This window comes from Sus scrofa, chromosome 3 (assembly GCF_000003025.6).
Source record: "Sus scrofa isolate TJ Tabasco breed Duroc chromosome 3, Sscrofa11.1, whole genome shotgun sequence".
Lineage (NCBI taxonomy): Eukaryota > Metazoa > Chordata > Mammalia > Artiodactyla > Suidae > Sus > Sus scrofa.
In genome coordinates, this window is record NC_010445.4 from 56232865 (window position 1) to 56470521 (window position 237657).

Consider the following 237657-nt stretch of genomic DNA (forward strand, 5'->3'; position numbering starts at 1 on the left):
TGGTGTGGATGTTCCACAGTTGGTTTCACAGTCCCTGGGTGGACATTTGGGTTGATTCTAGTTTGGGACTATTTTAGAATAAAACTGCTATGCACAAGTTTTTGTGTAAACATCAGTTTTTATTTCTCTAGAATAAATGTCCAAGAGTATAATCGCTGGGTGTAGGGTAGTGGCTTGTTTAGTTTTCTGAGTAACTGCCACACTGGTTCCCACAGGGGTGTACCATTCTTCCCTCCCACCAGCAATGCCTGAGTACTTCAGGTTCTGTGAGTCCCTGGAGCTGCCAATAGTTTTCATTTTAGCCATTCTGATAGGTAAGTGGTGGTGTCTCGTTGTGCTTTAATCTCCATTTCCCTAGTGGCTAATGATATTGAACACATTTTCTTATGATTAGTTGCCATTTGTAGGTCCTCTCTGGGGAAATGTCTCTTTGTGTCTCTCCTCTAGATTCTGATTGGATTGTTGAACCTTTTTACTGGTGAGTTGTGAGAGTTCTTTATTTTATTTTATTTTTATTTTTTGTAAGATTTTTATTTTTTCTATTATAGTTGATTTATAATATTCTATCAGATTCTGCTGTACAGCAAAGTGACCCAGTCATATATACACACATGCATTATCCTCCATCATGTTCCATCACAAGTGACTAGATATAATTGCCTGTGCTATACAGCAGGACCTCATTGCATATTCACTCCAGATGCAACAGTTTGCATCTACTAACCCCAAACTCCCAGTCCATCCCACTCTGTCCCCCTCCCCCTTGGCAATCAAAGTCTGTTCTCCAAGTCCATGAGTTTGTTTCTTTATTGTATATAGTTTCATTTATGCCATTTATTAGATTCCAGATATAAATAATACATATGGTATTTGTCTTTCTCTTTCTGACTTAGTATGAGAGCCTCTAGTTCCATCCATGTTGCTGCAAATGACATTTTTTGTTCTTTTTTATAGCTGAGTAGTACTCCATTGTGTACATATACCACATCTTCTTAACTCATTCATTTGTCAATGGACATTTAGGTTATTTCCATGTCTTGGCTATTGTGAATAGTGCTGCAGTGAACATAGGGGTGCATGTATATTTTTCAATGAAAGTTTTGTCTGGATATATGGAGTGGGATTGCTGGGTCATATGGTAGTTCTATATTTAGTTTTCTGAGGTACCTCCATATTATTTTCCATAGAGGTTGTACCAATTTACATTCCCACCACCAGTGAAGGAGGGTCCTCTTTTCTCCACATCCTCTCCAGAATTTTTTATTTGTTGACTTGTTAATGATAGCCATTCTATTGGTGTGAGGTAGTACCTCACTGTAGTTTTGATTTGCATTTCTCTAATAACTAGTGATGTTGAGCATTATTGACCTGTTGGCCATCTGTATATCTTCTTTGAAGAAATATCTATTCAGGTTTTCTGCCCCATTTTGGGGGTTTTTTGTTGTTGTTGTTGTTGTTGAGATGTATAAGTTGTTTGTATATTTTAGAGATTAAGCCCTTGTCAGTTGCAAAGTTCTTTATAAACTTTAGATGCAAAGTCTTTGTCAAATACATGTTTGCAAATATTATTCTCCCATTTTTTTATCCTTTTATCTTTTTAAAAATGTTTTTAATTTTTAGGAGGCCAGTTGTATCCATTTTTCCTTTTATAAATTAAGCTTTTAGTGCCAAGCCTAAAAACTCTTTACTGAGCTCAAGGACATTAGGATTTTTCTCTTGTCTTTTACTCTATAAATTTTATGGCTTTAAGTCTGTGATTCATTTTGAGTTAATTTTTGTATAAGTTATAAAGTTTACATCAAGGTTTATTTTTTGGCCTCTTACATCCAGTTGCTCTGGTACCATCTATAGAAAAGCCTGTTCTACCTCCACTGAATTTCTTTTGCACGTCTGTCAAAAATCAATCCAGTATATTTGTATGGGTTTGTTTCTGGGTTTCCTATTTTATTCTATTGATCTATTCGTTTAGCCCGCCATCAATACTACACAGCTTTGACTAGTATAGCTTTATAGTAAGCCTTAATATTAGAGAGAGTGATTTCTCCCTCATTACTTTTTTTTTTTCAAAATTGGCTTATGTCTTCTAGTTCCTTGGCCTTTTCATGTAAATTTTAGAATCAGTTTGTCTATGTCCAGAAAAAACCTTGCTGTGATTTTTATAGGAATTATATCAAATCATTTCAGGGAGAATTGACATTTTTGACTAGGTTGAAGATAATAATCTGTGAATAAGCTTTATCCCTCCATTTATTTCTATTTTTATTTCTTTGATCAGAATTTTATAATTTTCAGCATACAGATCCTGTACATGATTTTTTACATATATGTTTTTCCAGATTCTTTTCCATCGTAGGTTATTACAAGACGCTGAGTATAGTTCCCTGTGCTATACAGTAGATCCTTGTTGTTTAACTATTTTATATTTAATCTCAAACTCCTAATTTATCTCTCTCCTCTCACCCCACACCCTGCTAGCCCTTGTGGGGATCATAAGTTTGTTGTCTATGTCTGTGAGTCTATTTCTATTTTGTAAATAAGCTCATTTGTTTCATTGGTTTAGATTCCACATATAAGTGATGTCATATGGTATTTGTCTAACTTGTGTCACTTAATGTGATAATCTCTAAATCCAACTGGCTTCACTTAATGTGATAATGTCTAAATCCATCCATGTTACTATAAATGGCATTATTTCATTCTTTTTTATGGCTAAGTAGTATGCCATCGTGTATATATACATATACACACATTTTTATCATTCATCTGTGTCTTAACTATTGCAAATAGTCTGCTATGAGCATTGGGGTGCAGGTATCTTTTTGAATTAGAATTTTCTCTGGATATAATCCCAGGGGTGGGATTGCAGTATGATATGGTAACTCTATTTTTAGTTTTTTAAGGACCGTCCATACTGTTGTCTGTAGTGGCTGCAACCAATTTATATTCCCACAACAATGGAGGAGAGTTACTTTTTCTCCACCAGTATTTATTATTTATAGACTTTTTAATGATGGCCATTCTGACTGGTGTGAGGTGATAACATCATTGTAGTTTTGATTTACATTTCTCTAATAATTAGTGATATTGAGCATTTTTCATGTGACTGTTGGCCATCTATATGTCTTCTTTAGAGAAATGTCTATTTAGGTCTTCTGCCCATCTTTTGACTGGGTTGTTTTTTGTTGTTGTTCTTGTTGTTATTACTGTTGCTAAGTTGTATGAGCTGTTTGTATATTTTGGAAATATCCCTTGTCAGTTAGCATTGTTTGCAAATATTTTCTCTCAATCTGTAAGTTGTCTTTTCATTCTGTTTATAGCTTCCTTTGCTGAGCAAAAGCTTTTAAGTTTAATTAGGTCCCATTTGTTTATTTTTGTTTTTATTTCCATTACTCTAGGAGATGAATCAAAAAAAATCACTGTGATTTATGTCAGAGTGTTCTGCCTATGTTTTCCTCTATCCTGTACATGTTTCTTAGATTTATACATGTTTATTAGTTTTTAACTTTCTTTGGAATGATTATAAATGGCAACTTTAAAAAAATTTTGGATTCCATCTGTTGTTAGTATACAGGAATGTAACTAAGTTTATGTGTTGGCGTTCCATCCTCTGATCTCACTGAACTCATTTATTAGTTCCAGGAATTATTTTTATGGATCCCTTGGGATTTTCTAAATAGCTCATTTCACCTGCAAATAGGGCAATTTCATTTCCTCTTTCCCAATCCATATATCTTTTAATTCTTTTTCTTAATTTATTGCACCTGCTAGCAATTTCAAACAAGAAGTTAAATAAGATTGGTCACAACAGGAGTTCCCGTCGTGGAGCAGCGGAAACTAATCCGACTAGGAACCATGAGGTTGCAGGTTTGATGTCTGGCCTCACTCAGTGAGTTAAGGATCCAGCATTGCCCTGAACTGTGGTGTAGGTCAAAGATGTGGCTCAGATCTGGTGTTGCTGTGGCTCTTGCATAGGCCGGCAGCAACAGCTCTGATTAGACCCCTAGCCAGGGAACCTTCATATGCCACAGGTGCGGCCCTAAAAAAGAGACAAAAGACAAAAAAAAAAAAAAAAAAAAAAAAAAAGATTGGTGAGAACAAACATCTTTGGCTCTTTCCCGGTTGAAAAAAATACTTTGTCTTTCGTCATTAAGCATGCTAGTTGTAGATTTCTTGTAGATATTCCTAATCAAGTTTAGTAATTCCCCTTTTCTTCTCACTTTGATGAGCATTTTTAGCAAGAATAGGTATTGGATTTTATTAAATGCTTTTTCTCCATCAGGTGATATGATCACAGGATTTTTGTGTTTGAGCCTGCTATATAGCATATTTCCTTTATTGACTTTTGGACTCCAAATGACATATACCTAGAATAAATCCCATTTGGTTGTGTTGTGTAATTTTTCTTATGCATTACTGGATTTGATTTGCTAATATTTTATGAAAACTTTTTTGACTAAGTTTAAGAGAGCTAATCATCTATAGTTTTCTTTTTTGGTACTATCTTTGTCTGGTTTTGATATTATGGTAATACTGATTCTATAAAATAAGTTGGAAATGTCCCTTCTTTTCTTTCTTTGTGAGCTTTTTTTTTTATTATTAAATGAAAGATTCTTTAAATTCTTTTTTTTCTTTAAATTCTTTTTTTTTTTTTTTTTTTCTTTTTTACGGCCACTCCCGTGACTTATAGAAGTTCCTGGGTTAGGGGTCAAATCAGAGCTACAGCTTCCAGGCTATGCTGCAGCGTGCAGCAACATCGGGTCCTTAACATACTGAGCGAGGCCTTATGGGCACTGTTTCGGATTCTTAATCCACTGAGACAAAATGGGAACTCCTCCCTCCTTTTCTATTTTCCGAAAGACAGTGTGTAAAATTTGTGCTAATTTTTCTTTAAATGTTTCATAGAATTCTCCAGTGAAACCACCTGGGCCAGGAGATTACTTGGAGTACGTTTTTAAATGATAAAATCAATGTCTTTAATAGGTCACAGTTATGAGACTAGGTAAGTTATCTAATTGCATCTTGACTGAGTTTTAGAAGTTCATGGTTTTCAAGGAAATAGTCCATTTTTGTTGATGTCAGATTTATGAAGATAGAGTTTTTATATTTCCTTATGTTTTTATGACTTAGAATCTGTATTGATACCCCTGTGTTATTCCTGATCACCATGATTTAATATTCTTTTTTTTATCTTTGGCAATCTTGCTAGAGAACTATGTTACGATTTTTTTTTGAAAACGAGTTTTCTGATTCATTGATTTTTCTCTACTGTTTTCTTCTTTCCATTTTCATTTATTCCTTTTTTATTGAGGTATAATTTATATATCATAAAATTCACTCTTGTAACATGTATAATTCAGTGTAATTCTTCACTATATTTACAAAGAAACACACATAGCCACTATCTAATTCCAGAACATTTTCATCACCTAAAAAAGAAACACCCTGCACATTAGCAGTCCCTGTCCTTTCACTCCTCCCCCAGTCCTTGGCAACCACCCATCTACTTTTTTTTCCTATGGATTTACCTATCCTGGACACTTAATGTAAACAGAATTATACAGTGTGTGGCCATTCTGTCTTGTTTATTTCACTCAGTACAGTGTTTTCAAGGTTTCCAGACTGCAGCATAAAACAGTGCTTCGTTCACTTTTACAGTGGAATAATCTTCCATTGGATGAATATGTCACATTTTATTTATCCATTGGTTGGTTCATGGAAATTTGGATTATTCCCATTTACTGGTTATTATGAGTAATGTGGCTATGGACATTCATGGACATATATTTGTGTGGACATATGAAATTATTTGTTTTCAATTCTCTTGGGTATATAGAATTGAGATTACTAGGTTATACAGTAACTCTACGTTTAATTTTTTTAAGACTGCTGAATTGTTTTCGAAAGCAACTACCTCGTTTTATGTTCCCAGCAGCAATATGTGAGAGTTCCAATATCTCTACATCCTCTCCAATATTTATTATTGTATTATCATTATTGCCATTCCAGTGGGTATGAAACTAGTATTTCATCATGGCTTTGATTTTCATTTCCCCAGTGACAATGATGTTGAGCATCCTTTCATGTGCTTCTTGGCCATTTGTGCATCTTCTTTGGGGAAATGTCTCCTGAAATAATTTGCATGTTTTTAAATTGAATTATTTGTATTTTATTGTTGAATTGTAATAGTTCTTTATATCTTTTGGATACTAGACCCTTATCAGATACAACATTTGCAAATATTTTCTCTCATTCTGTAGGTTGTCTTTTCACTTTCTTGATCGTGTCCTTTGAAGCACAGAAGTTTTTAAATTTAAGTTGAATGTATTAGTTTTTTTTTTTTGTCTTTTCTAGGGCCGCACCCATGGCTAGGGGTCCAATCGGAGCTGTAGCCGCTGGCCTACACCAGAGTCACAGCAACCCAGGATCCGAGCTGCATCTGCGACCTACACCACAGCTCATGGCAACACCGGATCCTCAACCCACTGAGCAAGGCCAGGGATCAAACTCACAACCTCGTGGTTCCTAGTCAGATTCACTAACCACTGAGCCACGATGGGAACTCCTATTTATTCTTTTGTTGTTGTTGGTTTTGGCTGTGCCTGAGGGATGTGGAAGTTCCTGGGCCAGGGACTGAACCCTCACCAGAGTAGCAACCTGAGCCCCTGCAGCAACAACACTGTGTCCTCAACCTACTGTGCTACAGGGAGCTCGTATTTGTTTATTCATTGGTTGCTTGTGCTTTCAGTGTCATAGCTAAGAAACATTGTGTAATCCAAGGTCACAAAAATATGCTATGTTTTATTCCAAGAGTTTTAGCTCTTAGATTTGGGTCTTTAACCATTTTGAAATTAATTTTTCTATGAAGTGTTAAGTAGGAGTCCAGTTTCATTCTTTTGGGGTCTGGTTATCCAGTTGTCCCAGCACCATTTGTTGAAAAGACTCTTCTTTTCCCTTTTGAATTGCCCTCATCAAAAATCAGTTGACCATAGATGTCTGCCTGGGTTTATTTCTGGAATCTCAGTTCTATTTCTTTGATCTGTAGTTTTATCCTCATGCCAATACCATACTCTCTTGATTATTGTAGATTTGTAGTGATTTTGAAAAAGGGAAATGTGAGTCTTCCAACTTTGTTCTTCATTTTCAAGATTTATTTTGGCTATTCTAGGTCTCTTACAATTTTTTATTTATTTTATTTCAGCCTCCCTAGAGCATATGGAGTTCCAGGGCCAGGGATCAGATCTGAGCCACAGTTGCAACCTATGCTGCAGCTGCAGCAACACCAGATCCTCAACCTGCTGTGATGGACTGGAGATTGAAATTGTGACCCAGAGCTCCAGAGATGCCACCAATCCCCCTGTATTAATTTTAGAATCAGCTTGACAGTTTGTATTTGTGTTTTTAAATTTAATGGTTATCTTGTAGACAGTATAGAGTTGGACCACTTTGCAAATCTCTGGCTTGGATTGAATGTATAAACCATTTACATTTAATGTAATTACTGATATGATAGGATTTGTATACCATGTCTGATGTCTTTTTCATCCCGCATTTCTCCTTTACTGCCTTATTTTGTGTTAAATAGATTTTTTTCTAGTGTACCATTTCAATCCACTTAGTGTTTCTTTAAATTTTTTTGGAGTCCTTTTCTTAGTGGCTGCTGCCCTTGGTTACAATTACCCTCTAACTTACAACAATCAGTTGATGGATTGATACCAACCTCACTGCAATAATACTCAAAAACTGCTCGCATGTAGTTCTGTTCCATCCCTCTCTCCTTTTTTCTGAATCATGTGAATTACAGCTTTATACACTGTGTACCTATAAACACAAGTTTGCAAGTATTGCTTTATGCAGTTGTCTTTTAATTGCATAGAAGAAAAAAGATATATATAAATATATATTTGTTGTGTAGTAAACCTTACTGGAACTCTTTATTTCTTCATGTGGATCCAAGTTACTGTTTAGTGCCCTTTTATTTCTGCCTGAAGGACTTTTACCATTTCCTGTAGGCAGGTTTGCTAATGATGAATTTTCTCAGTTTTTGCTTATCTAGATATGTCAATTTCACCTTCTTTTTCTTTTCTTTTTTTCTTTTCAGGGCCGCACCCACAGCATATAGAAGTTTCCAGGCTAGGGGTCGAATCAGAGCTACAGCTGCCAGCCTACACCACAGCTACAGCAATGAGGGACCTGAGCTGTGTGCATCCTATACCACAGCTCACGGCAATGCCGGATTTTTAACCCACTGGGCAAGGCCAGGGATCAAACCCACATCCTCATGGATACTAGTCAGATTCAGTTCCACTGTGCCACAAAAGAAACTTCAACCTTCTTTTTTTCAAAACTATCTTTAAAAAGCAGTTTGCTGGATATAGAATCCCTAGTCAACAGTCTTTTTCTTTGAGGACTTTTGAATATTTCATCCTACTGCCTTCTGGATCCATGGCTTCCAATGAGAAATCAATTGATCTTACTAAGGATTTCATGTTTATAATAAATTGCTTCTTTCTTGCTGATTTCGAGATTCACTTTTTGTCTTTAGCTCTCAAGAGTCTGTGATATTTCTAGATGTGGCTCTTTTAAAGTTTATCCTACTTGAGGTAATTGTTTCCTGGATGTGTAGATTAATGTTTTTCATCAAATTTATAAAGTATTGAGCCATGAATTCTTAATATATTACTTCTGCTCCTTTCTCTTTCTCCTCTTCTGGGACTCCAGAAGACTCTGGGAGTCTCTGTTCATTTTTCTTTATTCTCTTTTCTTTCTACTCTTTGGTATAGATAATTTCATTTGGCCTATTTTTGAGTTTGCTGATCCTTTCTTCTGCTGCTCAAATCTGTCGAGCCCTCCTAAAGAATTTTTGTTTCAATTTTCACACTTTTCTATTTTTTTAGTAATTTCTATCTCTTTATTAATATTCTTTGGTGAGACATCATTGTCATACTTTCCTTTAGTTCTTTAACATGATTTCCTTTAGTTCTTTGAACATACATAAAATAGCTAATTTAAAACTATTACCACCATGATTCTGGGCACTTGGTTTTCAAGCCTGCCACAGAGCTGGGGGTGGGGAATGGAAATAGAGCAAGTTAAAATATCAGAAAAATCCGTGTTCTAACTTCAATTCAGCCTCTTAAAAACAAAAGAAAACAGGGAGTTCCCTGGTAGGTTAGTGGTTAAGACTCAATGCTTTCACTTCTGGGGCCTGGGTTCAATCCCTGGTCTGAGAACTGACATCCCACATCAAGCTACTACATGATGCAGCCCCCCCCCCTCAGAAAAAGTAAAAAATAAACTAAAAACTACCTCTGGATTGCTAAAAGCCTTTGGTTAATTTCCAAAGTTCTGAAAAACATTGATTCTGAAAAGTTTGCCATTTTTCTTTTTGCTTTCATGGAATTTTGCCTATCTTTACTCTGTCCTTTTTGCTGACATTACTTAATTCATTGATTACTGTCTTACTATTTTTTTCTCAGCACCGTTTTAGATGCATCCTGCAAATATTGATATGTTGTATTTTGTTTTCCTTCAGTTACATGGACTTTTTTTTTCCTTTGAGACTTTCTCTTTAACCCATGGATAATTCAGAATTCCATTGTTTTACATCTAACGTTTAGAAATTTTCTTATGGACTCTTTGTTATTGATCCCTATCTTGATTCCTTTATCTTCAAATAACTTACTTTGTATAATTTGGAGTCTTTTAAGTGTGTTGAGTTTTGTTTGATGGCCCAGGAAATATATGGCGGTTCCCAGGCTAAGGGTCCAATCAGAGCTGTAGCTGGTGGGCTACACTACAGCCACAGCAACACAGGATCCAGGTCGCATCTACGACGTACACCACAGCTCACGGCCAGTTGGGTTGGTTAACCGCTGAGACACGACGGGACCTCCCTTTTTTTTTTTTTTTTTTTTTTTTTTTAATAACAGCCATGCCAACAGGTGTGAGGGGACGTCTCAGTATGGTTTTTGCTTGTTGATCTTTTTTTTTTTTTTTTTTTTTTTTGGCCACAGCATGAGGAAGTTCCCCAGCCAGGAATTGAAGGATGCCACAGCGGTGACAACATGGGAACTTTAACTCATTGTGCCGCCAGGGAATTCCTCGTTCTGGTTTCGCTTTCCACTTCCCTAATGATTAGTGATATTGGTCATCTTTTCATATACCTGTGGGCCATTTGTCTGTCTTTGTTTTTCTACCTTAAGTGAAACAGAGAAAACTTTCTTCTATCCACTTTTAAAATACGATTTTTTTCTTTGATATTTCCTCTACCTACATGGAGGACTGCAGCAGATAGTGTTATGATTTTTGCTTCAACCATTAAATATTTTTAAAACGCATGAGAATAATATTTATATTATTATATTTGTTTAATAAATAAATAATAGTTATATATAAATGTACATATTATAAATAAATAATATTATTATTATTTATTTATTTAATATTTATCTCCCCCTTTTTGGTTTTTTTTTAAGCCTATTTTGTCATTATTCTTTCCTTTACCTGTAGTTCCAAACCTTCTTCTGTTCCCTTTCCGCGAAAAACTTCCTTTGACATTTCTTTAAGGCTAGATCTGCTAACAAAAGTTCTCTTAGTTTCTGTTTGTCTGAGAATGTATTTCCCTTTCATTCTTGAAGGATAGGTGTGTCAGATGTGGAATTCATAATAAACAGTCCCTTTTCCTAGCCCCTTAAATATACTGTGCCACTTTCTTCTGCCTCTGGGACCCTTATTAGAAATCCTCTGTCATTCAAATTGTTTTTCTCATATAGGTAAAGTGTCATTTCTTTCATTTCTTTCTGGATGCTTCAAGATTTTTTATTTGTTCTTAGGTTTGACTAATGTGTGTTGGTGTGAATTTTGGGTGGCTTATCCTGCTTGGGGTTCACTTAGATTTTTGAATGTGTTATTTTATGCTCTTAGCCTATATTGGGAACTTTTTTAATTTTAAATTTTTTATTACTCAATGAATTTTATTATACTTATGTTGTACAACAATCATCACAATATTGGGAACTTTTCAGTCTCGATGCCAAGAGCTGTGGTGTAGGTCGCAGACGTGGCTAGGATCCCAAGTTGCTGTGACTCTGGCGTAGTCTTTATTGCTTCGAATATTTTTTTCATCTCCACTTTCTTTCTCTTCTCTCCTAGGACTCCAGTGATATGAATATTAGATTTTTTCATTATAATCTCACAGGTTCCTGAGATTAGGTTCTTTTTCCTTTCAATACTATTCAGATTAAGTAACTTCTATTGTTCTATCATCAGTCTCATTGATACATTCTCTGTTTATTTCTTTTCCGGCATTGAGTCCAATCGGTGAGGGTTTTTTTTTTAATTGGTTATTGTATTTTTAGTTCTATAATTAAATTTCTCTTCGGTTCTTTTCAAAAATAACTTCTTCTATGAGAATTTCTATTTTTTTCCTGTGTTTCAAACATGTTTGTAATTGCCTGTGAGGCATTTTTTAAATGATGGCTGCTTTAAATTCCTTGTCAGACAATTCCAAAATCTGAGTCATCTCAGTGTTGGCGTCTGTTGATTGTCTCTTTCACTCAAATAGTGATTTTCTTGGTGGTTGGTATGATGAGGGATTTTCAGTTGTATTCTAGGCATTTTGATATTATATTGTGAGACACTGAATCCTACTGAATCTTTTTTTAACAGACAGTCACCCATTTTAGCATATGGGGGTAGCATGCAGGTCAGGGGTTGGTGGGTTTTCAGCTCCTCGCTGGACCCTGCTGACAGCATTCTGACAAAGGTTGAGCAGTGACTCCTAGTGCCTGTGAGTGCAGAGGAGTGAGGTGAAAGTTCAGTAACCCTGTCAGCACTGACTCAATGCTACCTCATTGTCTCCCAGTGGGGTACAACCTCAGCTCCCTGTTAGGCTGGCTGGCACAGGGCAGGGGGTAGGAAAGGCCATCTAGCCCCACCACAAACTGTCTCCTTCAGTTTCATGGATGCCAAATGAAGTAGATGCTCAACTACCCACATTTCCAAAGCAGGAAAATCAGAGCACTGGGTGCAGATAGAAGATTAGCTCCCTGTCTGGCCCTGCCAATACCACCAAGCAGATAAATAAGAACTTTACAGAGTTCCCGTCATGGCTCAGTGGTTAACGAAGCCAACTAGCAACCATGAGGATGCAGATCCCTGGCCTCGCTCAGTGGGTTAAGGATCCAACGTTGCTGTGAGCTGTGGTATAGGTCTTGGATCTGGTGTTGCCAGGGTTGTGGTATAGGCTGGCAGCTATAGCTCTGATTGGACCCCTAGCCTGGGAACCTCCATATGCCATGGATGTGGCCCTAAAAAGACAAAAGACAAAAAAAAAGAATAAGAAGAAGAACTTTACTCCTCTTTTCTTGAAGCTGTTAGAGGAAATGGAAAACTAGCCCTCCATAGGGCCTGGCAGAAACCTTAGGTGGGAATATTTGTCCATTGATGTTTGGCAGGAGTACAGAGGATATCAGCAAACAGGGTTTCTATTCTCATATGCACCTCTTTTCTTGGTCCTTTGTTCAGGAAAAATAGGCTTTTCTTAGAGCTTTTTTTTTTTAATTTTTTTAAATTATTCACTGTGAGCGGCCCAAAGAAATAGCAGAAAATAAATAAATAAATAAATAAATAAATAAATAATTCACTGTGCTTGTTGATGGTTTCATCATCCAGGCGTCTTCAATGCTCTATTCAGAACATATGGGAGGCAGAAAGAAAACCTGGGCTACTCACCACCATAGGGTTCCTCAAGTCCTGCTGTCCTTAGGAAACTGGTCTTATTTCCACTTTTCAGAGTCTTTCCATGCCTATTTGTTGTGTTATATGCAGAGATTTTTTTAGTTGTAAAAGGGAAATTCTGGGAGGAAATGCAACTATTCCATCTTGGCTGGCACCAGAACTCTGGAATTACTTTTTGTGAAAATCTGGAATGCTGTAGGAAATCCTTACTTACGTTAAGTGAAAAATAAAGATATAATTTATACCTATTACATAATCTTGACCATGAAATGCATCTCAAAACTGGATGGAGGAGTTCCCGTTGTGGCTCAGTGGTTAACGAATCCAACTAGGAACCATGAGGTTGTGGGTTCAATCCCTAGGCTTGCTCAGTTGGCGATGCCGAGAGCTGTGGTGTAGGTTGCAGACGTGGCTAGGATCCCGAGTTGCTGTGACTCTGGCGTAGGCCAGTGGCTACAGCTCTGATTAGACCCCTAGCCTGGGAACCTTCATATGCCACAGGAACAGTCCTAGAAAAGGCAAAAAGACCAAAAAAAAAAAAAAAAAAAAAAAAAACAACTGGATGGAAATATACCATGCTATCAACAATGCTTGTGACTAAATCGTCAGATTAGGTATAATTTTAGTTACCTTTATGTTAATACTTTACTGATGTATTCCAGTTTTTTTTATAGGGTATATACATAACTTTGACAATACAAATGTGTTTTGACTTTCAGGACCATATATATACTGAAGTGCAGGCTTCCTTCCTCTTCTGTTTTTCCCTTGGTCCTAGTTTTGCTCCCTGGAAATAGAATAAATGCAACCTCATTCCCCCCTGAGACTCCATAGAACTTTCAAATAAATCTAAATTTGTTTAGAGTAGGTCAACATGAGCCTCTTACTCATTCCTTCTCAAATCTTGGCCTGCAGTTTCTTCTTAACCAATAATCTGTTATTTATAGCTCCAAGAGCATTCTTCTTGAAAGGCAAAAATGGAAGCAAATTAGGAATTGGGTTATGGCTCTTGTTCATTCCCCAGACTAAGTTGGTTGGCTGCCCTCTGTGCACCAGAGCAACCTGCTCATAACTGTTAGGACCTTCACAGCCTGTGCTGCCATGGTAGGTTCTGTTTCTACTCTTAACCAGAGTAAGTTCCTTGAGCTCCTGGCTCATTCTTCTCTGGATTCTCAACCCTTAGCATAAGGCCTTGAGGAGACTAGGCACTCTGTAAATATTGAAATGCATGGGTGAGGGGGGTGAGTGGAATTAGCATTTGTTGGACAGATGGATGAATTGACATCCTCCATCAATGCTGCACCCCCTGATCCCCTCAACTTGATCACTCTCTCACTCCAAGCCTTAACATTTTCCACAAGTCTCTGTGCACACACAGCTATGGTCTCACTGAGGTTTATCTTATAAATCCTGAACACCCTTGAAAATGTCATTTTTTTGAGTCCTGCTTTTAATCTTTTGTCTACGTTTATAATACATAGAGTAGGCAGAAAGATTTTGGGGATGGATTTTTTTAAATAAATTGGTTGGTCCTTTTCTTCAGACTGACTAATTTGGTCAAATAATTTATTTTTCTGGGATAGGAAAAAAGGCAATCCTCCTTACATTGAGGCATTTATTTATCCATCAAGTGGCTATGAAGTGAATGAGAATGAAAGAGATAGATTTTAATGTTCAGAACCATTGGCTAACCAGTGAAAGACCTGAGCAACATGGTAGTCAGAATCCATCACAGGAATGTTAGAATGGACTTACCTTCAAGCTCAGACCTTTGGTGTTATCTTCAAATAAGGTTCTCTCTGCCATCACAGAGATACCGCAAGTGGCATTAATTAACCATGTTGTATGTTCTAGTTTTGTTTTTTGGGGTTTGTTTTGTCTTTTAGGGCTGCACCCTCAGCATACAGAGATTCCCACGCTAGGGGTCCAATCAGAGCAACAGCTGCCAGCCTATGCCACAGCCACAGCAATGACAGATCCAAGCCATGTCTTCAAACTACCACAGCTCACGGCAACGCCAGCTCCTTAACCCACCGCACAAGGCCAGGGATTGAACCTGCATCTTCATGGATCCTAGTCAGATCCATTTCCGTTGAGCCATGATGGGAACTCCTATTCTAGTTTTAAAAGCATTAATTTATTAAATGGAAGCATTTAAAATATATCAATTTTTGTGACCCTGTTTTGGAGCTCTGTCCTTTGTTAATATCTCAAGAACCTCAATAAATGGAAGTCTCTGAGGGCCTTTCCTGATCTCTAAGAAGCTGTGGGAATTGATTTTCTTTCATGGAGTTGGAGAATAGACTTGTGGTTTCCAAGGGGGAAGGGGAGGGAGTGGGATGGATTGGGAGCTTGAGGTTAATGGATACAGACTATTGCCTTTGGAATGGATTAGCAATGAGATCCTGCTGTGTAGCCCTGGGAACTATGTCTTTTTACTTATGATGGAGCATGATAATATGAGAAAAAAGAATGTATACATATATGTGTAAATGGGTCATCATGCTGTACAGTAGAAAAAAAATAATGTATTGGGGAAATAAAAAGATTAAATTAAATTTTTAAAAGAAGCTATGGGAATTGGAACTAATATTCCTGGAGTTACTGATCACAATGACTTGGAATAATATATCCACCACTATCACAACACGTCCTCCTGGAATAGCGAGCCAATGGAAGAGTCCTGGGTGAGAATTCATAGCAAAGAAGGCATAATTAAATTGCATTTGCTTCTTTGGCCCCATCTTTGCTTCAAGAGTTGCCCCTTGGCTTTAAAAGAGCTCCATTATCTGGGGGCAGTGAAGTACCTTGGTGAGCTTCCATCAGATCATCTCTTCCTGGGAGGGTCTATAGTGTCAGCTCATTCTATGTGGATACAAACACAAGCAGCTTTCCTCTCCAGACATATCTTTTCATATTCCAGAGCAAACCTATGCACAACAAATCTTTCCTAGAATGGAGGCTACTTTTGGCTCTGCATGCCATTGTATCTGTTTGAGAAGAAAGTAGGAGTTCCCGTTGTGCCTCAGTAGTTAACGAACCTGACTAGTAACCATGAGGACACAGGTTTGATCCCTGGCCTCACTCAGTGGGTTAAGGATCCAGCATTGCTATGAGCTGTGGTGTAGGTCTCAGACTCAGCTTGGATCCTGCATTTTTGTGGCTGTGGTGTAGGCTGGTGGCTACAGCTCTGATTCAACCCCTAGCCTGGGAACCTCCTTGTGCCACAGGTGTGGCCCTAAAAAGACAAAAGAATAGTAATAAAATAAAATAAAACTCTAAAAAAAGTAATCAAGAAAAATAGTTTCATCTGGAAGACACAGATGGGTATTAGCATTGTCCCAGGGTGCTGCATTTTTTCTGATTTTATGTTTTCCTGTTTGGATTTTTATTGAAATTGACCTGTTGGGAGAAGATGATTGAGCCCAGGAAAGTTCACCTAAACAGAATAATTTCCCCACAGTGATGTACAAGAGCCTACAAGTACTTTTGCATTGATGACCTTTGTTCATAAAAATCAATAAAATAGTCAGGTTTTTCCAATATATTTGCAGTTTGGGATGCCTTTTTTCAGTCTTTCCTTACCACTCTGAACTGCCTCACAGAATTCAACTTAAATACATTTACTGTAATTCTTTTTTTATTTTATTTATTTATTTTTTTATTTTTATTTTTTAGGACTGCACCTGAGGCATACAGAGGGTCCCAGGCTAGGGGTTGAATCAGAGCTGTAGCTGCTGGCCTACATCACAGCCACAGCAACGCAGGATCTGAGCCGCATCTTCGACCTACACCACAGCTCACGGCAACGCCAGATCCTTGACCCACTGAGTGAGGCCAGGGATGGAACCCGCATCCTCATGGATACCAGTCGGATTCATTTCTGCTGTGCCCCAACAGGAACTCCCTCATGTTATTTATTAGACTTCATTTATTAAGAGCTTGCTAAGTGCTAGGTGCTGTTCTAGGTGCCTGGGATACAGCAGTGAACAAAACAAAGTTCTCTCTTCTCATGGAGCTTACTTTTTGTGGGAAAAATAAATCAGTGCAGAGCTAGATGTTAGGCAGTGAGAAATACGAGGAAGAAAATGAAGCAGTATGGGGCCATGGAGAGTGACGAGGGGTAGGATCAGGGAAGACTTCTCTGAGGATGTAACATGAGGAGTAAGAGAGTGAGACAGGTGGTTGTCAGGAGGAAGAGGAGCCAGTGGATACAAAGGCCTTTTGATGGGAGCCTGCCTGGCATCTTCGATAGACATCCTCGAGAAGGTGAGTATGGCTGAAGGACCATGCTATAGGGAGAGATAGAAAGAGGGGAGGAAGCCAAGATGTCCCAGAGCGTAAAACCCTTAAAGCGTTGAAGGCCATGGAAAGGACTTTGAGTTGTTTTCTTTTTTTCTTTATTTTATTTGTGTACACATTTTATTTATTTATTTATTATATAATGATTTTTTTGCATTATTGCTCGTTTATAGCGTTCTGTCAATTTTCTACTGTACAGCATAGTGACCCAGTTACACATGCATGTATACATTCTTTTCTAAATGTGATGAGAAGCCAGGAGAGGGATTTGAGCAAGGGCATGACATGAATGACCTTTTATGAGGGTCGCTTTGGTTGCTGCATGAAAAATGGACTGAAGAGGCCAAGCAAGGAGAGACCATTTGGCGAGCTCTTGCCATTGTTCAGGTGAGGATGAGGGTCACTGGATCTAAGTGGTAAGAAGCGGTCAGGGTCTACATGCACTTTGAAGACAGAGCAACAGGGTTTGCAAACATACTGCACATGGAGCTTGAGAGGAAGGAAGTAGTCAAGGATAACACCAGGATAAGACCAAGGATTTTGGTCTGGGGAATTAAATGAGTGAAGCTGCCACTGGCTAAGATGCGGGGAATACTAGGGCAAGAGCAGGTTTGGAAAAAAGTCTTAGCAATGAAGACTTGTTTCAGACATATTAAGTTTAAAGACATATTAAGACATATTAAGACATATAAAGACATATTAAGTTTAAAGACACCAAATGGAGGGATAAAGCAAGCTTCTGGACTATAAGAGTTTTATTATCAAAAATGGGGCTAAAATTCAACATAAACTTAGTATTTCTCAAAGTATATTTTCTGTGTTACTAGTTTCATGTGCTCTTTAATGTTACATTGCATTTTCATTTCTTACCATGATTGGGTAAATGGTACCACAATAACCCTCCCTCCATAAACAACTCTAAAACTGAACAAAATCCAAAGGTGACTGTTTTTTAGGCCGTAGACAACAGATAGTACAAGACTGTAATCCCTGAAAGAAAGCAAACTTATAAAGTGAGGCTTTTTTTTTTTTTTTTTTTTTTTTCTTTTTTGACCACCCACATGGCCTATGGAAGTTCCCAGGCCAGGGATCAAATCTAAGCCAGAGCTGTGACCTATGCCACAGCTGCAGCAATGCTGGGTCCTTAACCCACTGTGCCACAGCAAGAACTCCCAAACCGAGCTTTTTGATTGCCCAAATCTCTGCCTTGAGAAAGTTTGCCAACTGACAGCAGGGAGCTGGAGTCCAAGCAGAACCCTGTGGTCAGTCTGAGCTGAGGAGGTAGAAATAACAGTCTGGGGCAGCTAAAGCGGGTTGGATCTGTGGGGTAAGATATAGCCAAGGAGGAACCTAGGAAAAGAGGGGACCCTAGAAGTCCCTATGGGGAGTCCTCAGGAATCCATTGATGATGGGTGGGCTGTCTGTGTGCAGAGAAAGACCAGACAGGAACTGCTAAGATTTTGAGTGGAGCAGAGAGAGCAGAGACAAACAGGGCTTGAGGACATTGGAGCCCAGGCCTGCCAGAGTGAAGAGTTCTTGTTTACACCTCATTAGCATCCTTGGCATCCAGCTAAGACACTGGAAAGCCTGCCCCTTAGGAGTAAGGACCAAGCCCTAGAGGAGCATCTGCTCTCAAGTCACTGTAACAAAGTCTAAAGCCAAGTCCCAACAAAGTTCACATGGTACAAAGAGAGTTGGGAGGCTGAGTCCTGCCAAGTTCGAATGGCTTGGGAAACATCTTGAACTTTCCATGTATCAGCACTAAACAAATATAAAACTAAGCCTGTGTGAGCTTGCAGTGACTGTTCATTAATGAAGCCTGCTAAAACAAGAATCAACACTCTTCAGAGAAAGACAGCAAAAGCTAATAGGATCTATCACAATGACTGAGAATCGAAAGATGTTAGACATGAAAACAAACAGGATAATATGATTATAATATGATAGTAATTTTTTTTTAGGAAGGCGGTTAATTTAACCACCTCTAAGATGGGTCAGATTTTAGAATTAGCAAAAAATTTTAAATTTAGAATTTAGCAAAAAAAAAGTCTAAAGTAGCTGTTAAACTTCTGTTCAAAGGATAAGAGGAAATATAATTTTGGTGAGTGAACAACAGATAGGGAATCTCAACAGAAAAATGAAAGCTAGGAAAAACAGAAATTCTTAAAGTGAAAAGTTAAAATGTTATTTTGAACTTAAAAAAAAGGGATTCTGGGAGTTTCTGTTGTGGCTCAGCGGTTTAAGAACCCAACTAGCATCCATGAGAATGCGGGTTTGATCCCTGGCCTCACTCAGTGGGTTAAGGATCTGGCGTTGCCGTGAGCTGTGGTGTAGGTCTCAGACGTGGCTCAGATCTGGTATTGCTGTGGCTGTGGCGTAGGCCGGCAGCTACAGTTCTGATTCACCACTTAGACTGGGAAGCTTCTTGTGCCGCGGGTGCGGCCCTAAAAAGAAAAAGAAAAGGGATTCTGTGCACAATTAAAACGGGAAACTTGTTTTAAAAGAGTTCAGTAAGGGAGTTCCCGTCATGGCTCAGGCGTTAACGAATCTGACTGGGAACCATGAGATTTCGGGTTTGATCCCTGGCCTTGCTCAGTGGGTTAAGGATCCAGTATTGCTGTGAGCTGTGGTATAGGTCCCACATGTGGCTCAGGTCTGGCATTGCTGTGGCTGTGGTGTAGGCCAGCGGCTACAACTCCGATTAGACCCCTACTCCATATGCCTTGGGAGTGGCGCTAGAAAAGGTAAAAAGACAATAAATAAATAAATAAATAAATAAATAAATAAATAAAAGAGTTCAATAGGTTGGCTTACTGCAGTACTTCTTAAAGCCTTTTGTGTGCTCACATGCATTGTATATGTACAAAAGAGATTATGAGGCCCAACGGTTTCCACATACACTTGACTACTCAGCTCCCTTCACCCTGCCACAGTGGTCAGGAGAACATATTTGAAGTTTGCCATTGAATTCATGCTCTTATCTCTTCTACCTGTGCCATCCCTATTCTGCCATGCACTCTCTTACCTTCGTGCCCTTGAAACACTATTTCCTCCACTTTGAAACTTTTGGCACATACTGATTAACTATTCAGCCCTTAAAATTTATTTTAAATATCCCCTTCTTTCTGAAGGCTTCCCAAACTCCCTCTCAAGAATCAGCCCCTCCATCGTCTAAGATTCCCTAGCACTCTGTAAAAGCATCTGCTGAATCATCGATTGCCATATTGCTTGCTTGCTTGCTTTATTTTGGTTTTTAGGGCCGCACTTGTGGCATATGGAAGTTCCCAGGCTAAAGGTCAAATGGGAACTGTGGCTGCTGGCCTACACCACAGCCACAGCAGTGCAGGATCCAAGCTGCATCTGTGGCCTACACCCCAGCTCACAGCAACACCGGATCCTTAACCCACTGAGCAAGGCCAGGGATCGAACCCGCATCCTCATGGATCCTGGCCGGGTTTGTTAACCGCTGAGCCATGAAGGGAACTCCCCAGATTTCATTCTAACTATGTGTTTGTATGACTCTCCTTCTTGTGATCTCCTTATAAAGGGGATCTGTCACCTCCTTGAGGTCAGTGATGAATCTGACTCATCTTGATGTCTTTAGCATACAATAGGAGGCTAGGGTTGTCAGCATCAGAAGTGTCTGTTGAGTGAGCAATGTCTTAGTTCAGCAGATGACAACCAATGGAAAACAATGACCAAGATGCTATATGCTCCAGTTTTTAGTAGCATTCAGGCAAGTCACTATAATCCTCTGAGACATAGTATTTCCTGGCGAATAGGACTACAAACTCTGGGGCCAGACTGCCAGGGTTTAAATCTATATTTCATCACTTGCTACTTGTGTAACCTAGGGCAACTTAATTATGTTCCTTTAGCCTGAGATTCTTCATCTGGAAAATGGGAATACTAGCATACTCTACATCACAAGACATGTAGGAGCAAATGAGATGGTCATGTAACATAGCTAGCACAGGGCCCTACACATAGAAAGGATTCGGTGAGCTGTGGCTATTTATATTATTGCCTTTTCCTGTTTGTCACCTGCCTGCCACTCCCCTCGCCTCAGTCGATGATCAGTATTCTCCCCTACAGCTCCTTTACCCACCCAACCCCTCGCCTATTATGACCAACTCTTACCAAAGCCTATCTGCCCACTCATACTAAAAGGGCTGTATGTGGATAACCAATGAGGTCCTGCTGTAGAGCACAGGGGACTATATCTAGTCATTTGTGATAGAACATGGTAGAAGATAATAAGAGAAAAAGAAAGTACACATATGTATAATTAGGTTACTTTGCTATACCGCGGAAATTGGCAGAACATTGTAAATCACCTATAATTAAAAAAAATTTTTTTAATAAAGGGCTGCATGAACTGTCACCATGTTCCAGCAGGCATTTATCCCTGCATACACCTAGATGCTTTATGCATGGGCCCAAATCATCCCCTAAAGCCAGATTTTATGTATATGTATATATATTATTTTGGCTGTTCCCATGGCCTGTGGAGGTTCCCATGCCAGGGATCAAATCTGAGCCACTACAGTGGCAATACTGGATCCTTAACCTGCTAGGCTACTATGAAACACCTCAGCTGGATTAGATTGAAGTCTTCCCATAAAGCTTTACAAACTTTAATTTTTTCCTTCCCTTCTGCGGTGTTTGGTCCATGTGTTTTTGACATTTGACCATGTACTACCATTGTTTCATATATGCAAGTGTTCTTTCCTCAAGAAAGAGTATGGTCCTTCTGGAAAGGGACCTAAGCTCCATCTATTTCCTTCTGGAATGGCCTCCTAGACTTAAGACCCAGGAAAGGGCCATGGCAGGCTATTTGGAGTGTAGTAGGGCATCAGTAGATGCCTTTGAGGCCACAGTGATTGTACAGCGGAGGTTACACACAGTCAGCTGCCTACAAAGTCCAGTAGCAAGTTTGTGGGTGAGATGAGGTTTTTAGATGACTAATCATTACAAGTCAGTGATCTAAAAATGTAACATCTGAAAGGTTTGATGTTCTTAGGCTACATGAACAGAAAATAAGTTTGAGAACAAGGGCAAGAATTCTGCGACCTCTCAGCTGGTGTGTTCTTTCCTTGCACACTTGGTGGATTGCAGGGACATTCCCAAGACATTCAAAGGAGGGAAACAAGGATGCTTTGTAGGGTAGAAATGGCATCAGAGGATGGACAGCTGGTAGAGGTGAAGCTATTCCATTGGGAAGACACAACTGCTTAATGTGATGTCCTTTGATAAAGATTGTAGAGTTTTTTCCCAGCTCTTAAAATCTACACTTGATAGTGTCATAGCTGTTAACAACTGAGCAAGAGGCTCTTTGTCAAATCACAGTTAACAAAGCGATTTGTTGAGAAGGGTTCCTTTGCCTCCTTTTCCCCATTCCAACCTTAATTATAAAAGAAAACAGCCCCCAAATCAGAGCTTTAAAACAATATGAACTAGGAAATGCCTGCTGTGGCTCAGTGGTGAATGAACCCGACGAGGATCCAAGAAGACGCAGGTTTGATCCCTGGCCTCGCACAGTGGGTTAAGGATCTGTCGTTGCCATGAGCTGTGACGTAGGTTGCAGACATGGATCCTGCATTGCTGTGGCCATGGTGTAGGCCAGCAGCTGTAGCTCTGATTCGACCCCTAGCCTGGGAGCTTCCATATGCCGCAGGTGCGGCCCTAAAAAGACAAAACAAAAAACAAAAAATATGAGCTATATCATATAAAGTAGAGGCCTAGGAGTTCCCTGGTAGCTTAATAGTTGAGGAGCTGGCATTGTCACTGCTGTGGCACAGGTTTGATCCCTGACCTGGGAACTTCCTCATGCCACAGGGGTGGCCAAGAGAAAAACAGAAGTCTAGACATCAGTGGGAACAATACTCTCAACTGAGTGGAGGAAGTATAGTGAATGTTTAAGGGTAGGAAGACAGTGAATATTATCCCACAATACTGGGAATTCATTACTGCAGGCGCATTAGGTTACCACACGCGTCTACATGAGCTTATACGGAAGAGCTAATAATAAAACAGTCTGAGTGATTTTAAATGTTCAAAAGGAATGGATAGAACCCACAAGGCAGAAAGAGAACACTGAGAAAATAAAGAAGCAATCGAAATTTTGGAAATGGAATATATAGTCACAAAATTTAAAAACTCAATAGACAAGTTAACCAGTATAGATGAGAAAAAAATTAGCATTTTCTTTCTTTCTTTCCTTCCTTCCTTCCTTCCTTCCTCCCTCTCTCTCTCTTTCTTTCTTTCTTTTTTTTTTTTTTTTTGTCTTTTTGGGGCTGCACCCTCGGCATTTGGAGGTTCCCAGACTAGGGGTCCAATCACAGCCACAGCTGCCGGCCTATGCCACAGCCACAGCAACGCCAGGTCTGAGCCATGTCTGTGACCTACACCACATCTCATGGCAATGCCGGATCCTTAACCCACTGTTCAAGGCCAGGGATCGAACCTGAGTCTTCATGGATCCTTGTCGGGTTCCTTAACCACTGAGCCATGACGGATACTCCAGACTTAGCATTTTTGAAGATGGGTCTGAGAAAATCATACCAAAGGACAGAGAGAGAAGAACAAAAATGGTAAAAGTGAGATCGATGTAATAGGAAAAAGAGAATGATGAAACCCCATGTGAGTCCAACTGGAGTCCCAGAAAAGAAAAGAGAGAAAATGAGGGAGAGACAACATATTGAAGAGACAGTGGCAGAGAATTTACCAGAACTGGGGAGGATGAATGCTCAGAGTGGCAAAACACCCTGGATTATAAGCAGGGTAAGTAAAAATAAATCCATCTATAGTCACATCATAGCGAAACTGAGGAGCATCAAACAGAGACAAAACACCAAGATTTTCTTAAGAAAGGGAACTAAAGTAGGTTACTGAGAAGCCACATCCTGTCTTGTCTGGTGGTCTGGTGGTCCTTCTCTAGCTTCAAGCCAGAGAAAGGAGCAAGAACCGAGAAGTAACCGTTGTTCTCCAAGTGAAGGGCAGGAGATTTCAGAAATTCCTTGGATACAAAAGAAGGAGTTTGTTTAATTAAAACCATTTTGCAAGGCCTCTTTGTTGAGATTTGGTGATAAGATGGGCTTGGGGTTTCGAGATGGGGTGGGCGGGAGATGTCAGTAATCTTAAAGCATCTGCAATCCGTTTCATCCTTTTTAGTACATGTGCTTCAACCCCAGGGCAGAGGTTGGGTCCCAGGCTGCACTTGGTAATCACCTGGGGAGAATATGAAATAGACTAATCCCCAGACAGGCCCAACATGTGCATCCTTGAAAAGCTTCCAGGTGATTCTCACGTGAAGCTGTAGTTGAAATCTGTGATCTTGGAACAAGGTTTCTCAGCTTCAGCACTATGGACATTTTGGACCAGATAATTCTTTGTTGTGGGGGCCATCCTAGGTATTGCAGGATATTTAGCAGTATCTGTGGCCTCAACCCAGTAGATGTCAGTGGGAACCCCACTCAAAGTTGTGACAATGAAAAGTTTCTCAAATCAATCTCCCATTTTTTCTCAGGTTCTTTTGACTATGATCCATAGCTGGAAATGCTCACATGCCTGGAATTAAAGTTTCAGGAAACATTTCTTATGTTTAATTGAAGTGATGTACTCTGATTTCCTGGTCTTTTCCATCCTTCTCTGTTTCCTTGCTTTCTTTTGTGTTCATTGTCATTAACTAGTCACTTCAGTCTGACTTCTGCCTCATAATCATCAAAACTGTCCTTGGTGAAGACAACTAGTGACCTCCTCGTCCATAGACCCTTTGCCGTCCTCAGCTTACCTGAGCCCTCAGTGGCACTACATACAGTCGACCACATCCTCCTTCTGAAATCATCTGTTTCCTTAGCTACTATGACATCTCACCCCTTCATTTTCCTCTGCTTCCTCTGGTCTATTTGTCTTCATTTCTGAATCTTCCTTCTTTGATCTCTATCTGTGAAGTTTCTTAGAGGTCTTCTCTAAGAATGTCACATCATTCTCTCTTGCTCTAGATGATCTTCCATATTCTATGACCTTCAATACCAACCATATGCCAAAGACCACCAAATTTACGGTCAGCCCAGACCTCCCTTCTGAGTTTTCCACCCACAGGTCCCACTGCCATCTTAACAACTGCATCTAAAACAAAAAACTCTTGTCCTTTCTCCAAACTTTTACCCTTCCAACTTTTTAAACCTTAGGAAATGGCATCACCAATCACGCAATCACACAAGTCAGAAACCTGGAGGTCATAGCTGACACCTCCCAGGCATCCAATGGACCAGGGTCTGTCAACCCACAAAATATATCCTGAGTCTTTCTACTTGACTCCGTTCCCAAGGCCACCATCCTACTCCACGGTGCTGTTATCTTTCACCTTGAGCACTCGAGTGGGCTTCTAATGGGCTTGTTTCATTCTAATCCAGTCTCCAGCCAACAGACAACAATATTCTTGAAATATAGTTTTGATCATATCTCTTCCCTACCTAAACCCCTTCCATGACTTCCCTTTGCATTTGGAATCAAGGTCAAAGATCTCAGCCTGACCTATGAATGTCTCCATGACCCTACCCCTCCCTGTCTCCCTAGACCTGCTTACCCATTTGCTTATCAGCTTGAGCCACACTGACCCCCTCTTCTTTTGGTTCTATGAATTGCCTGCCCATCTTCTTTCCTGCCTTAGGTCCTTGACTCTTGCTCCTTTGCCTTGAATGCCCTTTCCTCATTTTCTGCAAGCCAATTCCTACTACTCCTTGAGGTGTCAGTTAACTTCCACTTGTTTAAAGAGGACTTCCTGGCTCACCACCTCCCACCCCAATCTAAATTAGGCTCCCATTATACTCTCTCCTGATGCTCCCTACTTTTCCTTGATTGCATCAGCAGAGCAAGTAGCTGTGATTATCTGTAGCTCCCCACCAGAAAGTAAGATAAAGACTGTCTTTTATATTCACCTTGAGCCAAGGTCAGTGCCAAGCACAAATGCAGCACTCTGTAAGTATTAATAAGATGAATGAATGAACAGTGTTATTTTGCAGAGATAGAGGGATGAGGCCCAATGGGATGCTTCATAGGTGTTGAGGAGGTTAAGATGGCAAGTTAGAGTTGGCTATTCTTTTGAGAAAATTAATGGTGAAGGGGATATGAGAAGGTAACTTCTTGGAAAGGGGCAGCAGGGTCAAAGGAGGTTTCTTGTTTTAAACCATCTGGAGGGTAACATCAATGATGTAGATGGGTCTGGTATTGGCAGACTCCTCTATCCACATCCTGAAGGAGCTCATCCAGCGCTCCATCAGGGTCTGACAGTACCTCTCTGAGTCAGGTCCTTTTAGGTACAACTGTCTATGACAGAGGTGCTGGTTCTCTACTCTCAACCCTCTTCTAACTATGTTTGTGTCCACTGCTCATTCCTCAACCTGGTTACAAACTCAGCACCACCTAGGGCAGGACTGGAAGTCATTTTCTTTCTTTTTTTTTTTTTATTTTTATTTAAACAAATTTTTTGGCGTTCCCGTCGTGGCTCAGCCATTAACGAATCTGACTAGCATCCATGAGGACACAGGTTCGATCCCTGGCCTTGCTCAGGGGTTAAGGATCCGGCATTGCTGTGAGCTGTGGTGTAGGTCCCAGATGTGGCTCAGCTCCTGTGTTGCTGTGGCTGTGGCAAGGCCAGGAGCTACAGCTCCGATTCGACCCCTAGCCAGGGAACCTCCATATGCTGTGGGTGCGGCCCTGAAAAAAAGAAAGCAAAGTAAATACATAAAAATTTAAAAAAATTTTTTTGTGTGTGTGGAAGTTCCCGGGCCAGAGATCAAACCTGCATCACAGAAGCAACCGGAGCCACAGAAATAACACCAGCAGATCCTTAAGCTGCTAAACCACCAGGGAACTCCCATCATTTTTTCTTTTTAGACATTGCACTCTGGCAAAATGTACGTATGACCTTCGGGAACCACTAACCTAAATATGTGGGGGTTGGTTCCACTAGGAACTAAGAGTTTCTTCATTTTTACTTCTGAATTAGAAGGTAATGACGAAAGTTGAGTTTTGCAATGAATTTTAAATATCATCACCTAGAAATCCTTTACCACTGGCCATAGAGTCATAGCCTATTGGAATATGCTTGATGTAACTGCTTCTTTCACACATGTGAGTTTGGACAAATTACTTCCTTTTTCTGAACTTCAGTTTCTTCATCAGTAAAATAAATGAGGGGGCTGGGTTAGACTCTTAGCTTGCAGTCAAGGAACACATGTTCAGATCACTTGACTGACCTGGTTGTTTGAGGGTAGAACCCAGGCCTATGTATTTTAGGAAGGCTCTACAATAATTCTGATATATGATGCTAGTTGCTGGCTCAGATTCTTTTAATACCTAACATTTTATATTAATAGTCTCAGTTTTCTTAAAGTAAAACCTGTCTAATAATAGTGCTAAAATTTCCCTCATGAAATGTTGGCTATGATTGCATTTAAATTGGGATCCTTTATTTTTCCCTCAAGAGATATTTTATTCACATGAATAATCCATTTATAGTAAAAGAAACCCAAGTACTCATGCCTTATTAATCTATATGGCTTGAATATATTCCCATCTTTTAAATGAAACTAAGTACTTGATTTAGGAAGAAGGCTACTGGAATGAACATCTTAATTAGGAAATGTTCTCTAACATTCATGATGAAGAAGGGCAGTGTAAGAGTCTCCAAGCAAAACTACCTCATTTTCCTACCAAACCTTTAGGCCTGAGAATCACAGGAAAGGTTTTATGTGGGGGATGAGAATAAAGAACTGAAACTTACCATGGAATTGAGAACAGAAATCACAGGCATGGTTAAGAAGCAGAACATAGCTGTAGGGAAATCACCTTCTTTTAACAGAACCCAGAGGGTGGGGCAGAAAGAGCTGATCACTATTCGCAATAGCCAAGACATGGGAACAAGCTAAATGTCCATCAACAGAGAAATGGATTAATAAGATGTGGTACATATACACGATGGAATACTACTCAGCCATAAAAAAGAATAAAATAATGCATTTGCAGCAACATGGAGGCAACTAGAGTTTCTCATAGTAAGTGCAGTAAGTCAGAAAGAGAATGATGAATACCATATGATATCACTTACATGTGGAATTTAAAATATGGCAAAATGAGGGAGTTCCCGTCATGGCTCAGTGGTTAACGAATCCGACTAGGAACCATGAGGTTGTGGGTTCGATCCCTGGCCTTGCTCCGTGGGTTAAGGATCTGGCATTGCCGTGACCTGTGGTGTAGGTCACAGACGTGGCTCAGATCCCGCATTGCTGTGGCTCTGGCGTAGGCCAGCGGCTACAGCTCCGATTCGACCCCTAGCCTGGGAACCTCCATATGCCGCGGAAGTGGCCCAAGAAATGGCAAAAAAGACAAAAATAAATAAATAAATAATTGATTAATTATTTAAAATATGGCAAGATGAGACTACTTCAACAGGAACAGACTCACAGATGTGGCGAACAGACTTGTGGTTGCCAAAGGGGAGGGGGAGGGAGTGGGATGGACTGGGAGTTTGGGGTTAGTAGATGCAAACTATCACATTTAGAATGGGTAAGCAATGAGGTCCTGCTGTACAGCACAAGGAACTATATCCAATCACTTTGACAGAACATGATAGAAGATAATATGAGAAAACGAATGTATGTATATGCACAACTGGTTCACTTTGCTGTACAGCAGAAACTGATAAAACATTATAAATCAACTGTGATTTAAAAATTGAAAGAGTGGATGAATGAGAAATCCTAGTGGGACAGGCTCCCAACACTGATGGGCCCCTGTCTCTTCAGTCTCGGCCTTCAGGCAGGAGCACTGTCTCAACCGTTGCTAGCTGAAGTCAACCCTCCACCCCAGCAGAGGGAATATACACAGAACCTCCACCCCACCCTTGGGCAAAGGTGGGGCACGACGGTAGCTCTATGGTGGCTTAGTACCTCCATCATGCCAACACCAAGCCTCAAAATAGGAACTGGGCTGAGTTATAGAAAGTAAAGCTGTTTTTCTCCCACACCCAGATTTGCAGACTGCAGTCCATCCATCACTGCCACAAAGTTGCTATTGTCACTACCTTTGTTACTATTAACCCTGCCTTCATGGTGGGAGCCATCTCGCCTCTGCTCTGTGGCTCCAGTGGAGGGGACAAATATACCCTGAGTCCTTCTGGCCAAACTTACCATCCCTCCTTCCATTTCTTCAGGAATAAATTGCTCCCCACCCCCTTCCTCCATTAACAGCGGGAGAATTCATTCATATTCTCCTTCATTTCATTCATTCATTCTAAAAACACCATGTGCCCCAGACCACTTTAGGTAACAGACACATAACAGTGACTAGACAGGCTCCTTCTCAACCAAACACTGCATTCTGAAGGTGAGGGGCAGACAGTAAACAAATAAATATATAAGGCGTCAGGTGGTGACAAGTGCTCTGAAGATAAATATAGCAGGGTAAAGGAAGGAAGACAGGAGACAGATGCTATTTTAGAGGTGGTCAGGGAGGCCTCTCTGTTGAGCTGACATTTGAGCAGAGAGCTCTGTGAACTTATAAAAATGCTTTATACACATGATAACCAAGATAATCAGCCAATTGGCACAGTAGGGGACTGTTCCCTTGGCAGTATACCCAGAGCCCTATCAACAACCTAAGATTAAATCAAATGACTTCTAAAAGCCAGGTAAACGCCACCTGAAGGCATATCTTCACTGATAAATTGACTAAAAATAAAAACAGTAACAGCAGCAGAATTGAGCTTCTATTCAAATCGCTGTTCCTTAAAAACATGTATAAAATTACTCAGCAAAAGAGTACGATTATGACAAAATAGAAATACCTAACACTATCCAATTGGCATTTCCAAAGAGTGTTTTCCCTTACAATTGTTGGTTTGGAACCACTTTCCAAGTTTCCACAGGGAAATGGACAGCACAGCCTTTCAATTGCGGATGAAGGAGGTGACTGAGCTATAAAAGAGTAACAGCAGAGAGCTTTGTAATGATGGAACAGCTCTGAGTCTTTGTTGTGATGGTGGTTATGTCAGTCTATATGGGATGAAGCCGAATGGAACTAAACACATACACATATACACGATGAATGCATTACTACTGGTGAAATCTGAAAAGGCTCTACAGACTTTTCCAATGTTAGTTTCCTACTTTTGACTGTACATATTTCTGCAAGATGTTACCTTTGGAAAGGGTATACAGGATTTCCTCTGGTTTTATATCTTGCAACCACAGGTGAGTACATCTATACTTTAAAAAAAAAAAAAAAAAGCTTGATTACAAACAAACTACAGCCTTCTGAGCCCTGAGCTTTACCCATGATGTAGGACAAGTGGTTGCAAGAGTTTTATGTGTCAAAGGATTCTTTCATTAAACAGTATAATCTTTTGGAACTTCTGTTATCCTGAGATGTTCTGTTTACCTCCTTAATGGACAAAGAGAAGAAATCTAATTTAAAATAGTTTTATGGTACATTTATTATTTTAACTAAGCCCTTACTTTCTCATGCCATTCTCCACATAAAACACCCCATATTCAAAATATTGAATAATGGAGTTCCTGTCATGGTGCAGAGGAAACGAATCCAACTAGGAATTATGAGATTGTGGGTTCGAGCTCTGACCTCGCTCAGTGGGCTAAGGATCCCGCATTGCTGTGGCTGTGGTGTAGGCCGGCAGCTGTAGCTCCAATTTGACCCCTAGCCTGGAAACCTCCATATGCTGCAAGTGTGGCCCTGAAAAGCAAAAAAAAAAAAAAAAAAAAAAAACAACCAAAAAAACTTCTGGGGGAAAAAAAATTCTAAAATATTGTATTCCTTCCACAATTTCCCATTAAAATACAAACTTCTATAGATAGAAAAGTAATCCAGGGGCCAAAAAAGAAAACTTTGACATTATTCTCACGTTCCAGAAACATAGCTTACACTACCTGCATGCTGCCTGCCAGAGTTCTGGTGGAGAACTTTGGGAGGAAAGCAATACCTTTGCTCTGCATCCTAAGAGGTTTGCTCCTTAGGAAAAATTCCCTTTTGTTTGCCTTCGCTGTTTTGATTTATCTGAAATTTACAAAATACTGCATTGCATTTTTTTCACTTTTATTTGTTTTTAATAATCTACACAAAATGTTATGCTTAATTGTGGGAAAAATGGCTTTTTGAAAACTTGCATTTGAGAAGCAGATTTGGTTGCACCCATTGAGGGTCTGCTTGCTGTCTGGGTAGCCATGGGCCGGCTCTGCAGGGACCAGGGGCCGGGGGCGGGGCAGGGGGGAGGGGGGCTGCAAGACTATCTGGAAACCGCAAATCAGGGCCTGAGAAGCGGGAGAGGAAATTCCCCGGGGACACATCAGAGCCAGGGAGGGGGGCACCCCGGGGCAGGAAAAGGGCGAGCCTGACCTCAGAAGTTGGGGGAGGAGCTGAGTTGGGGTGAGAACCTCTCTCAGCCACCAAGGGTGTGGCCCAGTGACCATCACACTGTGTAAGACCCTAGCCCAGCTGCTCTGGAAAACCTGTTTCTACTTCACTTACTCTGCCTGACCTTTCCCTCTTTCTATGGTAGGAATGGGCTAGTTGAAAACAAGATATAAAGGGTATTTTAATTGTAACTTTAAAAAAATTATGGATTCCTGAGCCCAAGCTACATCATTAATATCATATTTTAAATCAACAAGGAACATTTTCCTTGAGCATTGTTTCATGCTTTTGGCCTCTTGGCAACTTCGTGACCCACGTCCTAGTAGTCAGGTGCCAGGTGACCATGACAATAGCTTTGACCAGTATGATGGTGTCTCAAAACGCAGGGAAGGACAACTTGAGCAAAGACCTGGGGTGCAGCTAAATTAACGTTGCTGCTTTTTAGCATTCAAATCCGATTCTAGATTTTTCTGTTGTTACACAGAACCCAAATCAGGGTGAATGTCACTTATTTTATAGCCTCCAGCAATAACTCCAAACACTATCAGATTTCTACTTGGGCAACTTAGGCAACTAGTATAAGATTTAAGGTATCAGTTCGCTCACGGTGGTTCTCTTACTGCCCTTCTTATCAGGAGCAGAAGAGCCCCAGGAGCCTTAAGTATCCTGAAATACTCCCCCCAACACAGCCCCCTTCCCACAGCACTTCCGCACCCCACCTCCAAAGATATCTGATGGGCCTTTTGCTTTTTCTTCCTTATAATTGAGAGTCTGGAATTCTAGTTCTCTCTACTCTGTGTTTTCAACAGACACCACAGCCTAACATGTTTTATGTCGGAGGATGAAAGAATAGAGAACATGTATCTTCAGGGATAGGGATGAAGCAGATCAAAAATGTCCCTTGAGATATTTCTCTTCCAACTCCTGTCCCTTTCTAAAACCCAGCCATAGCCTCATCCTCGGGGGTCTATGAGACAGACACTCCTTTTTTCTTGTAATAAGATCTACCTTCCTGGCTAATCTAGCCTGAGTCCGTTTATTTTACCTTCAATGGAAGTGTCCTGACCCTGGCTGAGGCTGCAAGGTCACAGGCTGTGCTGGTTTGCTGTCACAGAGGCTGACAACTAATATATATTTCATGAAGGCATGAATAATCCCCCAGGCAAGGATGCTATATGTGGGTGGAAATGGCAAGAAAGTAGCCTGCCGGGAGAGAGATTTCCCGGCTTGGTGGGAGTGACAGGCCAATGGTGGAGCTAGTAATACAAGAGAACATGCCCGGAGGGAAGCCTAATGTGGTGGCAATCAGGTGTCTATCCAAAATCCTATAAACACCCTCTCCATACTGTGAGCTTCCCTTCAACTGCAGAAGCCAGATCCTAATTTTCCCAGCCTGCCTTTCTGCTGGGGCACAAATATTTGACTTGGGTTTCACCATCAGATCAAATCAGTGAGACATGGTTTTGAAGCCACCTCCAAGAGGGGCGGGACTTAGGGCCCCCACGCTGCCTGTGTGCTGGAGGCAGAGGCAGTGTGGTTCTGTGGCAGAGCTTCCTGACCAGGTTGGTTCTATGAACAGGTTGTGGATAGTGGCCCTGAAAGCTCAGCCCATTATGTCCTTTTGGCTTTTCTAAGGACAATGTGATCTTTTGAATACCTCTTAATAAACTAGCTAGAGCAAATACACGTTATAGATGCTGAAGTCTTAGTCACGCAGAGCTGAGCGTCATGTCTAATAGTCAAGACGAAATCCAAAAGGAAGGTGAGGAAAGCAGGAAACCAGGAGAATGATCTTTTCAAACAACCAATTTTGAGACTAATTTTCTCTATTGTTTGCCTGTTTTCTTTCTATTTCATTAATTTTCATCCCTATCTTTATTATTTCCTTCTTTCTGTTTTTTATGAGCTTAATTTTCTGTTTTTATAGCTTCTTAAGGCAGAAGCTTACATCATTGATTCAAGACTTTTCTTCTTTTCTAGTGTAAGCATTTAAAGTTAGCCCTTTTCCCTGAAACGATGCTTAAACTTCATGCCACAGATTTTGATATGTCAGGATTTCATCATCCTTCAGTCAGAAATGTATCCTAATTTCTCTTGTGATTTCTTCTTTTATACATGCTTTAATTAAAGTGTTTCATTTCCAAACATGTTGGGGGATTTCATTTTCTTGATGGCATTCTATTATTTATTTTTATTTTAATTCTGCTGTGGTCAAATAATATACTTTGTGTAATTTCAGTCCTGATAAACTTATCGAGGAATTTTATAACAGATGGCGTATTTTTGTTTTTGCTTTTTAGGGCCATACCTGAGGCATATGAAGATTCCCAGGCTAGGGGTCCAATTGGAGCTACAGCTACCGGCCTATGCCACAGCCACACAGAATACACCACAGCTCATGGCAACGCCAGATCCTTAACCCACTAAGCAGGGCCAGGGATCGAACCCACAACCTCACGGTTCCTGGTCGGATTTGTTTCTGCTGTACCACATGAGAATTCCTTATATGGTACATCTTGATGAACTTGAAAAGACTGTGTGTTCTGCTCTTCTTAGGTGGATTATTCCAGAAACACTGATTAGGTCAAGTTGGTGGAAAGTGTCCTGTGAATCGTCTGTGTTCTTATGATTTCTGTCTACTATTTCTATTAAATACCAGCAAAGGAGGATGAAAATAAGCCAGATAACTGGATTAGCCTACTTCTCTTTTCCTTTGCATCAGGTTTTAAGATTTTCTTTTTGACTTTGAATATTCACACTGCCTTGTATTAGGTACCTGTTGCTGTGTAACAAATCAACCCCAAACTTAGCAACACAAAACAACACGCATTCATTATCAGGAATCTGGGTATGGCTCAGCTGGGTGCTTCTGGCTCAGGTTTCTCACAGTTTGTCATTGAAATGTTGGCCAGGCCTATAGTCACAGTCATCCCAAGGTTCCCAATTAGCAGCCAAGCTCATGCATGTGGCTATCGGTAGCCTCAGGTTTTTGCTGGCTGTGGGCTACAGCCTTGACTACGGGGCCTATCCATAGCGGCACTTATAGTGTGTCATTCTTCTCCCGAGGGGACAGAGAGAGATTTTCGTAATCTAATCTTTAAGTAAATTCATACCACTTTGACCACATTCTAAGAATGAATAATTAGACATGTTATTAGAGTCAGCCCATATTCAAGGTGGGGAGGGGGTTAGAGAAACGTGTGAATAACAGATTGTGGAGCTAATTGGAGGTTATCTTTTTTTTGTTTTGTTTTGTTTTTGTTTTTGTTTTTGTCTTTTTAGGGCTGCACCTATGGCATATGGAGGTTCCCAGGCTAGGAGTTGAATTGGAGCTGTAGCTGCTGGCCTATACCACAGCCACAGCAACACAGGATCCAAGCCAAGTCTGTGACCCACACTACAGATCACGGCAACGCCAGATCCTTAACCCACTGAGTGAGGCCAGGGATCGAACATGTGTCCTCATGGATACTGGATTTTGCTAAGCCATGAGGGGAACTCCAATTGGAGGTCATCTTAAAGGCATCCTACACACCCTTCAAGGAACTCAAAACAGAAAGAAATCTCACTACATATATATATATGCATATTGAAATATATATAAATATTCATAGATACATATGTAAAAATATACATATTTGGTGTAAATATATACATATTTGGTGACACAAAATTGTCTCTTGGCATCTGGAAATGCGGAGTAACCAGTTCTCAGGAGAGTGGGGCTCAAGGGAGCTGGGGGGCACTGCCGCAGGAGTTTGTAGATGGTTATGTGTAAGCTCTGCCACTTACATAACTCAGAATTCAACCTCAGTGTCCATAGTTCTTAGTAAAAAAATTCAAGAGAATCTGATGGGACCAGCCCAGGATAGGAGTTCATAGCTAATCAACAATGGCAGGGAAAATAAGATCATGGAGGATAAACTCATGACCAGAGGCCCACCTGTGGGCCAGGGAGCAGTGCTCACAGAGGGAAGATGGTTTTATGCCAGGTGTCACCCTGGTGATGCTCCTAACCACCACTTCCGTCAGAATAGGTTGGCAGTGAGGAGTTCCCATTGTGGCTCAGCGGTAATGCACCTGACTAGTATCCATGAGGACTTGGGTTCAATCCCTGGCCTAGCCAGTGGGTTAAGTATCTGGCATTGCCATGAGCTGTGGTATAGGTCGCAGATGTGGCTTGGATCTGGATTGCTGTGGCTGTGGGGTAGGCCGGCAGCTGTAGCTCTGATTCAACCCCTAGCCTGGGAACCTCCATATGCCACACCTGCAGCCCTAAAAAGTGGAAAAAAAAAAAACAAAAACAAAAAAACCCACAAAAAAACACACCAAAACCCAATAGGTTGGCAGTGGCAGAAGCCGAGAGTGGACTGGCTTAGGGGAGCAAATATGGACTGAGGAGCTGGGGCCTTGAAAGCCCAGAGGAGCCTTCAGTGTAGCCCTTGTGTCATACCCCAGGGCTGTTCATGTCCCCCGACATTTCTGTACACTTCAAAGAGATCAAAAGTCTCTGTGCACCATGTTCATGACCAAAGGGACTTTAGGGTTCTGCCAGGTCATAGAGTAACCCGAGGAGAGAAGCTTAGCTCAGAGTTGGACCCTTACGTGTTGGACTCTACCAGCAACCTTGGCTTTGGGCTCTGAACAAAGCCTCCTCAGGGGACAAGAGCAGGTGGTTTTAAGGTCCTACCAGATATTGCAGGGCATGGGCATCACCTGCTGCCACCCTTGGCTGAGTAGTTGTTTCAAATGTTTGGCAAGTGCAAAAAGTCTTCTGATGAAGTATGTCCCAGGCCTTGACGACTTCATCTCTCTGGCTGGGCCCCACTAGCAGCAGTGACAGTCTAGGACCCCTTTTTAGCTGTATGTAGAGAAGCTAGATCTGGAGCTAAAAAAGCTAAAAGGCTGTTATTGCCTTTTTTTTTTTTAATGGAAAATTCCAAGCAGAGAGTAGAGAGATTGGCAGAATGCACACTGCACCAGTCCTCCAGCTGCAACTGATCAATTCATGCCTAATTTTCTTTCCGCTATAACCCTATCCACTGCCCCCATTTACCCTGTAGATTCTTTTGAAGCAAAAGTCCATCATATAATTTCATTCATAAATATTTCAGGATTATTTCTAAAAGATAAAAAGTCTCATTGTGAAAAATCAATAACCATTATCACAGCTAAGATAATGAAAAATTCCTCATCAGAAATCCAACCACTGTTCAAAGAGTCCCTGTTATTGCCTTTAAAAAAATTTTTTTTTAATTTTATGGCTGCCATACATATGAATCCGAGCCCCAGCTGTGACCTACACCACAGCTGCAGCAACACGGTATCCTTTAACCCACTGGGCTGGGCTGGGGATTGAATCCTCACCTCCTTAGAGACATAAGCTGCTACAGTCAGATTCTTAACCCACTATGCCTGGGTGGGAACCCCTGTTTATTGCCTTTTTAATGTACAAACTCTAAAAACTAAAATTTAAATTCCCCCAACAGCTTTTCAAAGCATTCATGCTTCAAGCACTCACAATAAGAATATATCAAACTACCAAACAAAAAAAGCATAAGAACAACAACTTAAAGTTGTTCTTTACAATGTGAGAATTCATGAGAAACAGAAATCAGTTTCCCTCACCTTTTCTCAGGCTGCTGCTTATTTTCCAAGAAGAAAAGAAAAAAATGTCAAAGCCTGAAGTAGTCATTAGGGCTATTTTTTAAAAAATTGTATTAAAATTTAGTTGATTTACAAAGTTCTGTCACTTTTCTGCTGTACAGCAAAGTGATTCAGTCATACAAATACATACATTCTTTTTTTTTTTTTTTTTTTTTTTTTTTTTTTTTTTTTTTTTAGGGCTGCACTTGCGGACTATGGAAGTTCCCAGGCTAGGGGAGCATCAGCAGAGCTGCATCAGCTGGCCTACCACACAGCCACAGATCCAAGCTGCATCTGTGACCTACACTGCAGCTTAGGGCAATGCTGGATCCTTAACCCACTGAACCAGGGATCAAACCCGCATCCTCATGGGTACTAGTTGAGTTTGTTACTGCTGAGCCACAACGGGAACTCCCTACATTCTTTTTCTTATATTATTTTCCATCATGTTCTATCACAAAAGATTGGATATAATTCCCTGGGCTATACAGCAAGACCTCATTGCTTATCCATTCGAAACGTAATAGTCTGTACCTACTAAAATCTGAACTCCCATTCCATCCCCCCCCTCCTTGGCAACCACAAATCTGTTCTCCATGTCTGAATCTGTTTCTGTTATCCTTAGGGCTATTAAATTGTTCTGCCCACTCTCCTTCCAGCCACAGGAGAGATTACACTTCCTCAGTCCCTCCAAGAGAGGTGTGGCCACATGGCTTTTTCTTACCAATGAGTTATGAGTGGAAGTGATGCAATGTCAGTTCTCATCGGATGATTTATTGCCTCTAAGAGTTCCTCTGAGCACTTCTTTCACTTTGCTATAGTGGGTGACAGGTGACTCCATCAACTTGGGTCTTGGATGAACAGGTAGTGGAAGAGAGAAACATATCTGTTGTTTGAAGTCACTGAGGTTTTGAGGTTGTATGTCATCATACAAGCTTGACCCACATAAAGTGCTTAGGCTTGAGCAGATGATTTCAGGGAAGGTCAGGCTATGGTTCATAATCATTTAGTGAGAGCCCTTTTGGAGAATCATTGGATTCACCTCTTACAATTTGACCAGATTGATCTGTGCTGTTGTTTAGGTAAAGCAGTGGAATTTTAGTTCTTCAAGTGCTGTCATTATTTTAAGATGAATACGATAATTAAAAGAGCACTCTGCCAAATAAAGCACTGCAGACAGATAAAATATTAAATGGACCTAAAGATGAAACAAAAAAATGAAACCTTGGTCTGGAGGGAGAGTCATGTGTCTGCCCAACCAATACCTTGGACAGCTCCCTGCATTTCTGGGCCTCAGTTTCCAATTCTGTAACGATAATCATTATTGTAACAGTGACACAGTCGGGCATCTTTCATATGCTAGATAGCTCCTGGGAACTTAGTTTATTCAATCCTTATGACTAAGCTTTCTGGAGTTATTTTTTTAACTTTTTTTTTTTTTTAATGTGAAACCGGAGTTCGCATTGTGGTTCAGTGGTTAATTAACCCCATTAGTATCCACAAGGACAGGTGGTGTTTGATCCCTGGCCTCACTCAGTGGGTTAAGGATCTGGTGTTGCCGTGAGCTGTGCTGTAGGTCGAAGACGTAGCTTGGATCCTGAGTTGCTATAGCTGTGGTGTAGGCCGGCAGCTGTAGCTCCGATTTGACCCCTGGCCTGGGAACCTCCATCTGCCACTTGTATGGCCCTAAAAAGACAAAGACAAAAAAAGACTCCCCAAACCCCCAAAAAACATGAAGCCAGAAACACTTGTAGAGAGGCTGCATAATTGCCAAACAATAGCTATAAGTGGAGGGGATAGTTCCAAAGCCAGTCTCAACTAAACGGTGCATTTCTTATTCTAAAATCCTGTGGATTTTTTGGTGTGAGGCTATTCACAACAAGTAAGACCACATTGTCAGAAAGAAAACATTTTCTCCAACAAAAAGAATCATTCTTTGACTTGCAATCCTATTTTACATTGTGTGACAGAACACATATTTTATGAAGATCAAGGACTCTGCTATTAATATTCCCCGGCCTGTGTGCTATCAAAGGATTCAAAGCATGAAACCTTTAGGATCGAGCACAGATGCTAACCGTAATGTGGATGACCTCTGAAACGCAGACATGCCCCCTGAGAACTTGCAACGACTACTCCTTGATGACATTTTTCTTTTAAGAATAATTCAAAGACTTGTTAATTCATGGTCCTAGAGACATTTGGCTGGCCATGTTGCATGGCTTTAAAATACCAGAATTAAAACTATGAAATTTAACTCGTGGTTAAAATATTGGAAAAAAATATTGGAAATTCAAGAGATGATCTTTAGAGAAGGTAGGATTCACTTTATGGAAAACACTGCTTAGGCATGTGTGTGTGTTTGTGGTATTTGTGTGTGTGGTGTTTGTGTGTTTGCGTGTGTGTGTGTGTTTGTGTGTATGTGTGTGTGTCACAGCTGTGATACTTACTCTTGAGCACAGTTACTGTCTCCACATATAACAGTCAATTCTTGACTCCTCATTTAGGGAACTCATGCTAGACCTGGCAGAGATAATATTCATCTTTTATGTTAACATTTTCATTTTGTTTTTCAACATTTCTGGTTTCCATACGAGCATTTTAAATATACTGGCCCTCACCCTTACTAAATATTCCTGAACTTTTTACAGTTACAGTTACAGAAGAGGGAGAGGCAGGAACACCAAAGTCTGTGAAGATTTTATTCAGTCTCATCCCCCCACCACAGCTGAGTGGCTTTCCAAGGCTGCTAATTCACATCTGACCGTGACATCTTAAGTACAGATCAGTGATGGCTGAAGTAGGTTTCTTTAATAATGATGGTGTCTAGGAAAGTGCAGAAATTCGAGGTGGCCTAAAACTCCCCATCAAAGATCTTAGTGAGTGTGGGAGAGGCTAATGGGAGAGGAGGTGGAAGAGCAGGGAAAAGTCTGGAGGGATCCTCTGTCCTCAAGAATATTATTTCCCTCCTTTTAATAGAAAGACCACTAAACCACATGAAGTATCTCAAAAAGTCACACAATTATTAATAATTATTCCAGGAGAGAAAGAGTTAGGCACGTACTGGAATCAGTTGAGACTCTGAAGCAGCAGGCTGAAATTTTGGTTCATTTCAGCCTAGGGTGTTTGGCATGGAAATATTTCTTGAGGATGCTAGAAAGATTAATATAGGCTTGTAAAATGTGTCAGTCAGCTTGGAAGGAAAATATTGAACAAAATCATAGTTACTTTCAGCATCTAAATGCAATATGCTTTATTAGTAGAAGTGTAAACATGGTAGCAGTATGGCCATCAGTAAGACCTTAGTTCCAGTGAATTTGGAAACTGCAAAGGCATCCAGTTTTCTTGGAATATCTGAGTAAGGAGCTACAAATAGGATGAAATCCATAGAAGTAGTGGGCTGAGCCTACCACCTTCCAAGCTACTATACTCATCCTGCATCGTGAACCTGAGGTTTTTTGGTCCTTCTCGAGGCTACAGCAATTTACCTAGTAATTGAACAGACTATGGCCTCATGAGTTAATTTTTTTTTGTCTTTTTAAGGATAACACCAAGAAAAAGAAAAAACACAACACCAAGGTGGAGTTCCCTGGTGGCTCTGTGGGTTAAGGATCTGGTGTTGTCAATACTGTGGCTTGGTTGCTGCTGTGGCATGGGTTCAGTCCCTGGCCTGGGAACTTCTGCATGCTATGGGAAACCTACCAAGATATAAGGCACACAGCAGACAAAATAAGTAGATTACCCTGTATATCAAAGACAGTTGTCAATATGCTACATTTCTTCTGACTCACTTACTGCTGTGGGCTTTATCCATGCCCTGAACTAGATGAAAGAGAACTAAAAACAAAGAAAAATTAGTTGAAGAAATTGAAAAGGCTGGATAAATAAAGGTAATAAAGAATTGCCTGTATTTAATATTCTTCCTCTTCTCTCCTTTAGTTCACTCGTTCCAATTACATTTTGTATATGTCTATCTTATCCACTATACTTTAAGTTCCCCTGAGGGAAAGGACTGTGTCTTACTTCTCTTTGTATTTTGGTATCATCCATCCATCCATCCATCCATCCACTCTATAAGTGTTACTGACAGCCTACTATATTCTAGAAGCTTGGGATATATAAATCAACAAAACAGATGGGGCTGAAAAACAGATAAAAACTAATACATAGTGAATAAATGAATTATACAGTATTATAAAAAATGATGCATTTTATGGATAAAGGGGGAAAAATGAGCACAAGGTAGCAGGACTGGGACTTGGGGGTGGGAGGATTGGGACAATGGTGGTCAGCGTATGCTTCATGGAGAACATGATAACTGAGCCAAGACTGGAAGATGGTGAGACGTGAGCCAAGCAGGAAACTGGGGGAAGAGATCGCACAGGGAAGATACAGGGAAGAACTGAGGCACAGGCCCTGGAGCAGAAGCATCCCACGTGGGTCTGAGGAACAAAATGTAGCGAGTTCAGCTGAAGTAAACTGAGCCCAGAGGAGTACAGTCCAAATGGAAGTCAAAGATCATGAGGAGCCAGGTGGCATAGAGCCATGTGGGCCAGAAAAAGAGCTTTGGCTTCTACCCTGAGATGGGAGCCCTTGTAGGAGGGCCATTCGATCGATGGCTTATGTTTTATTTATTTGTTTATTTTTGTCTTTTTAGGGCTGCACCCGAGGTATATGGAGGTTCCCTGGCTAGGGGTCCAATTGGAGCTACAGCTGCTGGCCTACACCACAGCCACAGCAATGCCAGACCTGAGCCACATCTGCAACTTACATCACAGCTCACGGCAACGCCGGATCCTTAACCCACTGAGTAAGGCCAGGGATTGAACCCACATCCTCATAGATACTAGTCAGATTCGTTTTCACTGCACCACAATGAGAACTCCCTAGTTGAATAATTTGCCTAGCATCAGACAGCTATTAAGGGCAGGGCTGGGGTTTAAGTTCAAATTCATCTGTGTCCGTTTTAACTCTGCTTTCCAGAGTAGTTTACTAACCTGGGTAGAGAACAGAGTGAGTAGAAGGGAAGAGCCCTGATAATTTGTAGTTCCCCCCACGTATCAATTTAGTGCAACAGTCTCAAACTTGAGCGTGGAGCAGAATCACCCAGTGGTTTGTTAAAACACAAAGTGCAGGACATCAACCCAGAGTTTCTGATTCCTCCTGTCTGGGTGAGAGTCAGCCAATTCTCATGCCTGACACGTTCCCAGGTGATGCTGATGCTGCTGGTCTGGGGATGATACTTTGAGAACCACTGGTTTAGCTGGTTTTCCCTGATTCTGCCAGCTCAATAGCCTGCCTCCACCTGCCAAATGCCCAGGGCTCTCTAATTCCTAAAAGGAGTTTAGAGAGGTCTATCGCTAATCAGAGCTTTCAGAGGGTCCTTGGTGATAGTCCTTTCAGTTTTAACCCCTAGTTCTCTCCATCCCAAGGTACTTGGCTGTCGGGAAGAGAGGATGATGTGGCAGGGGGATCGGGGCGGGGTGGGGGTGGGGGTTCAACTCCAGCTGCTCTCCAACACAGCTGTACCAACCTGGTCAGTAAATTCTTCTTTTATTATTATTGTCCCAGAAGTTTCATTGTCCTTTCCTGGGAACAAACTTCCATTATCACCCCTCCTGCTCCCAATGGAGGTTCAGGGGAGGTTCAGGTATGGTGGGCTCTAATTACGACACAGCTATTGGGGGTGGGAGGCTTGAAGAACAAGAATACAAATGCTTACAAATACACAATTAGATGCAAGGCCTTGGAAGAAACTTGTGCCAGAGAGGGGCCTTAAAGTAAGCTTCATTAGCTTCATGGGAAATCTGCCTTCCATCAAACATGTCTGTATATGTCTAAGCTCCAATTATAGATATAAACTCAGTTCTCATGGGGCTCTAGAGCCTCAGGCTAATCAAAGGACATGGTTAATTCCTGTGTAAGAGAACCTGAGCATTTCATGGTTGGAGAGGTTTGTCTGCCCTGAACCTGGCAATGGGGGAAGGACTGCTGACTCCCAGTGCTGCACACTGGAGGTAAGCTTGGACCCAGCTAAGGCATTCAGTGACTTATTCTTGGGCTTGATTTCTTCAGTGAGTTAAAAAGCTTTCCAGAAATCTCTTGCCTTAGGCCTACAAACATGGAAAACCGAACTTAGATATATTAATTATCCCTATTTAATTACCTCAAGAACAGCATTTGATTATTCAATTTTGACACTAATCATCAGAAAAATATAATGGCTTTTCAAAATCAGGGTAAGGCTATTAAAATATACAAATTTATTAAGTAAAATAAAGTGCTCCTGACAAAGAAGACTACTGCATAGGATAGTACTTTGGGTTTAAGTCTTCCTGAAATTTTATTTTCCCACGTAGCTTGGTCCGAGACTTATTAGGGGTGGACTTGGCCTTAAAAATACAACGATTCACTCAACAAATTCTGCGAAGTGTTTAAGGAGGTGGCTCAGGAGTTAGGGGAAGTTACTAAAATAGTTACTAAGTTAGGAGTTAGGGGAAGTTACTGATTAAAGAGGGACCACGTAGAGAATAGCCACGCCCACCAAGAACCTCGACCTAAAATGGAAAGGGCATCTAGGAGGCATGAGGTGACTTCCTGAAGGAGACTAAAAGAGGTGGCCTTTGAGTTGGGCTTTTTATGTTAATAAAATGTCTTAAGAATACTTCCAAGCCGGAGAAAGCCAGCATAGCCACTAGACGTATTTCTTAAGTACAATCTGCCTTCCACGGTCACTGCTGCACCCCCATCACACACAAAGCAAAGAGTTTTTCCCGTATCAAAGTTGGCACAATCCAAGGTAAGGAGGATTACATTAAGCGTTCCTCGGTGCTGTGTCTATAAGGAAACAAAGACGAATAGAGCAGGTCCCTGTCCCCAAGACAGCACCATCAGGCACTGAATCAGGCCTGGGGTATTCTCGAAGCGACTGGGAGGCGGAGGTGCGGCCAGGAGTAGTCACTGGATAGGATTTTCCGCGCTGGACCACGAGGTCCGGATGCGCACTCATTCCCCTGGAAGGCTCTCGCACTGCAGTACCGGAGATGCAGGGGTTTGTTCCGACCTCGGAGCAGCTGCCCAACCTCCCCAAGCGCCCCGCAGCCCCGCCCCCGCGCCAGGGCGGCTGCGCGGCCAGGCCTCCCCGTCCCCACGTGATCTTCGTCACTGGCACTGCGAAGCATGAGCCGCCATCACAAGTCCTGGCGGCTGGGCCCTGGCCTGCCTCGCTCATTCTCCTCCTCCTCGGCGGGGTAGCGGTGACGGGTTGGGGTTGTGCTTCCAGTGTCCCGTCTGGCCGCTGAAGCCGCGGGCCTCCAAGAGCGCGAAGGGGAGGTCGGACCCGCGGACTCCCGAGCGGATAGACCTGCTTGCTGTCCAGGTGACGGCACGGCGGGGGCGGTGCCCGGGGCCGCGCCCCGCCCCTCGCAGGCCAGCGCCCAGAGCCCGCGGCCCTTGCCCGTTTCCAGTATGGCCGCCCGCCGCGCTTGACCCGCGGCCTCTCCGCTTCGACTCTTCGTAGGCGATGCCGAGGCCGAGGCCGTGACTGACACTCTCGCTCGCACGCACGCACGGACCAGACCCACGCCCGGAGCCCGAGCCCTGGGCCCGGAACTGCTCTCGCTCCCGGCTCCACGGCCAGAACCCGGACCACGGCTCCCGCGCCGCCGCCTCGCCGAGAAGGACCGCGCCGCACCTCGAGCGCGGCGGCCCCCGGCCGGCAGGGATGGGGAAGCGGGCGGGAGGAGGAGCAGCAGGAGCCGCCGCCGTCTCCACGTCTGCCGGGGCTGGTCTGGAGCCCGCGGCCGGCCGCGGCGGGGGCCCCCGGAGTGCGGCCGCTGGCCTCCTGGGAGCACTACACCTGGTGATGACTCTCGTCGTGGCCGCGGCGCGGGCCGAGAAGGAAGGTGGGTGTCAGCCGGCCGGCATCTCCTAGTCCCGGCCCCGCGGCTGTCACCGCGCCCTCGCGGAGGCCGCTGCCGGGCTGCGACCGGGGAGGAAGGGCCGCGGCTCCGGTCTGCGTCCGGCGCGAAGTTGCTCGGTCGAGTCCTGTCCCGAGCCGGGAACTTGGAGTTCGGGTGCCAACTCGCGGCGTTGGCCGCACAGAGTTGCTCTCATTCTCCGTGATTCCTTCCCCTTGTCTTTCCTTTGGTCTCCTGTCACTGCCATTTCAAAACTTCCCCGGTTCTCGTTATTCTTGCCTCTTGGTCCACTATGTAGGAGGGGCGTATTTTTAGACTTGATTGCTGTTAATAGGAGAATTTTAGGACTTTTTTTTTCTTTTCTTTTTTTGGTTGCAGCTTTAATAACGGCGTGGGAAGAGAGCTCACTTTAAAATGCAGTAAAAAATAGCGAGACTAGTGGAGAGACTTAAAACAGCTTACCAAATTTTACTTTGGAATTGTTAAAACAATTCTTGGGGAGGAATCCTGTTCTTTAGCTTCCCCGTCCAGTATCGCTTTGCAGTGTTGATTGTTTAGCGAATTCTCCCTTTCTCAGATATATTTCTTCTTAGCCCTCTATTAAGCTGTTGAAGCTATGCCTATACTTTTTTACATATTTTAAGATACATAATTGTTTGTCGTTGTCTTTAATGTGAAAGACTTTAAAAACAAATGGCAAGTTTCAAGTTGGCAAACGTTTTTCTATAATTTACAGTTAAAAGGGCTGACCCTTAATTTTAAAACTCTCGTTAGTATTGGATGACTGTAAAACCGATACTTTGTCAGGATTAAAAATTATTTTGTAACCTAGAAGACCAGATCTGTAATTTGGTTGGCACTACCTGTGTTTGAGCCTAGGGAAATGAGGTGGCCATAAAGCCTTCCTAAAGAAATCACTAAAAGTGAATGGTTTTTAAAAAGCTAAGCAAAACTTGTTAGCTTAGCTTCCGTTTACACTAAGCTGCTACTGCAAAGAAAATAATTACTTGCCACAGTAACTTTAAGGTTGATGTTCTACTTTACAACTGAAGTCACTTGCTTTTTTATTGTTAAATGAAGCCAACAGCAAAGCAAGCCAAATTAATGTTAAAGTGCAAATGTGTTTCAGCTTACTGTTTTGTTTTTTTCGTTGTAATTGTTGAGAAGTTATTTAAAGAATTATGAATCAGAAAGGATTAATAGAAGCAATATTATTTCCTGAAGAAAATATTACCACTTTAGGATTGGGGTTGGGGTTGTCATAGTTCATCATTCATTACAGATCTGCGGTTAGTTGATCTTAATGTATGTCGGTGGTGCCCAGCACAGCCTGGCATATAGTTGGTGTCCAGTAAACCTGAAATAGTACAATGAATTAATGTCTCTTTGGGGTTAATGACATCCTTGGCAGGTATTGGGTCCTTGTTTTTCTCTTCCTTTGTTTACTTTTCACAGTGCCAGGCATTTAACATTTAAGTGAGTGATTATCTTCAGGGGCCATTAGCAAGGGGAAATAAAATGATTGAGTCTAGTAGGACATTAAGTTTGTATTGTCAAGTCCCTCATTTGAGAAATAGCAGCCTAGGTTATATTTGCTATTTGTATAGTTTCTAAGTTTTAGTACATCTCTCTAATACTCATAATGTGAGGGTTGGGGAGGAGGATACCTGCCAGGGTGTACAAGGATGAAAAGATGGGGTCGAATCAGCCCGTGGTTGTGGCAGAATCAGACATCTTTTGTGGCCCATGTTATGTCCGTATGAACACTTTGAATGGAGAAATTAGCAATTAAAAATATTGATGGTAATTATGCTAGTATGGAACAAAGAACTCTACCCATTGTAAGTGGATCTGGTTCTAATCAAATATTCCGTAAAGGTAGTGCCAAAAATGGCCAGTGCTTTCAGTCTCCTTGCTGATCAAATTCTAGTAGTTTTTGTTTGAGTAAGTAGGAGAAATTGATTTTTTACGTGAATGTGATATCACCAGCTTGGCACCATTTGCCCCAAAGGGGTGCGGTTGAGTAGTCCGCCCCCTCCCCCCAAGCAAATCTAGGCAGATTTCTGAAGGTAGCCGAGTTCATTTTGTCCATTTATCTCCTGAGGATTTTTGGTGCTTATTTTTGTAGTATAAACTAGCTGACTTGTTCAAAGTTAAGACTTAACCTGCAATTTTAATGATAGTTCTCTGGGTATTTTGTATATTTCTATTGCAGCAGAGTTTCACTAGAAAATCTACAAACAAAATAAAACTCATTGTCTTCTGAAGAAAAGCAGCAGAAATAGCTGAGTACCTAAGGCAGTTTTAATGTTTGAACTAGATGTTAATTTTCTTAAGTTAGAAGTTGAGCCACTTTTGGTCTTAACATCCTAAGGAATGCCTTTACATTCCTGTATCTTAACATTTATTTTCATGATCTGTTGGAAGTTTCACTAGACCAGAGAAAAGGGACCTTTGAGGATGTTTTGACTATGTTCTACATTTAGAAGGACTTTGAAAGAGCTGTCATAGGTAGAAGTTACTGTAATTACTACAAATAACTTGCTTATTCTGGACTGGTGTCAAGATTTTTCTTGAAGCTAAGCTCTACATATTGAGAAGAGTGAAAATAGGTGTGTGTGTGTGTAGTGAAAATATATTAAAAATGTATTGGTGGGAATTCCCTCTTGGCACAGTGGCTAAGAATCTAACTGCAGCTCAGGTATCTGTAGAGGCGTGGGTTCGATCCCCGACCAGGTGCAGTGGGTTAAAGGATCCAGTATTGCCACAGATGGGGTATAAGTTGCAGCTGCGGCTTGGATTCAGTCCTTAACTTGAACTTCATATGCCGCGGGTGTGGCCGTTAAAAAAAAAAATGTGTGTGTATATATATATATATATATATATATATATATAGTGAAAATATGCGTATATATGGTGAAAGTATTTGTGTATATATTAAATGTATAACTTATTAGTAGCATTTTTAATTTATAAATAAGCATATTATTACCAGCAAATAAGAGCTTTTTAAAAGCATTGTATGTCATGTATGTGTATAATATGGTTTCATTGCAAAATGTGTTTTTGGAGAGCATGATTGTCTTTTAGTATAAATAAAAAGCTACGTTTTATGTATTTAGTAAATATAAACTTGGATAAATTTTCAGGAATGTGATTGTTTTAGTCTGACAATTTATATTTTAATGTTATCACTAATTGGCCATTTATGGCAGGGCAAAATTTGACTGTCTTTTGTAGGACTTTTAAATTGGTTCACCAGATACTTTGGTTTCATGCACAAATTTTTTTTTTTTAAGCCCTATTTGTGACATAAGTGCAGAAGGAGGGTAAAACAGAAGTGTTTAGGAGTAAAGTTCAGAAGAAAAGATAGAAACCGCTAATTTGATAGGATGGTAGAATTGATCAGGAGTGGTATTTACTTTTTTTGTAATCAAATTATTACTTTAGAATATAAAAATGTTTCTTAAAGTGATTTCCTTATTAAGAGTCAAATGTTTTAATCCTTTGCAAAGGGGGTACGTGACTTCTTGATTTAGGGCCTAGTACGTAGAATACTACTTCCCTCATATTGCCTCACTGATGAACTTTTGTTGGTTGCTTTTCCTGAAAGCCATTTGCTGCTGTTGGGAGCTTCTGAATCCTGCAGCTGGAAGAAGTGTGTCCTCTCTTTCTCTTGCTAATGCCTATTTTCTCTTCTTTAAAATCTTTGCAGCCATCCTCCTCAATACCTGCCCCTAAAATCAGCTTTGGGGAGTAGACGTAAAATTATCTAATGGGTTATCATCCAGAGTAATAATAAGCCAGACTCCTCTTGAGGAAAATGAGATCATTGCTGGGTATTGAATATTTTAGAAACGCTCCTTATAATCTGCATGTGGCTTGAGTTGTCTGACGGGCCTTGTCTGACTGAGAGAGGCCCCTTTTCTCTGGAGACTTCTCTATTTGTTCTAAGCATCACCAGGCACTGTTGATAGCTGCTTCTTGGAACTTTCTTCCTTCATTTCTGTGACTTTGTACTTCTTAGTTATCATCCTGCCTTGTCGTGGGTCACTGTTCTCCAGCTGCCCATTGGACAGCCCTGTGCCTGTCTGGCACGTGGTGCCCAAGTCCAGAGCAGAATTGTCTTGTGCCACCTCCAGTTTCCCAGTTTTTGTTAACACCATGACTATTCTCTCTGCCACCTTGGCCTCGTTTTTTTGACCCTTTACCAAGTGGCGCCAGTGTCCATCGACTTTGTGGGCAGCTCTCCTGTGGCCTCCAGCCACTGCTTGGAGCAGTGTGGTGAGCTCTCCACTTGGGTTCTGTCCTGCAGTCCCCTCTCTGAATGTGCATTGTCCTTGTTGGCTGTCATTCATTCTGATGCTTAATCATGTACTGCCTCTGTTAGCTACTTAAATTCTTTTATGGCTGTCATTCTTCACCCGGACTGGGACTTCTGTGGGGCAGAACCTCTGTCCACAGCTGCAGTGTATATATAGCAGGCATTCTGTTTTAAATGGAGGTTTGCCCAGAATGAGCTTATCCTCCCCTTCTCATATCCGGGACCTGGCTTGCATCCAGAGTACAGGTACAACTCTGAACTTGGATACAAGTATCATTAGCAGTTCTATTATTGTAGGACATGGGGTGACACCAAAATGTGTTCCCTACATGTTACTTTCCCTTGTGACTAAAATAAGTAACGTATATTTATCTGAACCATCCCTTTTGTGACTTTTGGATTTTAAGATTTCAAATCCCCCTAAAACCCCAATTTATAGGTCATGAAACAGGTACAAAGTAACATTCTCAAGGTGACAGAGCTGATAGGTAGTTGAGCCAGGATTCCCTTGCAAGCTTTCTGTCCATAGAGCCAAGCTATTTAATCCTGAATGATAACTAGATTTTGTTGTATACCAACTGTGTGAAGAACAGATCCGCCCCTTCGTGCAAAATGAGTGTGTTGAGTATTCAAGTGAGGTGTACTTTCAAAAAAAAAAAAAGGCAGCCTAAACATCTATATCACTCTCTATCAGCTTCTTAACCATTAGAATGATCCTGGTGCCTTCTTAAAAGGAAACAAGAAAATTTATGAGTGGATAATCCATGGACCAGGTGTTTGATGTTGGAAGCCGCTGATTCAACTCTTTGCTCTTGATGATTTAAGTACCTGGTATATTGCTTAGGTTAAATTAAGCTATATTGCATTCTGTGAATACTCCTTAGTTTTAGATTGGTGTGATAAGCTAGTCTAGACATGTGGTTTTAGTCTTACAAACTGGCCCTGTTCAAAGGACATAGAGGTAATCCAAAGGCTTGTAGTGACATCTGCTTTTTTTTTTTTTCTTCTTTCCTCTTTTCTGGCCATGCCCATGGCATATAGAAGTTCCTAGGCCAGGGATTGAAACTGAGCCACAGCAGTGACCTCAGCCCCTGCAGTGACAATGCGAGATCCTCAACCCACTGTGTATCACAAGGGAACTCCCAGCATCCTCTTTTGATGGTGGTGAAATCTCTTTCAGACTTTGATTAGAAGTCCAGGAACTCCAGAAGAAGTTCATTTCTGGTACCTTGTTCATTCTTACAAAGGCGTTTTTGGATTAGGTGGTCATTAGTTTCATCTGTAGTAGATCCGTTTTCCTTTATTCTTGTGTTGCTTTAGAAAGATTTTTAGAAAACCATAGCAGTTTGTTTAATTCACTTGTTGAATATAGAACTTAGAGCAAAGGTCCGAAAAATGCCTTAGGTCTAAGAAGATCTTTGACATGGTCTGTTACGATAGAGCATCAGATCCACTCTAATTGTTTATTTATTTATTTATATATAATTATGGTTTAAAAGACACAAAAAGCTTACCATCTTAACCATTTTAATGCAGTTCAGTATTAAGTATATTCACATAGTTGGGCGGTGGGTCTCCAGAACTTTTTTCATCTTGCAAAACTGAAACTGTACCTTTTAAACAGCAGCTCCCTGTTTCTCTTTTCCCTCCAGTCCCTGGCAGCCACTAAGCTACTTTCTGTTTTTTCTGTTTTTTATGAATTTGACTACTTTAGATACCTCACATAAGTGGAATTATGTAGGATTTGTCTTTTCATAGGAATTATGAAGGATTTGACTGGCTTAGTTCACTTAGTGTAATGTCCTCAAGGTTCGTTGTGTTGTAGCAGGTGACAAGATTTCTTCCCTTTTTAAGGGAGAATAATCTATTGTACATATATATCATTTTCCCATTTTGTTAGTCTCTTCATCCATCAATGGACATTTGGTTTGCTTCCACATCTTGACTCTTGTGAATAATACTGCTCTGAACATGGGTGGGAAAATGTCTCTTTGAAATCTTCTAATTCTTTTGGGTATATACCCAGAAGTAGGATTGCTGGATCATATGGTAGTTGTATTTTTAGTTTTTCAAGCACCTGCCATGCTGTTTTCCACGGCATCTACACCATTTTAAGTTCCACCAATAGTGCACAAAGATTAGTTTCTTTCCATCCTCACCAACACTTGTTATTTATTTCTTTCCTTTTTTTTTTCTTTTTTTTAAATAGGGGCCAGTCTAATGTCTATGAAGGTGATACCTTGTTTGGTTTTGACTTGAATTTCTGTAATAATTAATGATATCGAGCATCTTTTCATATGCTTGTTGGCCATTTGTATGTCTTCTTGTTTTGAGAAATATTTATTCAAGTGCTTTGTCCATTTTTAAATTGGGTTATTTTCGTTGTTGAGTTATAGGAGTTCTTTATATAGTCTGGATATTAATTTTTTTTTTTTTTTTTTTTTTGCTTTTTAGAGCTGCACCTGAGGCATGTTGAGGTTCCCATGCTAGGGGTGGAGTCGGAGCTAACAGCTGCCTGCCACAGCCACAGCCACAGCCACAGCAACGCAGGATCTGAGCCGTGTCTGTGACCTACACTACAGTTCATGGCAACGCCGGATCCTTGACCAAGGCCAGTGATCAAACCCAAAACCTCACCGTTTCCACTGCACCATGATGGGAACTCCGATATTAACCTTTGACAGATGATTTGCAAATATTTTCTCCCATTTTGTAAGTTCTCTTTTTAGGATTGTTCCTTTGATACACAGAAGTTTTTAAGTCTGATGTAGTCACATTTATCTATTCTTGCTTTTATTTTATTTTTTGCTTTTTAGGGCCATACCCGCTGCATATGGAAGTTCCCAGGCTAGGGGTCTCATTGGAGCTACAGCTGCCGGCCTACACCACAGCCACAGCAGCGTGGGACCTGAGCCATGTCTGTGACCTACAGCACAGCTCACGGCAGTGCTGGATCCTTAACCCACTGAGGAAGGCCAGGGATCAAACCTGCAACCTCATGGTTCCTAGTCGGATTCATTTCTGCTGCGCCACGACGGGAACTCCTGTTGCCTTGCTTTTAAGGTCATATCCAAGAAAACATTGCCAAATCCAATATCATGAAGGCTTTTCCTGTAGTATTTTCTAGGAGTTTTACAGTTTGGGGTTTTACATTTGTTCTTTTACTCATTATGGTTAATTTCTGCATACTATGTAAGATAAGGGTCCAGATTCTTTCTTTTGCATGTAGATATCCAGTTTATGTTGAAGAGACTGTCTTTTCCCCCATTTAGTAGTCCCGGAACCCTTGTATGAAGATCTTGTGACCAAATACACATGAGAGTTTATTTCTGGGCTTTACACTCTATTGCATTGGTTTGTTTGTCTCTCTTTATGCTAGTACCATACTATTTTGATTACTGTACTTTGTTATATCTTTTGAAATCAGGTAGTGTGAGACCTCAACCCTTGTTCTTCCCTTTCAAGATCGGTTGGCTCTTTGGGGCCCCTTGAAATTCCATATGGATTTTAGGATGGATTTTTCTATTATGCAAAAAATACTTTTTTTTTTTTTTCCGGTCTTTTTTAGGGCTGCACCTGCAGCATAAGGAGGTTCCCAGACTAGAGGTCCATTCAGATCTGTGGCTGCTGGCCTACACCACAGCCACAGCAACACAGGATCTGAGCCGAGTCTGTGACCTGCACCACAGCTCACAGCAACGCCAGATCCTTAACCCACTGAGTGAGGCCAGGGATCAAACCCTTGTCCTCATGGATGCTAGTTGGTTCGTTAACCACTGAGCCACAACGGGAACTCCACTACTGTGGTTTTGATAGGGATTCCATTGAACCTGTAAATTGCTTTGGGTAATACTGACATCTTAACAGTATTTCATCTTCCAATCCATGAACACAGGATAGCTTTCCACTTATTTGTGTCCTATTCAGTTTCTTTCAGCAGCATTTCGTAGTTTTCAGTGTACAAGTTGTTTGCCCTCTTGGTTATTAGATTTATTCCAAGGTGTTTTATTCTTTTTAATGCTGTTGTAAATCAAACCTGCATTTTTAAACAAATGATTTCCATCATTGTATGACTGAGTTGCGAACACGTAGTTTTTGATAAAAGAAACATACACTGTTTTTGAAACAAAAAATTCTACATGCTTAAAGTATTTTCTTAGGTTTCTTGTCTAATAAAATGAAATATACTTTAAGCCCTCTTAAATTCTAACAGTTTGTGACTATTTGCTGTATCAGTTATGATTATAAAATGATATGACAGTCTAACTTTGGTACTTAAGGACTAAATTTTTCCTGTATAGTTATAGTATACATATGAATGAAAGAATGCACTAATAAAAAACCATCTCAGCAGTAAATTTGAGAAATAGCCTAAGCCAGCTCTACAGATACAAATTAATTAGCAGTTTGCATTCATGTTATGGCAAAGGCCTAACTTAGATTTTCTTTTGGGGAATGATTAATTGGAAGCAGAAGATTTTCTAGGGACTTGTTTCTGGTACAAAGATGCTTTCTGAAACTTAGCTGTATTTATAAAGAAATGTGTTTGAAGTGTGGTTCAAGTTCATCATTCTAAAGTTTTACTAAGAATGTCTAAGCAGTGTCTCAGGGCAGTGTAGTTTTCTAACTGGATCACTTTAAAAAAATGCTTCTCTGATTTGGTGACATTGGCTCATGTGAGGTACTGCTTCTTGATTTGCAAATGGAGAATGAAATAGGTTGGCACTATCAAGAGGTAATGTCTCTTTTCAGAGATAGTGCAGTAGTAGTTATTATGTTTCACAGGTTATTTCATAGTCAGGAGTTTATTTCACTGTACTGGGGGCTTCTCTTGGGTGATGGCTGGACTAGAAAAGAGCTTACTGAGAATAGCATTGACAAGACAATCAGTAAGAAGGGAGCAGGCTGGCAATTAGATCTAAATTTATTGGAATCCTAGAGATTCTTGTGAATAGAATATAATTTCTGAATACTGGAATATTGTCAGTTCCCCATTTAAAAAGCAGATATTGCCAAATTGCCTTTGAAGAAAACTCTCAGCATCTCACCAGTACTGTGTGAGGGTATCTGCTTTCCCACATTGGCTGTTACCCTTCTCACCTGGCAAGAAAAGGTATTGCACTCTTTAATTGATTTTTTTAAATTGCTAGTGTTTCTTGACCATGGTTTCATACTTGATGAGTGACGCAGTTAGGTGTAAGATGTATCTCAGTTCAGAGAGAGAAGAATGATAGAGTTACAACTGGTATACTAAGAATGCATTATAACCTGGAGAAATTCTAGGTGACCCTAGGCAGTATTCTACTTATGGACCTAACTCAAAGTGTGTGTCACTGAGGAAAGAATTCTGGGAACCACCATTCTGCTGTGCGTGGCAAGGAGATGGCGTAAGAACATACCAGGCTCACTGTGTGAGTTACCTAAGTTAATGAGAGAGAAGTCTGCTAGAGTTAGGGAGTTAAGATGTGCATGTAGTGGTTCAGAGTGCAACTCTGGGCTCCAGCATCTGCTTTCTGGCTGTGTGACTGTAGGTAAGTAGCATTAACCACTGTCTGCCTCAGGTTCATGATCTGTGAAGTAGGGGTAGTAATAGCACCTCTCAAGGAGTTATTGCAGGGTTTGCCAAGGTAGTGGGTGTCAAGCCCTTAGCACAGTGCCCGGCACATTTGAAAAAAATGCTGGTAAGATTGAACACTTAGACACATTTGCTGGCCATTTGTATTTCTTTTGTATTTTTTGATCATGACTTTGTCAGTGCCTCCATTGGTGTTTGAATTTTTCTTTTTAAAGTAAATGAACACTTAGTTAAGGATTTCATATTTTTCTAAGTTTCCATTTGCATTTGAATTTTTAATTTTCTATTTATTTTTATCTAAAAACTTATTAGCCAAATCTGTCATTCTTTTCCTTTATGGTTTCTGCTTTTGTTGTTAGGCTTAAGAAGCCCTGTGCATAAAGTTTATATATATTCACCAGTATTTTTTTTTTTTTTTTGTCTTTTTGCCTTTTCTAGGGCCGCTTCCCTTGGCATATGGAGGTTCCCAGGCTAGGGGTCTAATCCGAGCTGTAGCCGCTGGCCTATGCCACAGCAAAGTGGGATCCAAGCCGCGTCTGCAACCTACACCACAGCTCACGGCAACACCAGATCGTTAACCCACTGAGCAAGGGCAGGGACCGAACCCGCAACCTCATGGTTCCTAGTTGGATTCGTTAACCACTGCGCCACGACGGGAACTCCGGCAACGCCAGATTCTTAACCCACTGAGCAAGGCCAGGGATCAAACCCGCAACCTCATGGTTCCTAGTCGGATTTGTTAACCACTGCGCCACGACAAGAACACCATATTCACAAGTATTTTAAATTCATACTTCTACTTTTAAATGCAAATCTCTAATTCTTCAGAATCTATTGGTGTCAGGTAGAGAATCTTTTTCTCAGGTGGTTAGTTACCTTAATACCACTTACTGAATTATATATAGTATTTCCTTTTCATGCAAATTCTGTTACATACTTGTATTTGTTTCTTGATTTTTCTGTGTTTTTTGTTTTTTTTTCCCCCTTTTGCAGCTGCACTTGTGGCATAGGGAGGTTCTTTGGCCATGGCATGCATCTGAGCCACAGCTGTGTCCTACACCACAGCTGTGGCAATGCTGGATCTTTAACCGACTGTGCTGGGCCAGGGATAGAACCTGAGCTACTGCAGAGACAATGCTGGATCCTTAATCCATGTACCACAGGGGAAACTCCTGTTTCGTTTTGTTTTTTTCTTCTTCACAGATATATTTGTATATTTTTTGATTTGTTTAAGTACTACATTTTCATTTGTCCATTTTATTAGCTGGCTTGGCAGGTCATCCCCTTCCCTTAAATTATTATTCTTCCCAAAACATTTTCTTGTCTATCTTGTTTTTTATTTGCTTTTTTGATTAGAATTGCATCAAAATGTTAGACAAATTTGAAACTCGTTGACATCTTTATAATGTTTTCTATTTATTTTTCTTTCATGTATGTGTGTATACATATATATATGCACACATACACTCAAATACACACTATTACAGAACATGAAATGGCCATTTTGTAGATCCAATAACAACTACCGTAGATTAAATAACAACTTAATCCAATAGTAAATATGTATGTATATGTATAATTGCGTTGGTTGGAGCTTTAGAACAGTGCTAAATAAGAGTAGTGAAAAAGTAGGCATCCTTATCTTTTTTCACTGTGAAGTATGATTGGGGTAGTTGGTTGAAATTAGATGTTCTTGATAATAATTAAGAAATTTCCTGTATTTTTAAGAATTTAAGTTTTATAAGTTATTAGGAATAGATATTAGGCTTTATCAGATGAAATTATCTCATGCTTTTTGGCTCTAAGCTATGGCTTTTTGGCTGATTGAATCACAGCAGCACTAAACATTCTTGTTGAATTGACCCATATCTCTACTCCCCCTAGAAAATCTGTCCAGTGATGCCCACTGAACTTGGGCTGCTAGCACCTAACAGGCTGTTCTCTCATACTTACATTTACTCCCTCTAGTTGTGTGTATTTCTGTATATTGTGCCTGAGGTGTTTTTTTGTTTTTGTTTTTGTTTTGGTCTTTTTAGGGCCGCACCCATGGCATATGGAGGTTCCCAGGCTAGGGGTCCAATCAGAGCTGTAGCTGCTGGCCTACATCAGAGCCACAGCAATGTGGGATCTGGGCCACATCTGTGACCTACACCATAGCTCATGGCAACGCCGGATCCCTAACCCACTGAGCAAGGCCAGGGATTGAACCCGCGTCCTCATGGATGCTAGTCAGGTTCATTAACTGCTGAGCCACAATGGGAACTCTGTGCCTGAGGTTTTTTATTCTTTTTTTTAAAACTGAAACTCTAAGGTTTTTTTTTTTTTTTTTGAAATATTTCATCCATTGCAAAAAGCTATCAATAATAATAGCAACAACAATAAAATAGTTTTAAGAATAAACAGGAAATGTGATGCAGCATCTGAGGAAAACTTTAGAACATTCTTGAAGGCAAAAAAAAAGTAGATTTCAATAGTAGAAAGGCATTCCTTGTACTTGGGTAGGAGGATTCAACATCTAAAAACTTCAGGTCTCCCTAAGTTAACATTAATTTTACACAAATGCAATTTAAAAATACCAACAAAACTTTTTATAGAGCAGCAAAAGTTGATATTAAAGTTAACAAACATGTAGGAGTGCTGGAGAAATGCTGGAAAAGAAAAGTTATGAGGTGTTACTAGCACAAGCAGTTATTGAAACATACTCTTAAGCCATTATATAATTGGAAGAAGCAGGGTATTGGTATGGAGACACCTAAGTGGAATAGAATAGAAATTCCATAAGTAGACCTGAGGGCATGTGGTTTATGCTTAAGACCTGCTTTCCTTCTGAGTCTGGAATGTACTAGGCAAAGGGTACCTATGTGACTAGCCCCCAGTTAAAACTTTGGACCTTATATTAGTTTCCCATTGATGCTCTCGCAAATTACCACAGCATTAGTAGCTTAAAACAGCGCACATTTATTCTCTTATGGTTCTGAAGAGTGGAATTCTAAAATCAAGGTGTTGGCAGGTCTTTGTTGGCTTCAGGGAGAATCTCTTCCTCGCCTTCGTGGCCTCCTGCATTCCCTGGCTCATAGCTTCTTCCTCACATTACTCCACCGTCTTGCTTGATCACCACTTCTTTCTTTCATTGTCACCTTGCCTTCTGCCCCTCTGTTCTTCTGCCTCTGTCTTATATAAAGACCATTGTTTTGCATTGGACCTATCTAGAGAGTCTAGAATCTCGACTCTCTAGATACTTAAACCTCATCTCAGAGTACTTAATTTAATCACATATCCAAAATCCTTTTGGCCATTTAAAGTAGCATTCACAGATTACAGGAATTGGGATGTGGGCATCTTAGGGAGCCATTATTGAGCCTACCAGAGATGTTTGGTCTGTGTTGAACTTTTCTGGTAGATAAGACACCAAAATACACACAACAAAAGAAAAAATAGATAAATTAGACATCATCAAAATGAAAAAGTTTTGTGTTAAGGAACCTCATTTCATTATCATCTGGTGAATCTTACACCATTTCTATTTCAGATATAGGCTGTGAACCAGTGCTGGTCCCCAAACTGATTATGACTGGTCCATAGCAAGAGAAGTTAAGAAATTGAGAGTAGAGTCTTAGATATTCATATATAAAACTAGTGATAGTTTTATGTCTAATGAATAAATATTAAAATAAGAGTAAAGGAATTCCCACTTTGGCATAGTGGGTTAAGAATCTACTGCAGCAGCTCCAGTCACTGCGGAGGCATAGGTTTGACCCCCAGCATGGTTCATTGGGTTAAAGGGTCTAGCATTGCTGCAGCTGCAGTGTAGGTTGCAGCTGTAACTCAGATTCAGTCCCTGGCTGAGGAACTTCCATGTGCCACGGGTGTGGCCATAAAAGTGAAATAAGTAAAAAAATTTGTGCTTCAAAGGACAATGTAAAAAATGTGAAAAGACAGCCTACAGAATTGGAGAATTTTTTTGCAGATCGTATATCTGGTAAGGGTCATGTGTCTAGAATATATAAAGAACTCAATATAAAAAGACAATCCAGTAGAAAAAATGGACAAGAGATCTAAATAGGCATTTCTCCAGAGATACACAACAAGGATATAAAAGATACTCAGTGTCATTAACCATCAGAGGGACACATATCAGACCCAAAATGTGGTGCCACTTTTACATCCACTGGTGTGGTTGTAATAAAAAAAGATGTAGTAAGTGTGGGTGAGGATGTGGAGAAATTGAAATGTCATGCGTTGCTACTGGGAATATAAGATGGTGCAACTGCTTTGCAGAAAATCTGGCACTGCACCAAGATACTAAATATAAAGTTACTGTATGATCCAGCAATTCTACTGGATTGAATACCCAAAAGAAATGAAAACATGTATGTACACAAAAACTTGTGTACAGAAAAGTTCGTAGACGTATCTTTCATAATAGTCAGAAAATGGAAGCAACTAAAATGTCCCATCAGTTGATGAATGGATGTGTAAAATGGAATATTATTCAGCCAAAAAAGGGAGCAGAGTACTGATGCATATGCTGCAGACAGATGAACCTGGAAAACATTGTGCTGTGTGAACAAAGCCAATCACAAAAGGCCATGTTTGACCACAAAAACGTTTAAATTTCCTTTCCTTTCCTTTTCTTTTTTTTCTTTTCAGACATGCTGCAGGCCAGGCATCAAACTTGCGCCAAAGCAGCGACCTAAGCCACTGTAGACAGTGCCAGATCCTTAGTGCCTCAAGAGAACTTAAACCACAAAAAGCATTTCAATGAAATGTCCAGAATAGACAAATCCAAAGAGACAAAATAGATTAGTGATTACCTAGGGTTGGAGGAGGAAGGAATGGGGAGTGACTGCTAATGGATATGGTATTTCTTTTGGGGGTATTGAAAATGGCCTGGAATCAGCTAGTGGTGATGGTTGCACAACTCTGTGAATATACTAGAAACTGTGCATTGAATATTTTAAATGGGAAATTGTATGGCATATGATTTTGTATCTCAGTACAACTATTATATATATAAATAGCTGTATTGAGATATAAATCTCTCTCTCTCTCTCTCTCTATATATATATATATATATATATTCTTTTTTTTTTTTTTTTGGCCACACCCACGGCATGTACAAGTTCCTGGGCTAGGGACCCAAGCCTCAGCAGTGACAATGAAGGGTCCTTAACCTGGTGAACCACAGAGGAATTCCAGTAAAGCTGTATTTTTAGTTTATTTAAAACTGGAAAAATACACTTTTTGTCTAAGAAACAGCTGAGACACCGTTTCTCAATTATCTGATTGGCAAAAGTTTAAAAGCTTGCTAACGTCTCTGGTGAGGCTGTGGGAAAGCATGCATTCTCGCACCTTGCTGGTGGGAATGCAAAAATGGTAACAATCTTTAATGGAAAGAAATTTGGCATGGTTTCTGACAACTATGTACGTGTTTGTAATTTCTTTTTTTTTTTTTTTTCTTTTTTTCGTGTTTGTAATTTCGACCTCACAATCCCATTCCTAGGAATTGACCCTCAAGGTACTCTTCTGACATACAAATACACATGAACAAGGTTATTCTTAGCATGATTGTTTGTAATAGAAAAATACTGGAAATTGCCTAAATGCCCATATATAGTTGAATAATTATATCCACATAATGGATTATTATTATACACTTGCAAAAAAAAAAAAAAAAAAGAATGAGGGAGAGCTCTAGAATCTGATATTGAGCCATTACATTAATACAATGCAAAATGAAAGCAGCCAGGTACAAGAGACAGGGAGCGAAGCGAATGTGTGTGGTATAAGTGTGTAACATGCTGTCTTAACGGATTTTTTTTTTCTTTTTACTAGAGCTGTATAATTCTTTGAATTTTAATACATGTATATATTTTGTAACCAGCACCACCACACTCAGGACAGAGAATAGTTCGTTACACCCCCATCCATGTTGTAACTCCCAGCAACCATGATAGTTTTCTTTTTCTTTTTTTTTTTCTTTTTTTGAAAATATCATATAAATGAAATCATATAGTTTTTTTTTTGTTTGTTTTATTTATTTATTTTTTTTGTCTTTTTGCCATTTCTTGGGCCGCTCCCACGGCATATGGAGGTTCCCAGGCTAGGGGTCGAATCAAAGCTGCAGCTGCTGGCCTACACCAGAGCCACAGCAACGCGGGATCTGAGCCGCGTCTGAGACCTACACCGCAGCTCATGGCCACGCCAGGTCCTTAACCCACTGAGCAAGGCCAGGGATTGAACCCGCAACCTCATGGCTCCTAGTCGGATTCGTTAACCACTGAGCCATGACGGGAACTCCGAAATCATATAGTTTTGAAAGTATATAATTTTGAAACCAGATTTTTACTCAGTGCTTTTGATTCATCAGACTTCTTGCGTGAGGCAATAGCTTATTCCTCATAATTGTTGAGTAGTATTCCAGTGTATGAATGTACCAGATTTGTTTATCATTCATATGTTGATGAAAATGTGGGCTGTTTCCAGTTTTTGGCCATTACAAATAAAGCTGTGTATATTCATGTATGTCTTTGTATGCATATGTTTTTCATTTTGGTTAAATACCTGGGAGTGGAATGTTTGCATCATATGGTAGGTCTGTGTTTAACTTAAATAGCTAATCTGTCTTCCAGAATGGTTGTACCATTTTATATCTCCACCAGCAGTGTATGAGAGTTCCATTCCCTCCCATTGTCTGTCCACACTTTGGTATGGTCAGCCTTTTAAATTTTAGCAATTTTAACAAGTATACAGTAGAGCATGTAATTTTAATTCGTATTTCCCCAGTGAATAGTGATGGTGAGCATCTTTTCATGTGTTTACTTGCCATGCAAATATCTCCTTTGGTGAAAAGGCTTTCAAATTTTTTGCCCAAGCTTTATTGCATTATTTATTTTCTTACTGAGATTTGAAAGTCCCTTATATATTGTAGCTGGAAGACCTTTGCAGATAATATACTTGCAAAAATTTTCTCCAGGTCCTGTATTTTCATTCTCTTAACAATGTGTTTTGAAGAACAGAAGTTTTTGAGTAAGTCCAGCTTATCAGGTTGTTCTTTTATAGCTCATGTTTTTGGTGTTTTATCTATATCTTTGCCTAACTAAAAGTATCAAAGGTTTTCTTGTAGACAGTCTCTTCAGCAAGTGGTATTTGGAAAACTGGACAGCTGCATGTAAATCATTAAAGTTAGAACACACCCTCACACTACCACAAAAATAAACTCAAAATGGCTTAAAGACTTAAATATAAGACATGATACCATACAACTCCTAGAAGAGTACATAGACAAAATATTCTCTGATATAAATTATACCAGTGTTTTCTTAGGTCAGTCTCCCCAGGTGAAAGAAATAAAAGCAAAAATAAACAAATGGGACCTAATCAAACTTGTAAACTTTTGCATAGCAAAAGAAACCTTCAGCAGAATGAAAAGACAACCTACCGACCAGGAGAAAATATTTACAAAGTTGTAACCATCAAGGCTTAATACCCCAAATATACAAACAGCTCATACAGTTCAATAACAGCAACAAAAAACAACCCAATCAAAAAATGGGCAGAAGACCTAAATAGACATTTCTCCAAAAAAGACGAACACATGGCAATTGGGCACATGAAAAGATGCTCAACATCTCTAATTAGAGAAATGCAAATCAAAACTACAGTGAGGCACCACCTCACATGGGTCAAAATGGCCATCATTAAAAAGTCTACAGATAACAAATGCTGGAGAGGGTGTGGAGAAAAGGGAACCCTCTTACCTGTTGGTGGGAATGTAAATTGGTGCAGCCAGTTTTCCCGCTGCATTGTCATTGTACTTGTTGAAAAATCACTTGCCTGTATGTGTGGGCTTATATCTAGTGTCTCCTGTCCCATTAATTTGTCTTTCTGGATGCCATTACCTCACTGTTTTGACTATATAGTTTTATAATAATCACTGAAAGTGTTAATCCTCCAACTTGGTACTTTTTCAGAGTTGTTTTGCCTCTTCTAGGTCTTTCCCATTCCATTATGAATTTTAGAGTCAGATTATCCATTTCTTCAACATAGACTGCTGGGATATTGTGTTAAATATTTGGGAAAATTGGGAGAGAATTGACATCTCAGTATTTAGTTTTCTGAACACGAGATATTTTCTCCATTTTTTTTTCTTTTTTTTTTAAGGTCTTAAGTTCTCAAGTTCTCTTAGCAATATGCCATAGTTTTTAGTGGAAGAGTCTTATATTTATTTTGTCAGATTTATCTCCAAGCATTTCGTATTTTTCATACCATTCTACATGATATTTTTTGGAAAATTTCTGGTTGTTCATTGCTAGCATATAGAAATTGGTTTTCATATATTGATCATGTACTCTCTAATCTTCCTAAACTGACTCATTAGATTTTCTGTAGATTCCATTGTACTCTCCTCATTGATGATTATGTCTGCAAATAAAGACAGTTTTACTTCCTCCTTTCCAATCTGGTGACTTTTTATCTTTCTTGCCTGATTGTACTTGCTAGAACCTCCCTACAGTATCTAATAGAAGCAGTAGAAGTGACCTCTCATTTGATGAAGGTTTTTAATAGGAATAGATATTGAATTTATCAGGTGCCTTTTATGTGGCTATAGAGATTTTTTTTTTTTTTAGGTTAATATGGCAAATCTCTAATCCTGAGTTTCTTTCTAGACCATGTTGTATGTTATCCTTGTATTACTGGATGTTTTTGGCTAAAATTTCGTTTAGAATTTTTATGTCTGTAGTCATGAGCGATAATATTCTGTTTTTTTGTAATGTCTTTGCTTTTGGTATTAGGGTAATACTGGCCTTGTTGAAATAGCTGAGAGGTGTTTTCTCGTATTTAATTTTTTGAACAAGTCAGCATGAAATTGGTATTATTTCCCCCATAATATGTGGTTACTGAAGAATTATCATTGAAACCATCTGGGCCTGGAATTTCTTTTGGATTTTTGGGTTTTTTTATTAGTATAATCTCACTTTTTAAGATATAGGGCCATTTGATCATCTTTTTCTGAGTGAGCTTTGGTATTTAAAATCTTTCAAAGAATTTGACCATTTCATTTAAGTCATCAGATTTACTGAAAGAGTTGTACATGTGTTCTCCTATTTTTCTTGAATATTTGTAGAGGTGACACCTCCCTCATTCCTGACATTTATTTATTGTTATTTTTTCCTTTTTAGGGCCACACCTGAAGCATATGGAAACTCCCCTGCCAGGGATCCATTTGGAGCTGCAGCTTCTGGCCTACACCACAGCCACAGCAACATCAGATCCAAGCTGCATCTGTGACCTACAGTGCAGCTCAAGCAACACCGGATCCTTAACCCACTGAATGAGGCCAGGGATCAAACATGAGGAGTTCCTGTCTTGGCACAGCAGAAATGAATCTGACTAGGAACCATGAGGTTGTGGTTCAATCCCTGGTCTTGCTCAGTGGTTAAGGATCCAGTGTTGCTGTGAGCTGTGGTGTAGGTTGCAGACACGGCTCAGATCTGGTGTTGCTGTGGGTGCCGCCCTAAAAAGACAAAAGACAAAGAAAACAAAACAAATAAAAAACATGAATTTTCACGGACACTATGTCTGGTTTTTAACCTGCTGAGCCACAGTGGAAACTCCCCTGATATTTATAACTGTGTCTTTTCTAACTCTTCTGGATCTCTCTGGCCAAAGGTTTATCAATTTAATATTCTTCAAAACAGCTTTCAGGTTTTTTTCCCTTCCTGTTACTCTCTATTCCTACTAAGATTTTTATTGAGTCCTTTCTTCTGCTTATTTCATTTTCTATTTTTTTAAGGTGGAAACCGAGGTCTCTGATTTTGAGGCCTTTGGGGATTTACCAGGGATCTTTTTGTTATTGAATCATAAGAATACATTGTTAGGATTTTTGCTTTAACTTTCAATGATTTTTTAAAAAGATTTCCAAGAGATTGATGTATATATGTGTGTGTGCATATATATGCATTTATTTACTTATAAACATTTAGTTTTTGTGATTACCATATAGTTACCATTCCTAGTGATTTTCATTCCTTTGTAAATTTCCATTTGATATCATTTTCTTCTACTTGAAAAATTTCCTAACGTTTCTTGTGATGTCTATCTGCCAATAATGATTTCCTTCATCTTTTATATGTCTGAAAATGTCCTTATTTTGTTTGTTTCAGAAGATGTTTTTGCTATGTATAGAAGTATAGGTTGACATGTTTATTTCTTTTAGTACTTTAGAGTTATCTTTGCTTTCTCCTCCCTTTCATTTCCCATGACAAATTTGATTTCATCTTTATCTATGTTTCTCTGTATGTAATAGATCTCTTTTCTTTTGATGACGTTCAAATTTCCTTTTTGTCGCTTGTTTTGAATAGTTTGATGTCTCTTGGTATAGTTTTTTTTTTTCATGTTTCCTGTTGAATTTCTTGATCTTTGGATTTATAGTTTTCATTAAGATTGGAAAGTTTTTGGTTATTATTTCTTTGAGTATTTTTCCTGTCTTTCTCTCCTCAAACCCAATTTGGGGCTCCAAGTATTCATGCATTAGGCAGCTTGAAGTTATTCCCACAATCACTGTACTTTCATTGTACTACTTAGGATTTGCCTTTTTTTTTGGTTCTGTTTCACTTTGAATAGGTTCTGTTGCTGTGCCTTCAAGTTCCTCAGTCTTTTCTTTTGCCATGTCTAATCTGCCATTAATCCCATCCAGTGTATTTTTTCATCTCATACATTGCAGTTTTCATCTCTACAAGTATGATTTCAGTCTTTTTTATATCTTTCATTTCTCTACTTAACTTTCTGGACATATGGAACACATAATTTTTTTTTTTTTTTGTCATCTTGTCAGCTGCTTCTAACATCTGTGCCAGTTTTAGATTGGTTTCAATTGATTATTCTTTTAGTGGTTCATGTTTTCCTACCCCTTTGTGTGCTTGGTAATCTTTAATTGGATGTCAGACATTTCAAACTTACTTTTACTGTTTTTTTGTATACCTACTCTCAAGCTTTGTTCTCATATGCAGTTAATTGGAAACAATTTGATCTTTTTTGGGTCTGGCCTTTAAGATTTGTTAGGTGGGTTAGGACCAGCACTCAGTCTCAGACTAGTTATTTTCTGCAGCTGAGGCAAGACCTTCCTGAGCACTCTAACCAAAATCCCATAATGTATGGGTTTTCCAGTTTGACTAGGGTGAACAGACATTGTAACTGGCTGTGTGTAAATGCCTAGCACTGCTCCCTCTAATCCTTCTGGAGAGTTCTTTCCCATCTCAGGTGTTGATCAGTACTTTGCTGAGTACTTGAAGGAAGACCTTTTGTAATTCTCCAGAGTTCTCTGTGTGGCTCTCTCCTTTCTGTTATTTTGCCCTGTGAACTCTCACGGTCTTGTTTTCCTTGGACTCTCAGCTCTGTCTCATCAACTCAGAGAGTCCACCAGGCCAGCCCTATCACAGCTTCCCCTCCCCGTGGCCTAGTAGCTCTTTCAAGGTGGTAAGCTGGGACAGTCGTAGGTCTCGCCTTGTTTGGTTTCCCATCTCTTGGAGCTTTTGTTCTTTTTGACTGATAGATAGGGTCTGAAAACTATCATATCATGTATTTTGTCTTAGTGTTTGGTTGTTTCAAGTGGGAGGGTATGGTCCCTATTATTCCTTCATGCCCAGAAGTCCAGACATCTCTGTCAGTTATTATTAACCAGAGTAGTCAACATTTTTTTAGGCGTTATCCCCAAACCTCTTTTGGTAATTCATGTCAAATCAGGTGGTGTGTTAGTTTCCTATTGCTGCTGTAAGAAATAATCACAGCTTAAAAGGACACTAATTAATTATCATGCAGTTTTGGAGCTCAGAAGTCTGAAATGGATCCCACAGGCTAAAATCAGGGTATTGGTAGGGCTCTGTCCTTTCTGGGGGTCCAAGGGGAGGAACTGTTAGCTTGACTTTTCAAGCTTCTTGAAGCCAACCCATGCCTTCTTAGACTGCTACCTCTCTGGTATTCCCTTTTCTGCTCCTTCTTACACTTTTAACAATATTGAGCCCACCCAGATAATCCAGAATAACCTTATTATCTTAAAAGTGAGCCGATTACAATTCCATCTGCAGCCTTAATTCCCTTTTGCTTTGTGACCTAACATATTCCCAGGTTCCTGATATTAGGATGTGGACATCTTGGGGATAGGGGAATAGTATCCTGCCTGCCACAGATACCTGGCTTTCTGCATCCTTCTATGCTTTGGATGTTTTTCTTTTTCTTTCTTTCTCTCTCTCTTTTTTTTTTTCCTTGAAGGAAAATGGGGAGTTCCCTGGTGGTCTGGTAGTTAGAATATGGCTCCTTCACTGCTGCAGGCTGAGTTTAATCCTTGGTCTGGGAACCAAGATCCCCAATCAGGCTGCTGCAGGCCATAACCTAAAAAATTAAAAATTTTAAAAAAATGAAGAAAAATGATCTACTAAGCATTTCTTAATCTACACATGTTAAAAAGTATTACTAGGAACAATAAAACTATATAATCCTACACTTTTCAAAATGTGTTGTACATAGCTTGTCCATCATACATAATTTTTAGAGGTAGTTTAATTTTGGATACAATTCATATATTAATTTTTATGGGTTACTTCTCATGTGAATTGAGAACTTTTTCAGCTCATTGTATCTGGCAGAAACTTCTCAAGTTTGTGAAGTTAATTTATTGCCACAAATGTAATTTTAGGCAGGTGTCAATCTAACCTTATATTTCAATATTTTTTTCCTCTTAAAATCATAGCATCTCTGTCCACCCCCACACCCCCCAAGCATAACGCTTATCACAGTTAACTTTTTGTGTTGTTGCTTTTTATCACACAGAGCAGCCTCAATGGGCTAAACATCTCTTCTTCCACCTGGCTGGGTTCTGCCTGGAGTCTGGTGCCTGATAAATAGACAAGGCGAAGGCTTTGCAGACAGATGACTTGTCTTCACACATTAGTTTGTCATTTACTACTAGCTGTTTGTATCCTTGGGACAAATTATTTAATTTTGAACTTTTCTAAGCTGTAAAATTGGCACATACATGCTTAATAGAGTTGTTGGCACTTTACAGAGGTATCCTACTTTAAATTTTTTTCTTTTTATTTTCTAGGTGATTTTCTTTAAGTTATTTTCATCTTCCTACCCCTTTCATAAGGGCAAGAAACTGTGCCTGAGAGCTTTTGTCTCTTGGGTCAGCTCTTAATTCTCCCATGCTCCTTACTAGCAGTTCCTTGGGGACAAGGGGAGACCAAGGACATACCCAGAGAAGTAGATGTTTCTTTAAGGTATATTATATTTTTTTGCTTTTTTTTTTTTTCCTTTTTATGGCTGTACCTGCAGTGTTTGGAGGTTCCCAGGCTAGGGGTCAAATCATAGCTGCAGCTGCTGGCCTATACCACAGCCACAGCAACGCCAGATCTGAGCCAAATATGCAGCCTGCACCACAACTTGTGGCACCTCTGGATACTTAACCCCCTGAGTGAGGCCAGAGATTGAACCTGCATCCTCATGGATATCAGTCAGGTCTTAACCTGCTGAGCCACAATAGGAACTCCATATTGTGTTTTATTTTAATGATGTATGCAAATTTTGCATTCCATTCCATGGTGAATACAGTTTTTCTCATGTGAATATCCCTGGAAGGTGTTTTTGTGTTTCCTACTAGGTTCATGGTTGCACACTCCTGGAAGCATTTCCTTACTGGCTACAGCAGCGCTATTAAAGAGGCTCTGTCAGCCAGGAGAAAGGAATGGCATGTTGCCAGCGTCTTGGTTTGCAGAAGTAGACTCACCTGCACCCTCCCAGCTTCCAGCTCAGTTCAACACTGGATAAGTTGTGAAAGGTGCTGAGTGAAGGAGAAGTGGACAATTCTGTATCACTTTTGCTAACACAGGGTAGCCCAGTGTTGTTCGACAGACGCCCTGAAAGTGAAGGCATGTGGGCGCCACCGGCTCCTTGTGGGAGAAAGTGTTTAGCTTTCAGTTCCTGTAGATTCTTACTACATCAGTTTCTTTTTTTTCCTTTTTTAAAAATTTTCTAACAAGTTGTATACAGTGACATATAGATAATTTGCATGACACGAGTATGTAGAATGTTTCTGAATTACTGCAGAACAAGTGCTCCAAGACCCTGGAATATCTGTGCAGAAAGATATATTCAATAATATCAGAGGAGGCCTAAGAGATTCTGAAAAGGAAATGTTCTCCAAAATGTAAGAGGCACTTAGGTGCCTGCAGACAGGGTTTGGGGAAGAAAAAAGTAACAGGCTAGCAGAAGGATGTCTGTGAAAGGAGCTGGGTGGTAGCAAAGAGCTACACCAGCTGAGCTTGGGCTGGGGCCTGGGAGAAACTGGTGATAAAGCAACAATTGTCCGACCACCCTCCCCCACCCCCCCCCCAGGGGGCTTGGTCTTAAGATGGACAGAACGATTTCTCTTCAGAGCCGTTGTACAATTGAGAATAAAAGTCTCACGCACGCTCAGGGGTTATAACACATCAACACATTACAGTCTGTTAATTCACCTCTCAGTTAATTTACCAACAGAAATGTTGTCGATTTCTATTTGTTCTGGTGGGAAGGCTGTGCCTTAGAAATTGTCTTGGGTGGTAGTTGGGGAAGGGGTGCCCTGATAATGGCAGCTAGGGAGCTCGCTCTGTCATCTCTGTCTTCACCACACAGAGATGAGCGCAAACTGTTGGAGTCACTCTTGCCACGTGCGAACGTCCCCCCAAGCACACGGCAACACTGCTGGCAGCCTTTCTGATTTGTGTTCTGGGCCGAACACCTCCCTTCTGGGCTGGAACTTCCTCAGAGGCCTGGCTACAGGGAGATAGCAGCGCCCACCTTATCTGCCTTGTGCATGTGCGGAGCACGTGCTCAGTCCATCTTGACTCAGTTGGAAATTGAATTCCCCCACTGACAGGCAGGTTCAAGACCATCTCTAGGTTTAACTCAGCACTTCATGTTGATTTCTTAAAATGTTAGTACTTAAAACATTAAAGATTGATTTAAAAAAAAAAAAAAAAACACGGCCCTTACCTGGTAGTCAGATCTCAGTTCTTATCTGGTCACCAGACCAGGCTGAACACTGGCAAATTAATTCATTAATTTTTATTCAGGGGATTCACGTCCCAGGCTGGGTCTAGGAAGATAACGACGCAGCTCTGGCCCTGCAAGAGCCTCTGGTGCAGTGGGGTGAGCAGGCCCGCAGACAGGCGCTTGTTTCACAAGCCACAAGTACTTGCCAGCCTAGGCCAGCTGCTTTGGGCAGGGCTCTCCGAGTGTGCTGGGTGAGGAGGGGGGACAGGTGACCTTGGCTGGGAACCCTGAGAAAAGACGTCACTGTGGTCCAGTTTGCATGTCTCCTACCAGGACCATTTCTTCCTTTATAAGCAAAATGTTGGGCTTGGAATAAAGTTTTTGGGGTCCATAAGTAAATGCATTTTGAACTGACCTTGGTCAGAAATAAGTAACACATTTTTTGGGGTCCATAAGTAAATGCATTTTGAACTGACCTTGGTCAGAAATAAGTAACACTGTAGCTTTGTTACCATGTATTTCAAAGAAGCAGTTTTAGATTTCTTTTTCCTTTTCCCTTCCTCCAACTTAAAAAAGAAAAATCCAAAAAATGCTGTAAGACACCCCAACAGGCTGCTTCATGTGGGAAGCATCATAGTTTGATGAAAAGAAAAGCACTGAGACTCTAGTACGTACATGCCCTAGGACCTTGGGCAGATCACTCACCTGGTCTCCTCTTTGATTAAATGGGAATAAAAGCACTTTATGGGGCAGTGGAGGGGTTTCAGCTTTAGGGTTGAGGCTGCTTAATAAATCTCTCTACCATCACCTTCACTCCTCCAGTACCAGCCCTCTTGAAAACCTCCCCATTGTAAGCTTTGGATTAGCGAGCGTACAATTTTTAATTATAGCTAATCCATATTTCCGTGTGATCTTTATACTTTGGTTTTTCATTCCCATTTCCTTTCTGCCAGTTGTCCTGTACCCAGGAAACGTAAATAAGTGGAAACCCTCTCAAGCCTCCCATTCTGCAGTCTCACCGTGATTCCATTTACACCCTGCCCTGCTTTCAGTTAGACCTCCCATGCTCCACAAGACTCATCTCACACGACTCATCTTGTATGCAGCCAGCCTCTACTGAGCACACTGTGGGCCCGGAGAGTGTGACCCTGAGTAAGACACAGTCATTTGCTTCTAAGAAATCCTTGTTAGAGAGAGAGGCATAGACAAATAATTCGAGTGTGGGGTGAAAGATGTGTGTCAAGGTTGTGTGTGCCACAGGAGGGACTTAAATTGCCTGTATAAATTGGCCTGTGTTGTTCAGCTTATGCAGTGGGAGACTAACTAGGTCTGATTGAACGGTAACCCAGGTTCACAGTGCGTCAGAACACGGCTCCATAGGTCCGCTCAGCTCATCCCTGCTACCTCTCTGACACGTGTGCACCTGTCTTCTTGTTTCAAGTGGTGGACAGGTGTGGCTGGATTCAAACCTGTGAACACTCCCAGAAAAAGTCTGGTCGATGCAAGCTCCCAGCTTCCTGATAAGTGATCAGTCTCGTCATCTTGTGAGAGGAGCCTGGCTGCCTACCCAGGGTAGAGACTAGACACACATCTGGTTTGGGGATACTGCCTGGACTGTGACCTTGGGAGGGTCTCTAGCCCTCGGTCCTCAGCTTCCTGACATGCTTTAATGGGGTGGTAGGAGTACCTCCCTTTAGGACCACTGGTTCATCTGTAGGGCTCGGCGTGCAGCAAGTGCTGGTGAGGCTGGCTCTTGTTGAGGTTGCATGTTTGTGTTAGGGATTCATCTGGATGACCTGTGTAACCCCAGGACAGCCAGCTTGCAGGTGTTTTCAGGGGGTCGGACTGACTCATTGGTCTGAAGGAATTCCACGTATTCAGCTCAGCAAACCTTTACTGAGGGCCAAGGAGTGTGTCGGACACTGGCTTGGTCACTGAGGCCTCTGAGATGCCCAAGAGGGGATTCCTGCCCTCGGGTTGTTGACACTTTTCTTTTGTAGGGTGCCCTTTTCTCTGCTCAAGTACTTCTAGGATTAGGACACTCAAAGAATTAGACTTGAAAAGTAGATGAAATAAAATTAAGAAAATGTTCTCTCTCTTAAAGTAAAATATTAGATAGTTTAAGTAAAATTGTCCCTTCCAGATCTTATTAACCACCCCAGAGAGACTTCCTGTGAGCTGGATGCCAGGCACTGTGCACGTAGCTGCTGATTAATGTTGAATTGATGTTACATTGAGCAGAGAAGAAGTTAGCTTCCTCTGCTGTTTGCATGTTCAGTATATGCATTCTGTGACTCTGGTAATCAGGCAGTTTGATGTATTAGTATCTGTGATGGAGTTTTCTTTTATGACCAGAGAAGAGAAATAGATCCCTGTCAGCTTAATGATTTTAAAAATTGGACAATCTTGCTTGTAAAGTTTATCTTTTGTTTATAATTTTACTTTGGAGTTATTTTTTCTTTAGGTTCTGCTCACTGTTTACAGAATTATTCTCACATTGTTCTTTCTCAGCCCATTTAGATTTTTAGATCTAGTTGAAAGAGCCATGCCAGGAAACTTAAACGCCATTCATTTCTCCCTTTATATGAATTTCAGAGTCATATTTAGATCATTTCTCCATAGGGAGACTAAAGAGCGGTAGAAGCTAGCGTTTAGAAGTAGCCAGTTTACAATCTAGATTCATTGGAGAATTTCTTCAGATTTCCAGAAGCAGTAGTTTTCATTACACTAGGGAATTTTTAAACCCTCTGTGCTGTTTGTGAAATCAGGTGAGTTGGTGCCTTGTCACACCATCCAGATTCATTCTTCCTGGTTTTCATTAGGTGCTTAGCTGTGTGCCCCTAGAGATGGCCCTGAGAGTAGGTGCTTAGAAAGTGGTGGCTATTAGATGCCACTTCCTCTACCCAGCAGTGCCTGTTTAAACAGGAAATGTAAACACCTATTTTATAGATGAGGAAACTGGAGTTTAAAGACTGTGAGTCAGTGTTTTCATAAACTTTCCTGATAGTAGCTATTAGGATACATTGAATTTTATCACTTGATAACGTTTCCCTGTTTTCGAGATTAATGTCGTCCCAGGATTTGTTGTCTTATTTCTCAAATAAGAATAGCCCATGCCTGTTGCCTAGCTCAGTGCTCAGTATGTGCAGGGCAGTTGGTACATGTTGTTAGACGTTTTATTCTAGTTATTTTTATTTTGCGTTATTTTTCTGTCTGGAAGCGAAGGTGTTTAAGCATAAGGAAAAACAATCTGATTGCAAAAGATTTGATTTAGACAAGGACAGTATTTCTTCAGTATGTATTTAACAAGTTCCAGTCTTAGTTACAAGTGATTTTTGCTTTCCTCAGCACCATTGATTTGACTATTTTAAGGAAATGATGGAAAATACTGACTTCTTCCTTAGCTGTACTTCCCTGTGATTTATGTGCAGTGGGATGGAATATATTCAAAGGGGAGGTATGTCACTCACATACTGATTTCAGCAATAGGAAGTGACAGGAGCAAGATTGTAAGGAAAGAGAGGTCAAAGATCAGCCTTTAAAAACAAAAAACAAAAAAACACCAAAACGGTATAAAAACAGAATGCAGTAACAATTCTCTCAGCTCCCTGAATTTAACAGCAGTATTTTTGAACTTGTTTGAGAATGGTGGTCTCCTTTATTTTCTTCTGTCTGGGGACATAGGCGTTCTGGTTGAGAAAGAGGAGACCTTTGACTGCAGCTGTAGGAGACCATGGGTGTATAGGGAGTGCTTTCATCCCATTGGCAGAACGGTCAGGAATGGGAGCACCTGGTTTGGCAGCTTTCTTGGAGTAGGTTGAAGTGTTGTAGAAGATTACTCTCCCTATGGCCTATGGGTCAGAAAACTGGACTGTGGAAAAGTATTTATATTTGAAAAGACAACTAAGCATTCTTCCAAATATTAATTCCGTATCCAAATATTTTGAACTTGTAGTAGTGATTTACCACAGCATATTTGCATAGAAGAATAACTTTAATACATAATACAGTACAGATATCTAGTTTTCAAAGTGGAAATCATATTGTTACAGCAGTCTTAAAACTTTTTAAAGCTGGCTACTTCCTGGGACCTTAAAAAAAAAGCCATGGAGAAGTAGCACAACTTCTTTTTTCTCCCTTTAACACAGATTAAGAAAAGACAGAAACTAGGTCAAGCTGTTTGCCCTCGGGGTAGCCAGTAGTAGTAGGTACCTAAAACAGCCCTGTAAGGTGGGTGAGCTTTATTGAATTTATGCCAGCTTCCCTTCTTTATGTTTTAACCAGCTGTTTTGAAGTATAATTTGCATAAATAAAGTTCACCAGTTTTAAGTGTACACTTTGATTTGTTTCACAAACATACAAAGTTTTGAAAAACACACGGTCATAATATAGGACATTTTCACAATCTCAAAAAAGTTCCCTTGTGCCTCTTTGCAGTCAGTTGCCTGTTATGCTGGCTCCAGCCAACCACTCATCTGCTTTCTATCACTATAGTTTGCCTTTTCTAGAATTTAAAACAAGCAGTGTTTCGTGCTTGACTTGTTTCACTTTGCATAACGCTTTTGAGATGCATTCTGTTGCATCTATAGCGGTTTGTTTCTGTTTATTGCTGAGTAGTGATCTATTACATGGATATTCTACAGTTATCCACCTGTTGGGCATTTCAAGTTTTGGTTTGTTATTAAAGCTTTTGTGAACATTCAAGTAAAAGTCTTTTTTATGAACAAATATTTTCACTTCTTGTAAGTAAATGCCTAGGAATGGGAATTGATGTGAGTATGGTAAGGTAATGTTTACCTTTATAAGAATGTGAGAGTTCCAGTTGTTCTTGCTCTGCTTCCTTGCCTACTTGGTGTCAGCAGTCATTTAAGGGGATGTGGGGGTATTTCATTCTTGTTTTAATTTTCTTTTGCCTGGTGGCTAATGACACAGAGCATCGTTTCATGTGGTCCTAGGCTATTTATATATCTCCTTTAGTAATATTTCTAGTCAGATCTTTTGCTTAATTTTTATTGTTGTATAAGTTCTTCAATAATTGGCATGTGGTTCTTTTATAAGAAATATAAATATTTATATATTTTCTCCCAAGTGTTTGGTTTGACTTTTTTTTTTTTTTTTTTTTGTCTTTTTGTCTTTGTCTCTGTAGGGCCGCACCTGCGGCATATGGAGGTTCCCAGGCTAGGAGTCAATCGGACCTGTAGTTGCTGGCCTACACCACAGCCACAGCAGAAATGGGTTCCAAGCCGTGTCTGTGACCTACACCACAGCTCACGGCAAAGCCGGATCCTTAACCCACTGAGCGAGGTCAGGGATTCAACCCACATTCTCACGGATGCTAGTCGGGTTCGCTAACCACTGAGCCACGACAGGAACTCCCTGCCTTTTCATTTTTCAGCAGTGTTTTTTGAGAGCAAGTATTGTATGAAAATTTTAATCAAGTCTAATTTTTTGGCTTTTTATCATTCTCTAATTTTTGTGTCATGTAGGATTTTTTTTCCCATCACAGAGTTACAGATATTTACTCCTATATCTTTCTCTGGAATGTTATTATACTTTTAGCTGTTTTGAGTATGTAATCTATTCTGAGCTAGTTTTTGTGTATGGTGGTAGGAGTAAGTATTCCTTACTTTCATGTGAATATTCAGCTGTTACAGAACAATTTTTGAATAGACCTCCTTTCTCCCATCAAATTACTCTGCATCTTTATTGAAAATCAGCCATATATATGTATGTGTATTTTGGGGTTCTCAATTCTGTTCTGTTGATTAACGTATCATATCGTTAATACCACACTTTTTTTTTCTTCTTAATTTTTTTGGGGTATAGTTGACTTACAATGATGTATTAATTTCAGGTATACAGCAAAGTAAGTCAGTTAAACATACACATATCCATTCTTTTTTTTCTCATATAGGTTATTATAGACTGAGTAGTTTTCCAGCACCACACTGTCTTGATTGCTGCAGCTTTTTAGTGAGTCTGTACAGGAGGGCAGTGTAAGTTCTCCAACTTTGTTCTTTTTGAAAAGGTAGCGGTTTTAGTTTATTTGCATTTTCATATAAATTTCAAATTTCAGACTTATGGTATTAGTTTCCTAAAAAGGAAAAAAAGACCTCTGGGATTTTGAATCTTTGAATGTATAGATCAGTTTGGACAGAACTGACATCATAGTGTTGAGTCTTAAGAATCTGAACATGACACATCTCTCTTTAATTGCTCTAAGTGGTGTTTTGTAGTTTTCAGTATACGAGTATTGCACATATTTTGTTGAATTTATTCCTTTTTTATGTTTTTGAATGCTATTATAAATGGAATTGTAGTTTTATTTCATTTTTCAGTTGTTCACTGCTAGTATATAGAAATGTAATTGATTTTTGGATGTAGACTCCCTTACTTAATTTCCTTACTGGTCTAATAACGCATTTAGGAGGTTAGCTTCATTAGGATTTTCTACATGTGTGATTGTGTCTGTGAGTAAGAAGAGTCTTCCACTTTTCCAGTCTGTGTGCCTTTTGCGTCTTTTTCTTGCCTCAGTGTTGCAGTGTTGTCTACTGAGATTACCAGAACAATGCTGGAAAAAAGTGGCATAGATGCACATCCTTGCCGTGTTCTCAATTTTAGGGGGAAAACATTCTTTCACCACTAAGTGTGACATTAGTTGCACATTTTTCATAGACACTCATAATCAGATTGAGGAAGTTCCTTTCTATTTTTAGTTCACTCATAATTTTCATCACAAATTGGTGAACTTTGTCAAATGCTTTTTCCTTATCTGTTGAGGTAGTTAATATAGTTTTTCCTTTTCTTTCTTTTTTTCTTAGTATATTGGTACAGTAATATTTTCTTTAAAAAATATTAAACCAGCTTTGTATTCTTGGTATTAACCTCATTTGGTCATTATATGATACTCATTTTTTATATATTGCTTGACTCAATTTAGTAAAAACATTGTTAGGGAATATTAGCTTTAGTTTTCTTAAAACATTTTTTAAATCTGTTTTTGGTGCCAGCATAATGTTGGCCTCACAGAATTAATTGGGAGGTATTTTTCTCCTGTAATGTTGAAATATTTGTATAGAATCTTCTTTTAAGCTGTTTCAGGGAAAATTCAGGGCTCAGACAGGAAAACTACAGAGTGATCCTGTGCGACACTGGGACATTTTACTGTGACAGAGAGTAAAGAAGTACTCAGGGACTGATGGGGACACGTCAGAAGGACACAAGAGCTGGCTTGAACGGACTCTAATTGGCCAGATTTGGAACATTTTGAGCATCAAAAAAGAATAGTAGCAGTAATCAATTATACTGGGAGGAAAAAAATCCATGAATCCATAGTGATATTCAGAAATGAAAAGGGAATTGAAAATGGCTATTACCGGGAAATGCCATGTAATAATAAATGTACAGGGAATGGCTGGATTAGGATATCATCATTTGACAGCCACTGGTATAATAATTGATTCAGGCAAGAATCATTACTGGACGCTAAAACCATTGGTGAAGGGTTGTTGAGTAGCTGCTCACTACCTTGGTGTTCTCCCCATGGATTACTTATTAATTACCATGGGAGAAAGACATCTTTATGATGGAAATGTCTGGTGGATTCTGCTTAACCAAGTGATCCAATTTAGCATCACCAGTAATGTTAGACAAACTGACTTATCTGCCCGATGATGGGACATATATACAATGCCATCTGTGTATTGTTCATATGTTTTATATGGATCTAACTAAGAGAAAACAGTAAAGCAAATCAAGGTTGTGGGACATTCCATAAAACACTAGGTCTTTGTTCTTCAGAAATATGTCATGGAAGACAAAAAAAAGTTTGAGGAGGCAGTTCTAATTTAAAAGTGACTAAAGAAACATTACAGCCAGTTGTAATGCTTGGTCCTTGATTGGATTCTGGACTGAAACAAAAAGACACTTTTGTGTGGACAATTGAGGGAATGTAAATACAGACTACATATTTTTTTAATATTATCATATCAGTATGACTACTTGTGAGTGATAATAGTACTATGATTACATTGAAGAATGTCCTTATTCTCAGAGGATAAATGCTGAAGTATTTACTGGGAAATGTGGTACTTATAACCTCCCTTTATTTAAATGGTTTGAGAGGGGGAAAAAGTGATTATTACAGAGCTAGAAGGAGGGAGAGAAATATGATAAAACGTTATTCTTTTAATTTTACTGCACACGTTTTCTGCAGTGAAAGTTGCATTTTCCTGTTTGAGAATCCAAGCCTTAGCCTTTGCCATGTGCCTAGAGCTGTAGGTTCTGCAGGCTTGCCTCCCTGCCACCGCCCCGCCCCAGATTCAGGTGACCCTGGGTCCTAGCTTTTTGAGGACAGACCCTCCAGCATCACCTCCTCCTGTTAACCTCTCCCTTCTCTGAACCTCCCATTATGTCTCTACGTGTTTCCTCAGTCTCTAGAAAGAGCATATCCAAGGGAAACCCTTTCCTTCTTCTCTTAACCCTCAGGGGCAGCCACTTTGTGGCCTGGCTTTTACTCTGCCCCTGAGAAACCTGTCTCAAGACTTAGCAGTGGCTTCCAATTGGTCACATCTGGTGGCTCATTTAAAAGTCTACCTCCTCCTTCCTCCAGGCTCTCTATGTGCCAGCTTTTGACACTGCTGAACCCTTCTCTCTTGGAGCTTCCGTGGGCCACACTCTGCTTTTCTGTTCCTCTTTCTGACACCTCTTCTGTCAGTAGTGCCTCTGCTGCCTGAGGGTGGTCTGCCCTGTATTCAACTGTAGACTTAAGCTCTCTACCGTTTCTTCCTTGGTGACATTTTACTTTTTTTTTGCTTTTTAGGGCCGCACCCGTGGCATAAGGAGGTTCCCAGGCTAGGGGTCTAATCGGAGCTATGGCTGCTGGCCTATGCCACAGCCCCAGCAACGCAGGATCTGAGCTACATCTGCAACCTACATCACAGCTCACGGCAACACTGGATCCTTAACCCAGTGAGTGAGGCCAGGGATCAAACCCGCAGCCTCATGGCTCCTAGTCGAATTCATTTCCACTGCGCCACAACGGGAACTCCGTGTTTTACATCCTATACCTTCACTTTTCATCTCTGGTTGTGGCCTCTTTCCCCACGTTCAAATATTTGGACTGATCGCAATAGCATTTTCACTTGCATATTCCAGTTATCTCAAGTCCTTTATGTCTCAAGTTGAACCAAGCCTTTTTCTTTCTTCATACTCCCTCAAAACTGGTCATTACCTGGCTTTGGTTGAACAGACATCTCAATCACCACCCTCCAAAGCTTCTGTGTACTGCTCTAAAGTGCGAAATCCCAGGCCAAATCCCAGAGAATATGATTGTTTGGAAGTAGGCCCAGAATCTCCATTTTACTGAGTATTGAGGTGATTTGATGGAGATCCAAGGATGCCATTTTGAGAACTGCTGTTAGTTGTTGTGCTCGTTCACCAGCGGATTCCTTTCCCTTCAAGAAGCCAGTCTTATTGAGAGACCCTCACCCCCAAACCAAGTATGGAAGATTGTTGAGAGGCAGCCTGGGCTTGAACTTGGCAGAGAGCAAGACCTGAGCTTTCATCTTGACCCTGCCATTTACCTGTTATATGACCTTAGGCTAGAAGAATGGGGGAATAAGACATAACTTGTAGGGCTTCATGTGGGGTGTGGCTCAGCATCCTTCCCTTTTCAGTCTCTTCTCTGATTCCTCCCAGTGCTCCCTAAATTCCAGACCTATGGAAATGATTGTTATTTTCAAAAGGTACCATGATTTCTTTTTCTTTTTTTTTTTTTTTTTTTGCCTTTTTGCTAGGGCCGCTCCCATGGCACATGGAGGTTCCCAGACTAGGGGTCCAATTGGAGCTGTAGCCGCCAGCCTACACCAGAGCCACAGCAACGTGGGATCCAAGCCACATCTGTGGCCTACACCACAGCTCACGACAACACCAGATCCTTAACCCTCTGAGCAAGGGCAGGGATCGAACCTGCAACCTCATGGTTCCTAGTCGGGTTCGTTAACCACTGGGCAACGACGGGAACTGCAAAGGTACCATAATTTCTTCTTCCTCTTGTGCCTTTGCCCTGGGATGCTCCCTGGTAGGAAGGCCTTACCTTAACCTCCTTGTTCACCTGTCTGACTCACACTTGTCCTTCATGTTTTACCACCACCTGGAGACATCTGCAAATCCTCATGGCTGAATTTGGTGCTCCCAATTCTTGGTTTACCCCTCTTAGTCTGTGAGCCTTGAGGTCAGGCAATGTCTAGCCCTACCCAGCATAGTAGTTTCCTATGAAAAGTTTTCTTTCTTTCTTTCTTTTTTTTTTTTTAATAAATTGCCAGGGTGCCTACTGTGGCTTAAGCTAATTGTACTTTGCGAGCCCAATTTTGAAATGTTCTTCCTCAATTATTTGTCAACATATTCCGCAGCCAAACCAACGGGCAGGAAACTTTCCACCGCATTTTCAAAACAGGAAATGTATGTCCTTTTGGAATAGAAGTATAGCAACTTCAACACATTCCCCCGCCACCCCCATTTGAAGAGTTAACTGGTTTCTTTTTTTTAAGTCTGTACTTAGCTCACGCCATAATGAGATCACAAAGGAACCTGGCCCCTGCCTGCTATTAAAGGCTCATAGTGAATAAGATTATTGACCCATATGTTTATAAAAGTCATGGTTAATAGTAAAAAAAAAAAAAAAACTAGTAGTTCACGTCATGGCTCAGCGGAAATGAATCCGACTAGGAACCATGAGGTTGCGGGTCTCATCCCTGGCCTCACTCAGTGGGTTAAGGATCCGGCATTGCCGTGAGCTGTGTTGTAGGTCACAGATGCAGCTCGGATCCCATGTGGCTGTGGCGTAGGCCAGCAGCTATAGCTCCAATTAGACCCCTAGCCTGGGAACTTCCAAATGCCGCAGGTGCGGCCCTAAAAAGACAAAAGACAAAAAAAAAGTCTAGTTCACATGACTGACTGAAGAAAGAGAAATATTCTTTAACTCTTCACTTCTAATTATGATTCTTAATTTGACATTATTTATCTGTTTTTCACCCCAATTCTATACCCAAGAAAATTTTCCAAATTTTAATTTTTTGAACCACTTACGGAGTAGGCCTTAACTGTTACTTCTAAGAGTTCCTTGAAAGAAACTTGCAGTTTTAAATTGGTTGATCAAGGTATAGGAGATCTGTAACACATGAGTTAAAAGGAAGAATGGCATTTAAAAAGTGTTGTCTTGTATAATCAACAAATTATCTAATGGGACAGTGTACCTGTTTTCACATTTCTACTTAGCACAAGCAGGAATAAAGCAGTTCTGAGATACTAAGATGTTTGGCATATTTTTTTGCTAATGGGTGTCCAGTTGCTCCTTGTTAAAGGCTCTCCTTCTTCCATGAATTGCTTTCTGCACTTTGGTCAGTATCAACTGGGCTTATTTGTGTAGGTCTCTTTCTGGGTTCTGTCCCTTTGATCTGTCTGTATGTATCCCTCTACCAGTACCACATTGCTTTGAGGGTTCTAGCGATGTAAAAGCCTTAGGGTTGGGTAGAGGAATTTCTTCCACTTTGTTCTTATTTCTCAAGATTCTTCTATTTTAGGGAGTGTGCTTTTTATATAAATTTTAGAATAACCTTGCGTATGTCTATAAAAATACCTTGCTGATCTCAGGAATTGCATTGAATCTGTGTTTTAATTTGGGGAGAATTGACATTTTTAGTATGTTGTGTACTCTAATGCATGAATACTGTATATATTCATTTTTCTAAAATTAGCATTTTATTATTTTTAATATAAAGATCCTATACATATTTTGAGTGTATACCTATGTATTGTATTCTATTGGGTTGGCTGTAAATGGTGTTTTGTTTTAAATTTTAGTTTCCCCATGACCATTGTTGGTATGTAGAAGTGGTTTTTTTAATTGTTTGCTTGGGGTGGGGGTTGAGGGGGGGTCCAGTAACATTTTATTTATGAAAACAGGCAGTCAGAGCTTGTATTATAGATAAAGATAACCCTTAAAATGAATAAGTTGATCTGAGGGAAATTAATCTGAATTCCAAAATAAAATTCAACACATTTTAAAGGAAGGCAATGATATTCAGACATTCCACAGTGTAATAGTCACAATGTTCAATCAATAGGAAAAAAAAAATCCTCAAAAAAGGAGTTCCTCTTGTGGTGCAGCAGAAACAAATCCAAAAAGTATCCATGAGGATGCGGGTTTGATCCTGGCCTTGCTCAGTGGGTTGGGGATCTGGTGTTGCTGCGACTGTGGTGTAGGCTGGTGGCTGGAGTTCTGATTCAACCCCTAGCCTGGGAACTTCCTTATGCCTCAGGTACAGCCCTAAAAAAAGCAAAAGAAAAAAATCCTCAAATAGTTATAGCATTAATAAAGATTTCAATAGAGCTATTATAAATTCAAGTATTTAAAGGTAAATATAAACATAGAGGGGAGTTCCCGTCGTGGCTTAGCAGTAACAAACTTGACTAGGATCCTTGAGGACTCACGTTCGATCCCTGGCCTCACTCAGTGGGCTAAGGATCTGGCATTGCCGTGAGCTGTGATGAAGGTCGCAGATGAGGCCTGCATCTGAGCTGTGATGTAGGTTGCAGATGAGACTTGGATCTGATGTGGCTGTGGCTGGCAGCTGTAGCTCCGATTTTAACCCCTAGCCTGGGAACTTCCATATGCGGCAGGTGTGGCCCTAAAGAGACAAAAAGCAAAAACAAACAAACAAACATTGAGGGAGAAATAGAAGATATAAAACAAAGGAACATTTTAAAGCTGAAAGCACAATCTTTGAATGAAAATTGATGGGTTAAATAACAGGTGAGATACTGAGAAAAAAAAAGAACAGTGTATGTAAGGACATAACAATAAAACCATGAATATAGAAGCAAAGAGAGTAAAAGAGAGGGGAACTCTGAATTTTGGATCTCTGTTGGACAATGTTACATGGTCTTACATATGTAAAAAATGGAATCCTACAAAAAAGGAAAGGTGATTAGACTACGAAGAAATACTTCTAAAATTATGGTCAGAATATTTACTAATTTGATGAAAACTGTAAATCCTCAGATTAAAGAATCTCAATGACCCTAAGCAAGATAAACACAAGGAAGATTGCACCCAAACAAATCATACTGAAATTGGTGAACACAAAATATAATAAATAGAAATCTTAAAAGAAGTCAAAGAAAATACATTTTATTTAAGCCAAAGAAAAGAAATATCACTCACTTCTCATCAAAACCAGTGCAAACTAGAAAATAATGGAATGAATTTCTGAAGTTCTGGGGGAAAGCATGTTATAACCCTGAGTTCTGTGTTCAGTAAAAATATCCTTCAAAAATTAAGATGAAATTAAAGACATTTTCATATTAACTAAAGCTCAATTTGTGAATAGACAGTTTGTGCACAACTAATGTCATCAGATGTTTTTTGGGCTGAAAGGAAACAAACCCAAATAAAAACAAAAATGCAAGAAATAAAAACAACAGGTTTGTGGGTAAAAATAAGTGAATATTATATGAAATTAATGATAATAATGTAGATTTAAAACATTTGAATAGTTAAAAGGAATTGCCAAAATTATGCTCATGGTGGCACAGGAGTAAATGGAGTTAGGTGTCCCTAACTTTGAGTATTATTGAGAAAGTGGTATATATAATAATGTGTACTAGACTGTAGTAAGTAAAGGATGGATGTTCTATAAGATAGTCACTAAAAGAATAGTAAAAATAGTGTATTGACTTAACTAAGATACTCACAGGGAAAAAAATGAATCAACCCCCCACCCTAACACCATGAATAAAAAGCAATTCCAGATAGTTCATCTTTTTAAATGTTAAAAGTAATAAGCAAAGATTTTTAGATGAAAACACAGGAAACTGTCTTCATAACTTTGGAGTAAGCAAAGATTTTGCATGCAGGACATAAAACAAGCTCTTCATAAGAGAATGATGTAAAAAGCTGTACTATACCAAAAAACACAGGCCCAGTACATTATATTCAATACTACAGTAACCTTGATCAAAACTAGCAAGTTTAGCTCAAGAGGACAATTATAGTCCAATCTTAGTCAACAGTGAGAATGCAAAATATTAACATAATATCAAACCAGGTCCAGCAATTTATTTTTAAAATGTACACATATTAGAGTTAATTTATATCAAAAGGGCAAGATTAATTCAGTATTAAAATACATGTTAATATAAATTACCACATTAACAATTTAGGAAAAAACTGCCCTCTCAGTAGATGCAAAAAAATGAAACAAACATCTAGACAAAATTCAACATCCATCCATGATTTAAAAGGTAAACCAGAAATAGCTCGAGAGAACTTTGCCCAGTTAAAGGACTTTGTCAAAATCTTTGCAATATACTTGATGGTAAGATATTTAAAAGCATTTTCCTTAAAGTGAAAATAATAAGGATATTTGCTTTAAGTGAATGATCTGCCCAATGCAGCAAAAGAAGTGAGAGTAATAGCTATTGGGAAAATTAAAAGTCATTATTCAATAGACTATAAGCTGTCTCCAGAAAAGACCTAAGTAATGCAAATTATCATTAATTAGTTTAACAGGATTACTACAAAGTTCAATTTCACTTTTATGAGGAAATGTTACTTTTTAATGGCAGAATTCACCTCAGCAAATTAGATTAAAAACTGGTACTTAAATCTAGGGAAAAAATGTACAGTGCCTTTGGTAGAATCAAATGATGCCAATTAATTAAAAAAGTCAATTTATGATGTAAATTAATTTAAAAAGTCAATTATAACAGTTTTTGCCAGAAATTTACAAGGGAGTTCTTTTTTTTGTCTTTTTGCTATTTCTTGGGCCACTCCCAAGGCATATGGAGGTTACCAGGCTAGGGATCCAATCGGAGCTGTAGCCACCGGCCTACGCCAGAGCCACAGCAACTCAAGATCCGAGCCGCGTCTGCAACCTACCACAGCTCACGGCAACCCACTTAGCAAGGACAGGGACCAAACCCGCAACCTCATGGTTCCTAGTCGGATTTGTTAACCACTGCGCCACGACGGGAACTCCTGGGGAGTTCTAAATTATATATGGGCATATTAAAGATGAACAGTCAAAGAATTTGGGGGCGAGGAAGAAGGAGGAACAGTGGGGAATAGATACCAAGATCTATTTTAAAGTAGCATAATTAAGGCGTGTACTGTGCATGCAGGGATAGAAACGGACCAATGGAATAGAATAGAGATTTCAGAAACAGACATGCACACATGAAAAGTGCTGCAGACGAAAGTGGCATTGCAGGCTGTGGGAAAGGCAAGGCTCTCAGTCCCTGGACCAGGATGACTGGTAATCAGTGCGGAAAAAATGGAACTCAGTTCAAAGCATACAGGAAAATTAATTTTACAAAGATTAAGTAGTCAGATGTAAAAGGTTAAATTTTATTAATTTTGTAAACATAGAGAACATACAGTTAAAAGAATAATAGGATTGGTCTACACTAAACTTAAGCATTTCTCTTCGTGAAGAAAACAAAAGAATGAAAACAGCCATAAGCCGAGAGAAAATATCTGCAGTAGACAAAGGTAACTTCAGTTCATCAAAAGGCCAAAAGTAAATAACATATGGACAAAAGATTTATGAAAAGGCATTTTTACAGAAAAGAAAGATGTACAGCCAATAAACGTGATATTATTTCCAGATTTCTTTGTAATTAGAAAAATTCACAATAAAAACTTAAAGGTGTATTACTGGTATCCTCCAAATTAAGAAACGTTATTTAAATTTAATATTAAAATTTGTGATTTCTTTTCTCATTCCAAATAAATGCCACTTCTATTCGTACTTTGGGGCATAAAGTCCCTAAATTGTAAAAACTTCAGATTTACAAAACCCACATCCGTTTCATACCCTTGGTGTATTCCCAAGAGAAACTCATGCATATGCAGAATAAAAGACATGTATGAGAATGATGTAGCAGTTCTGTATGTAAGAGCGTATTCTCAAAAACAGTATTTATATCTAAGGACAGAAGAATGGGTAAAAACAATATATTTATACAGTTGAAAATTGTGTTACAATGAATAAGCTTCAACTGCATGGATAAATCTTAAAACATACCCTTAAGAAAGTGAGTTGGAGAATTAAATATTAAAGCATGATGCTATTTATAAAATTTCAGTAAATAGTCATAGGGTGTGTGTGTATGTGTATACTATATATGTATATATATTATAGCATATTATATATTATATGTATATAATATACCTGCATATGTATATAATATATAATAATATATCTATATATGTGTACATATATATAGTAAAACTATAAAGAGTAGTAGGGAAATGGTGAATACAAATACGGGATAGCAGTTACCTTAGTTGGCACAGGTAGGAAGGAGTGTCATGAGGGGGAGAGCAAATGGGTAATGGCAGAAGAAAGTTTAATACTTAATTTCTGAAACAGGATAGTGGGTATACTGGTGGCTTTATTAGTAATCTCTAAACCATTCAAATTGTGTCATAATGAAAATTTATAAGAGTTCTAAAGCCTACAGCTAAAACTCAGTAAGCTCATTAAGGGGAGTGGCTGGCAAAATAGTCCTGTTCTGGTTTCATGCATTTGCCTTGGTGATGATGAGTCAGTTATATTATTAAATGTTATTTAAGGTATTCTTAACATAAATCTTTCAAGTTAATTTCTGGAGCCCACTAGAGTAAGAGTGGATTGGAGTCCTTGAATAGTTACAGTTATATTAAATATGTCTTAAATGTCTGTTAAGGTTGTCAAGTTTGGGGGGAGTTGAGGTGTAAAAAGTGAAGGAGTGTGATGGATAAGTTACTTAAATTTCTTTGTCCCAGTTTTCTCAAAAATATTTGTTATTTGTGTCCCATTGACTTCCTGATAGACAAATTTGTTCCTCCATCCTTGCCTAAGATAGAAAACTTAAAGGACACCTAAGGGCAGCCATGTCCCAGGAGATGTCATTATCATTGTGTCCACAACAAGCTGCAACAGCCTGGAGTGGAAGCATGCTCACAGACCAAGGGGCCAATCACTCAGGCACCCGTCACCTCTGACAAGTCTTGAATATCCAAAAGGGAAGCATGCCCGGACCCATGAGAGACCTTTTATGTTCGGGCTAGGGGTAGAGAACTTGCTACCTGTCCTTCTCATCTTTCCTTTTAGTTCAGTATCTAATAAATGAACTTCTTTCCTTCAAGAGCCTCCCAATTTCTGATGCTTAACTTACTATTATGTGAATTAGGGACATTTGGACCAAGATGTGTATACATTTTTTAAATTATTTTTAATAGTTTTTTCTCCAATACAATTTTTCTGCTGTACAGCATGGTGACCCAGTTACCCATACATGTACACATTCTATTTTTGCATATTATCATGCTCCATCATAAGTGACTAGACTAGACATAGTTCCCAGTGCTACACAGCTGGATCTCATTGCTAATCCATTCCAAAGGCAATAGTTTGCATCTATTAACAACAAGCTCCGCCCCCCCAGCAACCACAAGTCTATTCTGCAAGTCCATGATTTTCTTTTCTGTGGAAAGGTTAATTTGTGCCTTATATTAGATTCCAGATATAAGTGATATCATATGGTGTTGGTCTTTCTCTTTCTGACTTACTTCACTCAGTATGAGAGTCTCTAGTTCCATCCATGTTGCTGCAAATGGCATTATTTTGTTCTTTTTGTGGCTGAGTAGTATTCCATTGTGTATATATACATCTTCCTATACATTTTTGAAGCGAACCCATAAAATCCATTCTACAGAATGACTTCCAGGAGTGTCATAGAATGAATCAGACCTATATGTGTCTTTCCTGCTCTCTCTCAGAACATTAAGGACCATTCCAGGATCAGAATTTGAGGTAGGGAGTTCCCGTTGTGGCTCAGTGGGTTATGAACCTAATTAGTATCCATGAGGATGTGAGTTTGAACCCTGGCTCTGCTTAGTGGGTTAAGGATCCGGTGTTGCCATGAACTGTGATGTAGGTCACAGATGAGGTTCAGATCCAGTGTGGCTGTGGCTGTGGCTGTGGCTATGGCTATGATGTAGGCCAGCAGTTGAGGCACTGATCGGACCCCTAGCCTGAGAACTTCCATATGCCACAGGTGTGACCCTAAAAAGGAAAAAGAAAAAAAATTGAAGTAGAGGCCTTGAATGCCTGCCATCCTTCTCTCCCATACAGTATTAGTGAAACATTTTAACTTGTTGAAAAAACAGAATATTTCCCCTCCTTGCCTCACCCTACTTTAACTAATCTCTGTGGCTTTTGGTGAATGAATTGATGTCTCTGGACACTTTTTTTTTCCACATAAATTGAATTAAGCCATTAGATTATGATTATACATTCAGTTAAATAGAAATCTTCCCTCTGATTTTAAAGGGGATTAATATAAAATTTAATGTTGCTCTTGCTTTTTTAGCAAACTTGTTTTTACCACACTGTATTCCTTGTGTGACAGAGTATTTGAAAAAATATATCATTTGTTTTCTAAGCCCTTTGTTTAACATCGGCTCAAACTACTTTTTATTTTGCCTTTGAGGTAGAATCGCCTAAGTAATATTTTCCTTGCTAACCTCAACAGCCTGACATAGTACTATTTTGTGAGCCAATGTCTTCCTTTTCATTCCCAGTATTTTCTTAGCCATAAGTTTAAGGAAAGGCTTTTGTAAAGCTACATTGAATACTGCTAGCTCTTTATTTTCTTCTCTTTGGAAATGGAAAGTATTCTAGTTAAATTATGGGATCTTAGTCTTCGCCCCAGAGACTTGACTCCATCTGTACTCATTTTCTTTTTTCTTTCTCACAACTCTAGGTTCTGTTTAACATTGTGCGTGTCCAGTTTAAAAATCTATGCAGTTCATTTCCCTTTATCTGTTATTGAAACATAGAGCCTTGATATTTTTTTCCTAACCAGGTGGGCTGATAAAATCATCAGCAGGACTGCCAGGCCAAGTGATCTTGAGAGAAAGAAGTGGAAGGAAAACCAAAATGCATGGCTCCACTGTCTTTGAAACAAGTGAATGGCTCTACTTACTTGCTAGAAACCAAAACATCAGTGAGCATCAGTTTTTTTAGCACTAGAAATAGATTTTTCTTAATTTTAAAGAGTAATATAAACTAAATTTTAATGAGAAAACAATACTTAGATACACTTTCTCTAGAAATAAAATTATTCTATCAAGATATTCACATTACATTCTTAAGGCCAGCACGTGCAGGATAAATGACTATTGGCATATTAAACAGGTTCTCATAATATGGATTAACTCTTCTAAATTCAGTACTCATAGGTAAAGAGTGTACACCTCGCTCTTGGCTTAAATGGCTTAGGTGATGGGAAGAGGTCCAGTCTCATAGCAATCTAAAAATAATAATAATAATAGCAGTAGCAGCAGCAATGATAATGATAAAATAATAGTAAAGATAATATAATTCTTCCTGGGAGTTCCCGTCGTGGCACAGTGGTTAACGAATCCGACTAGGAGCCATGAGGTTGCGGGTTCGATCCCTGGCCTTGCTCAGTGGGTTAAGGATCCAGTGTTGCTGTGAGCTGTGGTATAGGTCACAGATGTGGGTCGGATCCCGTGTTGTTGTGGCTCTGGCGTAGGCCGGTGGCTGTAGCTCCGATTAGACCCCTAGCCTGAGAACCTCCATATGCCCCAGGAGCAGCCCTAGAAAATGCAAAAAGACAAAAAGACCAAAAAAAAAAAAAAATTCTTGCTGTGTTCTTGAAACTAGCACTTTGTGTACACTGCTTAACTTAATCCTTACAAATAACCTAAGGATATGTGCTGTGTTCTTATGTACATGTTATGTATGGAAAAACTAAGGCTTGTGCTTTTTTTTGTTTTTTAGGGCCACACCTATGGCTTATGGAAGTTCCCAGGCTAGGGATCGAATTGGAGCTGCACCTGTTGGTCTGTGCCACAGCCACAGCAACTTGGTTATTTTTTCATTTTTTCATAACTCTGGGTAATGATACTTAAGAGTAGATTTTTACCAGAACAGTGCAATTGTTGAAAGTATAAAGTTTAATGATAAATGAGAATCTTGATTAAATGAAACTCTTGAGTTCCATTGATCAACTAGGATCAACTTTCTACCAACCTGGAGAATTTTGCTGGTGTCTCTTTCGTGAATTCTTTCTGTAGTCTACAGAAAACCTTGGCTAAGTTTGAACTTAATAATTTTCTGGTTTCTAACTAATTCCCACTTGTTGTAAGACACACTTTTCTCCTTAGTGCCACAATCCAATTTGTTTCTATTCTGATCCTGTAACCTAAAAGTGATGGCAAAAAGAACATTAAAGTAGTAAATAGATGAATCCATTGAAAAAAGAATAGAGGAAATAATGACATGAGATCTCAGAGTAAAAATGCGAAGAAAAATTTAAAAAGTGTTTTTTTTTTTTTAAAGCAAAGAATGAGGAAGTAAAACATTAAACAAAATAGGTAAAGTCAGTTCTGAAAATAGCAAAGATTCTAGATTAAAAAGTACCTGAGAAATGGGATAGAGAGAGAGAAAGGCAATTGACCTTTCTTTGCATGGAGATGAGTCTGCTCTACTGGTCAAAGAGATCACATACACTGTCTGCAACAGAAGGATATGATTATGTCAACCCAGGAGGATCAGGCAAAGGTCTTCAGCCTATTCCCAGAGTTTGGGGAGAACATAAGAACAAGAGAGAGACTAAAGATCTTAGTCTGGCAAAAACTAGAGTATATCCACATCTGGTATGAAGGTAGAGTCGTAATATTCATGAATAGAAGTGCTGTTTAATCTGAAGTTAATCACAACGTACATGTAATGTTAACCACAATCTCCCTCAGGGAACTTATAGGATACAAACATCTAACATCATATTGTCTAAGACTCTGACCACAGAGAGAGTGATTGCTGGATAGGATGAGAGGTAAACAGAAAGAGAAATTGGCTAGTGTATTGATAGGATCAGAGTCTGCAACAGAGATAGCTAATCTGGATTCCTCTTGTACTTATTAATTTCTTCTAATATAAGTTTACTTGTTTCTGCATGCAGCTATTGGGCGCAGCTGGTAAAAACATGCCCGTCATGGCACAGTGGTTAACGAATCCGACTAGGAACCATGAGGTTGCGGGTTCGATCCCTGCCCTTACTCAGTGGGTTAAGGATCCGGCGTTGCCATGAGCTGTGGTGTAGGTTGCAGACGCAGCTCGGACCCCGAGTTGCTGTGGCTCTGGCGTAGGCCGGTGGCTACAGCTCCGATTTGACCCCTAGCCTGGGAACCTTCATATGCCGCGGGAGCGGCCCAAGAAATAGTAAAAAGACAAAAATAAATAAATAAATAAATCACTGGAATCTAGAGAGTATGCTGGGAGTAATTTTGGAGTAAAGATCTATTAGGCGGATGTCATAATAATTCTCTCATACAGCTGTATTTTTTGAAAGGTAATCGATTCTTCCTCTTTTTTTCCTTTCCTACTCTTTCATTTTTTCTTCCTCATCAAAGACTTAAAATTGCTTTTAAATTAACATGTATTATTATTTCCCTTCTCCAACTATGAAACCATTCTAAAAGTAAGGTTTGAGGACTATTTTAGAAAATAGAAGGTATATATTTACACAAAGTTACAATTTTGGAGCATACAGAAGTATTTGTCATTAAAAGGACTAGTTTATATGAAGGTTCTCACTTTCCCCCCCCTCCTACAGTAAAGAGTAATCTTAAACGTTACATAAATAGGAGAGATTTAATTAAAACTTGAAGAAATGTGTTACTGTTAATGGAATTCTTGCTACAGTTACCTTTGCGAACCAATGTTAATGAAACTCCAGTTCAGAGTGATTCGGTTTGGGGAATTGACATAACTATTCATTTTCTTACCTGAGATGCCACGATAATCTTAGTAAAATAAAGAGCCCAATTAGGAGAGCTCTCATTTGTAGGTATTCATTAAGTTTATTCAGACTGCTAGGATTTTTAATTTCAGAGGCCATTAAATAAAGTCAGTGAGTGAGAAAGGGAACTGTTTTTTTGCATTTTTAAAGCCTTAAAGCTTTATTTTTAAATTTTTTTCCATTCTTTTTTTTTATCACATCTGTAATTGTATAATGATCATCACAATCCACTTTCACAGGATTTCCATCCCACAACCCAAGCACATCCCCCCATCCCCCAAACTGTCTCCTTTGGAGACCATAAGTTTTTCAATGTCTGTGAGTCAGCATCTGTTCTGCCAAGAAGTTCAGTCTGTCCTTTTTTCAGATTCCACATGGCAGTGAAAGCATTTGATGTTGGTGTCTCATGCTTCACTTAGCATGATAATTTCTAGGCCCATCCATGTTGCTAAAAATGCTGGTATTTCGTTCCTTTTAATGGCTGAGTAATATTCCATTGTGTAATATGTACCACCTCTTCTTGATCCACTCCTCTGTCAATGGACATTTAGGTTGTTTCCATGTCTTGACTATTGAAAATAGTGCTGCAATGAACATCAGAGTATAGGTGTCTTTGTGAGTCATGGTTTTCTCTGGATAGATGCCCAGGAGTGGGGATTGCTGGATCAAGTGGTAGTTCTATGTTTAGTTTTCTGAGGAATCTCCATCCTGTTTTCCACAGTGGTTGCACCAATGTACAGTCCCACCAACAGTGTACTAGGGTTTCTTTTTCTCCACGCCCTCTTGAGCACTTATGTTTGTAGACTTTTGGATGATGGCCATTCTAGCTGGTGTAAGGTGGTACCTCATAGTGGTTTTGATTTGCATTTCTCTAATAATGAGTGATGTTGAACATCTTTTCATGTTTTTTTTTGTTTTTTTTTTGTTTGTTTGTTTTTGGTCATCTGTATTTCTTCTTTGGAGAATTGTGTATTTAGATCTTCTGCCCATTTTTTGATGGTGTTGTTTGTTTCTTTGGTATGGAGCTGCAGAAGGTGTTTATAAATTTTGGAGATGAATCCCTTGTCAGTCAATTCATTTGCAAAGACTTTCTCCCATTCTGTGGGTTGTCTTTTTGTTTTGTTTAGGGTTTCCTTTGCTGTGCAGAAACTTAAGTTTGATTAAGTCCCATTTGTTTATTTTTGTTTTTACTTCATTACTCTCAGAGGTGGATCTGAGAAGATGTTGCTGTCATTATGTCAGAGTGTTTGGCCTATGGTTTTCTCTAATAAGAGTTTTATAATATCTGGTCTTATATCTAGGTCTTTAATCCATTTGGAGTTGATTTTTGTGTATGGTGTTAGGGAGTGTTCTAATTTCATTCTTGTTCATGTGGCTGTCCAGTTTTCCCAGCACCACTTATTGAACAAGCTGTTCTTTCTCCATTGTATATCCTTTCCTCCTTTGTCATAGATTAGTTGGCTGTAGGTGTGTGGGTTTAATTCTGGGTTTTCTATCCTGTTCCACTGATTTATATTTCTGTCCTTGTGACAGTACCATACTATTTTGATGATTGTTGCTTTGTGGTATAGTCTGAAGCCAGAGAGCCTGATTCTTCCAGCTCCATTTTTCTTTTTCAGGATGTCTTTGACTATTCTGGGTCTTTTGTGCTTCCAAACAAACTTCAAAATATTTTGTTGTAGTTATGTGAAAAATGTCCGTGGTAGTTTGATAGGAATTGCATTGAATCTATAGATTACCTTGGGTAGTGTGGTCATTTTGATAATATTAACTCTCCCAATCCAAGAACATGGTATGTCTTTCCATCTATTTGTGTCCTCTTTGATTTCTTTCATCAGTGTCTTATAGTTTTCAGAGTACAGGTCTTTTGTTTCTTTAGGTAGGTTTATTCCTAGGTATTTTATTCTTTTGGTTGTGATGGTAAATAGGATTGCTTCCCTAATTTCTCTTTCTGATCTTTCATTGTTAGTATATAGAAATGCAGTCAATTTCTGTGTATTAATTTTGTATCCTGTGACTTTGCCAAATTCATGGATGAGCTCTAACAGTTTTCTGGTAGAGTCTTTAGGATTCTCTAGGTATAGTATCATGTCATCTGCAAATACGGATAGTTTTACTTCTTCCTTTCCAATTTGGATTCCTTTTATCTCTTTTACTTCTCTGATTGCTGTGGCTAGGACTTCCAAAACGATGTTGAAGAGTAGTGGCGAGAGTGGACATTCTTGTCTTGTTCCTGATCTCAGCGGGAATTCTTTCAGCTTTTCACCATTGAGAATGGTGTTTGATGTGGGTTTGTCATATGTGGCCTTTATTATGTTGAGGTAGGTTCCCTCTATGCCCTTTCTGAAGGGATTTTTCAGAAATGGGTGTTGGATTTTGTCAAAGGCTTTTTCTGCATCTGTTGAGAGGATCATGTGGTTTTTATTCTTCAGTTGGTTAATATGGTATATCACACATTGTTTTTTGGATGTTGAAGAACCCTTGCATCCCTGGGATAAATCCCACTTGATCATGATGTACAATCCTTTTAATGTACTGTTGGATGCAGTTTGCTAGTATTTTGTTGAGGATTTTTGCATTGCTGTTCATCAGTGAAATTGGCCTGTAGTTTTCTTTTTTTGTGGTATCTTTGTCTGGTTTTGGTATCAGGGTGATGGTGGCCTCATAGAATGAGTTTGGGAGTATCCCTTCCTCTGCAATTTTTTGAGATAGTTTCAGAAGGAGAAGTGTTAGCTCTTCTCTAAATGTTTGATAGATTTCGCCTGTGAAGCCATCTTGTCCTGGACTTTTATTTATTGGAAGTTTTTAAATCACAGTTTCAATTTCAGTACTTGTGACTGGTCGAGTCACCTTTTCTATTTCATCTTCGTTTAGTCTTGGAAGATTGTACTTTTCTAAGAATTTGTCCATTTCTTCTAGGTTTTCCATTTTATTTACGTATAGCTGCATATAGTAGTCTCTTATGATTCTTTGTATTTCTGTGATGTCCATTGTTTACTTCTCCTTTTTCATTTCTATTTTTTTTTGAGTCCTCTCTCTTTTTTTTCTTGATAAGTCTGGCTAAGGGTTTATCAATTTTGTTGATCTTTTCAAAGAACCAGCTTTTCATTTCATAGATCTTTTCTATGGGTTTCTTTGTTTCTATTTCATTGATTTCTGCTCTGATCTTTATGATTTCCTTCCTTCTACTAAACTTTAGGTCTTGTCTGTTCTGCTCTCTCTAGCTGCTTTCGATGTAAAGTTAGCTTGTTGAGTTGAGCTTTTTCTTGTTTCCTGAGGTGAGCTTGTATTGCTATAAACTTTCCTCTTAGAACAGCTTTTGCTGCATCCCATAAGTTTTGGAGTGTCCTATCTTTGTTGTCATTTGCTTGTAGGTATTTTTAAATTTCCTCTTTGATTTCTTCAGTGATCCATTGGTTGTTTAGTAGCATGTTGTTTAGTCTCCACGTATTTGTGTTTTTTTACATCTTTTTTCTTGTTGATTTCCAGTCATATAGTGTTGTGGTTGGAAAAGATGCTTAATAAGATTTCAGTTTTCTTAAAGTTACCGAGGTTGGATTTGTAGCCCAGGATGTGATCAATCTTAGAGAATATTCCATGTGCACTTAAGAAGAATGTGTATTCTGTTGCTTTTGGATGGACTCTCCTAAAGTCCATCTGGTCTAATGCTTCATTCAGGGCCTGTGTTTCCTTACCGATTTTCTGTCTGGATGATCTGTCATTGCTTTAAGTGGGGTGTTAGAGTCCCCTACTATTATGACGTTAGCAGTTGCATTATATATTGTGGTGAACCTATGTTGGGTGTGTAGATATTTAAAGTTGTTATATCTTCCTCTTGGATTGATCCTTTGATCATTAGGTAGTGACATTCCTTGTCCCTTAAAATATTCTTCATTTTAAAGTCTATTTTGTCTGATATGAGTATTGCTACTCCAGCTTTCTTTTGATTCTCCTTTGCATGGAATATTTTCTTCCATCCTCTCACTTTCAATTTGTATGTGTCCCTAGAATTGAAGTGGGTCTCTTGAAGACAGCATATTATGGATCTTGTTTTTGTATCCATTCAGCCAGTCTGTGTCTTTTGGTTGGGGCATTTAGTCCATTAACATTTAAGGTAATTATTGATATGTATGTTCTTATTGACATTTTATTAATTGCTTTGGATTTTTGTTGTTGTTGTTGCTCTTTTTTCTTCCCTTCTTCCCTTGTTCTCTCCTCTTCTAGTTTGATAATATCTTTAGTGTTGTATTTGAGGTGATTTTTCTTATTTGTGTATCAATTGTGGATTTTTGGTTTGCAGTTATTCTGAAGTTTTGATCTAAGAGTCTATATGTATATGAGGTTGTTTTAAGTTGTTGGTCTCTTAATTGCAAGTGCATCTCCAGTGTCCTGCATTTGTACGCTCCTTTTCTCACGATTTCTGATTTGGGTGGCATAATTGTGTGTGGATGATTTCGTGTCTTTACTGTGTATATACCTTTACTGGTGAGCCTTGTCATTTGTGGTATTTCTGTTTCTGGTTGTGGCCTTTTCTACCTAGAGAAGTTCCTTTAGTATTTGTTTTAAAGGTGGTGTAGTGTTGCTGAATTCTCTTAGCTTTTGCTTATCTGTGGAGCTTTTGATTTCTCCTTCAAATCTGAATGAGAGCCTTGCTGGGTGAAGTAATCTTGGTTGGAGGTTTTTTCCTTTCATCATGTTAAGTGTATCATGCCACTCCCTTCTGGCTTGCAGAGTTTCTGCTGAAAAATCCGTTGATAACCTTATCGGGATTCCCTTGTATGTTATTTGTTTCTTTTCCCTAGCTGCCTTCAATATTTTCTCTTTGTCTTTAAGTTTGGTCAGTTTGATTAATATGTGTCTCAGGGTGTTCCTCCTTGGGGTTATTTTATATGGTACTCATTGTGCTTCCTGGATTTGAGTGAGTGGTTCCTTTCCCATGCTAGGGAAGTTTTTGGCTATTATCTCTTGGAATATTTTTTCTGTCTCCTTCTCTATCTCTTCTCTTTCTGGCACCCCTATAATACAGATGTTGGTGCGTTTGATGTTGTCCCATAGTTCTCTGAGACTCTCTTCATTTGTTTTCAATTTTTTTCTCTTTTTCACATCTGTAATTTCCACTAGTCTGTCCTCCACCTTGCTTATTTGTTCTTCTGCCTCCTGTATTCTGCTGTTAGCTGCTTCTAGTGAGTTTTTAATTTCAGTTATTGTATTTTGCATCTCTTCTTGTTTAAGTTTTATATCTTGTATCTCTTTGGTCAGTGTTTCCTGTAAGTTATCCATGTTTGCCTCCAGTTTATTTCCAATGTCTTGCATCATCTTCAGCATCAACAGTCTGAAGTCTTTTTCCTGGAGGCTGAGAATCTCCTGATCACTTAGCTGATTTTCTAGGGTTTTTTCTTTCTCTCTCATCTGAATTAGAGTTCTCCGTCTTTCCATTTTTATAGGTTTTTGGTTTGGTGACCTTTTTACAGATGGTAGAGTTGTAGCCTCTGTTACTTCTGGTGTCTGCCACCCTTGTGGCTGAAGTTGGTACAGGGCTTGCTGTAGGCTTCCTGATGGGAGGTACTGATGCCTGCCCACTGGTAGGTGGAGCTGATTCCTGTCCCTCTGGTGGGTAGGGCTTTGTCTCTGGATGGGATTAGAGGTGGGGCTGTTTGCCTGGGGGGGGGGGGGTCTTTAGGCAGCCTGTTTACTGAGGGGTGTGGCTGTGATCCCACCTGGATTGTTGTTTGCACTGGGGCTTCTCAGTGCTGATGGGTGGTGCCAGATTTTCCCAAAATGGCCACCTCCAGAGAAAGGCCGGCTGCTGAATATTCCTGAGAGCTTTGCTTCCAATGTCCTTCCCTCACAACAAGCCACATTCACCCCTGTTTTCCCAGGAGGTCCTCCAAGAATTGCAGTCAGGTTTGACCCAGATTCCTATGGAGACTGCTTTGCCCTGGGACCCAGTGCACATGAAAGTCTGTGTGCACCTTTTAAGAATGGGGTCTCCGTTCCCCCCAGTCCTGTGGAGCTCCTGCTCACAAGCCCCACTGGCCTTCAATGCCAGATTATCCAGGGGCTCTTTCTCCCAGTGCCAGATCCCCACACGTTGCGGTATGATGTGCGGCTCAGAACTTTCACTCCTGTAGGTGAGTCTCTGTGAACCAGTTAGTTTCCAGTCTGTGGGCTTCCCACCCAGGAGGTATGGGGTTGCTTATATCACGTAATCACTCTCCTTCCTCTTGATGTTGTGTCCTCTTTGTCTTCTGGGGTAGGATATCTTTGTGAAGGTTTCCGGTCCATTTGTTTGAAGATTCCTCAGCATGTGGTTGTAAATTTTGTTGTTTTTAGGAGAGAACTTGAGCTCCAGTCCTTCTAGTCTTCCACTTTAATCCCCACCAGTCTCTCATATACATTTTAGAATCATCTTGCAGATTCCTACCAAAAAAGCCTGCCGAGATTTTGATTAGAATTGCATTGAAGGAGTTTCTGCTGTGGCGTAGTGGGTTAAGAATCTGACTGCAGCTACTTGTGCTGCTGCTGAAGCTTGGGTTTGATCCCCAGCCAGGCACAGTGGGTTACAGGATCCAGTGTTTCAGCAGCAGCTGTGGTGTAGGTCTCAATTGCAGTTCATATTCAGTCCCTGGCCTAGGAATTTCCATGTGTCAGGGGTGAGGTCATTAAAAAAAAAATTTCATTGAATGTCTAGATCAATTTGGGGAGAGTTGGTCTTTTAACAATATTGAATTTATTTTCTTTTTCAATCTGTATGCTTTTACTTCTTTTTTTTACATTTTTACTTTTAATGTTTTATTGAAGAATAGTGTTGTGATAATTTCTGCTGTACAACAAGGTGATTCAATTAGTCATGTACACATATCCATTCTTTATGATGTTGAATAGCAGTGGTGAGAGGGAATATCCTTCCTTTGTTCTGATCTTAGAGGAAAGGTATTTTTGTCCTTCACCATTTAGTATAATAAGCTATGTCTTTTCTAAATGACTTTTATGAGTTTAAGGAAGTTCCTTTTCTTTGCCAAGAGCTTTTTATCATGGAAGGATGATGAATTTTGTCAAATGGTTTCCCTGCATCTTTTGAGATTTTTTTTTTTTTTAATATTCGGTGGGGTTATTGATTTTATTTTTTTAGTTCTATGGGTCGGATTACTTTTTTTTTTTTTTTAAGAATGTTAAAGCAATATTGCATTCCTTGGATAAACCCTACATGGCGATGATGTATTTATCCTTTTTATATATTAATGGATTATATTAGCTGAAATTTTACTGAGAATTTTTGCATCCACAATAATGAAGGATGTTGATCCATAATTTTTCTTTTCTTTTAATGTCGTTGTTTTTGGTATCACAGTAATGATGGCTTCATACAGTGAGTTGGGAAGTTTTTCCTTTTCTGTATTCTGAGTTTATAATGAATTGGTATATTTTCTTCTTTAAATATTTAGGACAATTACTCAGTGTGTCTGGATGGGCCTAGAGTTTTCTTTGTGAGATTTTTAACTACAAAATAACTTCTTTAATATACATACGGCTAGTCAAGTTAACTTTTTTTAAAAAAACTGATCATTTTGAGTCTTTGAAGGAATTTATCCATATAATCTGAATTGTTGACTATACTGACAGAATTTTTAATGATACTACCTTACTAGCTTTATGTCTGTAGAAAGTGTAGTCATGTGCCCATTCTCTCATTTCTTATGTTTCTTTTCTTTTCTTTTTTTTTTTTTTTTTTTTTTTTTTCTCTTTTTAGGGCCATACCCTTGGCATATGGAGTTTCCCAGGCTAGGAGCTGCAACTGCTGGCCTACCCACAGCTGTAGCAGCATCAGATCCCAGCCATACCTGTGACCTACACCACAGCTCATGGCAACGCCAGACCCTTAACCCACTGAGTGAGGCCAGGGGTTGAACCTGCGTCCTTATGGATGCTAGTCAGATTCGTTTCCACTGAGGCATGACAGAAATTCCATTTCTACGTTTCTAATATGTGAGTTTTCTTTGCTGACAAGTTTGGCTAGAGGTTTATCAATTTTATACATCTTCTCAAACAAAAAGCTTTTGATTTCTTTGTTTTTTCTCTATTTTCTATTTTGTTGATTTCCATTTCTTTCTTCCTTTTTTTTTTTTTTGTCTTTTCTAGGGCCGCACCCGCACATATGGAGGTTCCCAGGCCAGGGGTCTAATCAGAGCTGTAGCTGCCAGCCTATGCCACAGCCGTAGCAACACCAGATCCTACCCGAGTCTGTGACCTACACCACAGCTCACGGCAATGCCAGATCCTTAACCCACTGAGCAAGGCCAGGGATCGAACCCACAACTTCATGGTTACTAGTCAGAATTGTTAACCACTGTGCCAGGACGAGAACTCCCTGATTTACATTTATTTTAGGCTTAATTTGCTATAAATTTTCAATATCTTATATTGGTTTCTTTGGGCATGTGGGATAAGAACTATATTAATAAGATATGTCTGTACAGCAGAAATTGACAACATCATAAATCAACTATACTTCAATAAATAATTAAAAATAAAAATTACTCATTAAAATTATTAAGAAATAAGATATGGATGATTCCTTCCTTTAAAATACAGTGTTATGGGAGTTCTCCTATGGCACAGCAGGTTAAGGATCCAGCATTGTCACTGCAGTGGCTCCAGTCACTTCTGTGACATGGGTTTGATCCCTAGTCAGAGAACTTTGCATCCCACCAGCGTGGCCAAAAAAAAATGATGTTATGTATTGTATTCATATATACAACATAGATATTACATATATACACCATACATTTCGTAATAAATGATTGCATAGTGGATGTACAATATAAAATCCTTGCACAATAGTTGAGTTGGCATATAATTTTAACTGACAGTTTTAAGATGGCTATAATACCCGTGTAGTCATAGATGCTTTAGCAGCTTATTATTTTTGTCACAGTTAATCTGTGGCAGCACTTGGGCTACCGAACACCTCTACGATCAGTATTTCCCACTTGATATAAGTAAGTAAGGAGAGATTTGCTAGCCCAGTATGTGGTTTTGTTGTTGTTGTTGTTGTTGTTGTTTTGAGTATGTTTAAACATTCACATTTTTATAAATCTTGTATAAATGACTTTTTTCTAAACTTTTTATTTGCAATATTTTCAAACTTTCAGGAAATTTATAAGAATCAAAATAGAGTAAAAAACTCATACACCTTCACCCAGATTCACCTGTTGTTGACAGTTTGCTGCATTTGCTTTATCATTTGCTATGTATTCCCCCTGTGTCCCCAACCCAACATGTACACACTAAAAAATGAATTTCAATACATGGAAGAACTATTAAGCTTGAAGCTCTTCAGGAGTAGAGTTCACATTTTGTCCCATAGCTCCACACTATTTAAAATGCCATTCAGACAGCCTTTTAAGAAAACATTTAGGGAATAGAACACAAAACCATGTGCTATCTTTTTGAATTTTAAAATAATGAAGAATAATTTCCTATATCATAAATTCACCTTTTTAAAGTATACAGTTGAGTGGGGTTTTTTTTTTTTTTTTTTTTTTTTTTTGGTATATTCAAATTTGTTCAACTGTCACTCCGGTCTTATTTTAAAATATTTTCACCACCCCCAAAAGAAACCTCATACACATTAGAGTCACACCCCATTTCCTCCCTGCCCCTAGCAAACTGTTATTTAATCTACTTTTATTTCTGTGGATTTTCCTATTCTGCATATTTCATGTAAATAGGACCATAAATAAAATGTGGTCTTTTGTATCTGGCTTAGTTCATGTAGTATTATCTTTTCGGGTTTATCCATGTTGTAGCATGTATCAGGAATTCATTCTTTTTCGGTGGCTGAGAAATATTTTATTGTATGGATTCACCACATTTTGTTTACCATTCATTAGTCAGGGACGCTTAGGTTGTTTCTACTTTTTGGCTCTTATGAATAATGATGCTGTGAACATTTGTGTGTAAGTTTTTGTATGCACATTTCAGTTCCTCATTTACATATATGAGTGGAATTGCTGTGTCTTTGGTAACTCTGTGTTTACATCTTTGAATAACTTCCACACTGTTTTCCAAAGTGACTATTCCATGTTTTACTCCCACAAGCAACTGACTGGCTTTCCAATTTCTTCATATCCTTACCAATACTTACTATTGTTTTGTTTGTTTGTTTTTTAGGGCTGCACCATGACATATGGAGGTTCCCAGGCTAGGGATCGAATCAGAGCTATAGCCGCTGGCCAACGCTACAGCCACAGCAATACCAGATCAGTGCTGTGTCTGCGACCTACACCACAGTGCATGGCAGTACTAGATCCTTAACCCATTGAGCAAGGCCAGGGATCGAACCTGTGTCCTCATGGATGCTAGTCAGATTTGTTTCTGCTGAGCCACAATGGGAATGCCTTGTCTGTCTTTTTGATTATTGCCATCCTAATATGAGTGGAGTGGTATCTTGTTTTGGTTCTGAGTTATATTTCCCTGAGAACTGATTTTGAGCACCTTTTTTATTGCTATTTATATGTCTTTTAGAGAAATGTTTGTTCAAATCCCTTGTCATTTTTTTTTTAAATTGGGGTATTTGTCTTTGCAAGTCATACATATTTTCCATACATAACCCTTCCCAGATAAATCAGTTGTAAAAATCTTCTATTCTCTGGGTAATCTCTTCCTTCCTCCCTCCCTCCCTTTCTTCCTCTTTCTCTCTCTCTTTCCTTCTCTTCCTACCTCCCACTCTCCCATAGCATGTGAAAATTGCCAGGCAGGGATCGAACCCATGCCACAGCAGTGACCCAAGCCAGAGCAGTGACCCTCTGGATCTTTAACCCACTACACCACCAAGGAACTCCTTCTTTTTACTCTCCGCCCCCCCTCCCCCATTTTCTTTATAGAACCCTTTGAAGCATAGGGATCTTAATTCTCATAAAGTCCAATTTATGTATTTTTCTTTCATTGCTTAGCTCTCCTAGCTTAGAAATATTGCCTCATCCAAGGTTATGAAGATTTATCTCTGTTACCTAGGAAGGTTTTAAAGTTTTAGTTCTTACACCAAGGTCTTTGCTCCATTTTGAGTTAATATTTACATACAGTGAGAGGTAGGGTCCAGCTTCATTGCTATGCATGCAGATACCCAGTTGTCTCAACACTACTTGTTGAACAAGCTATCTTTTCTTCCTTTGAATTGTCTCAGTACTCTTGCCATAAATGAATTGATCATTAATGTGAGGGTTTTGGATTCTCAATTCTCTTCTATTGATCTATGTATTTGTTTCTGTTTTTAGTACCACATTGTCATTATAGAGTAGCTTTGTAGTAAGTTTTCAAATCAGGAAATGTGAGTCCTCCACTATGTCCTTAGTCAAAATTGTTTTGGCTGTTATGGGTTTCTCACATTTTCTTAAGAATTTTAAGATCAATTTGTCAATTTGGAAAAAAGCGAGGTAGGATTTTGATAAGGATTGCATTGACTCTAAGATCTATTGGGGAGTATCTTCATGGGTAGAAGGGACCGTGCAAACCTAGCCCAGAATGTTCAAAAATACTTGTTACCAAGTCTTTTGTTGAAGTAAAATCCGGAGCAAGTGTAACTATAAGAGAGAGATTAGTATCATTAACAGTTATTAATTCTGAAATAATAATGTGATCATCATCTTAACCAATACTGCTTTTTTTCCCTTTTCCATACTTTGTGGTAGTTAACAAGCAAACCAGAAACTATTTATTTACCAGTTGTGATAAGAGTTCAAGTAGGGCATGTGATAGAGGGAACGGGGAGGTGCTTGGAGTAGTCGCTGGGGGCCCCTGAGCGTAGTGCTAAGGCTGAGACTTGAAGAAGGAGATACCAACTGTGACAAGAGTGTCCCAGGCAAGGTGGCTGTTTGACACAGAAGTTGAGGTCCTTTTAAGTCTTGCCTGTGTGCCCTGGTGTACACACACACACACACACACACACACACGTATACACGGACACACACCCCAAATGACATATATTTCTGTGCATTATTTACAGCATTCATTATTTTCATGGATTATTGTAAAAGATGTATGAAAACAACATTTTATCGGGTTATCGCTTGCAGTATTCTGAAAAAAAAGATTCTACCTAAAAGAAAAAAGGGGAAAAAAAAAAAAACCCTGAACAAACCCTAATTATAATAAAGAAAGATTTGCCTTTCAAGTGAAGGTGTTTTTATCTTATGAATGTCATTCTCTACTAAATGAAATAGGGAAGTAAACTCAATTTCTGATCTTCTGTTTTGAAAGTAAATGGTTAAGTAACTGACACACTGAGATTTTTTTACATTGAAAATAAATGTTTTTGTTACTCTCAGATATCGTGATGTGGGTGAATATGAGGAGCTCAAAGTAGATCTTACAGAGCCCAGCTTCACAAAATGCCAATAGAATCATAAATGCCAGAAATAAAATCCCTTGTGTTTGTATATCCTCCTTTCCTTCCTTGTTATTGGAAATATTTTAAAAATTAGGCTGCTTGGAGGCACTCTTGGTCATGAGCATTAGTATCACTTGACTTTGAAAATAAATAGTGTTGGGTTTAGAAGCATAGGTTCTGGGATGCTGTTGCTAAAATTTATGGCTCCTCTCTAGCCACTTTCTTTCTGAGTGACCTCGAGCCTAACCCCTGTGCCTGCTTATCTTCAAATGGAATCCGTGACGTCCATGTCATAGATTGGTTTGAAGTATAATAACATCATGGTCGGTAATTATTAGATGTTACTCTTATTTCTGTTATATCTGGTTGCTGCTTTAACTGGGGAGCGTTGGGACAGATCTGGATTACTTCAGTGTATAAAATTAGGGACAAAAATTCTCCAGAGATAAAGTAGCTGTCGGTTATGGTTTCAAATCTAGAGATGTGGGAATTGACTTGGTTTGGTTACTTTTTTTGTAATTTATAGCTTAATGAAGTGATTAAGTGGTGATTGACATGTTGTCAGTTCTGTTTTTCTAGGTGTATGATTTGAAGCTATTATGATTGATCATTTAAAGCAAAATACACTAATTTGTTTGATGCCAGAGTTAAATCATATTCATTTCTACATCTTTGAAGGATGTGTAACACAATATTTTCTTTTTAGAACTTTATAAAATAACTCCTGCTCTTAATTTTTTTCAACTAAGGTAACTCATGTTTTTTAAAAAATCTCCTAGCTAAAGATACAATATACCACCAAATTGTGCTACTGCTTTTTTTTTCTTTAGTTATCTTTAAAGATCTGATCCAGCGTGATGATAGGAATTTATGTGTTGATCATTATATCCTAATTCTAATAGCAGCCACCATAATAGTATATTTGTATTACTTTTCTGTTTTTTCCGCTAACTAGATAGAAGGCTTCTAATGGGGAACTAGACTAGTTGTCTGTTGCTTCGTATCTGGCTGTTAAGTTAATTCTTGTTAGTTCATCTGTAGCAAATCTATATTCAACAGGAGTATGACAAAAAGGTTTTCTGGGAGTTCCCGTCGTGGTTCAGTGGTTAACAAACCCGACTAGGAACCATGAGGTTGTGGGTTTGATCCCTGGCCTTGCTCAGTGGGTTAAGGATCTGGCGTTGCCGTGAGTTGTGGTGTAGGTTGCAGATGCGACTCGGATCCCGGTGTTGCTATGGCTCTGGCGTAGGCCGGTGGCTACAGCTCTGATTTGACCCCTAGCCTGGGAACCTCCATATGCCACGGGAGCATCCCAAGAAATGGCAAAAAGACCAAAAAAAAGGTTTTCTGGATCATCTAAAATTTCACTTTATGTTAAAAGGTCTCCACCTTTTAGGAGGAAGGGATGAGATTTTTTTCTGGGTCATCCAAAATTTCACTCTATGTCTAGAGGTGAGGGGAGGGAAGAGAAGTAGGATGAGTGAGTTGAATGGAGCCTTTTCCATTCATATTCCTATTTTTCTGAATGTTTTATCACTTTATTTGGAGATATTTTTGTGCACTCCACAGGTGCTCTCTGTCAGTAATTCCATTAGCTCGGATCTCACTTTTGAAATTGAGCTGCAAGCTAGAACTGGAGTTAACCAGAAAGAATTCATTCATATCAGTGAGGGTGAATTCTTGTATTTGTACCTGAGCAGAAAGGTGGGATTTTATTCACACCATCACTACTATTGAATGTTCTCCGTATACTAGCAACTGGTGGGGAATGAGCAGGGCAGAGCAAGTTGGCACTGTGGTTAAAGGGCAATACCCGACACAGAGGACAGGGATTCCCCCAAATAAAATTAGGATGCGATTGCTAGAAAAAGGGGAAATTGATACTCAGCAAGCAAGAAAGACACCATCCAAGTAGGTGAAGGATCCAGTTAGCTCACATCTTCTTTGCTGGTGACTTTCAGATTTGGTCACACTAGAAAAGCCAGGCACATGGGGTTAGATAGTAGGCTTCTTCCATGAATAGCCAAAGACCCAACAAAGAGGAGTCAATGACTGTCATATTAAGCCAAATGAAATGCCGTTATTTCATGGTTTAAAAAAAAAAAACAAAAACACAAGCTTTTTATTTTAGAACAGTTTCAGCTTTATATTAAAATCCCAGATATAGTACAGAGTTCCCATATACCCTTCCTTAGTTTGCCCTGTTATTAACATGGTACTTTTTTTTTTTTTTACAATTAATGAACCAGTATTAGCACATTATTATTATTATTATTATTATTATTATTATTATTATTTGTCTTTTTGCCATTTCTTGGGCCGCTTCTGCAGCATATGGAGGTTCCCAGGCTAGGGGTGGAATCAGAGCTATAACCGCCAGCATACAGCAGAGCCACAGCAACACAGGATCCAAGCCATGTCTGCAACCTACACCACAGCTCATGGCAACGCCGGATCCTTAACCCACTGAGCAAGGCCAGGGATCGAACCCGCAACCCCATGGTTCTTAGTCGGATTCGTTAACCATAGCCGCGACGGGAACTCCAGCACATCATTATTAACTAAAGTTTGTATTTTATTCAGATTTCCCTAGTTTGCACCTAATTTCCTTTTTCTTTTTGAGGATCTCATCTAAGATACCACATTATATTTAGTAGTCATGTCTCCTTAGGCTTCTCTGGTCTGTGACAGTTTCTGAGACTTTTCTTGTTTTCAATAACCCTGACAGTTTTTAGAAGTATATTGGTCAGGTATTTTGTACGATGTCCCTCAGCTAGGACTTGTCTGGTGGTGTTCTCATGATGAGACTGGCTTATGTGATTTGGGGAGGAAACCACAGAGATAAAGTGCCATTTTTGTTGTGGCATATCACAGGTACTATCAATGTGACTCTTCACTGTGGATGCTGACCTTGATCAACAAGTGACTGAGGTAACATTTGTCTGGTTTCTGCGTTGTGAAGTTATTCTCTCTCTCTCTTTTTTTTTTTTTTTTTTTTTGTCTTTTCCATACTGTTTTCTTTAGAAGGTAGTCCCTATGAGCATCCCATGCTTAAAGAGTGGGGAGTTATGCTCCACTTCTAAATAGAAGAGTTTATACGTAAATTATTAGAATTCTTTTGCCTGAAAGTTTTGTCTCTTCTCCCCCACTGTTTATTTATTCATTCATTTATTTATACCAGTGTGAACTCATAGATATTTACTTTACACTTTGCGTTTTAATTCCGTACTGCATGACGTATAATTGCTCATGTTGTTCTAGCTTTGGTCATTTGGGAACTCTTTATGTTAATAACTTTTACATCTCTTTGACATATTCCCATCAATGTAGGTTTTTATGTTTTTTGGTTGGTTGGTTGATTAGTTGGATTTAGAACTTTCTTCTTTCTGGCACCATAAGTTGCTTCTGTTTCCTCTCATATATTTTCTGCCCCAGTCCTAGATTCAGCCATTTCTCCGAGAAGCCCCAGTTCAGTTCCTTTTATGGGAGAATGGTAAAAGAACATAAGATCTAGGTCCTTTTTGCTACTGGGTTATAATTGCTTTTAGCCCCTCTTAACGGGCAGGGCAAGAAAATATATGAGTTGTACGAACCTGTGTGTATACATATCCATAAATATTTCTATATGTAACTGTCTATCTGTATTAAGCTCAACATGAGTTTGTACTGTTGTTGCCAACTCTAACCCATACCTCATGAACCATTCTAGCCTCGTTCCCCTTGCTTTTGTGTAAACTCCTCTTCCAACAGTGAGAAATCTGACTCTCGTCACCCACCATCTATATATTTAATTGTTCAATACCAGTATATACATATAGCATCCCTGGGATGGTTAACCCAACCTCTGTTGGAAATAACTTTATTGGCTAGAGTATAGTGCTTATTATATACAGTTTCTTTTGCCTTAATTCTTAGAGATTCCACTCATTTCCAAATCACTTAGGTTAGCACCTTTTTCCACCCCACCTAGCCTTCAGTGATGTGGTTTCATAGCTTTGTAATATAGATAAATTGTCACATTCTGTAGTCTGCTCTGGGATGTCTGTTCTCCTAAATGATTTTTTTTTAATTTGCATACAGTAGGTTCACTCTTTGAGCTGTAAAGTTCTGTTTTGACAAATGCAGTGTCAATTTGCATCTACCATCACAGTATCACACAAAAGAGTTTCACCACTTTGGAAAATTTCCTGTGCTTTACTTATTTCACCCTTCCTTTCTCTCTCCAAACCCCTAGCAACGGATCTTTATACCATCTCTGCCTTTTCCAGAATGCACTATACTTGAAATCATAGGGCTCGTAGCCCTTTCTTTTACTCTTTATCACCAAGATATAGTCCATTGTGTCAATAATCTACATTTGTCTCTTTTATTCACTTACTGAAGGATATCTTTTATCCAGTTTTTGGTGATTATGAAAAAAGCTGCTGTAAGTTATTGCTTGTAGATTTTTGTGTGGACATAAGTTTTCAAATCACTTGAGTAAATACTTAGGAGCACAGTTGCTGAACTGTATGGGAAAAGTACATTAGCTTTTTAAATATCTTGTCTTTTGCATTGTATTGGTTTTCTTGAAACAGAATAATCTCCTTTTGCCATTTTCCTTGCCCCTCTCTCCCAGCAAATCAGTTTCTACCATTGATCCCAGGTCCTGTCATCACTATAGAAGAGCAAATGATACACAACTTTACCTTATCATTTGGGGGGAAAATAAAATCCTCTAGTGATCTTTCCTCTGTGCTTTTGATATTTTCAGTTAATCTATGTGGAAATAATCAGCTGCATCTAATGAATTTTAGTATTTTGTGCTTTCTGGCAGTGTGGCAGGAATAAATATCTTGCAAGTGGCTTACATAGCCTTTAGGTTGTTAAAACTTTTTTAATTGGGTTGTATTGTTTTAGTTTCAGGCACTTCATAGTTGCTAAGATCCCAAAGTATTAGTCATATTTTTCTCTTTAACCATCACCATCAAGCAGTATATTTTAAAAATACAAAATTGTGGTAATTAAACTAAAAGTTTTTCATTAAGTGGAATTTACTTTCCTGTTAAGTAATAATATATTTTGTTTCCTTTGCAGCATTTATTCAGTCGGAGAGCATAATAGAAGTACTACGTTTTGATGATGGAGGGCTTCTACAGGTAATTTTATCTTAAGTTTGAAGAGTTATCTCACTGTTAAGCCTTAAATAACATCTGATTATCATTTTTCTTTTAAAGTGTAACTGGTTTATATGAAACATTTTATGAGCTTTATATGCAGATAGGTCAGGAAAGTCATTGGTAAAATCAAACCTCCTTAGCTTTATGAATTATCTTTTAAATTAAATATTGCTGGGGAAATGTTGGCAGCTGGGTGGGGAGGGTCAGATCAGGAGCTTCCGAGTCAGTGGTAAGCTCTGTAGTACACAGCCAGTGAGTGGAGCCTGAATTTGGTAGTTGGACCTCAAAATACTTATTGGAAGAAGATGTCCCAAGAGGGTTTAAGTTCTTTAGATTTACATCTATGTTATCTTTCCACTTGCCATCCTAAACCATGGGTTTAAATACATTGTACATAAAAGTAGAAAGTGTAATCTGATAAAAATCCTCTCCTTCTTTTCAGACTAGCTTAGATACCACCATGAAGCCTGTTTTAAGTCTTCCCAGCTAAAAATCAGTTCTAGAATTTCAGAACTAAGACAGTAAAAGCCATCATTAACCAACCCTGATTTCAGTGGCTGATTTTCTCCTTTCTTTCAAGCTTTTATCATAGTCTATGCTTGTCTTAATAGTACTTACCACCTTTGTAATAATATCATGTGTTTTCAGGTACCGTGTTACTTGGTAGCAGGACTGGTATTTTTTAATTCATTTTATATTTAAGGGGAACCAAAGTTTAGATTAAGAAAGTTGCCCAAGGAGTTCCTGTTGTGGCTTAGTGGGTTAAGAACCTGACATAGTGTCCATGAGGATGCTGGTTTAATCCCTGGCCCCACTCAGTGGGTTAAGGATCTGGTGTTGCCGCAAGCTGCAGTGTAGGTCTCAGATACAGCTTTGATCTAGTGTGGCTGTGGCATAAGCCGGCAGCTGCAGCTCCAGTTCAGCCCCTGGCCTGAAAACTTAAATATACCACAACTATGGCCGTAAAAAAAAAAAAAAAAAAAAAAAAAGAAGTTGCCCAAGATCCCATGACTTTACAGTATGGGACTGGTATTAGAATTCTGGTCTTCTCACTTTGGCTGACATTGTTAATCTGTTGCATAGTGCTGCCTATGATATATTTGTTCACTTATTTATCACTAAATACATAACTTAAATAGTTCTGAAGAAATATTTCCTGTAGTTTATAATAAAGGCAGGAAAATAAAAATTAAAGTTAGATCAAGGCAATAGAGAAATAATTCTGCTGGGGACCTAGAATAAGATTTCTATTTGTGTTTTAACATAAATTTAGATTTCAGACACTAAGCCAAACAAAGCAAGCAAGGAAAAAAAAAAAAAAAGATGGATTGTAAGGTTCTTTTTCTCTGACAATGAAGCAAATAAATGTTTTGGGTGACAACTTTTTCCCTGCTTCTAAATTTTTAAATAAACTTATTATTCTACTTTTATGTAAGAGGTGTTGAGAAACACAGCAGGCAGTAGCTTTGTGGTGCTTGTAGAAAGTCTTTGTATGGCTTTTTATATTTTAATAAAACCTGAAGATACATTATGATCTCTAGTTTTGTAAAGTCACCTTGCTGAAAAATGATCATAGTCTTTTTTTTTTTTCTAGTTCCTTAATCTTTTGCAAGGTGAAAACTTGGAGAACTCATAGAAATGACTGTTGTAAATACCTCACTTTTGGTGATTTGCAGGATCTGGAGAGCAACTCAGGACTGAATTTCTGGAAAATTCTCCAAGTGTAGTTATTCTTTACTGATTTTTGTCCTTTAGGAACTAGGCGTCTAGGTTGCAAGTTGATAATCCGTTTTGCAAATTCTAAAGCTTTATAGGTGTTTCTGCTGACAATTTGTATCTAAAAGAAATTGGGTGTGGGAGAGCTTGTCAACTGGATGTCATTTGCTCATAGTCTTTGGGTCTGCTGAAATGCTTGGGCAAAAGCTTGGTTGAGACCTCAAGAGTTCTATAGCAAAAGCCATTTTAGACTGGAATATTATGGGCAGGCAGTTCCAGTGGGTTACCTCAGCCACAGTGAAATGTCACTAAAACTCTAGAATGCCTAATGTTGAGGTGGCTTATGTATCTTAAAGTAACAGAACGTAAGACTCCTTTGAATAAAAATTTATAAAAGTCAATCATTTTAATGTGCAGGATGTTTTCTTCTAGGAAGAATGATTTTGATTTTGATATAATATTCTTTCTGGTAATAATTTGCCAATAAGTTCAGCTATTTCTTAAACAACTCCCAGTTTCTTACAATGTGATTAGAACAGAACCATGTACATGTAGCATTTCTGTAGAGTGTATATTAGGTTTCTTCAAATTAAATTAAAGCTAAAGCAAGGAGAGAATCAAAGAAACAGCCTTATTTTGCATTATTTAAAATTAGAATTTTGACTGAGTACATTCCTTCCCAGATCTTGGACTTTATGTTACATTCATGTGGCTTGGGTCATACTAGTTTTTTTGAGTCTTAAACATAATTGACGACAAGTCAGTAAAAATTGTCAAAACTCGTAAAAATATTTGTTCTAAAGTTTGGATTTGCTTTCCTTGTTTTCTTAAAGATAAGCAAAATGCGGATCATAGAAGTTAAATAATTTGCTCAGTATTCAGTGATTAGAGCAAGAATCCAGCATCCAGCAAGTCCTCAGCTTCCTAGTTCCAGAGCCCTTTCTAGAGTGTGATACATATGCAGTTCTTTGCCCTGCTTTCTGCGTGTTACCACAATAATGTTATCATAGGACTAGAAATTGTAGCAGTCATCTTAGCCCATGGTTTCTGTAGTTGGTTATTTGGCCATTGTCATTCCTGCTTGGCAAGGCTACTAAGATTTGGTATATAGAAGGTAGGAAGTTCTTAAGATGAGCAGATTTTGAGGATTCTGCCTCAGGATATTGCTGAGAGCCCCAATTGACACATAAGATGAAGGATCTCTGTTAAGGAAGGGATGTGGAAAAACTGTAACCAACAACATACTTAACAGTGAAATGCCGAAAGTTTTATCTCTGAGATGAAGAATAGGTCAAAGATGCCCCCTAAATATCGCTTATATTCAACATCATGCTAATTTTGGCCAATAAAGTAAAGCAAAAAAAAAAAAAAAAAGAATTAAAAACCAAAAGGATCGTAGTTCCTATTTGGCTCAGTGGGTTAAGGACCTGACATTGTCTCTCTGAGGATGTGGGTTCAATCCCTGGCCTCGCTCATTGGGTTAATAAGGATGCATTGTTGACTCAGGCTGCAGCGTAGATACAGTGTGTTGCCATGACTGTGGCTTAGACCATAGCTGCAGCTCTCATTTGACACTTAGCTGGGAACTTTCGTATGCTACAAGTGCTAAGGGGGTGGCAGTGGTGGGGGGAGGGTGGACAACAATTGGAACGGAAGAAATAAAATGTTACTCACCTCACATTACGATAGTTTGTGTAGATCATCCAAAGCATTTAGAGGCAAGTTATTAGATTCAATAAGCAATTTAGCAAGTTTGCAGGGTAACAGTCAACACATAAAAAACAACTGCATTTTCTACATTCTGTGTTGAGCCATACGAATTATATGAATTATACCACTTTTCTAGACCAGAAAGGTCAACAGAGGCTAAACAAACTCACACGTACATGGATACTTGCTTTATGAATAAAATATATTTGAAGAATATGAGAAGAGAAAATATTGGGGAACAGTTAGTAGAGGGTGATGGGACAAGTGAATGTCTATATGAGAGAAATAGAAAACCTTGACCGCACAGCAGTAACACAAATAGTATAACTGTTTTGGAACTCTGAAGTCTTTTGAAGGCTTTTAGCTTCAAGAGAAAGGTTTGAAAGTAAATTGAAGTAAAATATGGACCATTTCAGCTCTTAGCACAGAATCAGTACCTACCCTCATCCTAGCCCTGTGGCATGCAGCTGTGCATGTATTCATTGAATAGCTTGCACACAGCTCACAGGAACCTGGGTGAGCAAAAAAGGATTCTGTCTTTTGAATATTGGGGATTCATGCCCTGATAACTGCTTTTGATCTCAGAGATTTAGACAAAGAGATTTAGGTAGCCACTGTTGTTGCAACCCTCCCATTGTTGAAAGTACCTCACCCTGAAGTAACCCAGGAGATTTAAGGGGCTGACAACCTTCAAAAGGCATTGCATATATGACGGAAATTAGAAAATTAGAAAAATACTTTGAACGTTCAGGGAAAAGCCCAGATTCATGAAAGATCTGAGAATACCTTAAGTTTATACTCAAGTTTATCTTTGGCACAGAGACAGCCAACAACAGTCATAAATCCAAAAACAATAAACAAAACCAATCAAATAGCAAACTCTGGAAAAGAAGGAGAATCTGATATTAAACAGCTCATGGCAATGCTGGATCCCCAACCCACTGAGCAAGGCCAGGGATCGAACCCACATCCTCAAGGATATTAGTTGGATTCATTTCCACTGCCCCACAACGGGAATTTCTAAACCAAATCTTTAAAAGACAAAATCTTTTTTTTTTTTTTTTTTTGTCTTTTTTGCCATTTCTTGGGCCGCTCCCGCGGCATATGGAGATTCCCAGGCTAGGGGTCTAATCCAAGCTGTAGCTGCTGGCCTACGCTAGAGCCACAGCAACGCGGGATCCGAGCTGTGTCTGCAACCTACACCACAGCTCACGGCAACGCCGGATCCTTAACCCACTGAGCAAGGGCAGGGATCGAACCCCCAACTTCATGGTTCCTAGTCAGATTTGTTAACCACTGCGCCACGACGGGAACTCCCTAAAAGACAAAATCTTGAAAGCAACAAAAGCTAAGCAGCTTGTCAAAGGATCCTCAATAAGTGATTAACAGATTTCTCATCACAGACTTTGGAGGCCAGAGGGCAGTGGGTTCTTAGATGCAAAATGCTAGAAGGAGAAAACTATCTACTAGAATCCTATGTCTGGCAAAAGTGTTCTTCAAAAGTGAGGGAGGAATTAAGACATTCCCAGATAAACAAATCCAAGGAAGCTCATTACCATTAGACCTGCCTTGCAGGAAATGCTGAAGGACATCCTGCAGATTAATATGAAAGAACACTAGATGACAATGTGAAGCCACATGAAGAAATACAGATCCCAGTAAGAGGAAATACATGGGCAGTTACATTAGCTGGTATTATCGTAACAATAGTTCGAAGCTCCACTTTTTGTTTTCTACATGACTTAAGAAACTAATACATTAAAAAAGACTACTAGTCTAAAAGCAAACATTATTGTCACTTTGGTTTGTAACTTTATATTTTGTTTTCCACATAATTTAAAAACAAATGTACTTAAAAGAATTGTTAATTCGTTTTGAATACACAGTGTATAAGGAAGAAATACATGTCAACAACCAAAAGAAGTAGGGATGGAGCCATGAAGAAGTACACATTGAGTGTGATTGAAGTTAAATCTGATATAAATTCAAATTAGTGTGCTATAACTTTAGGGTGTTAGATTAATCCCCATGATCACCACAGAGAAAATAATATAGAAACTACATAAAAGGAATGTAAACATTTCACCACCAAAAAAATCAGCTAAACCAATAGATGACAGGACTACAGGAAATGGACAAACAGTATAAGGCATATAGAAAACAAATAGCAAAATGGCAGAAGTAAGTATATTGTTGAAGTCAGGCTGGTATTAATTCAAACAAGTTTGTTGTAAATTTAAGATACAAATTATAATCTCCAGGATAACCATTAAGAAAACTTAAAATGTACGTAAAAGGAAATCAGTGGCCAGCTTCAGTTTGTGTAAGCTAAGAGAAGTCAGTTTTAGGCTTATACAGTCTTATCAAGGATATGTCATAATAAGTGTGTAACATTAGATAAGATCACAGGATTTGAATTGACACATACTCTTTGATCCTGAACCATCAAATATAACCCTGTATTTGGGTGTCTCCAGTCTGTTAAGAACTGCAAGCACCACTAGAGATAGAGACACAGTTGTGGCAGTGATACACTTTGAATTATAATGCAAAGAGATGTTATTACAAATGAAAATTAAATTATTGCTATGTCTTTATAAAACTGAGGTTACATTAGGGTTTTCAGTCTTGGCAGTATTTACATTTTGGACCAGATAATTTCTTGCTGGGAGATGGGGAGAGAAGACTTGTGTGTGTTTCAGGGTGTTGAGCAGCATCCCTGGCCTCTGCCCTCTAGATGCCAGTGGCCCCCTCAGTTTTGACCATCCAAAATACCTCTAGACATTGCTAGATAAATGCCCCTGGAGGACGTAATTGCCTAGTGGAGAGCCTCTAGGTTATGAGGTAAACTTACCATATATACTATTTTTGTAATAAGAGAATTTATGTGAGAACATACTATGCATACATTTTTGCAGAGTCTTTTCCACTTGGAGCAATAGTTCATTTTCCTCCTATATATACTTGTAGGGTCCACTCTCTGAGAGAGACTATGCTCAGACTGGTCTGGAATGTGGAGCCTTGCAATGAATAGGCTGAGGCTGGAACCCTTAAATACAGCAGAACAGAGTCTGCATTATGAGTGGGAAGGAGTCTGTTTTTATCTTTGTAGATAGACCCAGTGAAAAGATCATTTGCAATATGTCAAGTGTTACCAACTTTAAGTGCCTGAGATTTGGTGGAGTTTACTTTGAAATATTGTAGGTATGTCCTATATTTGATAGAAGATCCAAAAATACATGTGGACATTTTCTAGGGCCCTGAGTACTCCTGGCAGACCCTTATCTCTGAGCATGAAGTTCAAAGGTTTCCACTAATCAGTTGGTGAAATAGGGATCGCTTCACTACTTTGTGAGCTGACCACCTTTTTCATATGATTATTGGCCATTTATTTTTGTTTAAGTGAATTGCCTCTCGATCTTTGCATATATTTCAGTCACAGTATTCTTTCTCCCATTTTCTTTATTTTTCTTTCTTTTTGCTGTTCAGTTATAAAAATATTTAAGAATATCAAATCTTTTCATTGTTATTAATGTAGCCATAATTTGCTTGATTTTTCTCTTCTTTCTTCATCTTCCTCTTCTTCTTTTTTTTGGCATTTACCCTGTTTATTTTTGCACATTCTTTGTCTTTCAGTATTTTTGTGTGATTTTGTATTAGGTATTCACAGTTTATAGTTGGGCTTTGCGTTTTTGACATGATCCTTTTGTCATTTTTACTAGACAGGTTGTCTGAATCATACTATATATGTGTTTAATCTATTCCATCTAATTTTTATGCTTTCCTTTTTGTTTTCTTTTGATTTAGGGGCCTTATTTTTAGATACGCATTTAAGATATATTTAAACGTTTATTTCTCAAATCACTTCAGAAAAAAAGTGTCTACCACAATCTTTCCCTTTCCTTTCCTTCAATACTTAGGGTGTATTGTTGGCACATACTGAGATTTTTACTCTTGTTTATTATAGTTAACTGAGTTTTATTTTGTGGCTTTTACTTTAGAAACAGCATTTACTTTCTTTTTTCTAACCCTATTTCCACAGTTCCTTTACTGTATTTGCTTCTCTTTCACAAGACAACTTCCTCATTGACAGCTCTAGTGAGTAATCATCTTAACCAGATGGTCCTCATGAAGATATTTTTTTCCCTCTAGAAAATATACATGGGTGATACACTTCCTGGGACTCCTTTCTGGCACTCCAAATGGGACCACGGTTTCCCAAGTTCTAGAATTTTTAGGTTTTACTTTTTTTTTTTTTAGGGCTGCAGCTGCAGCACCTGGAAGTTCCCAGGCTAGGTGTTGTATCGGAGCTGTAGCTGCCAGCCTACACCACAGCCACATCAATGCAGGATCTGAGCTGCGTCTGCCACCTACTCCACAGCTCAGAGCAAGGCCAGGGATCAAACCCGTGTCCTTACGGTTATTAGTCGGGTTTGTTACCGCTGAGCCACAACAGAATCTCCCAGGTTTTACTCTTTATCAAAGTAGAAGTGACATACAATAAACTGTATGTGTTTAAAGTGTACAATTTGAAAATTTTGACATATTACACACCCTTGAAATCATCACTGTAATCAAGATAATGAACATTTATATCCACGGCCCCCAAAGTTGACTTTTGACCCTTGATAATCCCTCCTCCCTCACTGTCCATCTCCGGTAGCCACTGAGTTGTTTTCTGATGCTGTCATTAAGTTTATGTTTTAAATCATTTTATATAAATGTAAACATATAGAATGTACTTTTTGGGGATTTGACTCAGCATAATTATTTTAAGAGTCATCAGTATAGTTGCATGTATCAGTAGTTTATTTTGTTTTTCCCCAATCACATGTTATTTTCTATTCTTTCTAAAATAATAAAGAAATATTTAGTGGGGAAAAAAAGAAAGTTTCCCAGTCTTTGAGTTTACTCTTTTTTATTGCCGAGTAGTGTTTCCATTGTTTTATTCCATACCATAATTCTTGTCAGTTCATCTGCTGATAGAAATTTCATTTGTTCCAAAACCTATTACAAATAAGCTGCTATAAACATTCATGTGCAAGACTTTGTAGGGATCTGTGCTTTCGGGATCTTATGTTTCTCTTGGGCCAGTATCTAGGAGTAGGGTGGCTAGGTCATATATATGACATATGACTGCTATATGACATATGACACCTAGGTTAGAGGTGTCAGTTTAACTGGTAAAATTGCCAAACTTCTTCCAAAATGGTGGTTCTGTTTACATTACCACCAGCAGTATATGAAAGTTCCAGTTGCTCCATATCCTTGCCAACCCTTGGACAATTATAACAGGTTGTGGTATATCATTGTAGTGTTAATTTTCTTTTCTTTGATATCTGGTGCTGAGCATCTTCTCATGTGCTTAACTGACATTTGTAAAATTGCCCATTTTTTTAAATTGGGAGGTTTTCTTCTCATTCAAATTCCTAAGTTCTTTATATGTTCGGGATATAAATCCTTCATCATATAGGTGATTTGCAAGTATTTTCACTCAGTATGGTTTGCTTTTGATTTTCATAACAATGTCTTCTGGTGAGCATGTTTTTAAAAAATTGGTGATGTCCAATTTATTTAGTTTTTTCTTCTATGACTAATTTTTTTTGTGTGTTTTCTTTTTTTGTCTTTTCTAGGGCTGCACCCAAGGCATATGGAGGTTCCCAGGCTAGGGGTCTAATCAGAGCTATAGCCGCTGGCCTACACCAGAGAAATGCAGGATCCCAGCCATGTCTGCGACCTGCACCACAGTTCACAGCAACGCTGGATCCCCAACCCACTGAGCAAGGCCAGGGATCAAACCTGCAACCTCATGGTTCCTAGTCAGATTCATTAACCACTGAGCCATGACGGGAACTCCTAATGGTTTTTTTTGTTTGTTCTTTGTTTTTTGGGTTTTTTTAATCTTGCTTATGAAATCTTTGTCTCTTTCCAGGTTGCAAAGATACGGTTCTATTTATTTTCGTTGGAGCTTTATAATTTTGGTGTTTATGCTTAGAACTATGCTTTATCTCAAATAAATTTGAGTGCATGGTGTGATATAAGGGTAAAGACTCATTTTCCCCCACATAGCTTTGTCCAGTTCTTGAACCATTTGTTGAAAATACTTACGTTTCTTTGTTGAAGCACTTTGCTGAAAACCAAGTTGACTCTGAATGTGTCAGTTCGCTTCTGAACTTTCTCTAGTTCCACTGACCTCTTTGTTTGCCTTTATGCCAGTGCCACACTATCTTGATTACTATAGCTTTTTGTGTATGTGTGGTTAAAATATACAGAACATAAATTTCAGTTTTAACCATTTTGAGTGTACATTTCAGTATCATTAAGTACATTCACATTTGTTTCTGTATCACCACCAACAAGCTCCAGAACTTTTTTTTCATCCCAAACTGAAACTCTGTACCCTTTAAACAGCAGTTCCCCATTCCCCCTACTGCAGCCCCTGGCAACCAGACTTCTACTCTCTGTCTCTGTGAACTTGACGACTCTAAGTACCGCATGTAAGTGGAATCATACAGTATTTGTCCTTCTGTGACTGGCTTATTTCATTTAGCCTAAGTATAGACTTAGTCTTCGAGGTTGATCCATGTTGTAGCATGTCTCTTTCCATCCTTTTTAAGGCTGAATAACATTCTTTTGTATGTATAAACCACATTTTGTTTGTTCATTTATCCTTCGGTAGACACTTGTGTAGCTTCCATGCTTTGGCGGTTGTGAATAATGCTGCTGTGAATATGGATGTCCAAATAACTGTTGAGTCTCTGCTTTCTGCTTTCAGTTCTTGTGGATATATACCTAGATGTGTGATTGCTGGATTTTCTAATCCATACCCTGTGCTATAGCCAGAACGGTGTCTTTCAACTTAGATCAGACCATGCTGTCTGTTTCTCTCCTACAACTGCAGACACCTTGTATTGCATTTAGAGTACAACACAATCCGGACTTCTTGCCTCGTCCTCCAACCTCATTTCTGCTTCTTTCCCCTGTCTCTGAGCGCTGGCCAAAAAGACCTGCTCTCTGTGTCTTGAGCATCCAGGCTCTTGGCATATGCTGTTTTTGCACTGCCATACAGCCCCCATTCCAAAGACAGCTTTTTTTTGTATATGTACTTTATGTTTCCTTATAAATGTCACCTTTGCAGACAGGCTTCCCTGTTTAAGCATGTCACCTATTCTCTTTCACAGCATCTTTCCAAATAATTTCAAAGTCGTTCATTCAGTGTATAAACACACATTTATTTTGTTTTAAAATGGCTATCCCCTCTGCCTCACACTACTTGCTGGCAGGAACCACAGTGCACCAGCACCTGCGCACAGATGGTGGCAGTGAACAGCGAGAGACACCTGCAACCTCCCAGAGCAGCTGGAAAGAGGACTCTTAGAAGATGTATTGGCTTGGCAAACTCTTAAAAGTGAATTATATTACTTTGTATTATTTCCATGTGTGTTTAAAATTTAATCCAAATTAATCTCTCTTTTGAATTACATGGTGTGACAAATCATTTCATATGATTTAGAGATCAGGTTTAACCTGAAGGTGCGTATAAGATCAAAGTTGAAACTGTAATAAAATTGTTGTATTATAAAGCTTTGGTTTCCATGTTTTAACCATTGTTTTCTTCCTTCACAGACTGAGACAACACTTGGACTCAGTTCATATCAACAGAAAAGGTAAGGAAGTTCTCTCTCTCTCTCTCTCTCTCTAGCATTTTATATATTTAGTAAGATACTGGCATACTTATCATTCTTTCTGGGGAATTCTTGCTCTCCTTCTTTTCCCTCCTCCTTTTTTGGTAAAGAGGGAAAATCAAATTATAAATCACATTATATCATGTATTTCAGGTATTATGGGTGGAAAACCAGGCTTAAATCTGAATGTGCGTGCCATGCATTATGTAGCACTTTTCTTGATTAGCCTAAGTAAAGGCTTGTCAATTTTTATCTTTTCAAATACCAGCTCTTAGTTTTGTTCATCTTTTCTATTGTTTTCTTGTCCTCTATTTAATTTATTTCTGTTCTAGTCTTTATTCTTTCCTTTCTTCTCATAACCTGGGGCTTAGTTTGTTCCTTTTCTAGTTCCTTGGGGTATAACGTTACTTTGTTATCTTTTTTTTTTGCTTGATATATGCATTTATGTCTATAAGCTTCCCTCTTAGAAGCTTCACGTGCATCCCATAAGTTTTGGTGTGTAGTGTTTTCATTTTTGTTTGTCTCAATATACTTTTTATTTTCCCTTTTGATTTCTTCTTTGATCCATTGGTTGTTCAGGAGTGTATTTTTAATTTCCATATATTTGTAAATTTTTCAGTTTCTTCCTCTTACTGTTCTCTAATCTTATACTGTGGTGATCAGAAAAGATACTTGATATGAGTATAGTCTTCTGAAAATGGCATATTTTTAACTTTCTATTTTAAACTAACAATTTAACTTTGGTGGCATACATACATGAGCTTTATACTTTCACTTCTTCTTCCCCTCACATTTTAATTTATTGGTCTTAAAATTTACATATATCTTCTATTGTCCATTCAATAGTAAATTATTGTAATTTAGTTATTTTTAGTATGTTTGTTTTTTAGCTTTTAAACTAGAGTTGCAAGTGAATTTTATACCATCATCACAGCATTAAGGAATCTGACTATATATTTACAGTTATCAGTGAGTTTTACAGTACTTTTTTTTTTTTTTTTTTGGATGTTGATTAGCTTCTTTTTATTTCTGCTTGAGGAACACCCTTTAGTATTTCTTGTAAGTTAGAAGTGACTGTGATGAACTCCCTCAACTTTTATTGGTTCAGTGAAGTCTTTATCTCTCCTTCATTTCTGAATGACAGCTTTGCTGAGTATAGTGTTATTCTCTTTCAATATTTTGAAAATGCTATCGCCACTCTCTCTTTTCCTATAAAATTCCTTTTGAGACATCTACCTATGCAGTAGCTCCTTAACTGTGGGGCATATATTCCAAACACTATACTGTTACTTCATATACTATAAGCACTGCATATGCTATGTTTTCTCCTGTTCTAACAGTGGGTTGCATATATAGCATGGACCCTATGGACAGAGGGATGATTCATGTTTCAGACGGGGCAGAGCAGGATGGCATGAGATTTCATCATGCTACTCAGAGGGCATGAAGTTTAAAATTTCTGAGTTTTTTATTTCTGGAATTTTTCATTTAATATTTTCAGACCACAGTTGACCACAAATAACTGAAACTGCAGAAAATGAAACCACAGATAAGGAGGAACTACTGTGGTCTTGTAGGGTACAGGTGTGTTCCTTGTGTGTGACTTTTCTCTTGCTGCTTTCAGAATTCTCTGTCTTTAAAAAAAGACCGAAGAAAAGGAGTTCCCATCATGGTTCAGTGGTTAACGAATCCGACTTAGGAACCGTGAGATTTCAGGTTCAATCCCTGGCCTCACTCAGGGAGTTAAGGATCCGGTGTTGCCGTGAGCTGTGGTGTAGGTCACAGACACGGCTCAGATCCTGTGTTGCTGTGGCTGTGGGGTAGGCTGACAGCTTCAGCTCCAGTTAGACCCTTAGTCTGGGAACTTCCACGTGACATGGGTGCAGCCCTAAAAAGACAAAGAAAAAAAATTTTTGACAATTTAATTATAACGTGTCTCCTTATAGGCCTTCTCAGCTTCAGCCTACGTGGGGTTCACAGGGCCTCATAATTCTGGATGTCCGCTTACTTCCCCACAACACTAGGGGAGCTAGACGCCGCCCACCGTGGGCTCTGTCTTGCCTACTAGAGAAACTGTAGGCTTGGGGAGCCTCTCAGTGCAACACTGTACCAGCCTGGTAGAGAGGGGACATGTAACCATTTTCCTTACCTTCTTACTACAGTTCTTTTCAGTCTCTGTGGTCCAGGGATGTTCTTGAGTCTCATCCCTGTGTTCTGGGATTTTCACAGTGGTGTCTTACCTATGGATAATTGCTGGTTGGTCATCTCATGAGGGGAACTAAAGTTGGGAATAAACTGTGTCACCATCTTGATGCTGTCACTCCTCAAAAGACCTCAGTGATAATAGGGAAAGGAGGGACAGAGAGAAAAAAAAAAATCACAATACATGTATTTAACAAAAGACACATCTAGAATATACAAAGAACTCTTACAACTCGAAATTAAGACTGAAATCCCAGTTAAAATACTTTGAATGTTTTGCGAAAGAAGATATCTAAGTGGACAATAAACAGAAGAAAAAAGTGTTCAACATCATTAGTCCTTAGGGAAATGAAAATTTGAGCTAAAATGTATTTATAGGAAAATATTTATGTAGGAGTAGTCAATGTCTTTTCTCTTGGGTCACTGTTTACTTAGCTGTCTCTAATAATTATACTTGGCACTATTTTAAACTGCTGGTGACTTAAAGTTTTGCTTGTTAAAGTACTTTTATTCCCCTCTTATTTCTGCTTACAGCGCTTATCGTGGATCAAGCTGGAAAACAGTAGTTCTCAAATGTGAGAGTGTACATAAAAACGTCAGTTTCTGGGCTCCATACTAGATGTAAGGAGTCAGAGTCAAGAGGTGGGGCTCTGAAACCTGCATTTCTACAAGCATCCTAGATAGTTAATATATAGGTACCACAAATCATTCATTAAGAAATACTGAGCCTGGAAAAGAAAATCATGGACTTGGAGAAGAGACTTGTGGCTGCCTGATGGGAGGGGGAGGGGGAGGGAGTGGGAGGGATCGGGAGCTTGGGCTTATCAGACACAACTTAGAATAGATTTACAAGGAGATCCTGCTGAATAGCATTGAGAACTTTGTCTAGATACTCATGTTGCAACAGAAGAAAGGGTGGGGGAAAAATGTAATTGTAATGTATACATGTAAGGATAACCTGACCCCCTTGCTGTACAGTGGGAAAATAAAAAAAATTATAAAAAAAAAAAAGAAAAAAGAAATACTGAGCCTGGAATTAGCATCCTGGTGCAGCAGAAACAAATCTGACTGGGAACTATGAGGTTGTGGGTTTGATCCCTGGCCTCGCTCAGTGGGTTAAGGATCCAGCCTTGCTGTGTGAGCTGTGGTGTAGATCGCAGATGCGGCTCGGCTCCCATGGTACTGTAGCTGTGGTGTAGGCCAGGGCTACAGCTCCGATTGGACCCCTAGCCTGGGAACCTCCATATGCTGCGGGTGCAGCCCTAAAAAGCAAAAAAAAAAGCCACAGAGTACCTTTTGTTTAGATAGTAATTGCCCCTAAGAGAACATTTAAAAGTTCATGGTTTAATCAAATTCTCAAAGCTCCAAGAAGGCTTTGTATGCTTCACTTTGACCTGACAGTTCACCAGATGGCAGAGATTTCCCCTGTCTATCCAATTGTTCCCCAGTTTGAAGTCAGAAAATCAGCTTTATTCATCTCCTTATCTCCAAATAAACATGTAATATTTTAGTGAAAAATATTGTATTGAGACTTTCTTTTTCCTTTTTTAAGGGCTGTACCCTAGGCATATGGAGGTTCCCGGGCTAGGGGTCCAATCGGAGCTGTAGCTCTGGCCTATACCACAGCTATAGTAACATGGGATCCAAGATGCGTCTCCAACCTACACCACAGCTCACGGCAATGCCGGATCCTTAACCCCCTGAGCGAGGCCAGGGATAAACCAGCAATCTCATAGTTGCTAGTCAGATTTGTTTCTGTTGCACCATGACGGGATCTCCAGGTATTGAGACTGTCAAAATAAATACAGTCACTGCAAAAAGCATAAAATCGTGTATTATTACTTTTATAATGTCTCAAATTCTGTTTCTTTGAAATTGACAAAGGGTGCCATTTTTCTTACTGCTTCCCCCGCAGTTTATTTTCAGCATTATGGATATATGGACATTTGCTTTCTGTTAATAAAGCACTAAACGGTATCATGGCCTTTCTAAATAAACAGTAGCAACCACTTCAGGCAACTGTGGATACGCAATAGCTATGTTATTGAATTTTTGGTTTTTGTGAAAATAAGATTATACCTGTGACAATTTGTGTTGTACCTGTTCCAATAGTAACCTGTTTCTTAGATATAAATCTGCTGTTGTTTTGAAAATATGCATTCATTTATGAGGGAATCATCTTTTATGTATCATTACCTCTATTTCCTGTTCTATGAGCATTCTGTAAATGTCACAACAAAAATTGCTGGACACCACTTCTTTGGAGCATTTTATGGGAGGACTTAGCACAAGAAAGTCATAAGGAAGAAAAACAAGTGGATTTGAAAGAAAGAAATAGAAATGTTGTTACTTGTAGGTAACAATAGATTTCTATAGATTTGTCTGCAGAAATAATCTGTGATAGTGATCTTTTACATATTTATTTATTTATTTATTTATTTATTTATTTATTTAGGGCTGCACCTGCAGCATATGCAAGTTCCCAGGGGTCCAGTCAGAGCTGTGGCTGCCGACCTACACCAGAACCACAGCAACACCAGATCCAAGCCATGTCTGCAACCTACACCACAGCTCAACAGCAATGCCAGATCCTTAACCCACTGAGCGGGGCCAGAGATTGAACCTACATCCTCCTGGATACTAGTTAGGTTTGTTATCGCCGAGCCACAATGGAAACTCCCCATGGTGATCATTTTAGCAACACTTAATAGCAGGGGAAAAGCTAAGAGAATCTGTAGACAAACCGTTAGAATTAACTTACCAAAGCGACTGGGTTCGTCAACTCCAAATCAATAACTTTTTTAATATAAAGCACTAACGTGTATATCCTTCTGCCTACTTGACACCTCCATCCAGGTAAGACATCGCAGATTTAAAAGTCTAAAACACTACTCTTTTATCTCCACCCAGCTGCCTTTCCCCACCTCTAACCCACTGCCTCCAGTTTCTCAGGCCAGAACCTTAGACGCCTCCCTTCCTCTTACCCTGCACAATCAGTCCATAGTCCTGACCCGTTGTCTCTAGCTCCTGAAGATATTCAGGAAAGACCCACCCTCCGCACCCTCCCGCACAGCCACCCCGAAGCACAGTTGCGGTGCCCTCTTCCCTTGCTACCACAAGGCTTCCCTGATTCCACTCTTGGGTTCCTACTGTCTCTTCCTCACACAGCGGCCAGAATTGACCTTTTGACATCATGTTACTTCCTTGCTCAAAACGCTCTAGAGGCTTTGTGTTAGACTGAGAGCAAAATCCAGACTCCTCCAAGGACCTTGCCTCTGCACCTCTCCCATCTCAGCTCCTGTCCCCCTGCCCCCAAGGCTGGCCACTCCAGCCTCGTATTCCTCAGCATGCCGGGTACATCCCTGCTTTCTTCCTCCAATCTCTACTGTTGAGGTCTCAGCTCCAGTGTCCCTCCTCCGAGAGGCCTGCTCTGCTCTTGCTGTGTTTGATTTGTCTTTGTATGTCAGGCATCATCACGTGATATGCTCTACTTTTGTTTTCCCTACTGGGATGTTAGTGTCATGAGAACAGGCTGTTTGCTTTGTTCCCATAGCCCCAGCCACTGGACAGCCCTGACATGCAGTGTATTTGTGTTGAGTGAAGGGGGTGTACACTCTTTTCCCCCTGCCTGGCCCCTTGAGATAGTGCCACTTGCAGTTTGGGGGTTAAACTCTCCGTTCTGTGAGAGAGAGAGAAACTGTATCTTAATCTCCTTTGTATCTCTAGCACCTAACACAGTCAGTGTGTGTATAATTCAAATATATATATGAATTAATGACTTATACCCATTTACTTTATGCATTATACTTTTTTCTTGATTGGATTGAGATTTTATATAAGTTTGAGTTTCCCACCATTAAAACTGATGAGTTGATCATATATGTGCTTTATTTAGCAAAATAGAACCTTATATTTGGTCTTTTCCTTCTTGTGTTTGTCATTTTTTTCTGTCCAGCACCTATTAGAAGGGTTATCAAGCAGCACGGAGCATTACTCTTAATTGACAGGGCTAAAAACACTTTGAGATTTTCTTCCTTGAAGCTCAGTTATCGCACTCCTCAGACTGTTTAATCTTTGTTGAACTGAGTTAAAGCTAGATTTTCTGCATAGTCTGTATGTACTTGTCTATTTCTAATGTATTTCCTGAATGAAGTTACTGTCTCATTTGAAGCTTGTGTACTGGTGAATTGACAGTAATGATAGGAGTACAGTGGCCTCACAAATGGGGTTTGCTCTTATTAGATCATTTCTTAAAATATAACAGAAAGATAATCTACTATTTAGAAACTTTAGTAGCTGACTCAGCTTTCTCACCTTCTCAGCATATAAACAGATGACTCTAGGTGTGAGGACCACTCCTTCCGAGGTCATTTATACTTTGCATCAGTGTTAGGTCGTGATCATGTCTAGGAGGTTTGCTATTCAGAAATCTGTTTTAGTGAGAAGTTCTAGTATCAAGTAGAATAGTTAGAAATGATAACTCAAATATGTAGGCCAAGACATCCATAGATTAGTATGTTCCAAACTCTCAGATACAAGGTATATTTTGGTTCTTAGAAATTTCTGTACCCCAAATTGTTTTTTGTTTAATTTGCCTCTCTAGTTACAAAGGGTTCATGGGTTTTTGTATGTTTTGACTGCCAAGTATTGGTAGTTGTTTTAGCTATTTATTGTTAATTGTATACATATCAAAAAAATCCATATGAACATATTAAGGTATATTGTTCTTAACTAAATGAACCAGGTAAATTTCTTTTATTAAAGTGTAGTGGATCTATAATGTTGTGCCAATTTCTGCTGTACAGCCAAGTGACTTACATGTTTTTTTGTATTGTTTTCCATCATGGTCTATCCCCAGAGATTGGCTATAGTTCCTTATTGTGTAAAGTAGGACCTTATTGTCTGTACATTCTAAATGTAATAGTTTGCATCTACTAACCCCAAACTTCCAATCCATCCCACTCCCCCCCTCCCCTTTGGCAACCACAAGTCTGTTCTCCATGTTTATGAGTCTGTTTCTGTTCTATAGATAAGTTCATCTGTGCCATATTTTACATTCCACATATAAGTGATATCATATGGTATTTGTCTTTCTCTTTCTGACTTACTTCACTTAGTATGAGAGTCTCTAGTTCCATCTCTAGTTCCATCCATGTTGATACATATGGCATTATTTTGTTCTTTTTTATGGCTGAGTAGTATTCCATTATGTATATGTACCACATCTTCTTAATCCATTCATCTGTCAATGGACATTTAGGTTGTTTCTATGTCTTGGCTATTGTGAATAGTGCTGGGATGAACATAGGGGTGCATGTATCTTTTTGAGTTATAGTTTTGTGTGGATATCTGCCCAGGAGTGGGATAGCTGGGTCCTATGGTAGTTCTATATTCAGTTTTCTGTGGAACCTCCATTCTGTTTTCCATAGTGGTTGTACCAGTTTACATTCCCACTAACAGTTTAGGAGGGTTCCCTTTTCTCCACACCCTCTCCCCTATTTGTTATTTGTTGACTTGTTAGTGAGAGCCATCCTGACCTATGTGAGCTGGTTGCTCATTGTAGTTTCAATTTGCATTTCTCTAATAGTTACTGATGTTGAGCATCTTTTCATGTGCCTACTGGCCATCTGTATGTCTTCTTTGGAGAAATGTCTATTTAGGTCTTCTGCCCATTTTTCAGTTGGGTTGTTGTGTTTTTTCTTATTGAATTATGAGTTCTTTGTATATTTTGAAGAGGAACCCCTTACCAGGTGCATTGTTTGCAACTATTTTCTCCCATTCCATAGGTTGTCTGTTTCCTTTACTGTGCAAAAACTTGTAAATTTGATTAGGTCCCATGTGTTTATTTTTGTTTTTATTTCTATTGCTTTGAGAGACTGACCTAAAAACATTTGTCTGGTTTATGTCAGAGAATGTTTTGCCTATATTCTCTTCTAAGAGTTTTATGGTACCTTGTCTTAGTTTAAGTCTTTAAGCCATTTTAAGTTTATTTTTTTGCATGGTGTGAGGTTGTATTCTAGTTTCAGTGATTTACATGCAGCTGTCCAGTTTTCCCAGCACCACTTGCTGAAGAGACTATCTTTTTCCCACTGTATATTCTTGCCTCCTTTGTCGAAGATTAATTGACCGTAAGTATCTGGGTCAACCAAGTAAATTTCAGCAGTCTACCTGAGCATTTTCTGTTTTCACATACCTTTGAATAGGAAAAAATGCTCCTTTTAAAAATTGTTTAAAACACTCTATTTCCTCTAATAAAAAAGTAACACACATTTCTAATAGAACATTAGAATCCTTTTTTGTTAAAGATACGTTCTCATGACAAAACTCAAATGGTTTGGGGAAATATGTATTTGAAAGAATTGCTTTTTATTTTTATTTTTTGGTCCCACCTGTGGCATGCAGACCAGGGATTGAACCCACGCCACAGCTGTGACGTATGCCACAGCAGTGACAGCGATTGATCTTAAACCACTAGACCACCAGGAAACCACATTTCAAAGAATTGCTGTTGATACTGTTTTTTCTTTTTCTTTTGCTTACAGTATATCTCTGTACCGGGGTAATTGCAGACCTATACGATTTGAGCCACCAATGCTGGATTTCCATGAACAGTAAGTTTAGCATTTTCAGACCACAGTTTTTCATTAAACTATTTATACATATATGTGTGTGTGTGTGTGCGCGCGTGCGTGTGTGTATGTGTGTGTATATATATATATATAATGCACACATTTGTCTTGCCTTCTGCTTGTGTTATCTTAAATGAGAAAGTTATATGTTCAAGTCATCAGGAAGGTAAATAATGTTAAATGCAGTTTGAAAATGGGAACAAGTGTCTGTGGTGAGTTAACCTATATTATTAACTTTTGAAGTTTGAAAACTATCCACGTTTTGAAGCCTCTGGTTCAGAGGATCTTATCTTTAGAAGCAGCATTAAATTTAGGGTTACCTTTCTGATTGGTCTTCATTTCCATTTTTATTATTTAACATTTTTCCTAATGGATATGGAAGAATATATTATTTGTTTGATACATATGCTTTTATTCTGTTTTTTTGTTTGTTTTTTAAATTTATTTTATTGAGGTATAGTTGATTTACAGTTTTGTGTTAATTTCTGCTGTATGGAAAAGTGATTCAGTTATACATATACACATTCTTTTTCCTACTGTTTTCTCTTATGGTTTATTCCAGGATATTGAACATAATTCCCTGTGCTATCTACAAAACCTTGTTGTTTATCCATTCTATATATGATAGTTTGCATCAGCTAATCCCAAACTCCCAACCTGTCCCTTCTCCACCCCACCTCTCCCTTGGGATGCGTGGACTTTTGAAGTATAAACTTTTATACATCATCAAATATATAATATTATGACCAACTCAGAGGGGCAAACAAAAGGAGATCCTACAGAGAGACATGGTTCAACCACAGAATTACCTCTTCAAACCATAGTTCTGCCTTACCTTCTACATCTGAATCTCAGGCTTTGCTTATCTTAGATACACTATGGGGAAGACAAGTCTTCACCTGTATTTGGTTCCAACCCAATTTAGCAGGTAGATAAAGAGAACATCTTAAATGATAGACTTACTAGAGTAATGCCACTCTGGTAAGTTAGCAGAAGGAAAGAATTTGAAAGGGAAGGTGGGGTGGGAGCTGTGTGCAGATATGTTCAGACTCAGTAAATGAAAATTGTAATTTGGGAGATCCCATCATGGCGAAGTGGAAACAAATCTAACTAGTATCCATGAGGATGCGGGTTCGATCCCTGGCCTTGCTCAGGGGATTAAGGACCCAGCGTTGCCACGAGCTGTGGTGTAGGTCACAGATGCAACCCGAATCATGCATTGCTGTGGCTGTGGCATAGGCCAGCGACTACAGCTCCAATTTGACTCCGAGCCTGGAAACTTCCACATGGCACGGGTGTGGCCCTAAAAAGAACCCTCCCTCCCCAAATAAAAGAAAATTGTAATTTAATATTATCAAAGTTGTAGTTAACCGTTTTTTACTAGTAAAGACATTAAATTTAAATAATGTGTTTACAATCTCAAGCCTAGAATAATCAAGTATATCAATTATACCTGTACAAAACCATGGTAGCATAGTTAGCATAAGAGGAGTTATCTGATAGCAACCCTGTCTTTTCAGGTGTTTATATTCTAATAGAAATCATAGATTTCTGGGGGTGGGAGTGCGGAGAGAAGTTTCTGTGCTTCTTTCTGTACCTGTAGATGCAGTCGGCATTGGCAGATAGTTGTTATATAAATAGTAAAATTGACTTGTGGAAGTTAGGTTTAAAGATCATACTGTTCAGACAGGAAATACATCACTATTGTTTCTGTCCTATGATTTTGAGACTGAAAAAACGTAGAGTTCTTAATCCAGTCATGATGACATATCACCCATAGTCTCTTTCTGTCAGATGCAAGATAATTTAATGAAATATGGCAAGCATTTTGATCTTTAGCAAGAAAGTTCATTGTTGGGAGTTCCTGTTGTGGCTCAGTGGTAACAAACCTGACTAGTACCATGAGGACACAGGTTCCATCTCTGGCATCCTTTAGTGGGCTAAGGATCCAACATTGCTATGAGCTGTGGTGTAGGTCTCAGACATGGCTCCGGTCCTGCGTTGCTGTGGCTGTGGTATAGGCCAGCAGCTGTAGCTCCAATTCCACCCCTAGCCTGGGAGCTTCCATCTGCTGCAGGTGCAGCCCTAAAAAGCACCCCACCCCACCCCCAAAAAAGAGAGACCTCATTGTTTAAAATTAATGACAAGTTTTATCTCTTGAGTAAAATTCTCTTTGCGTATGTTCTTTCATTTTGAGCGAATCAGACTAGAGGCTGATGACCTCCAGTCTAAGACTCTGGTGTGAGGCATGTTTATGATGACGCCTTGAGCACAGGGACAGTGGAGGTCAGTGTACAAAAGCAGAACTGGAGTCTAACAGTGGGTATTCTGACTTTGAAAAGCTTAGCAGTAACCTAGAGAGATTGTTTCAAAAGTTATACCCAGTGTTTTTCGCTTAATTTTTTAAGGGGGTTTTGAAAATTTCATGCATTCCTTGAGATAAAGAAATTTGCAGGTATGCAGAATATCTGAATCAGAATTGGTGGTTCCTGTTCCAAATTATCTGTCCCTCAACACTTTAAATAATGCAAAATAGGAGAAATTGAGATAAGGTCAATCAAAGTTCTGGACTGGTGGTTTTAACCTCTTTTGGATCGTTGAAAGCTATGAAACCTGTTTCCTTCTCTCCCCAAATATGTGTTTGCAGGCTCATGTACACACACACACAGAGTTGCACACTTAAGCAGTACTTCGCATATAGGTCCAAGGGTTTTAGAGCCATCTCCCTCACAGTCCATAGCTGGATCTAAGGATCCCAAGCTAGGGAAGAATCCCTCTTCTGGGCCACAGGTGACTAAGTCACCACTTACTGAGGCCTTGCCCATTATGCTAGCAGTACATGTCCACTGAGGTAAACTTATTTAGAAAGTGCTCATCAGGAGAAAGAAGAAGTGAAAAATTACCAGTAATCCGGCTACTCAGAAGCATTAACATGGAACTTTTATCCTTCAGGTCCTCTTTCTGTGCATCTGTATTTATCTATTGAGTTACAGAAATAGAACAATGTTTTCTGAACATAAACTATTTTATAACCTGCTTTTTAAGCATAATGTAGTATGCATTTTTAATTCCATTGAACTTTCTGTTACGTTATTTTATGGTATCAAAGAATGGCAAATTGTATGGATATATTTTTTAAATTCATTTATCGTTTTAAACTTTTTGCTGAAACTAGTGATTTAACCACCACCGTAACTAGTTCCTCAGGAGAGAGTCCCCCAAAAAATGGAATTCTGAAGTGAAAGGGTATGCAGAATATGAAATGTTTTTAGTTAATATTTCAACTAGAGAAAGATTGGTGTCATCCACAAGGAGAACTGATAGGAATCAATGACATCATCTATGACAAGAAAGGAAAGAAATGGGATTTCTTTAAGAGACTGGTGCTGGTCTCAGAGAACTGCAGATCTGAGCTGAGAGCAACTGTGGAAGGTTTGTGAAGATGCACGAACAGAGAGATGAACTCTAGGACAGACAGGGGTATGGTCATACAGTGAAGAAAGTGATTTGAAGCAGAGCGTGAGCTCTACGATGGGAAAGGGGCATCGTAGTTAGACTGGACTGCTCCAGCACTAAAGCAGCAAATTTACATGCTGCTGCAAGAGAGTGGGGACAAAAAATAACCTGCCCTTAATTTAAACTTTTCTGTCCAGCCTGAGAGCATGGAATGGAGCTTGTTTTTATCTCACAAAGGCAGAAATAGGTCTGTAGAGGTAGGAGCTGGGAGCAGAGATGGCCACATGTCTCTTAGGGCTCCGTCAGAGGAACAGGGTCACCACGGTTTTTACAGGTAGATGTCCATCTGTGTTTACGTGTATGGACTTTTTGTGAGGAGTCAGCTTACGCAACTGTGGGCAGGGCCAGCCCAAAGGAAAGGAAAATCATGGGTAGGCCGGGACCTCGAGGGCAAGGCCTAAATAATTGATGTCCACAGCCAGGTGCCCGGGAGGATCCCAAGGAAGCACAGCAACTTCATACGCCGCCGTCACTGGGCATCTCTTAGCTCAGGCAGGAGCTGAGCACCCTTGGAGAGCTCTAGGCGTGTCACACATACTTTAAGAGGTTCCCCTTTGCAAAGAATTTTTCATGGAAGCTTTCATGCAGTCAGAAAAGTAGGAAGAACAGATAATGAATATACTCTTAAACTAAATTCAGTAATTAAAATTTTTGCTGTGTTCATGTTTTTGCTGATTTTTTTTTAAGATCATTTGTAGCAGACATTATGCCATTTCATTCCTCTATTCTTCAGTGCACATTTCCACATACAAGGGCATTCTGTGTCACTATAGCATCATTGTTGGTCTTGTAAGAAAATTAACAATAATTACAGAGTGCCGTAATCCCTCTGTTTGGGTCAGTGCTGTAGTAGTTGGGTCTGAGTTAGAGAAATCTAAATGAAACTAGTTAAAATGGACATATCCTGGATTAAATACTGAGGATTATAATGTATTTGCAGAAAGTTTGGACACACAGTGGGACCTGGCAGGAAAGGATGCACGTTGTCCAGCACCAGCTGGACTGTCTCTCTGTCTCTTAGCTCTGCCCCACTTGCTGTTGGCGCCTCTTGCCCACTGCCTGGCTCTTTTTCCTACAGTGATGAGAATGGATCAACCAACTGCTCTTCAGACCTGCATTCCATCACCTCCCCCCATCAGGAATGATAACTTCTTTTTTCTTTAGTTTGAAAATCTGAGCAGTGCAGTCATCACCCTGGTTTAGGTGAGATGGCTCCCTCACCACCCAACAAGGAGGGTGTTTGGTAGGGTCGTGTCTTGTGTGGTCACTGTAACCATCAGGGCCTCACCCCAAGAGAGACTTGTACAGCGGGCAGCAGTTCAGGTTGAGTCCTCGATGGCCTTCGGTGCCTTGGAGTATCGCCCACCTCTGCGCAGAAGCTCTCCCCACCTGCCTTCTCTCTGCTTCCACTACGGCTGTGGGATCGATCCCCACCCAGGATTTGGTTTAGATGTCAGGGCTGATTCACCTATCAAGGTCTGAAAAGATTTATTATTCTCACATCATGAAGCTTTCTGGGGAGAGCAAGGTAGGACACTGACTTGACTCTTGTCATGGTTGGTGGTGAGGCTGGGCTCTGAACTTCTCACTAGATTCGAGAGAGAGCGTGCAGCTCTCCTCCGGGCCTGCCCAGTGCGGGGCATAAGGGGAAGGGATGTTGTGAGGCTTGGAAACTGTTGGCATTCAGATAGCAAAGCTGGGTTTGGGGTCTTCATCACATGTGGTATCTACTGACTTCTGTCAGTGCCTCGGTTATTGCTCTGTTTTGATGTCTGTTCACCTACTCGACCAGACTATCAAGATAAATATACAGTATCTATCCTTGTGTGTCTGGCACATATTTCAGACTTAACACGTGCTGTACATTATCTTTAAGTCCCACTAATATCTGCCTGCTAATATCTTCTGCTGCATTTAAATTAGTTTTACATTTTCAAATGTTTTTGCTAGACTTCATTAAACATTTGTTATACCTTTTCTTCTTGATCTAGCAGTATACTGATTTAATTAATACCCATGCTATAAATGTTTCTTTAGCTTCTTATGTCTAACAGTAATTTCAGGACTTGAGAAGTAGCCTTAAGAAAACTCTTGATAATATTTTTTTTCCAGAAATTCTAAGTAATCAGAACACATGGCTCACTACACTCTGACTTAATGCACTGAAGCTTGGCCTTGTGTTTTTTGTGACCTGTTTCTACTGCTTGTGGCCATTTTTGCTAAACCAGAAGTCACTCTTAATTATTATCATTTTTTGTTTTGTTTTTTTTTTTAGGGCCTCACCCATGGCAAATGGAGGTTTACAGGCCAGGGGTCAAATTGGAACTACAGCTGCTGGCCTACGCCACCGTCACTGCAGCGTCAGATCCAAGCCACATCTGCAACCTACACCGAAGCTCACGGCAACGCCAGATCCTTAATCCACTGAGCGAGGCCAGGGATCAAACCTGCATCCTCATGCACACCAGTCCGATTCATTTCCGCTGAGCCCCCCAGGAACTCCAGTTTTAATACACCTTTTGTAGTAATTGGAAGAAACTTAGGTTAGCTGAAATTTACCACTCCAGGTTGCATTCAGTTGCCAACCAAGGGCTCTAAGATGGTTTTTCCAGCATTTTAGCAAGAATGCATCTCTAGATCCTTGGCTGCTTTCTAACCATCCCCACCCCCACCCCTGGCCTGACTCCTCTCACTACCAGGGACATCCCTACCACCCTCCAAGAATGTCTTTGACAGTGAATTGATCAAATTAACTTTCTTCAGAAATACTCTTTCTTGGAGTTCCTAAGTGGCTCAGTGGATTAGGAATCCAACTGCAGCAGCTCAGGTCTCTGCAGAGGCACAGGTTCTATCCCTGGCCCAGCACAGTTGGTTAAAGGATCTCTTGCTGCTGCAGCTACAGCTCAGATTCATTCCCTAGCCCGGAAACTTCCATATGCTGTGGGTGCAGCCATATTTTAAAAAAAACAGAGAGGAGTTCCCATCGTGGCGCAGTGGTTAACAAATCCGACTAGGAACTATGAGGTTATAGGTTCGATCCCTGCCCTTGCTCAGTGGGTTAAGGATCCAGCGTTGCCGTGAGCTGTGGGGTAGGTTACAGATGCCACTCAGATCCCGAGTTGCTGTGGCTCTGGCTTAGGCCGGCAGCTACAGCTCCAATTAGACCCCTAGCCTGGGAACCTCCATATGCCGCAGGAGCAGCCCTAGAAAAAGACAAAAAGACAAAAAAAGAAAAAGAGAGAAAGAGACAGACTTTCTTTGTTTTCATCCATTTTGTTTACATTTATTCTTTAATCCTACCTTTCCCCCCTTTCCTCTCCCTCCTTCCCCATCCCCCCCCTCCCCAGTGAGATGGGCCTGACCACCCCCTTTACTTACCCTCCCCCTAGGGATTTATGAGGCGCTGTTAAATATTTTTCTGTTTCTATAACAACTCCTTTTTTCACACGTTGGTACAGACTTAAAAGATGCTTTGGGTAGAAACTTGTTTTACTGATTTCTTTGGCTTATATAATTATTAAGTGCAGAAAATCTTGGTTTTAAATCTAAAGTTTAAAATGGAGACCTTAATAGCCTTTTAAAAAGTGGAAATCGAATAGACTTGCTAAAAATGGAGGTCTTTATTGTCACGTTAAAGTCAATTCATGAGAAGCATTTCTCCCTCATCACTATTTGGTATTCCAGGAAAATCAAGTAGGCCCTCTTTTCTAAAGGGATGTTTGGTTCTTTTTCGCTTTTTCCAATTTCTGACTGTTCAACCGACACCCAGCTTAGCCTTCTATCTAAAATGAGTTTGAGGAGGTGTTCAGATTTTGTGGTAATTGAGTGGCACACAGTACTGCGTGTTGATTTGTTTGGCCCAACTTCCTGCCAGAAGTTGTGTTTAATAGACTGCTGTGTCACTGTCATTCATAGAGTTTGTCTGAGGGCGGCTGCCCAGCTCTTTCTTCATCTATTTCATGGCATTGCATTGTCATCTTTCTGTGGCTAGAAAAAGTGCCACTGACCACAGAATTGCAGTTTACTTTCCGAGCTAGTGTCTGATTCATGAGTGCTTCTTCCTAATTCTTTTGAGCCTCAGACTCTTGTAAAATATGGACAGTTAGTCAGTAGCTCTGCTCTGACAGCGCAGAGAACAGCTGTGTATTTCAGCTTGGTTTATCTATAAATAATTCACACTAACCCCCTTGGCCCTACTTCTGTCTTTGGAGCAGCTGATCCTGGAAACAAACAGAACCAGCACTAGCAGGCATTTGAAAATCTTTGTTTTATTTTTAAATCTTACCTGTCTAGCCAGGCAGTCCCACATGATGTTTGTGACAGGCGGAGTTCTAAGATGGCCCCCAGGCTCCTGGTTCTAAGATGCACATACACCCTCTCCCAATTGTGTTCAAACTCTAATCTAGATGTTGCCGTAAAGAATTTTGAAAATGTAATTAAGGTCCCAAGTCAGTTAACCTTTAAGATAGGGAAATATCTTAAATCTGATTTAAGATTTAAGGCACCTGACCCAATCACAAATCTGGCTGTAGCAGTCAGAGACAGAAATGTTGGAGGTTCAAAGCAAACCAGGTATTTGGTGCAGGGGAGTTTCTTTGTGTTAGTTTTGGAAATGGAGGGGGCCACATGGCAACAGACGGAGAGCAACCCGAGCAAGCTTAGAAGAGGACCTTGAATTTGGATGGGTGAGACCCTGAGCAGGTAGACCAGTCATGCTATGCCGGATCTCTGCCCTATGGAATTATAAGATGATACGTGAGTGTCACTTTAACCCTCTAGATTTGTGGTCTCTTTGTTATGCAGCAGAGAATACTGGTACACTGCTTATCTATTTACAGGTAAACCTGTTAGAACTTGACCATAGTTTTCAACTGTTTTGTGTGACTTCTCTCCTCAGTCTGCTGCTTTGTCAAGGGAACAGAAGAGAGGGAGAGGCAGGGGAAGCTGTTTATATGAGGTCTGTAAGCTGGTCTGCTCAAAGAGAGCTCCCTCTGCTTCCTCTGCCTGCCCAGAACTGCAGGCAGCCTGCTCTGTGTGCACATGTGCAACTGGAATAGCCTGCTGACACTCTTTCTGCTGTTCTTCTTAATCTAGATCTCTTTGAACATGAATAGATGACCCTTCTCCTCTGAGCAAGGGCTCCTGTCTGGAGGGTGTGGTTCATGGCCTTTCCTCTTTGATCCTTAGCAGAAAGGGCAAGGCCAGCCTCAGCGTTTGCAAACCAAGCATTCTAATTCACTTCTGCTTCCAGGCTTCTAGAACCTTGTCTTGATTCCTTTCCCCAGAGTCCTTGTCTATAGCAGGCCATCTTCAGTGCTTCTTCAAGTTTCCCCTAGGGTTACCTGTCTAATACCTTGTCTTCTTTTATCTAAACTGAGATTGATTATACTGAGGTTGCAGGAAGGAAAACATTAGAGCAAATTCATAGAGAGGAGAAAGACTGGTTGCCAGGTAGCCCACAGGACATTTGAATTGGAAAAGCATATTGGTTGAAAAAAGCACTTAATCGGTGAACTTCCAGGATGTAAGGAGGACATTTTAATTTCTGTGTATTGTTATTCTACTTATATGTGTATGTAAAGCTTGAGGAAGAAGAGTTTTACCTTTCATATTGTCACTGTAAAGCTTCTCCCTGCAGCATCATGGCCATAGTATGAAGTCTCAGCTGGATCTGTACCTGCTTCCCTAATTATTTCATGGTCCTATGACCCTACCCGAGATCATTGAGCCTCTTGGTTTAAGAGGTTTAATTCCTGAGAAAGTCTCTACCAGAGCCAAGAGGAATTCCACCCACTGGGGGATCTGGGTTTGAGAAGCTTCTCAGGGCACTCAGCTTCCTGCTTCCTAACCCTAAATGTGCAGTTGCAGACCTTTCTCTGGATGCAGACCTTTCTCTGGTCCCTTCCTCAGTTCCCAAGCCCACCTTTGGTTTTTTATGTTTTTTTTTTCCTCCTTGGTGAACTTTAAGCCACAGAAAGATTTTGGACCTGGTGATGGCTGGGATGTAAACCATGGAACAATTTGGACCAGGCTTTTTCTTCACTACAAAGCAGGAACTTCTTCTCTAGGATCCCATGTCTCAGGGCAGTCTGGGTAGAGCTTCATAGTGACCACTAATCCAGCAGAATCACCTGCTTTCACTTAAGAAACTTTCAGGGAGTTCATCTTCTCTACATCCTTCCCAGGAGCTGGTAGCATCTATAGCAGTGAGCTCTCAGAAAGGGGGGATAGTCTTGATTTAAACCTTAGAGACACCAGAAGACATTTAATCTTGACAGCAACAGAACTTCATGTCAGCGTTATAAAGCAATCCTCAAATGGTGTGTAAAATAAAAAGGAGCACAAAGCATTATCAGAACCTTTAAAATGTGTTAAATGTTTATAAAAGACGATGGAGAGGTCTTAATTATGTCATCTCTGGACCTTATGCATATGAACCTGACTTTTTTGGGTAGTATGGAAAGAAGATATTGTTACCCCTTCTAGAAAAGACAAAATGTGTTTTAGAATGGATAAACAACAAGGTGCTCTTTATAGCACAGGGAACTATATGGGATAGACCATGATGGAAAAGAATATTTAAAAGAATGTGTATATGTGTATAACTGAGTCACTTTGCTGTACAGCAGAAATTGGCACAACATTTAAATCACTATAATTTTTTTTTTTTTTTTTTTTTTTTTGTCTTTTTGCCATTTCTTGGGCTGCTCCCGCAGCCTATGGAGGTTCCCAGGCTAGGGGTCTAATCGGAGCTGTAGCTGCCAGCCTACGCCAGAGCCACAGCAGCTCGGGATCCGAGCCGCATCTGCGACCTACACCACAGCTCACGGCAATGCCGGATCGTTAACCCACTGAGCAAGGGCAGGGATCGAACCTGCAACCTCATGGTTCCTAGTCGGATTCGTTAACCACTGAGCCATGACGGGAACTCCCAAATCACTATAATTTAAAAAAATAAATAAAAATTTTAAATAACGTGAGATTCAACTATAGATGAAGATGCAGAAGAAATGAAGAAAGTGGTGATGAGTTACATTTTGATGTTGATTAAGGTGGTACAGACTATGAGAATCAAGTGAAATAATGTGACTGTGCTCAGTGTCAGGTTGAGTGCATGTAATTCTGACCAGCTTTAGCCTTGGAGGGTTTTACCCCCAGAAGAAGTCCTAACAAGGAATTTAGACAAAACCCTAAGGAAACAAACTATAAAACTTTTACTTGGACAATAAAATGAACTTTGAGTTTATTTATCATAAAATTCAATTATAGCACTTCCACCTTGAGTTCTCTAATATTTTGGTTGGATAACATTTGTTTAAGTACTTTTCAAATTGAATTATTGAGGGATTGTGTCACAACATACGGGGCTTACTGTTTGAGAAAACAGGATTCAGCATTGATGGTTATATAAGAATCAACTGTAAAAACAAGGTAGCATTGTTGTAATCCTGGCTCAGATATAGGTCTTCGGCAAATACCTTTCGATTCATAGACTTCACCTAAACAACTTATATGGCAAAGCCGTCTTGACTGACATGGTCACTCTAAAGCAAAAGAAAAAAATAAAGGCTCTGAATGCTTTATTCCACTTTAATATGATAATGTTTAACAATTATGGACTAGCATTAACTTTCCGGAGTATTTCCAGGTTGGTTGATTTATTTAGCCCACAAATTGGATTTGCCTCATTATATCCTGATGATTAGATTTCAGGCTAAACATTTTTGTCAAGAACATTGCGTAGATAATGTTGTATATTTCCCATTATATTCAGGTAATGTCCATATTTCTAATTATTGTTGATGCTAGAAAAAAAATGTAAACTCAAGTAAGCAGAATGACAGAAATAATAGACTAAAATGGAAGCAAGTGAAATATAGGATAAAAAACAATAGAGAAAAATCAACAAAAGCAGAGGCTGGTTCTTTGAAAAGAATAGCAAAATTGGTAAACCCTTAGCTACTCTGGTGAAGCATCGAAGGGAATAAAATTCACATTACTAAAATCAGGTATGAGACAGGTGACATTATTGTCAACCTTACAGAAATAAAAAGGATTATCAGAGAATATGATGAATAACTGTATGCTAACAAATTCATTAACTTAGTTGAAATGGACATATCCCTGAAAAGACACTAATTATCAAAAATGCCTTAAGTAGAAAATTCAAGTAGACGTACAAGTTTGAATTAGTAATCAAAAAACTTCCCAGAAAGCAAACTGAGACACAGAAAGCTTTATTGTTGAATTATATCAAACATTCAGAGAAGAATTGCTGTCAGTCCTTCACAAACTCTTCCAAACAATAGAAGGAAGAATGACATTTCCCAGCTCAGTCTATTAGGCCTGTATTGCCCCAATACCAAACCCAGACAGAGACACAGGAATATTACAGACCAATATCCCTTACGAATGTAGATGTAAAAATCCCCCACAGAACACTAACAAATGAAATCAGCAACATGTAGAAAGGATCATACACTATGACCAAGTGGCATTTGTCCCAAGAATGCAAGGTTAGTTTAAACATCTGAAAAATCAATTAACATAATATACTATGTTAATAGAATAAAGGAAAACAACATATGATCACATCAGTAAACACCAAAAAAAGCATTTGAAAAGAATACCCTTTCATGACAATAAAAGTTGATAAAACTAGCAGTAGGAGATAATTTTCTGATAAAGAACATCTGTGGAAGTCTCACAGCTGACATCATAGTTAGTGGTGAAAGACTGCAGAATTTTCCCCTACATCAAGAACAAGACAAGCATGTCCACTCTTGCTGCTTCAGTTCAACATTATGGTACAGGTCTGACCAAGGCAATTAGGCAAGAAAAACAGAAGGCATGCAGATTGGAAAGCAAGAAGAGTAAACCATCTCAATTTTTCAGATGTTATATTCTTGTACATACAAAATCCCAAGCCATCCACCTAAAAAAAAAAGAAAGAAAGAAAGAAGAAATGAGTTCAGTGAGATATATTACAGGATATAAGATAGAAAAATAAAGTATCTGTCTTCTACACTAGCAGTGAACAATCTTAAAATTAAGACAATTCCATTTACCATATCATTAAAATGATAACTTAGGTACAAATTTAACAAAAGTTGTATACTAAAAATGACAAACCGTTGTCAAAAGAAACGAAAGAACTAAATAAATAGAAGCCATCCCATGTTCAAAACTCAGAAGACACAAATGAGAATGGCTCTATGCCCTAAATTGATCTATGGATTCAACACAATCCCCATCAAAATCTCTGCTGACGTTTTTGCGGAAATCGGCAAGCTGATCTTAAAACTCATATGAAAGTAAAAGGGATCCAGAATAGCCAGTCTTTTGAAAGTTTGAAGACCCCCAGTATCAGAAGCCTTGTACAAAGTTTTAGTAGTCAAGACCCTGTAATACTGCCATATAGAGAAATGGAAAAAAAATTTAGATTCCAGAAATAGAACTTTACATTTATTGTAGATTGTTTTTGACATGGGTGCCAAAACAATTAAATGAAGAAAGAATAATCTTTGCAACAAATGCCCCTAAGACAACTGGATATTTGGGTGGAAAGCATTGAGTCCCTACGTCACACAATTAATTTTGAACAAAAATTAATTCAAAGGATATCATAGAACTAAATGTAGATGTAGCAAAGCTAAACTATAAAACCTTTAGTGGAAACACTAGAATATATTTCCATTTTGCAGTAATTTATGCAGTGGTTTCTTAGATATGGCTCCAGAAGCACAAGCAACAAAAAATAAAATACGCAAATTGGATTATATAAAAATTAAAAAACTTTGCTGCTGCAAATGATAGCATCAAGAAAATGAAGACAACCCATAGTATGGGAGAAGATATTTGCAAATATCTCCTAAGAGACTTATAGCCACAATATATAAAGAACTCTTGCAACTCCTTAAATTTTACTTTGTGTTCATTTGTTTATGGCCACATCTGTGGCATATGGAAGTTCCCGGATAGGGATTGAATTGGAGCTGCAGCTGCCGGCCAACAGCCCCAGCCCCACCCATGCCGGATCCAAGCTGCATCTGCGACCTGCACTACAGCTTGTGGCGATGCTTGATCACAGACACACACAGGCACACACACACCCCTGCCCTATGTTCCCATCACAAAGAGAGACCCAGTTAAACACAAACTCACAAACTATTGACCGCCCTATGTCCCCACCACTGACAATTCTTAGAAGCATCTGGATGAGTTTTCCTAAATTGAATCTAAGAGCTGTAGGGCTTTGGAGGACCAGAGAAAGGAGTTAGAGTGGTGTGAGCTCTAGGACAGCTGATCGCCAGCTCCTCACCCCTGTGAGCCATTCTGCTGTCTGGGTTGAAACCGGAGGCTTGGACTGTATGTACAAAGGCAAACAGGGAAGGGAATCGGATGAGAAGAGTCATTCCTGGCCTCTCATTGTTGGTTTAGGTTAGTTTTTGTCCCTCACTTTTCCCCAGCTGCCAGTTTAGGCAGCCTTCTCTTCCCCCCAAGGTTTGGTTTGTTTGTTTGTTTGTTTGCTGGTTTTGATTAATCCTTGGAATCAGTACCCCTCCCTAACTTCTAAATTTTTCTAGCATTTTTGTTTGTGGATGTGGAGGAAGGCGGGGCGGAGGGGGGAAGGGGTGTCAGGGAGAACCAGTAGCATGTACTAACCAATTCATCATTTTTAAAGGAACCCCTAGCCCCGGTTTGTTTTTCAACTAGGTGAAAGTTCCCAGCTGTTTTCTCTTTTATCAGTATTCCCACATTATAAGCTACAGGTGATAAAAACCAGTTCTGTCTCTGTATCTTCAACCACCTAGAATCAGAGGAAAGGGAGGAAGGACATTGGTAATAGTGTGGGGGTCATGCACGTGGAACCAGCCTGACTCCACGTCAGGGTGGAAACAGAGAGAGTCAATTGTTTAGACCAGCGATGCCAGACTAAGGAGGACCTCCATAACCACTGTGCTCACGGGTGCAGACAGGGCCAGGCAAGCTTGCTGAGCACTCTTCCCACATGCCTGGTGCTGCACTAGATAATGTGAGGAATACACGGTGTGTGCATAGTGTAACCTTTGTCATCAAAGTGCTGATAATCTTCTTGAGGAAATAAGACAGCTCCCAATTAAGTAAGTAGAGAGCTATGAAAAAATGTAATTTATGTGCAGAATTCTCTTAAGCTTTAGAAGTTAGAAAGCATGTAGAAATAGGATTAGAAACCTAAGTACTTAAAGGACTCCTTACTGAGGAGGTTTCACTTTTAAAACAAACTATAACATGGATGCCAGGAGGAACATTATTGCAATGAATCTGTGGGTGTTGGACCTTGAGGGGGTGCTTTATATTGTTCTTTTGGAAGGGGGCAGTTTGATACAGTGGGTTAAAACAGGGACTAGAGCCAAATGACCTGGATTCAAAGTTAGGTTCCAAGTATGACCTAAGGGAAATTCATTAAGGTTTCTGTGCCTCAGTAGCCTCTATAAATTGAGGCTAGTTATAGCCCCTAACAGAAAGTAGTTCTGCTCACATGACTGCCACTAAATTTCTCCTCCTAAATTGAAAAATATCTCTCTGTGGAATTTGGGGAGAGAGGGACATGATTCAGAATTAGGAGTTCCCGTCGTGGTGCAGTGGTTAACGAATCCGACTAGGAACCATGAGGTTGCGGGTTCGGTCCCTGCCCTTGCTCAGTGGGTTAACGATCTGGCGTTGCCGTGAGCTGTGGTGTAGGTTGCAGCTCGGATCGCGAGTTGCTGTGGCTCTGGCGTAGGCCAGTGGCTACAGCTCCGATTCGACCCCTAGCCTGGGAACCTCCATATGCCGCAGAAGCGGCCCAAAGAAATAGCAACAAACAAACAAACAAAAAAAAAACAATTAATAGAGAGGCAGGTGTACAGAAATAAAGTGATCTGACCATTTTGCTCCTGCCTGCTTTCTCACTAGGTTGTAACCTCATCCAGGTGGAGATGTCTCTCCTTCCATCCCAGCACCTGGTTCAGTGTGTGGCATACAACTGGCCCGCAGTAATTTTATTTGTTTGAATGGCTAAATACATGTTTATGTGTAAATATAAACCAACTTAATAGTTTCATATGTTTGGGCGTGTATTTGTCTAATAATTTTAACATTTAATTTTTCCAATGACTGGAAATAGACTCAACAACTAGAAAGTGTCTTGAAGTATTTGTGACAGTTTTCTTTTTGTTTTTACAGACCAGTTGGAATGCCAAAAATGGAAAAAGTTTACTTACATAATCCTAGTTCTGAAGAAACTATTACTTTAGTATCAATATCTGCTACAACATCACATTTTCATGCGTCATTTTTTCAAAATAGGGTAAGTTTCTCTGCCATATTTGATTTTTCTTGAGTTTGAAATTGAAGTGTCTAGCTTTTTTTGGTGTATAATTTTACTTTGCTTTAATTGAAGTCTGGTTTGAATGTTTCATATTTGTTCTGGACTTTGTCCCATTTCCTAATAAGAATGATCACTTCTAACCTTCAAAACACATTGTTTTTCTTAACATGAAACAGCCTAACAAAAATCAACTTTGAAACTTATGCACTCTGAAAAATGTAGCCTTCATATATTCAGTTGGTTTTCTTTTCCTTTCTAATAATAGGTAATTCCTCAGCGTTGTGTTAGTTTTCTATTGCTGCATAATAAATCCCCACAAGTATGGTGGCTTAAAACAACACAACACTCACTTGCTAGCACATGGCTAAGTCACAAGTCCAGTGGGTGCTTTGCTCTGGGTAGCATAGGGCTATAATTAAGATGTCAGTTGGGCCGAGTCCATGACTGGAGACGCAGGAAATCCACTCCCAAACTCATTCAAGTTGTTGGCAGAATTCCGTTCCTTGTGGTTGTGGAACGGAGGTCTCTGTTTCATTGCTGGTTGTTGGCCGGAGACCTCTCTCAGTTTCTTGAGGCACTCACACTCCCCATCACCATCTTCCAACCAGCGAGGTATGTCCTGTCTTCCTCATGCTTCAGAAATCTTTAGCTTCCTCTTCCACCAACAACGGAGAAAATTCTGCTTTAGTCATGTCGTTGAGTCCGAACCTTCTGAGTAGTCTCTTTTCTCATTAACTCAGGGTCAGCTGACTAATAGTTAATTACATCTGCAAAATCCCTTTTATCAAGCAGTGTAAATTACAGGTGTGGCATCTCCTCATATCACAGTCTCAGAAATTAGGAAATTTGGGGTCCTATTTAGGGTTCTACCTACAAGTAGTCTTTAAAATTTGACTTATAATCTTTTTTTTTTTTTGTCTTTCTGCCATTTTCTTGGGCCACTCCTGCGGCATATGGAAGTTCCCAGGCTAGGGGTCTAATCTAATCCGAGCTGTAGCCACTAGCCTATGCCAGAGCCACAGCTACATGGGATCCAAGCCACGTTTGCAACCTACACCACAGTTCACAGCAACACCGGATCCTTAACCCACTGAGCAAGTCCAGGGATCAAACCCTCAACCTCATGGTTCCTAGTCAGATTCGTTAACCACTGAGCCACGACGGGAACTCCTGACTTATAATCATTTTTTTCTTTCTTGGCCACGCCTATGGCGTGTGAAATTTCCCAGGTCAGAGATGACACCCACACCATAGCAGTGACCTAGGCCACCTGAGTGACATTGCTGGATCCTTAACCCACTGCACCATAAGGAAACTCCTACTTAAAATTGTTTTTGTAGATAGTATATAAATTTGTTATTGTAAAAAACTGATCTAACAAAAAAAATGATCTTCATAAATTTTGATTTTGAGAGAATATGTTAAGCTTTAACATATAGGTTCCCAAAATAATTAGCTAAATAGCAAATGTCAGAGGGAAGTAAATGGAACCTAAAATTTCATCTTCCCATGATTTTCACTGACTCCTTTGAAGAGATATGACTGAATAATTAGGAAGGAACTTTTTTTAAGTACATAAATTTATGTCAATTATTTAGATTTTTACACTTCTCCTTTCTAAATTCCTTTTTCATCATGTTAATAGCAAGTTCTAGTGTAAAAAATGACATGTAATTTTGGCTTTTTTGAATTTTAAAGTTTTTTGTGAAGAAAGAATGGTTAAGTCAGCATATCTTGACAAAATTCTGATTTTTTTGTCACACTCTTGGAAACATCCCTTTTCTAAAACCTTTCTAAAAACAAGTTTCCCTGGAGTTATTCTTTATTTTACCTAAGAGATATTTTCATAATTTTTATAAATGTGCTGATGGTCTCAATAAGAGTCCCAAGGCTAGGACAGACCTGTGTGTATTCATCGAGTCCAGTACCCTTATTATACAAATGAAGAGCTGAACCCTGAGGCCTTGCCCATGGTCAGGCCATTAGTGAAAAGAACCAAAGTGAGGGTCTATGTGTGCTATTGGCCTGCCCAGGGGGGTGTATCACATTACAATCACATTAAGCCACAATGTGGGTCATGTACATTCCAATCTGTGTATAGAGACACCCTATATAAATGGAATCACCCAATTATCAGGCATTGCCAAAGTGTAGAGACTTGGGTTAAAAGGCGAAGTAGTGAAGTGAAAATGGAAACAGTTTAAAAGTAGTTCAGTTCACAACTACAATACAGATTTTATTTTCAACTTGTTAATTTACAGTGCTAATTCAAGCAGTGTTTTGATTTTTCTAAACATTGAGCTTCACCCTTGTTAAAAGCCAGGGTTTTGACTTTTTATAATGTTCCTATAACAATACCAAGCAGACCAAGAGTTGCAAATAGATTTTTACGAGGACCAGGTAGACAATGCAAATTAGAGAAGCAGGCCAGGTGGAGTGAGGGGTGACCTGGAGAGCACATGGCCCATCCAGAGGGACCAGCCCCCACTCGTTTCCAGCCAGTGGTGGCCACAGGGGAATGTAAGCTCATACACAGTTCTTCTCATTTTCCAAGAAGAATCAGAAATAGGAATTTTTAATGATAATCTCAATTTTTATAGATTAAAAATGAATTTGACTTTAGAAAGACAGTATGGACCAAACAAAACAAGCTAAAGACCACCAGTTTGATGTTTCTCAACTAAACTCTCCCAGGGACTTATTTCTACAAATGAATTTATGCAGAGAATAGTTTTTCAGAAAATTCTTCAAGTTAAGCCACTATGTGTTTTCTACTGTCAGGAGATGGAATTAAACAACAAAAATAATCTGTACCCTTCAAAATCTACATTTAAGTAATTTAGATTTAGTTTTATAGAAGTTAGCCAGAATCTGTGCTATCTTGAGTGTTTTTTTCTTCTTCTTGCATTTCATCTTTATCCCTTACAGTAAGGTATTAACTCCAGAAGTTCAAGAAGTGGAGAGGAGAGATGGAATTAACTCTTAAGAGAAGAAATAACCTCATTTCCCCTCCACTTAATTGTATGCCTATGACTAGAGCCTTTGGGGAAAAATGAAAAAAGAGTTTCTCATGTCCAGAAGAGCAAAACCATTCTATATGTTTTATCCTAACTCTGATTGCCTTGTCATCTTTTAGAGTTCCTGGTCAGATCATATTTCTGAGAATAAAACATTTTTTGTAACTCATTCAAGTTTTTGACTCATTTAACCAATGTCAGATCTACATTAACCAGTAGGAAATGCAAAAGAGAATAGTTACTGTTTAAAAAGGCTGGGTTTTTACATAACTATATTTCAGAACACACGCAAATAATCCCCCTTACTAACATTTTGATTTTAAGACCACCTGGAAATCAAGAAGAATAAGGGTAAAGAGGAATGTGGTTGTGTGACAATTTATTTTTCTATATATAACTTATTATTTATAATTGTCTGCTAATTAACTATAATTACCTAATTAATTATAATTAAAATTATGTAATATTAAGGTTACGGTTTAGACCGAATCATCATTATGCCTGTATTGCATATTGGCCATAAAATATGTAATATATGATTTATAACAAAGAATAGAGATCTTAATACTCCATAATAGATTCTGACTGCCATAAATGAGTGGCTTAGAGACAAATTTCAAGCAAACAAAAATTATTTTTTCCTTGATTGTGTATAATCTTTTGTTTAACTTTTCTGGTAAACTGAAGATTAACTAGGATCAACTCTGTTTCAATATATGACTAAAATTAAAGTGTTTTAACCTATTTATTTTAGTATGCTTAAAATAATAACCAGTGTCTTTTCATGGGATGAAGGTCATTAATGAATTTTTTTAATGAGGGGATAAAACTATATTTGCCATCCAAGACCCCTGCATCCAATCCCCACCTGCCCTGAGTATTGATGGTTATTTTTATAATTATGCATAGAGACGTGGACTTTATTTATTCTATTTCAGGTTAAGTTCTGATATCCATACATATTATTGGGAATTGAACAAATGTGATAAAGCAGCAGTATGGAATATTACTGTACAAGTAATAAAAAGAATGAATTAGATCTATATCTATTGATATGGAAGAATAAGATAAGTATGTTAATATGTAAGAAAAGCACATTCTAGAATAGAATATGATGCCATTTATAAAAAGTAGGAAATCTTTATATATTTAGAAATATTAATGAGAACCAGAATAAGATACAGATAGACACACCAGGTTAACTGGATAAGCTAAGAGGGATGAGAATGGAGGAGGGTTGGTAGTATTAACTTGCTCTTCACACATCTTCACACTACATCACTAAGTAAAATAAGTACTTACTGGAGTTTGTCTTTTTCTAGTTCCTTGAGGTATAAAGTTAGATTGTTTACTTGTGATCTTTCCATTTTCTTAATATATGTGTTTATTGCTGTAGACTTCCTTCTCAGAACTGCTTCCACATCATTCCATAGGTTTTGGTGTGTTTTGTTTCCTTTTTTTTTTTTTTTTTTTTTTTGTCTTTTTGCGTTTTCTAGGACCACTCCTGCAGCACATGGAGGTTCCCAGGCTAGGGGTCCAATCAGAGCTACAGCTGCTGGCCTACACCACAGCCACAGCGATGCAGGATCTGAGCCGGGTCTGCGACCTACACCACAGTTCACAGCAACACCAGATCCTTAACCCAATGAGCAAGGCCAGGGATTGAACCCACAACCTCATGGTTCCTAGTCGGATTCATTAACCACTGAGCCACAACAGGAATTCCTGTTTCCATTTTCATTTGTCCAATATATATTTTTTAAATTTATTCTTTCATTTCTTCTTTGACTCATTGCTTGTTCCAAAGAATGTTGTTTAATTTCCACATCATTGTAGATTTTCCAGCTTTCTTCTTGTTGATTTCTAGTGTAATACCATTGTGGTCTGAAAAGATATTTAATATGATTTCCAGCTTATTAAATTTGCTAAGACTTGTTTTGTGTACTATAATATCTGTCCTAGAGAATGTTCCATATGCACTTGAGAAGAATATGTATTTTCAGTTGTTGGATGGAATAACAAATATTTATTATTTGTTAGGTCCATTTGGTCTAATGAATGGTTCAAGTCCAGTGTTCCCATGCTGGTTTTCTGTGTGGATAAATCTATCCATTGCTGAAAGTGCAGTATCAGAGTCCTTTACTATTACTGTATTCTTGTCTGTTTTTCCCTTCAGACCTGTTGATGTTTGTCAATATATTTAGGTTCTCAAATGTACGTGTGTACTTATTTATAGTTACTGCATCTTCTTGATGAATTGACCCCCTTTATCATTATATAATGATCTTCTTTGTCTCTTAAAATCATTTTTTACTTAAGGCCTACTTGTCTGACATGAGTATCCCACTTTCGTTTGGTTTCCACTTGCATTGAATATTTTTTCTATACCTTTACTTTGAGCCTGTGTGTGTTCTTAAATCTGAAGTGACTCTTATAGGCAGCATATAGCTGGGTCTTGTTTTTTTATTCAGCCAGCCCCTCTGTGACTTTGACTGGTGAATTCAGTCCATTTACATTTAGAGTTGTTATTGATATGTAAGGACGTACCAGTGCCACCTCATTAATGGCTTTCTGTTTGTCCTATATTTCCATTGTTTCTTTTCCCTTTTTTTTTCTACCTACCTTTGTAAGTTGGTGATTTTTCATGGTGTTATGCTGTATCCCCATTCTTTACCTTCTGTGAATCTCCTCTAGCTTTTGCTTTTTGGCACCATGAGGCTTACACAAAACAGCTTATAGATAAAACAGTCTATTTTAAGTAGACAGTAACTTAATTTTAACGTCGTGTAGAGGTTTAACCCTTTCACTCCCTCCCTTTAATATGTTTTGGTGTCATTCTTTTTATATTGTTTATTCATTAACAAATTATAGTAGCTATAATTATTTTGAATAATCTTCACTTAAATTTTATACTATAGTTAAATGGTTAACACATTCTAAGTTTTCTATGTCTAACTGTACATTTTCCTTTCCTAGTGTGTTGTGTACTTTCATATGTTTGCATTTTGCTGACTAGCATGTTTTGATTTCAGCTTGAAGAACTCCTTTAAGCATTTATTGTAAGGCAGGTCTAGGAGCGGTGAAATCCCTTAGTTTTTGTTTATCTGGAAAAGTCTCCTTCATATCTGAAATATAACTTTGCTTGCTGAGTAGGGTGTTCTTGGCTGCCAGTTTTATTTTCAACACTGGATTTGTCACATTCTTCCCTTGCCTGTAGGGTTTCTCCTGAGAAATTGCTAATCACCTAATGGGTTTCCTTTGTATGTTACAATTTTTTTCCCCTGACTGCTTTTTGGATTCTCCCTTCATTTCTAACTTTTGACAGGTCTATTATAATGTGTCTTAGAGAAAGCCTTTTTTTGTTGTTGTTGTTTTGTTTTGGTCTTTTAGGCCGCACCCGCGGCATATGGAAGTTTCCAGGCTAGGGTTTCAAGTGGAACTCTAGCCACCGGCCTATGCCAGAGCCACAGCAATGCAGGATCAGAGCCACATCTGCAACCTACACCACAGCTCACGCAACGCCAGATCCTTACCCCACTGAGCGAGGCCAGGGATCGAACCCAGGTCCTCATGGATGCTAGTTGGGTTCACTGACTGCTGAGCCACGACAGGAACTCTGAGAAGTCCTTTTTGCATTGAGATAATAGGGTGATCTGTTAGCTTCATGAACTTGGATGTCCAGGTCTCTCCCTGGGTTGAGGAAGTTCTCAGCCATTATTTCTTTAAATAAATTTTCTGTGCCCTTCTGACTTCTCCTTCTGGAATTCTGTTTATTCTAATGTTTTTCTCATGAAATTCCATAGATCACATGGGCTTTCTTCACTCTTTTTCATTCTTTTTTTCTTTGTTCTGCTCTTCTGGGCTGATTCACTGTTCCTACCTCTAGCTCAATTATGCTGTTTTCATTGTCTCTAATCTGCTGCAGATAATCTCTATTGCATTTTTCATTTCATTCATTGAAATCTTTAGCTCTAGAATTTCTGTTTGGTTCTTTTTTTATGATTTCTTTCTCTCTGGTAAATAACTCATCTTGATCTTTTGTTTTTTTTTGTTTTTTTTTTTTGAGATTTTGTTGAGTTTTCTTATAGCTCACTGAGTTTATTCAAAACAACTATTTTGAAACCTTTATCACCTAGACCACAAAATTCACCTGTAACTTTGATGGTTGTTGCAGAATCACTGTTCTTTTGCTAATGATACATTTCTTTGATTTTTCACATTCCTTGTAAATTTGTGTCTCTGCTTTCACATTCAAAGTGGCAGCCACCTCCTTAAATCTAGTTACCTTCAGATGGGGTTACTATTCATTGGTGTGGCATAATAGGGCTCTTCAGAAGGTGGTGGTGCTACAGCTCAAGTTTGTGCTTTCTCCCTTGGCCCACATATCCTGGCATGTTTTACTGATAGCAGCCCATTTACTGGACTTGCTCTCACTCACTGCTGCATTTGGGAGTGCAGACAGGGATCTAGCCACAGAATCTGGGGAGGTGTGGATTCAGCACTTAGGGCATTGGGTGTGCCTGCAGACCCAGAGGTTGATCCTCCAGTGAGGTACGCCAGGGGCTTCTGGGTGAACTTCCCTGCTGAAGTCCTGAGCACAGTTGGCAGGAACTACCTACCTTTAATGCCCTTTGATATTTTTATCTGCCTCTTTCCTGATCTCCTGCCTCCATCACTAATGGAAGTCCAACCTTAATGCTCTGGGTGCTATTGGAGAGAAACAGGTTTCCCAACCACATCCTGCACAACTAGAATAGTTGAGCACTCACTACTCTGGGAGAGGTCACCCCCTCCTGATAGTTCAGCCCCATCAGTGTTGCCTTAGCTTAGGGGCCAGTGGGGTAGTTGGTCCTGGGAAAATTCCTCTTACTATCTTCACTGCAACAAAATTCTTCTTTTTCTCTCCAGTGGCATGCTGGGATATATCCTTGGGAAAGGTAGAATTCTGCAAATTATCTCTTGTCCATTGGTATCTGCCCAGGTCAACACTCTCCAGGCTTTTTCCCAGCTGCAGTGAGAGGGGTTGGGGTAGGTTCATTGGTTTGGCAGCCTGTGTGGAAGTCTTTCTGCCTATTTCCAGGTGTATAGGTAAACAAGACAACTAATTTCCAGATCCCCAGGTATGTGATGCTGGATCCTACAAGTCCCGCAGAGGCACTTCTGATTGTGGATGGTTATCTAATCCATTGTTTTAAAAGGGGGACAAAAAGGAGGACTATCTTATACTGCCATGATGCTGACATCACTCATTCCTCCAGTTTTAAATAGGATGGTCAGAGTAGACTTCATTCGCAGGTGACATTTGAGCAGACTTGAAGGAGATGAGGGAGAAGACTATGTGGAGGGAAGTGGAATATATGGAAGAAGAAATTCCAGACAGAGTGTACAGGGCTTAGGCAACACAAAGTCTCCAACGTGAAAGCATGACTAGGGTGCAAAGAGAACAGTGTGGCTAGACCAGAGTTAGCAAGGGTGAGAGCAGAAGTAAAAGGGAGGAGGGGGGAACAGACTGTCAAGGGCCTCCTACACTCTGATAAGGTTTTGGGCTCTTAATCCACCACAGATTTTGAGCAGAGGAGTGAATGACAGTGTATGTTTTAGAACACAGTTTATCAGAAGTAGTGAAGAAGGGCAAGAGGAAACTCAGAGATGCCAGTTACCTTGGCTTTGGCAGGGCTCCAGGGCCAGAAGATGATCACTCTGAGCAGTGAAGAAGTAAAGAAAGCTCTTGGATTTGGGATATATTTTGGCAATACCAACAGGATTGCCTCTTATGGGTTGAGAGAAAGAAGAGTCAAGAATGACTCCAGAGTTCTTGTCCTGAGCAACTAGGAGGACAGAGTTGCCATCAGCAGAGATGGAGAAGGCTAAGGGTTGGGCATGTTGCAGGTGTGCGATCATTAGGTCGATTTTGTACCTATTAGATGTGACATCTCCTAGATGTCCAGGTGGAAGTGCCAAGTAGGCAATTGGTATTTAAGTTTGGTGTGGAAGGGAAAGGACCAGACTAGAAATAGAAGTTTAGGAGTCACTGGTAAAGATAAGCCAAGGACCTGGGTGACATCACCAAGGGAGCACAGCGTCAGGACTGATCTGTGGGACAAAGAAGAGACCTGACTGCAGGTAATTCTAAACTAAAGCTAGCACACTTTATGTTACCTTCATTACTTTTTCACACAGCCTTCTGATTTTTTGTAAGCAAACTAATTTTATTTAGAAAGTATGTAGCAGTCAGGGGAAAAGGATGAATTGTAACAAATCTTTTTTTTTTTTTTTTTTTTTTTTTTTGCTCTTTTTACCTTTTCTAGGTCCGCTCCCGTGGCATATGGAGGTTCCCAGGCTAGGGGGTCTAATCAGAGCTGTAGCCACCGGCCTAGGCCATAGCCACAGCCACAGCCACGCCAGATCCAAGCCATGCCTGCAACCTACACCACAGCTCACGGCAATGCTGGATCCTTAACCCGCTGAGCGAGACCAGGGATCGAACCTGCAACCTCATGGTTCCTAGTCAGATTTGTTAGCCACTGAGCCACGACAGGAACTCCAAATTGTAACAAATCTGATTAATTCTTATGGAAAGATTATATTCCTGAGCCTGAGTTTACAGTTCTGTTTCATCACCGTTTTGTTACATCCTTAAGTGTCATTTGAAACTAGGTCGTCCCTGTTATTTTTTTTTAAAGGAAATATTCTATGTGTCTCTCTCAGCATCTTCTTTAAGTACTCAAGACTTTAAGTAGTAAAAAGTGGATTAGATGTTGGGAACTATCAAAGAGAATCTGTACTCTCATATCCAAGCTCTTTTTTCCCCCCCAGAGTGTAAATGACATCACGAAGGAAAGCCTCATCTTCCACAGGAATTAAGCAGTGAAATCAGTCATGTTTATGGTTTCTTTAATAATTAAAATATTTAAAGATGAACTAATAAAACTAATTCATTTTGAAATTAGGAGACATTTAGAACTACAGAAGTTAAATGATATGCCAAGATCATACAATTTCTCAGTGGCAAAACCGGAAACTCCAGTCTCCTAATGTCAGCTAGTTCCCCTAAGACTAGATGTCCAAAAACATGCAAAACTATAGGCCAACAAATTTGACAACCTAGAAGAAATGGACAACTTTCTATAGACTTACAGCCTGCCAAAACTGAATCAAGAAGAAATAGATCAACTGAACACACCAATCACTAGAAATGAAATTGAATATGTAATAAAAACACTCCCTACAAACAAAAGTCCAGGACCAGATGGCTTCACAGGCAAATTCTACCAAACATACAAAGAAGAACCTATACCTATCCTTCTTAAACTTTTCCAAAAGTTTGAAGAAGGAACAGTCCCAAAGACATTCTGAGAAGCCACCATAACCCTAATACCAAAACCAGACAAAGATACTACCAAAAAAAGAAAATTATAGGCCAGTATCTTTGATGAATATAGAGGCAGAAATTCTCAACAAAATTTTAGCCAACTGAATCCTACAACATATAAAAAAGATCATACATCACAACCAAATGGGATTCATCCCAGGTTCACAAAGATGGTATAACATATGCAAATCAATCAACATCATATACCACATTAAGAGAAAAGTCAAAAACCACATGATCATCTCAATAGATGCAGAAAAAGCATTTAACAAAGTCCAACATCCATTCGTGATAAAAACTCTTACTAACACAGGTATAGAAGGAACATACCTTAACATAATAAAAGCCATTTATGACAAAACCATGGCAAATATAATACTCAATGGAGAAAAGCTGAAAGCACTCCCATTAAAATCTGTTAAAATCTGGAACAAGACAAGGTTGCCCATCTCACCACTTTTATTCAACATAGTATTGGAAGTCCTAGCCACAGCAATCAGACAAACAAAAGGAATAGAAGGTATCCAAATTGGAAGAGAAGAGGTAAAATTGTCACTCTATGCAGATGATATGATACTACTGTACATAGAAAACCCCAAGGACTCCCCACAAAAACTACTGGAACTGATCAACAAATTCAGCAAAGTAGCAGGATACAAGATTAACATTCAGAAATTGGTTGCATTTCTGTATATTAACAATGAAATATTAGAAAAGGAATACAAAAATACAACACCCTTTAAAATCACACCCCCCAAAATTAAATACCTAGGAATAAACCTGACCAAGGAGGTGAAAGACATACGCTGAGAACTATGGAACATTAATCAAGGAAATTCAAGAAGATTCAAAGAAATGAAAAGATATTTATTCCATGCTTCTGGATTGGGAGAGTTAATACCGCTAAAATGCCCATACTACCCAAAGCAATCTACAGAATCAGTACAATCCCCATCAAATTACCCATGACATTTTTCACAGAACTAGAACAAAAAAATCCAAAAATTTATGTAGAACCATAAAAGACCCAGAATTGCCAAAGCAATCCTGAGGAACAAAAACCAAGCAGGAGGCATAACTCTTCCAGACTTCAGGCAATATTACAGAACCACAGTCATCAAGACAGTGTGGTACTGGTATCAAAACAGCATATAAACCAATGGAACAGAATAGAGGATCCATAAATAAACCCAGAGACCTATAGTCAGTTAATCTTCAACAAAGGAGGCAAGAATATAAAATGGGAAAAAGAAAGTCTTTTCAGGAAGTGGTACTGGGAGAACTGGACAGCCACGTGTAAATCAATGAAACTGGAACACACCCTCACACCATGCACAAAATGGCTTAAAGATTTAAATGTAAGACAAGACACCATCAAACTCCTAGAAGAGAATATAGGCAAAACATTCTCTGATATCAACCTTATGAATGTTTTCTCAGGTCAGTCTCCCAAAGCAACAGAAATAAAAGCAAAAATAAACCAATGGGACCTAATCAAACTGACGAGATTTTGCACAGTGAAGGAAACCATTAAAAAAAAAAAAAAAAGAGGAGTTCCCGTCGTGGCGCAGTGGTTAACGAATCCGACTAGGAACCATGAGGTTGCGGGTTCGGTTCCTGCCCTTGCTCAGTGGGTTAACGATCCGGCGTTGCCGTGAGCTGTGGTGTAGGTTGCAGATGCGGCTCGGATCCCGAGTTGCTGTGGCTCTGGCGTAGGCCGGTGGCTACAGCTCCAATTCGACCCCTAGCCTGGGAACCTCCATATGCCGCGGAAGTGGCCCAAGAAATAGCAACAACAACAACAAGACAAAAAAAAAAAAAAAAAAAAGACAACTTATAGAATGGGAGAAAATAGTTTCAAACGATATATCTGACAAGGGCTTAATCTTTAAAATATACAAACAACTTATACACCTTAACAGCAAAAATACCAACCACCCAATTGGAAAATGGGCAAAAGACCTGAATAGACATTTCTCCAAAGAAGATATACAGATGGCTGACAAGCAAATGAAAAAATGCTCAGCATCACTGATCATTAGAGAAATGCAAATTAAAACTACTGTGAGGTACCACCTCACACCTGTCAGAATGGCCATCATTAACAAGTCAAAAAATAAATGCTGGAGAGGGTGTAGAGAAATGAGAAACCTCCTGCACTGTGGGAATGTAAATTTGTACAATCACTATGGAAAACAGTATGGATGTACCTCAGAAAACTAAATATAGAACTGCCATATGACCCAGCTATCCCACTCTTGGGCATATATCTGGAAAAAGGTTTCATTGAAAAAGATACATGCACCCCTATGTTCATTGCAGCACTATTCACAATAGCCAAGACACAGAAACAACCTAAATGTCCATGGACGGATGAATGGATTAAGATGTGGTATATATACACCATGGAATACTACTCAGCCACAAAAAAAGCACAAAATAATGGCATTTGCAGCAACATGGGTGGAACTAGAGACTCTCTTACTCAGTGAAGTAACTCAGATAAATACCGTAAGATACCACTTATATCTGGAATCTTAATATACGGTACAAATGAACATTTCCACAGCAAAGAAACTCATGGACTCAAAAGAATAGACTTGTGATTGCCAAGGGGAAGGGGGAGAAGGAGGGAGTGGGACGGACTGGGAGTCTCAGGTTAATAAATACAAACTATTGCATTTGGACTGGCTAAGCAATGAGATCCTGCTGTGTAGCACAAGGAACTATATCCAGTCACTTGTAGTGGAATATGATGGAGGATACTGTGAGAAAAAGAATATGACTGGGTCTCTTTGCTGTACAGGAAATTGACAGAACACTATAATTATGATAGAAAAAACAAAATTCATAAAATTATTTTAAAAATAACATGCAAAACTAAAAGGATCACTCTTTTTTTGGTTGTTGTTGTTGTTAAAGATGTCCATTTTGAGTTAACAGTTTGTTTTACATATGGATATACAGTCATTACGATACTTTTGGTTAAAAGACTCTTTTCTCATTGAAATACCACTGCAATTTTTCAAGATTCAGTTGACGTTGTATATGTGGGTCTGTGTTTCTGGATTTCCCATTATGTTCTAATATGTATCTAACAGATATCTAATATGTCCACCCTTTGTCCAGTACCACACTGTCTTGATTTCAGTGGCTTTTTAGTAATTCCTGCAGTCAAGTAGTGTGAGCTTCAATTCTGTTTTTCTTTTTCAGAGTTACCCTGCTCTTCTTATTCCCTTTTCTTGACATCTAAATTTTAGAATCAGTTTGTCAATTTCTTTTTAAAAATTCTTGCTAAGATTTTTATAAGAATATTTTGAGTTAATCTTAAACATATAAAAAAATAAGTATACATAATCTCCTTATATACATCACTGAGTTTCTCTTAATGCTAGCTTCTTATATAATCATAATTATCAAAATCAGGAAATTAACATTGGTATAACACAGTTAACTAAAAAGCTTAAATGAGTTTCATCAGTTTTCTATCAGTGTACTTTTCCTGTTCTAGGATCTAATTTCACATTGTGTTTAGTTGCATTTAGTTTCTCCTTAGGCTGAAATTTTTATTGCAGTTGCATTGGATATATAACTCAATTTGGGATAATTAACATCTTAATATTATCTTCTAATCTCTGAGCATAGTCTGTCTCTTCATTTTTTAAAATCTTATTACTTTAAGCAGTGTTTTGTCATTTCCTATTCACAGAACATGCACATTATTAGACTGATATTTGTGTGTGTGTGTGTTATTATAAATACTCTTTTAAACACTAGAATTTCAGTGTTCATTGCTAGGATAAGGAAATGGAATTGATCATTATATGGTGACCTAGATTCCTGCAACTTTGTGAAACTCTTTTATTAATTTTATGAGAATTTTTTAAGATTATTTTTGGAACTTTTTATATAGGCAGCCATGTTGTCTATGAATAAAAACAGATCTTTCTTCTTTTCTGTGTGTGCTTTCCATTTCTTTTTCTTGTCTCACTGTACTAGCAAGTACTTCCAGTACAATGTTGGGTAGCCATCATGCAAGAGGACATCCTTTCCTTGTCCGAAATTGAGGGGTAGGGGGAGCAATCATGCATTTCCCATTAAATCTAGTATCTGGAGGTCTTTTGTTGGTGCTCTTTATCAGATTGAGAAAGTGCTCTTCTATTGACCTAGTTTACTGAGGTTTTTAATCATGAATGGATATTGAATTTTGTCAAATTATTTTATGCACCTGTTGAACATATTTCCTTAGTAAGTTGATAATATCAGTTGCATCAGTTTGAGTTTTGAATGTTGAACTAGACTTTCATGGTCATGATAAAAAACACTTGATTGCAAATATGTTATCTTTCTATGTGTTGGCTAGATTCAGTTCGCCAATACTTTGTAGATGATTGCATGTGTGCATCCATGAGGCATATTGGCGTATAGTTTTCTTTTCTTGTTGCATCTTTGTCTGGTCTTGGTGTAAGGGTAATACTGGACTCATAAAATGATGTGGGAAATGTCTTCTTCCCTATGCGGGAAAGTTAATGTAGAGGTAAGTGTTATATGACGGTTGGTAGAAAATTCTACCATTCTACTGATAAAACTATCTGGGCTTGGACTTTTCCTTGTGGAAAGGTTTTCAACTACAAATTAAATTTCTTTAATGGGTTTAAGATTATTCTGGCTATTTTGTTTCAAACAAGCTTTAGTAGATTGTGTTTTTCAAAGAATGTGTACATTTCTTCTAGTTATTAAATTTAGGGGCATACAGTTGTTTGTAATAGTCCTTTATTATTCTTCTTATATGTAAAGAGTATATAATGATGTTCACATTTCAACTTTTTATATTTTTACTTTTCTCCTTCTTACTTTTGGTTGTTCTCTAGGGTTTTATCTACCTTTTTGGAGGATTAGCTTTTGGTTTTATTGATTTTTTGCTATTTTTCTGTTTTTTATTTCATTATCTTCAGCTCTTGTCTATTATATTCTTTCTTTTGCTTATTTTGGGTTTAATTTATTCTTTTTCTAGTTTCTCAGGGTGGACTGACCTGAGACATTTCTTTTCAAAGTAAGCATGCAGTACTGTAATTTTCCCTCCAACTATTGCTTTAGCTCAGCCAACAAATTTTGATATGTTGCATTTTCAGTTCCGGTTGATTCAGAATATTTTATAATTTCCTTTGTCACCACTTCTTTGATCAGTGGATTATTTTATTTTTTACTTTCTTAATAATAATTTTTATTTTTTCCATTATAGATGGTTTGAAGTGGATTACTTTAAAATGTGTTGTTTAGTTTCGCACTACCTTAGGGGTTATTGATTTTAGGCTCTAGAGTGGCCTCCGTCAACATTTGCGGCTTCCCGGGGTTCTATGCCCTCATGTTCTATAACACACTCAGTGTTTAGCAGTGTGTGAAAATTTTAGCAGGATTCATTTTACTGTCTTGTACATTAGTCTTATCTTCTTCCCATTCACCCTGCCCTGGGTGAGCCTGTACTCATGTTTCATCTCTTGAAAGTGCTTGTCTTTTGGGCTAGTTGATATCCAAACGCTGTGATGGGTTCCAGAAGAGTTTACAGTTTTGAAGATGACTCTTTTTGTTGTTGGTAATGCAAGAGAAATGCTCTTTCAGGCTTTCTACATCCTAAGATGAAGGATGCCATGTATTTTAAGCAAAATTTGGGGAGCATTTTAGAAGTCTAGCCATAAAAGAGCAATGAGGGAGATTGATAACTTTATGCATTAAAATGTTTTAAGGCTTAACTGCAGACAGAACTGCATTTGCAGTCTCTCTAACTTCATGAAGCAGCCCTATTGTTTTGTTGTCACAAAATTTTAATTTGCTAACCACAGTGACATTCTCAATCTGCACGTGGTTAATAGGAGGGAGTTCCCACACATGTTATCACCACTCCCTTTTTTTTTTTTAATTTTACTAGAGTGTAGTTGATTTTCAATGTTGTGCCAATTCCTACTGTATAGCATAGTGACCCAGTCATACATATATGTACATTCTTCTTTTCGTATTGTCTTCCATCATGGTCCACCCCAAGAGATTGGACATAGTTCCCTGTGCTGTACCGTAGGATCTTATTGCTTATCCATTCTAAATGTAATTGTTTGTCTCCCATCTTTTTTTTTTTAATTACTCAATGAATTTTTTACATTTATAGTTGTACAATGATCATCACAATCCAATTTTATAGGATTTCCATCCCACAACCCCAGTGCATCCCCCCACCCCCAGACTGTCTCCTTTGGAGACCATAAGTTTTTCAAAGTCTGTGAGTCAGTATCTGTTCTGCAAAAAAGTTCAGTTTGTCCTTTTTTAAGATTCCATATAGCAGTGAAAGCATTTGATGTTGGTGTCTCATTGTATGGCTGACTTCACTTAGCATGATAGTTTTTAGGTCCATCCATGTTGCTAAGAATGCCGGTATTTTGTTCCTTTTTGTTGCTGAGTAATACTCCATTGTGTATATGTACCACATCTTCTGGATCCACTCCTCCATCGATGGACATTTAGGTTGTTTCCATGTCTTGGCTATTGTAAATAGTACTGCAATGAACCTCAGAGTACATGTGTCTTTGCGAGTCATGGTTTTCTCTGGATAGATGCCCAGAAGTGGGATTGCTGGATCAAATGGTAGTTCTGTTTAGTTTTCTGAGGAATCTCCATCCTGATTCCAGAGTGGTTGCACCAATTTACAATCCCACCAACAGTGTACTAGTGTTCCTTTTTCTCCACCCCCTCTTGAGCACTTATTGTTTGTAGACTTTTGGATGATGGCCATTCTGGCTGGTGTAAGGTGGTACCTCATAGTGGTTTTGATTTGCATTTCTCTAATAATGAGTGACATTGAACTTCTTTTCATGTGTCTTTTTACCATCTGTATGTCTTCTTTGGAGAATTGTCTGTTTAGATCTTCTCCCCATTCTTTGATGGGGTTGTTTGCTTTTTTGGTATGAAGCTGCAGAAGGTGTTTATAAATTTTGGAGATGAATCACTTGTCAGTCACTTCATTTGCAAAGATTTTCTCACATTCCATGTGTTTCTCCCTTCTTTTTTTAATGGAAGTCGCTGGCGCATTCTGTGCTTTGTGTGAATGGGTGACAGAGGGCAAGGGGTTGAGGTCGGACTTGTTTATTTATTGGAATAATGCAAGTGGCCACTTAGCAGTAGAATAGAACGTCTATGTAAGAGGCTCAGTGCAGCTCCTCCTTGAATTGTCTGATGGTGGACAAACCAGTAATTAAGCACTTCATTCCAACCTGGTGATCACTGAATGAACAGAATCCAAGGGAGCCACCTGTTGTACAGGGTTTTCAAATCATGACTGACAAAAAAATATGTGACATCCACTATGAAGATATATTTTTCCCCCATTGCAAAATAGTTAACTTAATTTAAAATTTAAGTCTTTGGAGGGGAAAGTGGGTCTATGGAAATGATTCTATGATATTTCAGAGAACTTTAGCTTTCTAATTGTAGGATCTGATTTTTTTTTTTTTTTTTTTTTTTTTTGGTTAGTAATTTAATTACTGCTTTTCTTTTTCAGAAAATTCTTCCAGGAGGAAACACATCATTTGATGTAGTTTTTCTTGCAAGAGTAGTGGGAAATGTAGAAAATACTTTATTTATTAACACTTCTAATCATGGGGTATTCACTTACCAGGTAAGAACCAGGATTCAAACTTTTGTTTATTTTATAATATGCAGATAACTAACGCCTTCAGCCTATCATATGACAGCCTTTTAAAGACTCTTTTCAAAACCTCAGAGGATAAGAGAAAATATAAGAGTTTAGATTTAGAGCATTTTTCTATGTAAGCTGTGTGAATATCCCTATTCAAATCAGACCGAACAAATGATCTTAAAGCTACCGCTGAGTTTTAACGTAAGATTGGTTTTCAAAAGAACACAGTTACAGATATGGCTCGGATCCTGTGTTGCTCTGGATGTGGTGTAGCCCAGCAAGTTCCTAGCCTGGGAACTTTCAGGTGCGGCCCTAAAAAAAAAAAAAAAAGACTAAATAAATAAATTCTTAGTGAATATCTTACCTTATAGCTTTTATGCTTTTGTTTTTGAACATTTCTTCTCCACTACCCAGAAAACATCATGTACTTTGGCAATGAGTGTCAGAGTAAACATTCCATGTCATATGCTTAGTTGTGGTGCGTAAGTCTTTAATGGTTGCTTAGTAGGCAGTATGAATGAATAACCTTTGAAGCCAGTATGGATGAATAACTTTGAAGTGCTGTACAGAGCACTTAGCACATACTCATGGAGTAAATAAAAAGACCACCATGAGAATATGAAGACCTTTGCCCGACAGAGCCCCCCACCCCCCCAGCTGACTTAGGTGGTTGTGGCCTGGGCAACCTGAGATTTAGGATCAGGTTGTTCCCCAGGTGTGCCTTCCAAGGCCAGCTGTCTTCACCTCTCCACCCTGGCCTTCCACCAGCTTTTTCTCATCAGTGCATCTTGAGTCTGTCTCTGCCCTCCATTGCCACTGCTCTCTCCCAGGCCATCCCCCTCTTGCCAGATGACACAGGAGCCTCCTAACCACCCTTCCTCCACAGCCCCTCTTTTAGTCCGTCATTCAAGCAGACCCACTCAGCTCCTCACGTCAGTGCTCGTTTTCCCATTTCTCTTAGAGCAAAATGTAAGCTTCTGACCAAGGCCTGCAGGCTCTAAGGCTCTGACTCCCATGCAGCTCTGCCGCCTCAGCCCATTTGCCCATGGCTCTCATCTTACCGCTTGTCTTCAGGCGAGCCAAACCCTGTGCTGCCTCCTGCCCTTTGCCTGTACCCTTCCCCTGCTGCTGAACGTACTCACACTGCTAACTCACTGTCTTCTTTCAGGGGACACCACCTCAGTCACATCTCCTGACTACCCTTGCTACAAGAGTATTTCCATCTTCACTCCAGCCGGTTCCTCTGTCTCACTTTTCTGTTTTTATAACATTTTATCATTGTCCAGCCTGTGCCTCATACAGACTGTTTTATAAGAGCAGACACATTCTCTGTCTCATTCACTGCTGAATAGTTCACGATTGTATGTTTATGCCTCATAGGCACTTAATAGGCACTTAATAAGCACTTGTCAGTTGAATGACTGGCTCACCCTGTTTAGTCAACCCTCATTCCTATGTAGGAATGACCTGGGTCTGGGCTTGATATTTAAGAGATTGTCAGGGACCTAGATCCATCTTCTAGATTGGACTAGGGAAATCTTTTTTCTTTCTCCTTTTCTTTTTAAGGCTGCACCTGCAGCATATGGAAGTGTCCATGCTAGGGGTCCAATTGGAGCTGCAGCTGCGAGCTTACACCACAGCCATGGCAACATTGTATCCGAGGCTGCAGCTCACGGCAACTCCAGATCCTTAACTCCGTGAGGCCAGGGATCAAACCTGCATCCTCACAGTCACTATGTGGGGTTCTTAACCTGTTGAGCCATAGCATGAACCCTGGGAATAGGGAAATCTTTTGATTCCCTATTTTCTTTTGTCTATCGCATGACCTCATGAAGGACTGCTATCATTTTAATTTCTAATGTATTATAAAAATCATTCCAAATGCATATGTATGTGCATATATATAAAATATATATATCAAATCAAAATAGGTAGCCAAACAAGTATAGAAACTACATGTGTATTCCTTTTAAAGGGAACTGTAAGATTTTTTTTCATAAATTGAACTTACAGTTTTTCTTGGATTAATCAGCTATAACTATAAAAATGTTATAAAATGATACAACTCAAATTGCATTTTTTTAAAACTTTGAAACAGGTATTTGGTGTTGGAGTTCCAAATCCATATCGATTGAGGCCATTCCTTGGGGCCAGAGTCCCTGTGAATAGCAGTTTCTCACCTATAATAAACATACACAATCCTCACAGTGAGCCTCTACAGGTGAGTTTATGCTGATGATTTTGAGTGTTTTTCAACTTGGGTGGAAATTAATGCTTAGTATAAAACCTCAGCTTATTATAGTTTCCAAGACTATTTAAAATAATGGGGTTGTATATGGTACTAAGGAGGGATAGTTTTTAATGAAACTTGTAGCAGGAATTTTGAGTTGTGTCAATCCAGATGCTGAATTTTTGGAACCATTTTTTTAAAATGACTATAGCTTCTCTGGTGTTAGTTTTAGGCAGAAGTTTAACTTTTAACAGTTTTCAGCTTCACAGCTTTTCCACATACTGTGGAAAACCATGGAGCTTTGGCCACTAAATTGGTTTTTGTCCTCCTGGAACCCCCTGGTAGAAATATTTGTAAATAGTGAGGGGGAAAACAAGAACCAGACACGCTTTTCAGAGCTGAAGTTGTGACACACTTAGGAATTATATGCTAAGGTAACAAGAAAGGTTTCACCCCAGAACTTGGCTGACAACAGCTACCAATAAAAATATTCTGCCCCAGTGTTGATTATTTGTAGTTGGATATCTTCATATTGGGAGAGGGAAATGCTCCTGTGTCCTGCTTTTGCACCTGAAAAAAGTCTGCGCTCCATCACCAGTCTGTCATTTCTGTCCTCTCACTGCTTTAGGTAATGGTGTACTTTTCCCTTCTCTGGGTCACTTCTTACAAATCCATATGGAAGCCTCATAAATTCTTGCTGCTTTCTCTTCTTGGCCATTTTCAGTTGGGAGATAGAAACCGTCGTCTTATCCTTCCAAGCATTGCTGCGGGCATTGCCCCCACTGCGGTTATAGCCCAGTGTCACAAGGGCCATGTGCTGGGGGCACTGACAGTCCTGCTTCCGGCTAAGGAGGATGAACATTACACACTCAGTCTAGAGTTACTGAAGTAGCCTTACAGTCTAGCCTTTGGAGTTTGTCAAGCTGTCATCTGGAACAATCTTCTCTAAATTCAATATTGATTTTTTTGTCTTTTGTCCATCTAATATTTTTCCAGTTACAACATTTCATTTCATGATTTACCACAATGTACTTCTCATCAGCATACAGCAGAGCAAAAGTTGCCCTCCTAGAACCAATAGATTGGAGTTCCCATCGTGTCTCAATGGTTAATGAACCCAATTAGCATCCATGAGGACAAGGGTTCAGTCCCTCGCTTCACTCAATGGGTTAAGGATCCGGCGTTGCCGTGAGCTCTGGTGTAGGTCGCAGACTCAGTTCAGATCTCAAGTTGCTGCAACTGTGGTGTAGGTTGGCAGATTACAGCCAACCTACAAGCCAACCGACAGCTCCAATTCGACCCCTAGTCTGGGAACCTCCATATGCCTCGGGTGCGGCCCTAAAAAGGCAAAAGACAAAAAAAAAAAAAAAGAACCAATTTATTGTTTCTCTGGAAGACATTTTTTTTTCCCTAAGGGAAAATCCAAGTGGGCTTTTTTTATATTTGAGGTATAATTGGTCTAAAAAATTATATTAGTTTCAGATATACAATGTAGTGATATAATATTTATATATATCACAAAATGGTCACCACAGTAAGTGTGGTTAGCAACTGTTATAATACACATTTTTTAAAAAATTTCTAATGATGAGAACTTTTAAGATCTACTCTTTCAGCAACTTTCAAATATGCGCTATAGTATTACCTATAGTCGCTGTCCTATCGTATTCATGTGACTTAATCGATTTTATAACTGGAAGGTTGTATGGAAGGCACTCTTAACTTGATAGTCCTGTAGTATGTTATGCTGTGTCACTGTCCTTAAATTTTTTTTTTTGTCTTTCTGCTGTTTCTTGGGCTGCTCCCGCAGCATATGGAGGTTCCCAGGCCAGGGGTCGAATCAGGACTGTAGCCACCGGCCTATGCCACAGCCACAGCCACAGCAACACCAGATCCGAGCCACGCCTGCAACCTACACCACAGCTCATGGCAACGCCGGATCGTTAACCCACTGAGCAAGGGCAGGGATCGAACCCGCAACCTCATGGTTCCTAGTCGGATTCGTCAACCACTGCGCCACAACAGGAACTCCACATTGTCCTTAAATTTAAGAAAATATTATAAAGCACAAACTTGTATCTGATTTGTTCATTGTACAATATACGTGAGTATGTTCTCACTGGAAAAAAAATGTTAACCATTCAGACATGTATGAAGCAAAAGTCCCCTTGGACTTCATCCCTTCCAACCCAGTGCTGTCCAGCAGAACTTCCCATGATAATGGAAGAGTTCTGGATCTGCTCTGTCCAGGACAGTGGCCACTACCAAAGGTGCCTATCGAACATTGGAGCTTGGGGCTGGGGTGGATGAGGAACTGAATGTTTAATTTTATATTATTTCAATTAAGTTTAAATAGCCACATGTAACTGGTAACTGTTGTATTGACACAGCTCCAGCCCCAAAAGTTTCCTCATGGATGCTCCTCGTGTGACCTCAGGGTGTTACCTGAGACCTTTTTTCTGTGCACCTGTTTGCAGACATGTGGACACACAAAAGTTAACATTCTCTATGGGAATTTTTGTACATAAATTATATTTTGTATGTATCATCCGTTTCCTTATTATCCTAAACTTGATTAAATTAGGGTAATTAGCACTGACCTAAAAATCAGTTGTTCCTAGTTTTAGTGTAGTCTTTCTTTTGATTTTATAATTTAGCCTCTATCTGTCCCCTCTTCCTTATTCCTTTCCTTGTTATCAGTAGTCTACCTTTCAAGCTTCTGTTTCCAAACATTGTTAGGCTTGTTTTTCTAATACCTTGGAAGATTAAATGAAATAATATGTGATGTTCTCTGGTTTTTTTCAGAAAAAAGTTCTACTCTCACCCCATCAGTTAAAATGTATTAATAGAGTCAGTACTTAAGGGAACACTTAATACATGGAAGGCAAGTAATAATACTCAGAGGACATCGTAGCTCTTTAGTCTTTGCTAGATGCATTACTGTAACATCAACACACAGCAAAAACAAAAACCTTTAAGCATATACTAAGTACTGCTGTTTTCCCTGCTTTGTCCTTTTTTATGTACTCCTGGAGGATTTTGTGAAACAAGTAAAGGTTTTCTACTCATTCTCACGCTTCACCCCAAATGTGCATTTAATTAAATAATATTCTTCTCTTTTAAGAGATAGGATGGCTTTAAAGAAAAGTTTCCAGCCATGTGTCCTTCTATTCCTTAGTATTTACCCAGGAGAAAGGAAAGCTGATGTCCACGCAAAGACTTACACAATGCAGTGTTCATAACAGCCTTATCTATAATGACCAAAAACTGCAAACATTCCGCATATCCATCAGCAAGTGAATGGATCAAAAATTGTGGCATATCCATAAAATCAGAAAGAAATGAACTATTAGTCCATAAACCAACATGATGGATCTCAAGATAATTACACTGAATAAAATCAGCCAGACCCAGGAGTACATGCTGTATGACTCCATTTATATAAAACTCTAGAAAATACGAACCAATCCATAGTGGCTGAAAGCAGTTCAGTGGTCACCTGGGGGTGAAGCGGGAGAGGGGGACAGATGGATTTGCAAAGGGCACAAGGAAATTTGAGAGCTAAAGGGTTTATTTAATGTTGTAATTGCAGTGGTAGCTTCACACCTGTATTCATGTCAGAATCCATCAAGTTGTACACTTTAAATATGTGTAGTTTATTGCATGTGAATTATACCTCAGTAAAACTGTTTTACAAAATCATGGGTGTAGTTACAAGCCACAGTGGTATTAACAGTCCCTGTGAATTTCCCACCAGAAAACCCCTGATATTTTCATACTGCCTTGATATTGTTGCATATATCTAAGAATAATGGGCTCTTCACTGTGTCATAATTACAGTAGTTGTTAGATCCACTGCTAGATCTTGTTATAAATCTGTGACTAAAGAAGCACTTTTGTTACTATAACATAACATTTGTATTTCTAAAATTTTACAATTTCCTTAAGCTACTTCCTTCAGAAAAAAATAAATGTCCTGTGGATGGATTTTCTAAAATCCAATCTCTCAAACAGCTACACTGTTTCTGAGTTCAGTATTTCAGAGTGACCTTGTTTTAATTGCTTGCACATGTGGGCACCACCTCTGGTGGTGTGATAAAACACTTACCTGCATTTATACCTGTAAACGGTTCTAAATTTTTTTCTGATAAACAGAGCATCAGACACTTCTATATAACAACAAATTGCTTGCATTTAGAATGTGATTTTGCCTTAACTATCATGTGCTCCTTTGTCTCAGGTTGTAGAAATGTACTCAAGTGGAGGAGACCTTCACCTCGAACTTCCCACGGGTCAGCAGGGAGGCACTAGGAAGCTATGGGTGAGTGCTGGCATGGTCCCTTCTTGTGGGGGCCCAATGAGACCAGGTGTTTTCTTAAAGACACCAGAAATGCTTACCTCCTCATCACTCGAAGAAATATGGGCGACCTTACCTTAATTAGTGTCTTAATGTTAAATTCCTAACAACTGTATTTGAAAATTGGATGAGAGTGAGAGAAAAGTGGAATAATAATAAACAAAAGAGGTGGAAGCTTTAACCCACTGTGTGGAAAGGAAGAGGTTTTAACTATTCTTTCTCAGAATAATATTGGTGATTATAATATGCTTTACACTAAGTTTGGGGGGAAAAAAGAACGCATGAGAAAGACCCATTATATTTTCAAAGGTAGAGAATTGAATGTTCATACATATTATTAATGGAGGAGATGCTTTCTGCAGAGGGAGCATAGTCAGGCGCTCATGATGACTTAGAAACTTGAAGTTCTTAAATGATTGGTATTCACACTAAGTGCTGTTGGATCTTTAACAGCAGTTTGTATCTGTGGTTAGAGAACCACTTGTTTGTGGAGAATACTAGCAAGTATCAACCAGATTAATGAATTTGTAGCAACTACCTTCTTTACAAAGGTTCCTGCAGTAGGATGGTGTTTTGTTTTGTTTTAAATGTCATCTCAGTTTTAATCCAAGAGGGGAAAGGCATAGAAAAATGTAGTTCTGGTACCGAGGTCACTGAAATCACTGCTCATTCGAAATCAAGACACATGGACTTGACCACTGTGAATAAATTCCAAAAATCAAAATCTCTTTGTTAATTGCTCTGTTAAACCCATGTAGCCTCTTGATTCTGTTATCTGACCAATCTCAACCAGTGAAGGGATGTGGAGGGGACATTTTTAGGATGTTGACTTGAACATTTAGAAACAAATTTGTCAATGACTAGGTTAACTCCAAAGATATAGAAACACTGTAGCAGGCAGAAATACGTAATAAACGGTCTTTTTATATCCTTTCACAAAAATGTTTTACCTTGAAATTACGATATTATTTGAAAAGCCTTTGGGAGAAATAGCATATAAAACAGTGCTTCTTAGAGTTAACTATAAGCTATTAAAATTGCTTTATAATTCTAGATATAAGAACCAAGAATTTACTATGAAATATAATTAGATTCTAGTAAACATAAAATAAGTCAGATTTCTAATTAGTTAAGAACTGTAATGAATGGTAGCAGACATGGCAAATTGCTTTAATATTCCTAGAAGCTACAAAAAAAGATAGAGTGATTCTTGCTTCTACAAATCTAGAGTGAGAAAAAAGTCAGTTGTCCTTGACCTCAGCCCCAGCCCATTTCGGTATATATGAGAAAACCCCAGAGACCAAGTTAGCTCCTCGAGATGGGGAATAGATGGTCCATCCCTAGTGGCCCCCAAAGGGTTCCAGTCACCTCTTTCTGACTTTGAGACTAAAAAGAGAGTATAGGTAAGTAAAGACCAGTAATTTCTAAAACACAGGGATTTCCTAAAATACTCCAGAAGGTGTGTACAGAGAAATTCTGGTGGTCTCAAGGAAGCCAGATTGTTCAAAAACCAAGAAAAGGATTATACCTCAAAAAATCATTTTTCCGGAGTTCCCACTATGGCTCAGCATTAACAAACCCAGCTAGTATCCATGAGGATGTGGGTTCAGTCCCTGGCCTGGCTCAGTGGGTTAAGGATCCAGCATTGCCATGAGCTATATAGTGCAGGCCGGCAGTTGCAACTCCAAATCGACCCCTAGCCTGGGAACTTCCATATGCTGCAGGTGTGGCCCTAAAAAGCAAAAAAAAAAAAAAAAATTTCCCCCAATGAGTCTTCTTTCTAGCATATGTGCAAGTGTTCTCTCATCACAGGCCTCAAAAGTATGCTATCTTACATGCCTTACTGAATGCAGATGATGAACTGTGGATTTGCTTGGAAAGCTTTGTTATGTTAGGTTAAAACCTAAAAAATTTCCTTTTATCTTTTTTTTGTTTGTTTGTTTGTTTGTCTTTTTGTCTTTTCTAGGCCCGCACCCAAGGCATATGGAGGTTCCCATGCTAGGGGTCCAGTTGGAGCTGTAGATCTGAGCCGCATCTGTGACCTACACCATAGCTCACAGCACCGCTGGATCCTCAACCCACTGAGCCAGGCCAGGGGAACTCGACACCTCATAATTCCTAGTCGGATTTGTTAACCACTGACCCACGCCAGGAACTCCCAAATTTCCTTTTAAAATGAAAGGAGGGTGGGGTCTAAGCTCTCTTGGTTCTCATTTAAAGAGAATCCTGTAAACTTCTGGAAAAGCAGTTTCCCTCTGATAGTGATGTTTCTGTTGTTTCAAGACTAGATAATATACCCAAGCATCACCAATATAGCAAAGTAATTTTTGTAGGTTAACTCTACATTTTAATGATGATTTTTGCAACTAACAGTTTGTTTTCATATAATTTTATTTATTTCATTTTGCTCACATTATGTACCATTCTTCATTTTAAAGTAGACGTGTTTTTAACATTTAACATTCTTCAAAATTAGACTGCGTTATAATCAGCGGAATAAATATATTTGTTTAATCAGTAATGTATTTTTTGTTAGTAGGTATATAAAATAAGAATGCATCTTTTGGGGAGTTCCCATAGTGGCACATCAGAAATGAACCTGACTAGGAACCATGAGGTTGCAGGTTACATCCCTGCCCTCACTCAATGAATTAAGGATCTGGCATTGTCATGAGCTGTGGTGTAGGTCACAGACACAGCTTGGATCCTGCGTTGCTGTGGCTCTGGTGTAGGCCAACAGCTACGGCTCTAATTAGACCCCTAGCCCAGAACCTCCATACACTGCCAGTGTGGCCCTAAAAAGGATTAAAAAAAACCACACACACACACACAAAGAATGCATCTCTTGGGTGATGTCATCTTATTCAATAAGCTGTGGTGGTTTTGCTACATTATGGTCTGTTAACTTGCCAGGAAATTCCTCCTTATGAAACCAAGGGAGTGATGAGAGCTAGTTTTTCATCTCGAGAAGCAGATAATCACACAGCCTTCATAAGGATAAAGACCAATGCTTCAGACAGCACAGAGTTTATCATTCTTCCTGTTGAGGTGGAAGTTACAACAGGTTAGTGAAAAACTAAAGGAGCTGCAAGTCTCTTTTGCTTTCAGTGCATCTTACTCTGGTAAAGTGAAAGATAATTGTTTGCTTTTCTTTTTTCCAAGCTCCCGGAATTTATTCCTCAACTGAAATGTTAGATTTTGGTACACTGCGAACACAAGGTAAAAAAAAGAAAGTTTCTTTATAGGTCTTTAAAAAAAAAACAACACCCTGTGTTCAGTACTGAATGGCTCTCCTATGTAATTAGTTCACCTTGGAAGTTATTTCTCAGTGGTGGATTATATAATCTTATAGAAATCTACTTTGGGGGCTCAGAGCCAGTACAGGTTTCTCCCCCGTTCCTCTGAGGGACATTATTGCTTACCAGATAGGAAAGCAGCATTGCAGATAACTTAGGTCAAGTCTTCTAAATGGAAGATCAAGGCAGAAAGTAGAGTCTTAGTTTCTTAATCCAGTTTCTCAACTATTTAGTTATGCTGGATCTTCTTATAACATGAAGGAAGTAAAAAGATTTACTTCCGGATTTTTATTCAGATATGGATTATTCAGTTGCTTTATCATGACATAATGTTAGAAATTGGTCCCAGATGGTCACAGAATGAATTCAAATTCTAAAACTGAAAATAACCTAAAGGACTTACTAAGAAAAAAGTAAGGGTACATGTAATTTGGCATTTCCTTGGGCCGTATGTAATTAAAATTTGGTGTTTAGGATCGAAGTCCCATTTTTGAAAGTTAGATTTGATTTTAATGTGATTATTTCATATTTTACTTTACTAAATTGTTTTATTGTACGTTGCTGGAATACTAAAAGATGAGTGATAATGTCAGTATCACTAAAAAATTTTGTTTTTTGGTCTGGTTGTTTAGAAGGGGCAGTTTTTACAATACTCACTGGCCTTAAGAATAAGGCAATTTTTGTCTAGTGTTTCTTTTTATAAATGTGATTGTTATTCTAGTTCACATTTTAAGATATATTCAATATGATATCTATTAAGAGAAAGATTTTGACTTACTATTAAAGCATACCATTTTAACAATTTCTTTTCCTCAATTTTATCAGATCTACCAAAAGTTTTAAATCTTCATTTATTAAACTCGGGAACAAAAGATGTACCAATAACAGTAAGTTTTTACTTATTTCTTCCTAACTTCTATATTCTTTGTCTTTAAACTTGTGACAAAGTTTAAAATAATTAAACTCTAGCTCTAAAGGAATTCGGTTTTGTAGTGACCTGGTGACACTTTGGTTCAAAGTGTAATATAAGAAACCTGTTCTGCCTCTCTAGTCACCAGCCTTTAAGGTTGAGAAGGGCATGTGGTCTTCTCCAAGGTAAGTTTGAACCAAAGTTCATGAGGTTCCTGTTTAGCAGAAGCGTATAAGGGGCAGAAGCATATAAGAGCACATAAGGATTCTGATAAATCCTGGGATCTGTGTGCCATGTGCCAAGAAAAACAGGTTGTAAGGATTCCATCTGGTTTGGTTGTTAGACTTAATGTTTGGTTAAATAAGGAGAGAGAAGAAAAGATTCAGATGAGTTGGGAAGAGAAGTCACAAAGCTAGAACTGCGGTAGGTAGTGGTAGTGCTGTTAACATTTGTCACAGATACCCCTTCTGACTGGCAGCTGCCGTGGTCACCCTGGACAGCACACTGTGAACTAGAGGTCTCTCTTTCCCTTACACATATACACAGAACCAGTGACTGGGATGCCTTTTACATGGTTTGGGGGGTGGGGTGGGGGGACAGGGCTATCCGGATTTTGCTTTACCAACCACAGCCCCACCTCAAGGTGAGGTGATCCACACATTACATAGAGAATAATGAACAAGGAAGGCATTATATTTTTATTATGACCCATGCTGATGTCGGAAAGCTAAATTCAGAGAAATCTGATAAAATAAGATAGGCTATGAGACTTAAGAGACTGCTCTTCATCCCTGACCAAACCTAGTGTTTGTTTACCTCCAGCTGGTGGAGTAGAGACCAAAGAGAAGAGCGTATACAAACCCTGAATAATGGGAGGGACGGTCATCTCAGGAACCACATTTCAGTTCACAGTGACCTTGCTCACTAGCTAGCAGGGTCATAGTCTAAGCAGTGTCCTGACATATGACCTAGTATATCTTTCTGCTAGGGAGAAGCATTAAGGCTGGTTATGGGAATGGAGTCTGGTAAAAAGCTCTCCCCAATGCACAGTGGAGCTGAAACTGCCCCCACCTGAGGTTCCTAGCACCCTAGTAATAGGCCAGCTGAGAGAGATCTGCCTTTCAGTTGCCTGAATCTGGTGGGATCCACACCCCTGCTCCTCCAGGCATTGTCAAGGGTGAAGGACCCTTCCACAGATGACAAGGAACAGTTCCTTTGACCTAGCCACCCTGGTGCCATATTTTTCTTAAAAAAGAAAAAAAAAAAAAATACGTAATGCAGACTGTTTCTACTACATTGAGGGGTTAGTGATTGGGGGTCTTTAATCTGCATTGAAATTTTCATCAGTCTATAAAAAAAGGACCAAAATAAGAGCAATATAAGTGTTTATAAAAATTTGAGTGTGTGTATGTTAGCATAATTAACAAAGTCATGAATGTATTTCTGTATCTTCCTGAGCCAGTTTCAGTAGCTTATGAGTTTCTAGGAAGTTTTTCATTTCATCTAACTTGCCTAATTTGTTGATATACCATTGCTCAAAGTATGTGTTGTAAAAAGTCACTGTATGGAGTTCCTGTCGTGGCACAGAGGAAACGAATCCAACTAGGAACCATGAGGTTGCAGGTTTGATCCCTGGCCTCGCTCAGTGGGTTAAGGATCCGGCATTGCCGTGAGCTGTGGTGTACGTCGCAGATGTAGCTTGGATCTGGCCCTTGTTGCTGTGGCTGTGGTGTAGGCCAGCGACAACAGCTCTGATTAGACCCCTAGCCTGGGAACCTCCATATGCTGCGGGTGTGGCCTTAAAAGACAAAAGACAAAAAAAAAAAAAAAGAAAAGAAAAGAAAGTCACCATAGCTGCATTGTGGTGAATGAACTGCAGAAAGTTTAAAATCTCTTGTAGTGGTCTGCCTGGGAGGTGATGGTAGCTTGGACCTCTCGCCTTATCAGCCATGGGAACTGAGTTTTAAAAGAGCTTCCTAAGGTTTTCCCTGTGTTTTTCTGCATCATATGCCAGACTTAGAGACTGGTGCATTTTTAGAAGGGTCCCTAATTCCCTCCATTTCACAAATTTATAGCATTTTAGGATGGGCTCAGCAGTACTAGTGGCTGAAAAGTCTTTTTTAAATTTCCCTTCATGGAATTCAGCTTTCAAGATATAAGACTACCAAACCAAGCAGTTCCAAATATAATTTCCCCACTTGTCAATGGGCAGGATGCCCAGGTTCAGGCCTTCCTGCCATTGATTGACTATAATGCAACTTTGAGAATATGGTTTTCCTCAACATTTACAAAACATTAATGCTGTACAAATAAGGGAATGAGTTTGCTTGAGATGTTTTAAGAGTCACCTTTGTGTGAAGTTTCCTTGTTAATGAATAAGAATCACAAATGTATTTAATTAATTTTACCACTATCAACTTGATAAGCACCTTAGTGAATTTGTGCACCTGTTGTTAAAAGTTTATTTGCTCTATATGAAAAGGTTATTTTCCTTGCTTGCTTAAATTAAACTTTTGCCTAAATAAGTTTTAGAATGTCCTGGGCCTTGAGTCTCACTTGAGAGTTCCTGAGCATTAGTTGGGTATGCATGTCGTGAGAAAGGATGGAACTATATTTAGAGCTTGTGCAAGCTGCCTTTCCTGGGAATCTTGCCATATATTTTCCCCTTCTTGATTATCTAAGTAAGCAACAGTTAGTGACTGATATTAAAACAGATTGTTAGTATAAATATACTTACAAGTTAATCGTTATTTATTTTTCATTTGAAGCCATCAGAAGGAGCCAACGTTTTGTTTTGTTTTGCTTTGTTTTTGTTTCCTTGGAAAACAGGTTTTAACTGATTGAGGGATTTTTTTTTTTCTAAATGGTAATAATTCAACAGTTCAGACCATTTGTATAAAATATGAGCCAATTGAATATTTTTTTTACTACTAGTGTGACATGTTTTAAGGTAATAACTTTATATTATAATAAATTAAATATAATAAATAAAAATATAAAATATTTTTCCTCTGGTAAGGAAAATCTTCAAGTATGTTTCATGTGAGAGGAACTTTTTTTTTATCAACTATTTATTCTAAATTCTTACTACTTAACAGTGACTATGTGGTAATAAGTACCATCACTTAGCTGTTTCTGCCATGGTGTTATGCCCTTTAAAAGTATTGTGCTTGTGAAATTCACACTCTGGTGCAGCCGGTTAAGAATCTGGCATTGCCATAGCTGTGGTGTAGGTCACAGCTGTGGCTTGGATTCAGTTCCAGACCCATGAATTCCATATATCATGGATGTGGCCATTTAAAAAAAAAAAAAAAAAAAAAAAAGTGTGCTTGTTACTGATTAACCACCACTTTAATCATGTTTGAAAATAATCCAGGTTCCATTGCTGCTGTGTCATAATCAACAGAACAAGTGAAAGAATTAGGAACTATGGCTCTCCTCTGTAAACAGAGCTTTTTATGATCATCTCTAACAAATCTTGACCTCAAGATAATGTGGCGTATTCAAAAAAACAGCAAAATTAATCAAAATCACAAAAATATTTTAGATAGATGGAAACTTAGAAAATATCTAATCCAATCCCCTAGGATTTTATGGAAGGGAAAAAGTAAGGCCCCTTAAAGTAAACGGGCAGTTTACTCAAACTCACACTTCTGGTTAAATAGTTAACATCCTTTTGTTGCATAAACTGATCACCATGGGTTGTCACATATACTTCTATAGTACTTTCCTTCGGGAAATGTGTTAGTATGTGGAGTTCCCCTCGTGGCTCGGTAGTCAACGAACCCAGCTAGGAATGATGAGATTGTGGGTTCGATCCCTGGCCTTGATCAGGGGGTTAAGGATCCAGCGTTGCCGTGAGCTGAGGTGTAGGTCGCAGACTCAGCTCAGATCCGGCATTGCTGTGGCTGTGGTGTAGGCCAGTAGCTACAGCTCTAATTGGACCCCTAGCCTGGGAATCTCCATATGCCACAGATGCAGCCCTTTAAAAAAAAAAAAGGAAAAAAAAAAAGTATTAGTAGAGTAGTATAGTATAGTGAATTCAAATGAACCTTTCTCCAGTTTGTAGTTTCTCTTATAGTCAGACTGCTTTGTCTTAATTGTTAAAAATACAAACACACACACACCCACATATGCACATGTACATACATACGTACCTACATACCCATCAAGGAATAGAGATTGGTACTTTAAATGATTGCTAATAACAGCAAGCTTATTGATAGTAAATATGTGGATGGAACCAGTCAATCCCCAGCCCCAGTTAGAGCTTCAAAGCAAATGAGTTCTCAAAGGAAGAGGAGTTCCTGTTGTGGCATAGCAGAAATGAATCCAACTAGGAACCATGAGGTTGTGGGTTCAATCCCTGTCCTCACTCAGTTTATTAAAGCTCCGGCATTGCTTTGAGCTGTGGTGTAGGTTGCAGACACAGCTTGGATCTGGTGTGGGTGGCGTAGGCTGGCAGCAACAGCTCCAATTAGACCCCTGGCCTAGGAACCTCCATATGCTGTGGGTGTGGCCCTAAAAAGACAAAAAAAGACAAAAAAAAAGAAGAGAAAGATAGATAAGAGTTAAAATGCTAAGAGAGCCAGAAGCCCAGAAGTAAGGCCATTAAGATCTCCAGCACAGGCCCTCCCTGCCTGCACCTTGAGGAGCTGGGCTGCACCTTGCAAAGTTCCCTGTGATTGCAGACAATGCAAGGGACAGTTTTTCCTCATGCTTTTCCGAGGTGCTTCTTGGGCCTTCAAAGGACCATCCTTTGTTCTCTTGAGGCAGAAACCACCTTTATAAATGAGCAGAAAAATGGGTGGGGAACAGCTGGGGTGGAACTTGGTGGCTCTAGGAGCCCTGACAGCACAGTCTTAGCAGGCTTGCCTGATGAGAGTGCCTTTCTGTGGGACATGTCAGGCTTCGGCAAGTTTAAAAAGCCACTGGAAATTCAGCAAAAACCCCAGAAGCATTTGGAAACCAAAGCAAGATTCAAGTTGAATTCTAAGGGAAGATTTTTTTGATCAAGATTCGTGTGCAATGGAGTTCCTATTGTAGCCCAGCAGGTTAAGAACCTGACAGTGTCTGTTAGGATGTGGGTTCAATCCCTAGCCTCACTCAGTGGGTTAAGGGTCCAGTGTTGCCTCGGGTTATGGCATTAGGTCATAGATAGATCTCATCTGGCATTGACGTGGTGGTGATGTAGGCTGGCAGCTGCAGCTTTGATTCCACCTTTGGCCTGGGAACTTCCCTATGCCAGAGGTGTGGCCATAAGAAGAGAGGAAAAAAAAGAAATAGGATCTGCAAAACTGCCTTGGCAAAGGGACACCAGCTCCCAAATAAGCGCATTCTTCATCTTCATATAGTCAGGATGTTACATTTAGTGTTTAAATTTCTGTAAGAGGGGCCCTATCATAAATCTTCATGTCACTTTCCCTTATAGGTGAACTAGGGGTCCATGTAGATAATAAATACTCTTTTCCTATTTTATGTATGCATACCTAGTATACTAGTTTGTCTTTAGTTTCTTACACACTCAACTTATCAGTCATGCATTTTTTTCCTCTAGTCATCATTTTATTTCATAAAAATAGTCCAATGAAATTAATTTGATGTTACACCAGTTTGGGGCCTCCTCCATTCAAAGGGACCATATAAAGTTCACCTTTTTACATTTTGGTTCTGCTTTACTTTTCCAGTATACTTTTCAGTATAAACTGAACCATTAGACTGAAATAATGCTATGTAAATTTTTCTCTTTGCAGAGTGTTCGACCTACACCACAAAATGATGCTATAACAGTACACTTTAAACCAATTACATTAAAAGCTTCAGAAAGTAAATATACCAAGGTTGCAAGTATTAGTTTTGATGGTAAGTATTCAACTTTTTCTCTCTAACAGAGTGGTCTTATTTTTCTAAATTAGAGGACATTTGTGTTGACATCTTAATGTAGAAACCGAGACCATTTTACAGTCAGATTGTATAGTACTGGTTTTTCTTACAAACTGTCATGAATTCTTATTTGATTGTTTCATGAAAGACAATATTATAACTTCATAAACCTAAGTTAGTATTAGCAAATATATTAGGATTGTAGAAAGTTTTGTAATCAGGGCTCTTTCACATATATACCTGTTATGCTTAGCTTTAATTATGAAGTCATTAATTTTCCTGATTGAGTGAATATATATTTGAATTTCAGAAGCATTTTTTAACTTAAGAGTAGAAATAAACTATTTCCTGTAACATTTCCATATATTGGCTTGTATAAACAAGACAGTCCTACCCAAACTAAAATAACAGGCTTTGTGATAGAATTGTCAAGGTAAATAATTACTATTTCAAACATATATATTGCATATTTTGGCATTTGAAATATTTACCCAGACTGTAACATGTTTTTATTCAATTTTGTCTACTTTACTGGAACATTTACTAAATTTTCTATCATAGATTTTTTAAAATAGTGACTTAATGGCTATCTAACTGAATACATAATTAAATTTAATGAAAGCTTGAAACTCCAAATGGGACTTTTCTCATAAGGGCTCATCCATTGAGGAGCCCTGAAACTTAAACTTTGGCTTCATGATAAGACCGTCTTTGCACGTAGTCCACATTTCACAACTAAGCTCCTCCTCAGAAGAGCGCATTCAGGCACGGAGTGACCTGCTGCGTGCAGTGCAGCGTGTGTGAGGGCATCGGTGCACGCTCCACGCAGGTGGAGCGTCTGGGGAACATCTGGAACGATGGCCGGGCTGGCTGCCAGCACAGTGTGTCATCCAGTGAGCTCAGGGAAGACTCTTAAATCAAGATTCAGTATATGGCATACTTTCATAATCCAGCTGTCAAGAAACAACCAGTATTGTAGAAGGTTTGATGGCACAGATATTCCCCAACATGTGACACGTCTTCCGTGTCACTAAGATGCCACAGTCCTGATCACCAGCCTCGGAGTCAGTATCAGCAGGTACATTCTCTGCCCTCTCTGAGAAAGGGAGTGAGTGACCAGCGATGATTTCTGACCCCAAGAACAACATGTAGGACCCACCCTTCTGATAAGCCCAGGAGTCGAGGGTGCACACAGAGTCAGCCCACTGTGTGTTTCCCCTCCCCCACTCTGCTCCGACTCCTCCCCTGACCCCCAGTGACTGTTTCCACTGAGATAAATGAGTGTCAGTAATGGTGGTTCTCCTGAGATCATAGACTCTAACATAGTGTTTCTTAAAGAAATGAAGGAAAATTTAATACACAGTCAAGGGAAGCTCTTTTAAAGCAAGTGCTGCATTTCTAAATGTGGCTTTTATCTTCGTGGGAAAAACCCTCCACCTTCCATCTCCCACCTCTTCCTCCACCACCACCCCAGGTCTCAATGCAAAAACACCGCTGAGGTTGCTATGAAAATCAGGCAGGAAGTGCATGTTTCACCTAACTTTTAAGATTTTCATAATGCACTGTGATTATTAACTCTCAGCCTGTACTTTCTCAGCAAGCATCTGTCTCATCAAACCGGGATTCTTTATGATTTTTAACTGAAGTTTCTTGAGGTTTTTGACCACTTATTTGTGAAAATGTAACTTGATAAGTTACTACGAAATGCCTAAATTCTGGCCCTTGTTGTCAGCCTCATGTCAGAATAAATAGTGACAAAATTAAAGCATCCAGAAATGGCTCTGCAGTACGCTGAAAGGAATGAAGCTTAATGGGAGTTTTAAAAATCTGAATCCACACCGACTGTACATACTAGATGTCATACCATTTTTTGGTTCTTTTTTGTGTGTGCCAAAGTTGGATAACACACATTTGCAGAACTTACATATAAATTCTTCTCCTAAGCGGCAGAGCTCCTGAAGTACTTTAAAGGGGATAGACAGCTTCTTGATTCGCTTTGAAAGGAACACCGAATGGGTACCCAGACTGGATCCAGCTGAATCTGTCTCTTTAATTCCAGATGGGATTATTCAGAAGTGCTACAAATCTTCAAGGTTTTACTTCATCTGTGAGGATAGTATGATGGCAGGGAGGGTGTGTGTCTCTTCTTACACTGTGAGTTAGGGTTGGCTGATATAAGAAGTCAGAGCTCCTATTTTTTTTTTTTTTTTTTTGGTCTTCTTTTAGGGCCGTATCTGCAGCATATGGAAGTTCCCAGGCTAGGGGTTGAATCGGAATTGCAGCTGCCATCCTACACCACAGCCACAGCAACACGAGGTCCAAGCCATGTCTGCGACCTACATCACAGCTCATGGCAGTGCTGCATCCATAACCCACTGAGCGAAGCCATGGATCCAACCCACATCCTCATGGTCACTAGTCCAGTTTATTACTGCTGAGCCATAACATGAACTCCCCAGAGCTCCTCACTCTTGACATTTCTTGCCCCAAGCTACTTTAGTGGTATTCAGAGCAAGACTCTGGCCACACAAGGAATATTATTTCTTAATATAGCTGTAAACCAGCAGTTCTCAGTGGGGTGGGGGTAGGGGTCAGTTTTGCCTCCCAGGGGACTCTTGGCAATGTCTGCAGACACTTTTGGTTGTCACAGCTGATATCTAGCAAGTAGAGGCTCAGGATGCTGCTAAATATCCTGCAGTGCACAGGACAGCCACCCCACCCCCAACAAAGGATTTACCTGGCCTAAAATACTAATAGGGGCAGAGTTGAGAAATGTTCCTGTAAGTGATGCCAAAGCTTATGACTCTAGAGAAGTAGCTCAGATCCAATGTTTTTCCTCCTGAATTGTGTTTACTTGCTAATTCCTTATCTCTTTATCTCGAAACAGGATAATTAAAATATCTTTTCATTTTTGTATGAAAACTGTAGTGATTGACTTAAAATATTGTAAGGTATTCTCTGTGCCAAGTTCAAAGCACAATTTTCTTTTAAAGATTTTGGCAGTTCTGGAGTTCCCGTCATGGCTCAGTGGTTAACGAAGCCGACTAGGAACCATGAGGTTGCGGGTTTGGTCCCTGGCCTTGCTCAGTGGGTTAAGGATCCAGCATTGCCATAAGCTGTGGTGTAGGTCACAGACGCGGCTCGGATCCCACGTTGCTGTGGCTCTGGTGTAGGCTGGCGGCTGCAGCTTCAATTCGACCCCTAGCCTGGGAACCTCCATATGCCGCAGGAGCAGCCCAAGAAATGGCAAAAAGACAAAAAATAAAATAAGGATTTTGGCAGTTCACACAAAGTCACTCTCATACTCCTCTACAAACTCTTTGGTGGCAAAAAGTGACAGGTTATTTTTTATGCTTCCTTTCAGCATCAAAGGCAAAAAAACCATCTCAGTTTTCTGGGAAAATAACTGTTAAAGCAAAGGAGAAGAGTTATTCTAAACTTGAAATACCGTATCAGGCAGAGGTTTTAGATGGGTGAGTTTCTCTTTTAAAATAAACTTTATAACTTTTTACTAATCAGTAAATTCTGTTTTCCAAATAATTAAGTTTCCAACTTAACAAAAGGAGTAGCCAAATTCACATCAACTTCATGAAATTAGTGTTGAAAAGAACAACTTCAATTATAAAGAAATCTGCTTTTTTTTTTTTTTTTTTTTTTTTTTTTTTTTTTTTAAGGAAAAGGTAAATGGGAGGTTATGATTTGGGCTTAAATGAAGTCTTAATGATTCCATAGTACATTTTGGATTTTTAAATCATTTGAGCCATTTCCTTTCTGTAATTCCTTTTGTAACATTCAAGTGTCTGGTTTGTTATTAATGTATACCATTACCTAAAACAAATCATTATGTCCTTTATAATAAACTCATTAAACAGCACTCTGGAATTATAGCTTTTTATAAATGGGCAATAATATATTAGGTAGTTCATTTTCTAATTATATTTTAACCAATAATAGTTTAATATCCAACTTGGTAGGGACTCATTTTAACAAAGCTAGTTACAACCGAATGATACACTTTTTTTTTTTCTGAGTGGCTTGAAAACCTTTTTGTTAATACACTCTTGATTTTAATTGTTTGGTTACATATAATGCATAATGAATAGTTCTTGATTTTACACCTCAGTAATTTGCAAGCTAAATTTTAATTTAAATCACGTGGACCATCACTAAAGTATTTAGTTTTAATTCTCTAATAACAGTCCTTAATACTAAATGTAAAATATTACTCACAGCAAAAGAACTTGGATTTTAAATTAACACGTGGAAATAAAAATGATTTATTTTGTTTTTGTTTTTCAAATAGTTATTTGGGATTTGATCACGCTGCAACATTATTTCACATTCGAGACAGTCCTGCTGATCCTGTGGAAAGGCCAATTTACCTTACTAACACTTTCAGTTTTGCGATCCTCATTCATGATGTGTTGCTACCAGAAGAAGCCAAAACAATGTTTAAAGTATGTCTGGGAACCCTCATACTTTTAATTGTACTCATCTACCAACCAAACGATGCTGACACACTGTTTTTTTCTCTCCCATCACTTCCTAGGTTCACAACTTCAGCAAACCAGTCTTAATTCTTCCAAATGAATCAGGATACATTTTTACTCTGCTTTTTATGCCATCCACATCATCCATGCACATAGATAATAATATTTTACTTATTACCAATGCCTCCAAGTTTAATTTACCTGTACGGGTATATACAGGCTTTTTAGACGTAAGTATGTCCACCTTTAAAATTTAAACTCCCTATGCAGCTTTAGCATTTTCGCTTATTATTAGACAGTCCTGATGCACACAGTTAAATTTGCTGTTTTCTGTGCTTTACAAGTTGTTCTGATTCCTCCCTCGTCAGTACTTAGAAGATTTCCACCCTTTCTGGCAGCCATTCTCCTCATGATACAGTTGCATCTTCCAGTTAACAGCCTCTCTTTAGGCCTTTTCCACAGTCTACTTTCTCAACTGTTACAGTCATGGGGAAGCTAACAACACACTAAATTGAAGAAAGATAAGAAGCAGGGGAAAAAAAATACCACAGGGAGGGCGAAGGGGGGAATTAGGTAGGAAAGAGGTGACCAGAACCAGGAATTATGAGAATGAAGAAAAGAACCAGATAGTAAAGAGGAAAGTAGGTGGGAAAGACAGGGTTGGAAAAGGAATCTAAATGCAGCACAAAGGGAAATCCAGGTCTTTCTCATACAAACAATAAAGCAGGAAAAAGAAAATCCAAACAAAAGTATCCTGGGAGTAATCAATGAAAGACGTTTAGATAAGAAAACTGATGGGGAAAATGTAAAAAAAATGAAAAGAAAGTGGAAACATGGAAATGTAGTTCTCCGTTAGAATCAGTAAGAATTTTAGAACTGGAGGAACCTTCAGTATTAAACTGCTCCTTCCTTATTTCTTTTGCTTAAATGATTCATAATCAGTAGCTACTTTCATGAAGATGTGATGTTCGCTGAGACCCAGGACTTTTTGCCTAATTCCTTCCACTTAACCTCTCCTAGTATTTTAGCTTCCTGCTGCTTTTGTGCCTTCAGGGGGGGATGTAGCTGTTCAGTAAAGGCCATGAGCGTTTTCATTTCTGATTACTCAAAATTTATTTCCATGTACAAAGTTCTTAATTATATATTATACATATGTGTATTTACATTAAGTATAGGAACTTTAGTATATCTTAGTAGTTACTTTTTTTGATAACATCCTCTTACATAAGTGTGATTTTACATTTAATCTAGTTCTTTTTTATCTTTCCAGTACTTTGTATTACCCCCCAAAATAGAAGAACGTTTCATAGATTTTGGCATACTGAGTGCTACAGAAGCAAGTACTATTTTATTTGCAATTATAAACAGCAATCCAATTGAGGTAAAAAAAAAATCTGTTTTTTATTCTAAATCACCTTTAGAGATTTTTGCTAGTGCTGCAATAATCACTTTTATATCTTTCTCCTTTTTAAGTTGGCTATAAAAAGTTGGCATATCATAGGAGATGGTTTATCCATAGAACTCATAGCTACTGAAAGAGGCAACAGAACTACAATAATCTCAAGCCTTCCAGAGTTAGAAAAATCCTCCTTATCAGACCAGTCATCAGTAAGTAAACTTTGTTATTGTTTCCTTAAACTTATGTGTATGTGCAAACCTCAAATAGAAGACTATTGCTCATAAGATTTTTATGGGATTTGTCATAGCATTGGCTGTTTGATGTTGCAAAGACCTTATAGGTAACCTGCCTCAGCTCCCTCCTTGTATGATTGAGAGCACATGAAACCCAAGGGGTTAAGATGGAACACAAGTGTCAATCCAGAGGAAATTCCCGTAGGTTCTGAAACTAATCCTGTCTGCACTGGATTCAGGAGGCAGAAGAGAGAGCCCTGCACGTTAGTGCAAAGTGTTTTCTACTAGTATTGGTATCCTGGAATATTTCTGGTCAGGTCTCTGTACTGATTAGGAGAAAGTATCAACAAGGTGAACATCATTTGTTTGATCCCTGGGTAGATCTCCCCATGTACTTTTACTTGGTCTTCTGTACAGTTAGTCATAAAAGGGTATGAAACAGGAGCAAATGAATACTTCAGTCTAAGCCCTCACATTACTGACAAGGGAACTTGGAGTTGATACCCCTTGGGACAGATTTAGTACAATCACCTTGTGTGACTTTGAAGGAACATAACTGCAGGTTAGGATAGAACTTCTTGGGGCAGTTTTATAAAAAGTAAAGCACACGTCCTTATGCACAGAGATTATTGACAGATATGCCTCCATGGAATGTCATAGGTCATAAGTGATTGAAGCATTTTTTGCTGGAAGGATCCCCCAAACAGTTTTTTTTTTTTTTTTTTTGGAGAGCAGTTTAACAATATAATAACATCTCCTGGGAATTCTTCCCATGGAAGTAAAAAAATATAAAGAGCAAAAAGCTGTGAGAGTGCAATATGTGTGGATAGCATTATTATAAATAATTCTAAATAACTGGAACAGCTAAATGCATGAAGTCATGATTTTATGATTGAATGTTGCAGCAAATAAATTGTGAATATGATTGTAGAAACTTGGAAAAGGGTTTATGAAAAAGTGGGAAACAGTAAATAATGTTATTTAATATTTAATTGCAATATTCTAATTGTATTTGTGCAGCATTCAAGTTACATAATCAGATACTGTGGTAGATATATGGGTGTTCACATTTTTAATAATTTATAATTTTTTAATTTGATACATAAGTAAAGCCTTCTTTTAAAACATGAAAAGAGAGAGAAATGCCCCAGAGAAGTAATACCTGTCAGTGCAACTGAGATTTTATTTTTAATACAACTAGAATACTGGAAACAGATTATAATGATAATATAATGAGATAATAACGAGACCAGCTATTAATGTGTTCCTTTTGACAGTGAAGTTGGAGAAATAATCCCAGATGGTTGAATTACAATTTTTTTCTTTTTTTTGGTTTTTGGTTTGGTTTTTTTGTTTCTTTGTTTTTGTTTTTTCTGCTTTTTAGAGCTGCACCTGTGGCATATGGAAGTTGCCTCATGGATCCTATCCAGTTTGTAACCCACTGAGCCACAAGGGTTCCTGAATTATGCTTTATTTTTATGTATTTTTTATTTATTTTTTGCTTTTAGGGCCACACCCGTGGCATATGGAAGTTTCCAGGCTAGGTAGGGGTCAAATTGGAGCTATAGCTGCTGGCCTGCACCACAGCCATAGCAACTAGGGATCTGAGCCACATCTGCGACCTACACCACAGCTCACGGCAACACTGGATCCTTAACCCACTGATCAAGGCCAGGGATCGAACCCACAACTTCATGGATACTAGTCAGATTCATTTCTGCTGCACCACAACAGGAACTCCCTGAATTATAGTTTTTAATAAGACATTATAAATTAATCATTTCAGGACTCTGGATTATTTCCTAGTACTAAATAAGTATTAACACTTATTTAAAATTGATAGGTCCAGTCAGTAACATAGAGCCTGCTTGACAATTTGGGGTTATAGAATTAGCTCTTATGCAAAACTATATAAATATAAAAATAGGGGACAGAAAGTTGAGATTAATGTTATGAACCTTTAAAACAGAAAATTGTAATGAGTTGCGAGTTTCTAAATAGCAACTCCACAAAAATGTGGGGTTTTCTTTTTTTTAGTTTGTCATGCCTAAACTTCAACTGTTTTCCAAAAAGCCAAACCTGTGAACTAAATTAGCATCCTTTTCCTTATGCAGCACACATTGTCAACAACTCTCTCTGCTCTTCAGACATGTGGTCTGATTTGGGTGGTTAGAGTCATGAGGAAACATTAGAATTACACCAAACCAACATGGAAATGCTTCTAAAAAGGGAAAAGTGTGTTTGGTATATGAAGGTCTGTTAATTTGAAGCGAATGGGAATTTTAGGTAAAATATAATTACTAGTACCTAAAATGAATTCACAAAATGAATTTCATGGTTTTTGAAAATTTCACGATTGAAAAGATTAATTGCCAGAAACAGCAAATAGCCTGAGAAAACAAATAATATACATGTTCTTTCTTTCAAATTTGTATTGCTTAACTCTTCCTTCCTTTCATGATTTTTGATGTTTTTATATGACCCAGTGTCAGTTGCTCTGAAGACATGATGATTAACATGACAGCATTAAATTCAGAACTTGAAGCAGAACCCACTTTGTATGTACTTATAGCCAAAGGGTTAGAAGGCTGGGTCCCTCTGCTCCAACCCTCACCCCCTTTGATCACGCAGGTACGCGGTGGGGTGTCAGGAGTGCATGATTCCCCAGCTTAGCAGCTGGGAGTTGACTCTTCCTCAGGAAACTAGCTTTCTCAGTGGCCCATGGAACAAGAATAGTAAACATCCAGGAATGGGCATTATTTTGAGATACTTGTATGTGATGATAGGATAATTCCGTGTCACACTAGTGTAGGTTAAGATGTTGAAGTCAGTTTATCTCTGTACCCTTCTTTTCTGTGGCGATAAAAAACTTCATCTATCAAAGTTAGTGAATGATGTCATTTCTACTGCTTGCTTACAGGTTATATTAGCTTCTGGCTACTTTGCAGTGTTTAGAGTCAAACTTACTGCAAAAAACCTGGAAGGTATTCATGATGGAGCCATACAGATCACAACAGACTATGAGGTAAGGACTTGATGAGAATTCAGGTCAATGGAGCTTTCTGAAAAATTCAGTCCTCTTTTGTTTTTATAGAAACAGAGAACTGTTTACTCAGAAAGTTACGGTTTATCATTTTCACACCTTAAAAACTAAGCTTTTGAGAATAGATAACAGAATATTAGTGTTCGTTAACATGATTTTCTGATAAAACCCAAATCTCTTAGCTACAAACAACTTCAGAAAAGCGTGTTTGGCACATTGAGAGTTGCCGTTAGAAACCTGCTTGCAGGTGGGTGGAGTGTTGCACAGACCCCAGCTCCTGGGATGGACGCCTCTCTCTGCAGCCGTAAATAGCCTTCTTGCAATGTCTCCAACAAGGAGTCAGGAAAGCCCACCTCAACTTGAGATCTCGGGATTCTACTCACATGAGTCATTCCAGTCAAGGAACAAAGTGAAAATCATTGAGCTTTTCAAACACTCTTTGTGGGGTTTGACATGTTGCATTCAACGAGATTTCGAAAGGATCTATTTCTGCCAAACCCAAATATTATGATTTATTATTTCAGGGCTCTTTGGGAAGTTGAGCATAGCTAAAGTCAACAAGTTGTGACCCTTGTTCTCCTACCTGTTTTCAGTACATACAGCCCCCCACATGGAAGAAAACTAAGTCAGAAAACAGAATTGGTCATTTAATAATAAAAGATTTGTCAGGAGCATGCCAGGTTAATTACCTCCTAGGTGAGAAATCCCTGCTTAACATTTGTCACTCTTGAGAGAAATAAATGCATTTCATGTCTTAGAGAAGTATCTTTGTGAGTTGCCTATAGAGTGTGAGTTGAAATTCAGAATCTAGAATCTAGATTGACATTAATTTATTGCTATGTGATTTTAGAAAATGCTGAATTTTTCAGACATTGTTTTAGGAGTACAATCTGACTTGCCTTTTTAAATTTTAATCTACAAAGTAACCTGTATTACGAAAAATCTGTGCATCATTTCCTCCCCATTGTTTGGTCTTGTTTATCATATTATCAGTGCATCACAGAAAAGTACATGGAAACTTACTATATTTCAGTGTATTTTACGCAGTGCATGGAAAGATTAAGCAGTATCTCTGGGTGATTTTAATTTTGCTTATGAGTTGGTTAATGCTAATATAAGTCCAAATATTAGTTGTTTTAATCCCCCCAAATAATGCAGTAACTATCAAGGTCAATCTCAGACGTTAACACTTATTTCTCTGTGGTTTTTCTTCTTCCCTCTTCAGATCCTAACGATACCCGTGAAGGCTGTGATCGCAGTGGGTTCTCTGACTTGCTTCCCAAAGCATATGGTTCTTCCACCTTCCTTTCCAGTAAGCCAGTTAATTTGTAGACTTCTTCATCCTGGTTTTTTCTTTGCCTTTCCCTATACGTTCCTAGAATTCAACAGTAAAACCAGTAATTCTTTATTAATCACGTTATAAGTAAGGTAAGACATGGTACCAACTTCCTTAGGAGACATAAGCGGAATAAGGAGTCCCTTCCTTCTGTACAGCACAGGGAGCCACATCCAGTCTCGTGGGATAGACCATAATAGAAGAAAGGGAATGTATAACTGGATTGATGAGTCTCTTTGCTGTACTTCAGAAATTGGCACAACATTGTAAATCAACTATAATTTTGTTTAAAGAAAGAGTCCCTCCTCTCAAAAAGTTTTCAATCTAGAATGAGAAATGAGCCCATGATTCATAACCATAAAGCAGGACGTAGTAATGGCTCTACGAGATGTAAAAATAAGGTGCAGTGAAGAAAATACAGACATAACTGATGAAGGTGCCATGTGAATTGGCTTGAATTTCTTCTGGCAGGAAAACATGACGGATGGCAAGAATTGCATTCAGGGCCTAGGGAACAACCTGAGTAAAGACAGAGGCGGAGTTACCTGGTGGCCTAGTGGTTAAGGATCCGCTATCGTTCTCATTGTTGTGGCGTGGATTCTGTCCCTGACCTGGGAACTTCATGCCACAGGCGCAGCCAAAAAAAAAAAACGCACGGTCTGAGATGGCTGTAGGCAGTGGTGAGTTGCCCAGTTTTATAAGAAGGCTGAGAGGTTTCAAGAGAGAAGATGGAACAGTACCTTGGAATGATAGCATGAAAGAAACTAAATGCCACTTAAGTCCATGAAAATCTAAAGTTTTGAACCGAGGCTGGACATCCTGAGAGCTGAGCCTTAGAGACTGGCTCTCTGGCAGAAGTAGTCGGACCCGACAGTAGAATGCCTGGGGGCCAACCCAGAGCCTCAGGCCAGAGTCCACAGGGAGGTTTGAGCTTAGGGTGTTGGCAGAGGCAGTAAATCCCTCTCATACCTCCACGCCTTTGCTGCTAGTCTGCCCTAATTGCCCATCCTCCTCTCCTGCCCTCAAGAACTCCTACACATCTTTCAAGATCCAATTCCATTGTCATCTCCTCTCTGAAGATTTCTTGACTCCATTAGACAGTACTAGTTGTTTCATGTGTGCTCCAGAAATGATTTGCAGTTACCTCCTGCAGCAAGCCTCCCATTGTGCTATAAATACTACCTTATTAAGTGGTCTCCCCAACAAGACTCTGAGATCTGGTGGGAAAAGGATGGAGCCTCTTTACCCCTTGTAGCAGGTGTGTAAATAAGGGTGAATGAGCAAAATGATGAAAAAGAGAATGCTCAAGAGACATTTCAGATGAATTGTTTGATCTGTGCTTAAATATCCTGAGGCTGTCATACTAATTGAGGCAGGTATGGGTAGGCAGGTAGATAGAAGACTCAAAAATATGACTTGGCAATTGGCGAACAAAGAGAAAAGAAACAGGAAAGCCAGCCTTTGCAGAAAAATGATGCAGTCACTTTAGGGCACATTGGGGCAGATGGCAATGTCTCTTAATCAGACACAATGTCTTTGTAATCAGGGGACTCTGATTACAAATTTAGAAATTGTCAGCTTTTTAAAATTCTGAATGTCCTTTGAGCTTCAGTTTCCTAGAAATAGTCTATCAGCTCTACAGTGTGTGCTTTTAAGAAAATCCAGCCATTTATAAATGTTGGTTTGTTTTCTTCTTTCAGGGGAAAGTAGTTCATCAGAGTTTAAACGTTATGAATTCCTTCTCACAGAAGGTAAAGATACAGCAGATACGATCTTTGTCAGAAGATGTGCGATTTTACTACAAACGATTACGGGGCAATAAGGAAGACTTGGAGCCAGGAAAAAAGTCAAAGGTTTGAAAATGTCACGTTTGAGAATCCCATCCACGAGTATGTTGTCCCTGTGACCGTCTCTGGGTTCGGCATTCACGGTTCTCCTTGCCTCTTTGTAGATTGCGAACATTTATTTTGATCCTGGACTGCAGTGTGGGGATCATTGCTATGTTGGCTTGCCTTTTCTCTCCAAATGTAAGTCATCGTGCTGTTCTTGCCCAGGCCCTTCCTTCATGTCCTCCCCAAAATACCCGGCGCCGAATAGCCGCCACTTTTAAAGTCCATCCCTGCTGCTTGATGCCACGGAAATCATTTGAAGGGCTGAGCATGTTTCTCCTTGTTCTAGCTGAGCCCAAAGTCCAGCCTGGCGTCGCCATGCAGGAGGATACCTGGGATGCGGACTGGGACCTGCACCAGAGCCTGTTCAAAGGGTGGATGGGAATAAAGGAAAACTCAGGTCACAGGTGAGTGGTTTTGCTGTATTTAAGTATCTTCGCCATCTTTACCAGTTGGAAACGTGACTTTCTAAGGTTTATCTTATATTTAGTTATTTTACTTCTCTGTAGCTAAGAACATTTGCCCAGTTTTTAGAAAATTACAACGAGGCATCTGGAATTATTTCTCAGAAGTATAGGAGCTCTTGCTGTGGCACAACAGAATCAGCAGCATCCACAGAGACACAGGTTTGATCCTCAGCCTGCACAGTGGGTTAAGGATCCAGTGTTGCCCCAGCTGTGGCTTAGGTCATAACTGCAGCTCTGATCTGATCCCTGGCCTGGGAACTCCATATGCCTTGGGGTGGCCGAAAAAAAATGACTGGGAAAAAAAAAAAAAAGTATGCACACTACCATTTTTGTTTTTTTCCCCAGTGTTCTAGATGCTTAAAGTCACAGAGACTCTGTGATGTTGTCCTTATGTAGGGTGACCTCAGTGTTTACCTTGGACACAGTCATCTGCATAGAAGGTTTCTACCCCCCACTGACCTCAGTTAAAGGCAAGACAGACACTTTGTAGGTAGAACCTCACAGTAGGAGCACCTCTGTTCCTCCCTTTCAAGTGCTGAGCCCTTAGGGGGTGCACGGGACCCAGGTCATGTGGGCTCAGCCGTACGTCTGAGCCATACATCTCTGGCAGGTAGAAAATGTTCCAGTGACAAATCAGTAACCGCACCTGGGTTTCAAAAGAAATTTGATCTTGCTATGTGTTTCAGAAGAGAACTTGGCTAGAATGATAATGTGACCACTGATGAAAACTGTTCTTCTCCATTGGCTAATTTGAAATGTATTTGTCAGTATCATCAAGATATTCCAGTTTATAGTACTATAAAATTTTCAAGCCATTAACAAGAAAATCTGCAGGTTTCTGTTTATCTGAACTGTATGTGGTGAGAGGTTTTCTTCAGGCAAAAGAGTTACAATTTAATTTTAAGATGGTTAAAATTAGTAAAAAGAGACTTCTATGAGCTCCCTAAGAGAACACTAATTAAAACACTCCTGGAGTTCCCGTTGTGGCGCAGGGGTTAACGAATCCGACTAGAAACCATGAGGTTGCGGGTTCGATCCCTGCCCTTGCTCAGTGGGTTAACGATCCAGCGTTGCCATGAGCTGTGGTGTAGGTTGCAGATGCGCTCGGATCCAGCGTTGCTGTGGCTCTGGCGTAGGCCGGTGGCCACAGCTCCGATTCGACCCGTAGCCTGGGAACCTCCATATGCCACAGGAGCGGCCCAAAGAAATAGCAAAAAGACCAAAAAAAAAAAAAAAACACTCCTTGGTCCTCGCCATCTCCATAGTGGACCTTGGGACATAGTAATGTACAAGTAGTCTCCAAATTTTTACATCTAGCTCTGAGTAAATAACGTGTCACGCTGCCCTGGGCTCACCTGCCAAGGAACCTCTTGACTGCCCACCCATCAAAACCCCTGCCTTCCTCTCTGCGGGCTTAGCACCCACTGCCCAAGACCCAGGCTCCCTGCCTGTCCTCTGCCTCCATGTCCCCATTGCACAGGGAATGTGGCATTCTCCCTGCACGGCCTTTGTGTCACCTTGTCAGTGTGCCTGTTCCAGAGAATTTGCTACTGGTCTTATCACACCAGTGCTCTCACCAGTGTTAGCACAGCACGATACAGCAGTGCACTGGGATAACACAGGTCTCAGTATTTGGACCTGGGGACCTCAGCCCCATTTATAATACTGTTTCCTTAAGGCGTGTGTTGAGTTCCAAACAGCTGGCTTATAAACTCTCATAAGTGGGGAAATATTCAAATGAGGTCCTGAATATTGCTTTTAGATTTATATATATCTACATAAGACCTCATATGTATCACTACTTCAGCTGGCATCTTCATTACATACCAGGGTTTGTTTTGTGTTTTATCTCAAATCGGAAAAGAGCCACATGCCAAGCAGCACACTGCCTTCTCATTAGTTCTGCTGAAAATATTTGCTGCTCTTGGTGTCTGGATCTTTCCACCAAACATGCCTGACACTTTAAGTGCCCATAATGTCATGATATCTGCATATACCTGTACCTGCCTTTCCCTTATATATTCAATTTGGAAACAGTACAGCTGATTAGCTACAGACACTTTGGCAGCTCTTTGTGCCTAGAGACATCTTCATTCCTGTCCTATGAAAAAGCACAGTCAAATATTAGGGCAAATAAGCCTGTGTTTATTCAAGGCCAGAATAAAATTTCTCAGGTACACGGGTCCAATAGAGTTTCCTGTATTCAGAAAACTCAAATATTTGATTTTGATACCGTGACTTATGAATTGCTGTTTTTTCCCCTGCTAGATTGAACGCTGTGTTTGAAGTAAATACAGACCTTCAGAAAAACATCCTATCGAAAATCACTGCTGAGCTCTCCTGGCCATCGCTCCTCAGCTCACCCCGGCTCGTGAGGTTTCCGCTCACTAATACAAACTGCTCCTCAGTAAGTCCTCAGAGCAACGGTGGTTCTGGGGAAATACCTGATAGGTTATAACTGAGGAAGTCCTTCACTTACTGTGTCTTTACTTTGTTTAAGGAAGAAGAGATTACTTTAGAAAATCCTGCAGATGTTCCTGTCTACATTCAGTGTATTCCTCTGGCTTTATATTCCAACCCTTCCATCTTTGTAGATAAGTTAATATCAAGGTATGCATTGTTTAGATCATCAGAGTGTTTCCCTATTAACAGCGAATTATTATTTTACACATTTAAAACTTTACTGCAGCTCATATAGGAGTAGATTTGGCTTAGAGAAATTCTGGCCTGTAATTGAAGTTGAGAGATGTTTCTGAGGAGAGAGATTGATGTTATATTAAGCATCTAGTAAAGCTTTCGTTTAAGACAAGAAAAAAAAATGTAGAAATCCTTCTTAAAATACTGTAAAGAGAACAAGTGAAGCCTTCCAAATATTTTAGTTATAAAACGTGAACTAAATATTAACTATAAGTTGTAGCTGGTTTTCGAAAGCTATTAATCTGATAGTATTGATCTCAGAATCTGCCCAAAGATAGGCACAGCCTTGGTAACTCTGTGACCCCTTTAACTAAGATACTATTTACAAAGAAATATGGTGCATTTTTTTATTTCAGGTTTAACTTGAGTAAGGTGGCAAAGATAGATTTAAGAACCCTAGAATTCCAAGTCTTCAGAAACAGTGTAAGTATCCAGACTTCATACTGTCCTAAAGAAAAAATTTTATGATATGACCAATGCAAATCTGAAAGAAAAATGTTGGCCACCCTTAAACTGACTAAAGGGCAAATGACTGAAGAAGTTAGAGCCTTCCAGTAATTATTTTAGAGGCAAAAAAACCCAGGAGGAGCGGGTGGGGTTTAGATCACTGTGAGGCGCATTGGGTGGAAGGTCCTATTTGTGAGCATTAAATGTTAAGCCCATGGTTTATAGTACTAGCTACCAGAACCTCTAAGAATATGTAGATGAGGTATATACTGGTATAGAACTTACTTTTATTAAGCCTGAAAATATTGAGCTTGTCATTTACATCTTTATTTTGGATACTTTTTTTTTTTTTTTTTTTTTTGTCTAATGTCTTTCTAGGACCACGTCCGAGACATATGGAGGTTCCCAGGCTAGGGGTCTGATCAGAGCTATGGCTGCCGGCCTACGCCAGAGCCACAGCAATGCTAGATCCAAGCCACATTTTTGACCTACACCACACACACAGCTCATGGCAGCACCAGATCCTTAACCCACTGAGTGAGGCCAGGAATTGAACCCACAACCTCATGGATCCTAGTTGGATTCGTTTCCGCTGTGCCATGATGGGAACTCCCATTTTAGATACTTTCTAATAAAATTGTAAGCTCCGTGAATGCCAGACCCCCGGCTAGTGGTATTTATACCCAGCACAGCAGCACACTTAGTTTCCACTCAACGCCTGTTTTTGAGCTGATAAATGTATACATAAACTGCTTTGTTCTAGGACCAAATGTTCTCTCTCACACAGGCCATGCTGAGCAGCCAGTGATCACTCAGGATTATATAGGAACTTGTGTGGGAGTATGGGTCCATCAGGAAATTAGTGCTTAGAATTACAGCCACCTGCAGACTGGCCCAGGTCCCTTGGCCCTTCCCCCGCCCAGCCACCTCTCCTCCATCCTTAGACATCCTGTTCACAGCAGCCCTGCTGGCTGTGAGGCCTGCACCCTATTCAGCTGTCTGATTCTCCCTGTCTCTTTGTTTACACCCATGTTAACTCTGTTTTTTCTTTTCCTTTTGATATATAATACCTTATTTCCCAAATCTGTATATAAGCTCCCTGAGGGTTTGTCTTCTATTTATTTATCTTGTTCTCTTCCCATATGAATAATATGAAAGGTGTTGAATGACTGAGAGGAGGAATCTAGTTAATCCTCCATCTGAATTACTGTGAGTGAAAGCAGTAAATGATCACCTGCATCCTTTCTTTGCTTTGGGCTCTTGCTGAGCACGGGTCACAGTATCTCAAGTGGCTGCAGGATCTTTCCTGTCACATGGTTGCTCTGCTGCTTCCCACCTGAACAGGAGGTTGGCTCCTAGAATAATCATGGCTTTGTATCTACCAGCTTCTTTACCTTGGCCAAATAAAGGTTCCCAAACTTCAGCTTCCTTTCTTGTAACATGAAGTTAGTAATTTGTATTTTACAAAGCTTTTGAACAGATTAAACAAACCAACTTAGATCGGTTGCTTTGTACCTAGGAAGCCTCAGTGATTGTTTATGGGATGAGTCAATCTGTGGCTAACCGGGCAGGAAAAAAGGGTTTTCAGTATATCACAGGCACCTAGATGTGTCAGCATGAGGCTAGGTGCATTCACGTTTATAATTTAATCATTACACTAGCCAGGCTGAGCTATTACTAACTCATCCCTAAGAAGTAAGCATTTCTTTTGTTCTGTTGGTGGTGGAAAACCAGAGCTCAGGGAGAGGAAGTGACTTACCCAAGTTCATACCTGTGATAACTGACAGGGCCAAATTCCAGTCTGCACTCTTAGATCCAGAGCCCTTGGCCGGACCATCGTGACATGTGGTCCTTACAGGTTAGAAATCACCAATTAGCCTGTCCAACCAGATGTTTTATAGTTCTTGAAATATTTGTTCTTTCCCATAGCTTTGTGTTTTAATCCATAAGGCATATGTTAGCCAAACTTTTATAGAATAGTTTTTTGGTAAGTCTCCTTTTAAGTCAGTCTTATGTAAGAAAGGCATTTTCAATGTTGTATTTTTTTTTTTTCTGCTGAATAATAGGTAGAACACCAGACTGAAATTGAGACAGTATCATATTCTAGTCTATTCCCTTCTCTTGGAATCTTTTTTTTGCTTAGCTTTTTCCATCCATAAAAGGCTAAAACATTAAGTTTAAGATTATCTAGACTCTATATCTAGAAAGTTCAGTAACCTCAAATTCCTTCACTCTGCTTTGATAAGAGAGGAAAAATACAAATAAGAAGTAAATGACCTAATGTTTACCTGTTTATCTTACTGAATCTTTAATGGTACATACAAGATGTGAAACACTGAAGTAGGCACTGTGAGAGTCAGGAGGAGAAATAAGAACACCCTCGATCTCAGAAATTTGTTCTAAATAAGAAAATCCCAGAGTGAGTCTTAGGGTAAGCTTAGTATAAATTCTGTCACAGTTCTCTCTAGTGCTATAAACTGAGGATCTCAAAATCTTTGGTCTCAGGACTCCTTTTCAATCTGAAAAATAACTAAGGATTTCTGCTTTATCCCAATTGTCAAGGACTCCAAGGAGGTTTTTTTTAATGTGGGTTACATCTGTCAGTATTTAGCATATTAAAAATTCAAACAGAGATCTTTAAAATATTGATTTAATTCATTTAAAATAATAATAGGAGGGAGTTCCATCGTGGCACAGTGGTTAACGAATCTGACTAGGAATCATGAGGTTGCGGGTTCGGTCCCTGCCCTTGCTCAACGATCCAGCGTTGCCGTGAGCTATGGTGTAGGTTGCAGATGCGGCTCGGATCCAGCGTTGCTGTGGCTCTGGCGTAGGCCGGTGGCCACAGCTCCGATTCGACCCCTAGCCTGGGAACCTCCATATGCCGAGGGAGTGGCCCAAGAAATAGCAAAAAAAAAAAAATAATAATAATAATAATAATAATAGGAGTTCTCACTGTGGCATAGTGGGTTAAGAATCCAACTGTAGCGGCTCAGGTCTCTGCAAAGGTGCAGATTTGATCCCCAGGCCAGCGTGATGCGTTAAAGGATCCGCTATTGCTGTAGCTGCTGCTCAGATTCAGTCCCCAGCCCAGGAACTTACATATGCCATAAAATTTTTAAAAATAATAATAGTAGTAATAATAAACTCTATTTGACATAGATAATATAAAAATGAAAAAATAGATTTAAAAACTATTTTGTAAGAAGATTATACTGTTTTACATTTTTACAGAGCTCCTCAGTGACTCTCTGACCTAATATACAGATAGATTCTCATATTTACCTCTGCATTCAGTCTCTTATGATATATTGTTTTGGTTAAGTATATGACAAATATCTGACCTTACCTGACACATTTATGTAATTGCAAAAAGGAATATCTTAATTGCTTCTTTAGTTAATTATAACACTACATCAGTCATTTGGAAACTATTAGTTCACTAAGATAGGCAGAGCTTCCAAATGTTGACACAGTTCATTCTGCAAATCCAGAAAATCATATTCATTCTTTGATCACCAGTCTCATCAGGGAATTCATTAACTATTGGGAAGCTCTTAAACTCATAGAGTCAAAATTCTAAATTTTGCTCAAATGCTCAAATTTTACCATGGGTGGAATTCCCATCGTGGCTCAGTGGTTAACAAATCCTAATAGGAACCATGAGGTTTCCAGTTCAATCCCTGGCTCGATCAGTGGGTTAAGGATCTGGCATTGCCATGAACTGTGGTGTAGGTTGCAAACACGGCTTGGATCCCCCGTTGCTGTGGCTCTGGCATAGGCCAGCCATTACAGCTCCAATTAGACCCCTAGCCTGGGAACCTCCATATGCCACAGGTGCAGCCCTAGAAAAAGACAAAAAAAAAAAAAAAAAAATTACCACAGGCAACAATTCTTCCATTGCTTTCCTTAAAGGAATAGAGGCACTTCATTTCATGAAAATGTCTACTAAATACCTCAGACTGAATAACCATATGCTGTCCTCAGTTTTTCAAGTATAAATGGATTTGTTGAGAAAGGAGCTTAGTTAAGTTGATGTCTCAAATGATAGCTCTTCAAACAACATGGTACCCCAGAATGCAGCAGGAAGGACTGCTTTTTATTTTCTTTTTTATAAATAAAACATGGGGTGCCACTCTATTCATTTCTTCCCTTTGGCCATGCCTAAAGAAGTTCCCAGACTAGGGTTGAGATTTAATAAGCTTAATATTTATTACTGCTTAATCAGTAACTCTTTTTTTTTTTTTTTCTTAACTGCAAGTGCATGGCAGTGAAGAAGACAGTAGGTACTAGGGAAGTTTGATAACACTGCTTTGCTTCTAGCTAAGGGGTCAGCAGTTTTAGCCACAGTTGCTTTAGCTAACCATCACTGCAAATGTCAACACAGTGAAAAAGGCAGAGAGCATCTGTTGATGTTATGAAAATTGTTTTGACACCTACAAAGACTTATGAGCTCCCTAGGGATCTGTGAATCAGTCTTTAAGAACCACTGCTTACTGGAGTCCCATCGTGGCTAACGGAAACAAATCTGACCAGCATGCATGAGGAGGCAGGTTCAATCCCTGGCCTTGCTCAGCGGGTTAAGGATCCGATGTTACCATGAGCTGTGGTGTTGGTTGCAGATGTCGCTTGGATCTGGCGTTGTTGTGGCTGTGGTGTAAGCCCGCAGCTACAGCTCTGATTCGACCCCTAGCTTGGGAACCTCCATGTGCCACAGGTGCTGCCCTATAAAGACAAAAAAACAAACAAAAACCACCACAAAAAAAATTATTGAGAATTATTGAGGGTCTTAGTGATATCCCTGAGGCAATACAACATCCCCAGAATGTTTTCCAAGTCATCAAGGTTTAAATTAGTTTGCTGGGAATATATGTCTAGTGTATAGTCCATCAGTTACTCAGTAGTTCATTTAAAGGAGAACTTATTTACCAGCCATTTTGGAGCAGTCAGAACATTCTGTTGTCCTAGTGGATGCTGAGAGAAGAATTTTAGATGCAGGAAACAAAATTTGCCTCATAAGCAAGAGTTAAAAAGTAGTGTGCTTCACTAAGTCTTTGGACTATGAAGTTATATTTATAGAATGAAGCTATTCCAAGTGGGTAGATCTGCATACAGTAGAAAATCATACAAACTTTACTCTTCATCCATAAGTTAGCAGAGCCATGGATATTTATACTCAGGTGTTTCCAGCCTTTCCCCTAAAAAAGTTTAAGCTTACTGTTGCTTGAAATCAGAGCATTATAACCTTATGTGTGAACTATGAGATTTTTAAATTAAAAAAAAATTTTTTTTTAATTTTATCTGAAACTGTCAGTGGAGTTCCCGTCGTGGCTCATTTTGAGAGCTTCCCAATAATTAACGAATCTGACTAGGAACTATGAGGTTGCGGGTTCAATCCCTGGCCTCACTCAGTGGGTTAAGGATCCGGCATTGCCATGAGCTGAGGTGTAGGTCGAAGACGTGGCTTGGATCTGGCATTTCTGTGGCTCTGGCGTAGGCTAGCAACTACAGCTCCGATTGGACCCTTAGCCTGGGACCCTCCATATGCCACAGAAGTGGCCATAGAAAAGGCAAAAGGACAAAAAAATTAAAAAATTAAAAAAATTGACTGTCAGGTCATATTTTGGTTATTAAACTAAGCTATTTTTTGAACTTGAAATGATCAAGTGTTTATGAAACAGTAGTTACAGATTTAGCTTTCAAAACAAAATTCAAAGATAGATTCATATGAATTGGAACTATATCTACAAATAAAAAATACAAAGCAACCTTAAGACCCTCTGGCTGACACCCTCCCTAGGGGAGGGGCAGGAAAGCTGTGACTGACAGTGGGGGCAGCAGCAGTGGGCTGGCGGGGTGCTGGGTGTTGGTCACACAGCTGTGTGCTTTGTGCTAACACACTGAGCTGGTCCTCTCTCAAGCTTTTGTCCTTTTCCATTTGCATGTCATATTTCCAAATTTAAAAATTAAAAGATCTATACGGGAGAACAAATGCTTAATACAAACATCAAGTCTTTGGTGACCCAGAGAACGAAGCCCCTTGTTATGCAGGATATAAAGGGTTGTCACTGGCTGTCCAGCTCGGTCATGACCAGCCAGACACTGCCCAGCTCCCCTGTGCCTAAATCATCAGGGATAAAATTGTTTCTGGAAGTTACATTGTGGCTCAGCAGATTAAGAACCCAACTAGCATCCACGAGGATGTGGGTTCAATACCTGGCCTTGCTCATTGGATTAAGGATCTGGCCTTGCTGCAGGCCGCAGCATAGGTCACAGATGAGGCTTGGATGCCACATTGCTGTGGCTGTGGTGTAGACTGGCAGCTGCAGCTCTGATTCAGCCCCTAGTCCAGGAACTTCTATATGCCACAGGTATGACCCTAAAAAGAAAAAAAAAAATTAGTTCTGTGCTTAGTGAATTCGAGAAATTAATCCTAGCTGTGAATGGGGTAAAGGGGAAAACATTTTTCCAAGAATATACTAATTTCTTTATTTGTTTACCCAATGATTCAAGGCTCATCCACTGCAAAGTTCAACAGGATTTACAGAGGGCCTCTCCCGCCAGTTAGTTTTAAACCTAATTTTAAAACCCGGAGAAAAGAAATCCATCAAAGTAAGGTTTACTCCACTTCACAACAGAACTGTTTCTTCCCTAATCATAATCAGGTATGTTCTGTGATCTAAGTATGAGTTGATTTTTTTACTACTTACTTGATTTGTTTCAGTATGAGTTTGTATATATGATTTGTGAAATACGGTATTCATTCTGTCCAAAATACATACACACACACACCTGACGCCTGATGTAACATATCTTTGTGACTATGTTCTTAGCTCAAAGACCTGACAAGTGTCTTACTTTATCCTGAGTGACTCTTAAAAATAAAAATTCTTGTCTTCTCTGTATAAGTATATTCAAATTTCTGAAGTATAAATGTTTTAACTCAAATTTATTGAGTCAATTTCTATATGGTTTATAAAGTAACAGTAAAAATTATAGGCCCAAAGTATGTGCAGATTTAATGGGAGGAAAATCTGTGATTCTTGTTCTCACATAGAAATAACCTGACTGTGATGGATGCTGTAATGGTCCAAGGACAAGGAACAACCGAGAACTTAAGGGTGGCCGGCAAGCTTCCGGGTCCAGGGAGTTCCTTACGCTTTAAAATCACAGAAGCATTATTAAAAGACTGTACAGATAGTGAGTATTCCTAACAGATCCAAGGGCACAAATTTCAGCATTTGTTTTCACAACATAATTTTTTTAATGTATTTCTATGTGTGCACACGTATATGTTAGTGATGGAGACTTAAGATTTTAACATCTTTCAGAGTTGTTTGGTTTGGATCTTGGAAGATACAGTGTCCATAGTCATCCCATGCCTTTGAGGATTCACTCTGCATGTGAAAAATAAAGCGTAATTAGACTGCTGCCATCTAAAGTGACTTAACAGAGTGGTGTGCTTCCTGATGAGATCTATTATGGCTGATCTCTTTGGCCTGAGGAGCTGGTTCATAATATCTGGGATACATTCATAAAGAATGTCTTAGCATCACTTGGCCCTGGGGCACAGGGTAGCAAGATTTATACTCACTCTTCATTTTTTTTTTCTTTAGGTTTGAAACTAAGAGAACCAAATTTCACATTGAAAAGAACATTTAAAGTAGAGAATACAGGACAACTTCAGATTCATGTAGAAACCATCGAAGTCAGTGGGTACTCCTGTGAGGGATATGGCTTTAAAGTTGTCAATTGTCAAGAGTTTGCACTAAGCGCCAATGCCTCTAAAGACATAATCATATTGTAAGTATTTTCTCATAAGATAAAGAATCACTTCTGTGTACTAGAGTTGTTTGTTTGTTTTCCATTTTATCTTTTGGTTATTTCTTCATATGTTTGTTTTCAAAATTGTGAAACTCCCCGTATCTCCAAAGTGGATCAGGTAATCTTAGAAACCACTTTCAAAATTTTCAGGGTTGTGTAGGAAACTGACTATAAGCTCAGTCTCTGCACCAGAGCAGACTCCTGTGTCACACTCTGCAGTTTTTCCATGTTTTACAGTGTATACAAATGCATGATACTTTGGTCTCAAGGCAGATTTAATGCCTTCATTGGTAGTGGTTGGTAACATATTTTAACAGTTGATGGCTTGCTATGTTACAGTTTACGTAATAAAATGTAACCTCTGTCCCCTTAAATGAATGGTAATTTCATGATCTTCGATGGCCATTTACTTAATAAGTAACTTTATTACTCCCTGTAAGAGGTAGCTTACACTTGGCACCTGAAGGTACAGTGAGGAATAAGACACCTTTCCTCAAGGGCAGATCATGTGGTTGGGAGCATACAGTTAACAGAAGAAAAAGAAAATAATTGGGGCAGAAGGCAGTATTGCAGGAGATATGAATATCAGTAGGACAAGGATGGTTTCCTTTTTTTTTTTAAGGGCCGCGCCTGAGGCATATGCAAGTACCCAGACTAGGGGTCAAATCAGAGCTGCAGGTGCCATAGCCACAGCAACACGGGATCTGAGCCACTTCTTCGACCCACACCACAGCTCATGGTGAGGCCGGGATCTAACCCGAATCCTCATGGATCTTAGTCAAGTTTGTTTCCGCTGAGCCACAATGGGAACTCCCAAGGGTAGTCTTCTTTAAAAAAAAATAATAATAATAATAAGGCCTTATTGAGAATGTATTGTTTAAGAAGAGTGTGGTTTAAATAAAGGAGAAGGGAGGAAGGAAGGGTAAGATGCTCAGAGAATGTTTTCCAAATGAATAATTAGAGGAAGTTGATTCTTGTTTTCTTTTTAAGTAACTTGTCCAGTTATCCACAGAATATAGTTGTTTTTGTTATTAACCTCATGGAACAATGGTTTGTCCATCTTAAAATGAGCAGATTGAATAAAAAGTATCAAGCTCTAAACTTTTATGTTCTGTTTCAAAGGCATTCTATTTAAACTGCTTGCAGTATATTTTTAAAACATAGTCTCACAGCCATCATTCTGTTTTAGGTTTACTCCTGATTTCACAGCTTCTAGAGTTATTCGTGAACTGAAGTTTATAACAACCAGCGGCTCAGAATTTGTATTTGTGTTGAATGCATCCCTTCCTTACCATATGTTAGCAACCTGTGCAGAAGCCCTGCCCAGGCCCAACTGGGAGCTGGCTCTGTACATCATCATCTCAGGAATAATGAGGTACTTGTGTCTTCTTTCGAGGTTGGTATTTAGGCATCACTTGATACTGTCATGTGCCCACTATGTGCCAGCCACTGTTCTGAGTGCCAGGGATCCAGCAACAAACAAAACAGACAGACCTCTCTAGTCAAGTTTACATACAGCATTGGAAGCAGTAAGAACTGAACCCTTCTTGGGTGGCCAACACAATACACCAAAGTCTTTTCTCCCTTTGATATCTGTTGTACAAAGTAAGTACAGGTTAATTTCTCAAAGAGAAAAAAACACTCATAATTTACCAGGTAAAGTTACTTGGTCTGGGCGTATGTAATTTACTCAGCATAATAGTTTAGTCTTCTTGAATCATACCTAAGTAACATGAAACTAATAAGAAATATTTCTTAAACCCTTAGCTTCCTCATCTTTTTTTTCAATATATTGATTGATATATGTTCTGAGCATGAGATATGCTCACCTCCGAATTAATTTACATAGTTACGTCGCACATCGTTCAAGGGAAGAGAGTTGACCTAGTGAGTTAGAACTAAAAGACAGGAGCTTCTTCTTAGTAAAAGGAAAAGTGTCCTCCAGTGTCAGTTCTGATGCAAATATTTCTTCCATAGATGCCTCCATGTAAGTTGGCATTCAAGAAAAGTCAGTATATAGACGTTCATCCACAGTGCTTTTTTGCCTTGTCACAGGCATCTTGTTTTTTATATCATATTGTACTTATACCAAGTAACTCTGCCTTTAAGATCAGATTTTGTTACTCTTGCACTAACAAATGAACCCTGATTCTCCACTTTCTGTACCCCTGCAGTGCACTATTTCTTTTGGTAATTGGAACAGCCTATTTAGAAGCTCAAGGAATTTGGGAGCCGTTTCGAAGGCGACTATCCTTTGAGGCCTCAAACCCACCCTTTGATGTGGGAAGACCATTTGATCTCAGGAGAATCGTTGGTATTTCATCTGAAGGAAAGTATGTTCACCTGCTGGAAATATATTCTCTAATATGCATAGATTTGGCCAATGTAATTAAACAAATACGTTTCTTTTCATCTTTACTCAGGAAAAAAAATCTTAGTGATACCCTGTGTGTAGCTCTCAGTTACTAAGAACTCACAGCAAATAACACGTTTTTATTTTGTTGATGAGGATCAATGGCTCGATTCCTAAATTTTCAAATAGAACAGACCCATTAGAATTGTGGAAAGTGTCCTATTTCTTGCTGTGTTTTCCTTAGGGTAGTTCCTCTTTTGGTGACTGTACTAATGAAATAATTTTTTAATCTTAGCATTTTGAAGGTTGCTATTACTGATCTGCAGTTGGTCCTTTTTTCAGCTTGAACACACTCAACTGTGACCCTGGTCACAGTCGGGGGTTCTGCGGAGCAAGCGGCTCAGCATCCCGACCCGGTGCAGGGGCTCACAAGCAGTGTGGCCCTTCAGGCCACCCACACGGCAGCCACAGCAATAGAAACTCAGCTGACGTGGAAAACGTCAGGGCCAAAAACAGCGCAAGCACCTCTAGCAGGACTAACGCCCAGTCGGCTAGCAAAGCGAGCCCCCTTGTCTTAGAATCCAGCACAGTGGCCCAGGGCCACACAGCAGGCAGAAAATCCAAAGGGGCCAAACAGAGCCAGCACGGCAGCCAGCACCACGCCCATGGCCCGCTGGAGCAGCATTCGCCACCGCAGCCGCCACCGCCAGTGCCTCAGCACCAGGAGCCACAGCCTGAGAGGCTGTCCCCCGCACCCCTCGCCCACCCTCCCCACCCAGAACACCCCAGCAGCGCACGGCACAGCTCCGAGGACTCAGACATCACCAGTCTCATAGAAGCCATGGACAAGGACTTCGACCACCACGACTCCCCGCCCCTAGAAGTGTTTACAGAGCAGCCGCCGTCGCCACTGTCCAAAAGCAAAGGTAAGCCTGTGTTCTCAGGCCAGGTGAGCGTGATGTGTGAGGGGAAGCTGGGGGAGCCTAATGGGCTATTGCCGTTATAGTGATGGTGATAGCTAATTTAGCAGGTGTTCTTCTGGCTCACATTCATCTCTATTATTGGACTTCACCTTTTCCATATCAAGATGCAAAAGCAGGTATCCCTTTGCCATCAAAGATACTATATTTCTTAGATGACTTAACCATGTTCAGGAATTTATTGGACAGCTCATGTTTTCCTTTCCAACTGCCTATGATTACTGTGTTATTGTGGTAGGTTGAACTTCTTTTTTTTGTTAAAGTAATTTTTTAAACGGTGTAAAATGAAGATCATCTGCGTTTTAACTCAAAAATTGGATTTCTGCACAACCTATGCAGCAGTTGGCAAACTACAGCCAGTGGGCCAAGTCATCACTGCTTTTTGTAAATAAAGCTTTATTGGAACCCAGCCATACCCATTCGTTACATACTGTCTGTGGCTGCTTTTATGCTATAGCAGCAGAGTTGAGCAGCTGCAGTAGACATTCTGACTATCTCACAGTTTGTGGGGCAGGAGGTGTCAGGCACCTCGGTGCAGCTTGGCTGGGCCCTCCTGTTCTCCCAAAACTGTGATCAGGCTGGGGGTCGGGACTGAAGTCTCCCTAAGGTTCAGCTGAAGGTGGCTCTGCCTCCAGGCTCACTCAGGTGGCCAATGGCAGGATTTAGTCCTTCGCAGCCTGTTGTACTGAGAGTCTTGGTTTCCTACTGCCTGTGGCCAGTAGCCGGCTGAGTCCTCTCCATAGGGCAGCTCAGAGCAGTTGGCCTTACCAGAGCAAGCCAGCAAAAAGGCAGAAGCAAGAGCAGCCTGGGAGGCCAGAAGGCACGGCCCTCTGTGATTGCCCATCCCTTCTACAGTGTCCTCCTTAGAAGTGTGGTCTAGCCGGACTCCGGGAAAGCAGACTCCACAAGGCCACAAGGTAGGGATCACTGGGTCCCGCTTAGATATCTACACGACACACACAGAGGAGGCTTAGAACTTCCAAAATCCAAAATGTGAAAAATAGTAAGTGGCCTCTGGCTATATTTCAGTTTATTCCCTTTACAGCTTGAACTTGTTTGCATCTTCCTTTCTGTCCTGTGACAGCCGTGTCTGTATGTTACTCTAAGCCTCATCAGGCACCTCCCTCACTGATGTACCAAGGAGTTTTTGCCTTTGGATTACACAGGGGACAAGGAACTTGGCAGCCCTAAGAGAGCTAAAGAAGCATCAGAAGAAACCTGACATTCCCAAGTCCAGTTTTCTTTTCGAGAATTTTTAGTTCTAGGGATCTGAAGGCTAGCTCCGTAGAGTCTTCTTAGAATAATTACATTTGGATTTATAAAACAGGAAAATGTCTTGAATATTATTTAACTTCTTCCACAGAAATCTTTTTTTTATTGTTATTATTAATAGAGCTTATAGATTTTAGGGTACTTTTTATATTAATATTAAATGAGTTCCCATCGTGGCTCAGTGGTTAATGAATCCGACTAGGAACCATAAGGTTGCAGGTTCGATCCCTGGCCTTTCTCAGTGGGTTAAGGACCCGGTGCTGCCTTGGGCTGTGGTGTAGGTTGCAGACGCAGCTCGGATCCTGCATTGCTGTGGCTGTGGTTTAGGCTGGCGGCTGCGGCTCCAATTCAACCCCAGCCTGGGAACCTCCATATGCCACGGGAGCGGCCCTAGAAAAGACAAAAAATAAATAAATAAATAAGTGAACACTTAAAGTTCCTCTTTTTAATTAGATCCAGTTACATAGTGAGTTTTTCCCTTATTGAGAGCATGAATAAACATGTATCACCCTTTCTTGCTGCAAAGATAGGCTTTGGCAGTCAAGGTGAATATCCCATTGCTTGTCTAAGATAGCCCTCTAACATCAGTACGATGGCCTGTTTTTATTTTCATGGTCATTCATCTAGAACATAAATTTTAAAATTTTAAAAAAGATGTTTTTAAATTTTCACAGTGGTCCTAGAGTTGACCTCCTAAAAGATATTTAATGATGGAGCATGGGTACCACATTGTTAGTGATTCTTGAGCCCACGAGGAGACAGTGATTACCAGCTTCACATGAGCGGCCACTCGTTATCCTTCCCACCACTGCTGTTTGGAAAGAAGGAAGGAGCCATATCTTTTTTTTTTTTTTCAATAAGTGTTTTTATTGAAGTATAACATACATAGAGAAAACCAGTCTTTTAAATGCACTTGAAAAGGTGGGCACTGATCTTGGGGTTGCAACCTAGTGCTATATCATAAAACCATAGGCGTTTAGCTGGGTAGATCCTTTATAATCTCTCTGGAGCTTAGCCCAGCGCCCCTGCTAAACTAGTCATCATGTTTACATTAAATATGAGCCTGCCCTTTTCAGAAGCGCCCTTTTCTCTCCCCAGCCCTGCCCTGCACCTCAAAGAATCTCTGTAGTGAGTTTAGGTAGTGTCACAAGCACCCTGTTTTAATGGGACCTCCAGCCACCTCTCTGGTCATCCCTGCAGCCACTGTTCGGCATGGAGGGGAGGACCAGAAATGGCCTGTCTTCATAGCTGGCCCAGCCAGGACTCTGTAGCTGCACAGTTGGTAGATTCGGTACTTCGGTGGTTTCTCCTCCTGTGAGACCTGAGCCCTGGGAACTGGACAGAGGCCATTGCTGGGTTGATAGCTAAAACCTGAGAAAGCTCTGGACTGGTGCAGCCGTTTTCAGTCTCTACATTAACTGCAGAAACAGTGGAATCTGCCGCCACCTCGTTTCTGCCATTGGCAGTCTAGGATGTGGCATTATGGGGGGGAGTGAGCAGCAGAGTGGTGTGGGGTCACAAGGTCAGGCTCCACTCTCAGGCAGCTCCAGATCAAATCCTGGCTGTGCTGCTTAGTAACACTGTTACCTTTAAAGGGAAGCAAAGAGCTGCTACTTTGCATGGTAGAGTGTAGGTGCTACTGTGGCTTTTAGGGCAGGAAATGGTGCTGTCCCCAGCCTGCTGACTTGCAGGTGGCTGTGGAACCTCCCAACAGGAATGTCTGCTTGGAAGCTGGTCTTAGCAGAGCTCTAAGAACAGAATCCTGAGGGCAAGGCCAGCAAGAAGAAAGCCAGCAGACAGCGTGACAAGAAGCAAGTAGGAGGTGTGGTTAGCATGTCCCAGCCAGGCCAGAGCAGAGCTAGAGCTGAGCTCCACAGAGCCTGGCTGTTGGACGTTACTCGACCTTGGCAGGAATAGCCTTGTCAGAAAGATGGAACTAGAAGCCAGGTTACAGTAGCTTAGAGAGGACCCTTCATACCAGCTTGTTACCAGCGGCATCTCTGAGCATGTGTGAGGGGCCAGTGAGTAAAGGGGGAGGGGGTGACTCTCTAATATGTGGTTTCCATGTTCTTTGATTTTTAACCAGCAAAAAGGATGCACATATTGTGTGGTAGTATTTTCAATTAAAAAAAAAAAATGGAAAGCGGTGCTTAAAAAATATCTACAGATCAAGGGAAAAACAGCTGGCATAGCTGAGAGCCGTGGTGTTTGTCAGCCCTTCCTAATGTTCCAGACACAACTCGCATGCCTCGTGCACCTTGGGATGGGCATTTCCAGTCCCATTGAAACCTGTCTAAGGAAGGTTACATCAGGTAGATGGGGAGCCCACACCAAGACCAACCCTACCCCTCAGCTCATCACCACACTTCACCACCTCCTTCACAAGGAGGAGAAGCAAAGAGATGTTTATACAACCAAACGCCCAAGGAGGTGGGTGGGAGGAGCCCCAGCTCAGCACATTAGAAAAGGGCTCGATTTCCACAGGTGTGTGGATGCGGGTGCATCGTAGCATTGGAGACTGAAGGGGAAGCGGCAGGGGAGAAACACAACCCAGAGGAAGTTTGGAATAATCACATTAGCTAACTGAGATTCCGTAGACTGGGGTCTGTGGGGCCTGGAAGCAGACCTGCAGAGCAGCCCCTCAGACAGCACGGGCGACCCGCCAGGATCCCTGGGCCTTCCTCACGCTTATGTCGTTCTCTGTCGCACTCTCGGCCACGGGGTGGTGGGAGTTCTGCGGGACGGGGGCAGCAGAAAGAGCCGGGGATGGGAGGGTCATGCGGGTGTTGGCGGGTGATGAGGGATGTGCTGGGCTGCCTGTAATTAGCAGGACCTTAACCCAGAAGGGACCTCACAGGCAAGGAGGACATGGACAAGTCAAGGGCGGGGGGTGGGGAGCCCAGGGATTGAGGGGACCAAGGAGGAGGCATGAGGCTTTAGGGTTTCAGAGAAAAAGCAGTTCTGGGCAAGAGCAGGTCCTCACGCGCAGCCCCGGAAACCAGATGTGGGGTGTGATGGAGGCGAAGCCCATCAGCAGCAGCGAGGCTGCAACCCTGGAGACCCGCAGTCTCTTCTGCAACACTCGGGAGCCTCCTGTGTTGAAATCCGGGTTTTCAGAAAGGCATACGACGTGTGTGCCATGTGACTCTTGACCCTAAAGTAGGTTCATGTCAGTTCAGTTTTGGTTTTGCTACAAAAGAGTTTACTCATCCTGTTTTGTTTCTAAATGAGTTGGGAAGAAAAAGCTTTGAAAACATTTTGGATTTCAGAGTGATTGACCTTCCCCCTGGTCTGGCCCAGGCCTGGGTCGGGGACGTCTGAGATGCAGTGCCAGGCTCCTGGGTGAGGACCAGGAGGAGTGTCAGTGCTACAGTGTGTGTGGAGGGTCCCTGGCCTGGATCTGACTGTCACCTCTCCTGCCTCCTGAGCCTCCAGCCAAGAGAAGAGACAGACTAGATTTAGAGCCAGAATTTAAAATCTACCCTGAAGTTCTTTTCTTCCAAGGCAGGGCATCTGCTACATACTGGTGGAGACTGAGGCTTGGCTGATAAGCCTTCTGCTCTCACCTCTAAAACTACGTATTGTCCCTCAGGCAAAGGTAATTAGCCCAAAAGTAAATCTGACTTGATTCACCTAACATAGGCCTAGAAGCTGGAGTGTGAGCAGAGAGAAGGTCATGTATTGGCTCTAGGGAGCAGGGCCTCTGAGGTCAGGGACAGGAAGCTCAGTGGCTGACCCACATAGAAGAGAGGGTATTGGGCAAGTCTTCTAAGGCCTGCTCCCCAAAGCTGAGGACCAGGAATTGGCAATAATGACATCACTAAGAGCTTTTAAAAAGGTGAAATCTTGGGCCCCACCCCAGGCCACTGATCAGATTCTCTATTCAGCAGTCTTGGCAGGTGATTGGGATCGGCTGTGTCAAGCTCTTGTAGCCCCACCCACTAGTGGAATGTAGCCAGTAAAAGTCTGGGAGGTGGGCACTGGGCCCACCTAGTGGGTTTGGGGCAGGCAGGAATTGCCCTTAAAGTCTTGGAGAGAAGTGCGTAAGTGGGAAGACAGAAGCTCTACTCTCCCAACATTGAGTTGTAGTGTGTTTGCTCTTGAATATCCATGATACTTTATTTCTAGAATAAACAAATCAAAGTTCTCATTGCATGTAATACTTTTACGAAAACCCTAAGTAATTGAACTCTATATGCTACATAAAGTTGGTTGTGCAGCCTTTTTGTCTGAGTCCCGCGTACCTTATTGGTTCTGGTTAGAGCTGCATACAGTGTGTACAGCTTTCTCAGGGTACAGGAAAAGCTGGAACAGAAGAGAATATGGATCTACTCACAGACTTATTAATTCCTTTCCTGAGATAGATGTAAAATTTTTTCACTTAATAAGAATTCTTGGGGGTTCCATCATGGCTCAGCAGAAACAAATCTGACTAGCATCCATGAGGACGCAGGTTCGATCCCTGGCCTTACTCAGTGGGTTAAGGATCCTGCCTTGCTGTGGCTGTGGTGTAAGTGGGCAGCTGCAGCTCCAATTTGACCCCTAGCCTGGGAACTTCCACATGCCGCGGGTGTAGCCCTAAAAAGACAAAAAATATTCTCTTCTACCTTCTTCTGGGCTAAACCAGTATCTTTGCCATCTAAGCACAGAACAAAATAATGCGATAATAGCTGTAAATTTTTGGAAACAATATTCACTTTAACATAAAGAACTCCTGAAGCATTTTCTTCATGTGCATCTTTTGGTACATTTTAGGTTGTCACACTCATATTGAGGTATCATTTCAGAACAAATAGGGGGAAATAAACTTAATGTAACCAGTACTGACTCGAAGGAATCATGTGTTGGTCCGTGTGGTCTGGTGGCCTCACTTAGACCTTTTAAACAGGCAGAAGATGAGGAGAAAGAAACTCCTGCCAGAATGGGTAATTCTCTAGAGGTTGTCCTGAATCTCCAGTCAGGTGTTGTTACTGTCCTGGCCTGGCTTAGGTCCACAGCCACTAGGCTTGCACTCATTCAGGGAAACTGCTAGTGGCTGACACTGTTCTGAAGCAGTTTCTTTGGGTGGAGACTAAGTGACATGATTTTTTTTTCCCCTAAATTTTTCTTTTATTCTTACACATATAAGAAAGAAATGAGCTATGAGAGCTAGCCTTCTTTTCTATTTTAACATTTTTTTTATTTTTTTTTCCGCTGTACAGCATGGGGACCAAGTTACACATACATGTATACGTACCTTTTCCTCTCATTGTTGTGTTGCAATATAAGTATCTAGACATAGTTCTCAATGCTACACAGCTGAATCTCATTATAAATCCATTCCAACAGCAATGGTTTGCATCTGATAACCCCAAGCTCCCTATCCCTCCCACTCCCTCCCTCTCCCCCCTGGGCAGCCACAAGTCTGTTCTCCAAGTCTATGATTTTCTTTTCTGTGGAAATGTTCATTTGTGCTGTATATTAGATTCCAGTTACAAGTGATATCATATGGTATTTGTCTTTGTCTTTCTGACTTACTTCACTCAGTATGAGAGCCCGTGGTGGCTCAGTGGTTAGCGAATCTGATTAGGAACCATGAGGTTGCGGGTTCAATCCCTGGACTCGCTCAGCGGGTTAAGGATCTGGCGTTTCCGTGAGCTGTGGTGTAGGTCGCAGATGTGGCTCAGATCCTGCGTTGCTGTGGCTCTGGCATAGGCTGGCAGCTACAGCTTCGATTTGTCCCCTAGCCTGGGAACCTCCATATGCTGCAGGTGCGGCCCTAATAAGTGACATGATTTAAAGTTATCCTGCCCAAAGGAGTGATTTCAGATTGCTTTGTACACTTGTTAGTGAAGACTTAAAGAAGTAAATGAGTAGGACACATTTTATAAATTGATAATTCCTATTTTTGCCTACATTTAAAATGATGAGAGGTCGTTTCAATGATTAAAGCAAATCTAAAACAGTAAGAGACAAAAAGTAGTTCTTGATGTTTCATCTGTTTGTTTTTAATTATGACAGTGCAATCTCAACGAAAACCTAGAATGAAGTTAGTTTTATTACCACTAATTGTTAAATTGAGCTGCACACCTTCTGGTGGTTGAGGCCAAAGGAAAGCATTGTTACATAGTTCTCCTGCAAGAAAAGGAAGAGTGAGGGTTCATCTGAAAAAACCAACTTTGTTGACATTGAATTCCTGCTGAAGAGTCTGAGGACACTGAATGATAGAACAGATATTGTCTTTGTTGCCCAGGGTATGGGACTTTTCTTTACACAGATGCCTCATATTAGCCTGAATATGAAATCTTAGCTCCTCTTCTGTGTCACACCTCGTTAATGTACACCCAGCCTCCCCACACACATACCAGTTGCGGTGACTGTGGGTGTGTATATAGTTACCTGATAAGGGTCAGAACATCATTCAGTGAAGACGCTGGACCTGTCCACAGTGGATGGTGCTCAGTCACAGATCTTAGTGGCTGGGCTTCTGTTCTTGTACCCACTCAGGTTAGCCCCCAAGGGGCCCTGCAGGTAGGGACAAATGGTTTTTGTCAACAGAGTTTGGAATCCATTCTATTATTAGGAAATAAATACTTAATTAGGTTTTAAAAGTAATGAAGTGATTTCATTCTGACCATTTATTTGTATAGCTGTGGCTTCCAAATTTGAGACCAGGTTTTTTTAATCTCTTCCAGCCCCTTCCTATTTATTAATGAGGTTTCAGATGATTTTAAATAAAGAGTATTTATGCATATAATGCCTCTCATCCAGTGACCTGAGCATGATAAAAACATATGATTTCAGGTGAGAAATGTATTGCATGGGGAATTAATGTTGGCCATGCTGGAACGTTGGAAGTTCTCTCGGCCTAAACTGTTAGACCTTCAGAATCTGGGAAATCCAAGGGCTCGTGGGGCTAGAGCAAGATAGGCTCCTTGCCTTCTGCTGGGGTGGAGCAGAACACTGGGTGCTCAGCGTGGGTCGGGGCTGTTGTAATTAAACCAACTGCCCCATCTTCTGCTCAAACAAAGGCTACTCAATTTTTGAGACTTAATACTTCCAGTTACGGTATGAAATCTAATACCTCCTGGAATCAATGTGAAAGGAAATGATGAAATCACATTCCTAAAAGTCAGCCAGGACTTTACTTATTCTTTTTCTATATACATTATTTTCTTTATATTTTCCATCCCGGTCTGTCTCAGGAGATCAGATAGAGTTCCCTGTGCTATACTATAGGTCTTACTGTCTATCCACTCTAAACATAATAGTTTGCATCTCCTAAGCCCATGCTCCCAGTACATCCCACTACTTCCCCCCTCCCCCTTGGCAGCCACAAGTCTGTTCTCTGTGTCTGTGAGTCTGATTCTGTTTATAGAGAGGATTATTTGTGCCAAGATTTAGATGCCACATATAAGTGATATCATACGGTAATTGTGTTTCTCTCTCTGACTTAACTTCACCTAGTATGAGAATCTCTAGTTGCTTCCGTGTTGTTGGAAATGGCATTATTTCGTTGTTTCTTATGGCTGAGTAGTGTTCCATTGTGTATGTGTACCACGTCTTAATCCATTCATCTGTTATTGGACATTTAGGTTGTTTCCATGTCTTGGCTCTTGTGAATAGTGCTGCTGGGATACGTGTATCTTTTTTTATTACAGTTGATTCACAATGTACATGTTTCGTTTTTAAGTATAGTTTTGTCCAGATACAAGCCCAAGAGTGGGATTGCTGAATTTTCATATGTATTCAGTTTTCTGAGGATCCTCTATAGTGGAGTTCCATTCCCACTAACAGTGTAGGAGGGTTCCCTTTTCTCCACACTCTCTCTAGCATTTGTTATATGGCCATTCTGACCAGTATGAGGTATTATCTCATTGTAGTTTTGATTTTAATTTCTCTAATAATTAGTGATGGAAAGCCTTTTTTTCATGTGCCTGTTGGCCACCTGTATGTCTTCTTTGGAGAAATGTCTTTTAGATCTTCTGCCTTTTTTTCAGTTGAGTTGTTTGTTTTTTTGCAGTTGAGTTGTCTGAGGTGTTTGTATATTTTGGAGATTCAGCCCTTGTCAAGTTTCATCATTTGCAACTATTTTCTCCCATTCTGTAGGTTGTCTTTTCATTTTTTATTGTTGTTGTTTGGGGTCTTTTTGTTTATTTGTTGGTTTTGTGCTCTCCTTTGCTATGCAAAAAGTTGTGTAAGTTTGATTCTATCCCATTTGTTTGGTTTTTGTTTTTATTTCTGTTGCCTTGAGAGACTAACCTAAGAAATATTTGTATGGTTGATGTCAGAGAATGTTTTTTCTATGTTCTCTTCTCGGAATTTTATGGTATCTTGTCTTTTTTTTTGTCTTTTCTAGGGCCGCACCTGCGGCATATGGAGGTTCCCAGGCCAGGGGTCTAATTGGAGCTGTAGCCACCGGCGTACACCAGAGCCACAACTATGTGGGATCGAGCTGCGTCTGCGACCTACACCACAGCTCACAGCAACACTGGACCCTTAACCCACTGAGAGAGGCTAGGGATTGAACCTGCCACCTCATGGATCTAGTCAGATTCATTAATCACTGAGCCACGATGGGAACTCCCGTGTCTTGTCTTTAAATCTTTAAGCCATTTTGAGTTTATTTGGGGGTGTGGTGTGAGGGTGTGTTCTAATTTCATTGATGGATATACAGCTGTCCAACTATCCCAGCACTCACATGCTAAAGAGACTGTCTTTTTCCTAATTTATAGTCTTGCCTCCTTTGTTGACGATTAATTGACCATAAGTATGTGGGTTTATTTCTGGTCTCTCTATTCTGTTCCATTAATTGGTATGTCTGTTTTTGTACCAATACCACATTGTTTTGGTTACTGTAGCTTTGTAGTATTATCTGAAGATGAGAGAGTCATGCTTCTGCTTCCTTTTTGGCCCTCAGGATTGCTTTGCTTATTCTTTTTCAGCAAGCTTTCTGTAGAGGGCCAGATAGTAAATATTTGAGACTTGGTATGCTACAAACTGTCTGCACCACCTATTCTTTGTTTCTTTTTCAGTCACTTAAAAATATAAAAATCATTCTCAGCCCACAAGCTATAGGGCCCATGGGCCATGGGCCATAGTTTGCAAACCCCTGTTCTAGATGCCAGAGTTTGAGTCTCTGGAACCCATTAACAATGGCCATCAAACATCAGGGTTTTCAATAGGTTTTATTAAGCCACCATTGTCAAAAATATTTTTTTGTTTGTTTTTTAGTTTCCTTTTCTGGCCATCCCTGGGCATATAGAGTTCCTGGGCAAGGGATCAGATCCTTAACCCCACTGTGCCAGGCTGGGGATCAAATCCCATCACTCTCAAGACACTGCTGATCCCATAGTGCCACAACAGGAACTCCAGAAAGATGTTTTTTTTAATGACAAAGAATGGGTTAAACAGTGGCTTATGTGGCTTTTGCAGCTTCACCCAGCCTGCCTGCCCACATGGTTTTGTGGGTACAGTCTGAAGGGCTGGCATCCAGAGGTTTCTCTGCTGCTCTGTGGTCCAACTAAGTGGAAGCTTCTTGAGGGCAGGGATTATGTTGTTGCTGTCACTCCTGCTGTGTTCCCAGGACATGGAGCACTGCCTGGAAATAGCAGGCACTCACATGTATGGTGGGTTATTTTCTCATTTGTCTTAGGAGCATCCACATCTTTTAAAATAATAAACTTGGAGTTCCCATTGTAGCTCAACAGTAACAAACACAACTAGCATCCACGAGAATGCAAGTTCAATCCCTGGCCTTGCTCAGTGGGTTAAAGATCTGATGTTGCTGTGAGCTGTGGTTCAGGTCACAGACACACCTCAGATCTGGTGTGGCTGTGGCATAGTCTGGCAGCTACAGCTCCAATTTGACCCCCAGCCAGGGAACTTCCAATGCCATTGGAATAATAACAATAATGGACTTGATGTAGCTCAGTTTTACATTCCATCCATGTAACAGTATGTGACATTTATGTGCCAGGCACTGTCCTGAGGACTTGATATAATTCCACACCGCAACTCTGTGAGGTCCTCTCCCCTGGTCCGCAGATGAGAGGCCAAGGTCATGTAGCTAGTTAGGGGCCGGCCAGGATTTGAGCCCAGCCACTGGCGTTCTCAGCACCCCGCAAGTGACGCACATGGCAGGCAGCTCATTTTGTGTCACTGTCAGGCTCCCATCTGTAGACAGATTTAAAGGAACTCTGGCTTTCACTTCTATGACTTTCCAAAGCTACATCACCCTCCGGGATATAAAAAAGTACAGGTGGCCCTGGAACAACAAGGGTTTGAACTGCATGGGTCCACTTATACTTGGGGTTTTTTTCATCAGTAGAGACTGCAGTCCTTGATGGGTTAAGCCAGGGACACAGAGGAACCTCAGGTGTGGAGGGCCAGCTATAAGCTACATGGCAGCTCATGCCCCATTGTTCCAGGAACAGCTGTATCCTGAGAGGCACACAGACTTGCCAAAAGCGATGAGTTTGCCAAAACTAACTGAACTGTACACTGAAAACGGGTGTATCTTATTGCACATAAATTACACCTCCAAAAAGTTGATTTTTTAAAAAAAATATATTCTAATCAAAAAGTCAAACATAATTTGAAAAGCTTTGAAGAACGAAAGTAGAGAAAGAAACCATTACTCATCTGAGTTCAGCCTCTTCCAAAGAAAGTTTCACTGGCCATGTCTTCTAAGCTATTTAAACAGCAAGCGTCCTTTTCTCTGCTTTTCATCCTCAGGGAAGGGAAAGCCTCTTCAGCGTAAGGTGAAGCCACCTAAGAAGCAAGAGGAGAAGGACAAGAAGGGAAGGGGAAAGCCCCAGGAAGACGAGCTGAAGGACGCCCTGGCCGATGACGACAGCTCCTCCACTACCACAGAGACCTCCAACCCAGACACGGACCCTCTGCTTAAGGAGGTACGAGGCTGGGCTAACATGACCATGTGTCCAGAGCGTCCGCATGCCCTCTGCTCATGTCCCCAGAGAAGCACCACTGTTCGGGTGAATGTCCTCATTTACCCACAGAATGAATTTGGAAGCCTGTTAATAAAGTAAAACAAAAAGTAGAAACACTGGGAGTTCCCACTGAGACCCAGTGGTAGCAAACCCGACTAGTATCCATGAGGATGAGGGCTCAGTCCCTGGCCTCGCTCAGGCTCCATGGGTTAAGGATCCGGCATTGCCATGAGCTGTGGCGTGGGTCACAGACCAGGCTCGGATCTGGTGTTGCTTTGGCTGTGGGGTAGGCCGGCAGCTGCAGCTCCAATTCAACCCCTAGCCTGGGAGCTTCAGTATGCCTTGGGTGTGGCCCTAAAAAAAAGAAAAAAAAAAAAAAAAGTGGAAACACGGCTTGAAAGTTAGAGATTCTCTGAAATGATAACTATTCTGGCCAATGTTGTTTTAGATCCTGAGTTTCAAAAGAGAATGAGAAGTAATTATACCACTTTGATTGATTATATTGGCCTTGTCCTGTGTATCACCACTGCTACAGTAGCCCCCATGGCAGGAGGAGCAGTGACTGTGACCCCAGCCTCACTGGCCGCCCCCACCCCACCCCACCCCCCTCCCCCCCCTCCAGGACCAGGCACCCACCCCATACACCTCAGCCCTCGCCTTCAGCCCCAGGGTGGTCAGGAGCATCGGGGTAATACTGCAAAGTGCCTGGAGACTCCCGCTGTCAGATCAGTGGAGGGTAATGTTAGTGCTTGAGCGTGTCTGAGTGTGAGGTGGAAGTGGTGTACAGGAAAGTGGGGGCCAGCTGGCAGCAGCCCCTGATCGCTGGGGTTGATTCCACTGACCTGGCTGGTGAGGCGGGGGTCCCCTTCTACCCTCACCGCTCCACGCGTGTCCCCCCTGAATCTGGGCGCTTGGCCGGAGATGACAACCTTCCCCAGTAGAGGAGAATTCTTCTTTGGTCTTAATTTTTAAAAAAAGAAAGAAGAGAGAATTCTAATTTGGCATTTTTATTTTTAAACAGCTCTATTTCAAATTTAAAATGATCCAAATATAGCCTTTAATAGTACAGAGCAGAATTTCTTTTTCAGTCTTAATCTAGTGGTTTAAGGAATCATTTCTGCAAGATAGCAGTGTTATCTGCATCTATTAATTTTTAAAATAAAATTTTACATGACACTTTCTTGTCAGCTGCCCTCCCCATGAGTCCCCACCTTGGGCAGGTGCTCTGTGCCCCCTCAGTACAAGGCCTGAGTTCTGTCCTCTGGCTCCTCTGGGGCATATGACTTCAAGAGAAGCAGAAGCCCAGCTGCTGTCCTTGGGTGGGTCTCTCATCCAGGCAAGCATTTGGGAAGTGTTTCAGCACAGATTTCCCCACGATGGTGCCGCACTTTTCACCTTTCAGGCTCACTCCTGACCACCCTCCAGTGGCTCCCTGTCCAGCTGAGCCATCAGCCAGCATTCTCTCTGCCCCCACTGGCGTAATTCCCACTTCTCTGCCGTTCCTCTCCTCCTGTTTTTCCCACCAGCTTCCCTGTCTTTTACCTCCTTTCAGACACAGCTGAGAACACCACCTCCCTGCCTGAAACCCTTCTCCCTGCTGAGTAATTTTTATTACGCCTCCACAACCCCCAGCACTCTGCCATAGAGTTCATGTGCTTTCGTTTCTTTGTGACTGATCTGCCAGTTGTGTTAATTTTCTTCCCAAGGAGATTAGAGACTCGTCAGGTCACTTTCTCTTGTCCTCATGTCTTTTCCAAGCGTATTCTGGCCATTCGTTCAGCAGGTGTGTGTTGAGTACCTGAGAGCTGGGTGCTTGAGAAACAGCAGTGGACGAAAGGAACAGGTTCTTCTGGTCCTCAAGGGGCTCACAGCCTACAAAGGTCCAGATGAGTCGGGTGTCCTGGAACTATTTACTGTAGAACTCAGAATAGGCTCCAAAGGTGTATGGGCAGGAGGATGTTTTACCTTATCTCTGCAGCTAAGTAGACCAGCCTGTGGGACCTGTTAAAAGTCCAGGCTCCTGAAGGACCGTGAACTGTGCGCCTGGGTGCTGTTGCATAGTGGGCTCCTATGCCATGTGGGTAGTTCCCTCATATACACAGCTTCCCCCGATTACCCTCTTTGTCCTGAACACAGTGCTGCCCAAATGCTCTGGCAGGAAGAATCAGGCGTTTGGGTTTTTATTTCCCATCCATCCTATGGTCCTTCTGCACATGCATAGTGCACACAAGTTGCCCACACAGCTGGGGTTCCCCACCAGTACCTGAGTGATGTCTGCCCCGATTCCGGCAGGCCCCCAGCTCACATGTGGATTTGGAAGCAGCATCAGCTTGCTCTCAAACACAAGGCACAGTCTCCATGCTCACCTGGTCAAGGAAGCGGAAAGAAGCAGCCGTTACTGGGTCTGTCCAGATGCAGCTGGGGTGTGGCCTCCCCAGCCTGGGCGCCACACTTGAGCCCTCAGGACAGATCCTCTGGGCCCCAGTCACAGCCACTGCATGTTTCTGTAGAACTCAGAAATACCTCTGCCTGTCACGTGTGTTGCCCTCCAGCTAGACTCCACCATCCTCGGGGGAAGGGACCGGGCCTTCTTGGTGACCCCATTGCCTTGGCACCAGGCAGATGACTGGTAGCAGGTTGTTGAATAAAAGAGTGAACAGCTGAGCCGCTCCCATGGATGGTGAGTGGCTGTGGGCATCCCGCCCGCCATGACACTGTCACTTGTGCGCACTTGGTGAGCGGATATGCACGCCCATGCTGCCTGCTCCTTTTCACACCCCGCGTCTTCCCTGTGCTCAGGATTAGGAACATCACCAGGAGCATGTACCTTTGTGTTGTAGTCTTAACTTCGCTTTTCCTCTAAAAGGCAAGGTTTGGCTCCCCAGTGCTTAAAAACAAGAAGACGAGAAGCTACCAATTTGTTGCCACCACTTACCCCACCCACCCCAGTCAGGATGTGAGTATAAATTAAAGTGACTGTGTCAGCCACTGTTATTAATCCTTCTCAGCAATTCAGTGTACTTTTTTTTTAACAGGATACAGAAAAACAAAAGGGAAAACAAGCCATGCCTGAAAAACATGAAAACGAAATGTCTCAAGTGAAACAAAAAAGCAAAAAACTCTTAAATATAAAGAAAGAAATCCCAACAGATGTGAAACCCAGGTAAGAAAAATAAGTGAGTTTAGAGAAATGAAGTATGTAAAAGAACTACTGGTGAAAACTAAGTACTGTTTCGTTTGCTTGGTTGGTTTTTAGGGGGGGTTGCAGCAAAAGCCACGTACACATTACATTGCTCTGGGGGTTTTTCTAATGGTGGTGTCTGCTGTCACTGATGAGAGAAAGCCTTGCTTCTGACATCAGACAGAAAAAGCAGAGTTAAAACTTGTGAAAATGGGAGTTCATGTCATGGCGCAGTGAAAAGAATCCAAGTAGGAACCATGAGGTAGCGGGTTTGATCCCTGGCTTCGCTCATTGGGTTAAGGATCTGGCGTGGCTGTAGCTGTGGCATAGCCTGGCAGCTGCAGCTCCAATTAGACCCCTGGCCTGGGAACCTCCACATGCCGCAGCCCTCCATATGCCGCGGCCCTCAAAAGACAAAAAGACCGAAAAAATTTAATAATAATAAAAATAAAAAATAAAACTTGTCAAAATAGAGGAGGAAAGTGTGGGTGGGACATGGGTTACCAGGCAGAGAGCCATTTTCCTTCTGCACTAAGATGGCCTTGATGGTTTAGCCACAGGGTACCCTCTTGACAAGAGCTCTGAGTCTGCTCACCAGCCCAGAGCTGCCCTTGGGATCTAGCATTCTAGGCCGTAAAGCTTGAGAGAATTTATTCTTAACTTTAAAAAAAGTGCTCAGTGAAGATATTACCATCAGACAGTTCTACCCTGAAACTGCCCCCGTCCAGTCCCCATGGGCCGGTCCTGCTGGACCTCCCAGGGAGGGCCTCCTCCAGAATGTCTCCCCAGGTAAGGGAATAAGTTGAACTGTTGGGTTACAACTAAGGTTACTTCATACTTTCATTAAACTTTAGGTCTAAGAAACTAATGTTGGTTTTAGGGTTGTTGGTCAGGCCCGTCCTCGCTCATCATGTAAGACGGCCATCTGCATAGAAGCTGGTATTTGCCTTCTTGTGTGATAAGTGGGTATCCACTCAGAAAGGTGAAGAGATTGGGTTTAGATTAATAAAGAAGACAGCATAGAACTGGCCTTAGCTTTGTGGAAGGTCTGTTCTTAACTCTCATTCTGGGAATAATGGAGCCCTACAAAAACAGCAGTAAACTAGACTCTATCTATCCCTAGATTATACAGCCTAACTCACACGGGGACTGTCTGTCCTGTAGAACCAAAGGTGAGTAAGAAATTAGTGATTACTGCAGTAAAACATAACCTTGTCCCTGAACTCATGAAATAACACTGCATATGGCAGTAACGAGTAATGGAGCATTTATATCTGAAAGCTAGTCTTTTATGCAGAATGAGTACAGACTGTGGGCAGCGTTTGCTGAGAACAGTCCAGCCGGGAGAGGAGCAATGCCAGTGCAGTAATGGCTGACACACTCGGATCCCCTAAGAGAACTCAGCCCGAGCCACTTTGGTGCTAAGATGCTGGCACCTGGGACAGAAATAAAACTTGTCTGCTGGTGAGGGATTCTTCTTCTAGGCCTTTTTCAGGCTTAGTTGGCTGATTGAATGTTTCAAAGTAAATGAGGCTAAAAAATCCAAATTATGAAAAACCCTAGTTTTTTACATAGATTGAGATCTTGTGAGAATGGATAGTCATGCTATCATTCTTTTTTTTTTTTTTTTTTTTTTTTGGTCTTTTTGCCATTTCCTGGGCCGTTCCCACGGCATATGGAGGTTCCCAGGCTAGGGGTCGAATCGGAGCTGTAGCCACCAGCCTACGCCAGAGCCACAGCAACGCAGGATCCAAGACGAGTCTGCGACCTCCACCACAGCTCACGGCAACGCCGGATCGTTAACCCACTGAGCAAGGGCAGGGGTCGAACCTGCAACCTCATGGTTCCTAGTCGGATTCGTTAACCACTGCGCCATGACGGGAACTCCATGCTATCATTCTTATGATCATAAATTTAAAAACCCAGCTTCTAAGAATTATCTTAGTGAAACCATGCCATGAGTGACTGTCCCCGGATCTGCACTGTTTATTTTGCTTGAAGCCTGAGCTCGATATTTTTAAAGCAGAGCATCCGTACCTAGTAATCCCAGCTCTCATCCCTCTTCCACTGACTTGTGTTATATTCTGATTTTTTTACTGAAATAAGTTGATTGTTAGCAGATTTGACTTTGAAAGTTCATAAAGGACTTCACTTTGACTATGCAGGGTGTTGGGTTCACAGGCAGACCAATCCCAGAGCTGCCAGTACTGCAGCGCCCAGGCAGGGGTGGCAGTTAGAGTGTGAGTTAGGAGAGGAATTGTCACCAGAAGACAGTTTAAGCAGTGGGCCCGAAATTGTCCTTTTAAATTGTAACTGGAGGAATGAATCCCAGTTAAACCCAGTCCTCTAGTCTCCTGTATCTAATCTCTAAACTCACTGACCTTGCTTTGTGTTTTTATGAATTTAGGGCTAAAAGTGTTGGGAGTCAGAATCTTTTAGTCTATCAATCAAATTTAGAGTTAAACAAAGGTTTTTGTTTGTTGTTTTTTGTTTTTTTTTTAAATAACCAGAAAGGTGGCCTCTCTAAGTAGAGCTGGTCACCATCTCCACTGGGTTGTGATAAAGGCCCTGTGCTGTCCTTCAAGTAAAGCCACTGCTGGTCCCACCTCCATGACCCCTGACCTTCTCAAGTGCTCAGTGTGTTGTATGTGATTTGGCATATCTGCAGGACAGAGGCGTGCATTTTTTGAAGAGATATTATTAATAAGGCATGTGTTATGACTTTCTTTGGAAAGTATTATTGAGAAAGAAATATTTATATATTAGTTGACCCTCTCATACTAAAATCTATAGCTTTGGTTCATACTGACTTGATCAAAAATGAGTCTCTAGGAGTTCCCGTCGTGGCGCAGTGGTTGGCAAATCCGACTAGGAACCACAAAGTTGTGGGTTCGATCCCTGGCCTTGCTCAGTAGGTTAAGGATCCAGCATTGCCATGAGCTGTGGTGTGGCTCGCAGACGTGGCTCGGATCCTGTGTTGCTGTGGCTGTCATGTAGGCCGACGGCTACAGCTCCGATTAGACCCCTAGCCTGGGAACCTCCATGTGCCGCGGGAGTGGCTCTAGGAAAGGCAAAAAGACAAAAACAAAAAACAAAACAAAAATGAGTATTATTATTACTGGATCATTAATCATCTCCAGGCCAGACCACCCCAAATCCTTACATCTTGAAGAATTTATTTTCCACATTGAAGTACATGGTGATAACCAGAGGAACAGCCCAATGCTCCTTTGCCTGTGTAGCCCCAGCCTACTTACTCCCAAAAGTTGGCTTCAAAAAAAAAAACACTTCCTAGGAGTGTGGGCCAGAGGATTACCGTGGCAGAGATCTGGTCTACCCATGTTTTTTTCCAGCTTCTGCACTGCGGAAGTGAGCCTGTAGACCTTCATACGACTATACTTTAGGTCAGAGATGCCAGGAAATGAGGAAGGTCAGACACTAAAAGGACTTTGGGAGACCAGGAAAGGCTCAGAATCCCTGGTTTAGGATGCCAGCTGTCCATTGATTCTTTGGTTTTCTGTCCATTTATCCACATTTTATGTGCTCCCGTAACCTAAATGTAATAATCAAAAACAAGCTAAGAATCTGTGTGAACAGCATACTCAGCTAAGGCCCTGGTGCACGGTCCACACACTGGCCTCCAGGCCCGTCAGCCCTGGCACGGCCCTCGCCTTGCCTCACCTCACCCCCGGCAGGGGCATGGACCAAGCACTACCCAAGCAAACTCGAGTCTGGCACCTGAACCTGAGCCGCCTCTTTGCTTTTCTCCTTTTTTTTTTTTTTTTTTTTTTTTTTTTTTGCTTTTCTCCTTTAGAAAGAATCACTTAAATTAAATTGGCTCTTAACCCATGTTATTCAGAAGCCTTAAAAAAGATTCCTCAGCAGGAATCATCTGGTTTAACTTAGGAAGGTACGAGTCAGCAAAAGTAAGAGTTGTCTGGCCCCTTTCTTCCCAAAACCAACTAACCCTACAGTGGCACAGAGTTAAGCTTTGCATAGACAGTCCCCACCCCAGGCCTATAAACGACTTACCTAAAAATAGTTCATACCCACCCACCTCCACCGCCACCACCAGAGGTCCACGCATCTCTGTCATGGGATCCTTTGTTTTTTAAAAGGTAGAATTTTTAAATAACCCTCTCAGTCAGAAGTAGGACAGAAGATTTATAAAATTGTAGCATTAATAGTCTCAGCCATAAACAGTGGATTTTATTCGTGTCAGTTTGTTATCCCACCTCAGATTCTACTTCTCTAGGTTAACCGAGCCCTTTGGATTTTTGGTCTGCTCTTAGACTAATTCCAAATGTAATTATTATAGAAAATTTGTGAAATATAAAGAAAAGAATGAAAATAAAATGACTTTTGACCTACTACCTACTACCTTATGAAATGTTTATAAAGAGCTTCTGTTAAAATTATTTAAATATGTATTTATTTACTTATTTATGAAACTACACTGTTTTGTTTTTGTCTTTTTAGGGCCATGCCTGTGGCACATGGAAGTTCCCAGGCTAGGGGTCTAATCAGAGGTGTAGCCACTGGCCTACACCAGAGCCATAGCAACTGGGGATCCAAGCCATGTCTGAGACCTACATTACAGCTCAGATCCTTAACCCACTGAGCAAGGCCAGGGATCGAACCCTCAACTTCATGGTTCCTAGTCGGATTTGTTAACCACTATGCCACGAGGGGAACTCTTATGCTTTTTTTTTTTTTTTTTTGGCTTTTTAGGGCCGCACCCTTGTCAAATGGAAGTTCCCAGGCTAAGGGTCACATTGGAGCTGCAGCCACTGGCCTACCCACAGCCACAGCAACATCAGATCCCAGCCATGCCTGTGACCTACACAACTCAAGGCAACGCTGGATCCTTCACCCACTGAGCAAGGCCAGGGATCAAACCTTATGGATACTAGTCAGATTTGTCTCCACTGAGCCACAATGGGAACTCCAGAAACCACACTTTTTATGTTGTTCTGTCATCTGCTTGCCTTCTTTGTGAAACTTTGGGGGTGCTGGTGGTAGGTGCTGTGGTGCCACTGGATCTGGAAAGTCTGAACCATTCTGACCTTTGAAGTCTGGTGTGAACTAGCATGGTGACTGGCCCAGACCCCTGCAGAAACTGGCTGCCCTCTGGGAGGATGAGGTGGCCCCTTAAGAACCTGAAGATGGGGGTTGGGGGCAATAGTGTGTTAGAATCACACACCCGAGGGTTGGGAGCAGGAAAATTCCAGAGACATAGCCATTTTAAGAATATTCACGTGGACTGGTAAACCTGATAAGATTTGTAATGAAAAGCAGGCTATCTGTTCAGCTTTGAACTGACGGCTTTCCAGCCATCACTAGGCACAAGGTGGCGACCACTGGTGATTTTTGGAAGAATTCTCGGAAGGGGCCAGTGTGTTCTCTCAGCTCTGTCTCAGCGTTCACCCACTAACAACCTTCTTGGACATCATCAGCCCAATGGCTGTCAGGGGCCTCCCGGGCCTGCGGCTTGGTCTTGGTGGGTAGTAGAGAAGCGGCTTTGTGAAGAATGTTCTAATGCCACAGGTATTTCCATTGTTCACCAGGAGGGCCATCTCCCCTCTGTTTCTCCTGGAGATTGCTTCTTTTGGCAGATTTTAATGTTTTCTTCACTGGGCTGTGGAAGCCTAAAGTAGCCCAGCTTGCCTCCCGTTTTGTCTTGGTGACAGGATGTCTAAAGGCAATTAATTGTCCTGTTTATACATGTTTATTATGTTAAGCTTACCTCTAAATATTTTAGAAGGAATATTTTCTAAATAAATCAATAAAAACAATGTTTACGTTTTTGCCTACGATTAACACTGAATTCAAGAATAAAGAAGAATATTCATCTCACCCACTCAGCCTAGACCTGCAAATAACACAGTCATGCTGTTGCTGTGGCCTCTAGGGGTTTTGTAGGTAACCCAGGAACTCAGCCCTCATTTATTATGTACCATTCACAGTTTCAAATAACAGAACCATTGACACTTCTAAGTCTGAGAACTTTGAGAACTTTCAGAATCTCCATAGTCAGTAATCCTGCAGGCAGTTTGGATACTGGCTGGGACTCACAAGCAGAATGACTTTGCACTTAGCAACTCCTAAATGGCTAGTTGGTGCCAGTAAAGCCATTGTAGAGTTTTTCTTCAACTTAGGAAGCACACTTAGTCTTTAAAAAAAAAAAAAAAAAAAGATGTTCCTGATGTGGCACAGTAGGTTATGATCCAACTGCAGCAGCTCAAGTCACTGCAGAGGTGAGGGTTCAGTCCCCAGCCTGGTGCAGTGGGTTAAAGGAGCCAGTGTTGCAGCTGTGGTATAGGTTACAGCTGCAGCTCAGATTCAGTCCCTGAACTGGAAACTTCGATATGCTGCAGGTGTTGCCATTTAAAAAAAAAGTAGCTTCAGATACGTTATCCAAGGTAGGTGCTCCCACCCCGTTACCTAGTGTTAAGTAAGGGACCTCACTTCCTTGTCTGCATGCAGAAGAGCAGGGGGTAAATCTGCTGGTGCCCGTGTCTCCTGACAGCATTGGAAGTGCTTGGAATGCCCCCATTCCTTAGGACTGTGGGTGGATAAGCCTCCAGAAGCCAAATGAGTAAAGCAAGCAGTTGAAATTGTAGAGGGGTCAGCGACCTTGCCTCCTGCTCTGAAACAAAGAGACACATTTGAATTTCCCATCTGTGATTGTCTTTCAGTTCCTTAGAGCTACCATACACTGCCCCCTTGGACAGTAAGCAACGTCGAAATCTCCCAACCAAGATTCCTCTTCCAACTACGCTGACAAGTGGATCCAAACCACGGAATTCCCAGAAAACAAAAGGTATTTGCATTTGCATTGTTACTAGTAGTCCTTAGTTGTGAGGTCCTGGTAATCCATTAGTGGTTACCACAGAGAGGCTACAGTGTGTTCTCATCCTCATTAGAAGGTTTTCTGAAATTGGCCCAAAAGAAAGGAATTATCCTCCATAACAGCCTTATTTTCTGAATTTTGTGCAGGTACAAATAAGTTAGTGGATAACAGGCCACCTGCCCTAGCAAAATTCCTCCCAAATAGTCAAGAACTAGGCAACACCAGTAGCTCAGAAGGTGAAAAAGACTCTCCACCACCAGAGTGGGATTCGGTGCCCGTTCACAAGCCCGGCAGCTGTAAGTATGGGGACCCCTCACCAGCAGTGCCCCCGGCCCAGGCGGGCCAACTGCAGGGGTGGATTGCTGTGCAAGGAGGCCCAGCCTCCGGTTGGCTAGAGAGGACTTGTAGCAGCCAGCAAAAGCTGCTGGTAAATAGCCTGCCAGCACTGAATAGCTGAGTTGAACTGGCCGGGGTGGGAGTATTTATACCCAAGAAATCAGCAGATGGTTTAGGGAGCTGGCAAACCAGCGCACCACTGCCTGCTGTTCCGGATGGAAAGATCTGCCTGAGCCATGCACTCAGCAGCCCTTCCCCCACCGCTTTCTCCTACACTTACAGTGTAACTCTTTTTGGAAACATTCAGTTTATTCCCAGTTGACCCACATCTTTTACATAAACAGCCTATGTGAAGGCTTCATTTGTTTTTCACTAGCTTCTTGACTTGGCCTGTAGTGACTCAGGGCAGAGCACTGGCTGCTATAGGGTGGGGGGGGTCCTCGTCCTCATGATAGATACTTAATTAGGGCCTGGAAGAGAAGACAACAGAGACTAGCAGAGCGAGGCCTGGGGACCTGGGGCAGGGGTTGGGGACCAGTCTCTGAGGCCTGATTCGTCTGCCCTCACCACGGTCTCAGAGCGGACCTCATTTGGCCCATTTGTGGCAAAGGGAAAATCAAGGTTGAGCAACAGGATTGAAGTGAGGCCTCGAGTTGAATGAGGGCGAAGAACTTGGAAATTCAGGTGATGGGTGAATTAAACACACGCCTTTGTAAATACCTACTGGAAAGGGATGCTCCCTGGGTTAAAACCCGCAGCCCTTTATTTTGCCATGAAACTCTTCTGCCACCTTTTAGTACTGTTCTCTGCCTGGGATGAGAAATCGAATCTGAAATCCTTGGTCATTCAAGAGATGTTCAGCGAGCCTCTGGGCCATCCCTGCGTCTAGGCTGATGCTTTCAGTGCCTTGGATCGCTTGCTTCTGAGGTTTCAGCTGGACTTGGGTGCCTGGCTTATTCCCTGTGATTTGGATGGTTCCCCCACAGAGGCAGCTGTGTTTCAGCACAAGTACTGTCTTCCCAGGGAGCTGCATTCACAGGGTCATCTTGGGTCCAGTGAAATGACATGAGCCCTGAGGGTGTCAGTAACGACATAAGCACGACGTGTCCTGCAGGAAAGGGGGTGTGGGCATCGGGTCACCAAACACCAAGGCTGGCAAGGAAGGGATTCTTGGCCTGAGCAGGGTGGGAGTGGGCTGGGTGGGCGCAGCGGCCCCATGGGGGAAGGCGGAGCACACAGAGCAGGTGCCCTGTGCGCTGAAGACGTGGAGTGGGCAGCTCGGGCTTCCAAGAGAAGGGGGCTTTGTTTGGCTGTCCAATGCTGGGGACTTGACACAGCCAGGGAATGCGTATCCTTGCTTAGGCCTGGCCCTAAGGGTAAGGGGAAAAGCACCCAGTGCCCCCCCAAGAGAGTGACTGGGGAGGGGGACCACCAGGCAGAGCAGTCTTGGGTTCAGGAGGGGAGGGGGAACAGAGCAAACCATTCTCATGGAATAGGCTCAAAAGGCCCCCCAGGAGGGGTCAGAGGTCAGTGCCCCAAACTGGGCAGAGCCACACTGGGCAGGGAGGAGAAACGAGAAGGATGGGCCAGGCGGTTGTGCCAGGATGACCAGTTGTGCTGGAGATAGCCAAGCGCAGGTGGCCACCGTGCAGACCCAGAGGCCACAGAGGCCAAGCCCTCTCCTTCCCTTTGTCCCGTGGTAGCTGGAACAGCAGCAAGGTACACATGACAGATGCAAGGCAGCCCCTTCTTCCTCTAAAAGTTATGTGTTTCTACTTAGTGAATGCAAAAGAAATATTATGACAGTGATTTTTTTTGTTTTAAATTTTAAAAACAGCTGTGTCTTAAAGGGCAGCAGGAATACAGTAGGAATTCGTATCCTTGTAAAACGGACCAGGAACGGCACCGCCGAGTGCGGGTGTCATCCTGCTCAGCAGAGCTGTGGGCCCGGGCCCTGCTGCGGGAACCTGTGCGGAGGCACGGAGGGTCTCAGGTCCAAGCAGAGACTTCACCTGCCAGTCCCCAGGGGCCGTGGAAAGGCCTTGTGCAGCCAGAGGTGGGGGAGGGAGAGGACCACACCACCCAGGGGGCCTGCAGGACGGGCGGGGAGATGAGTCCCACTGGTGAGTCCTGGAAAGGCCCAGAAAGCAGAAGACGATTTCCCTTTTTTTCTTTAAACCTTTAAACAGAACATATTAAAGATGTAGGGTTTTTTCTTCGAGGCACTTGAGTTCTGCTTAGTATCAGACAGAACACCAAAAGGAACTGCTTTTGCAGAGTAAAAATCAAAATGTCACATTGAGACCTTTTATTTTTAATTTCCAGCTACCGATAGTCTTTATAAACTTTCTCTGCAAACCCTCAACGCAGACATTTTTCTAAAACAACGCCCGGCCTCACCGCCACCCGCCTCCCCGTCCCCGCCTGCCGCGCCGTGCCTGTTCGCACCCCGGGGTAGCTACAGCAGCATCGTCAACAGCAGCCCCAGCAGGTAGGCACGCCGGCCGCTGCTGCTCGGGAGTTCTCCCCACAGTGTGCTTGCTCCCCTTCAGTGGCGGCCCTCGGTGTCCACAGACTCCTGTCCTTACGTATTCTGCCGGGTGCAGCTGTCCTGCCCTCTGCCTGGGCTCAGCCCCCCCTCCGACTGCTGCATCTGTGCCCAATTCTGGTGCCCTTTTCCCACCCATCCCCATGGACTGAGGGCCTCCGTGTAACTTGCTAGAATTGGCTTCTGCCTCAGGAGACAGTTGGTATACTCAGCACTGAGTGAAGACCTACAGGAGCTGTCCTGTTAGTCTAGGAAATGGGTTTAGAGGTCATTTACTCTGACCTTGAGGCAGGTGAGCGTGGCAAGTAAGGTGCCAGATCTGGAGCAGGTGCAAGGGTGCTGTCAAGCAGACCAGACGCCCTCACGGGAGGCACAGAGCCTGAGCGTGACCGTTAATATGGCAATGACTTTGATGGTACATGCCAAGCTTGTATCTGCACTGGGCAGGTATCATGTGTCACCTCCTCCTGGCCAGCATGGTCAGGTTCTGGCACCATCCCTGCCTTCCACAGCAGGCAGCACCCAGCTGGACCTGCAGTCACCCTGCCCTGGTTGCACTTCTGCCCAAAGAGGCAGGGGCCACCATGGCCCAGTGGACGCTGCCCTGCTCAGGCCCTCCGCTCACAGTGAAGGCATATGGGCAGGGACAGTCCTGAATTTTCCCTGCCTCACCTTCTGCTCCTTGTTTGTGGCCCAGTGGCTCTCTTCTCAGTGTTCTCTCTAGAGCAAGAGTGCCTCCTTTCCTGGTCCCTAAATCGTGACCTCTGAGCTTGCCTCCTCCTGCCACCTTGAGTTTCTCCCTTTCCCCACATCCCTATTTTCCACCTGACTACACAGTCTCAGATCCCAAAGCATCTCATGAGGCACGGGTGTGCCCTGTGGGCTGCCTGGGCTGTGCTTGGGTCCCAGCAGTAGTAGCCTTGGGTCCGGCCACAGTGCAGGCCCTGCATGGCTCATTCCTGCAGGAGCTACAGCCCCCTGGGCACCCAGTCCTGAAAGGGGCTTCCATAGGCATCAGTGCTGACAAGGACTGAGCTCTTCTCTCCCTGCTTCTTCCTTCAAGTGACCCTAAAACAAAGCAGCCAAATGGAAGCAAGCACAAACTGACAAAAGCAGCCTCGCTCCCTGGCAAGAACGGCAACCCCACTTTCGCTGCAGTCACAGCCGGGTACGACAAGAGCCCAGGTGAGTGGCTTGGCATCCAGAGACTCTTCACCACCGGTCCTCAGGCGTGGTGGACGTACCTGCGGCCTGACTGACTCAGAGCCTGTTGTTACAGGTGGGAATGGCTTTGCTAAAGTTTCTTCAAGCAAAACAGATTTTTCCAGCAGCCTTGGCATTTCACACACTCCTGTTGACAGTGATGGCTCGGACAGGTATGGGAGGCTCTTCTGATCACGGGAAGGCAGAGGGCGTTTCAGGCCAGGTTAGCGTCTTCTGTCCACGCATGTGCTTCTGGCATTTACCCCCAGGTGGCAGGCGTTTGTCAGAGGTGCTCAGATGCCTCTCTTTTGGGTGGGGGCAGAGGCCCTGTCTGTGCTTCTTCTCGTCCTTCTCTGTTACCATGATCGTTGTGAAAAGGACATGATCCAAGAATTAGAAATAGAACAAAATGGGAGTTCCCATCATGGCTCAGCGGTTAACGAACCTGACTAGTGTCCATGAGGACACAGGTTGCATCCCTGGCCTCGCTCAGGGGGTTAAGGCTCCCGTGTTGCTGTGGCTGTGGTGTAGGCCAGCAGCTGAGCAGCTGTAGCTCCGATTTGACCCCTAGCCTGGGAACTTCCAAATGCCACAGATGCGGCCCTAAAAAGACCAAAATGGGTGGGAGGGACAAAAATGTATTTGAGAGGAGGACATTGGAAGAAATACTACATTTATTTTAAGTTATTGGACATGCCACTTTTTTGACCCAGAGCAACCACAGTGGCCTGGGGGCATGCAGTGACAACCGTGGTTCATCTCCCAGATAAGTAACAATGATGATAAAATAATAAAAACTTCCGCAAGTAGAGTCCTAGTTTTACCTGCTTGATGCTAAAAGGAAACGAAGCCTAGATGTGCTGTAATTATTGCATGAATACTCTGTTGCCTGAAGGTAAAGGGAAGGAAGGAAGGAGCACCTCTTCTCTGCAAAACACTTGCTGAGAACAGGGCTCTCAGCCCGGGCCAGGGTAGTCTGAGCCCTGAGAGCCTCTGGGCTATAACCCCCTGCCTGCCATCCTTCCGTTGGGAAGCTGTGTTCAGCCCTCCCTTTTGTCCACCCTCAAGATGCCCCATGTGAAGCAGCAGCTCCGAGCCTGTACGTGGCGGGTCCATTTCACTAACCGTCACCCATTTTTGGGTGGCATCTCCCTCTCCCACCAGCAGCTCGGGTCTGTGGAGTCCCGTCAGCAACCCCAGCAGCCCTGACTTCACCCCCCTCAATTCCTTCTCGGCCTTTGGAAATTCTTTCAACCTAACTGGCGGTGAGTGACTGAGGCGCCTGAGGAGGAGGGAGCGGGGAGCAGGTCTGGGCCGGGTGAGGAGGAGCCACGGGGGATGGGAGCACGGTGGGCATCTAGTGTACGGTGTGACGAGGTGTGGTCCTCTGTGCCTGAGCAGCCAGGCGCCAGCAGCCAGAGATGGATGGGTGGTCCCCTCTCTCCTGGATGGAGCTCGAAGGCCTGACTCAGCCACCACATGCAGCCACCACATGCAGGCAGCCCAGGAGGGGCCCTGGGGAGCCGCCCTCTCTGCCTCCCTCCCCCACCCCAGCCCAAAGTGCGCCAGTGTTCAAGGAAGGATTCTAGGGCGGAGATGTGGCTCCTTATTTTTTCTTGCTCCAGAGTTAGGGGCAGCGATGTAAGTTTTACACTAGCTGTGGTCTAGTAGCTCTCCAGTGCTAGGTGTGGGGGAGGCACTCAGATCGTGTGCTGGGGGTCTCGGTACCACCCCTGCACCCATTTTCCTCAAGGGGACCCCCACCTGCCGGTGTGGGGGGCACGGCCAGATCCAAGACAAACGTGCCTGTGCTTCCTCACCTGCAGAAGTTTTTAGCAAGCTCGGGTTACCGCGATCATGCAATCAGCCCTCACCAGGGAGCTGGAACGAGCTCAGCAGTGGCCCCTCGTACTTTTGGGACTCTCCAGCGACAGAGCCAAGCCCTTCCTGGCCAGCCAGCTCCAGCTCCCCGACCCATACAGCCACAGTGAGTACTGGGCTCAAGCCCATGGGCATTACTACTGTCACTGCCCCGCGGGTGGTGCTGACAGATAAGCAGCAAGTGGGGAGGGCATGGCCAGTGCTGTCCTCGTCCCATCTTCTGCGAAGGGGCCATCAGTAGGTGCTCTTCAGAGCCGAATGGTCAGGAAGTGACAGGAGGAACAACTGAGCAGCTGGAGGCCAGTCCCTGAACTTGCATTTCAGCCTCTCCCAATCTGTAAATTAGACCTCAGGGTGGCTGGGGGCCCATCTCGGGTCAAGAGTTAAGTGGGTCAAGTGGGGGACTGAGCACCGCATTTACCTGTTTTCTGAAAAGCGCCCATGTCTCAGCGTGAGCTTTTCTAGTGTGTGTGTGTTTGCTTCTCAGCTCAATTGCTCTGCAAAGATCATGCTCCCAAAAAGTATTCTTACCAAGGAAAATGATTGCTGGTTTTGGCTTTTACGAAATTAGGACAGAAAAATAGGATCCCACTATGATTACTTCTTCATTATAAGGAAAACTAAGTTGAACATGAAGGGTCAACAGTAGGTATTTTAACTTCCTAGATTCCAGAGTTTGTCTTCACTTCATATCGTTCTGGCTTCAGTTTTACAAGCGCCTTCACTATTTGTTAAAAGAGGCCTTGCAGGCCATTTATTTCAGCGCAGCCTGTCCAGCTCAGCCGTGTGGCACAGGGGGAGCGTCCCATGGAGACGGCCGTATAGGAACAGGTGGGCCTGACTTAGCCTCTGGCTCCAGTGTGCCAGCCCCTCTTTAGAATATCAGGACCATGTGCTCAGACTCTCAGGTGGCCAGATGTATAGAATACTTGTTTTAAAGTCAGTCAGGTGGTCTGGCCCATTTTAGTGTAACCCTTGCCACATGACCATCTGCCTGCCCCCTCAAGCCTGACACTCCATTGTGTTTTGTTCCATCAGTCAATCCTTGGCAACACCAGCGGCCTGTGGTCCACCACACCATTCAGCAGCTCCATCTGGTCCAGCAACCTGAACAGCAGCCTCCCCTTCACCAGCCCTGCCAACACGCTAACGAGCATCGGCCTCATGGGCCCGGAGAACTCAGCTCCTCACGCTCCCTCCACCACCAGCCCCGCTGACGACCTGGGCCAGACCTACAACCCCTGGAGGATATGGAGCCCCACGATCGGGAGGAGGAGCTCTGACCCATGGTCTAATTCGCACTTCCCTCATGAGAATTGAGATTAGGCAACAAAATCAAAATAAAAAAGTGGGGGCCCCTTGTCTAGATCATGATGTGCAAGTTTTTGAGACATCTTTCTAAGGCTTCCCAGTCCCCACCCTCCTCATCTTTGCAGAATAGACTCAAGCAGGGCAGGCTTGTACCACTATGCTTCTTTCAGATCTTTCTTGCAATTATGATAATATGAGATTTGCTGTTGTGCTTTTAGAGAAAAGTCTGGACTCAGCCACAAACTCTGATAAGACCTGTACATCTGAAAATCTTAACTGTTACCACGTTTCCACCACCTGTCTTCTCCCATTCTTTGTTTATCTGTATGAACACAAATTTGACATTACAGCTAAGGAAATAACTTGAGTTGAATCAGAAGTCCTGGCATGTGACAATTTTATTAAATTACCAAGTTTGGTTTTTAATAATTTTGCAACATTATGCGCCAAGATCTAATTTTAAAACTGTATGAGGACTTTGTGCTGAAAAATACAGAGTATTTTTTTAAAATAAGGCTATCTTGGTTTAAAAGCAGATAACAGAAATGTAAGTCAACTTTAAGAACAGTGAATGAATGTAAAAACATTCGGTTGAGACCATATGCATTTTCTGTGCTGTTTGTACTTGAGGTATGTAACATTTGTATACCTGAATTTATTTTAAAGATAAACTGAAATGCACATAGCCAAGTCTTGAGATACAAGATTGAATGTGTATTTCTTAAAAATACAACTTTGTGTTGTACTTTGAAATAAATGATGCTTTTTTCAAAAGCCTTGAATTGTTACATGTTTTGTTTTGTTTTACACACATGATGCATGTATTTGGAGTCTCTTGCACCAAAGAAAGCTATTCTGTTGTTGCCTTAATCTCTGTGGAGTTGGACTTTACATGGAGCCACTGTGGTCTCATTAAATTCTGAGTATTTCCATAATATTTGCTAAAGGTCCTTGATAGAAAAAAGTTCAACCATCTAAAAGATGTTTTGACCCTTTCTCAGTTTAAAAACCTCCACAACAGGAGTTCCCGT

General features: G+C 40.4%; 1 protein-coding gene across 11 annotated transcripts; it reads left to right on the forward strand.

The window, feature by feature from the left end:
• TMEM131 (transmembrane protein 131) lies at window positions 44266-237403 on the forward strand. Of its 11 annotated transcripts, none has more exons than XM_021087244.1 (42): window positions 44266-45023; window positions 109311-109372; window positions 120446-120486; window positions 129249-129317; window positions 145059-145182; window positions 163139-163255; window positions 165375-165497; window positions 169747-169827; window positions 172777-172927; window positions 173026-173082; window positions 173985-174046; window positions 179823-179931; window positions 183317-183425; window positions 184256-184409; window positions 184502-184672; window positions 185713-185823; window positions 185916-186050; window positions 188995-189099; window positions 190343-190429; window positions 192154-192306; window positions 192405-192480; window positions 192632-192749; window positions 195078-195216; window positions 195310-195419; window positions 195863-195929; window positions 202467-202618; window positions 203011-203153; window positions 203570-203756; window positions 204967-205152; window positions 205952-206110; window positions 206473-207056; window positions 219099-219274; window positions 222180-222269; window positions 222349-222476; window positions 229193-229317; window positions 229494-229643; window positions 232009-232174; window positions 233295-233416; window positions 233511-233607; window positions 234599-234699; window positions 235261-235421; window positions 236354-237403. In XM_021087244.1, the coding sequence occupies exons 1-42, from the start codon at window positions 44843-44845 to the stop codon at window positions 236633-236635; spliced, it is 5721 nt and encodes a 1906-aa protein (XP_020942903.1). In that variant the 5' UTR covers window positions 44266-44842; the 3' UTR covers window positions 236636-237403. The 11 variants fall into 11 exon arrangements, with proteins under 11 accessions (XP_020942903.1, XP_020942904.1, XP_020942905.1 ...); XM_021087245.1 differs by having other exon boundaries at window positions 234602-234699; XM_021087246.1 differs by having other exon boundaries at window positions 232054-232174.

Coding starts and splice junctions, on each gene's coding strand:
- TMEM131 (XM_021087244.1), top strand. CDS start 44,843: ATGGGGAAGCGGGCGGGAGGAGGAGCAGCAGGAGCCGCCGCCGTCTCC. Junction 192,307..192,404: donor AGCCAGGAAAAAAGTCAAAG/GTTTGAAAATGT, acceptor GCCTCTTTGTAG/ATTGCGAACATTTATTTTGA. Junction 192,750..195,077: donor AAGGAAAACTCAGGTCACAG/GTGAGTGGTTTT, acceptor TTCCCCTGCTAG/ATTGAACGCTGTGTTTGAAG.